The sequence below is a fragment of the Leptidea sinapis genome, chromosome Z (genome assembly GCF_905404315.1).
Source record: "Leptidea sinapis chromosome Z, ilLepSina1.1, whole genome shotgun sequence".
Lineage (NCBI taxonomy): Eukaryota > Metazoa > Arthropoda > Insecta > Lepidoptera > Pieridae > Leptidea > Leptidea sinapis.
In genome coordinates, this window is record NC_066312.1 from 9446567 (window position 1) to 9725701 (window position 279135).

General features: G+C 34.0%; 9 protein-coding genes and 1 long non-coding RNA gene across 24 annotated transcripts; 4 read left to right on the top strand and 6 right to left on the bottom strand.

Moving 5' to 3' along the window:
* Positions 1-204: 204 nt before the first annotated feature.
* On the bottom strand, positions 205-42522 carry LOC126978377 (uncharacterized). Of its 3 annotated transcripts, none has more exons than XR_007732619.1 (7): positions 42255-42522; positions 37202-37261; positions 29808-29872; positions 29552-29625; positions 29186-29255; positions 2288-2354; positions 205-359 (listed from the first exon to the last, which is right to left on the bottom strand). It is a non-coding gene; the product is annotated as an uncharacterized LOC126978377 (long non-coding RNA). The 3 variants fall into 3 exon arrangements; XR_007732617.1 differs by having other exon boundaries at positions 2304-2354; positions 42255-42519; XR_007732618.1 differs by lacking the exon at positions 2288-2354 and having other exon boundaries at positions 42255-42518.
* Positions 40596-136947, top strand: LOC126978358 (flotillin-1). 3 transcript variants are annotated; one of them, XM_050827114.1, is made up of 11 exons: positions 40596-40796; positions 113171-113337; positions 114068-114247; positions 115959-116042; positions 119216-119434; positions 121890-122050; positions 124096-124204; positions 124854-124979; positions 128833-129003; positions 131624-131728; positions 132222-136947. In XM_050827114.1, exons 2-10 carry the CDS (start codon positions 113263-113265, stop codon positions 131690-131692), a joined length of 1194 nt encoding a protein of 397 aa, XP_050683071.1. In that variant the 5' UTR covers positions 40596-40796; positions 113171-113262; the 3' UTR covers positions 131693-131728; positions 132222-136947. The 3 variants fall into 3 exon arrangements, with proteins under 3 accessions (XP_050683071.1, XP_050683069.1, XP_050683070.1); XM_050827112.1 differs by lacking the exon at positions 40596-40796 and adding an exon at positions 110024-110207; XM_050827113.1 differs by lacking the exons at positions 40596-40796; positions 131624-131728 and adding an exon at positions 110024-110207.
* A 674-nt stretch (positions 136948-137621) lies between these two features.
* On the bottom strand, positions 137622-143001 carry LOC126978342 (sulfhydryl oxidase 1-like). Of its 4 annotated transcripts, none has more exons than XR_007732615.1 (3): positions 140014-143001; positions 138686-139300; positions 137622-137869 (listed from the first exon to the last, which is right to left on the bottom strand). XR_007732615.1 is itself a non-coding variant. In XM_050827088.1 (3 exons), the coding sequence occupies exons 1-2, from the start codon at positions 142782-142784 to the stop codon at positions 138692-138694; spliced, it is 1731 nt and encodes a 576-aa protein (XP_050683045.1). In that variant the 5' UTR covers positions 142785-143000; the 3' UTR covers positions 137622-137869; positions 138686-138691. The 4 variants fall into 4 exon arrangements, 2 of the variants coding, with proteins under 2 accessions (XP_050683045.1, XP_050683046.1); XM_050827088.1 differs by having other exon boundaries at positions 138686-138734; positions 141097-143000; XR_007732614.1 differs by having other exon boundaries at positions 138686-143001.
* Positions 143002-144269: 1268 nt separating this feature from the next.
* Positions 144270-145508, top strand: LOC126978367 (peroxisomal membrane protein PEX16). Its single transcript, XM_050827128.1, has one exon. It carries the CDS (start codon positions 144369-144371, stop codon positions 145341-145343), a length of 975 nt encoding a protein of 324 aa, XP_050683085.1. The 5' UTR covers positions 144270-144368; the 3' UTR covers positions 145344-145508.
* A 2973-nt stretch (positions 145509-148481) lies between these two features.
* LOC126978366 (ADP-ribosylation factor GTPase-activating protein 1) lies at positions 148482-158070 on the bottom strand. 3 transcript variants are annotated; one of them, XM_050827126.1, is made up of 10 exons: positions 157999-158070; positions 157815-157877; positions 157566-157733; positions 154619-154732; positions 153509-153654; positions 151907-152015; positions 149902-150024; positions 149689-149819; positions 149422-149591; positions 148482-148967 (listed from the first exon to the last, which is right to left on the bottom strand). In XM_050827126.1, the coding sequence occupies exons 2-9, from the start codon at positions 157872-157874 to the stop codon at positions 149426-149428; spliced, it is 1017 nt and encodes a 338-aa protein (XP_050683083.1). In that variant the 5' UTR covers positions 157875-157877; positions 157999-158070; the 3' UTR covers positions 148482-148967; positions 149422-149425. The 3 variants fall into 3 exon arrangements, with proteins under 3 accessions (XP_050683083.1, XP_050683084.1, XP_050683082.1); XM_050827127.1 differs by having other exon boundaries at positions 148482-149591; positions 151907-152012; XM_050827125.1 differs by having other exon boundaries at positions 148482-149591.
* Positions 158071-159761: 1691 nt separating this feature from the next.
* Positions 159762-190411, top strand: LOC126978359 (tyrosine-protein phosphatase non-receptor type 61F-like). 2 transcript variants are annotated; one of them, XM_050827116.1, is made up of 9 exons: positions 159762-160178; positions 160478-160633; positions 166878-167134; positions 169264-169489; positions 172903-173052; positions 175501-175636; positions 177692-177827; positions 180186-180299; positions 189656-190411. In XM_050827116.1, the coding sequence occupies exons 1-9, from the start codon at positions 160095-160097 to the stop codon at positions 189669-189671; spliced, it is 1275 nt and encodes a 424-aa protein (XP_050683073.1). In that variant the 5' UTR covers positions 159762-160094; the 3' UTR covers positions 189672-190411. The 2 variants fall into 2 exon arrangements, with proteins under 2 accessions (XP_050683073.1, XP_050683072.1); XM_050827115.1 differs by lacking the exon at positions 189656-190411 and having other exon boundaries at positions 180186-182365.
* A 7861-nt stretch (positions 190412-198272) lies between these two features.
* LOC126978361 (modifier of mdg4-like) lies at positions 198273-212256 on the bottom strand. 3 transcript variants are annotated; one of them, XM_050827119.1, is made up of 9 exons: positions 212129-212252; positions 211266-211317; positions 211006-211182; positions 210769-210900; positions 209855-210021; positions 207423-207600; positions 206663-206732; positions 200384-200574; positions 198273-199235 (listed from the first exon to the last, which is right to left on the bottom strand). In XM_050827119.1, exons 3-9 carry the CDS (start codon positions 211171-211173, stop codon positions 198843-198845), a joined length of 1299 nt encoding a protein of 432 aa, XP_050683076.1. In that variant the 5' UTR covers positions 211174-211182; positions 211266-211317; positions 212129-212252; the 3' UTR covers positions 198273-198842. The 3 variants fall into 3 exon arrangements, with proteins under 3 accessions (XP_050683076.1, XP_050683075.1, XP_050683074.1); XM_050827118.1 differs by lacking the exons at positions 198273-199235; positions 200384-200574 and adding an exon at positions 202129-206346 and having other exon boundaries at positions 212211-212256; XM_050827117.1 differs by lacking the exons at positions 198273-199235; positions 200384-200574 and adding an exon at positions 202129-206346.
* A 4448-nt stretch (positions 212257-216704) lies between these two features.
* LOC126978364 (uncharacterized) lies at positions 216705-226115 on the top strand. 3 transcript variants are annotated; one of them, XM_050827123.1, is made up of 5 exons: positions 216705-216853; positions 220655-221387; positions 221474-221621; positions 222594-222746; positions 224729-226115. In XM_050827123.1, the coding sequence occupies exons 2-5, from the start codon at positions 220660-220662 to the stop codon at positions 224843-224845; spliced, it is 1146 nt and encodes a 381-aa protein (XP_050683080.1). In that variant the 5' UTR covers positions 216705-216853; positions 220655-220659; the 3' UTR covers positions 224846-226115. The 3 variants fall into 3 exon arrangements, with proteins under 3 accessions (XP_050683080.1, XP_050683079.1, XP_050683081.1); XM_050827122.1 differs by lacking the exon at positions 216705-216853 and adding an exon at positions 219419-219589; XM_050827124.1 differs by lacking the exon at positions 216705-216853 and adding an exon at positions 219422-219523.
* Positions 226107-226812, bottom strand: LOC126978375 (uncharacterized). Its single transcript, XM_050827136.1, has one exon. It carries the CDS (start codon positions 226598-226600, stop codon positions 226127-226129), a length of 474 nt encoding a protein of 157 aa, XP_050683093.1. The 5' UTR covers positions 226601-226812; the 3' UTR covers positions 226107-226126.
* A 1674-nt stretch (positions 226813-228486) lies between these two features.
* LOC126978346 (plexin domain-containing protein 2) lies at positions 228487-267449 on the bottom strand. Its single transcript, XM_050827098.1, has 12 exons — positions 267183-267449; positions 265326-265553; positions 254300-254368; positions 253430-253500; positions 252362-252490; positions 250398-250590; positions 245657-245863; positions 242183-242334; positions 236760-236832; positions 234246-234371; positions 232487-232665; positions 228487-231561 (listed from the first exon to the last, which is right to left on the bottom strand). Exons 1-12 carry the CDS (start codon positions 267265-267267, stop codon positions 231493-231495), a joined length of 1581 nt encoding a protein of 526 aa, XP_050683055.1. The 5' UTR covers positions 267268-267449; the 3' UTR covers positions 228487-231492.
* Between the last annotated feature and the right edge of the window lie 11686 nt (positions 267450-279135).

The following is a 279135-nucleotide window of genomic DNA, read 5'->3' on the forward strand; positions in this document are numbered from 1 at the left end:
GCGCGATATCTGTATCTATCACACGTATCCAAAATCATCACATAAGTAACTTGTGATCTGCGAGAACGTTGCCAAATGAGCGTAATTCTACCTTTACTCTACGAGCGATCCTAAAAACTTTATTATTGCGGTATTACTAGGCATAGTGTTGTAAGTAATCATTGCAGTGATCTATGAAACTAAAGAGGGAAATAAAACAACACAAAAAATTAGAAATTATTATTACAATTCATACTTGTTTTTTTTATAAATCGCTTTGTTTTCACAGTAATGGAGACATCCGTGGATAAATATCGTTATATTTGTTGTGTTGTGCCGTTGCACAACGTAACTCGACTCGGTGGTGCCCTCTGCCCAACCTGAAATGTACAACAATATGATTAAAAATTACAAACAAAAAAAGCTTTACCCTATAGACATTATTTGAATAACTGTAGCATTTACGAAACAAATAATAAAATAAAAACAACTATATAATAAATATGTAAATAATGGTGGCGTCTTGGGCACAATACATGAATACGGCCGCGCTAGTCCATCCATAACTATAATATACAGAAGAAATTTATTTTAGGTTGTATAGAGTAAATCAAATACTAATTGACCAAATATCTTGAATTGATATAAAATTATTTCAATATAAAACGACATAACCCTAATAGTGTTAAGACGTCATATTATTCAATATGAGGGTATTGGTATATTATTCAATATATGGTATTACAAATGGTCACCTACGCGTAAGTATTAAGTAGTTAACGTGGCAGTCTTTCCATGGTAAATTTTCTTTTGTTTTTTAACTTTAAAATTCTTTCCAATCGTATTATGTTCTCAAATTTTCGAGTTTAAATTATACAATAAACTATTTTTCCAAAAAAATGGTACACACATAATATTTGAAAAACAAAATTTTATGAACGATGCGGGATTCGAACCCACGACCTCCGGCGGTTTTTGTTTTTCAAATTTTATTTGTGTATTAATCCTAGAAGTGAGTTTTATCACTTAAAAAAAACATAACATATTGTTTAAAATAAAAGTAGCCAATGTAACTTCTTATATAACATCTTAAAGTGAAAGTAAAGTAAATGATTATATCTACATATACAGATATTTCAAAGTCAATAATATTATTATAAGAACAGTAGTAATACTAAACAAACAAAATCAATGAATAGTTACAGTTTGAGGGCGACATCGAGATCAGTTGAGTTGCAGGCTTGAGCGATAGGAAAGTCAACAAAGCTGGCTGTGATATGGTAGAGGGTATCATCTCACAACCACTTTGCTTGCTTCCCCACGCGTCTACTAGATCCAATTCAATCCACAATCACCCGCGGCCACAATGGCGCGATGACGCATGTCGCTCATCAAAGCTGGCTGTGATATGAGTAAAAACACACAACAACCACTTCGTGAGACACATGCGACACATTATTGTGACATGTTTCCATAATTTATATCACCCTTGTAACCTTTATAATAATCGTCGTTCTATCGCGCAGCCTACCTCGTCAAAAGTGGCTGTGATATGAGCAATAATAACATTCCACAACCATTTTAACGAAAGGGCCACGGATAGTTGACAGACATCGAGCTACTCGTTCACTACACTGAGATATAGGTCCCCGTAAACCGACCACATCAAAGTGGCTGTGATATGAAGACGAAGACACGTCACAACCGCTTCGACCGGCTAGGCTCGAGAAACATAACATCCGCGTTGAAGTAGTTTTCGTATCGTCGAAAGAAATGGAGACATGCTCATCAAAGCTGGCTGTGATAGTTACTTTGTGATCTATGACAAACCGACTTTGACGGCGTGGCCCAGCACTTCATCTTCTTCTATAAATCATCGTCGCACGTAAACACATGAATAAATTGTGAGTAATCAGAATGTATATTAACGTTTTGTTACTGAACATACAACATACAACACTAAATACTAGAAGCAAACACACATATTCAAAAATTTTATACTAAAGAAAATATATTAAAATAATATATAAAATATATATAAAATTATATTTCACATACAGCGTAAACAGAACATATAAAAAAATAATAAAATGTAGTCTGTTCTTGTGTATTATTGCTCTAAGAAATAATCTATATTTTTTTCTCAATGTGCTTCTTTTATTTAGCACCCATCATCCGGTTCAGGTCCGAGATATTTATTGTTTAAGCAAAAAGCTACTAGCTGTTTTGTACAAATGTCATATAAAACTTAAAGTCAAAAAATTGCATGCACCAATATAATTTTTTTTCAGGATAAGAGAAGACGTACTGAGAAAGTGATTCACCTGATCCTAGAAAGTAGCCCACGGAGTTTCTTTCGCCCGTTCTTCTCAGGCCTGAGGCATAAATTAAGGAATTAATGTTAGTATTGACGTTCAGTAAGCTATCTTAAATCTTATTTGACATGAAAAAATTTGAATTTGAACATAGAATGAGTAATCACATAAAACTGCTTGACGACATAAATCAGAGGCATTCTAGTGTCCAGCCGGCATCCTCTGCTAAGAAAGCTGCAGCCGTTTTTTTTTCATATCCTTAATAAAAAAGGCAGTTGTTTGTTGACAGTTGTCATTATAGTTGTTATTACATTATGGTGGGTTATTCTGCTGCTAGAATATATTTGCAATGTTTTTGAAGTCTATTAGCAATAATCAGATATAACAATGGCTCACTTTTATTACTGCACAATTTGATAGTAAATTTCTTATCACATTACTAGATACTAATACAATATTTTACTCTCTCAGACTCCACTGATGAGGTTTAGTATTTACACTGTCTCTTATTATAATCGGCAAATACCGCATCGAAAAAACACGATGGATAGTTCAAGTTTTGAAAAATACAAGCTTTTACTTGTATTTTTCAAGCAATGAAAGAAGAATGAAAGACAGCGCCGATCCTTCCGAATTCCGCGATTCCCGCCGAAGACCGATCGCGTTGTGACGGCCATTGCCACCGGAGCTCGCCGCTACGGCGATGCGAAAGGATGCGTACATGGTTTCATACATTGCGCTATTTTTGAGTGTTGTCTCGCCAAAATCTGGCGATGCCTCATGTAGAGGCGAAACACGTGTCGAATTGTTTGAAAAACAAATATTGGCGGAATTAACACTAAATAAATATAAATCATTTGTATTATTATGGATTTCCGCAAAGTAACGCCTAAATCAATAAATTTTCTTATAGATAAACCGTCAAACGCCATCAGTCAGTGTACCCTCACCCTACCAGCACAGTTCATAAACGATAGTAGCCTGTTAAGATTTCAATAAAACAATACAAAAAAGAATCTTTTTGCAATATTCTTAGATTTCACATTTCCATCTACCAAAAAACTACTACCTACGAGTATATTTTGCTTAAAAAGATATTAGAAGCTAACATTAAATTATGTTTTATGGAAGAGGACGGCAGACAAGCATACACTTGATGCCAATAAAAATCACAAAAGCGTTGCCGACTTTATATCGAATTAACGTCCATATTCAAAAACTGAAATCATATGTAGGCGAGTGAACCGCGGCGACATTCAAAAGTTCAACCAATTTGTAACTTGCAATCTTTGTATGTTTGTTTTAGTCAGATCTAGCAAGCTCAAGATCTGAATCGGCATCTGGAGTTTGCTCGAAGTAAACACTCTCTTGTACGGTCAGCATCATAATTACGAAATTTGTGTACTCATTTAGGGCCGTTCCCAATACTCAATCTATCTCCGGTTGTGGCCTACTTGAGTTAAAAATCGTAACTATCGTTGATTTTTCTGTCCCAATTAAAAAAAAAATTAAAAATTATCCACAGTAACTCACCTTCTCCGTACACGCTGTCTGTCAATGGGAGGACGTATAGCTTACCAACGTTTGTATGGAAATTGTAATTCACACGTCCCAATATACGGCGATTAGAATAGCTGATCGGATATATTGGGACAGCTTCAGATTATTGACAGCTAATTACTGACAGTATTAGGTAGTAATTTAACTCTATCTGTAGATAGTGTATTGGGAACGGCCGTTAGTCATGATATTACAGACGGCTCAATTAGGACTAAATGAAAGTACTTAGGACTAAATGCAAGTAATCAAAAAAAGTTTTTTAAAGAAAATTTAACATGAAGCTTTTATCGCAAATTAGAACGAAAGAAACGCTATTAAAGCTTTCTTAGTTTCTTGCGCCTTACAAGCTCTTAAAGTTTATGTATAACTTAAAAGTTGTATGGATCTAAGTAAAGTATTAATAATATCCGAATATAATGTTCTTGATGTACTTTTACGTTAAGCGGATAGAATATTTGATTGGTTTTCGAGCCTTGGTGATAGCATAATAGTCTATCTATGCCTCTCGAAAGCATTTATGACGCCCATAAGCTCTTCTCGGTTACGGCGTGTGCATAAACATATTGTGCGAAATTTGCCATCCGATATATTCGTATCAAAATATTTTCGTCTACGTTTCCTATATATTTTAAAGTTTTTACTTTACTGATCCAAGACACACACTCAATTTTTATCAAATATTTTAATAAAGGTACTAGTTTTTACCAAATTGGATATTTTTTAGAAAGCTCCCTGTAGAAAATATAGGTCACATAGAAGAGTGACTCTCGTAAGAAAATCGGTACAGGCCGATTTATTCTAGTCGCATAGCTTTGTTCAAACAAACAAGTAGTTTCCGGTTTGCTTTAAAAAACTAGTATTATTTCTGTCTAATACCAGCACAATTATTATAAATAGGCTAATCCTAATAGCTAATCCAATAGGTTTTTTTTATGAAAATATGAGACCAGCTGATGGTAATTGATACGCCCTACCCATTACAATGCAGTGCCGCTCAATTTTCTTGAAAAAACCCAAAAATTCTGAGCGGCACTACAATTGCGCTCGTCACCTTGAGGCATAAGATAAGATATAAGTCTCATTTGTCCAGTATGGCGCCGTTGTGGTACACATAATCTAGCCGGCTTCCTGTGCAAAGACAAATACCATAAACATTTTCAGTTTGACGATTTTTATATAATGTTATATTTTCGTCAGACCTAGCGTTCTAAATATCTGCCCGGGAATATTCATACGATTCTGCAATAGGAGTACTCGGTACAATATGTGTTTAATTATTACATGTAGGTAAGACTTGGATCATCGATTCCAACTCCATACATAAACATTAATGATCAAACTTCCATAGACTCCATGAACATCCGTTAATGGCTCCTACTCTTCATTTATATGGTTGCTCTATTATTAATATATATTATTACTAGCTGACCCACCAATATTGCCGATATTAAAATCGCGATACAAAAGTAACTGTTGATCGTAGATGGGTGAAAATTTGAAGTTGTATGTATTTTTTAATGCTGACTCATAATCAAACCAATTTAAAAAAAAAAGTAAAAAAAAATTAACGTGGACCACCCTTAACATTAAGTGGGATGAAAAATAGATGTCCGATTCTCAGACCTACCCAATATGCACTCAAAATTTCATGAGAATCGGTCAGGCCGTTTCGAAGGAGTTTAACTAAAAACACAGCGACATGAAAATTTTATATATTAGATTATATTATCGGTTGGTTTATTTAATTTTTATTTCGAATGATTAATATTTGATTTTATTAGAAAGAGATAAGTAGATACAACATATCGGTCCCTTTCAATATTTAAGTTCTAATCTAAGATCACTAGAATTCATATTTTATGTCATCCGTCACTCGATTGTGAATCTGCATAACAATATGTCAATTATCAATTCAAATAATATAGAAAAAGCTTAAAATAAATTTCATATAACAATCTCACACATGAATTGAAAATATAAGTTCCGTGGATCGGTTATTGAATGTTAGAGAAGTTAATGCATCATAGTATCAAATTCGGCTTGCCAATCCTACTAATATTATAAATGTGAAAGTTTGTATGTCTGGATGTATGTTTGAACTTCTTTAACGCAAAACCTACAGAATAGATTTTGATGAAACTTTACAATAATATAACTATAGTGTGAATTATACAAAATATAAAAGAAGTGTGATTGTTACTAATGAATACAACTAGCGCCATCTCTTATCAACTAGTAAGGAAAAGATAAATACAATTTATGTGGCAAAACAACGTTTGCCGGGTCAGCAAGTTTTAAATATTTTTTAAATTGAGTTTTACAGAAATATGGAGGGCAGCTTACATTATTTTTTTTTTGTTTTACACAAAGTTTGAAGTTTTCAAACAAATCAAGAAGCATTCGCTCAGAACGCAAGCAGGAGTTCTTAATTTATAATAACTTTGATATAATCTCTTAATAATATTCTTAATGTTTAAAATTATCTAAATTTATTTACATTTTGGTTGTGTGTTTTTCTAGCCTTTGTTATTATATTAAAATAGTTTGATGTTAATATAAAGTCTCATAAAATAAATTTCTTGATAAAGTCTAATTTTCAATTTGTCTTATAAGCATTAAATGATGTCACTCAATATAGCAAATATGAGGCCGGATATGGTAATTTAATATAGGTACTGTTCGTCTAAGAGGCAATATCTATGCAAGTCAGCAGACAACTCATGTTACATTACTTGGAATCTAAATTACAATATCATGGCGTGTATAAATAATAGTATATATTTCAAAGACGCATTCGCCCCGTGGTTAGTGACCCTACCTATTGAGCTAGAGGTCCCGAATTGGAATCCCAATAGGTGCGCTAATATTTATATCATTAATATGGATTTGTTTCCGAGTCAAGGATTTATACACATATTTCTGTATGTTTAACTATTTAAAGCATCGTATTAAATATATCATTGTCTTACAACCATATTACAACATAGATTGAGGGAAGATAATTTATGCAATAGTATGTTAATATTAGTATTATAATTATTTACTGAAATGATCAAAAATCAATAAAAAAAATATTTATCTTAATTAATTTAATAAGCCGAACTGCATGCAATGTTTTTGGAATATCTGAATACTTAACACGTAATTTTTTTCAACAAATAAGTAAACTTAGGTCCTCAGTCCCTGATACTGATTAGACGTCAAACAGAACATGTTGATTTAGATAAGAAATTGGACCCTAAAACGATAATTTTAAATGTTTAAATCCTGTTTTAAGTAATCAAACAATATAAACATTGTTTAGTTCATCAACGCACGATTAATCGTGTATTATAGAGAAATACGGAGTAAATTAATTCGCTCACCAAAATTCCATTTAATTCCAGGATCTGAATGTGAATAGTCTATCAATGTTCTACGTTAGGAAGCCGTCATACATTCCAAACTAACAATGCTATCAATTTCGATATTACTAATTCTGAATCAATTATCAACGTGTAGGTAAGTGCGCTCCGTTGTGATAGGGAGAGATAAATTTCCCCCTTCAACATCAGCCACCGAAACATAATTGAATTAGTAAATAACTTTGATTCAAGCTTAGGACTTAATGTGTTTGCAATTAATAATGGTATATTATCTCTTTCTTTTTGTACTCATTAAATACTAGCTGACACGGCAAACGTTCTATTGCCATATAAATTGCAGATTTATTTTCTACTTACTTCACACTTATTTTATATTTTGGATAATTCACACGTTAGTTTTATAAATTATAGCCTATGAGTTATTCTGGTGTGTAAGCTATATTATTATAAAGTTTCATCAAAATCCATACAGTAGTTTTTGCGTTAAAGAGGTAGGTACAAACATACATCCAGACATACAAACTTTCACATTTATAATATAAGTAGGATGGTATTTATCTTTCACTGCTACTGTGTGTGTTGTGAAGTCAAGGCACATCTAATAATAATAATATTGACACACTTTCATACAAGTTATCTTGCCCCAAACATAGCCTATACTATGTATATACATAGGCATAGCCTGTACTATGGGTACAACGATATATTTAAATATATATTGTATTAATACAAAATACTTACCTAAACATACCTACATAAATACATATAAACATCCATGACGCGGAAACAAACATTCATATTCGTCATACAAATGATTGCACCTACCGGGATTCGAACCAGGGACCTCTAGCTTAGTAGTCAGGGTCACATTCGGCTATATGGGTCGTCAAATCATGTCCTATTGGGCCTTGTTTTTAATTACAATAATTGTAAATGTATTTTGTTTCTTGCCTAATTATCTTCACGATTAAATCCGGGTGAAGTTCGCCAAGTTGCAAATGTTGAATTCAAATTTTCAAAATTCAAATTCAATTTTTTTTTATTCAAAATAGGATGTGACATCACTTATTGTAAGTAAAAAAAAACTACCACCCATTCCAAAATGAATACCTCAGGCCCGAGAAGAACGGGAATATGTTATAAGTTATATTAAAAATATATTAGTTACATTAATCAAATTAGATGAAGCTTGATCCTAAGATATCGTACTTGCAAATTGAAAATTTCAGTTAGATTGAACAGAAAATAGTGGAGTATCCAAAATCATTGCCGTAAAAAAGAACTGCTTGATCCGTGTTCGGTACAGCATTTCAAAAGAAGAAGAAAGAAGAAGAATTATTATTTTGAAACGTATCAGTAAGTAGTTTTGTACAAAGACATAACATAAAAAATAAATATAAACTTAAGATTGATAAACAAGCAAATTTAAAAAAAAAATTATATACGATTCAAAAAAATGGTCCCAACTCAGCATCTTGCTGGTTTGAAAACCAACGCTGGTCTTCCGTTGGGCCATTTTGTGACGTCACGAAAAATATTTTGATATAAAATAAAAGCAAAATTTTCACCGGTAGGAAACTAAAAGTAACGTGGTATAAAAACAAAATCTTATAAACTTACATAATGTTACCTAATTTAAAATTAATTTCTTAACTTAAAACAGTATATATTTTAACATAACTGTTTGTGGCCACCACGGTAATCAAAATGTTAATTACCAACATCTTTTTAATAACTTACAATTGAAAATAATATATTAAAAAACATGGTACTATAATTCTAATACTGATTAATTTCATTATAATTAAAGTGAGTCTTTTATTATATCGCCTAAAATTATTTCACCCATCTTCGCATGTCGCATTACAATCGGCTATGATATAAATTTTATTAAAATACAAATTATTATAAAGAATTTAAGGCATACGTTTTTTTTTTTCTAAATTTTTAAAAATAACATTTTATTTAATGTTTTGTTTGGAAATACTTTTTGTAATATTTTTAAACAACATTTTACTGAATTATTTTTTCTAAATTATTCTTTGAAATATTTTTTTTAATATCTTTAATTTTTTTTTTAATTTTCTTAAAATATTTGTTTTAAAATATTTACGAGAATATTTCGAGTATTTGGTTTTGAAATTTGTCCGATGAAGATTCACTTCTACTATGTGTCCCAGCACACATTTCAATTATTTTTCATTTTTAAAAAAAATATTCAGGGTAGTATGGTATATGAAGCGAGATAAGAATAGATTGACTGTACGAATTAGTAAAGGTAATTTTTATGAAAATGTTGGATAACGTCAACCTAAAAAAATACAAAAAGAGTACAAAAAACAATAAAACTTGATGAAATAATAATAATATTGACACACTTTTTACACAAATTATCTTGCCCCAAATTAGGCATATATAGCCTGTGTTATGGGTTACAAGCCAACGATATATTTAATAAAATATACTTACTTAAACATACATAAATACATATAAACATCCATGACTCGGAAACAAACATCCATCGGGATTCGAACCCAGGATGGCAGGTGAGTATGTCATATACGTTACCTCTATCCTCCTCATTTGGGGGACAACTTTGATAGTGTGCCTACGCACATAATATATACTTATCATATCAGTAAAACACAAGCTGCTATCCACTGCATCATCTGCGTGGATGCTAAAAAGCAGCAAAATAACGATACATGCGTCTAGCTTGATACTAATGTAAAGTATAATATATAAGCCTATATGTTGTCCCGACCAATTATTCATGAAAAATTTGAATAAATCTATTCAGTAGTTTTGCGTTTTCCCAACAGTTTTTTTTATATGTAAAGATTATTTAGTTTGCAGCATAATCAATTATAATACTTGTGTGATTTTATTCATATTCATGACCTACCAGTTTCTGTTCAATTATTTGAAAACTAGCTGACCCGGCAAACGTTGTTTTGCCATATAAATTGTATTGATCTTGTGCTTGCTAGTTGATAAGAGATGGCGCTAGTTGTATTTATTAGTAATAATCACAGTTCTTAAAAGAAAAATATAAATATTTTGTATAATTCACACTATAGTTTTATAAATTATAGCTTATTTGTTATTCTGGTGTGTAAGCTATATTATTGTAAAGTTTCATCAAAATCTATTCAGTAGATTTTGCGTTAAAGAAGTTCAAAAATACATCCAGACATACAAACTTTCACATTTATAATATTAGTAGGATAGGATATATGTAATCTCTCTCGGGATGTCGTGTTGGACATCAGGCACAGGATTGATTCAGACGCTACAGCTGAATTCATTTAACTTTCGCTTGGGTCACAACAGAAATAAATTTTCATTAAAGACAACGCAAGACAAACAATTACCTCATCCTTGCTCCGTTCTAAGAATCAAATTATCGAAGCTTCGAATTTAGATATGTTATTTTCGTTTATAAGTGATATTTGAAGCTAATATGTATAATGTTATTTACGAGTTCACTGATAATTAGAACTGGAATAAAGCAGTCATTTAGTGAAATGTTTAAATGCTATTCGAGTTCAATAAATAAGAGAATCCACTTGAACCTCGGCTGGGAGATGTAAACAAAATCAAAGAAGTAAGTATGTATACTTACTTACCCTTATATCTAATATAGGTATGTATACATACATATATTAGGTATAAGGGCAACTTATAAAGATTTGTTAGTATTTCATAATATTATAATCCCTTGAGTGTAACAAAATTAATTAATAAAATTCATATTTTCTTCTCAGATTTTCTCCTCGTAGTCGGTATTATTACGTCTTACAAAATCTTCTTAATTGGAATAAGAGGTTCAATTTATTGAAGCCTCTTACTTCAAAGTTTTTCTAAAGGATAGAAGTTCATAACAAATAGCTGCGTCTATTCAAACAGAACAGCATTCGCCTTACTTTCTAGATTAAACGGCAAAATAAAGTTTCGCTATATCTGCATTTAACTCATTGAAACTTTCTTAGCGAAGTAGCAAATAGCGGATTGTTGGAAATTAAATGGAAGAAAATTTATTGTGACAGTGAATAACGCTGGTCCATTAAACTTTTATTCTAAATACAGTTAATCCTCCCTATAACGCGGTAGAGTGGTTCATCGTTATAAGAATAAGCGTTATAGGGGTATTACCATATAACGCGTTTTACAACCTCGTAATCGTAATAATAATTAATCACAATTCGTAACAAGTATTTCCAATTGTTTGCCTAGTTTTACTATTTCATTAAGGTTTTTAATACACAAATTTAAAGAAATAATTTAATTATGCTATAACACAATTGACACACGTCCAAAGTTACACGAAGCTTATTATCAAGTTCTGTACAAATCCTTATAAACACAGTACAGAAATATGTATGTGGGAAATCCCTTTGTTATAGGGAGGCTTAAAATCGCGTATTACTCATAAGGTTACAGCAGTATAGGTTACTGTATTGAAAATAGAATTAGTATTTAAAAATACTCATATAACGCGACTGAACACAAAGGACTTATAGCCGAAGGTATAGGATTTCAATTTCTATTTGATTAACGTAGTAAGGAATTAAAACGCTGAAAATTCGTAGGTACAGACAATTGAATCGAAAGAAAAAAAAACACTGTGAATATAGCTCTGGTTTTCGGATTTCAGCATATGTTTTATACTCATAAACCATTTGATATATGTGTACTAATAAAATCATAAACAATGAACTATTGAGCTTTATATTTGAGATCTACATTTTCTTTTATTGATATTTATAACTCATTATTTCCATAATTTTCCGATTGCGATCAATTTAAACATTGCCCGGTTTATATACTGGCTCACCGAGATATTTATGAAATACAGTTTCTCGTCGTATGTATGACTTTCTTGAGAACTGTAAATTATTCATTAAACACTTAAAATGCCGATGTTCGTAGGAGAAGTCGTGTTTCCGTTTGAATAGACGCAACAAGTCGTTAGATATGTTCAACGAATCGTAAAAAGAACATATGTAATATTTCTGTGAATATTTTATAAACGAAACATACTATTGATACTCAGCAAGATGCTCATTGGGTTGATCTATAAAGAATATTATTGCCAATCTGGAATGTGTGGAATAAAACTATTTATTTCAACACATCAATGAACACTCTTTGAGTGCCAAAGAGTCATTTCGCAGACAGGAACATGGAAAAATCTGTGTACACTGTATTGAGAACTTACTTTGTTTAAATAAACAATAATAATAATATCGATAATTATAAATATCTTAAATAATGTAAACACATCGCTAGTTATAGTTCTATTGTATATGTATGTAAATATATTAAGGTTATATTTACTACTTAGTCAGACCATATATGTTACCTCTTTGATATTAAACTTTATTTTTTTATGACAATAAGGGATGAGACGAGCAGGTGTGTAACTGATGGTAATTGAATCGCCCTGTCCGTTACAATGTGCGTTACAGGATTCTTGAAAAACCCAAAGATTCTGAGCGGCACTACAATTGCGCTTGTCACTTTAAGACAAAAGGTGTTAAGTCTCATTTGCCCAGTAATTTCACTAGCTACGGCACCCTTTCAAATTGCTTCATGACAGAAATAAGCGGCGTTGTGATACTCATAATCTAGCCGGCATCCTGTGGAAAGGAGCCTACAACTGGTAAATAATTACATATTTTTAATTTGAATATGTATGCACCAATATGCGTGTATATAAATAAAAGAATAAAAATAAGATTTGAGAATTTAAATAGCGATCCATTCTTATAATCTACATAAATTATGACAGTATATTGTTTAATATTATATTATAAACATATTTTTAATTTTACTTATACTACCGATAATAATGATAATTATCTACAATTTACTTTCGAAGACAATTGATAAAAGCCTTAACTTCATAGTTTTAATTATAACATTATATAAATACAATAACAAAAGTGACAAAGAATCATTCACATTAGATGCTTATAATTTAGATGCTTATAGTTAGAGTAAGAAATGTTTGAATATTCAAAAAAAAAATACATTACTCGCATTGTTTAGCAAGAGTCATGAATGATCCTCCTTTGGCCATGTAACATTATCAAAGTAAAAGGAGTTACAATAGTGATACTTCCGCCATATAAAAATGGCATTTAATTCCGGCATAATAAGATCCATAGTTACAAAAAATTTTAGACACTGTAGAGGGGTAAAAATAAATAAAATTAAAGTAACTAAAACTATATATTGCACATATTTGTGCAGTCATTTTTTGTTCTTGTCCATGTGAACAGAGATCCAGCGCTTAAACACTGGAATCCTGATGTCGTCAGAGACAGCCACGAGTATTTTGTTGTCGGAACGTCGCAGAAAGAGGCAACGCGAGACCGGATTATCGCAAAAAAGTCGTATATAGCTGGCATATCTTCAAAGGCTTTCCCGATGCAGATTGGTGCTCACTCCGCATGAAAGACAAGGTAGTGAGAATTTTGATGTACTAGACATCTCACTACTACTGTCTTTCGCACGGCTTAAAGCAATCGCGAAATCTTCATGGTTTCAGACATACTGCCCCTATATTAGTAGACTGACCCAATCCAAATTGCTTTGATAATCGACTTCAAAAAAAGAGGAGGTTCTCAATTTAGTGTAATTTTTGTTTAAAACTTTAATAATTTGGTTTTTTATTTGAAAGAGATTTTCTTCCAGATTTGATTAAGATTATCTAATTGAGAAAACTCCTCTAATTTTATATATGTATATATAATTATATATCTATAAATTTAGCATGATGTTATTTTAAACATTATTAAATAATCTAGGCCGCCGGAACCCTCAATTTCAAGGGCAATTAGACGTATAAATATATATTTTAATTAAATTTCACTTATAAACTGATCTGGTAATGAAGACGGAAGGCATCGCAACGCCTTCGTACGAATAATGTATTGTATGTAATTGATAGCCGTGTTTGGATGAGAATCGCTCTCATACACATTACTTATACGAAAAAAAAAAACAAAAAAACATCTGACCTTAAAATAACTATTCAATAACAATAGATAGAAAAAATGTTGGAAAAAATGGAAAAAAAAGTTTAAAAATTATTGCGTTTTTTTAAACAATATAATTAATAAATGTAATTCTAGTTATACATATTGTTATTTTCGGAATCGTTAGAAAGTAGATCCTGTCCAAGAAAAAAAGAATAATCGAAATCGGTGTATCGGTCACATACTCAATGCAAATTTAATTCATGGTTTGGGCCCACACGGGAAGCAATTCTTTAATTAAAAAAAATAATCATCAAAATCGATTCTCTCAGTCGAAAGTTCTGAGGTAACAAACATAAAAAATACAGTCGAATTAAGAACCTCCTCCTTTTTTGGAGTCGTTTTAAAAGTATAAATTAAAATCCATTTTACAAGGAAAGTGCCGACTTCAAATCTATATTCAAAATGATTTACTTCTTTTGAAGTTTGTGTAAAGTATAACATAGATATCTTATGGTATATATATTCGTTTGTGATTAGATATTTCATATTAGATATTTACTTATGTAAGTACTGAGTTTTTTGCGTTTATTTTGGTATGAAGTTTAAATATTTTCTGTGACTTTTAAATGTTTAAGTATAGATGTTAGATAATTTATACGACTAGATACATCCTCTTTCTGTTAGGCAATCCATGACAGTACAGGTTTATTATATGTGCATGACAACGTATGTCTTACACCCGCGATACTTCAGTTACTTTGTTTCAATGTGCGTGCATTGCTGAAAATAGAGGCTAATAGTTCGCCGCAATTTATTTATTATCTAGGCGTATAATTACCTATCTTATGTTTAGATATAGATATATTCGTTTGTACCTATGTCCTATGGTCAATGTCAGCCACGCTCAGCTATTTAAATAATACTATTGTATACACTTCTACAATAAAGTCCCAGCCACTGTTCAGGCATTATCTATAAATAAATTTAAATGTTTTATAAAAAAATGGCTCTGTCGTAAATCCTATTACTCCACTGCTGAATATCTAAATGATCGAACAGCCTGGGACTAGATTGTGATTATTTTATAGCGATAGAAATGACTGTGCAATATTGTATATTTTTATTGAAAAGAGCGCAAAAAAAAGAATGCTGGGAGAGTTTCTTGCGCCGCTTCTTCGCTCTCAGAGCGCCATTTGTTTCCGAAGCGGTAGTAGTATCTAGTAGTATAAGAAATGACATCAAAAAGAATTCTAAAGGAATAAATTTTGAGAAAATAAATGCCTTTTATGCCTTTATTATTTGTTTATAAATATTTTCTAGTCTGGCCATAAATAATGTTACAAATAAAAACCTATTCTTTTTGTGTATTAATTATGATAGTAAAAACTTTATTTCCTGCCCTTTTATTTATAATATGTTATTTGAGTTTAATATACAATTAAACAAAGGAATTGTGTGTTAAAGGAATCAATGTAGAGTAATTTCACCGCACGTATTATCTGTCAGTTGTTTTAAAAGCACTTCAAAAGCTTGACATCAGCCTTAAGTAAGTACATGATACTATCGACAGATATACCAATACTTCAACTGTTTAAAAACATAAATTACAAAGACTTACGGCCTTACAAATAAACTTGGTATAAAGTTATACCTACATGAAACTACACCACTAATAATATGCAAAATGTTAACAATATCGCTGACAACACTGTCAATACAATGATAACTCTATTCAGAGGCAGCCTTGCAAACAAACAGGAGAAACCTAATACGTCCGAAATCCGAATAAACCAATCAAAAGCAAAAGGTCTGTTTGTGAACATTTTGAATATTCTGGTTTATTATCAGGTTTAACTTTATTCCAGGTTTATAAGACCGTATGTGTATGCCTTAATACAAAAATTTTGCTAAAAATTTATAAACAGAAAATAATATCGTGAGATGTTAAGCTTTAGATCTTAAGAACTATATTGAGATATTAAGATCTAAAGCTGTAAGCAATTCCTATACTTTAAAAAAGTGGCACAATTAAATCGCTTACAGTCTGATAGGCGGGTGAAAGGCAAAGAGATTTCCTCATTAATGATGCAAAAAAATTCACGATTGAAGAGCACTGGAACAAGTGCAACATGTAAAAGACATTGAATATGCCCTTGTTTCAAAGACGGAATTATAATCTCTGGACATGACGTCGATGACGTCACATGGTCGCTGTGTTACGGTGCGCAAAACAAGCGTCACTAGGGTATAATAATTAATAAATAAACTACGATTTAGTATTTCAGTATTATAGCTGATGCTGAAGCTGATTATTATCATTATTATGATGATGAAAAATCAATGAAAGAATCTGGGATGAGTAAAACAAGTATTTATTTTTCTGGCAATACTATTATAGAGACACAGAACAACACTAACTACAGAACTATTAAGAACAAAGTGAAATGTTACTAATGTAAACTTCTAAAACTAAGAAGACATAGACCAAGAATGGACCTTCCAGCAAGACTCAGATCATAAAGCTCGGTCTACGCAGACTTCATCAGAGCTGAAGACTGGCCGTCGTCTAGTCCCGATCTTAATCTGATGGATTATGATTTATGGTCAGGTTTAGAGAGTACGGCTTGCTCTAAACGCCATGATAATTTGGAGTCCCTAAAACAATCCGTACAATTGCTAGCGAAGAAATTTCTAATAGAAAGAGTGCGTGCTTCTAATGATAACTGGCCTCAACGTTTTAAGGACTGTATTGCAGCCAATGGAGACCACTTCGAATAAGCTTTTTATATTTATTATATATATGTAGATTATAAATGTTATTTGCAATAGAATTTTTTTTTCTTTGTTTCAGTATTTATGGTAAAGGGCCACGCGTTATTCATTGACTCACTGAGCGATCAAGATCAATAAGTCTGGGCAATACAAGCGATTCTAGTGTTTAATTTTATTAGTACATAAGAAGTATATTACTGAATGCCGCGACGTATAATAAAATATTTACGGAAACATACTGGTTTTCCCCGAACCCGATACACAGTATTTTAATTTTAATAAAGGTATGTTCTTCCATACACTCGCATATTGTTAGCCAGTACAAATAAAAACAATCATATTTATCTCATAAAAATAAATATCTAATAATATAAATATATTATTATCTAACACCTAAAACTAAACTTGTATTGAGATTTGAGAAGATCTTTTATTTCTCAACGAAATAGAAATATTGAACTTTTGTCGGTGCGTTTCATCGCGTTTTCCTTAAAAGTGAATATTTCATGAAATATATTTTTACATTGAAGTAAGCCTTGAGTTTTATTTACAGGATATAAAGTCAGACATTTGTCATTCATCAGAAATATTACAACATCTCTACGTCATTCATTTTCTCCTATTATCAATAACACATAATTGCTTTCTGCCGTTGTAAAAGTTAAAAGCGAAAAGAACTTAAAAGTATAACTTAAAAAAGTTATGTTAAATTCAGATGTTTTGAAGTCCACGTAGATAAACTTATGCATATAAATTTAAAGTTACACTTCTTTACATATATATAAATGGAATAGATATAGTTACAAGTTTCTAAAAGCAGAAAATAATCTTCTGTCTATCTGTACTAATAAATGGAGGGCCGTTATTTGCTTACTGCGAAAACTACTGAACCGATCGGAATAATAATTATACCATTAGATGCGGCTTCTTACATACAATACATACATTCGTAATACAAACATTCAGCCAATGACATTTCATTATATTATGTGACAATTCATACAATGTGCTGGCGTGGGATGTTTAATTTCCATGGCAACTCTACTTTCGATGAATTTACAGTTGCCACTCGTCATAAAAAATTTAATACATTGATATATGAAAACCGTGATAGCCAAAACGTCGATTCCACTTAGTGACGCTATTTAATATCATTTCTTATGCTAGAAGTTTTATAGTTAAAAAATTTCGTATTTGATCGCATTTACGTCAAATTAAAATGCACTGTATTTATAAATTGCATCACAAGATCAATTAAGCAATATTTGTAAGGAACCAGTGAAAGGCTCCTTTGCACAGGATGCCGGCTAGTTTATGAGTAGTTTTTCAGGGGGTTTTTCAAGAATCCTGAGCGGCACTGCATTGTAATGGGCAGGGCGTATCAATTACCATCAGCTGAATGTCCTCCTCGTCTCGTCCCTTATTTTAATAAAAAAAAATAATAAACACAAAAGTATAGAGTATTTGTTATCGAACGTTGCTTAATAAGCTTCACTGTTAGTATAATTCGTTTAACGCGTTGATGTTACGAGTACATTAAAAATATTAGATTATTTCCACTAATTAGAAAAATATAATCTTATAAGCTCTCTTATAATTTTTTGATCTTTAATGGATGGAGGCTTTAAAATTAAGCATCTTAAGCGTAAGCTAATTCCATGTAATTAATTCTATGTATCTCAGATAATAACAATTGAATTTGAAAGAGAAATTTGCTAACAATAAGTTAATATCTAATATATAAAATTCTCGAGTCATGATGTTAAACATTAAACTCATCCGAAACGGCTTGACCGCTTCTCATGAAATTTTGAGTGCATATAGGGTAGGTCTTAGAATCGGACAACATCTATTTTTCATCCCCCTAAATGTTAAGGGTGGTCCACACGAATTTTTTTTTTATATTTTTGACATATTTTTTTAAATTTGTTTGATTATGCGTCAGCATTAAAAATACATACAGCTTCAAATTTTCACCCATCTACGATCAACAGTTACTTTTGTATCTCGATTTTAATATCGGCAATACAACGTTTGCTGGGTCAGCTAGTTAACATATAAAATTTACATTTAACATTTTTTCAAGAGTAGGTCCCTCAGTTAAGAGGATTTTTTATAATTTAACGCCGAGAACTGACACTTGTTGACTGACAATCACACAAATTTTACTGATCCAAGATAAAGCAGAACTTAACCCTCTGTCGTGTATAGTCTCGGACTTCCCCAGGCATTTTTTTATATTATTACTTATAATAAAGAAACTAATAACTTATTAGTTTTTATGTACACTTAAATACCATAACATAATAATATTTGACACAACTATCTAAATTCAGTCTTTTCACTATAAGGTTTTCTGTAGTTATATTTCTGTCGCGCTAACGTGGTCAGGACAAATGATATCGTGTTAAAAAGGAAGAAAACAGTCGAGAGCGTTTGTATCTATATTAAATTGAAGGCTTTAAGACCTAAGCTGTTAAAGCGTAGGCCCGTATTCCCGATCTATTTATATATCTCGTCTGTTTTCCACTGACCCCGAAGATACAGTTTAAACTAGTTTCGGGGTCAGAGGTCCACCCATTTTAATATCACTGCAAAACCGTTTTCCAATGTTATTATTACTACAATTAACGACAAAAAGATGAAATAAAGTATAAAAGTATATATATATATATATCACATAGGTATAGATTGTCTGTTAGATTCTATAGGCTAGGGGGCCCGGGATCCGAATCTTGTTAGTTGGTACAATTGTTAAGTTTGTGAATATAAAAGATTATTTTTGAGTCATGATGGAAATATATAGTTATCTCGGACCCACGGTACAGCTAGTCGTATATGGCTAATTTGTGGCTAGATAATTTATGTGAGTGTGCCAAATATTTGTTTAATAAAAGGGCTTAGTGACATTTACTTTATGACTGAGACAACGACATATTTTTCGATTTGTCTCATACTATTTACTTTTGTGGCTGTTCCAGTTTCATTGATACTAGAACGCATGTGTGTTTGAATCAGGTGAATGACCTATGAAATAGGCGCGTCTCGAGATACACACAAACCTCGACCTAGAACTTCGCAATCGGATGTAGTTATCAGTTAGATTCTTGGCCTCTCACTGAATAAGCAACGATGCTGATAGAGCTGCCTAGGTCAGACGAGGATGAGAGGAGTTCTCCGCAACTAACCTCACCAGAGAAGAAGCGTCTTGGTGCTTATTTAATATACTGAGTGATACCTAAAAATTACGATGTAACTTTCTTTTTTATGAAAATAAGGGACGAGACGAGCAGGCCGTTCAGTTGAAGTGCCACTCAGGATTCTTGAAAAACCTAAAAATTCTGAGCGGCACTACAAATGCGCTCGTCACCTTGAGACAAGATGTTAAGTCTCATTTGCCCAGTAATTTCACTAGCTACGGCGCCCTTCAGACCGAAACACTATAATTCAATATAATTGCGGGTCTACACTAAGGATAAAGGTGAACAACGGATAGAAGTTAAACTTCAAGAGTAGATATAGACAAATATTGTTTTGTATTTATAATATGTACTCGTATACGTTAAGTCCTATTGTGTGTGGAAGACTGAATGCGCGGTTGTCCATTAGAAAAAATAAAGGTATCAAATCCTTTAGGGTTGACAAAGAATCTATTTGAAGTGAGTGTAAAGTGTTGTTATGAAAGTAATAATAAAATAAATCGAGTTAAAAATATGGTGAGGTTATGTTCACATCTGACTCGAGAATAGAAGCACTATAGCCTCACGCCTACACGTTGAGTATTACATATGTTGTTGAACGTGTACTTGGCTTGAGGCACTATTGTGCCTCCGGATTTAGAGAAGAATGACATACTATTTTTCGATATCATCAAAATACGTATTATTTAGTACCTATGACTGTAATTAGCATAAGATCTTTTTTTATTATATAAATTTTAATTTTTAAGTCTGTATGGTATGCAATAAAGTGTCTATCTATCCTTCTATCTATTTTAAGATTCGAATCATTAATGTTCTACATTTAAGGAGAACTGATCATGTACATTAAATCTTTGTATTGCGAACATACTTCAACAGCTGTACAAAAATTTCATGTGACATGTAACTAGAACAGTCATCTATAAAAGGTGTTATTTTTGTAACACGAAAATAATATCTACAAGCGAGAACTATATAAATTATACAAAGCCGTGTATTTTTTAACCCCCGTATTCGTAATAGTCTGCTAACTTCAAGCATTGCTAATTCTCACTCTGTCTTCTTCTATTGACCTAAGTCAGAATGAGAAAAAACACTCCTTAGCGGCTGTTTTAAGTTAGCGGACCATTATGAATAAGAGAGTAAGTCTATAAAATGAATCTAACGAAACTATTCTGCTTGTTTCAATATCCTTAAAGAACAAAAATCGGTTATTATATAACCATACCGTTTGTAATAATAAAAATAATTAATGTTATTTGCAATTATACCAATATTACAAATTAAAACAAATTTTTCAACATTCTGATAGGACTTTTTTAATGACTCGTTATTTTCATAATTACCGTCAATGTTGTAAATTTTATTCGACATTTTCTCGATTGAACTAAACGTAGCATTAAGGCGGCAAAAATGCCCATTTCAATAATGTTTTATGAAAATAAATAAAGGATTGCCCACACACAACTGATTCGCATTGAAAAGAAAAAAAATTGTTTCAATATTTAAGGCTCACGATTTCGCCGCTCTGTAAGGAAAATAGGAACCCGTATAAAATCAATATGTTGTCTGACTGACAAAAATATTTCTCTCACGACAACACAAAGGAATATAGAAATTATCGTCAGAAAATATCAAACATCTTACACCTTCAAATGAAATTTAATATTTGATCAATGTATATAAATAAAATTATAGAGGTTTTCATTTCACGCTTCTAGGAAAACTTGGCAGATAGATTTCAATTAAGTTTTCTCAGTTTTATTTCTTAGATACTAGGCCGTAATCTTCATTTAAGTAAAGGTATTAAAGTTTTAAGAAAGAACGATTTTATAAGAACTACTTGCGCATTCATGTTTTGTACTCGGATGAAGTCTCCGGTATCTAGCTAGTAATTAATATAATTATTAATTTACTACTGGGGATAAATAAAAATCTACCCAAGGGTATATATACTCCATTGACCTATGTTTGTTAAACCTATCGTAAATCACACGCATTTTAAAGGTAACAACCTCATTATCTAAACCCAGTACCAATACCGCACCGGGTCACCTCGTGTGGTTAATATCCGTTTATTAATATTGTATGGATATTCAGTCTCTATAATCTGCACATCGTCACCGGGATGAGGCGATCGCAAGGCTTTTTTGCTTTGGCTGCGCATTGGCAATGCAAAAGGTTAACGCATTGCGGCAAGCACCTGTTGACAACGAATGGAGGCGAACAACGAGGCGATTATACGCCAGGTGGCTCTAATGAGGTATGACCTTTACAATCTACAACGCGTGGATAGCAAAATATGTTCATCTTTTCTTTGTTATACTCATTTAGATCTGATACGGTAAGATAATAAATACCGTGGAAGTTTAATATTAAATTTTATATTCGACGTATATTTTTGAACCACCTGGCAGCCATACTTATCTAGTACCTATTATTGCAATGAATTTATTGTCTTTATCGTATTCTTCAATTAGCAAATATGATGATCGATACAATAGGCGTGCGGGAAAATGATATATTTATTCTACGATTCCCTTTGCTCTATTTAAAATGATATGTACACCTCCGTTTAAGTCAAACTTTTTATTATAATATAATTTCAGTCTTCATTGTAAGCTAACTAACTAAAATTTTATTTGTACTTACAAAAAATATTCTAGCAATCTAAGAACTTTAACTGTATGTCGTTAAATACCTAGTATGTTATAACACTCTTGTACTTAAACTGGATTAAATTGATGTATAGTAAAAATAAATATGTTATACCAATTAAAATACAATGGAATATAAAAATATATAAAAAAATTATACTAGAAATAACACGTAGTATGTGTAAAGTGAAAGAGAGATAAAAGAAATAGCATTAATAATAACAGTGTTAATTAATGAGCACTGCTACCAAATAATTCACAGAAACACTTTAAATTCTCACATGAAGCTAAAATTATAAATGTCATCAAGTAACAAAGAAAACAAAACTTAAACTTTACAAAACAAGGTCAAAACTGGTTTACAATAACAGGTGCATGAAAGGAATAGTAAAATTGAAACGGTAAACTAAAAATATCTTAAACTTTACACAAGAATTAAGATAAAAGGAAATAATCACATGAAAACAGTACAAAAAATAAAACCTAGGCCTTGCAAAATCATAACTGTACATATTATTACGAGTATGTTAATAACTCCAAACGACAGGGATTCTGGTCTTTAACAACTTATATACGAGCTATGAGAAAGACTTTCAAATTTTTTATGCTACAGTAGCTCGGAAAATAACGCAACTGAGACAAAATTTAGTAATTTATTATTATTGATTGATACATAGGCAGTATGTAAGACCGTGGTAAATAAAGATAAGAATCCAGAATAGTTTGTAAGTCCGTGGTAAATAAAGATAAAAAGCCAGAGCAGTATGGAAGACCGTGTTAAATAAAGATAAGAAGCCAGGGCAGTATGTAAGTCCGTGGTAAATAAAGGTAAGTAGCCAGGTCAGTATGTAAGACCGTGGTAAATAAAGATAAGAAGCCAGGGCAGTTTGTAAGACTGTGGCAAATAAAGAAAAGTAGCCAGGTCAGTAAATAAGGCCATGGTAAATAAAGATAAGAAGCCAGGGTAGTTTGTAAGACCGTAGTCAATAAAGAATTTCTATCGATACTAGGAGGCAGGCGCTATATTATATATTCTGGAGAAATATATCTATCTATCGATACGTAGAAATAAGAAAGACATTCAAAATTTATAATTAAAGTTGTCCGCATCAACATGATAAAGATCTATTATTACATATTATACCTTACCACTTAACATAAGGTTCAATTAAGAAAGGTACACAATCGTCTATGCGAGTAATTCAACCAAGTAAGTACCAATACAATAAATCAGTTGATAATACTGTCAACCGATTTTACTGTTAATTTTTTTTTAAGTTTTAAGTTGTTTTGGTTTTTAAGTTGCAAATTGTAAGCACTTGTAATTTTTTTTGTCAATAGCGGCTAATATGAGCTTTAAAATGGTGTCATATAATAATTATTGCTGTATAATTAATATTTCGTAAGGCATAAAATGCAGTTATTCTCAAAATTTGATAAGTATGTGAACACGTCTCTACTTATTATAAAACAAAACTCCCAGCCTCGTCTGTCTGTCGGTTCACGGTAAATCAAAAACGAATCAATAAATTTTTATGCAATTTTCATAAATAAGAGAATGATTCATGAAGAGGTTTTATATGTACAATATGGTTAAGTTTTCTGTAATGGTTAAAATATGACCATGACTGTGGAAGAGTTTGGAAAAAAATAAGCCGGCGCGGTTGGGATTTTCTTACCATTTGAGATATTAAAAAATAGTATGTGTTTATGGCCACACGACACACGTGAAAGCATCATCAAGGCAACGTTAATACAACTACGAAATACATTTTTTTATTATATATTCATAAAAAGGAAAAGATCGTTTTTACGAAACACATCTTCTAACTGTAGTGTCCGTTGACATGACAAGTAATTACTGGGTGGCCGAGGAGTTGACATGCAAAGCTAAAATTTGAATTTGGCTCATTTTATTGGCCAATGTTCTGGGAAGTTTTTAAAAATACTTAAAAGCCATAGGCCCATTTTATTTATTTTTTGATACCTTGAACATTTTCATGAATTCAGCTGGAGCAGTTAACTTACGACTCAATTCTAAACTAGTTCCGCATTGTCTAAACTATTCATAGTTTCTTATGTGGCTATTGCAACTGTAGTTAATAATTATCAACAATAAAATTAACTAAGAGTTATAAATGATTTTAGTTTTCTTTAGTGTTAATTCCGCCAATATTTGTTTTGGCGAGACAATTTTAACACTAAAGAAAACTTAAATCATTTGTATAATTATGGATTTCCGCAAAGTAACGCCTAATAAATTTTGTTAAGTAAAAGTGTTCAGAAAAAGTCCTAAAACACAATTAGGTGAAAAAAGGGGAAAAAAATGATTATCTCCTAAACTATGCAAAATCGTAGAACATACATAGGGGTGATTCGGATACTCATCACCATGAGGCTTTCAAATTTTAGCTTTGGACGTCAACTTCTCGGCCTCCCTGTATAAGCTTCAAGACCAAAATAAGTCATCACATATCTTTGCAAAATATTTGTTTAGATATATCGATCACAAAAATATTTAAACACTTAACGAAACATCAATGTAAATCTATCTAAAACAAACAATTTAATTACATTAGAACAAAGTGAAGTGGGGTGAATGTTTGAACAATGTTGTGTTGGACGACGCTGTTAGCATGTTTTACAAATACTTGAATCAGGTAATCGCATTATACATATTTACTGTGCCTGCATGTCTTAATTGCTTTAATATTATAATGACACTCTCATAGTACTGACATAATATCATTGTATTCGTTCAATTTGTTTATTTGCTTACAAACAAACGGTGTCTCAATTTAGATTCAATATGCCAAAACTGTTTATGGAATTTAGATAGATATGTATACTATAGCATTGTTTTTTTTTATGGAATAGGAGGACAAAGGAGCGTACGGGTCACCTGGTGTTAAGTGATCACCGCCGCACACATTCTCTTACTTGTTACTTTAGTTAAATCGTGTTTTTTAAGTCTATCGAACGTTGGATAATTTAATCTTTGCACCGAGGTTTTGTTTCTGAAAATAGATATTTTGAAATGTCAAAAAGCTGTCAAACTGTTAAATTGTCAAAAATTTAACTAAAGAAAAGCATGTCAATTTTACGCGGGAAACGTCAACTATGTGGCGCTGGAGAAAATTACTGAGGAGTTAATAGATATCAAGGGTAGCTGACTGCTAATAAGCTTACGACTTGTCAATCGAAATCGGTTACAATTACATATACGGTTATATAGTTAAATATATTCTTCTTTCTCGCAAGCTTTGTTAGTCTATACGCTAGTAATTCTATAGGCGCTAGTAAAGTATTGTTAGTCTATGGAGGATCCACCTTGGGGTAGTATTGCCGATGTTATAGACGCGTTATGAGGTAGATCCTCATACGGTGTTCACATGTTTCGATTATAGTGAAAGCGGAAACTAATATTGTGTCGGAAAGTTCAGATTAATGAAATTTCGCTTCGATTACAAAATTTTAATCAGAAATTAAGGCTTAATTAAGGTTTAATACATCAATCTAGTGCTAAAAATAGGTTTATAGTAGAGTCCTAGAGTCGATTATAGTTATTTAATCGAAGTTAATGTGACCTAACATAATCGAAGAAATAATTAATGTTTAAGCAAAAATCAACAAGCCTTAATATATATTTATTTTTATTTATATATGCACATATATGCACTTCCTACCGTTGTATATTTAAATTATTATTAATGCCCGTTTTAAAATTGTATAATCTATAGCGTATATGTAATATATAGCAATATCACGTGAGTAAATTAAACGGTACAGTGACAAAGCTTCATACAATCTATCATTCAATATATCCAGGACATGTGTGAGTCCACTGGCTGCTTGTTGCGTTCGCGGCGACAACCAGATATAACCGGATGACGACTGCACAGGCAGTGGACAATCTCAGGGTTAGCGTGACACACGTATTGTTTTATTAATTTTACTTAGTTTATTATAATATAATACGAGAAAAAATAAAAATGTATCATATTTTACCTATCCCCTTGGGATTGTAGTCCTTCTACAATAGGTAGGTAACTATTTGATAATTTATATTTGTATGAACCTTTTGTTTATCGTAAGAGAGAACATCGCGATATGTTTTCACGATTTTATTATTATTACAAGGTTTAACTTAACATTTGGGTTGGCTACACGTTTGTCGTTATATTAACGACATTTTTAAGCTCCGATAATTCAATATTAATAACACTATGTTTATAAATATAATAGTATATAAATTACTCTGGTAAATTATGCTCTTACTGATCATTATATATTTAGTACTCTAAAAATATTACATATTATGCATATAATATCAAAAGGCGTATTAATTTTAAAAGTAGGTTTATTGGCCACGGCACATACAGTGTGTATGTTGATATTTTATGCGGCAAATGCATCAAATTCAAATTCCATTCCAAATATTTTGGTCAAAATAGGATATAAAATCACAAATGGAACGTCAGAAACTAAGCACATTCGAAAAAGCAAGGCAAAACCCTGAGAAGAACGGGCGCAAGGTATTCAACCGGTTTCTTCTTTTTTTTTATTAAATTTCGTGGAAATAGAATTTTATCATCCTCATTCATGTAAAATCCTTAACCGACTCCAACTCATTTATTAGAACGAGCGTTACATAGGCGAGCGTGACTAAGTTTCTACTTCAACAATTTATAGTGGGATTGTTCCTATTTATTTATTTTATTTTATTTTATGAAAATAAGGGATGAGACGAACAGGGCGTTCAATTGATGGTAATTGATACGCCCTGCCCATTACAATGCAGTGCCGCTCAGGATTCTTAAAAACCCAAAAATTCAGAGCGGCACTACAAATGCGCTCGTCACCTAGAGACATAAGATGTCAAGTCTCATTTGCCCAGTAATTTCACTAGCTAAGGCGCCTATATCTTCTTAATATATATAAATACGAGACACGTTGTTTGTCCGCGATGGAATCCTAAACTAATGAACGGATTTTAATAGGAATTACTTCATGGAGTGCAGTTTGGTCCAACTTGGGAGATAGGAAAGTTTTTATTTCGATTTGGGATCCATAATTATTTTTATTTTCAATATTTGTTTTGTATGGACATATTTTCTATGAGAGAATTTAGTGTCGCACGGTTTGACAGTTCCGCTGTGAAACAATTTCATTATAACAACAGGAAGAATTTTTTACGAAATAATTCTTGATGTTTTGATATATTATTGGGAAATTCCTATAAAACAGTGTTTTTTTTATTATCTACAGAACAACGTCTGTTGGGTCAGCTAGTTATATTTTATAATATCTATAGAAATCTCTGCGACTAATAACTTTTGTATTTTAACCACAAGTCCTACATTTTTATCTTATATTAAATTTGTCACGATATCGCGTTATCCTTCGAACGGACACTCATGTTTATGAACGTGGGAGTGTTTGTCGGTCCGGTTGCCGCTGACACGCATTTACACTCACACGTAACTCTGCGTTCACATCACCACATTCATCTGCGAGTGTGAGTTTATCTCCACTAACTCCTTTTAATTTTCTATAATCTTGATTTAGCATAGTAGATCGTCGGTTAGCTAAAAGGCTATTGAGTCTGTGTTTCGGTCTGAAGGTCGCCGTAGCTATTGAAATTACTGGGCAAATGAGACTTAACATCTTATGTCTCAAGGTGACGAGCGCAATTGTAGTAAAGAATTTTTGGGCTTTTCAACAATCCTGAGCGGCACTGCATTGTAATGGGAAGGGCGTATCAATCACCATCAGCTGAAAAGAGTAGCCTTAGTCGAGGTTTTTAGTTGATAATGGATTTGTATCCGAGTATTTTGGGCGATGCCATCACTGCCTAAATACGTAGGGTGACAATGAGCCCATCGACAGACAATCGTTTGCCCCGCGGTCAGGGAATAATTATATAAAAAATGTGAATGTATGATTCACAAATAATCCATTTTGTACTACAAATCCTTTAAGACACCTCATAATAGTTTTCTATAAAAGACGAAACAAACGAAAACAAGTCAATGTTTCAAGTTAAGTTAATAGTAAGTAATTGAATTAATTTTTTGGTCGCAGATAATGCGGTAATAACTCCCACCAAGTACAGTTAAGCTGATTTGACGAGAAATCACAACAGTTTTGTTAAAACACAAAAACATTGAAGGTAAACAAAAATCGCTAAAGCACATTATGCGAGCAATTAATTCAAAATAAATTAAAAAAGCCACTACAAGATTACACTACGGCACAAATAATTATCACAAGATAACTTTTATATTATATTACTTGGGCAGTGATGACCACGTTGGAATTCGGAGCTCTTAATAGTATAAGACCTACCTTTCGTATGAGTAATCAATGTGGCTCGTAGAGATGTTTCATCGAGGACGCTTGAGGACCCGGACGCTAGCTGTCAAAATTTATTGCCAAGGTATACTGTATGTTCCGAAAATGATGTCGTGTTAAAGGAAATAGCATTCGCGGGCGGTGAACTTGTAAAGTAAATCTTGCCTATTTACCCAAGGAGATTAATATTTTAAAATTGTAATAATAAGATTGAAAATAACAGTTAAAAAACTGTGTGACAATGATGATAACATAAAATATTTATCATAATTCGCGAGATGCTTTCGAGATGCGCAAAGAATATTTTAAAAAATATGGAATAAATTAAAGTATATTTATTAGATTATAATAATTAATTACCTGTTCATATTTCGTTTGCGCGCACAGGAAAGTTTTTGATATTAATTCTTCAGTCAGTTCGTGTGGATTAAGATCTGCAACAAAGGAAAATAGAGTTAAGCACATTGCTTATTGAAATATATTTTAAAATTTTAATCGCACAGCTCAAGACACAAATAACAATCGCAATTGAAATGAGATAAGTAAAGATTGCCGGTGCAACGCCTTAAAAATATATATTTAAATTTAAAAAATATAATCGGGAAATAAGACTTACCAGACTTCCAACTTCAGGGCTCTCTCTCAGTTGGTTCCTCCATCAACATTTCCATAATAGAGTATCTGGAAAAAGGAAAATACGATAAGGCATTTTTAGCAAAACTCCGATACATTTTCGCTTCTACTAAAAAGTCAAACTTAATATTTATAAATATTTCTTTTAAATTACTGAACCTACCACATGATCGGAAAAATAGAGCCCGTGAGAGTAACATACAAGAAACTCAACGTCTCAACTTATTCGATAACTGTTTTTTAAATATCAATGAATCCTACAATGCGTCTGGTTGATCGCAAAGTACCGTGAATGAACTATTGCATTCATTCAAACGCAACATATCATTCCATTCATTAATATTAACACTTTAATTAAGTTGTTTCATGAATGAGTAAGGTCGGCTTTAACTATCATTACAAATTACTTGCACCAAATAAAATGCGAAATACGATACGATGGCAAAAGATTCGCATCGTACAAACGTTGACGTTACGTTTAGCAATATACATAATAGACTTGCTAGGTTCATTTTATATTGCAATAAATTAGTAACTTTATATTAATAAATGAAAAACCATTATGGCATCATGATATACAGATGTATAAACATTTTTTAACACCTGAACTTATAATTAGTATAAGTGATTGCCTTCACCACTATAATGTTGACCAACATAATGCGCAAAGTATAATTTTAATATTCAATAAAGAAAATTGAAAGCAAGTTTCCCTTCAACGTCAACTTGTAAACAATAATAAATACGAGTATCTCCACAATAAACATTAACTTTTAAAGTCAACTTCTTTACAATAACCTCTCAATAAGATATAAGATGGAAGTATTATTAGTACGCCTATATTGAAAAAGCTTGCCGTATTAAAGAATCGATTGAGTGACGCTTGCGCAGTCCGAACATGTCTCCGTTGCTCGAATGAATTTATAAAAAGCCATCGATAAGTCACTTTTAATTACTATTGATTTCAATAATTATCAGAAGATATAACTTTTATGGAAAAGCTTACAATAAAATTTTAATGATCAACTTATAGAACTTCCACGTATAGAATTATTTGCGTTTACTTAAGGAATGTCCAACGGCGTTTTAATATTCTTCTTGTTACGAGACAGGGTAAAAAATATGAAAATATTTTTCTAGATGATCGCCTGTTATACAAAATAATTCACAAATGGTACGGTCATCAATTACATTAATGTAATTATTTATAACATGCCCTCTGATAAGTTAATCAGATAAATCCGCAATTTAAGCCTCTATATAGTTTTTTTTTAAATGGAATGGACGAAACGCCAATTTGCTTAATGTAAGCTGCGAAGTAATATGAGGGGACGTCAGCTGAACTTTTAAATCCAGTCAGACATGCTAACCGCGACACAATAAAACGCCCTGACCTCGGGTAAAGGTAACAAGCCCGGTGCATTTGCTGTGAGTTCATCGGCACTTGTTTTTTGCACACTTACAAACAATACCATTCAAACGGTCGCTGTTTGCATCAATCCATCTCATTGGATTACGGGGCGCCCGTATTAGTATCGGAGTCTTTTAGTTTTTATTGTTTTGTAGCTTGTACAATATCTTTCATATTAAGTATTCGTTTTCATTCAAAATGCAATCAGGATTTCGGATTGTTTTATTGGAGTGTATATTTTTACCAGGCTCCTTTGCGGAGGATGCCGGCTAGATTATGGGTACCACAACGGCGCCTATTTCTGCCATGAAGCAGTAATATGTAAGCATTACTGTGTTTCGAACTGAAAGGTACCGTAGCTAATGAAATTACTGGGCAAATGAGACTTAACATATTATGTCTCAAGGTGACGAGCGCAGTTGTAGTGCCGCTCAGAATTTTTCTGGTTTTACAAGAATCATGAGCGGCACTGCATTGTAATGGACAGGGCACATCAATTACCACCAGCTGAACGTCCTGCTCGTCTCGTCCCTTATATTCATAAAAAAAAATGTAATAAGTAACGCTGCATCCAATGCTTAATTATACTCAGGGTCCTCCATATTGCTTGATTTTTTCAATGGGCAGTTTAATAACATTTTAATTAGATTAATTAGGCTTCTTAGAGGATTTAAAAAAAATGATAGCTACTGTTTAAGCAATTGAGTTAAATAATACATTATAATCAACGACTGTCTTACGAAATTTCGATCAGGTGACGTGTCCTGACGCGAGTTTAATATTTTATACCCATCCCAAGAAAAGTCTCAACGTCGCTTAAGAAATTTCACTTAAAAAAATACTAAGTAAATACGGACCTGCTTGCGTTTTTCGTATCGTATTCGTTATTAAGATGACAATTCGATCGTACCCGTGTTTTTAACATATTTGCTAAATATATACCTAGTACATAAATAATGGTGACCACCTACTTAATATGTTGTTAATCATGTTAAAGAATATACTTTACATATAATTTATATATAAAAAATATATATTTCTTCCCGACGTCTCTTAGCTCTTTGAGAAACATAATTAGGCATCGATTATTTCGCCATCTCTCCATGCAGTATTGATCGCTGATTGTGAGGTAGATTTAATTAACATTACAATTACATAATAAACAATGAGACAAAGGATATACAAGTATAACTTAGGGAGCCTTAGGGAGATCCTTTGCTTAAGAGTTATGACAAAGCTTAAAAACCAAATAATTAAACTGAAAGTATATTTCACGGCTGAGATTCGATCCCTCGACCCCGCGATGTTTCGGCTTCGCAATCACAATAACACAACTACTGGTCGAATGAATGATTGAACAACTGTCTTACAAATTTTTGATCAGGCCACGTGTCTTGACGCGAGTTTAACATTTTATGCCCACCCCAAGAAAAGTGATCTACTAATGAAAGGAACACAATCCGTACACGTTTACAACTATTCGACGCCGAAATTACCTACGACCAGTTTATTTATATTTAAAATTTAAATGGTACTTTTATACTTGTTAATAAATTGTAGTAATAATATAATTATAATAAAGTATTTATCTAAATATTCATTGAACTTGTAAATATAGAGAGATCGACATGTGACATGACCTTCAATTCTGTACTCTGCCCCTGCGATAAAGAATCACAAAATATATCGTTTGCTAAAATACTGTATAGCAATAATTATTATTGTTTTCCGAGTTTCTAATATTTTTTTCTGCTTTTAGCGGAAAAGCCCATAGATGATCTGATTATCATAGCTGATGATCAAATTGAGGTTGACTGTTACCATATATTTTGAGTAATGTACGCACACAAACATAAAGTGACACACAAATCGCGAGTGTAGCGCACACTACAGTAATAAACCTGGCATGTTTTCATCGGTTGTCTAGCAGCAAGAGGCTCTATAGCTAGATGTTTAAATTATCTATGGGTAATTTAATTAATTAATTCCTTGCGAGGCACTTGTCACCTAAATACGCACTGTGTCAGAGAACGTCATTACGGATATATTTATAATTTAAAGTGACAAAGGGAACGCCATATATTTTACTTGAAAAATCATCAGAAACTTTTTTACCATGGCTATGTCACTTTTTTATGAAATGAAAATAATGGACGAGACGAGCAGGACATTCAGCTGATAGTAATTGATACGCCCTGCCCATTACAATGCAATGCCGCTCAGGATTCTTGAAAAACCTAAAAATTCTGAGTTGCACTACAATTGCCCTCATCACCTTAAGACATAAGATGTTAAGTCTCAATTGCCCAGTAATTTCACTTGTTTACACATTACTGCTTCACAGCACAAATAGGCGTACTAATTTAATTTAATTCACTTCTAGTAATTTCTTAGACCTCTGTGGTCGGAACTGGAACTTATTAAAAGTGGGAGAGTCACGCTACCGTCTTTTGACGTCAGCACAATCGGGCCAGACTCGTCCGGATTACTTACCACACTCGCACAGAATACCGGCGTGATTCCCCCCCCCCCCCCCCCCCCCCAACACCTTCCTTAAAGGCCGGCAACGCTCTTGTGATTCCTCTGGTGTTGGAAGATAATGTGGGCGGCGGTGATCACTTAACAATCCGTACACTCGTTTGTCCTCCTATTCCATAAAAAAAAACTCGTTTTTCGTTTATTCGTCGTTTTTAAATATCGGATCCGACCGTCGCGCGTCGTTGAGCCATTCATCTGTGACAAGCTACTAACACGGTGTTGGATGATATATTTAGTATCTCCCAAAACGAAAATACATTTTCAAAAATAGCGACCAACCAAGCAATACGTCATTTACCAATGTTGATGACGTAATATCAATCAATTTAATATCGCATCAATCATTGTTTTAATGTAGCGTATTTTGTAATTGAATAAAATTAACATTGTACTTTACCAGCATTACCATTGAACTTGGTATAAAGTTATACCTGAGTATAAACCATGAATATGCAAAAAGTTTACAAATAAACATTTTGCTTATGATTGGTTTATTCGGACGATTCGGGCGTATAACGTTTGGCGCGTTTATTTGCAAGACAGCTATAAATAATTAAATTTAGATTACTTTTGTTTTAGACGACCAGCGGCTGTTTTCAATAACCTATCTATCCTTAGTTTAACTTACTAGATGTAGACAAATCTATCCTTTAACGCTTACTTATATTTCAATAACCTATCGACATAATGCATTGGACTATAAACTATATTGGACATAACTATGGATAGATAAGATACTGTCATTAAACGGTGACAGCAATGTATCCGGAACTAGAGATACGTTATTGAAAACGGCCGTAAATAACTAACGACTTACATACGCACGCAAGAAGTTATTTTAAATATCGAATTGGGTCTTATTCGTAAGAAATTTAAGTTGTTATATCATAGGTACTTATCATGGAAATTGGTCCAAAATACAAAATTTAATATTTTTTACTATTTATCTGTTTGTTCCTGCTACACTCTGTTATTACAAGACCGATTTAGTTAGAACAAAGACAGACCGCTTTAAAGAAATAAATTAAGAACACTTTTCTTATAGACGATAACTTACGACTTACGTATGCACGCAAGTAGTTATTCTTTAGCGTAATAGAACAAAAATCCTTAAGAAAATTTATTACTCGTGCTATTTTACATTTGTAGAAAAAACAATATTTGTAATAAAGAAGGTATTAAATATAACCAATGAATTTATTATTAAAATAGTATTGCATAATTTAATTAAATTTCATTAAATTATTTTTATACAATTGGAGAGATTTGGAGAATTATTATTCTTTTAAAACTTGTATATAAATTAAAATTCGGTAGACATATGAGTTACACGAGGTAGCTGAAGTATGATACAAATGGTAGAGTTGACCAGCTAACGTCAGGGTGTCGAATTTGCGTGTCGGTGTGCGCGTGCATCCTATAGATTCGCTCTGAGAAACACGGCTACATAAGCGAAGCCGCGGGCGGTGGTTCACTATTATTTGAAAAACGTCATAACAATGTTATCACATTTCGCATTCTGACACTGAGCGTTATCGTCTAATGCACTTGGCAACGTCATAGTTACAATATCTCACCTACACTATTAACACATTAATATTATGACATACACTTACACAACGTACTAGATGCTGTCAATCTTTTCTTTTTTCTATTGCACGCCTCATAAGCGTAGCGTGATTATCATAGCTGATCATCAAATTGAGGTTGACTGTTAACCTATATTTTACAATATACAAATCGCCAGTGTAACGCACACTACAGTAATAAACCTGGCCTGTTTTCATCGATTGTCGAATGATGAAACGAAAAAGCGAGATGATAGAGACCCAAACAGGAAATTTGTAGGATTCAGCCGCGAGAGAATGACATAGGAAGGATCATACAGTGTTTTGGTATCAGGCGATCATAGATGAAGAAGAGATTGTCTTATGTATGACGCGAGAATGCCTTAATATATTGCGCCGTCATGCACTCGACGCATTAATACATAAACACGAGGAGACCATAAATATGGTAGCGGTGATAGTAATGTTTTATATAGCGGTTGAAATCATGTGTCATCCTAACAACATGTACCAGGACTTCATATGCAATTTAGAGATCAAAAACAGTAACTGACGCAGTATTCCAAAGATATATGGACCATATTAAGACCAAAGTATTTATTTCATACTTTAGTTACTCGTACCATAAGTCTCTTGTATCATGTATCGAAAAATTGAGTCTGAAAAAAATGTAATATATACGAAAAAAATGTTTAATAATTTTCAAACATTGTATTACTATGACCATTAGTAAAACCTAAAATTATCCTCTTCCCAAAATTTTACATTCGTCTCATCATCTTTAAGCGTGTGAATTGCAAACATGTTTTTATTTTTATTTTATTTATATCATACTTACAATATAAAATATATTTCAATAACAATTATTGTTTTTACGTAGTAAATAATAACATTAAAAATAATTTTAACTACACGTCCGTAATTTATGGATCGGTGTATGTAGGGTAATTGGTCGAAAACTTAACATCTTCGCAAAACAATGAGCGAGAAATGGTGTTCGAAAAATATTGTCTGTTTGTGAGTGCATCAGATAGAAGCCACTAACTGGAATTAAAATAGAAATGCTACTCAATATTAAGCCTTATTAGTAGGTAACAATTCGCGTTTATCACAACAAAATCATTCCGCACAATGGTAAGATATTATACTCAAAAGTCAAGTCAGCTCGCCGTAGGTCGCTTGTAGCAGGACCTCAATACCGGGCGACATTACGCTGAGGGCAGCCATTAATAAGGTCATTTACTGTGCTGCGTGAATCACATCTCGCCAGCCTCATGGTCCAGTAAAACAATCAATGATAATAGAACAAAATAAACATATAACGTTCATGTATGTGTTTACGTTTTGTCGTTTGCTGATAAACATATAGAATTAATTAATTAAATTAGCAATTGTTGAAATGATTCCAAAATATAAGTAAATTGCTAATCGAATATTCTAAGTGCTTCTCAAATAAACGCAGCGTAATTAGTGTTACTAAGAGATTCGTGTTGCCTGTAACAATGTTGGCAGAATCCCAAAGATTATAAACAGCGACTACGGAATTAACTATCTTTTTTATTTGCAGTTTTTGAACAGTAGGGAACGGTTTTCATGAAGACGTCCTGTTAATTAAAATTATACTTATAAATCCTTATGGGATACGGGGACTTACAGGACATTTACAATCAAGGACCTTGCATCTCCTCTCGATTCCTTCCATAAAACAGATAAATTATGAAAGAAAAGAATTTATGCGTTACCAACGAGATGCTGGTTATAAACGACAAGCCGGTTACAATTTAACACTTAAGTGACGTTTTTTAACCAATACTTGATATATTTAACACGAAATTTAATGTAAAAACTTGCTCATATTACCTTTATGTTGGTACTTGTGCGATATTCCAAAATGCCGCAGTCATCTAACATTATCGCCACCTGAGAACAAAAGTAATCGTAAATTTACAATTTGTAATAAAATGTAACACATTGAACTATAATGTTTAAAAAGTCGAGAACTACCTGAATGATAAAATCAATACCAATGAATTGTAAGGGAAAAAATTTAGCTTCATTTAATATTGTTTCACTAGAATCACAGCCATACGAATTGAGTATTCACACTGTATCACTGGCATACACAAAGGGAATGCATGGCGGGAACTAAATACAAAAACATTTTTTGCTGAGTTTAGGGCACAACTGCCGTTGACTTTATACCTGCGAAACGAAATCTGTTTTTTGTGCAAAGTCACAAGCGGAATTCGTTGAAAATGTTGTATCATTTTAGAAATTTTAAATAGTGTTAGTGCATATTCATTGTCATTCAAATTTAGATATGTTACGTTACTGAAAAGCCGACAGCTCGGGTAATGAGCTCAAAATGAAAAATACATACATACAGGGAATAATGATACAATACCTACTAACCTGAAGATGCATATAACAGGGATGTAAAATGAATATCAGTACATTTTGACGCGTCAACAGTCACATTAGCTGAAGTTTTAATTGCGTGCAGCAGGTACCGCTCTAGTTGTTGTAACGGAACGTCGCGTTTTTTTTAAAGTCGCAAGCGTGACGCTCTAATGCATTCGCAGCTTCATCGTTTCTCTATAAAATCTAGCATAACGATATGTTACTATTAATAAACGTAGGATGGAATGACATTGTATAAGACAATTCGGTGTCATCTAGAAGTCGTTCTATAACTCAATAGTAGAATATATTTTCAATGGGGGAAGTCCCAGGCCCAAGGGTGTCGTAAGAGGCGACTAAGGGCATTTATCAGTGGGAGGCTCCTTTGTACAGGATGATAGCTAGATTATGGGTACCACAACGGCGCCTAAAGTGTAAGCCTTATTCTTTTTTGGTCTGAAGGGCGCCGTAGCTAGGAAATTCCTGGTTTTTCGAGAATGCTGAGCGGCACTGCCCAGTAGTGAGAAGGGCGTATCAATTACCATCAGATGGACGTTCTGATCGTCTCCTACCTTATTGTCTAAAAATACCGCCAACACACTGGTCCAATGACCGTATGATCATTATTTTGAAATAGCCGAAAAATAATAAATCGGAATTATAAATCTATCATCCATAATTTCCACGCCTGTCTTACGAATTTTCGATCAGGCCACGTGTCCTGAAGCGAGTTTAACATTTTATACCCATCACAAGAAAAGTGCTCAACGCCGCTAAAGAAGTTATCTCTGAAAAAATTTATACTTTTGTTTTAACTCGTCAAATATCACAAAAGTTGCTCTTATTGGGAAAAGTTTTTAGATCAAGTAATCCACGAGGAGGGCTCATATGTGTTGCTTAAGAAGTACGCTTACTAGTAGCCGAATTCCACCACTATTAGGCAAATTTCAATCCATCCGTATCATGTTGTCGTCTGGAATTCTGCAACAGCTCGTTTTGCGAGAATCTTTTTGCTGCTGGCTGTAGTTTTCCCGGACCGATAAGCCTTAAGAACCTTCAAGCTTATAGCAAAGCCTTAAAGGCCAGCAATGGCACATTGCTTCATTACTTCTTCATCGCATCCCGTGACCATCTTGACCATTTAACAATACATATAAAAAAGAGTTTGTGTGTACTTTTGAATAAAACACTTTTAAAGGATTAAAACTCGAATTAAAATTATTATATTTTTAACGGGTTTACTAGAATAAAAATAAAAATGTAACTTTTACTCAAAAATCTAATGTAAAAACACAGTTACAATTACATGCGTTTTAACCCTTTAAAAGTATTTTACTTAAATATGTAACTCTCGCGTTAATTAAAGAAAATACTTTGTGTGTACTTATTTACGTATGCAAGAGGTTATTCTTTTTTGACGTAATAAAACAAAAATCGCCAAAAATTTGTATTTCTCGTGCTATGTTACGTGTGTATAAAAAACATTATTGTATAAAAGAAGGTATTAAATAGAATGAAAATATTATTAGTCCGCACAATTTAGTTAAATAACATGTAATTAAATATCATAAAATTATTTTTTTTACACTTGGTTACAAGAGGCTTGCTAGCTGAAGTATGATACAAATGGTAGTTACCAGCTAACGTCAGGGAGTAGAATTTGCGTGACGGTGTGCGCGCGCATCGTAAAAATTCACTCTGATATTTTTTCTCTGACGCGCCAAAAGAAGTATAAATTCAAAAACCCTCTACAAACGGTGACTCAAGTAAAGTCAAGTATGGTCGCTATAGCTTCGGTTTCAAATTTGTATAATTGTACAGTTATAAGGAATAGCTTCATAGATCGCGAGCATCCAAATACTGTTAAAAAGGGACAACTCTTGCGCAAAAATCTCAATTTTATTCATTTATATAGAATCACTAAACATTTCCCAGTTTTTTGCTCTAGTATAACAATTCATTGGATTCCTGTGTTAAACGTTTAACTAAACATCACTGAAGTGAATAAAATTATGCGAAGAAGATGACATTTACAGACGGACTTATTCAAATTAAATTATTTTTTTTCCAAGTCACGTAGGCACCTGCAACCACAATTGTGATCATCATCCTGTTTGCCGTATATATATTATCTACGACCTTCTAATTTCTTATTTAAATTTAATAACGAATGATCGCCAATACATATTTGTCCGGCTGTAAATGTATAATCCATTTATTCTAGCCATCTAAATATAAAAATTGCTTAAGCGAATCTATTATGATCTAAATTATATAATTTAAAAAATTAAAAAAATTCATAGTTGTACTCATATAGAATTATGAATTTATGTAAAGAATATAGAATCTAATATTCCATAACAATATTGCAAATTTCGTAGAAAGATATATATACATATAACGATGAATTGAACATGAGATTAGAGTTTATAATGCGAGCCTTAATTTTTTTATATTTTATTCAGCCCCAATCGTTCAAATATTGCGTTTCATTCAATAAAACCTAAGAGAGTGTAATTCGCTTTTACTTGCCATACAAAACAATATGGAACAAGAGAAAAGACATATACCGTTTGTTGCGTGTAATGTCTGCAACGTATTTCGTCTGTAACGGTATAGCCACACGCTACTTCATTTAGTAGTTGTCAATTGAGAGCACAATTAAATATTTATGAATCGCTTTAACAAATTCAGTGATAACTAGAGCAGACACGTGTGTATACATAGTATTAAGTTGCATCGAGGTGGGGCCGTCTCCGCCGGATAGGTATTCCACGTAGTCTGGATGTCAAAATGAAGTCTAGAACATACAGCTTCTGCGATGCGCGCGCATACAGATTACCTACATGCCACACGCAACTTGTTGAAGGCGTAGTCTCCGTTGCGAAGCTATACGGAAAATGGTGAATCTCATTAATTATTCTAATCGCGAGTTTCATTTACCTCTAGATAATTAAGTGATTTGTCGCGTTTACACTGAGTCTCTAGTATTGTTGTGTAAAATAATGAAGAGAAGGAACGGATAAGACCACCGGACATGGATATCGATTAAAAGGTAGGTTTAGTTATGTAAGTTCTTATAGTCAGTAGTAGTAATTTATCCATATTAGAGTTGAAAACGATTCATTATTGTTTTAATAGTTATAATACAAGATGACTACTGTTAAGTATTAGACAAATAAACAAAATTATGTATAATATCTAGCTGTGTACATGTCTGTATACTTGTAAACACGTGGAGTACCGCGAACCCTGCGGACTATGGCTGCACGGAGGAACGAAGTCGTGTATTACGTCGGAGAGGCCCAGCGAGGCGAGAGGAGGACTGGTCATTGGCACGAGGATGTGAGGTGCGGGCGAGTGGCGAGGTCTTCGGCCGCGACCGCGCCATCTCGTGGCTATAACTGACCTAACACTAGACGGCCGCGACGCTCGGGCAGACGCACCTTCCCTCGAACTGGGTCTAGGGTCGTCGGCTTTACACCTGGCGATGGCGGTCGAGGCCGAACCGACGCTACTTTTTCAACACATTAGATTAGACGCTTATTTTAATAGCGCGCAGATGGCGTTAGCACAGGGCGGCAACGGACAGGATGCCAGGTTATTATGCGCTCAGTTGCAAACGCATAGGGTGCATATCCGCAGCAAAGCAGCCGTTTGTCCCGAGTTGTAAACAAACCGGGCGAGGGCAATGGCTGCTAACCGCTCCCCGCTCACGCCGCACCGAGGCAGCCCGCGGACGACGCCATTCAACCGGGAAGTTCACGCTTTATTTTTAGCGTTTCACGAAACGAACAACGCCATACCATAACGGAACTTGACTGGACAATTACTGAAGGTAGACGATATAGCGCGGTACTATATTCTTAGTCGTACGTCGAGATACAAGATGTACCACGTGAAAATACTACAGCACCTACATTACTTACCTAGTAAGTAAATTATACATAATCACTGACTTTTTGACTATATATGTAGCAGAAGTAAAAAACATTAAATTAAATATTTCTAACTTAACCCTCATTGATTTTACAAATTCATTAGATGATAGAGATTTTTAAACTTTAATTAAATTTTATTCGGTGTAATATGTTTAAACGTTTCAGCGGCCGTTAGGCTACGTAACGTCATTGACATTGCAGAGATAGTGTGAGGCAAAGGTAGGCCAAGAGCGTGGTACCGTTTCCGAGAATTGTTGTCTTCGGCAAAGACGATTATGGGAGTACAGTGGGCGAGCCTAAGTCAATGACCTGAACTAGAAGGGCGCGGGAAGGTGCGCGCGCACGCAGTAGGGCCCCGCCTTTATTTATTACGCTCCCAACCGACCGGCCGCGCGCCGACGTCGTGACGCGCCGGGCGGAGGCCGCATTCCGGACGGCATCCACGCTCGCATCTTCAACCGGCCGGCCCGATAAGGACACTACCACACTCATCATTAGCCCGCACTGTCCAATGTAGAGTGTTGTGGGTCGCTACAAGCCACACTTACTCTACTACTACTACTACTACTTACTCATCTTCCACCGGCGAGCACGTGCGCCGACCGCTAACCTCTCGAATCACTGCCACTGTAACGTCTGCATCGCCAATAGCAATGTCACTGTGCAATTCAATATACGGATGCTAGTATCCGGCACGTTTGAGATATGACACAAGTAGATCACATGGCGCGCGACAAATATCAACCGCACGACGTACTACGCGTCAACTTCCATGGAAGTATGACGCATTAGTGAGCGCGCGGCTCTTTCCGCGGTCGTACTGTGTGCGCGCACAAGGGAACCGGGGTTCGGGGGGCAGCCGCCGGTGCGTATGCGGGACGGGGCACAGGGGCCCCGCCCTCCCCCGCCGCCCGGGCCCCCCTCACAACTGGCACCGTGCTGCCCCCTACACCGGGCTCATCGACCGCACTCACCGCTCGCCCTCCATGCCAAAGTACCACTGCCATGCCACACTGTACGCCACAAGGCTAATCTGCACAAGCCACACACAAACAGCATACCGCCACATGTACCGGTACGACTTGCTGACTAAACACCGGTTCCCACGATGTACAAATTTTATTACGTACGTTACACTTGATGAAATTCTTTGATCAATCACAATTAATTAATCATTTAGTGTATGAGGTGACAAAAGGAATTATAATCCACATCAAACGTTAAATTATACCAATCATCAATATATATACTAATAAAAAATTATACCACTCGATAGCTCAACTCAACTCAAAGAAATCGTTACGTTGAGTGAGAATCGTGTATTATTGTTCCCGATTGACACGGGGCACCCTAGCTTGGGGTATTTTCATTACCTTACATAATTTCCGTTTAGACTACCTTTTCTCTTGGAGAGACTACAACGGTATTAATTATAAAATGCGTAAATTTTCGTCGAGGTCTATCGATTTAGTGTATAAAATATTAGTGTGAAATTGTTACAGATAAAATATTTTAGGGATATTATAGTTAAAGATAAAATAAATTATACCTTGTTGGCCTGATATTATCAATTAGCCAATTCAAATATAGAGTTCGTATACAGATGGAAAGATATTCCCACAATCAATGTAGTGATACCCGTAATAGTTTATATGACAGAGTGAAGTGACGCCATAAACCATAAACAACGGCGTCAGTAGAGAGATATGTATTCTACGCTCTCTGATGATCCCAAAGGAAAAAAGAAACTACTTCAAATACCGTCCTAGACGTGGAAGTAACTGAAATAAACTATCAACATAATATAGCACGCACACTTATCTACGAAAAACACACCGATTATGTTACAAATATGACAGTAATCCTAGTCACAGAACAGGTTAATCTATTTTCCTGTTCTGTGGTTTTATTTATATTATGTGCTAAGCAAGGATACGACCCGCTCCGTGCTTTATTGCCGTCAGCCACATTCTTGGGAGCATGGAAGGGCAACGCTTATCGCCGAAGACAATCTACAAAACAACAGCTAACAATACCTTTCAAATATCAGGGGACTAATCACCAATTAAAAAGACCTCCACTACCATACTGAAACACAGGGACACAGCGTACCGTTTAGCATAGCGCCTATACAAGAGATACATATTATGTGTTGTGGAAAAGGGATTTGCTGAATCTGTCTCGGCTTGCTTTTGACCTGTCTTCTCTACAGTCGTGCGTAGGTTTTGAGAAACACATCCGATACTTGTGACTGCCTGAAGATAGCAGAAAGCAGAAACGAAAAACGATCAAAAGGCCATTGATGTCGTGCTTGCACAGTTCCGCGTCGTTGAATTCATAGTGGTGACCTTAACACGCATGATTTGCTTGGATCGCGTCGTTCTGTTCCAAGAAGTGGTCCACATGTCACCCTTACTGGATTTTCTATTGATGGCACATGATTAGACACTATATCTCCACCGACGTCTTTCTTGAGATGTCTGAGTAATCAGGAGTGTAGTGCCTACTCATATATAGCCAGCGTCAGAATGCCCTCCGCGTTTGTCATGTAAAAATTGAGCGAAGGCTTTACGAGTAATAATTCGGTTGTGTTATATTCTATATATTCTTGTGTTGCATGTAGATCACTAGCTTTTTTGCTGGGTATATGACGACGATTGTTACTTGAATTCTCAACCAGAGAATGAAAGAGTTACAATAGGTAATATGCTATTTTCTACTATCTTCAATATATCAATAAATAGTATTGACTATTATGCCCGGCAACAATTCATATAATATAGTATTGATTCAACATGCATTATTATGTCGAGGATATTCCTGGATGCCGATTGCATCGGCCATACAGAGCTCTCTCGGGAAATGTTGAGCAGAAAGCAGAAACTTGTATCTTCTATCGAGAGATTTTCTTGTATGAAGTTTAAGGAATGATTGTGCAATAAATTGTATTAAAATTGAGTCTTTTGTGGTTTTGACTCTTTTTGTGCGTTAACCATTAAGAAAACCCCATTTGTCGTACCACCGTTCTTCAAGTATAGCTACTGCTATAAGTGCCTTGCCTAGTATCATAATTAGGTCCCGAAATTTCAACTGATGAACCAATAACAAATTAGCTTTAAAGGGAGTTGGGGTCATCAGACGTCATCGGTGTCAGGTAAACCTGGCCTATATTTTACTAATTTATAATAGCGTGGAATGAGATATAATTCACGCTGTTTCCATATCGATATGAGTACAAGTAACTCTCCTAAAAAGCTCCTGTGGTCAAGTGGGCTTGGGCCAGGCACCCTCGCTTGTGTTATACCACTAAATTACTGAAGTTCATTGATTCTATTTGTTAAAGCGAATAAGGTGAAGTACCTTCCGATTATTTGCTTGTTTTTTGTGGATTCAATGAACTACTTTTTGCGCGGGTCGTTCCTACTCACTAACTCTACTCAAGTAACTAGTTTAATCGTACGCTTATACTAGAGCGTCCGTGATCCGTGTCCGAGTCATGCTAATATGCTCTTTCGTCTAGACTACATAAAGTCGAATAATCAATTCACAATTATTTGTACGAAATCAAAAGTACGCAGGTGATTGACTATTTTATTCTTGGAAAGGTGCGGGCTGCAGAAATCTTAAACTATTCTAGACTATAGTATGTATAGTGGTATTATTTTATGAGAAAATGTGTTCCTTTCCTATTAAAACACAGGGCAGCCTTAGGATAGCCAAGGATCCTTAATCCTTGATTGAACCCAATATTATGAAAGGCATCGCAATTGCACTCGTCACTTTGAGACATGTTAAGTCTCAATAGTAAATTATTAATTATTGATTTTTGAAGTAATAAATACATCGCCTGGCGCGTTAGGGAAAAATTATTAGTGACATTTTACGATTCGCACGCACACTGTCACGAAAATTCGTCTTCCTGATGCTAGCTGCTCAATTGAACCATTTGTATCATAGTCCAGGGGCGTGCATATGATATAAGCAATTAGGCAGTGCCAACCTCGTTATTAACCCAAATTAAATATAGCACTTGTGTTAAAGTCCCTTTAGTTCAATTTGGTTCCGTTATTTTATTACCAAAGTTCTATTGAACACCCACTCATCAAAAATTTTCTTACGCTACATACTAAATACCTACGGTAATCTTTGCTTGTTCCAAAGCTCAACTACGACTAGTTAGATCCACAGTGCCTACTTTACTAGAAAACCAATGCACGCCCCTGTATTATACTTTAGCTACCAAGCCTCTTACAAATCATGTCTTCTGAAGCACAGCCAATGGACAAGAATGAAATAAATTTCAATATATAAAGTATAAAATAACTAATTGTATAAAAATTATTAAATGATATTTAATTACGCATTATTTAACTAAATTATGCGGTATTATATGATTGTATTTAATATCATCTTTATAAAAGCATTGTTTTTTTTCTACAAACTTAACGATAGAGCACGAGAAATATTTTTTTAAGGAATTTTGTTTGAGTACGCAAAAGAAGAATAACTTTTTGCGTGCGTGTATCAAACACGCTTTTATTATATTAACCTAGAAAAAGTAATCGTTTAATAAGTCACATGAGTAGTTGATATAAAGCTATGTCCGAATTGCACGCCGAGATTATAGAATATAGACGCGTTACGCCTACACTAACACACGAAAATAGCACCGGACTCGCGAGCGCCGACTGTGACTCAGCATGTACAATGGACCTAGTGGCTGGTGTCGCCGAACAAAACGACGTTTGCTTTTTATCACTTATTATATCTCCAATCAGTCCCGCCACCCAAATACTGCTTACAAAGCATGCGATTGCGAGCATTACTTTACTACCCGTTTATCTCTTAGACTTGACGTCGATGACGTCACATCGTCGCTTTAGTACGGTGTGCAAAACAAGCAATACTAAATAGTATTCTAATATTATTATTAATAAATAAACTACGATTTATTGTTTCTGTATTATTGATTGATGTGATGGTGTTGTGATGTGATGCTGATTATTATTATTATTATCAATGATAGCATCTAAGATAACAAAGAGTATTAATTTTTCTGACAAAACTATTAATACTAGAAATATAGAACTTTTAACAACAAAAGTCAAAATGTAACAATGAAATCTTTAAAAAGAACGGTAAGCAATGAAACTGGAAACCGTACTGACGCAACAGGACGAGCTCGAGGGGATGAAAGGGCACGTGAGGGTGCATTACGTTCCAGCGAGAAAAAAAAGAAAAAGCATATCGAAGCCGTTCATCATGAATTTAAATATGTCGAATGATCCAAATGAAATCGTCAAATTGGCATCGTCATGCTCGCTTAAAAGCCTCTGCTTGTTGCGGCGACGTGGGGCGGGTCGTTCCCTTCCCTAAAATATGGTCGAGGGAGGCAATGGCTGGTCCATGCGTCATGCTCGTGAACGGGTACTACTCGTGGTGGCTGGATGATCTTATTACCGGGAGGTCTGCTTGATATGTATTTTATTATTATTATTTCCTTTAAAGTTAAAGTTATTATATATATTTTATTTTATGAAATGCTCACATAACGCCTCTATATATTTACGGTATGTGTGGATTGATGCATCTACTATACTCAATAACTCTTGTGTTTATAAGTATTAATTTACTTTCTTTTCTTTTTTTTTGACTTACTCGTGTAAGCCTTTAAATTTTTGACATTTAAGTATTTTTGTTGCGTCACTTTGCATATTATATTGTAATTGAAATGATTTGTAAAACAATTAAAATGTAAATCTTGACTTAAAAGAGTGGCAATGAGTTTCTTGCTACTTCTTCACATTATCTCAACCCTTTACGAAGTAGCGGTAAATTCAATATTCCATAAGAAACAATATTTTTATTTTCTTTTTGATATTTATAAGTGTCATTTCCGTGACCTACATGAATAAAGTGTTTTTGAATTTGAAAGAACACCAACGATTGACGGAGTTAACGAGCTTAAACAGATGGTCGGATTTCGTACGACCGGACCATCGGACGATCCGGTCAGTCGTCCTCCGGTGGGTGCCTCGCACCGATCAGTCCGACGTCGTAATTGTGTGCGATGGACCATATGATATACTATCGAATATGGTCCCCTACCAAACCGAGTCCGATGGTTCATCCGTACCAAATCCGATCATAATATGTTTGTTCATAATAGTCTGCTAACTTAAAGCATTGCTAATTCTCAATCTGTCTTCTTCTATTGACCTAAGTCAGAAAGAGAAAAAACACTCCTAAGCGGCTGTTATAAGTTAGCGGATCATTATGAATAAGGGGGTTAGTCTTTTAGGTCACGATATCATCAGTCAGACAAAATTCACAAGAGTAGTCTTTGCACAACTGTAATTAAATGATATCACTACATATTATAAAACAAAGTCCTCCGCCGCGTCTGTCTGTCTGTCTGTTCGCGATAAGCTGAAAAACTAATGCACACAGTTTCATGATTTCGCCAATGGATAGCGTGATGCATATATTTTTTACATTAACTATATTTGCTGAAGGTGTTGGAAAAAAATAAGAGGTCTATGGGCTTTAAACGAAAACGCTATCTAAACTATTTAAGATATAAAAAAATAATGTATGGTGGAATTATGTATCTTATATACGTCTACATAAAAGTCCACGATGGCATATATATATATATACATATATATTATATATATTTCTCTTAAGGATAACATACCATATCCATTTTAATACTTAAAACAATTTGCAATTAAAAAGCGGTAATGTAAAAGCTGTTTACACAAATACGATATTAATCCTTATTACTATATATTTTATCATCTATTATTATTTATCTATATATTATAATATATCATATACCATTATATACATTAATATTTTTTTATTAATATATATCATTTTAAAATCATTCAGAAAAATGTTTTTGTTTCATTTTTAAGACTAAATTATTACCGAATACTTACATAATTTTTTTATACTGACTAATAATTTAATAGTACTATAATACTACTACACTTCTGATAAATAATATAAGAATAAGTATAATATAACAAAAAAAGATCGCATTTCCAATTATTACCCCCGCTTTAATCAAGTTTTGCACTTTGACGTGAGGTCTTAAGCACATACCGCTTTTATTTTACGCAATTTCTATTGCTTTCCTATTTATCTGAAGAGTACAAAAATGACAATGGCTATACGGAAGTATTAGAACTTCTATAGTAACTATTATCATATTATACTTATTTCCATACACATTACAATTATTGGCAAATTTTCTCTCATCCAATAGAATTTCTCCGAAACACCATTCAGTATACGTCGACGGCAAACCAAATGTTCGTGCCTATAAAAACTTGTTTAAATTCTTGTTACCAAAATCGAATATATATGGTAATTCAAAAGTGTAGCGTGTTGTCGCAGCTTGCTAACAGCAACATTCTAAAAGTGGATGATCTTTAATACGTCTATATATAGATAAAATTAAAGTGTCTGTTTGTGATATAATAAAGGCTTTCGACTTCCAAAACGGTTCGGTTGTGTGTTTTGCGTAAATACATGTTGGTAGGTAGGTATATAGATATTTTCTTTGAGCGTATTCTAAAAAGGCATAAAAGGCAAAAGGCACTGTCTAAAATCAATGCAGGTTTCGTAGCGCGTTTTGTAAGGGGAAAATACATATCTCTCTCGCCTTAGATAAATAGATTAATAATTCGATTTGGCTATTTGACGAGAATAGACCATCAAATTATAATTTTTTTTGCTGTTATACCTTTTTTATCCTCATATAACTATACCACAGTAATATTTTTAACCATGCAATCCATAGATCTCAACGAGAACTTAGAAGTGGGAAGTTTCGATATTTTTTTTTATTAATAATAAGTCACATGAATCTAGAATGAGCTATATGTCTATTTGCTCATCGCTGGAACACATAACGTACAATGCAAGTATACTTTGAATGTATAATGTAACACAGAGATAATCGTGAGCGACTGGAGCCTAAAACAAGAGCTTGTATATTATAACTGGTGAAATTGGTAATTCCATTTCGGACCATACATGATAGTCTATAAAATTCCCATATAAGGTTTTCATAGTATTCATAAGGTTAGTAGGTACAAATAAAATAGTGAAAAAAAGATTGGTTTATGAAAATAAGGCTGCAAGAAATGATGAACAGATTTTGCTTCAGTAGTCAGATTTCCGTAAATACGAAATACATACGAATTTCACAGGCACTCGTTCGTGTTATTTTCATGGCTCAACGGGATTCCCCAATGTTTTTGGAAGATATTGGTTTTTTTATGGAAGAGGAGCGTACGGGTCACCTGATCTTAAGTGATCACCGCCCATATTCTCCTGAAACACCAGAGGAATTACAGGAGCGTTGCCGGCCTTTTATAAAGGTGTACGGAGTTTTTTTGAGGTACCCATGTCGTTCTTGAAACACCGCACAAGGAAGCTCATCCCACAGCTTGGTTGTACGTATAGAAAGTTCCTTGAAAATTTATCTATGGAGGAACGCCACACATCCAGATGATAGAAATGATATCCTAATTTGTAGCATGTCGTGCGAAGGTGGAATTCGGCGGCAGGAATCAGTTCAAACAGCTCTTCAAAACACTCCCCGTGGTAAATGCGGTAGAAGACACAAATAATCGACGTCTCTACGCAATGCCAATTAATCTTGATCACAGAGCACCGGGTCCCAGACAATTCGAGCAGCTCTTTAGCAGATATAGATTAAGATGAGAGAGACAGATGTTTTCGTCCCCAAAACAGCCGTGTAATAAGAATTTAATTCAAATAATTTGAGTAATTTCCATCTCATGTAAAATATTATTACATTAATTTCTCGTATAGTTTTACATAAGTAATACGCACGGTTAATTTTAATCATTACTTCTATAAAATAGGTAAGTATTGGCACAGAGTAGGGATGGATACTTACGTATGTATTATACATGTGAGTATATTATCTATGTAACAATTATCTTTTCTAAGACATTAAACTGCTTATAAAATTGTTATAGGATGCCAGTAAATATTTTCAAGTCAATAAGGCGGCACACACAATACGTCGCACATACAAATGTGATACTATTTATTACGCCAGACACATATTAATTTCAAAGCCTCATCACCAACGAGGCGCGCTAACAGTTACTATCATCATTATAACTGTGTTATGGAAGAAAACTGTCGAAGCAGCATCTATATAATTACATTTTGGGTTTGGTGTTTGTTTTTTTTTATAAAAATAAAGGACGAGACTAGCAGGACGTTCGCCACTCAGGATTCATGAAAAACCCAAAAATTCTGAGCGGCACTACAATTGCGCTCGTCACCTTGTGACATAGGATGTTAAGTCTCATTATCCCAGTAATTTCAGTAGCTACGGCGCCCTTCAGACCGAAACACAGTAATATTACTGCTTCACGATCTAGAAATAGGCGCCGTTGTGGTACCAATAAACTAGCCGCCATCCTGTGCAAAGGAGCCTCCCACTGGTAAAAAAAGTTTTGTTAAGAAATATATGTATGCAAACAAATGATAGGAAAGTATACATTCGAATACTTATTTTTTACGTACACGTCATTATTTAAAGTTTTTTATGAAATATTTTTTAAGTGTGAAGAAGCTTTACCAGTGGGACGATCCTTTGCACAGGATGCCGGCTAGATTATGGGTAATTTTTGGGTATTTCAAGAATACTGAGCGGCACTGCATTGTAATGGGCAGCGCGTATCAATTATCATCAGCTCAACGTCCGTCTTCACGTACTGGAAGAAGCAGTGTTGGTAGACCCCGCACAAGATGGACCGACGATCTGGTCAAGATCGCCGGAATACGTTGTATGGGGATAGAGCAGGACCGATCGTCGTGGAAATCTTTGGGGGAGGCCTTTGGCTAGCAGTGGACGTCTTCTGGCATATTTTGAACGTCCTGCTCGTCTCGACCCTTATTTTCATAAAATATATAAAAATAAATAAAATCTCTTTAAGCGAGCTGTAGTTCACAAGGGTGGCGCGATGTTTGGGCAAAAATAAACAGAGTACTTATTGAGTAATTATATAAATATAATACATAACGAAAATGATGTAGAAATATGTTCTTTTACATATTTTAAGAAAGTATACTAAGTATTGTGAACGACAGTAAATATTCTTAATTCTAATTACTTCAAGTTGCATCTGGTGGCACGGCAGTGACCCCGCCAAGTCGAACAAAAACAAGCTGTACCATCCTTTTCTCGAAGCAGTTCAGGCCATTTTTGTCTCCCTATAACTTCGTAGTGGATAAAATTAGAATCCTGAATTAATAACTTACTATATATATACTACTATATTATTTGTGAGCCTGTGTTTTCATGCGATTGCCAATTCGATCTATATATTTAAAACCTTAAATATTTTCAATATTGATATGGTCACTATAAGATGTGTTATGGTGACCCTGACTACTGAGCTAGTGGTCTCCCGGGTTCGAATCGCGGTAGGTGCAATCATTTATATGATGAATAAGGATGTTTGTTTCCGAGTCATGGATGTTAGTATGTATTTATGTATGTTTAAGTAAGTATATTGTATTAAATATATCGTTGTCTTGTACCCATAGTACAGGCTATGCCTAGTTTGGTGCAAGATAATTTGTGTAAAAGCGTGTCAATATTATATTATAATAGCTTGGCAGAAGGATCCTTAAGTAGGGACTAAATAAATTAACCGACTTGGTATTACGTGGATCTCACAACTTTTTACGATAGAAGAACGGAGTTGCGATACTTGGCTCTTCTTACAAGTTATGTATTTTTGGTTAAACATTTTTTCATAATGTTTCATTTAACTCTAATCCACATACTCTAAGTAACCGACCTTACTAATATAAAAGATAACATGATAATACATATAATATAAACACTTAAAATAAAAAAAACTACTTCGTACCATTGTATACCTAACGAAAGTATATTAAAGAAATCAATTTATGATAACTCAACTGTGTTTTAAGTGACAGGAATTAAAATTAACTTTATTTAATAATCAATTTATGTGAATTATATATAATTATTCTCACTGGAAGTACACAATTCTGAATAACATTATTAATGCGAATATAATATTATTTATTCCTTCGGTTTTCAAACCAGAATTACTTAACCCATTTTCATTAAGTTTTTCACACAGGGGTGGAGAATAATATATCTTACATCTTTAAACGAGCAATTCTTGTACAATATATATAATCTGAATCTCGGAACCAGCTCTAACGACTTTAATCAAATTTAGTAAATATACAGGTAGATTCGGGGGCGATAAATCGATTTAGCTAGGTTTCAATTTAAAAAAAAATATATCCGTGTTTTAATGAGGAACAGCTACAATAACATTAGAATACAAAGTTAAATTTTGCCAATTAGATTTTTTTTTATCCAAGTTTTGTACATTCTTAAAAATGCGAGAAAAGCACTGTCGCCCAGATATTAATTATATACTTAAGTTATTTTTTTTTTTTCATTTAGATATATATATTTCGGTCAACGGATTAGCCTAGCTATCTAACGAGAAAAATCCTACCAGTATTCTTGGTACACTTCCCCTTAATGATAGTTTTAATTTTATGTAATCATAGTATTGTAAATATAGTTCTAAGATTTGTTTGTTTTATTTTGTAGGGAATAATATATAATAATGAACATATCATAACAAACGACGGTGAAATAATACCATCGAACGAAAGAGAAAGAGTATGTGTAGCGTGGAGAGTGAAAGAGATGGGACACATCTTTTTCTCAGTTATCTTGGAAAGCAGACAAGGCCTAATTCAAAAGAAGTCGCGAGCATATACTAGTAATATATAAATTGTACTGTTTATTTATTTATCAAAACCATAGACTAAGAATATAGTACCGTATAGACAAACTGGCAGTACGAAAATGCATGACCAATTTGGATTTGTCGATGTGTGTGTTAGGTAGTGGGGTTATAAATGTTGTGCTAATATTAAATTAACAAATTATGATACAAAACCACGCAGTAATATATAACGCTGTAGTTACTTTTAACAGTGTTAACAAACTTAAATTAACGTTTAAATCTCACAATTTTAACGACTTACGGTCGTTTTCAATAACCTATCTATCCTTAGTTAAACTTACTAGAGGCATAGATAGCATAGGAGTAGAACTAATAATATGACATGACTATGGATAGATAAGATCTTGTCATTAAACGGTGATAGCAATATATCCGTTACTAGAGATACGTTATTGAAACACGGCCGTAAAACAGCTCTGCTATCGCTACTGCCCTCACAAGGCCACTGTCAAGATCAAGCGAAGTGTTATGTTAATTCGTACAAGTTATAGTTCCAAGCGTGGCTGACTATTTACAACTTGTCAATTAAAACCGGTTATAGTAACAATTGATTTGCTTCCTTTCTCTATCTTGTTGTAGAGATATTCTTCTCTATCGCACGCTATGTCTATACGATAGTATATAGTAAGTATAATATGATCAAACTGCTTAAATAATTAACTAAACATCTGTAAAATCATTAGTCGTAAAAGCAATATTGAATGCATATAACGTTTAAGAAAAACAATGAATGGTAATGGTAATGGTATAGGGCTCCTGTTTCCGCAATTAAACCACTAGCATGGGTCCATTTTGCGTGCAGTAATGGCCGGTTACTCCAACCAGCCCAGCTCCTTCCAGAAGTTCAGAACATTCCTGGGGTGTTCACAGACTTCTTGGAGCGACCTTGTATTGGTTAAGGTTTTTGCCCGTTGGTTGGCCACCCCCGCACATTCCAGGATTACGTGAGCGACCGTTTCGTCTTCGGTCAGACAACCTCTGCACTTAGGGCTGTCCGTTACGCCGATTGTGAAAAGGTGTTTGTTTAGTGATGTGTGACCCGTTAGGGTGCCCACCATTATACGGATGTCATGTCTGTTGAGGCTCATAAGTCTACGTGTCAGTTTGGGCGATAGTGCAGGTATCGCCACCAGAAAAACAATGAAATCGACAAACAGTTATGGGAAACGGCACAAGCACCTCCATGCTCCAGTGCATAATAAGTTAAATGATGTGTCGAAAATATTGTATTTTGTACTGCGTTATTTGGTCTGCTATAATACGATGTAAGTATATTATTTTGGGATGGATTTACAAACGTGTGTTGTAAACCCATACAAATAATAGTAAAACATATAAAAATTAGGAAGAAATTCGGCGGCATGAATGATTTATTTTTATGTATGTTCAATTACACATATTATACATTTATACATTCTTTATCAATTAAGAACAGATTTCGAAACATTTAAAAATATTTCTTATCTTTTCCCTCCAAATTTTCTCCATTTATGTAAAAGTCTGCCTGATTCCTGCCGCCGAATTCCACCTTCGCACGACACGCCACAAGTTAGGATATCATCCCCACCATCTGGATGTGTGGCGGTCCTCCACAGTGCGGTTTACAAGGAGCTTTTTTCCTCGTACTACAAAGCTGTGGAATGAGCTTCCTTGTGCGGTGTTTCCGGGACGATACGACATGGGTACCATAAAAAAAAGCGCGTACACCTTCCTTAAAGGCCGGCAACGCTCTTGCGATTGCCTCTGGTGTTGCAAGAGAATGTGGGCGGCGGTGATCACTTAACACCAAGTGACCCGTACCCTGAAGTACGCTCGATTGTCCTCCTATTCTATTAAAAAAAATATCTAGTTCTGATAATGGGATCAGTTGAATTTAATAGAACATAACGAATAATATAGTAAAACTAAATAAATTATTGAACTTTAATATAAATGCGAAGCTGCAACACCAATCATTATTTTGCGTTTTAATTGGTGCTTATCAATTGAAGGATGTTCGAGAAGGAACTTTGGTAGTAAATAAGCGGGCAAGATGCCCTCGGTATAAATAACACTGATATCCTTATCATGCGGCGTCAATCATGCTTGTTGACGCGTTTGACACTTTCTACAAAAACATCGAGAAACCTCACAGAAATATCTTGTACTCAATCAACATTACATACGATCTACAGAGCTACGTGGTAGAAAACTTTGATCTTTTTCATACATGAGATAATATTAGTATACTTAGTACAAATAACATAATGGATCTGAAACAAATATGTCTGGTAATATTAAAAGGGACTTTCTTTAAGTAATTTAGCAAAGAGGTCTTGATGCTGTGCTGGGAAACATAAAAGAAATCTATAAAACTGCCAGTACCAAATGTTATGATATATTAGCATCTACGATGTACTACGTCTATAAGTACTTGTCAGTATTGCCAGAAAAAAAATCTGACTACGTAGCGCCTATTAAATCTAATTTTTCATATAAATGATATTGATATCTCAAATCATATAATGTTCCACTTATGATAACTACACCTTAAGTATATAATTATTACCACAGAAAAGTTTAAAGAGATCGAAAATAGATTTGTGAAGTGAAAACTTCTTTAACAGTGTTGGGCACTTTTTGGGAAAATCTTAAGGTTTCACGTCAACGACATGCTTTTTACACATTTAGCCCTTTAAACCCATTTAGTTGGACTGAGAATTCTCATAACTCACAACAACTCAAAGCTGTGTATTTATAAAATAATGTTTAATTGGTACCTTTTTATTTGGATAGTAAGATAAACGAGCGCACGTGCCACGGTGATCTGATGAAGTCATCATCGCGTCCTACAGTTTCCCGCAACACCAGAGGAGTAATTCCTCCTGAGAAGTGTTGCGACCTTGAAACGATGCTCAAGAAAATCACCCAGTAGTTTAGTAGTAGTAGCATGAAAACCGCACAGAGGAGGAACATCACCCAAAAAGATCGTAATGAGGGTATTTATTTATTTATTTTATGAAAATAAGGAACGAGACGGGCAGGACGCTCAGCTGATGGTAATTGATACGCCCCACCCAGTACAATGCAGTGCCGCTTGGGATTCTTGAAAAACCCAAAAATTCTGAGCGGCACTACAATTGCGCTCGTCACCTTGACACATAAGATGTTAAGTCTCAATTGCCTAGTAATTTCACTAGCTACGGCGTCCTTCAGACCGAAGCACAGTAATGTTTATACATTACTGCTTCACGGGAGAAATAGGCGCCGTTGTGGTACTCATTATCCAGCCGGCTTCCTGTGCAAAGGAGCCTCCCACTGGTATTTAAGTTTAAGGCATATAAGTGCAAGGATTGAATTGGGCGGCAGGGCGACTTACCTCTCGTCGTTAATCTAACAGCTCTCCGGAACAAACCCCGTGATAAATAAATTATGAACTGATGTTCTCTCCGCAGCGCCAAGTGATCGAGCCGTTCACAGAGTACTGAATCCCCATTGATTCAAATAGCTCCATAGCTGATGCTGAGGGGCACCAGGCTAGAGATGCGATCGATACACAACATGTGGTTGAACCTTTGCCTTATAAAGCGTTAGAATGTGAGCCGACTCTATAACCTCCAGTCTCACCCAAGTCAAATTAGCTTTGCCGTCCAGATTATCGCGGAGTTGACAATCGCTCGTGATTTAGAGACTAACTGGATTGTTATCGAAGAGTTGAGTTGTGTTGTAGTGATAAAATATCAATAAAATACTGTATAGGATACACAATTTTCTTCCGGCGAACAAACGTGAAAAAAAAGAGGATTTTTTTAAACAATTCGTTCTTGTTTACTGTTAAAATCCATAAAAGTGATTCTAATTAATTTAAAGTAGTGTATTGTCTATTGGCATATCAACAATCTAAACATTTATTTGATTTACTTCAAACTTCCCAACATTATAGTGCAAAAGGTACTAACGATCTACTACATTAACTGCTTGTTGCAGAAAGCATCTTTAAAGTTAATGTTTCATTATATCACATGCTATCTTTGACTGTCAAAATGGAATAGTTATATAAGCAACTGTTGTGTAATAAGGGGTATTAAAACACGAATGTGTGATAATAATACATGAGTGTTTTAATACCTAATTATGAACATTTGCATACAAGATTTTATCTACACCCATAATATGAATCCTCTATAAAAGATTCTGAAACAGTTAGCTTACTACTAACATTAAAAAAGGCAGTCCTAGTAACCAAATCGAATTTTGTAATGAAAACGGATGATATAATGTTGTACTGAACTTCATTACAACACTCGTTTGGATGATGTAATGATAACTAGGGCATTGGGTGTTTTAATGTGGGCAATAAGATAACTGTTTTAGAATATTTAATACTGGATTTAAAGCATGGGTATAGATAAAAGAAAGTGACGATATTATGTTTAATGCGCACTTGAGCGCATTACTTGAGATAGGTATAAAATGTTAAACTTGCGTCAGGATACGTGAGCTGATCGAAAATTCGTAAGACAGTACAGAAATTATTGACGAAAGTTGATTTTGCTGAGAGATAAACTTTTTAATGTAAAATAATTGTAATAATTCTGATGTGTTAATTTTGCAACAGTGCAACCCGTTATTTTTTTCTATTGACAGAATAGCGACTGTCGGGTCAGCTAGTCTCATAATAGAGAACTTTATAAAATAATATTGAGTTACATTAATTTTGAATTGATGATTTTCTCTGTTTCATCATAGCTTAATTATCGTTAAACCTTTACCATAACTTAGGTGCTTAACCCCTCACATATTCTGCTACATTGTTGCATAAATACGATCAATCCAGTCCATATACGACATATGGACTTATGTTCAATATTTCAATGAGAATGACGATGAACCAATCGACAACAAACATCTTATTTAACATAAGGATCAAATCAGTTATTGTCTGTCACCATAAACCAGGATTTTTATATATAAAAAAGCAATCAAATATAACGTCTGACTACATTTTAATGGATGCCCTTTAAAGTATGGTTTAGCTATATACCTTTAAATATCGCAAGTAATTTTGTGAAATCATAGAAAAACCAGTTAATGCACTTAGCTTTGAGAAAACTTCTGAGTGCGCACGTCTGGAAGTTCGCTTCGTTCGTTTGCTTCGTTTAATAGCAATCAGTTCAAACTATTTTAATATAGAGCCCTTTTAGTGCTGCCCGTCTCAATTACTGAGCTGTATTATATAGGGGTGGGTTGCTTCAAAGTAGATTATTTATTCACCGTTATGTTGGATTGCCGTATTGTTTACACATTTAACCTGCTACGCATTTATGTGCGTTATGTAACAATGTAGGTACTACTATAAATATTGGTTGCCTCTAATTTAAAAGCATAAATTCATTATTTAATTAAAAACTAAGTTACTTACCAATAAATTACTTTTTATTGCTTCACTTATATTTCATAAACATCGTGATATTAAACTAGTTGGAGATTTCGCATATATTTTAGCATTTATTTTATAAACAAAAATCCAAAACTAACTTGATCTATCTGATTTTTTAAGTGATAACTTCTTATGGGAGGGTAAACCGCTTCGTAATGTAACGCGTTACGGCGCCAGACTGTCTGGCTTCCCTTTCTCTCACGTATACGGCAGGCTCCTCCTCTCTCACTCTAACCAATTGTTACTTTTATAGGATTAAGTAATGATACTAATAATGTATATACACAAAATTCTAATGTACATATTTTTTTTATATAAGAGAGGAAACGGGTAAGAGACTCGTGATGTTAAGTAGTGAGGTAACCGCGCATGGCAACCATGATACCAGGGTCAAAAGTTGCAATACAGGTCATTAAGGTATATGCTCTAACCTTTAAAGTCCCTGGGTTGATATTTGATTCCACAAAGTCGCTGTGCGAGTTAAGAAGTTTCTCACAAACTGCGTGGCAAAAAGGATCATATGGATTGAGATATTAGCTCCTTAACGTACAATAAACAAGTAGACTCACAATCACTCTCAAAAAATTTCTGAGGCAAAACTCGGCCTACGCGTCTATAAGGCAGAGTTTTCGTTCAGTTTTGTTTCGATCGCGCTTTGAATACAACGCCACGCAATGTGAAAGTGTTCAGTGAAAAACTTTCCATTTCAGGAAGGGCCCCTTTAAGCTAATAAAATTGAGTAACTAACTTGCTATTTTTAATAATTACACTAAATTATTACATTTCAATTGCAAAACTAAATTGTTCTTGCCTCGTGTTCGCGTTCGTCTCCCGCGTGACGAAGTGCTACTACTTTTAATGAGCTTCTACAATAGACTGAACATTACCGCCACGAAATAAGGTGTTAATTTGAATGAATGTTTTAATGTTATCTGTATAAGTAAATGTATAATACTCGTTTTAATATTCGTTAGGGAGTCTAGTTGTTTATTGTACGTGAATGATGTAACTATTATAGTATGTTTTTCGACGCGAACTACCAACGTACCCATGTCTCTAGGGCAACGTTGCATATAAGTGATATTTCATACAATTGACAATATACATTACGACAATTGACATCCGTGTATTAGCTTCCATGATATGAATGATCTTAAAGCGACCCGGTATGGAGTAAACAATCCTTGACACGTTGAGAGGGTTAACTGTTTTGCAAGGTTCGGTCAAGGTTATACTTGAAACGACGCACACAAAATTTCGTAGGTAAATTGCATTACACTTGAAATATTTCATTTTTTCAGACATCTCATCCGTTTTCCTTTCATACTTGAATAATAGCTTAGCTTCGTCCGTTAATAAAATGTTTCTGTCAGTTTTCTGCAAATACCACCGGCTTAAATTTGTTCGTGTCTTGTAATCGCTGACACTGAGTTCTTCTTTCCTACTACCTATCTTTGTAAAGTTGATTCCACAGTGTACATCCCTCAATGTACTCGGTAATATTCTTCGTGTACCAAGACACGGTATGCCACTCCTCCGAGTCCTTGATCGTGTTGGAATAGAGAGCTGTCTGAATTTTCGTAATCTTTGATAAGCATTAAGGAAGTATGTATTTGGTGGATAGAAAACATATCTCAGTACCAACCATCATAAGCACGCACCACAACCGAGTAATCTGCGCTTTTGTACTGATAATTAGGACTAAGTCTTAGTCTAATTAGTTACTATATCACACGACGGGTTACATGCTTATGACGGGACAAAGAAGTGGAAAGTAGGAAGGCGGGCATACGGACCTGTCTGCGCTTGCGCTCACACTAAACAAACAAGGAACGTAGTGCGGTGACCGGTGACGCAACAGGTCCGGGTCACGGCGGTGCTTCTTTGATGTCACGCGGTCCGACGCAATATGATTGAATCATCGTTATTCGTGTTGAGATTGTATCCACAATATTTATTGATTGGGATAACTGTACAAATATTAAGTAACTTATTTAATTACATCTCTCTGTCTTCATCGAAGGTAGCTAGCACGTGGCGAACAAACAATACCTCCAACATAAGTAAGTGTAAGAAACATACGTTGATAGCGCAGTACTTATGAGTTATTAACTCTACACTATCGTTTAAGTTTATTTATTTCGACTTTAAGTAATGTTTTTTCTTCGTGTACGATAGGTGTTGACCACCAAATATTACGTCCGTTTAGATGAATTAGGTATAATATTTTCATTGTATAACGTTACAAATTTAAGTAAAACACTTTTATATTAATTATTATTTTAGCCAACCCGACACCGTCGTCATCGTCACCTTTTCAGAGCACGTTTTTGGGGAGACTGCAGTGTACAGTCGAGATAGTGTTTGTCATAGTTGTCATTATGAAGTTTTGCACCTGTTGTTGCCTCGGAGATGGTATTTGCTATAGACAGATGGTTTTTGGCAATTTCACCAAAAACCACTATAATATTTCGGCGCCTATTTCTGTCGTGAAGCAGAAATGTGTAAGCATTGCTGTGTTGCGGTCTGAAGAGCGCTGTAGCTAGTCTAATTACTGGGCAAATGAGGCATGACAACTTATGTCTCAAGGTGACGAGCGCAGTTGTAGTGCTTCTCATAGATTTGGGTTTTTCAATTATCCTGAGCGGCACTGCATTATAATAAGCAGGGCGTATCAATTACCATCAGCTAAACATCCTGCTAATCTGGTCCCTTATTTTCATTAAAAAGAAATTGTTATATCAAAATGAACTTTACTCAAATTTATTTGTTCATAAAAATTATTTTATTTACGAGTAAATGATTTAGAATTAGCACACAATTCTAGATTCAGTTAGTACAAGAATTAAAGCCTTATGATTTAAATTTACGGAAATTGTATACTGAAACAATGTTAAATCGCAGATCTTTAACAACATCTCGTTTTCCGACAAAGCCCATTTTCATCTCAACGGGCACGTACACAAATAGAATTGTAGCAGCAAAAATCCCAAAACTAAACTGACAGTCGTTCGTGATTTAGAGATTAAATGGAATAATAAATATTATCTAAGAGTTTATGGTGCGATAATTGTGTTTAATGATTAAAGCACAAACTTAAGACCTTAAGAAAAGACTTTATAGATTTTACCAGTATTTTTTACCAGTGGGAGGCTCCTTTGCACGGATGCCTACTTATGGGTATCACAACGGCGCCTATTTCTGCCGTGAAGCAGTTATGTGTAAGCTATATTGTGTCTCGGCTTGAAGGGCGCCGTAGCTAGTGAAATTACTGGGCAAATGAGACTTAACATCGTATGTCTCAAGGTGACGAGCGCAATTGTAGTGCTGCTCAGAGTTTTTGGGTTTCACAAGAATCCTTAGCGGTACTGCATTGTAACGGGCAGGGCGTATCAATTACCATCAGCTGAACGTCACGCTCGTCTCGTCCCTTACTGTCCTAAAAAAATCTATTATACAATTTCTTCCGGCGAATTCACGATCTGCTAAGGAGAAGTCCTGCATAGCCCCTGTGGTTGGTTTTATAATAAGCTTCCATGAAACGTATTGAATTTATTTTTAAGCATTTCGTTTAGTTCAGCTTCGTCATGCTCACTTAAATGTCATTACGGTGTCTTGGAGTGAGTCGTTCTAGACCCACGAGTCAGTAAATCACAGCAATCTCACAGTCTCTATTTCGAGTATCGATAATTTTCTTGCTTGTTTACATCTTCGTCGAAATGGCAGTCATTTAAATGATATTATTTTTAAAACATTATAATAGTTCCTATGTACAAATAAACTCTTAATATCAATTTTTACTCACTATATCTTAGTCTATTAATAAAGAGGTGCTTTGTACTAAATCGCGTGGAAAGGTATTCAAATATCATAAAAACCAGAATAAATGAGTATATTAATCACTAAGCTACTTTATAACAACATGGAGAAATCAAGACTCGAATTTTGCGATATGGCGGATTCTTTCGAACAGGAAAAAAGCCACTAGAGCTTAACAAGTCATTTTTAGCGCATCTTTTTCATAAAAACACTTGATGATAAAAAGTAAATCAGTATCTAATATAAATATAAAAAACGGCGTGTGATTGAGATCACAATACTACATAAACACAAGGCTAATAATACGAAATACAACTTTTTTGTCTATTATTTATGTTCTATTAATAATAACTTTCACATTAAATATATAATTTTTAATTATGTATAAATTATGCTCTGGATGGAGCCGACTTTACCCAAATGTGCGTTACCCGAGTGTGTCAGATTTGTTTTATTTAATACCCATATAGTAAACTGCAAGACTTGCCTCAAGTTTTCACATTAAAAAACCAAATTATCCTACAGATAATTGCCATAAAAATTTGATTTAATATTAATAAAAAACTAGTACTGAGTAGATTATTGTATTTGTATACGTTATTCTCCACTGAACGTTCGCTGCTAATAAACTTCATTATGCTACTAAACCTTTAGCCCCACAAAAGGATTAAACCGCAATCCATTTATGAAAGCACTCAAACTGAGTGCAATCCTAATCGAAGCTATCATTTTCATTCAATTTGTAACGAACCAATACCGTTGTCTGTCCTGCGATAAAACCGAAACAATTAATATCAATTCCGACTGACTTTGACAAAGTTTTTACGGTATACATGCACTACACTTAAATTCGCTTAGTATTTTTTATGAAAGAAGACTATAAACGAGTGCAAGTGCTAATCTAATATGTATAATTTCTTAAAACACCAGAGGAATCACAGGCGCGCTACTTTTGATGTTTGGTAAAAGGGCTCGATAGCCTAGCGTTGCGTAAATACGTCGCTGCATTGTGTGTCTTCTATCGCATTTATCACGGCGAGTGTTCTGAAGCGCTGTTTCACCTGATTCCTGCCGTCGAATTCCAGCTTCGTGCGTCACGCCAGAAATTAGGATATCGCTACTCCACAGTGCGGTTTTCGAGTATCTTTCATCCACGTACAACAAAGCTGTGGAATGAATTTCTTTGTATGGTGTTTCCGGGACGATACCACATGGTTACCTTCAAATTTCCTCTGGTGTTGCATGAGAATGTGGACGGAATTTTGAATTATTTGAATTATTGCTCGTTCGCATCCCCTTGGAATGAACGGGAGCAAGAGCAAAATCTCACGGATTCATTATCTGGCTTTTAGAGTAGATATCGCAAGTATTTTAGAGAACGTACAAGCAAATAACCTGATGCTGGAATCGCTCTTCAAGGCTTTGGAGGCCGAGGTTAACGAGAAAATCCTGGAGGCGTTTGTTAATAGGATAAAAGATCCTGAGGTTTTGAGGCTGATATTCTGCTGAATTGTAGCACTGTACCCTAGCACCACTCCGTATGGTAAGAGATAGAGAGTAAGGAGGCCACATTAGAATAAATGCTGAGCTCAGAAAAAAAAATGTGTCGATGGCTGCACGGGGTGGCACGAACGCAGTAAATGAAACCAAGGCACTAGCTAAACTTATTTAAGCCAGCAATTATTATAGGCTTGTGTTGCGAATAGACGTATAACCACAGATGAAAAAAGCCACATTGACTGCTTGAAGGATGTGTCCAGGGAAATGGTGTTTTCAGTGGATACTATGAAGAAGAAGGTATGGTGTAGAAAATGTCCAACGTTTGCTTGAATAAAAGAAGTGAGTGAGATCTAGAGTAAACCTGTACAGTTTAGAGAAAGAATAGCCATAGAAATGGCTTGGCCGTTGCCCTTGACAGTAACCAATTCATAGCCTTGATTTAAGAATACTTACAGTAAATACGTAGTCTTCTGGAGACTGTAGATAAGCAGTTGGTCCGGAAAGTAGTAGTAATAGTATATCATTAGAATAAACGAAATGACCTTGATTTTGTACACAGAGTTTATTTACTTAGTTATTTTACAATACTTATTACAAGCGATACTAGTCTTAGTTATGATCAGCATTAGTTTTGTTGATACCTAGTAAGGAGTATACCACAGTGTCTGAAGACGAAGGTTTTCAACCAGAGTCTGTTGCCAGTGATGAATTACGGTACGCATACGTGGTCGCTAACTATGGGCCTTATGAGAAAGCTCATGGTCGCTCAGAGGGCAATGGAGAGGCTATGCTCGGACTTTCCCTACGAGATCGAATCAGAAATGAGGAGATCCGTAGGAGAACCAAAGTTACCGACATAGTCCAAATGATTCCGAAACTGAAATGGCAGTAGGCAGTGCACATAGTTCGACGGACAGGTGGCCGTTGAGGCAGTAAAGTCCTCAAACGGTGACCACGGACCGGAAGACGCAGTGTTGGTAGGCCCCCCATTAGATGGACCGACGATCTGGTAAAGATCGACGGAATACGTTGGATGAGGGCAGCGCAGGACCGATCGTCGTGGAAAATCTTTCGGGGAGGCCTTTGTCCAGCAGTGTACGTCTGATGATGATGAAGGAGTTTAACTAACTGCTGCATCTTGTAATAAATTATTTGAGGCATTATAGTGGAACTATCAGAACCCTGAGTTTCTAACCTTTACGCACCTTGACCTTAACACTTGAAGCTTGAACGCACGAGCATACGGTCTACTATTTGATACGCTTGTTACGTTTATACTATCGCGGAATTAACCGGTTAGTACGGGTTCATAAAACATTCCTTTAACGTTTACACCTTAAGAGGAATAATAGATACAAACCGGTTTTAACTATTAATAACCATTAAACTCAAGACCAGTTCCAAGCCTTGCCAAAGGGGCCCAGTCAGGTAGACTAACACTTGACCAACGCGAAAGGGCATCAAGCCTCGTAATGTCACAATGGAAAAATATTATAAGGATCAAGTCAATACTCGTAAAGTGTGTAAGAGAGATAGGGTAGTTCAATGCAACTGACCTTGCTTGGTGTTTACGTTCAGTGCGTCGAGCGTGGCGTCACGGTCGCACATTGCACTGCGAGCGACACAATCAAGCTATATGTATAAGCTATACAAATATGGATCTATATGCACCGAGCCGCTTCGGAAATGTGGGACGCCTGATGCAAATTGTGTCCAGTTTGTTTGTGTTGCGAAATATCAACGAGCTACTTAACTTTATATGCCTATTTGATTCTTATGGGTGCTATTTTTGTATTTTACTGTTAACTGTGTATTAGCTAACCCAACGGACGGCATTCTGTCGTTGTCATTGCAGTTTTCGGGCGTGTAAAAATTAATAAAATTATAAGAGCCTCGAAAAATCCTTTAGAAAGACAAAAAACTAATCGCTTTTGTGCGATTCACGTAGCATCATAGCATGATAGAGTTTAGCCGCTGACATTATTTAATATAGCTTATAAAATACATCACTTTCTCAGAATGTGTTGTGGTATGTAACATCCGGGCTACAACTGGGTTATTTATATTGAACAAATAAGCGGGAGGAAATGGTATATCAAATTTTATGGTTCAACAGGTCGAAAATAATAAAAATTTGTTGAGTGTGATAAAACGCGAACTTGACTTTTGCAATGGGGTTCTGACGAGCCATGGACTAGAAAAAAAAGAAGGACTCCGCGCCGTGATATTGAAGCACCTTTATGCTAGTGAGCGTGCGGTTACGGGGTATACCGTATACTAGTTACACAATTTTTTCTGCCTTAAATAATCATAATATATCCACAAATACTTTTATATTATTATTTTTACACTTTTTCACAATGCACGACGGCTTTTTTTTTAAATTTTATTGCGACGCAACCTGATCTGTCACACACGATGGCAAATCTTATAATCGCCGCTGATCGGCTTGTATTAGTGTAAGTGTGTGCGTGGGGCTATGTATTTACACGTTAAACGGCTTGTTTTGGTTACTGTTATGTAAGGTGACACGGAGTCCTTATTTTTTTACTCGTCCGTGAGCTCAGCACAATTTCAGCTGTCAAATGACTATAAAAGCGAAAAATTCTCCTAAGCTTATCATCGGCTTAGTTTTACGTAAGTAAAGCCTGAGCAAAGTCTAAGTACGCTGTCTAGATCCCTTAGTTAATTCTCTCGTTGGTTGCGATTGCTTTATTCGAGTACGGAATGTTAAACATCGTAAGTATTAAATAATAAAAATAAGTTCAATAAAATTTATATTTAAATTATATCTACAGCCACATTCCGTCAACAACTCAATTTGTTTTTTCCTTAGAGTTGTCTGTAACTAAAAAATAATCGTGTCCTTTTTTATGCTTTATATAAACTTGTCTTGTATCTATGTAAAGATCTACGTAATATGTATTTTAGAAGTGAAAACCTCTTTAGCGGCGTTGAGCACTTTTCTTGGGATGGGTATAAAATGTTAAACTCGCGTCAGGACACGTGACCTGATAGAAAATTCGTAAGACAGTCGTTGAAATAAAAAACTTTTTAATGTAAAATAGTTGTAGAAGTGTTAAATTTTTTATGTCATATAAATTGACATTTTTGAGTACGATAGCGCAATAAATTAATATTGTACTTAACCACATGTATGCTAGTACTTTTATACTGATAAATAAATATATATATATATAAATATATATATATATATATAAATATATATATATATATATATACCATTCCATTCCATGTCAAGTGTGAGTCTAAATCAATTCCCAGAATATATATATATATATATATATTCTGGGAAAGAAGCCATATCTACAGAAATTAAAAAGCAAAATGTTATCTTTTACTTATGCTCTTTACCAACTAAAACGCGTAACAGATTTCAAATCTGCCCTTGCTGCTTATTATGCATATGCACATTCTAGATTATCATATGGAATATTAATATGGGGAAACAGTAGTGAAATAAAAGATATATTTATTCAACAGAAAAAATGTATCAGAATTTTAGAAAATATTCAGCAGATGGATTCATGTAGACCATATTTTATTAAACACAAAATTTTAACTCTTACTTCAATTTACATCCTAGAAGCATGTAAATTTGTTAAAAAACATTCGGACCTATACTCAACACTACCAAATAACAAGCGAAATAATAGAAATTTAAACAAATTAAAAATCCCCCAAACAAGTATGTCATTAGTGTCATCGAGTCCGCACCACATGGCAATAAAAATTTATAATCACATCCCAAACGAAATTAAAAATAAAGAGAAGCCTTCTCTATTTAAAAGACATCTTAAAAAAAATTATATTCAAAATGCTTTTACGATTTACCCGAATTTTTTAATTACAAGTGTGAGAATTAGTTATAATATAGTATAAGAATGTATAAAATGTATAAGAATTATTTATTATATGTATAACATTGCTGTGCCCTTGCAGGGCGTCACATATTGTCTACCCATTAATGTACCAACCATCCTACTGTAAAATGTGACTTGCAATAAAATATTTTGATTTGATTTGATTTGATTTGATTTAATATTCAATCCATCCTAACGTTCACTCCAAAATATTCAAATATGCACATCGTTAATGTTCAAGTTTTCAATTCTGCCGGCACTCCCGAAGTGCAACGCATATATTCTTACCATCACCACTTTATTGACTCGGAATTTTCCCTATACATCAAGAACCGACGGCAATATAATTATGTATGTATTTCATAATTTTCGCTTTCTAATCACACTGAAAAAAATATTAATAGAAATCTGAACGGAATTCTAGAAATTTATTTTAGGAGATTCATTGAATATAATAATAATAATTATACTGACACACTTTTTACACAAATTATCTTGCCCCAAGTTAAGCATATATAGCCTGTGGTTATGGGTTACAAGACAATGATATATTTAATACAATATACTTACGTAAACATACATAAATTCATATAAACATACAAAAATACATTTAAACATCCATGGCTCGGAAACAAACATCCATATTCATCATGTAAATGCTTGCACCTACCGGGATTCGAACCCGGGACTAGAGGTCTCTCTTAGTAGGATAAGGTAGGATCGCTAACCACTCGCCTATACAGGCCGTTAATATAGATTGAAACAAATGCGTGCAGTTACGTTAATACGTTATCGTAAAGTTAGGACTACAGTTATACAACAGCTGTAACGGAAAGTTCGCTTTGTTACCCTCTTTTCCGAGATTAATATTATCAACTTTAGATCGTTGAAAAGTACTTTCGAACTTCCGCGGAGGTGTGGCAATTTATTTTTATTTTAGCTTCTAATGTTGGACTGTAGCCGTCTACGTTTTTTCCCACCGAGATAATATATTTTAAACAAAAACAGACTACATTACAAGAAATAGAGAAAATATTTTCTTTATGAAGCTCTGGGATATGTAGAGATCGTTTTATAGCAATAAATAGTGTACTAGTTTATTTCCATTAAAAAAAACTAATAGTTGTCAACAAATAATTAGTATCATTGTTAAAATATTCCTGCGGTATTATTCATGTAATTTCAAAATCGTTGACGCTAAGTTTTGATTCTGTCCATGTTTCGCTCTCGATTCGTATTCTCCTATCTCTAGAACGTCAACTAAAGCAGAGCCGTGTGTTGACGATATCTGAACGACAATCTCGTACTATAATGTTATTTAAATATTTCTTCTACTATTAATTATCTATGCACTATTAAATGATGTTTTAAATTGTCAACTCAGCTAAAACGTCAATATTTTTTATAATGCGTTACATTAGATACGTATCTATCTCCCTTGCAACTCCCAACAATTGACGTTAGATCTTGTTACGAGAATACGCATCATACGATTTCCCTAGATCGGAACGTAACTTTATCACAATCGGAACTGATCCGTCAATAGGTATTACAAGAATATGAAATTAAGTTTCTTGATATAAGGTCGCTTCGAACGTATTCTCATTTTGTTACAAGAATAGGGCTACTGATGTTTTATTTAGGTATAATTTTGCCTACCATCTTCATATAACAAATTTATAAGGTGGAATAATAAACAAATAAATTTACAATTAGGCATGCAGATTGTAGAGACAGTGTTCAGAATCAGACTTATTGTATGCCATAATTGCATAGCGCACTTCCTTGAACAAAATATGTAACAATAAGTACAGCTAATATACTATTGTTGAGGCATTGAACACGACATGGCATTACACAAATTCAATTAGGATTACCACTGTTCAGCTAATTACAGACTAGAAAGTAGTACATCAATACTAAGTTAATTTATAGGACTCGTCTATAGATATCGTGTCTATAATATAATTTGTCTTCTATCCGCGAATGTCTATTGTTATAAAGGCCATACGAAAACAAAATTATATGTTGACCTTTGACATTACCCAGGGCGTGTAATTAATTCCTACGATAACTTTCATAGGTATAATGTGAAGCCTCATTACACGCACTTTCTCCCTAATTAGACTCTACCACTAATGAAGAAGAAATTACGCAAATAAATACTGATATAATAAATAAGTTTTATCGTCTAGAATCAAACAATTGTCTTGAATAGTTTTACGTCATGGTCCAAATAAAAATAAATAGAATACAAATTAGAAATGGATTTTCAAATTTGTGCAGATGTTACATCGGTACTTTAGCGCTTTTCGAGAAGGTGTAGTCTAAATAAAAATAAATAGTAGTGTAAAAAAAACACATTTCTGCAGAAAACAAAATGGTAGAAATTTAAAATAAATATCTATTCCTGCCTTATCGATGATAGATGAAAATTATATAAATTACTAAAAAAGTTAATTTGCAAATTGAAACATGGAAAATATTTATCAAGTTAATGTATAATCATCAGTCCTCGATAAATCTACGAAGTTTGCACGAAATCTGCCCGTTTAAAGTGGGTTTAAATCGCGCCTAAATGAGTCGGATACAAACAAACATACATACAGGTGAAGCTAATAGAAATCGTGTAAAAATGAGATGATTATTAAATATTGAAATATTCTTCACAATGTCTTTCTTAGACTACGCGCGTATGAAATATCGTCACATTACTGATTTTGATTTATTTAGTAATATGGCATTAGTTACAAATTATTGCTACATAAAACGGCGTTATCTATACGTATCGTCATCTCATTGTCGCTCAGAGGGCAATGGAGAGGGCTAGGCTTTCCCTGCGAGATCAAATCAGAAATGAGGAGATCCGCAGGAAAAACATAATATCCGTAATAGCCCAAATGATTTCGAAACTAAAGTAGCAGTGGGCAGGGCACATAGCTCAACGGACAGATGGCCGGTGGGGCAGAAAAGTCCACGAATGGTGGCCACGTACCGGAAGACGCAGTGTTGGTAGACCCGCACAATATGGACCGACGATCTGGTCAAGATTGCCGGAATACGTTGGATGAGGGCAGCGCAGGTGTCGACGTGGAGATCTTTGGGAGAAGCCTTTGTCCAGCAGTTCTGGGTGATGATCATGATGAAAGCGCCGGTATCGCAATAGGTTGAACCGTTACCTCTTACCACAGAGCCCCCGGTTCATTCCTCGCCCTCCACGTACTAATGTATTTTCTTTTTTCACATTCATACGTACGTTTATGTGACGCTTTATAAGATCGGCAACGCTCATGTGATTCCTCTGGTGTTACAAGAGAGTGTGGGCTGTGGTGATCATTTACCATCAGGTGAGTGAGGTGACCCGAATACTCGTTTGTCCTTCTCATAAACAAATACATATTAACACGACTTTAGTGAAGATATAATAATAATAATATTCTTTTATTTCAGGCCAGTTACGTCCCATAGTTAACATTAATTACTTATTCTAATTAAAAGTAAACTTAAAAACTAGAAAACAATCACTTTGTAGGGGTGTTTGTGGTGTCCAAAATATAAATCAGTTCTCCATGAGAAAAGATATCCATCGTTTATATATAGGACTCCTGATATCGTCAGATATAGCCGTGAGGATTTTATTATTTGAGCTGCCCAATCGACACGAATAACACAATCAGAGTTGTAAGTTGATACTTGCTCAAATTAAGATAAAGATACTAATTAATATTAAATAATATATTATTTACGCAGGCCAATGTTTGAGTTGTTAATGGTGACAGAGAAAATGGTGGGGTATAGAAGACTTTATACCTAACCACTGACATAGTCTGTTCCTTTTCAAAACAAAATGTTTAAGGACGAACACATGTTGACATACATATCCGGTGGGTAAAGCTAGCTAGATTATTTAATTTGTTCGGTATACCTGGTATTCCGTTCTTGTACCCTAGCGATGAGACCTAGATATTTTGTTGCATATTAACTGAAATTACTACCATAATTAAAAATAAGTGGAGCATCGTCTGTAATAAATGGCTTCACAAAAAGTTCACTTCACGGAAAAGGTTGATCTTTAACGAGAAGAAATGGCATGAAAATCATCGCCACTCAATTAAATCAATATGTCATATTTTAATTAAAATATATTGTGTGACGTGATAAAACAAAAATACCCATAAGTACATCACATTACTTACACGAGAAAGTTAAAAAAGAATTTAAAAAATCTTACTTACCTTACCTTAGTACCATCTACTATAAATAATTAAAGGTATTATATAAACATTGTGAGAATACATAATATATATTACTTTTATAATTATTAATCTAATCTATAAAATTCTCATGTCGCGGTGTTTGTAGATAAACTCCTTCGAAACGGCTTGACCGATTCTCATGAAATTTTGAGTGCATATTGGGTAGGTCTGAGAATCGGACAACATCTATTTTTCATCCCCCAAAATTTTAAGGCTGGTCCACGCCAAATTTTTTTTTAATTTATTTGACATTTTTTTTAAATTTGTTTGATTATGAGTCAGCATTTTTTCACCCATCTACGATCAAAAGTTACCATTGTATCGCGATTTCAATATCGGCAATACAACGTTTGCTGGGTCAGCTAGTAGATATATATTTATTTATCATAGGGACTGACAATATTCTAACATATTGATTGCAACAACACTTGGTAAAGTCATGAAGCTACATCAGTTCGTAAAGGGGCTTTGACACGGGGAGAAGAAGTGATAAGAAACTCTCAGGCTATCTTTTAAATCATATAACAACTTAGCCTACTTAATATAATATTGTACAATTTTAGGTGGCCTGCGCAGAGCCGGACAAGAAACATAACCACACAAGACAGTAACATGAAGCAGAGAAAATTTAAGGCGGCACTAAACGCCAGCGACCTTGAGCGATATGAGCTCACGGCTGTCGGCCCGCCATCTATGTATCAAAGCCTATATTTCCGAAATTCTTGCGTGGAAAACGTTATATCTTAACAGGCGCAAACAGTTTATATGCTTTCAATTCTACACTATTGATTACTTATCTAAATAAATGTACCTACACAAAAAAAGTACAAGCTATAAGAATAACTTTTCTGAGAGTCGTACTAAACAAATGCGTCATGCCGAGAAAAATTTTGTTTAACTGCAAAGAAAAGTGGTAGATTAAAATAGCTCTGGTGTGTTAAATATAACCAACAGCAAACATTAGCAACCTACAAATAAGACTTAAGGGTATTTGTAACGTGATAAAGTAGTGTTCCTAGCTCCAAGTGCTATATTTTCACCACAAAACTTGTCTAAAAACACCTTGTTTGCGTGTTTTCTGCTTACCCTTCGCCTTAAATCAATGAAAGGATTATTCTAGTCACTACAAGTAGCGCCCTTTACGATCATGACGCGTGGACCAGCGATTAGAAGCCAGTCCGATAATATTTTAGGAAAACCCCACCGGCACAAGGTTCTTGTAACAGATTTCATAATCGATCAATGAGAATGCGTTAAGTGCGTCAATATTTGCCAAAAAATATTGCACTGTGAATCGATAATTGAACAATAAACAAACATAACTGATAAGAAATCCGTGACCGATAACTACACACTACTTGTAGTGGCTTTATCGATAATTTCCTATATACTATATATATAATATATAATTCAATCGATAATCATAAAAATATACACACATTGTCAGGGGTAAAGAAAAAGACATAGGGTACATTTTATTACAAAATAAAGGTTAGTTTGGGTTCATATACGAACCGCGTCGATACAAAGCTGTGGAGGAAAGAAAATGATATATTTGGATAGTTCTCGGAATAGCATAGACGAATACGTATTTATTTTAAAAATCTAAGATTGTTATCGCGCAATATTTAGACTTCCCATGGCGAGGTGTAACTATCGTGCAAATAGCTACTTGACTTGTTAAATAAAGTAGACCTTGATATATATATATATATATATACTAAAAAGAACGTTAACCGTTCATCCAGATAAAATAATTGTAGTTATTTATTTATTTTTTATTTTTTGCCAATACGGGACGAGACTAGCTGGACGTTCAACTGATGGTAATTGATACAGGATTCTTGAAATACCCAAAAACTCTGAGCGGCACTACAGTTGCGCTCGTCACCCTGAGACATAAGGTAATGTCTCATTTGCCCCATAATTTCGTTAACTACAGCGCCCTTCAGACCGGAACACAGTAATGCTTACACATTACTGCTTCACGGCAGAAATAGGCGTGATTGTGGTACCCATAATCTAGCCGGCATCCTGTGCAAAGTTAATTTTAAAGCGTTATATTACATCCTAACAATATTTTTATATATAGTATGTGGATACTTTTAAGTAGCCATCAATAATAATTTTAATAAGATAACTTATGAAATCATTTTAATTATTTTATAAGTTATCATTGTAATGTAGGTGTAAGTTTCCCTAATAATTATATAATAAAATGGATAACGATGCCAACGTTTTAGGTGTAGATCACACTAAAAGTTTTGCGTAACTTAAAAAAACAACATGTTATAAACAAATTATTATGTTTATTGCTTTTTAAAATACTCTCCTTTACTTTTCGAATATTTTTTCATGCGATCGAACCATTTTTTAAACAGGAGGACCACAGATCTGAAGGCATGTTTTCTACGCGCTGATTGAAAGCTATCACGGCCTCTTCGGAATTGGTAAAAGTGAAACCTCTCATCAAATCTTTGATTTTGGGGAAAATACAGAAATCACAGGGTGCTAGGTCAGGACTATGTGCAGTATGAGTGACGATTTGTACTTTTTCGGAAGCTCGGAAGGAAGGAAAATGACTTAGTTTTGTTGGCAGTGTGGGAAAAAGCGTTGTCATGATGTATGAGAACGCGGCCTTTTGGTCGTCTTTCACGATTTTTTTTTAACATAAACAAAAAAACAAATGGTAGAATACCGCTCGTTATTAACGCTCTTTTGATCTTCAAGTGGAATTGTGCTGATGGGACCCGTAGATGATAAAAAAAATGCGTTTTATTCTTTACCAATGTTTCTCGCCTGCCTCACTTTTGTTGGCATACGCTCACATTTTCAAACACCCATTCTCAAGATTGCGGTTTTTTTTTCGGGTTCAAAACAATAAACCCACGTTTCGTCTCCAGTGACAATGTCATAAACAGCATTAGAATGTCCGAGGTCGTACTTAATTAGCATCTGTGAGCACCATTCCATGCGAGCCCACTTCTGCTCCGCTGTCAGTTCATGAGTGATCCAACGACAACAAAGTTTCCGAACTTTCAATACTTCGTGTAAAACTTTCTGAATTTAGCTCATACCAATCCCCAACGTTCCTCGAATTGTCTCATAGGTTATCCGCGGGTTTTCTTCAATTAGCCGCTTAACAGTAGCCAAATTATTTTCGTTGACAAATTAAATTCGTCATGTAAAGAAACCCGATCTCTCTCAAATTCAGCAAACCATCACCTAACAGTGCTCAAGCAAGGTGCTGCTCTCCCAAAAGCATTTTGAAGACGAATGGCACAGTCTTGCGGAGAGAGAAATTTTAAAATCATAAAAAAATCTTTTCGACTTAATTTCATTTTCGTTGCAGTCGTTCGTTCGTAGAACTTTGATGTGTGATAAAAAACAATTGACAAATGATTTCCCGCCAATTGTTTTTTTATTACTAAGAAGGTTGCAACGTGTCTAAAAATATAAAATTCGAAATTCAAATAATTATATACAATAATAAACTTTCAGTGTGCCCCATATAGTAGAGAAATAATTGTCTTTTTCAAGGCGGCTGAGATAATAGTAACATTTTTGAGCAACAGCAATTTTGAAAATGATACCTATTATTTATAGGCCAGTTTGGTTTTATAGTATACAAATTACGTAAACTAAACATACGTTTACGTCCGAGTTTAAAAACTGGTGCCAATATAGGGACACCGGTATATATACTGTGTTTGCTTCCACTGTCCGACTGTCAAGGCGCACATACATCTAATTCAAGTCCAATTTATCATCTATTCAGTGATCTATGATATTTTTTATTGGGTTTAGGTTTATATTTATTTTAAATTAAAATATAAATTTTTTCCATGTTGTTTATAAATTTGATATTTCACATGTTATACACACTACGTGACAGCTTTTTAAGAATTATCTAGGAGGCGCTCAAAAGCAATAAAATTAATATTGTACAGTAATACACTATTTTTTACTATATATGACATTAAAATCATGCTCAAAATGCTAATATACGTAATTCTTAAGGTTAGAATAATATTGTAACGAACGGACAAGCGCTTGACCAATGATAATTATAGTTTAAATATCATTACGCTTGACAGTAAACTTGGGTGTAGTAATTTGTAAGAGTATTCATTACTCGCAAGTTTCGCGCATTGCATCACCCGCGTCTACGAACTTCGGTTAGCCAAACAATACGGTTTCACTCCCGCACGATCGCTCTAGAACGAAACGGAAGGTAAGTGAGATCTTTTTGTGCGATAGAGACACCTAAACAGTCTTGGAATGCGGCGGCGCACTCAATTTTTCTAACGGACAACGGGTCTAAAAGCCCGCGCTAAGCATCGTGGCCACTAGTTGCGAGGATCAAGTAGTACAAGGCGCGAGGCGGTGGGGGAGTAGGGGAGGGGGGGGACGGCTGTAGTACGAAGGCCCGCGCTTCTCGTAAAGGAAGCGACCCTGGCGCGGTCATTGCTCGCCCCGGCCGCATTCCTGCCCCCCACTCCTCATCCCTCGGCGGCGCCTGCGCATCAATGAACGGCTCGCGCGCAATAGTCACACGCGGCTGTCTCTATCTTTATAATCCTATCTCGTTCCTTCGCTATTAAGTTAATCAAACTTAAATTTCCTTATTTAATAGTAGTCGTCGATAATATAAAACAATAAATCGCGACTGAAGTGATAATTCTATTAGGTATTATTGATGAACACTCGTTCTCCAATCATACTTTTAATATATTTTTTTTTTCAAATATATTTTTTTATACTTAACGCTGAAACAACAACTTACATACCTCGACAGTGAACTTATAAACACGACCTTATAATATAATAAACTACAGTATGTACCTAAAGAAATCGACACGGCAAATTGAATGCCCGAAATCAAAAATTTATTCCGGGCAAAACAGAATTCTGTTGTATATAATATGTAATGTTTTCTACTTAGTAAAAAAAATGACAATTTCTCTTCTACTCAAAATAATTAATTGGAGAAAAGGTAAATACTAAGTAAGTATACTCAATATTATATTTTTCGTTTAGAACAGCGATTATAGATATATTAGATACCTTGATTGACGTCATCGAAGACATGCGTGTGCAACTTGCACGAGCTCTGCATTTTGTTTCAGCATTGAATAACACAACACTCATCAATTTTATTTTATTTCAATAATCATGCTCGGTAACTTTACATTTTGAATAAGAAGTTGCGTTCGTAACGTACATGAAAGCGACAAGCCGAATTCGTAGAGTTACGAGAATAAAATAAAGGGGAATTAATATAATGTGTATGAAAGTATTTTTATGGTATATAAGAGATATTGAATCGGCCACCGTAGCTTGTTCAACGGCTTCGCGCTTTGTAGCGCGGTCAACGTACGGCAAACTGCCGGACTTACAGGTTGGACATGGGGCATCGGAATCCACGAAGGACAAAAAAGAAACGTGCCTTCGCCGTTTATCCGTATCTATACTACAAGGCGACATCCAACTGCCATACCTCGTTGTTATAGAATTCTTTTTCTGTTTTATCCCTTTATTGAGGACGAAAATACAATTACCCATTAATATGTGCGAAGGGAACGGTGGCTGGACCATGCGTCAACTCGTGAACGAGTACTGCTGGTGGTGCCAGGTCGACCTGTTTTAGTTAATGAGTCATTGTATTTGTTGGATGCGATTACTAATTGTGGCAGTAATCCCGACCATTATGTTCACGGAGCATTCTTACACCAACAATGAATTCAAGCTCTAAAGGTACACGCATCCAGTTTACAATAATTTATATTTATATAGTTTATTCTTTTGCCGCACCTTACAAACTAATTTTTTATGTATATTACAGCCATTGTAAAATAGTTTATTTGATTGAAAAAAATGGCAGTTTAGTTTCTTGTAACTTTTTCTCACGAACTCTACTTTTACCCAACATATGGTAGAATCAATATTTTAAGTAGTTTTAGTTTAAACCTAAATAAATAAAGTTTATTTGTATTTGACTTTTACCTATCTAGGCCCGTTTATCGGACTCAAAAAAAAAATACACTAACACCTAGAAACCTTTATGGTGGCGGGAGCTATGGATGTCAATTATCTCACTCTCTCTAAGAGCTCACAGCTCACAGACTCGAACCGACTCGGACTGACTTTGTGTTAAAGTTCATACGCCTTTATGGCTAAGCGACAAGGCACCACAGAGGAGGTTTTTAGTTGGTAGGGGGTGTTTACACCCTAGCCGGACATATGGGCCCCGTTTCGAGGTCTTCAATACGTAAATGTATTTACCTCCTCTCCAAAAAAAAAGTAATCATAGGTATTAAAATTTTACTTTTACTTTGAATTAATAAGTTCTAAAATAGCAATGCTTATTAACGTCAACTGTTTCTGTATCATTGAAATAACGGGAACAACTTGTATTGAAGCAATTAGCGATAAAAAACTTTCTTGTAAAGGCTGTTGGAACTTGGTGTTGAACCTTAATTCCGAGAAATGTAACACAATAACAAAACTATGCAACCGTTTTCTGGGAAGGTTTACCTTAAAATGCCTCTCTCTATCATAAACAACACGAGTCTGTACAAAACATTAATCACACCAGTATTATATAACAAATTTAATATCTTAAAAAATATATTGATTGTCCTTACGATACATACAACCTTTGATAAACTTGAACGTTAAATAAACTTGGCACAAAGTTTTACCTGAGTAGAAGTTTATTCAAACGTATAACTTTTCCCTCGTTTATTTGCAAGGCTGCCTGCCATTCGGAAAACTTTAAATTATCATTGTATTGACAGTGCTGTCAGCAATATATTCAACTTTATACCAAGTGTATTTGTGAGGCCGGAAGAGTTTTAAATTCATCTAAGCATAAAACTTAAACAATAACCATTTGAAACTTAATGCACTCATTGATCTTGTAAGCTGTATCAAACCTATAAGTTAAGCAGAAGTTACGTTGATTATTTTTTTCAGGTATAAAGGCACACTATCAACACTTATAATTTGCACTCATCTTGTTAGGACAAAGATAACTTCATTACGGATCAGTGATAGGGCCGCAAATTAAACTTGCAAAGAATCTGCTTAGCTACGATTCGAAGTCACTATATAATTTTTAACATATTTAAAAATATAAAATATTTAATATCCACTAAACGAATCGGATTGTAGATTGTATATCTATCTATGCCACTACGTGTGGCACTAAGAAAGTTTTGGGAATTTTATTAATTAATTCATATATATAATTAATTTTATTAAATATTTCCAAAGTACCAGCCGTTAACAAAGTCTCATGCTTCTAAACCAGATTTCGAAACACTTTTTCCAGTCTGCCGCAGACACCTCTTCTACGGCCTTCTCCGACGCTGTTAGCACATCTTCCGGTGACGAGAACCATCACGGTGTCCCTTTCAGTTAATTTTTTAAATTTGTTTTCTTCTGTTTTAGTAACAAAAGCATCATAAAATAAACATAGAAATAAAAACTCGTAATTTCTATTGTACTATGTGTGTCGACATTTTTATTAGCCTGGTTGGTGATCTAGATACAAGGCACAATAATAAAAGTATTGTATAGCTAACGGTCCTCTAAACGTGTTCAAATTTTCAAGTACATTGTTACAAGACTGTTGAGGTTGTTAAAAGGCATTAAAGGCGTTTATATTCTGAAAATGGATGCGTTTCGAATACTTTCTGATGTCAATTAAAGTACCACCTCGAAAACTTATATTTCATTGTTGAATAGTAAGATTTACTGCATAGCCAATTTTTAAAAACATTTAAATTTATTTAAACAGCATCTGAAATCTATGAAGTGTTATAAGTAATTCCTCATTTCTACTGTATATAAATGAAAAATACTATGTATTTAGAGCAAAATGTAGATTTGATTTGGTGAACGTATATAATACTTTGACAATGAACAGTTTTATCTTTAAAATTTATGAGTGACTATCTATAACCAAGCTGATATGTAGCAGCTCACTTTTTTTTGGAAGAGGAGGACCAACGAGCGTACGTGTCACCTGGTGTTAAGTGATCACCGCGGCACATATTCTTTTGCAACATCAGAGGAATCAACATCACAGGAGCGTTGCCGGGCTCTGAGGAGTGTACACTTTATTATTAGCTGATGCAGTCGGTGCGTGGATCGAGAATAAATAAATAAAATTGAATCCAGATCACGTGTGGACTTTAACGCAGTGTAAAGTTATTCTAAGTTTAAAATTACTTCTCCCTGTCATTCTGTATTGACAAAGATAAGATAAAGACAAAACGTTTTAAATTTGGAATATCTTTTCACTGCGGTTATTATTACAGAGTTTCTGGTTTCTTGGTTTCTTTGTACTCTTGACAGCTGCGTAGGCTTACAATTGGAGAATAGAGTGTTCGCAGGCTCTTTTTAAGGCAAGTAAGATTGCACGCGTCAATATAGGAAAAGACAGAACGTGCGTAGCTTATGTAACTTACGAACGTAACTATCAGAATAAATAGTTATTTTGTATATAGAGCATTTATTTCATTGTGGACCAGTTCATCATTCTATTTTTTAAGTAAAACTTCTTTGCGCACGCTTTTCTTCGGTAGTAAGCTTGGGAACGTGTGACGAGAGCGTTACGAACAAAAGCAAGCGTTACGCGAACGGTGATTTCTTGATTATGTCGTAATTTTATTTCGTTCTTGAACAATTTTATAAATTTATATTTTGTTTTGCTTCAGTCGTGTGGTCTAAGGTAATCAATTTTTTTTTCATCACAACGGTATTAATATGCCTTGTGGGTAAAAATATGTTCGTTCGTTGAATGATTGTGTTACACATGCTATAATATCTTGTAGTGTAGTCCTGGTTATGATAGAAAGTAAAGTAAACATTGTATTGTCACTGGATATTGCTTGATACCCGTGTAATTTAAAGTCAATCTGATATTTCGAAGCGAGTGGTCATCTTATTAAACGGCTTCCACCATATCGTTCAATTCATTGTTATTCACCTGTGTGGCGTCAATTCATTGTATTCCACGTGGTTCTTTGTAAATCAAAGTGTCAATCATGAAAGCGTTTAAATCAAAATCGCACGGTTCGTTCATTAGCAGTCCCCTCTCCAAACGCAATATTGATATTGCGAGATGTTTCTGCCGCGTTAAATCCGCGTCGGAACTCGTATTCAAAATTAACACGAATTTTCTTGTGTAAGCTGAATAAAAAAAACAACTGAAAGTCGATAATCGAATGCAAATTTTTTGAAAGAAGAACTACGTAGGTACCATTTTAATTCAAAATACCTATTACAATAAAACGGCATTTTCATACTTTTAGCCCTAATATATTCCGTTAGATACAGACCTCAGAACTTACCAGTGAAAAGCTCCTTTGTACAGGATGCCGGCTATAATGTGGGTACAACGGCGCCCTTTCTACTGTGAATCAGAAATGAGTAAGCATTATTGTGTTTCGGTCTAAAGAGCGCCGTAGCTAGTGAAACTTCTGGGAAAATGAGACAAACATCTTATGTCCCAAGGTGACGAGCGCAATTTTAGTACCGCTCAGAATTTTTGGGTTTTTCAAGGATCCTAAGAGGCACTGCATCGTAATGGGCAGGGCGTATCAATTACCATCAGCTGTACGTCCTGCTCATCTTGTCCCTTATTATCATAAAAAAAAGATACCTACGTAGAAAGTAGAAACATAGATATTTTATGCAGGTGATATGTTATATTCCATAACCGTGAATGCAACCTTTACTGCGGGCAACAGCTGCCGTAGTGCGATAAAGGTTACATAGTCTTTTGTCTTTTACTTCATTTGTATCGTTGCTTTTTACGTCAATAATTTCTTTAAATTTGCTTAACTCAAGGCTTGAGCGATCTTAATACTATATTGCGCAAATGATACTATCTATACTAATAAAGGGAGAGCCAGTTTTTTCTTGGGTTATACAGTGAAATACTGGGAAAACTTTTATGGAACCTATTGTTTTTGACATAGAAAGCCAATATACTCGTATGCGCATAAGAAATAATTCAGTCACTGACATTTCATTACATATAATATGACAATTCATATAATGAGCACGCGCTAGGTAGGTTACTTAATGCCAAAACAGGTTTGGTGGATCAGCTCTTGTATATAATATATAATATGATTTAAATTCAGTCACGACTTTTTCAAGGCGACTATATTCAGAAAAGAAATGAAATGAAATTTATTTATTGCGTCAAGTACACTATACAATATAGATCTTTTTATTATAGTGTCTTCTATTCAGATAATTTAAATTAGAATTGAAAAAGTTTACTTACATGTTAACCCCCTTATTCATAATAGTCTGCTAACTTAAAGCGTTGCTAATTCTCACTCTGTCTTCTTCTATTGACCTAAGTCAGAATGAGAAAAAACACTCCTAAGCGGCTGTTTAAAGTAAGCAGACCATAAGGGGGTAAAAGTTTACTAAAATCCTGAAGTGTAATAAGCGCTTATGCTTTCGACAATCGAGTAGCTTTGGTGGGTTTCAATTGCTTCTCATTGGCACTGTCTTCTTAAAAAGCGATTAAATCTGAAAGATATACTGAATTTCTCTTCTCTTGTTACATAGTTATGGTTAGTAACATTATTCTAGGTAAAAAGGGCTGCATTGCAGCTCTAAAAACAGCTATAATTAAATAATTTATTTATATAATATCTTTATTTTTTATTTTTAGTCTGACATAATAAGTAAGTATATTTAAATACTCAAAATTTGAATGCGTTTTCATAATTTAAATTTACCAATAATTGGAAGCAATGCAAAGTTGACAAGACGTGCAAAATAAAAAATATATCTGATGTTAATTTTCCCGAAAATATAACATACTTAAATAATAATTATTTTATGATTATTATAGTTATGGAACTAGATACATATTATAATTTAGATCGAGGCTATCCCACCCTGGAAAGACTCGCTATAATATTATTTTTTAAATAGCATAATTGGCCATCAAATACTTTCGCTCAAGTGAACTATTGCTCGTCTTGTCACCTTTAATCATATAAAGAATATTTCATGGCAATATTAATATGAAGATATTGAGATAATTTTAATTTTTAGTAATAACTACAGCTTTCATTATAATTTGACACTAATCAGTGTAGCTACTGCTAATTAGCAGGCACTCGAATTATGTAATAATAAGTGTAAATAGTGAATAAATTCTAAGTCAAACCTCTACTGTTCAAGTTGAAATATTTCAAAGAGAATAATCAAAAAAACATTATATAAATGTTTACAGAATCCTTTTATTTATTCTGTATTATATAAATATTTACATAATTATTTTGTTTGCCTCCTTCTAAAACAACGGGGATAATAAAACAAAGACGTTAATGCGTTTCACAGAGAAATGAAAAGCTTTTAACTTATAACAAAAAAGTTTCAACAACATTAATTAACTCTTATTTAATATTGTAAATAAGAAAATTGTTTACCTGTTAAAACAAAACAAACAACATCGAAAGCATTTATATCGGGTTTTGTTATTTCTCATGGAAATGTTTAGTCTATCCCACACAAATTCACAATTATTTAATATTTCTAATCTTAAGCAACGGCTCTTAAAATCTATCCTGTCAACTGTCACTAATGTTTCTGTGCTAACTTAGTTTAAACAAAGAAAAAGTATTAATGTAACCTTGTAACAATTCCAATTTTTTATTTTATTAAGTGCATTAATCAGCTATCCACAAAGATTTAACTAAATATAGGAGTATGCATCAGAATTAGGTACATTGTTCATCCGAATAAAATGTTTTTAAAAGTTTTCTTTACATTGAACAGAAGGACAATCATAGTAGGTGTTATTTACACCACGAATGGCTCGGTAGTACGTGGAAGAAAATGCTTTGAAAATCTTGCTGAGGAGGAACGCCCGACATAATATGATGATGAGTGTGGTGCGATAGTGAAACTAGGAATAAGGAATCAGGTCAAACGCTTGAACTTTCGAGAGGCAGTGTTCCCATACTCACCCACATTTCTACGAGTACTTATAGGCATTTCAACTTAAAACACATTTGTATAAGTTATTGAGTTATAAGTACAATATGATCTTTTACAACATGGTTAAAAAATCTACTAGATAAATGTGTTGCACAGAATGTATTATAAAGCAAACGTTTTTGTGTGTGGTAAAGTTTGCGATAGATAACTTTCTCAGTGAATAGGGAATGAAGTGACCACGCCGAGGCAATTTAATTTATAAATTTTATTCAAATGAAATTGATGTCAGCCCAGTTTAACGTTAACGTCAGATGGTAGAGTTTGACATTCAATAGGTGATTTAAGTGTAATTTTAAGTAAAAAAATCTCTTATTTGGTGCACCCCAGTATCAGCTCCATCCATTTGACCGCGTGCAACGCAGAGTAGCTCGAATTGTCGGAGACCCAATGTTCTGTAAACACCTGGATCATTTGGCGTTACGTAGAGACATCGCTTCATTGTGTGTCTTCTACCGCATTTATCATGGGGAGTGTTCCGAAGAGTTGTTTCACCTTATTCCTGCCGCCGAATTCCATCTTCGCACACTTCTTAACACGCCATAAATTAGGATATCACCCGCACCATCTGGATGTGAGGCGGTCACTGTGCGCTTTTCAAGGAGCTTTCTTCCACTTACTACAAAGCTGTGGAATGAGCTTGCTTGTGCGGTGTTTGCGGGACAATACGATATGAATACCCTTTAAAAAAACACATTACACGCGTACACCTTCTTTAAAGACCGGCAAGGCTCGTGTGATTCCTCTGGTGTTGCAAGAGATGTGGGCGGCGGTTATTACTTTACAACAGGTGACCCGCTCATTGAACAAAAAAAAAGGAAACGACCCGCCATGTTGTTTTTCATAAAAAAGCAATGAATATTGTCTTTATACCAATAAATAAATTTACAAATACGCAATATAAATTCATAAAATTTAATTAATTAGATTCATTGAGAGAGAGCATTACTATTTGGTTTCATCATCCTCTTAAAATTGAAAGGAGCGCAAAGAGCTGTAATATTATTTGCTTTGAGGTATCCAATTAAAATTAATACTCTACGTTCGAACTTCGAACTGTACAACGCTGAGATGCTCTGAAAGCTCTATTTAATAGAAGCGGTGATACATTTACAAAATATAGTTGGAACCCAATTATAGAATTCAATACCTTACTTAAAAACCGACTTTGTTATTACAGAAAAGTTTAAAATGTGTTGAGTACTTGTTTTAAAAAAGTTCTATAAATTACAAATCTGTCTTTCTGTTGTTTAGCGTTCAACAATCTTTACACATTGCTTATTATTTAAACACGAGTTGAAGCTTGTCTGAGGTGTCTCTAACGGATAGATCATATTCATAATGTGGAAGATTTAGATTATGTGTTGACAGATAGATGACATCTGACAAAAATTGCGTTCCGTTCTTGGGTTCCGTGGGGTCCTTTAATTGTTCCTGTACAATTAGTTTATGTTGTGCTTAACGATTTTTAGTTAAACACAACAGCAAAGATAAACTCCATTTTAGACGTCGTTATTAATAAGTCACTGATGTTGTTATTTTTTTTTATGGAATAGGAGGACGAACGAGCGTACGGGTCACCTGTTGTTAAGTGATCACCGCCGCCCACAATCTTGCAACACCAGAGGAATCACAGGAGCGTTGCCGGCCTTTACGGAAGGTGTACGCGCTTTTTTTGAAGGTACCCATGTCATGCATTGAAAACCGCACTGTGGAGGACCGCCACACATCCAGATGGTGGCGGTCCTCCACGGATCCTAACTTGTGGCGTGTCGTGCGAGGTTGGAATTCGGCGGCAGGAATCAGGTTAAACAGCTCTTCGGAAAACTCCCCATGATAAATGCGGTAGAAGACACACAATGAAGCGACGTCTTTACGCAACGCCAAGTGATCCAGCCGTTCACAGAGCACTGGGTCCCCGACAATTCGAGCTGCTCTGCGTTGCACGCGGTCAAATGGATCGAGCTAATACTGGGGTGCGCCAGACCAGAGATGACAGCAATACTCCATGTGTGGCCGGACCTGCGCTTTGTACAGCGCTAGAATGTGTACGTGTTATTGTGTTTCGGTCTGAAGCGCCGTAGCTAGTGGAATTACTGGGCAATTGAGACTTTTATTTATTTATTGGGAAAACCAACAGCTATTAGTTATCTTATATATTATATGTTAATTTACATAACTGTGAGCGAATTGTACGCCTCCACCCGTAGTGACAGAATAATTAAATTCAACAATACGAATAAACACTAAAGTATACAATTAAAATAAGTAAAGTATCAGTATCCTTACATTACTACTTTTAACACAACAAACAAAACGCCTGCTTAACACGCTCCTATCTGTCATAAAGTAAGTCTGAAATAGATCGACTATATTATCCCTTGATAAATTATTACTTGCTCGTCAAAGGACGTATCTTGTGATAGTTGGTACTAGTAAGAGGAAGATATAAAAGAGGGTTGAACCGAAGCGGCCTAGACGGGGTCCTGAGTCTAATTAACCAAAAAAGTTCGGGGCAGTCAACAAAACCAGAGGCTATCATCATGAGAAATATTTAATCAGAAATTTCCCGTCTTTTTTGAAGAGGAAGCAGATGGTGCCTTTTGCAAAGATTAATATATTCAGATGAGTCATAGTATTGACCAGTGCGAAAGCATAGATGTTGCAACTTAAAAAAAAATATATATCTACACTTTCATCTGTTTGGGACGGTCAAGTGGGCTCGGTACTTTTCGTTAAGTGAACCATAAAAGCATACTTATGAAGTTTCATCCCCTATTTTCATATAATAATATTGACACGCTTTTTACACAAATTATCTTGCCCCAAGTTAAGCATATATAGCCTGTGTTATGGGTTACAAGACAATGATATATTTAATACAATATACTTACATAAATTCATATAAACATACATAAATACATTTTAAACATCCATGACTCGGAAACAAACATCCATATTCATCATATAAATGCTTGGACCTACCGGTATTCGAACCCGGGACCTCTAGCTTAGTAGGTAGGATCGCTAACCACTCGGCTATACAGGTCGTCTTATATAAAATTATTTTTCAAATATTTTTTACAAAAAAATTTAAATAATACTTCACCTCCGTTGAGATATAACTTTGTAACGACAATAATAATCTAAACAATTTGGTATGTTTCAAAGTGATAACCCTCACTTCTGGGATTAAATTTAATACACAAATAAAATTATGAAAACAAAATTTTACGAACGATGTGGGACTCGAACCCACGACCTTCGGCGTTCTGTGCCGGTGCTCTAACCAACTGAACCAACCGTTCGAGTGACGTATATTTAATAAAATCTTGTATACTTTGTTCAACTCTCACTGTTTTCAAAATTTTATTTGTTTAATAAAAATAATAATCGTTTAAATCAGCTTATTTCGAAAAAATCAACTCAAATTGACAATCTCCTCCTTCCTTGAAGTCGGTTTATGATAATTAGAATATCAACTCTGGTATGTTTATTACATTAATAGACACTAATATGGTTTATTAGAGGATGCCTACCACTTAATTGCTTCACTGCACTTCCGGATTGACGTCAATGACCGAGTATCGTCGGAAATAGAATATATACTTACACTATACAGTGTTCCGGTGAGTAATGTGCTTTATCGAATTATATGAATATTAATTGTAGCTTATCTGATAACTGTTAATTTTATGTGACTACAAAGTATAAATCTCTGAAGAAACCACAATTTACAATCATATGATATAATAAAGGGACAAATAAAGAAATCCCAAAAGATTAGATGGTAGCTTTTTTTAAATACAGACAGTTAGAAATAACAATTTTTTTTTATACTTTTAGTCATGGATCATAAGTAGTTCTTATTACAATAAGCAAATAAACGGCGTAGAAACAGTTTTACATTTCATATATATGAAGTATAACTATAGCCAAATACACACCCGCACACACGCATTCACTCACCTACATACACACTAACATACACACACACAACACACGCACCAAATGTAAATATTTTTCAGATCTGTTTTAAGTGTTCGATTTTTCTAAATTTTGTTATTAATAACTTTTTTTTATATCTTTATTGTTTACTAGCTGACCCGACAGACGTTGTTCTGTATATAATAAATAAAATAATCTTAATATATATAAATCTCGTGTCACAATGTTTGTCCTCAATGGACTCCTAAGCTAATGAACGGATTTTAATGGGGAGTGCAGTTTGGTCCAACTTGAGAGATAGGATAGTTTTTATTTCGATTTGGGACCCAAAATTATTTTTATTTTCAATATTTGTTTTGTATGGACATATTTTCTACGAGAGAATTTAGTGACGTACGGTTTGACAGTTCCGCTGTGAAACAATTTCATTATAACAGGAGCATTTTTTACAAAATAAATCTTGATATTTTGAAATATTATTGGCAAATTCCTATAAAACTGTATGTTTTATTTTTATAATCTACAGAACAACGTCTGTCGGGGCAGCTAGTTTTTTTATATGAATTTGTCAATAATATATCATAACATCAAAAATTACTTCGTAAAATATGCACCCTGCTGTCGTAATGAAATTGTTTCACAGCAGAACTGTCAAACCGCTTCAATAAATTCTCTCATAGAAATTATGTATGGACACATCAGAGGAAAAACAAATTTGTTGTTTTTATTTAATTTAGCAGCATTTTCCTATTTATTCACCTTTTAAACCTTCTCTGGACTTCCACGATTAATTTAAGACTAAAATTAGCCAGATCCGTCCAGTAGTCCTCAAGTTTTAGCGAGACTAACGAACAGCAATTCATTTTTATATACATATATAGATTAAGTATCCACTAAGGGAGTTGCGAGACATTCCCAATACAAGTGTCATAAGACAACTTACTGGGAAGCGTTAGCCACTAAATTGTATATATGCGATCTTCGAAATAAACTAAATTTAGATTATTTTTTCTACTATTTTACTATAAAATTTTAGTAGTTCTCTTGATTACACATGGAACCCATCATAAGTTTTTTTCACATATTACATACCATTACTATTACCATTGAAATGAAGGTAAATATCTATACATACTTAAATAAAATAACTAATAACAATCCCCCTGAAAACGTGATCTGGAAAGGTCTCGAACCGTCAGGTTAACTAAAATAATAATAAAAATTTAACATTACGCAAAATCGAATTTAAAAACACGGTTAAAATTACACTCGTTTTAATCCTTTAAAAAGTGTTATATTTTAATGTATAATACTCGCGTTAATCAAAGTAAATACTAAAAATAAGATTATGTTTTTTAAAGTGATAACCCTCACTTCTAGGATTAATACACAAATAAAATTTGAAAAACAAAATTCTATGAACGATGTGGGACTCGAACCCACGACCTTCGGCATTCTGTGCCGGTGCTCTAACCAACTGAGCCGGTTGAGGCCGATTGTGTTTATAAAATCTATAAAAAAATTACAATAATGGATCTAAGCACAACAGTACCTATGGACCATTAAAATACATGTGATAGACACGGACTAGAAAAAAAATAGTCCGTGGTGATAGAATATTAAATTCCGAAACAAACGTAAAGTATAAAATAAAAACGATTAGACGACAGGGGTATGAACAAGGAAGGCGGGCTATGAGCAGTGTTGTAGTTAGATTGAAACGCGGTTGAGAAATGAAGAGTTCCGCCAGTAGGTGGGCCGCGTGATCTCTCGGCGGCATCGCAATGCACATCCGGGCCGGTCGATACTAACGCGGACGTCGACTTGCGCGCTGCTGAGGCGTCCTGATCGCCCCGCTTTTATAGAGCTCCCCTCACGTCTTAAGAACCCCGCGAGGTGCCGCAAGCAGGCCTCTACTACCTCACATTGATTTAAGAGCTCCATAATAAATATTATCAAGCGCTTGTTGCGAAAATTCGTCATCCCACGCTTTAAAACTAAACATGTTCCGCAATAAGGCGAGGCGGTGTTCCGTTAATACTTTCGTGGGTGAACGTTGGCATGTAGAGTAGGTACTAACTTTAATGAACTAGTAGGAGTACGACTTTATTGAACTTGATACTTAATCTCTTCAGCTAATGAAATTTAACATAAATTCTACAGTAATGCCTACGTAAATGTTTAAGAGCATTTTTTTTAATCCTTTGTGTATTGGATAAAATATCTTAACTTTTATTTTCCTAATTTCAAACCATGTTCTACAGCCAAACATGAAGGCAATTTTATTACAACATAAATATACAATGCTCATAGCAATAGATAAATTAAATCTTATAAATGAACCAAAAATATGTACTTGGAACATTTCCGCGTATCATAGCTAAGCCGATACGTTGAACGCAATATTTGTCAGGACTTAATATGAAATTTGAATAATGGTGAGTACAATATTAGGTATATTAGTACTCTAGAAATGATTTAATAAATTATCAGTAGGTAATCCAATCACGTTTAATTATTATGGATAATCAAACAGCGAGTGTCATAAATTATTCAAACGAAGTACAGCTGAAAATTTCCAAATCATACAATTTGCAATATCCGTAATGAAAGCTATTTAATTCTATTACGACCTTAATTATACGTTTGTGTTAACATTGGGATATTATTATGAGTATATAGATTTGGAAAACAATTAATAGGCTTAAAAATATTATTGATTAAGCTTGTAGCCTATAAAAATACCACACATTAAAAATATGCGCTACCTTGAACTTTGTTATAACTTATAACTGATCTTCGTCAAAAATGGCGAGCAGCTTTCAAGTTAGCTTCTACAGGAAGGAACTTTTGTGGCTTCGTGTAGATAATCAGATTATGGGAGAAGGCGGTTATCAAGACCTCTATCTTATTTTCTTACAGTTCCCTTGAAACAACGTTGGTAATAGTAAGTTGAATCATAGTCGAGAGAGTAAAAGCCTTATAGCACATAATTTTTTCACAGGTAAGAAGATGCGGAAGGAAGTACGCAGCTTACATGGAGACATTCATTCAACAAGAGACCGTGGTTGGAGCCTGAGACTTTACACAAACTATGAACACGCCACGTGAGAGAAGCAAGGTCATAGAATAAACCCCACACAGAAGCACCTAATAATTAAATCATAAATATATATATTTTTTATTTATACGAAATAGTACTGGAAGAATCCACTTAAGTCTACTCCAACATGATGATCTGCGTTTATCAAAATTCATCGGTTCTACGAGTGAGTAAAAGTCTACTAGGCATGCCCACCACCAGATGTTGCCAACAACAAACTTGCTATACAAAAATCGGGTATCGCACATACAGAACGTATACTAGTGCCACCAATACTCATCTCATGGGCATGGTTAACGTAGAGCATAAGATCATTGTTTTAGTCAACTCAAGCTGGAAGTAGCTAGGATGCAGCGCTATGAAACGAAATTATTTTTACGCTATAGTAGCCACAAACATCTGGCACTGCTCACTCAACTGACACTTGTCAGGTATCACCAACCGCCCATTTTGCAAAGCATATCAGCTGTCACGGGAAGAAGCCATTGCTGACGTAGGTAATTCAGGAATGCACAACACGCTAGCATACTGGGCAACCAGACTGTGACATCCCGAGAGACTTCTACGATTAGGTTGGAGTTGGATTTTGGAACAGACAATTTTAATTGCAGGAAATTGGAACCTATTAATGTTAAGCCAAATATTAAAGCAACCGACATAGGCCAAATGATTGCAAAACTGAAGTGGCAGTGGGCAGGGCACATAGTTCGACGGACAGATGGCTGTTGGGGTAGTAAAGTCCTCGGATGGTGACAACGTACTAGAGCGCGGGACTTATAATCGTAGAGATCTTTAGGGGAGGCACTTATACAGCCGAGAACGTCTTCCGGATGACATGATGATGAAAATGATCAATGTTAACCCAACCTACCAGCTCCTACAAATGGTCATTGTTAACCACGGTTGTTTCTGTAACCCTACGCTTGTGATACTCCAGATCACTGTTTGTAATAAATTTTCAATACGACACTATTTATTAGTGACACACAATGTCTCCAACATATATTCTTATAATCAGTAAGTACCATATCATAGACATCAGCAATACATAATCTCTCGGGAAATTATCTCAGCAATTGGAATAGAACGAAAAATTAGTTTAGATTAAACCTGAGCGCTATCAATAGAGCGAAAAAATATTTCACGCCAGCCCATATAGTTTATAATTCGTGCCTACCATTAATATTGCTTTTTCAACATGCATAAAATTTTTCGGTAGACTTTACTCCTGAGGTGCTAAAAATAAACATTCCGTAAACTGATAGAACTCGATCCCTTCTCGTTGCATAGAGACAAAGTGTTATGTTGAGTCTTCTATCACTACATTTTTTCCACGCGCAGTGTTCCGAAGACTAATTAGACCGATTTTTTCCGACTTTTCCAATGTTTCCGATTTTTTCGAAGGTTTCCAGTTGGCGACAGGAATCGGAAACCTTCGCCACTATACTAATTAAACTGTATTTGTAATTCACAACAAATCTGTACTGAATAATGATCTCTACAACGGATGAGCAAATGTGTAGGGTGAAATTCCATAGTCCATGTTTAAGTACAGCCAAGTTAAGACCTTAACTTGGTACGTAAGCACATATATATACGTAATTATATTAAAGTATATTTAATTACCTACTTACGCACAGTTTATAGCAAATATTTAAATGTAAATTAAGCTTTTTAATTCAATGTAATGTGTATTATATTTTAAAGTTACACATTAGTTTAAGTAACCAAAACGAGTACTGCGGTTAATTTATACAGTTTGCTTAATTAGCGTTCCCCTGGAGCGAATGAACATAATAAGTAGGTACGTTAAAATGTTCATTCATAAATTGAATGTCCCGCTAGTGAAAGCCTTTACAATTTTCCGAGCTTCTATGCTTGACCCGAATAAAGGATAAGTGATGTAAAAATGAGGTTATACTTTTCCAGTGTCATAACTTCAAGAAATTCTTGCTAATTATTGTGTAGTAAACATTTGTAGAAATGCTTTTATATAAACATTTAAGGAAATATGTCGATGACGTCAGTACTGATTCTCCGCATCTCTTAACACAGTTAAGTTTGTTAGCCACCTAATTTTTTTATGACAGTAAGGGACGAGATGAGCGGGTCGTTCAACTGATGATGATTGACACGCCCTGCCCATTACAGTGCAGTGCCGCTCAGGACTCTTGAAAAACCCAAAAAATTTTGGGCGGCACTGCAATTGCGCTCGTCATAAAGGCTTCTCAAAATTGATTCCATTAGAATTCTTTTTGATGTAATTTCTAATATAAGTACTACATACTACTACCGCTTCGGAAACAAATGGCGCTCTGAGAGAGAAGAAGCGGCGCAAGTAACTTTCCCAGCATTCGTTTTTTGCGCTCTTTTCAATAAAAATATACAATATTGTACAGTAATTTCTATCGCTACGTCACCTTGAGACATAAGATGTTAAGTCTCATTTGCCCAGATATTTCACTATCTACGGCGCCCTTTAGACCAAAACACAATAATGCTTACACATTACTGTTTCACGGCAGAAATAAACGCCGTTGTGGTACCCATAATCTAGCCGACACCCTGTCCCAAGGTGCCTCCCCCTGGTGAAATAATGCCATTAGGGTCAAAAAATTGGTGCCCGTTGGGTAAATATAATACGTGTTTCTCTGTCTCAGTTGGTGTAACGAGTGTCATAGTGACATAACACTGTCTTGTCAATTTAACATGAAAAATTAACAAAATAAAACCACTGGTATTCGATGTTTGAATACCTTTAAGTAAACTGCGATGAAGATTTTTCATTATCGTTTGCAAAGAAAACGCAGACAATTGCTTGCCGTTAGCAATCGACAGTTTGTATACGATACTTTCGATTAGTGATTTTTGAAGTATCTGATTTCAAATCTGTTTTTCAATTTGTTTAAGTATAGAATAACCGCCTAGCTTTTCGTCAAGATCAGACCAGAGATTTTTATTGGACCGCGTGGAAGAACCAAAACGAAAGTCAAATAATAATTTCTACGGTGCCTTGAAGCTACAAAATGTGCATCTCTTAAATCAAAACCAATCAAGAGAAACAGCCATTCAAGTCTTGCTACTAACGCACACTGCAATATTTTAGCGTGTAACTTATTATCTGCGTGCTAAATACAAGTCGACGATCAGAACAAAATTTACCGAAGTAATGTAAACTAGATATATATTGTAAGCTTTACTTTTGAATAAAGAACAAAAAAATCGTAATTTCGTATGCCTTAGTCGACTGGAGGCGACTTTCTCGAACGAATGTTACAATGTCGAGCGTGATACCAAGTCTCATATTATACCCAAACAAAATGCACAGGGCGCCTTAGCAAGATTCACTTCAAAGTCCATTATATGATGAAGTGTGAAGCCAAAAGTTTAAGCCTACAAACAATGTTGATGACAAAGACTACAACGTTTGATATAAAGCCTTTGTATTAGTTTTTTCATTAGTGAAGTACACAGGAACTGAACGACCTTACTTTGCTCGGTCGAATAATTTAGTTTAACACGTTTTCCCAGAGATGACTAGTTATATAGATTTTCGCTCCTAAATGTCCCCGTCTAGAAAATTTGATAAAAAATCGGAACACCGACATACGACGTACTTGTAATATTCCATCAAATTTCAATCAATTCTTGCATAAAAGAAGTAAAAGAAACCTATAAAATGCAATGTAGTGACGCTACAATTAATTTAATTTTCCTCGATGGATCCATGTTACATTGTGTGTTTATGAGCTCGTAGCAGGCTCAAACACACCTGTTGTGTACGCCAAGTCTAGTGGAACTATGTGTATTCGCACTTACCTCATATTCTGTATGTGTTTAATAAACTGAGGCTCAACAGCGATACGAACATTGATATTAGGTTTCAGCACGTTGGTATCCATTCCTACTCTGTGGTTTGAGGCTTAGGCTTAAGGTTCGACTAGTTGGGATTAATGCAAGATTTGTAGCTATGAACTAATGATGTAAATGTGTAATGGAGAATAGACTCTGTGTTATTTACAAACGCGAAGTTAAATTATGCCAAATTTAAAGCTTTTTGTCTTTATCTAACCTTTATCACTATAAAATTACATGACAAACTTGGAGTAACCAGTGGAAAGCTCCCTTGCACAGGAAGCCGGCTGGATTATGGGTACCACAACGACGTCTATTTCTGCCAATCCTTCAAGATTGACCTAATGCGAAGCTCACCCATAAAATAGTAATGGTAACTGTTTTGCGGTCACTTGATGGTGTAATTCAGTACAGTTTCTTTAGATCTGGTCAAACAATAACACCAGACGTCTATTGTACTGAACGTCTATTGTATGATGGCGAAACTCTCAGAGACAGGACTCGTCCACTGATTTTCAACCTTATTGTAAATAAATGTCCATTTGTAGCAGTTGTCATACGACATCACTTCGTACATAATATACGAAAATTAGCTACACTGATCTGCAAAACTAAGTATAACACAATTAATTTTTTTAAAAGCTGTAAGAGTTACAGATATATAATTAAAAACGTACTATATTGTATCAGCTTTCTTTGAAACTATAGTAAACAGTACATTTGTATCATTTTTAACCTAAAAAAATAAAGATAAAAGAATAAAAAAATCTCAACATTTATTAGTACCGACATAATATTTCATTTTTAATAATTGTTGCCGTTGCAATGTCGAGCGGGTTTGGCATACAGAACACGAGGATTCGAAGCCGATGTTGGGGAATATTCTGCCATTCTTCTATCTGCGCCTGTTTTAGTGCCCTGAAGGAGGTGCTCTGCTTGCTTCTAACTAGCCTCGCAGTACTTATACTCCATCAGTTTGAGATCAGGACTTGGATGGCTCAGATGGCCAAACCATCACGGTGGTACCATCCTACTGAATATATCCTAGCACGACCTGAGCCGTGTGTGGCCTGGTATTATCATCAGCATAATTAAATTCGTAGCAACTATCTGAAAGGATATATTATATATATTAAATATATCATGTATTACGACTGACTGACACCAATTCTACGATTTAAAAAAATCTGTCTGTGAGTCCTTCTATAACTCGAGAAGGATTTGCACGGTCTTGATAAAAATTGGTGTGTAGTTAGACCATATGACTGGCTACTCGATAGTCTAGAGCCTAGACGATTTCTATTTTGAAATATAGTGAACAGTCAAATTGAGTGGACATTATAGAGGTACACTAGCAAAGGTTGCGGCTTCCGCTAAGCGGGTCACTGTCGAATATACAACGTGCTTAATCAACTAACAACAAACAAGGGATGAACAAGCTGTGTTTTATATTAAATTAATATGCCGAGATAGATTTAAGTCAACGCTAAACGGCTGAGCTAATTAAATTTAAATTAGTAATATATCTACTTTTTTTAAATGAATTGGGCACGGGAAAGGGCTCTGGTGTGGGATACAACATGCGTCGTCGGTTTCTTCTCATGTCCAAGTAACGACAGTTGGTCCTGGGGCTGCTGCTGACAGCAAACGTCGCAAATATGTTGGACTCAGTGAGTCATACATCTTTGTGCAGTTTGGTGTCGAGACACTTGGCCCGTGGGGCCCAGAGGCGTGGAGAATGTACAGAGTACTGTCTATCTACGCTACCTCATTGGGGCTACTGGAAACCCAAGCGCTGGCAGCTATTTCGGTAAACGGATCAGCCTGCCTGTCCAACGCGCAAATGCTCCCAGTATTCTTTAAAATACTTCCAAGTATCGATAGTTCTAATTTAAAGTCATCATAGTATTGTAAATATAGTTATAAGCTAAGTTTTAAATAGTTAAATTAAAATAAAGTTTGGAAAATCAAGAAGTGCCCGCCTCATAATCCAATTTTCCACAATAAAATTGATTATTTGAAAAAATACGCTATTGCACTCGTTCTTATATGCCAAAGCTCTTGTTTTCCCTGAAGCCCTCGCGTCCTGGGTCTTCCGCGTAGGCCCTCACGGGTCTCAGGGTAATTGTTCGAGGCGACGGCGTCTTTCAGTAATTTCATTGCCACCTGCAACTACGGACGGGGCTCTGGGTGGAACCGGTTGGTCCGTGGTGTCGTATCCGGTGATATCCTGCTGCAATGCGATCGAGCCCGCGTAGTGTCGCGAGCGATCTGCGGATTGCGCGGTGGTAGGTCCGTGGATGGCTTGCGCCCGCTGCTCAGTGAGGTAGAGCCCGCCAGTAGGGTACCGGTAGGCGCCCATCAGCCAGTGGCGAGGAAGCAGTCAGGAAGGAGATCAGGTGCGGAGCGTCAGCAACTGCTGCGCTCGGAGCGAATTGCGGCCCGTCTCGCTTGTCAGCGCGAACCAGGTAGGGTAACTTATCTGTTTTTATACGCGTATAGATATCGAGTTAAAATAGCAAAATTGACGCTGTAAAAAAACAAAGATCGAAATTAACCTAAGAAAAAGACTAGAAGTGATAATCATGACAACTGAATATTTTACACATCTCATATGAATCACAACCTATATAAGACCATGTGTTGTTACCTGTTTACTATATGTTGACCTATATTCATGAAATACGACGAGTTGCAAGGTCTCCACAACTAAAGGAAAATTTCGTTGTTTGTGGATATTTCAAGTTTGCTGGAATGCGAACGCAAGGTCCTTTAACACCAAGGTATAATAATGTTATGATGTCGAATTCTACAATATTTTAATATAAAACAAAACGCTGTTTAACGGGCGTTTTCAATAACCTATCTATCCTTAGTTTAACTTACTATAGGTAGTTTACAAATATTACATATCTCTATCTATCCTTTTAAGCTTAGGTACTTACATTTCAATAACCTATCGACATAAAGCATTGGCTATAGCTATATTAGACATAACTATGGATAGATAAGATCTTGTCATTAAACGTTGACAGCAATGTATCCGTAACTAGAGATACGTTATTGAAAACGGCCGTTAATGAATATTGACACAATAATTCCAAATGTCGAACAATGTGAACTAGAATATTCGGTAAGATCTTTCATTTGTTGTCATTGCATGATTTCGCATCGAGACTATGAACCTTTCTTACTTTTTATTCAAGAGGAGGACAAACGTTCCTCTGATGCTAAGTGATCACCACCGCTCACACTCTATTGCAACACCGAGGAATCACAGGAGAGTTTCCGCGTGCCGGGCTTTTAGAAAGGTATACGCGCTTTTTGCAGGTACCCATGTAGTATCGTCCTGTATAAACCGCAAAAGGAAGCTCATTCCACAGCTTGAATTATTAAAATTTAAGCTTGTTTAGAATATAAATGTATATCCACAGCTAGTTTTTTATAAATAATAGCAGATAATTAGGGTGAGTCAAAGGGGTAAGTATAATAATTTACAATTAGTTTAAATTAGATATAGTGTGATTAAAAAAAATTGTTTCGTTATAAAAAGCGTGCGGTGCTATATGATATTTTCAAAATGACTTTATTTTTTTTAATCTAACGCTTTATTAGAATATAATACTTCACTTTTGTAAATCACATAATTCCTAATTTAAACTTAAACTTAAATTCTTTATTGATTTTCTATTAAAGTGTCTTTTTGAACTATTATTTAATTACTTTTTTAGTCTTAAAACGTCGTAATTGCGTTTAATCGACTTTACGACTTTTTGATGTGCAGAATAAAGACACTGCCGAAGATTCTGGTAAGGATAATGGGATATATTATTTAAATTGAGTATTTTTTCTTAATGAGTGAACTAGCTTGAGATGATTATTGTAATGTTCGTATTCAATTAAAATAACATTTTCTAGTTAATTAAGTTTTTATTTTACCAAATATGTTTGATAACTAGCTGACCCAGCAAACGTTGTATTGCCGATATTAAAATCGCGATACAAAAGTAACTGTTGATCGTAGATGAGTTAAAATTTGAAGTTATATGTATTTTTAATGCTGACTCATAATCAAACAAATTTAAAAAAAAGTGTCAAAAAAATTAAAAAAACATCGTGTATGAAAAATAGATGTTGTCCAATTCTCAGATCTACCCAATATGCACTCAAAATTTCATGAGAATAGGTAAATTAATCCGTCTGTACAATACACTACGTACAAACACACACATATACTTACATAGCTAAGTGGGGCTTACTTTTTAAATTATTATATTATCATTTACCATCGGTCCTCGATGAGTATACGAAGTTTCATTTCGAACCGACGTTCTAAAGTGGGTGTAAATTACGTTCAAAGATTCCATTTATCTTGAGTGCGGTCGTTCTCAAGGTGTAGTATCATTATGAAAGTCGTTTTTGTTATAAGTAACCTTTTGCCACATAAACGTTTTTAACAATTCTTTTGAATTTTGAACGACTTTTGAATATAATATGTTCAATAATGTAAAACATTTTTTCGGGATCGTGTTGTAAAATCATTTACGTCGCCCAACAAAAGGCTTACTTACTCAACTTAACCGAGTATTAGGCACTATAAGTTTTTGTTAGATTCTAGTGTAAATATTAGGATATCACAGATTCTAAAAAAATCGCTAGTACAAATAATATTATCAAAAAATATACATTCAAAGGAAAATATTTTTTTTTTCTATATTATCAGGAATATGAAAACTAAGTGTGCATCATTGGATTTTTGAAAAATTAGTATTGCTAGTGCAGATTCGATCAGTTTATTTAAAATAAAGAACCACCTGTATTATTACACCACGCTTTTTATAAAATCCCGTAATATTTTTGTTTACGTTAGCAACTTTTCAACTATACGTTCACATATATAGTGTTCAGGCGGCGTAGGTATCCTGTGTTGAAAATTCATAGTTGGATCGTGGCAAAATGTTTTAAGCTGCGTTCAGCCACTTTAATTATTAGTTATATCTTCTCTTGCATAGCTGAGATTTTAACCACCCATGCCGACCTATAAAATCCATTGTACACACATGAAAAATAATAGGTATAATTAACCATAAATAAATAATATTCGAGTAAATAAAGTTCTAAATTGAGTTCATAATTTCAAGTATTATATACATGACAGGATTCATCCTTTTAATGAATATATAATTAATAAAATTTCCTCAACAGAAAAAGATGACTAGGTGCTTTGAAAGTTTAAATTTAATTAAACTTCTACAAAGAACTACCCACCGAATATCAGAGATATTTATGAATACTTTCTTGTCAAGCTTTCGAGTAAATTGATTTCATTACTTGGAATATTAATTAGATACTTGAACGGATTCATCTTTTAATCTATATACAATGTAAGAGATTTCCACCTACATACGGACTCATCACGATATCTCTGGAACCGTAAGGCGTAGAGACTTGAAATTTGGTAATAATATTACTTTCGCCGAGTAGAGGTGAGCTAAGAAAGACTTTTAGGTAATTCCTACCGCAAGTTTTTTTTTTTGACGTGAAAAGTGAAAACGTGTAATTGAAAAAAAATAGGAAAAGCCAATTGAAATAAGTAAATAATTAAATAAATAATAAATAAATACTTATAAGCGAATAGGAATGCGTTAATAGGAAAAGATGAATAGAAATCTCTCAAGTGTAAATTTAATTAAACTTGTACAATGAGCTACAACAGAGTATGAGATATGTATTACTTTAAGACTGTGCGTTACGTAGCCGAAGTCGTGATACGGTGGCATTTTTATTTATGTGTATGCGAGGCGAATGCCTACGTTATGGAAAATCAAAAACTAGCCGCACATGGACATTCTCATTATTTTTATGACAATAAGGGACGAGACTAGCAGGATATTCAGCTTATAGTGATTGATACGCCCTGCCCATTACAATGCAGTGCCGCTCAGGATTCTTGAAATCCCCAAAAACTCTGAGCGGCACTATAACTGCACTCGTCACCTTGAGAGATTCATTAAGATGTTAAGTCTCATTTTCCCAGTAATTTCAGACTGAAACACAGCAATGTTTTAATGCTTCAGGGCAGAAATAGGCGCCGTTGTGGTACCCATAATCTAGCCGGCATCCAAAGGAGCCGCCCAATGGAGGTCATCAGTATCAGGAGTCAAGAGATGCGTTGCAGATCTATAAGGTGTGAGTTTGCTCTAATCTTGAAGATCCCTAAGTGATGCCGGTTTTTACTATACTCTTGCCCATTTGCCCCCTCCTTTAAATAAAAAATATATAATGTCATAGTACGTGTATACTTTTAATATGGTCCTTTGGTAAGTACGTTTGTTCCCCAACAGATCTACAAGTCCATATAGGACTAGGACTAGTCTATTATTCTCATGACTAAGAACAATACGTCATGCGTGGATGATTATACACTGGCCTTCAAAAGTAAGTATCACACTTTTAAAATTGGGATAACGTTTTAAGTTCACAAGATATATTTTCGAAATAAAAAGGACTCCAAAGAGAATTTAATTTTGTACATAAAAACTTTATAGTCGGTAACCTTCTTTTAAGAATTGGCTAAAAAAAACTTCAAAAACAAAACCATTCCTTTTTCAAAGTGGACGTTTCCGAATTACAATTTTACCATTCATATTTTTCTTTTTGTTTTAAATTTTTTTCAAGATCGATGGGTCTTGTTTTACAAATTTATGCTAAAAAGCACATAACCTTTATTTATCATGCCTCTTTCAGTTGAAGAATGTGCTAGGATCATGGCTTTTCTGGAACTAGGCATCAGTATGCGTCGAACTGCAAGAATGGTGGGTGTGACGGTACGAATGGTCCAGAAGGTAAAGCGAAGGTACGAAGAGACTGGACACCATCTGAGGAGACCTTGTAATGGCAGACCCAGGTGAACCAGTGCCCGAGAAGATCGTTATATTATTTCCACTGTGTTAAGAAATCGCCACCAAAATGCAGTTGAAGTCTAGCAACAGCTACTTCAGACCCGGAGGGACTACATTAGTGACAGTACAGTGAGAGAAGACTTGCTGAAGCAAATTTGAAACCCCGAAGACCAGCGAGTGGCCCAAAACTCGAGAGACAGCATCGAGTAGCGAGACTGCGATACGCCCGTGAACACATGCAGTGGGATGAAGAAGAATGGTCAAGAATTTTGTTTGCAGATGAGTCTCGATTCTCCCTTTACACTTATGATGGAAGGCGAAGTGTTTACAGGCGACCTGGTGAGCGATAACTTCAAGCCTGCATCTCAGAAAGAGTCCAATACGGTGGAGGCAGTGTACATGTATGGGCTGGCATATCTTCAGAGCTAGTAGCCATAGAAAATGGCACTCTCACTGGGCAAAGATATGCTCAAGAGATTCTCAATGAGTATGCAGGGCCGTATTTAGCAAATATGGGTGATGGATCGATGCTGATGCATGATAATGCCCGGCCACACACGGCTCATATCGTACAAGAGTATATTCAGGAGGTCCGTATCAGCGTGATGGCTTGGCCATCAAGAAGTCCTGATCTCAACCCGATTGAACACGCCTGGGATGAGCTTGGGAGGCTAGTCAGAAATCGCAGACCACCATCTACTACCCTCAGGGCACTAAAGCAGGCCCTGGTAGAAGAATGGGAGAATATTCCCTAACATCGGCTCCGAAACCTAGTGTTCAGTATGCCAAACCAGCTCGAAGCTGTAATCAGATCTCGAGGAGGCAATACCAGTTATTAAAAATTAAATAACATGTAATACATTTTAGTTGAATTTTTTTACACTAAACTAATAATGTCTATTTTCATTGTTTTATCTTTTTTAAGTTAAAAATGTTACTAATGTATAATTTTAAGAATTAAAAAAATTTCTAAGAATTAAAGCCTATAAAATTTGCAACAAAAATGTTTTTAATCTTAAATCTCTACCTTCTATAGTTAAGAAAAAAATTTAATTTGAAAAGTGTGATACTTACTTTTGCAGGCCAGTGTAGTTTTATTAGTATCTTCATGGTCCAGACAGGCGCAGTGTTTAGGATTGAATAGAACCCCTATTTTAGAGTCTACTGTTGAGCTTTCATAATTTACCAGTGGGAGGCTCCTTTGCACAGGATACCGACTAGATTATGGGTACCACAACGGCGCCTATTTCTGCCGTGAAGCAGTAATATGTGTGAGCATTATTGTGTTTCGGTCTGAAATGAGGTTTAACATCTTATGTCTCAAGGTGACGCACGCAATTGTAGTGCCATTTAGAATTATTGGGTTTTTCAACAATCCTGAGCGGCACTGCTTTGTAATGGGTAGGGCGTATCAATTACCATCAGCTGAATGTTCTGCTCGTCTCGTGCCTTACTGTCATAAAAAAAATATGATTGACTATCGTTAACTTAGGTTAGGTCAGTCCCTTTTCGGTTCTAGCTACTAAGTGAAAGACTCAAATGAATTCTCGAATGATTTCCAGCCCTATATCATGGCGAAATTAGTAGAGTTCACCTTACATTTCAGCAATAAGTGTCTGGCTATTCCTATTATACGTAATGTCAGATATTTCACTTGCTTTCTTCCCATCTTACTCTTTGACCAACGAGTGTCGCTTTTATATAGAAAACATGGCTAATTAAGGATCAATGAACATTTTATGAATTAGGTACCTAATCTATTTTAAAAATCCATGATCGCCGTTGTTGAAAAGAGGCTTATCTAATGTTGTAAGATAAACAAATGCAATTGCCATAAAGCTTGAAATTGGAAGGTCTCAAGATCCTGAAATTTCCAGGAATATTGAGTGGTACTGAGTTATATTGGGCAAGGCGTATTACTTTCTATCGGCACCTATCGTACGTAGTAATCAAATCAAAATCTTTTAATTATTTCAGTTAAAAAAAAACACTTTTGAATGATACATAAAATTATACATAATATAACTATTTACCATGTCTATTTACACAATCTATGCAAGTAGATACTTAAAAAATCCTGTAACAATTCGGCTTCCTTGTAAATATCATAATAGTGATAAACAAACCTCAAATGGATTTTGGTACACCAACATTGTGTAGATTTGTGCACCATTGTTAATATGACGGTACAAAATAAATCAATCAATTGTTTTAACATATGTAAACAAGATATTCTTGTACATACATATTACTTAAACAGTATGACTGGTCAGACTGTGGGTCAGACACTAATGATATTTCATTAAATATTCAAATATTTTTATTCAAAATAGGATTTAAAATCATTTATTGGACGTAAAAAAATCCACCGTTCAAAATAGTACGTATTACGTAGTATATACTATTTACATCCTCATTGATAGTTTGCCTCAGACCTGAGATATCTTCCCAAGAAACTCAGCGGGGTTTTTTTTTAATTTTTGTACAATATATGTAATACCGTACAATAAGCATTTATAAATAAATAGGCTTAGATTCAATGATGTTCTATACATATGACAGATATATATTCAGACTGCGAATGATATGTATCATTGGCAGTCTGATAACGGAACGGCAAAAGTGTGCTTAAAGAAAATGTAAGCATTCTTTTCTCCTTAGTCGTGTGTCAACTGTGTGTCAATCAACAAGCCTATGTCAAAGAAAAGATGGTGTCTATATCAAGATATCATCGGTAAGGTTATTTTATTTATATAATTTTGATATGCAAAAAGCGTAAGTAATTTAGTAAACAGAATATTTTTTCATTAAATATGGTACAATATAATTGACAAGTCCCCACACAAGACCCGTTTGTCAGAATGGGACAGATGAAAGGACACAGTCAGAAATGAAATCAATAGAGTCGCTCTTTTTAACCGACTACAAAAAAGGAGGAGGTTCTCATTTCGTCGGTATGTTTTTTTAAATAATTGTTACCTCAGAATTTTCGACTAGGTGAACCGATTTCCATAATTCTTTTTTCATTTGAAAGCTGGTGCTTCCCGGGTCCCATTGCAATTTGGTCTAGATCTGCCAATGGCAACCATGAGAAAACCATACAAGTCTTAAATTTGCTATACCTAAGTATGTGCGCAACTTTACGAATAACCCATTATTGCGCCAGCCGATTTCAATATTCCTTTTTTTATTGGAAAGAATATACTTTAAAAGTACACTGGCCTTCAAAAGTAAGTATCACACTTTTAAAATTGTGATAACGTTTTAAGTTCACAAGATATACTTTTGAAATAAAAAGGACTCCAAAGATAATTTAATTTTGTACATAAAAACTTTATAGTCGGTAACCTTCTTTTAAGAATTGGCTGAAAAAAAACTTCAAAAACAAAACCATTACTTTTTCAAAGTGGTCGTTTCAGAAATACAATTTTTCCATTCACACTCACACAATTTTCTTTCTGTTTTAAATTTTTTTCAAGATCGATGGGTCTTGTTTTAAAATTTACGCTAAAAAGCACATAACATTTATTTATCATGCCTCTTTCAGTTGAAGAATGTGCTAGGATCATGGCTTTTCTGGAACTAGGCATCAGTATGCGTCGCACTGCAAGAATGGTGGGTGTGATGGTACGAACGGTCCAGAAGGTAAAGCGAAGGTACGAAGAGACTGGACACCATCTGAGGAGACCTTGTAATGGCAGCCCCAGGTGTACCAGAGCCTGAGAAGATCGTTATATTATTTCCACTATGTTAAGAAATCGCCACCAAAATGCAGTTGCAGTCCAGCAACAGCTACTTCAGACCCGGAGGGACTACATTAGTGACAGTACAGTGAGAAGAAGACTTGCTGAAGCAAATTTGAAACCCGGAAGACCAGCGAGTGGCCCAAAACTCGAGAGACAACATCGAGTAGCGAGACTGCGATACGCCCGTGAACACATGCAGTGGGATGAAGAAGAATTGTCAAGAATTTTGTTTGCAGATGAGTCTCGACTCTCCCTTTACACTTCTAATGGAAGGCGAAGTGTTTACAGGCGACCTGGTGAGCGATACCTTCAAGCCTACATCTCAGAAAGAGTCCAATACGGTGGAGGCAGTGTACATGTTTGGGCTGGCATTTCTTCAGAAGGTCGCACAGAGCTAGTAGCCATAGAAAATGGCACCCTCACTGGGCAAAGATATGCTCAAGAGATTCTCAATGAGTATGCAGGGCCATATTTATCAAATATGGGTGATGGATCGATGCTAATGCATTATAATGCCCGGCCACACACGGCTCATATCGTACAAGAGTATATTCAGGAGGTCGATATCAGCGTGATGGCTTGGCCATCAAGAAGTCCTGATCTCAACCCGATTGAACACGCCTGGTATGAGCTTGGGAGGCTAGTCAGAAATCGCACACCACCACCTACTACCCTCAGGGCACTAAAGCAGGCCCTGGTAGAAGAATGGGAGAATATTCCCCAACATTGGCTCCGAAACCTAGTGTTCAGTATGCCAAACGGGCTCGAAGCTGTAATCAGAGCTCGAGGAGGCAATACCAGTTATTAAAAATTAAATAACATGTAATACATTTTAGTTGATTTTTTTTACACTAAACTAAAAATGTCTATTTTCATTGTTTTATCTTTTTTAAGTTAAAAATGTTACTAATGTATAATTTTAATTTCTAAGAATTAAAGCCTATAAAATTTGCAACAAAACGTTTTTAATCTTAAATCTCTACCTTCTATAGTTAAGAAGAAAAAAAAATTTGAAAAGTGTGATACTTACTTTTGCAGGCCAGTGTAGTTTGGTGATAGTTTGGTAAGGTTCTGCTTATGGGATCCATAATTAAGTAACTGAAGTCTTCAATTCTTAGGAGCAAATTAGCGATACTAGGCTGAATCTTTTTTATGCTATCCGGATATTTGAGTAACCTACCGTAACGTCGTTATGGTCAAGTAATTGTCGTAGTCAAATATGATGATGATCAATGGACACCTTAACGACTTACAGTAAGGGTGTGGTTTCTAACGGTCTGGAATAAAATTGCAATGCGCTAACATTGCTGCTTTGCAAAATTTTGTAGGTCTACCCAAATTTAGACAAATTATTAGTAAATGTAGTTCAGATTCACAAAAAATCTAAAAAAAAACTATTAAACAACCGAGTTAAAAATACCATTCCAAAGCAATAGGTACAATATGCACTAAAAACTATAAAAATAATGACTTACGTATTGTTATACAATCTAATGAATAAATCTAATTCTAGTAACGATTATTGTTATTTTTGGAGTCGGTTGTTTTTTTTTGTAAAAATTTTTTTTCAAAGACCTAGTAAACAATGATTAGCAATAATGTATTTTGTGTAATGTGAACGGCTTACAAGAACGTGAACACTTACATACTAGTGCTATTTACATGCTATCACGGGAGTATGGTTACCAAGTAATAATTGATACTTATGTACCTACATCGCAAATATTTGAAAGCTAATATTTTTCAGCTTTCCCGTACACGGGATAAAAAGAAGAATTGGAGCCAGTTGGTAGCAAGAGAGAGATGAAAAGAAATTTACCAACCAGATTTCAGATATTTGTATTTAACCACATTTTAAATTTGACAAAAGCTGTCATACAAATATTAGGTCCTTACATATGAAATTGGCATTTGTATGGGAGGAACAAAAAGGCGAATATTTTTAAATATAATATATTTAATTAATCAAAGTATGAACCATTGTTTTCTATGCACTTTTGCCGTCTCATAGGTAGTTCATTGATCCCTTTACTAAAAAAACCAGTCGGACGGGAATCAATAAAATCTGTGAAGGCGATTTGGACTGCCCCATCAGAGTTAAATTATTTCCCTTGCAAGAAGTTGTCCAAATTTCGAAAAAAATGGTAATCTGTTGGAGCAAGATCCGGGGAGTACGGAGGATGTCTTAGACATTCCAATTGAAGCTCTTCTAATTTGGTAGCCGTCTGTTGTGCAGTGTGTGGTCTAGCGTTGTCGTGAAGTAGCAGTGGCGTGGAGCGATTGACCAGCCTAGGTTGTTTAGCCGCTAGCTTTTCCATCATGGTTTGCAATTGCTGACAATAGACATCAGCCGTAATAGTCTGGCCAGATTTGAGAAAACTGCAATGAACAATACCGGCACTAGTCCACCAAACGCTAACAAGTAACTTTTTTGGAGCTAATTTTCGCTTGGGGCAGGATTTGGTTGGCTGGCTGGCCAGGATCCAACCATTGCGCTGAGCGCTTCCGATTATCGTAAAGAATCCATTTTTCATCACAGGTAATGATTCGGTTTAAAATACCTTCACTATTGTGCCGGTTCAGTAATGTAACGCAGCAGTCGACGCGCGTTTGCCGGTTTGCTTCTGTCAATTCGTGAGGTACCCACCTTTCAAGCTTTTTAATCTTCCCAATTTGCTTCAAGTGAATTAAAACAGTTTTATCACTAACACCGCAGCCTGCAGCTAACTCGGACGTTGTTTGCGATGGATCCGCTTCACAATAGCCTTCAATACTTCATTATCAACTTGGGTCTCAGGCCGTCCACGGGGCTTGTTCTGCAGGTCGAAATCTCCAGAACGAAAACGTTGGAACCAAAAACGAACTGTGTTTTCTTTTGCAACATGACCGCCATACACATCATTCACCCTTCGAGTCGTTTCCGCAGCACTAGTGCCACGGCGGAACTCGTACTCGTAAATAATGCGATACTTTAAGTTTTCCATTTTGTAAAATGAGTGACGCAAACAGAAAAAAACAGAAGAAAAAAAACAAATGAATGACGGCTATCGAAGCACAAATACATGAGTAAATAGCTGTACAAATTTGAATTTGGAATTCCTTACCAAAGAGGAGAACATCGTGATTAAAGTGGCCAGTACGAAATACGCGAAATTTCATATGTAAGGACCTAATATATGTTGATGGAAAAGATATTTAAGTCAAAACGGCAAATTTTATTTAATTCAAGAAACTTAACATTTAAATAACCAGTTTAACTAATCATTTTATGTAAATAAAATATTATATTTGAGTATTAGTTTCTCTCATTAAAGGTTACGTTAACTTATATTTAATAAGGGATTTGGATTTACCAAATCCCTTTAGAACGTAAAGAAGTAACAAATATAAACACAAGCCAATAAATAAACATAAAAACTTTCCCCTTTATAATATGAGTGTGATGTTTGATTAAAAACTTAAAAAACCTCCGACTGAACAGACCTTGTTCAAAAAATAGGGATACACTGACGAAGGTAAATCTTATAGCAACCCTCTTTTTCGCCTCGGTTTAAAAAAATACCTAACTGCTACTCCACTGATGTCACTGTCCAAATCGGGTTCTAAATTAAAATACACAGCTGAAACTGAAAGTGTTTACATTGCTGCCTATTGACCAATAATAATTTAAACAACTGGAGTAAACGCAGAAATGTATAGAAATAGCTGTCGAAATTTATTATGCTGTCATTTGTGGCATGTGCCAAATTTCAGCCTTTATTTTGTATGAGGTGCATTGCCTATTTGTATAGAACGTCACTGCTTAGGGTGTTCGCTCTATTTGATATCATAGAATTAGAATATTACTGGTATTAAATGTTTAAAAATTATGAAGTTTGTGTTAAAAGTTTAGAAGGCATTAAAAGCTTGTGTTTGGACACACCGTTAATAAATAAAAAAAAAAGATGAGCATGACGCTGTCAAAATTGTCAACATTGATTAAAGATTTCAATCAGTCAAACTCAAGTCATTAGTCAAACTCCATTTCGTTTACCTAGTGTATTGTTTATAATTTATTAATAGAATTAGATTAGTTGATCTAAATCTAAATTATACTTCCAGTGCACTAATTTAAAACCAATATTAATAAAATCCAATAATGGCTTGGGGATTCGTGACCTGTGGTCCAAACGAGGCACTTGTTGTATCTGGTAAGATATCAAATTATGTTTTCTCACTAATATGTATAATCAACGTACTTTATTTGGTTTTCATTATATCTGCCCGAACGCAACTTTTTTCTATTTCGTTTATTTTAAAATAAATAATAACTTCCTTATTTTATAAACTTCTAAGCTAATAATTATGCTCTGCATTATTATGTATAGCGTATGTGTATTAATGTTGTGTGCTAATTCTTGCGAATTACTAAATTAATTATTTAACACATAAATATACTATTTTCTGAAGGTGCTTTTCAGTTTCAAGACTATATTTGCTGCTGAAATAGCATAGTTATTTGTGTTCAGACTCCGAAGTAGGTAAAGTAAATAACTACTATTACAGTGCATTTCAATAAATTCTAAAATTAATTCAACAAATAATGCTACAATAATTTAAAAATAATCACAATTTTTTTAATAAAGCAGACATGGAAGGAATTTAATTATGAAATTACAAAGAAACCAGCCCTAGTATAAATGGCATTCCATACAATATACAAAATGTGAACATTTGTTCATAAAATCAAGTAATACCAATATTTTTCAAATAGCAACTTTCCTACTCGAAAAAAAGACAAAGTAGCTTGGTGAACAGACACAAGAGTAACACAGTAAACAAAAAAATTTAATACATTGCGATAAAATCTATAAAACTAACACGAGGTATCCCAGGCACACTATGCATATAATCATAATCCAGATGAGTGGAAAGCCATTGGTGAGTTCTTAATTCCATTGTCTATGAAGTGGAGAATCATACCTTCTAAATGAGTCTCCGTAACAAAAATATTTTAGTAAAATGCGGAACACCTAAGAAGAAACCATGCAATTCGCATGGAGGATAATAAGTACAGACACTTATTGTGGGAATATAAGGTGTTCCTTTAGAGAGGTTATTACTCAATTGTTCCGAGTATTTCCATTTATTTGTTCCGGCTTTATTACAAAAGTGTATACATATACCATGAGAAGAATTAGTTACAAGCAATCCATTATTTTTAGTGTTATAATAATAATTGTACTGTCACACTGTGTACAGGCTTTATGATCACTTAGATATTCAGTTGTGGAGTAGTAGGATTTACGACTGATCCATTTTTTAAATAAATATTTAAATTTATTTATAGATAATGCCTGAAAAGTGGCTGATACTTTATTATAAAAATGTATAACATTTACCCTTAAAGCTATTATGTATCTTATGAAGTCTACTAGAATTAGTTACAAGCAATCCTTTATTTCTAGTGTTATAATAATGAAAATCACTATTAAGAGCGAAAAGGTGATGATTTTTGTGAACGTATGTTAAATAATGTGATAATTTTCATAATTGTATTAACAATGAACAGTCATAATATTTATTTCATTAAATTTTTCTTTGAGAGACTGTCTATAACCATGCTGATATAAAGCACAAACAGCTCTCTTTTGGAAAGCAAATACTATATCAGTTAGTTCAATACATAAATATAAAACAATTTAGAATATATAAAGCTTATTTAAAGTGGTCTCTATTGGCTTCAATACAGTCAATTAAATGTTGAGGCCAGTTATCAATAGTACACTCTTTCCATGAGAACATTCTTCACTGCTAATCATATGCAAAAGAGAGCTGTTTGTGCTTTATATCAGCTTGGTTATAGACAGTCTCTCAAAGAAAAATTTAAACAAATAAATATTATGACCGTTCATTGTCAGTACATTTATGAAAATTTAAGATATGTTCATAAAAATTATCACCTTTTTGCTCTTAATAGTGATTTTCATTATTATAACACTAGAAATAAGGGATTACTTGTACCTAATTCTAGTAGGCTTCATAAGATACATAATAGCTTTAAGGGTAAATGTATACACTTTTATAATAAACTCCCAACCATTGTTCATTCATTATCTATAAATAAATTTAAATGTTTTATAAAAAAATGGCTCTGTCGTAAAACCTATTTCTCCACAGCTGAATATCTAAGTGATCGGATAGCCTGGGACTAGATTATGATTATTTTATAGCAATAGGAATGACTGTACAATATTCTGTATTTTTATTGAAAAGAGTGCAAAAAAGAATGCTGGGAGAGTTTCTTGCGCCGCTTCTTCTCTCTTAGAGCGCCATTTGTTTCCGAAGCAGTAGTAGTATCTAGTATATTAGAAATAACATCAAAAATACTTTTAAAGGAATCAATTTTGAGAAAATAAATGCCTATGGATTGTTTTAGTGACTCCAAATTATCATGGCTCATCTGTAAACAAAAATTTTCTGTGTTGCATACCGCTTTAGTAGATGTTCTGATTTTACCACCCTATTCTTTTTAAATTATCACTTAGGAAATGACCAGTATGTCTCTTATAGGCTGGAAGTCCTAAGTCATCTTTTAAAATATGTGATATGGTTCTGGGTTCTATCTTCATCTCCCGATATAAAATATTTTGCTTTCGGACAAGATTTCTTCAAATTCTTTCACTTACTGCTTAGACCATCTAATTATTTAGTTTATTGTTACAAAAACATCCCAAAAATGTTTTTATTAATGTGAATCTAAACATAATAAATGGATATTTATAAGTACACCAATAGATGACAAAACTCTTATGAAAACTTTAGTATTTCCATAAAATGTAAAAAAAATGTAATATTTTTGCTTTAAAAAATGTTTTCAATTAAATTAAACTGAATCTAAGTGTAATAAATATCCATTTATTGGAGATATATATCCATTTATTGGAGATATATATCCATTTATATATCTCCAATAGATGACCAAACTCTTGTGCAAACATTAGGATTTCCATAAAATGTAAAACAAATGTCATTTTTTGCTTTAAAAATATTTTTATTAATGTGAATCTAAGCGTAATAAATGGGTATTTATTAAAACTCCAATAGATGACCAAGCTCTTGTGCAAACTTTAGGATTTCCGTCAAATGTAAAATGAATGTTATTTTTTTGCAGGTTGCTGCTACTCCAAGCCTATATTGGTGCCTGGTGGTCGTGCCTTTGTATGGCCAGCCATCCAACGTGTTCAGCGTATATCTCTTAACACAATGACCTTGCAAGTTGAATCACCCACTGTATATACAATTCAGGGTGTGCCCATATCCGTCACTGGCATAGCACAGGTAATTAGCAATTTAATGCTTTACTCACGTCATTTATTAGATTGGCCCTAATTTGTGGCATACTTGTCTTCTGTTTGATTGTACAGTCAGCCATATGTATCTACATTATATTAGGTGTATTAAAATAAATCATTAGGTTACTACAATTCGAGAAATATTTTCCTCTTTAATTTTATTTTTTATTTGCATTGAAATAAAACGAAAATACCTATATACATATTTTTTTCTTTCCTTAAATGGCAGAAACTAACCTAAAAAAAATATGACAAATCAAAATATCCTTATCAATCATTCAGATTTGAAAAAAAGTCATGAAGAAATTCGTTCCTGACAAAGGTGAAAACATTTTATATTAGTAAATTATGTATGTGTTTTCACAACAAGATCTCAAGAATGTTCAAAACAAATGTATTATGATATTCAAATGGATTGTTTAAAAATGTTTGTGTGGTAAAGGTTACTATAACATAAATGACTTTCTTAATGATACTACAGATTGGTAATGGAGTGACCACCCTCAGGCTATTAAATATTAAGTTTTACTGTGCAATATTACATTGTAACAATATTTTTATGAAAAAGAAAAGATGCCTGTTGAGTTCTTAGGTCTGAGGCATACTTTTTCAATTTGGTAGTAGTTTTTGACTTTCAATATGGGATTTCATATCCTATTTTGAATAACTATAGTTGAATACGATTATTAACTTTGAATTTTTACCGTGCACATCAGGTTAAAATACAAGGTCAAAATGCAGAGATGTTAATGTCAGCGTGTGAACAGTTCCTGGGAAAAACTGAACAAGAGATACAACATATAGCGCTCGTAACTCTAGAAGGTCACCAGCGGGCTATAATGGGATCCATGACTGTTGAAGAAATATACAAAGACAGAAAAATCTTTTCAAAGAAAGTGAGTTCTGTATTAATATAATATGTATGTTATAGCAAGCCATTACAATATTTTTTCATTTGTTTTTAAATAAGCGGGGGCAAATGGGCAAGAGGCTCATGGTATGGGGAGTGGTGGGGCAACCACCTATAAACATCCGAAGGTGCCAAGAGGTGTGTTGCCTGTCTTTTTTATTTATTTATTTCTTATTAAACAAATTACATAGTATAGGTAACAAGATTATTGTACATACATAAACTCATTCGAGTTTTACCGTGTACAATAAGGTCGTTAATTACCTTAACTAAAATAATAAGCACTATTCATTATTATAGTATATTTATAGGTACTTGGTGTTCAGTATGAGAAGTTTGCTATTGATACACTGTCCAATATGTGGCAGAGTAAGCAAAACCTAACATGTCATGAGTGCTTTCCTACTCTGCACAATTTGCATTCCCACCCGGGGATGTGCATATTATATAGTAAAATAAATAATAAACCGAAATAAATATAGCACTAGTGCTAAAGTTGAATTAGTTTAATTTGGTTCCGTTATTTTATAACCATATATTTAAACTTCTATTAAGAAATCACTCATAAAAATTTTCCTTACGCTGGCGTAAGGAAAATTTAAAAAAAAAAAAAAAAGCAATCTTAGTAGTCAGATTCACAATGCCTACCTTGCTAGGAAACCAATGCACGCCACAGCTCCCACCCATATTAATTTGCCAGAACCTGCATGTGTATGTTTAGCCTTGATTCCAGAATTCACTTGCAAATCTAGAGAGGTCAAGTTTAGTAGGTCCCTCTTCTACCGCACATAAGTTAGTTAGCAATTTTGTTTTGAAATGAACTAAGTTGTAGTACTTGTTTATAAGTTTGTTTGCTATGGTATGTTTTGAAATGAACTAAGTTGTAGTACTTGTTTGTAAGTTTGTTTGCTATGGTATGTTTTGAAATGAACTAAGTTGTAGTACTTGTTTGTAAGTTTGTTTGCTATGGTACCGTGATTTCTGTAATGATTTGTTTTATCTCTTGATAAAACGAATATATGGTCTGAATAAAGAACACACATCCTCTGAGATTTTAAATGAGTGAATGTCATTTGTCCATTAATAAGTTGAATATTTTATTAAATATTTTTCAGTTGTCTTTTCTGGCACTACGCGACCGATAAGTAGCGGCACGTTTTTCGCTAGATATGTACCGACCCTCATATGGAAAGTTTGTGTGCCTATTCTTATAATTTCACCAATACCCACAACGCTCTAGTACATTTCTATTTTGCTGCGAGAAATTGGTTTGGTGGCTCTGTTCCTAACAAACGCTGCAGACGCACAAACATCTACATATTATTCCATTGATACAAATTTCAGTGTTGTATGCTTAGATAATATTGATCATACATGTCTACATAGACTGTGACAGCTGTAAAAAAGTCGAAAAAAATTGAGGTTGATAGTCAACCTTTATTTGGAGTAATGCACGCACACTTACACAAAGTGACATACAAATCGCAAGTGTATGACGCAGCTTGTTACGCACACTAAAGTAATCAACCTGCCATGTATTTCATCGGTTGTCTAGCAGCAAGAGACTATCTGGACGTATAAATTATCCAAGTTTCTATAATTAAATAAATTATATTTATCAACTCTTGTCTTATATTATCAACAATATATTTTGTAGTAGCCAATTAATATTTAAAATTATCATATAAATATTACAGGTATTTGAAGTGGCGTCGAGTGATCTGATTAATATGGGCATTACAGTAGTGTCTTACACCCTCAAAGATATACGAGATGAAGAGGTATGTAACAGTTGAATACTCTTGCAATCATTACCGTTTCATTAACAATTATAATTAATAATTTGTTGTATTAATTACTGTTTACCAGTAGGAGGCTCCTTTGCACAGGATGCCGGCTAGATTATGGGTACCACAACGGCGGCTATTTCTGCCATGAAGCAGTAATGTGTAAGCATTACTGTGTTTCGGTCTGAAGGGCGCCGTAGTTAGTGAAATTACTGGGCAAATGAGACTTAACATCTTGTCTCAAGGTGACGAGCGCAGTTGTAGTGCCGCTCAGAATTTTTGAGGTTTCAAGAATCCTGAGCGGCACTGCATTGTAATGGGCAGGGCGTATCAATTACCATCAGCTGAACGTCCTGCTCGTCTTGTCCCTTATTTTCATAAAAAAAATGTTTGAGACGGTCATTCACAGTCTCTGTTGTAAGTGATAAAATATGTATATTAAGCCATGATACATATTTCTTTTTTTTTATAATGATTTACAAAACAATATTACAGAATAAATATTTATATTAAAATAACTGCTAAATACAAATTAGCCTGCAGATCCATCAGGTCAACTTAAACCAGTTAAAAAAAACAATTTATATGACACTAATCTGTTATTATTTCTCTTTTTTTTCGAGACTTTATACAAGACTTCTGATGAACTAAATTTAAAATCATCCTGTATAGTCGAAATAAAATACAATAAGATATATTTTTTAATAATTTTATAACAGGATTTTATGTATTCTGATACGCATTTTTTTATAATAATCATCACTTGAACAGTAAAAAACTTACCCCCTTATTCATAATGGTCCGCTAACTTTAAACAGCCGCTTAGGAGTGTTTTTTCTCATTCTGACTTAGGTCAATAGAAGAAGACAGAGTGAGAATTAGCAATGCTTTAAGTTAGCAGACTATTATTAATAAGGGGGAAAGTGTTTACAGTTCATTTCACCAAACACAGCGGAGGTATAAACCAACGTACTTATACATGACCAGAGATTGGAACTCAGAGCGTTTTTTGTTTCCGAAGCGGTGGTAGTGTTAGAAGTGACATCAAAAATATTTCTAAAGGAAACAATTTTGAGAAAAAGAGAGCTATTCGTGCTATATCAGCTTGGTTATAGACAGTCTCTCAAAGAAATTTTAAAGAAATAATTATAATGACTGTTCATTGTCAATACAATTATGAAAATTATTATATTATTTAACATACGTTCACAAAAACCATCACCTTTTTGCTCTTTCTAGTGATTTTCATTATTATAACACTAGGAATAAAGGATTGCTTGCAACTAATTCTAGTAGACTTCATAAGATACATAATAGCTTTAAGGGTAAATGTTATACATTTTTATAATAAAGTATCAGCCACTTTTCAGGCATTATCTATAAATAAATTTAAATATTTATTTAAAAAATGGCTCAGTCGTAAATCCTACTACTCCACAACTGAATATCTAAGTGATCGTAAAGCCTGTACACAGTGTGACATTCATTAAAAAGAACGCAAAAAAGAATTCTGGGAGAGTTTCTTGCGTCGCTTCTTCTCTCTCAGAGCGCCATTTGTTTCCGAAGCGGTAGTAGTATCTAGTATAGAAAAGTGTCTAAAAAAAGTAGTAGTATAGAAGTGACATCAAAAATAATTCTAAAGGAATCAATTTGTGAGACAATAAATCCCTTTTTCATAAATCTGACATCACATATCTCCAAAGAGTATTGAGTGCAGTAGACACATACACCGCATACATGTTAAGGCACCGTGTGAGCAATTTATCAATATATGAAAAAAAAAACATAAAATAAAAATAAGTTTAAAATTTCCTATTGACAGGATGAACCAGGAGCCACAAGAGGTTTACAAATTAAAAAGTTCTCTAGGGCTGCAGTACGAGAAATTGAGTGAAATTTATAAGTAAATTCATCCATAGTATTTTATATAGATAGTGTGGGAACGAATATACAGAAATGAGTTTGTCGGCTAAAATAATAATTGGCAATGTGTGTCAGACATCGATCTATTTGATACAGTTTATTATGTACACACCCGGACCCACACCGGATGCCGTTTAGATTATATTGTGTTTCGGGTCTGAAGGGCGCCATAGCTAGTGAAATTACTGTGCAAATGAGACTTGACAACTTATGTCTTAAGGTGACGAGCGCAGTTGTAGTGCCGCTCAGAATTTTTCAATAATTCTGAGCGGCACTGCATTGTAATGAGTAGCGCGTATCAATTACCATCAGCTGAACATACTGCTCGTCGCGTCCCTTTTTTTCATTAAAAAAAATATCCTAACATTTCATAAATACATTTATAAATATCCACGGAAACAAACATGCGAATTCATTGTACAAATGTTTGCACCAACTGGGATTCTAACACCAGACCCCTTCGTAGTCAGTGTTATTCACCAATGTGTCAGAAAAATATAAGCAATAATTACTTTTTAGTGCAGTATATTGTTTAATAATTTCTCATTTTGTTATAATTGACAGCCCATTGATGCACATTGCTTTGTTTGGTTCTGTTTTGGGTAAATATTTCCGATTTATAGATTATTCGTGATAACACGAGTAATATTTTTCATACATTTTAGTACTTTAGTCGTCTTCTTTCATTGCATGGCATTGCAGGGAGCCAAGGTATGTTATTATTCCTTTTGGAATGTAGTGTTTTAGGAATATCCATATAACAGTTATTATTTTTTCTTTTTTTTTTTTGCTGTTTGTGATCGCTTTAAACAATTACTTGCTGTACTAGAACTTGAAAATCATGGAATTGTTTTATATTATTTTAATAAGTTTAAAATATTTTAGTACAAGATATACCTGAATTTTTTAATTCATGCAAATGTGAGTTTATTACGCTGTCACACCATTACTGCGGAACCGGACATCAAAAATTTTTTCATAAAATCATCGTGTCGCAACTCGCATACAGAAGTTAGAATGTATGACAATAGTACACAAATAATATATATTTAGAGGAATAATAAATGATAATTTAGAATGTCTTTCTTCACCGATATTTTTTTACTACATCCTATTCATTTTAGAAACATCTTGTTTTATATTTATGTATATTATTTTGTAGTGATGTTGTTCTTTGGTGGTAAAAACGCTTAGCAACATTGATCAGTTAATTTTTTACCAATGATAATCATATCCTCATGCAGGGGTACTTAAAAGCATTGGGTATGGCGCGTACTGCTGAAGTAAAACGAGACGCTCGTATTGGTGAGGCTGAGGCACAAGCGGAGGCGAAAATCAAAGAAGCAATGGCAGAGGAGCAGCGTATGGCTTCGAGATTCTTGAATGACACCGAAATTGCTAAGGCGCAACGAGACTTTGAACTTAAAAAAGCGGCTTACGACGTCGAGGTTCACACTATAAAGGTAATCATTGACAAATTTCATTCTCAATTTTGTTCATAAAACACTTGTTACTCGCTGCATCCTAAATTGGCGTAACGTAGAGACGTCGCTTAATTGTATATCTATACTTCTTCTTCCCACTGCTAAGGATCGTGACTCCGTAGTTCCGTGTTCGGATATCTGATCTGACCATCTCTTCGGCTTCTCGGTCTATTCCCCTCTACCTTCCCCGTCACCATCAGTCTTTCGAGACTATCTTCGCTTCAGCAAGCAATGGGTGAAGAAACCTGAAGCAACCGCTAATCTCTTTGAATCCTGAGCTTTTTTACGACGTTTAAGATAAGCAATAAGAATGTCCAGTGCTTTCAATGTGCGTGTCTCTGCCCCATAGATATATATGATATACACGAGGCTACGGACTAGGTGTAGTTTTGTCCGAGCAGTCATGTTCCTGTCTTTATACATTTTTTTTTGGTGAGTTGAGTCATCGCTGCTTCAGCCATGCCTATGCGTCATGGTTCTGCAGTAGCGTGTTTGGCTGTGTTCCACCTTCGCACCACATCCTCATCTGGTGTCACTATGGTCACAGCGGAGCGTTTATGGAGAAATGTACAATCAAGCTGTGGTTTGAACTTTCTTGCGTGCTGTTTGCACGTAGATGCAACATTGGTACAACAAATTCACCGTATAGGACGGCAACACTCGCGTTTTTCGTCTGGTATAGACGGCGGTAACATGAGGATTGTATGTTGAAACTTACTATCGTACGCTCGTTTATCCTCCCTTCCTATAAAAAACCGGCAGATCTGTTGTCTTGCGGCAACATAGTCTCGATTGTAAGTAATTACAAAACAAAGCGTAGCATTCTGGCCAACCCCAATCACAACGAACTGCTTATTTGTCCTTGAACTTAAAGATATAACATCTCAAATCCGTAATCCAATAGGACTGACATTAAAGGAAAATAGTAATAATAATTACTTTGAATTGTACATACTTGTACATATATTATGTACATCAGATTTTAATTCTTTTCTGACTCATGTCTCTACACTTAATATTCTAATTTCACTAAATGTTAAATGGTTTTTGAGGACCTGATATAATATAATATATCTTATAATGTTGTAATACGGCGTCTGACTAAAAGAGGACCAAAAATTATATTATAATATCCGGACGACCGAGCCTTGCTCGGATTTTTAAGAATGTACAAAACTTGAACAAAAAAAAAACTAATAGGACATCTGGATTCGAACCGGGGTCTTCTGCTTTCCGGATCACCCAATGTCCCATCTGAGCTATAATAGTCTTGTATATAGTGGCGAAATTTACCTTTGTATTCTAATGTTATTGTAGCTGTTTCTCATTCAAACATGGATAAAACCATTTTTTTTAAATTGAAACCTAGCTAGATCGATTTATCACCCCCGAAATCCCCTGCATACTTAATTTTATGAAAATCGTTGGAGCCGTTTCCGAGATTCAGATTATATATATATACAAGAATTGCTCGTTTAAAGATATAAGATATAGGCGGTATTTTTGGCTCAGGGAGATGTAATATCCAAAATATTTTTACATTATTTCTTTCGAGTATACTTAATAATAGACACTTTATTCTGTTTATAAACATTGCTGTGTTGTAAAATAAAGTAATATTTCGTGCTTATATATATAATTTTTTTATGAAGTCTCTTGGTTTTCAGTGGTTTTAATTATACCTTCTTCAGTCGTCGAGCCTTATTTATAATTTTGTTTTGTTTATTTACCTTTTTGATTTTTTTACGTAAAGACATGACATACCATATTGTATCAACACTAAACATTATACAGGGCGTCCCATGGCTATGCCACATGGGTAGAAATGCCTGAAATATTGTAGATTTAACTATACTTTATTTTAATTTAAAACCAATTTAAACTGCATTTATAGATTTGAAATATTCGCCCGATTGAACCGGAAATCGAACCCGTTATAAGATAAAAAAAATACCATGTGGCGATATCATACCGACGGAATGGCTTCATCATAGCTTTTTTGTTACATAACATAGCATCAGAAATAAAAGGAAGATTATGAATTTCATCATTTGATGTTAAGTGTTCAAAAAAATTTAAAAGGCTGACATAGCCGTAAGGAAATACAACGGACATTATCATATTCGATTACCGGTACAATCAGGCAATTATTTAAAAATCTATTAATGCAGTTTAAATTGTTTTTTAAGTTAAAAAAAAGTCTTTCTGTAAAATGTTACAATATTTGAGCTACTGCCTCTCCACGTGGCATGGCCGTGGGACGCCCTGTATTACTTTTGAACTATCTCTTGTATAGATGACTTAGCGCACAGCAACCATTTATCAAGGCCAAAAGGACTCATTGTCTTAGGGTTATTCACCAAAGAGCAGCCCAATTAATATTGGGTACAGTAATCTGTCCGGGTCTTTCTTACCCGATCATTATTATTTACAGGCGGAAGCTGAGATGGCATACGAATTGCAAGCCGCAAAAACAAAACAACGCATCAAGGAAGAACAGATGCAAATTGCTGTTGTGGAACGTACACAGGAAATTAACGTTCAGAAGTGGGAGGTGCAAAGACGCGAAAAAGAGCTGGATGCTACTGTACGCAGGTAGGTGTATAACACTGACCTCTACTATATACCACTTGACTGGTGGCTGTCAAAGTGCTTTTGTACCTGTTTGATATTCGCCATTTTGGCGCTGTTGGCCATGTAGCGAGAGTCTGCGGTACTAAAACTAGCGATAACAACCTCAGCAAACAGCGATAGATGGTTGGAAAGTATTTACTAAAAAAATTGTGTACTTTATTACGTTGATTCTTGTAGTATAAGGAACACGGAAAACGAACGAAACTAATTCAAAATGTAAAAATACTTCAGAGTATTGTATGTTTCTTCGCAGCCATTTGTACTATACGTCAAAATTAGTTCTCCGAACGAACGCGAGTAGGTAGCGTTTCAAATAAGCACATAAAATTTGCTGTCAAACATATGGAACTGCCTGCCCAGTCGTATTTATACAAGCCAGTGGTGTGTAATAAGGCTATCACACAAATAAATCCATCAAATCAAAATAACTTCATTCATTTTGGTCAAAACATGAAATAATACATGAATGTCGAAAGAGTTTTTTATTTTAACCATTTACCACCGCTTTTTAAAAAGTGGAGCTTTAATGAGAAAAGAGCTTAAATTTACATTTACAGCTTCGTTTTACAAATTATTTTAATTATTATATTTGTAAAGTGATGCAACTAAATACACACAAATAATGCGCACCCCAGTATCAGCTCGATCCATTTGACCGCGTGCAACACAGAGCAACTCGAATTGTCGGGGACCTGGTGCTCTGTGAACGGCTGGATCACTTGGCGTTGCGTAGAGACGTCGCTTCATTGTGTGTCTTCTACCGCATTTATCACGGGGAGTGTTCCGAAGAGCTGTTTAACTTGATTCCTGCCGCCGAATTCCACCTTCGCACGACACGCCACAAGTTAGGATATCATCCCCACCATCTGGATGTGTGGCGGTCCTCCACAGTGCGGTTTTCAAGGAGCTTTCTTCCTCGAACTACAAAGCTGTGGAATGAGCTTCCTTGTGCGGTGTTTCTGGTACGATACGACATGGGTACCTTCAAAAAAAGCGCGTACACCTTCCTTAAAGGCCGGCAACGCTCTTGTGATTCCTCTGGTGTTGCAAGAGAATGTGGACGGCGGTGATCACTTAACACCAGGTGACCCGTACGCTCGTTTGTCCTCCTATTCCATAAAAAAATACTCAATTAAATTTAATGAATGTGGGTTTACAGATTACGTTACAGACAGATACTTATAAAAAAAAGTGTCTGTCTGTTATGGGTAACTCTGCAATGGCTGCACTGATTTTTCTATAAATAAAATATTATATCGATAATGAATTATATGCAAATTGAACTAAATAATCAAATTATTGTAAGTATGTGCGCTTCATAACCTTAAGACAGCTGTTAAGTCTCATTTACCCAGCAATTTCACACATTACTTCACGACAGAAATAGGCGTCAATGTGGTACCCATAATCTAGCCGGCATCCTGTGCAAAGGAACCTCCCACTGGTGAATGATGAGTATTGCATAATATGTAGATACAATTTACCAGTGGGAAGAAAGGTTTATCAAGAATCCTGCGCGGCATTTCATTGTAATGGGCAGGGCGTAAAAAACACATTATTTCTTGTTATCTGTTCGAGTTCTTGTGACAGCCTTTGTCATGCTTGCTTAAATGTCAATTTTTGTGGCGGTGTCCTGGGCGGGTCGTTTCCTCCCTTAATAGATTGTGTTTGTAAAACGATGAAGCAATAAATTTTGGTTTAAAAGAGCGGCAACGAGTTTATTGCCACTTCTCATTAAACATCAACCCTTACCGTGGTAAATGGTGAAAAGTATATTTTTACCAATTATGACATTGTAAAATGTGTGTTTCAAATAAACATTTATTATTAATATTTATAAGTATCATTTCATTGACGTAAATGAAAAAAAAGTCTCATTTGACCAGTTATAACACTAACTAAGGCGCCTGACAAACCAGTGGAAAAAGTTAATCGCATGTTGAATCTCATTAGATATAAAAATATTTTGTAACGATTATTGTTCTCATGGTGCACGTGATTTGTAGACCGGCCGAGGCTGAAAAGTTTAGACTGGAGAAACTTGCTGAGGCGCACCGACTCAAGACTGTCCTCGAAGCAGAAGCCGAGGCTGAAGCTGTTAAAGTTCGTGGAGAGGTGAGACGATATACGCGAAAATTTTTCATCGACAGCGTTCTCCACTGATTTTTCTTGTTTTTCATTAACATCACTATGTGTGTTTATCAGTATCATATCTCTTGCTCTTTCTAACGGGGATCCATCGACTAGTGAGGAAGTCTGTGATCCACTTGCAAACATTCGGTTGACCTTTAAGATGTTTCATGAGAACAAGTGAGACTAAGGATCATTGCTGTGACATTCCAGTTCACTGAAGTTACAAAATTTGAAATGGAATGTTGTTGCCATTTTGTCCTTGGCATTGCGGTGCTGTGCTTTCTTCAGAATACGATGGGGTGCCCTAGCAAAAACGGATGTGGAGGTGTTGTCAGATTCTACCAGGAAGGGTACCCTTCTGGGGTAAAATATCTTTAAGAACTTAAGCGCTTTGTCTTTTTTTTTTCTCGCCAAGTCTCGGTAACTATCCGATCAGTAAATTTTTTTATCGAGAACCTTTTCAACGGTCATAACGCACAAGAGTGCGAACGTCGGGAGAACACATAGTCAAAAGTGATTAGACTTCTTCAAATTCAAATATTTAAATATTTAAAAAAATGAGAATTGAACCCAAATACTTGTAACGCTGCAATCCTAGTTAGCTAGTTAATATTAAGTTGTTTTTTGTTAGGCTGAAGCATACGCAATAAAGGCGAAGGCTGTAGCTGATGCCGAGCAAATGGCGAAGAAAGCGGAAGCATGGAAAGAATACGGGTCCGCTGCTATGGTGGACATGATGCTTGATACGCTGCCGAAGGTATTGTATCAATTTTCATTAAATAGACTAACTTTGCAAACATGGTCAATCAAATTATTAAAGTGAAGACTTAGAGGACTGGAGGCCTAGGCAACAAAGGAGGCCAGTGGGAGGCTCCTTTTCACAGCTAGATGGTGGGTACCACAATGTTGCCTATTTCTTCCGTGAAGCACTAATGTGTAAGCTTTATTGTGTTTCGGTCGGAAAGGTGCCGTAGCTAGTGAAATTACTGGGCAAATAATACTTATATCTCGATGACGAGTGCGATTGTATTTTGAATAACCCAAAAATTCTGAGCGGCACTGCTCAGTCGAATTTTCCAATAAATCATTTATTGTGAATACAAGTATAGATTATTTTATTATTTAACAAACATAATCGGAAAAAAGATTATCTCAAATATAATTTTACCGATATTCGTTACCGCTACGTACCAGACGTAATTTTTCTAACCACAAAACGTATCGAGGTAGTACTTATATTTTTTTTTATCAGACGGACTACCCTTATTCATTTTAGAAAAGTGTAAAATACCTTTATCTACACCCATGCTTTAAATCCTCTATTAAAGATTCTGAAACAGTTAGCTTATTGCCAACATTAAAACACCCAATGTTCTAATAACCATTACATCACCCAAAAGAGTGTTGTAATGTTGTACTGAATTTCATAACAACACTCCTATTTTTTTTTTCATTCCCTTCATGCTCAAAGAGTTTTAACAGACAGACACTTTCTTATTGCTCGATACGTGGCATCTGTATGAATTTCAAAAAAAGAACATTTTGGTTTACGCGCGTTCCACAGCACCAGAACATCGCGCGCCGTAAATAAAGTAGGTTATTCGAATCCCCGCCATTTTTCTGCGATATTTTTACTGTTTTGTTTACAAAAAATGAGCGATTAATTTCCAAAAAAACATACATAATATTCAAGTGAGTTTTAATTATTGCACTATACAAATTGTAAATTACTACTAAAATAAATAATACTTTCATTAATACTTAGATTATTTGTATAGAATCAGTAATGGATGATATTAGGTTACTACTAGGACTGGCTGTTTTAATGTTAGCAGTTTAGCTAACTGTTTCAGAATCTTTTAGAGGATTCATATTTTGGGTGTAGATAAAGTCTTGTATGCAACTGTTGATAATTAGGTATTAAAACACTCATGTGATACTATTATCACACTCGGCTTCGCCTCGTGACATAAATCCACATTCGTGTTTTAATACCCCTTATTACACAACCGTTGCATAAATAACTAATCTAAGTCTTAAATATCTTAACGGCGGAGCCATGTGCCTCCTTGTGCATCAACTTGATGAAACAAAACAATTATTGCTGGTTTGCCTCGACGTATCTCACGAATTTCGTTACGCAGTTTTTTTTGGTTTTTCTGCATATAAAGTGCCGGTAACAATAGCTAATAGTATTAAAGAGAGCCCGTGATCTTTAAGGTCACTTTAAGGTCTCTTTAAGGTCATGTCTGTAATTTTGTTTCCGGATCATTCTCTTTTTCTATCGGTAGTCGCTATGCCTTCCTGTTGTTTATTCTTTCCAAATCATGTGCCAGATTAATTTATAATATCTAATTATACGAAATTCGCCACTATAGGCCTCCGTGCGTTTTAACAACTCAAGTAAGCTAAAAAAAATTGTCATATTACATTAACTTGTTATATTATAGAAGTCGATATTATATTGAAAATGTCGAACGAATGAATACGTGTTCAAAACTCATTTATCGTGTTACTTTCATCAGCAATTTTTTGTATTTTATCTCAACTTCCTGCCGCAAATTGCCTGGAAGCGATCACAGTATATCACATGTTTAATGATTTTAATTACTATTGAGTCAATTGAAATAAAAGGTAATTAATATGTAAATTAAATGAGTGATATAGGGTGATGTCATTATTTTATTTATAAATTATCATTCTTATCTGGGAGCATCGTGTGGTGCCTTCCCTAAGACGACATTGATACAGAAGCCTTCATCCGTTTTCATCCCTTTCCCGGAAGCATTTTATTGTATTTCGAACGCTCATGTCTTCGGTCCGGATGATACTAGAAAACTGATTTTTTTTTTAATGTTCGAGGATCTTGAAAGTTTGATGTGGCATAACAAATAAATCCATTAGGTACCTAGACAGTTATTTAAATATAAATATACTTAAACACAAATTATCTTGTCCCAAACTAGGCATACCTACCCTGTACCATGGGTACAAGACAATGATATAATTATTACGATATACCTACTTAAACATACATAAATACTTATAAACATCCATGACTTGGAAATTCATCATATAAATGTTTGCACCTGCCCGGATTCGAACCCGGGACCTGTAGCTCAGTCGGTAGGGTTACTAACCACTGGGCTATAGGGGTCGTCAATTTACTATCGGTCGTCAGTTTATAGATAAATCAGTAAAATTTTAAATTGTAAGGTTTTGCAACAAAATAAACGTGAAATGTGTTTGTTGAGATTGTATATTATTCTAATGTCATTAGATTGGAAAATTAATATTCACGGTTAACTAATGAAACGAATTGATTACTTGTTTGGATAAGCTTAGCGTGTGGTAACGTGTCTTGACATATCATTATGATAAAAAAGAAATATGTTTCGAACAATAGCTGTAGCAACCAACCATTGATGTGATTTTCAATTCTATTTACCCATTGTGTCGAAATTGTTTATTTTACCTTTAAATTTACTATTGTACGTATAGATAAATAAATCGTGCGTGTGAGAACTTCTCTAACGCAGATATAGCAAGATAAATAAGGAAAATGCATCTATTGTTTGACAGGTCGTAAACTAAAATACCAGTGGGAGGCTTCTTTGCACAGGATGGTTAGATTGTTGGTACCACAACGGCGCCTATTTCTGCCGTGACGCAGTTATGTGTAAACATACTGTGTTTCGGTCTTAAGTGCGAATTACTGGCCAAATGAGACTAAATATCTTGTGTCTCAAGGTGATGGGCGCAATTGTAGTGCCGCTCAAAATTTATTGGGCTTTTCAAGAGTCCTGCGGTACTGCATTGTATTGAGCAGGGCGTATCAATTACCATCAGCTGAATATCCTGCTCGTGTCGTCCCGTATTTTCATTAAAAAAAAAACAGTCAGCCACGCTTGACATTAGTTCCTCAGTATTTTGACACATTGACAAATTAAAAATTTGTCATGCACTTTCGGGGCTGCTGGGTCGTCTAAACAAGTAAATTCGTTGTCTATGATTTTGACAATGGTATTGTATCGGAATGCAAATCTTTATTACCAAAAGAATAAATACATATCGTATGTATGTACACTCCGAAACCTTTATTATGCAATTTAAAGTACATATGAATTCTATTGTTATGATACGGCTTGGTGAATCATAGTGTTAAAACATATAAATAATACCTACCTATATTGATTGTATTCTCCCTTTTATTGATTGATTTTGATCCTTGTTGTAGATAAAATCTAGAACGTTGAACGTTGTACTGTCCACGTATAAATTCAACTAAAGTCGATACTTGCTTTGACATACTAAAAATTACAAAATTTGAGTTACTAGACATTCAGAATTTAATTTTTGGTTCGCATAATATATTAAACTACGATACTTTACACTCTTAGATCATTTATACGTCTAGATAGATATTAAAAATAAATTTAGGTTGACAGTTTACTAACGCACACTAACATAAAGTGACATACAAATCGCGTGTGTAAGTGGTAGCTTGTCACGCACGCGAAATTAATAAACCTGGCCTGTTTTCATCGGTTCTCTAGCAGCAAGAGACTCTATCTAGACGTGTATATCTAAGTTTACACTTTTGCACATAGGTGGCAGCAGAAGTAGCTGCCCCGTTGTCGCAAGCTCGCAAAGTGACCATGGTTTCGTGCGGCGGTGGCGATGTCGGAGCTGCGAAGCTCACTGGGGAAGTTCTGACGATCGTACAGTGCATTCCAGACTTGGTAAAGAGTGTCACCGGCGTGGACATTGCAAAGATAAAGGTAAGATCGACATTAGCTAGTATGCTTGCTTATGGCTGTCTATTACAGTAGAATTGTTTTACTCACGCGCTTACTAACAGCTACCCAGTGCCGAATAAACCACGTGGCAAGATCAATGGCCACAAATTAGCTACACAACACACACATAAGTAGCAATGCTAGCTAATATGTAGTTGCGTAAAACCGGGGCCCTGATATCCAATACGCCTGAGCGTTCTATGAAATTTTTAATTCTTAACAAAGAGTTTGTAGCAATTTAATATTTTCATTGCAGATTAACATGTTTGATATAAAACCCACAACTTTCTACGAGAGTACTATACACTAATTAGGATAATACTATAGTACTCGTTTAAATAATTTTAACAATTCCGTTTACCTGATGTTTTCGCCTCAATAAAAGATTTTACAGATATGGTTACTAATCAACGGCTTTAAATTATAAATCTATGTATCAAATTATATTGCGATGCAAGTTGGGGAATATACAATTAGGTACCTACAACAATATATGTTAATTAAATGTACAAAATTTAGATTATTTTTATTTAACATAGCATCGCAATGTTTTAACAGGAAAACGCGATGTGGTTTTATTATAAATAGCAAGCACCCTTCCTCACCTGTGGTATTTCAAATGTTTCAAATTCAATTCAATAGTGCCATTTACTAAATGTGTACCAATAATGAATAAAGAGGTTGTATTCTCTATAGATTAAATTACATTTCCAATAAAAAAAAAGAAAATCTTCTTTAATATTTGACGCTCAATGATTACATTATAGATTATGTCGCCGTGGTTTTTTATTATTAAAGTTTAACAAAGCTGTTCTAATTTAATCACTAATATGATAGCAAACGTTATTTATGATGCGGAACAAATTTCCATAAATTGCTTAATGCGAAGAATAACATCGCCATTAAAGTTAAATACAGCGAGTTCTTATTTAGTATTGCATTCAATTAATTTAATTTGAAATCAATCGCATTGTAATGGACTAAATGATTATTTTTTCAAATATATCTCGACTTGATAATTGGAGACATGTCTAGAAGTCATACTTTGATAATCAAATCAAAATCACTTCATTCATGTAGGTCACGGAAATGACACTTATGAATGTCAAAAAAATATTTTTTCTTATTGAATCTACCGCTACTTCGTAAAGGGTTGAGCTAATGTGAAGAAGTAGTAAGAAACTCATTGCCACTCTTTTATATCATGATTTACATTTTCTTCGATTTACAAATCATTTCAATTACAATATAATATGTAAAGTGTTGCAAGAAACATACTCAAACGTCAAATAGTCAGTGCCTTAAAAGGCAAAAAAGGAAATTTATACAAAATTTATTGAGTACATGTTACATGTTGAGTACAGTAGCTGCATCATCCACACACACCGTAAATAAATAAATAATGGTGTTCTGTGAGCATTTTATAAGCGATAATTGTTGTTAAATCTCTTTAACTTCAAGTTATATAATTACTGAATCTATTTCAGCCCTACTCTATATTATATTACTACTCCTACTCTATATAAGTCCCAATAACATCGGCTTAATCAGAACAAACAGACACAAAAACAGTTACTGTTATTTAACGGTTAGTAACGATCTGTAAAAATCAGTTGTCAATTATATTTGTCTCATCCTCTATTGCGTGCATGCTTTTAAAACTATTGTAATATAATCGTGTTTTTCTCAATAAGTATATATAATTTGGTCATCGTTGTGCTGAGAGAGATGATAATCATAACATTATGACTTCGCTATCGGATCCGCGGGTTATCATGTAATTAAACTTAGCGCTCAATAAAATATTCACAAATAACTATTGTTTATTATCAACAGAGCATGGCCAAATTAGTTCCAATTGTTATTTAACAATTCTTATTTCTATTCATCATTCTCATTGATTACGCCAAGGCCCGATAACCGATATTGTACAGCTAAAGTAATACAATTGTTGTAATACACGTGTAGTATTTTGGATAATCAAACTGATGAGTTTTTACGATTTACTCTTGTTAAATCAATGAACGGGCCATGGCGTAAACATTATACACATTCCTGTTTATCTAGAATAATCTCTGTCTCTATTGGTTGGAGGTGTAAATTTTTCTTTAAGGTCTAACCAAGCACTTGTCATACTATGACCATGCTGTAGAATATAAGTCGAAGCTCGGACATTGAACCTAAACTCAATAGGATCTAAGTTTTACGACCTACAGCTATTAGTATTAGTACTCGAACATCAAATAGTAACTAAAGATGTCTGAAATTGTTGTTTATTCAAAATTTTTGTGTTTAGGATTACTCGAGCGTGTCGATACGGTTTACGACATAGTATGGCATGGATGCATTTATATTACTAAATACCACTTTTATCCATTATTCCATCTAATCATTGTTATAACAATACCTAATGCATATTGTGTTAATAACATTATCACTCCATTTGTTTATGTAATCACAAAACAATGTAAAAACTACAACACTACGTGAGTCCGTGTAAACATTTAACATTACGAAATTGTAATTGGCAGTAGTCTGTAGATTATTACATTGTTAGCTGACAACCATACTAATGCTTTATGATTCGCTGGTGTGTGGTTAGGGCTTAGTCGAGCCAATGCAAGTACCGACTCCTACGGTTCGAGGCGATTCGGCGCGGAAGGTGCGATAAGTCGTGCATGTTCACGATTACATAATGCTCGTCGAGGTAACTATGTTAAGAATTATATGAAGCTTTTATTTTACTATATGCATAAACTAAAGACGCAATTATAATTATTTATTTACGAGAGCAATGACGTTCTATACACATATAAAGACATATCATTCGCAGTCTGATAGCGAAACGGCAAAACTCTACTTATAGACACACTTTGCTCCTCAGTCGTGTGCTACGTAACCTAAACTAAAAAATGTTTGACATTGCTGCTCATTCACCAAGAATATTTTAAACAAGAGGAGTAAATGCGGCAATGTATAGATATAGCAGTCGAAACTTACTATGGTATAATGTGTGGGATGTTCCATATTTCAATTCTCTTTTTTAATGACGTGTTTTGTCTATGTGTATAGAACGTCGTGAGTAAAAATAAATTTTAAAATATTAGAGAATTTTATACGTTATAAAAAACCTAGATGAATACATGTGTAGAGTAAAATTTAATTAACTTTTTTTTTATAATATTTGTGTTTGTTCCCAGGGTCTTCGCGCCGTGTAAAGCAATAACAATTAGTAATAAGAGTGTTCTCTAGCTTTGGTTCTAGTACAAGTACTGTTTGTGTAAGAACATTTATTTAGTGTATACTTGTGTACAAATTCTATTAAGGTCTGTGGCCCACTATTTTTACATAATATAACATCTTAAGTACAAAATTACTACGAAAGTTACGATGACTCGAAGAGCCCGAGGGTGAGATAGAGGCATTTAGAATCTCTTCTATTCGCCCAGTGTTCTAAATGAACTTTAACGAATGACTGTTATACTAAAATAAATACCTATATTTTTTTAAATAGCAAACTTATCTGAGATTATAGGATTTTAAGGATATTTGGTGTTCAAAATTACAGTGTAGAGTTACTTATAATTAATAAGCGCGTTCCGGAATTTAGTAGTTAATTCTTCACAAACACAACGAATAAATTGCATCCATCATTTTTTACCGTTGATATATCTACTAGAAATTTATTACTCTCTACTTTACTGCGAAGGCATTCGTGACTGGTACTGCCAACGGTTAGAAGCATTACTGTCGTTTTTCTAACACCTTTAATTAAGAGCTTCTTAATTGATTTAAAGTGGGATGAAATGAAATTATTATTTTGCTATGGAATAGGGTATATCCAGATCTTAAATATTACAATGTGTCCACTATCCAGCTTATGAAAAAGCATGCAAGACTCGTCAGAGCTGATCGTAGGTCGAGCACTAAATGCAGCCTTAGTTCATATATGACGTGCTATCTACCAGGGAAACTTCCGCCTTATCATAGTATATTAGGCAGAAAAAACAAGACATGCCATTAAAAATTAAAAACAATATTATCTGGTATAAGTAGTTGATATTCAATAAGTAAAAAGGTGGTTCAAAAGTATTTTGGCCCATGAATTTGCTTTGGTCTACTCAAGAAAATATGTATATTTTACAAGTTTTTTAATATGTTATATTACTTACGGCCGTTCCCAATATACCTACTATCTACAGATAGATATAAATTACTACCTTCTACTGTCAATAATTAGCTGCCAATATGAAGCTGTCCCAATATAGGTACCCGATAAGTCATTCTTATCGCCTTATATTGGGACGCGTAATTGCAATTTCCATACAATTCTATCGCTGGTAAGCTATACGTCGTCCCATTGACAGACAGCGTGTACGGATAAGATGAGTTACCGTCGATAAGTTTATTGGGACAGAAAAGTCAACGATAGTTACGATTTTTATCTCAAGCAAGAGATAGACTGAATATTCGGAACGGCCATAAGTAATGTGAAAGCAATCGTGCAATAATAGACACTCGAAAAGATATTATGGCATTTTGTCCTTACTTGAATTCTTCTTACCGAAGTTTGTATATTACAAATTTACAATACTTACCTACTTAGTACTAAAAATATTTTTAAAACACAGGCGCAGCAATATATAAATGTTTCCATGTATTTAAAAATATTTTAGTGATTATAATATATTTGATTATGTTTGTTTAGTTGTTAACCTGTCGACATAACCGTTTATGAATTGGAATGTTTCCAAAGTCCAATTAATTATTACCTACACTAAAACACTAAAGCATTCATTGCTGTTTAAAAAGCAAATTCCTCTCACAGCGTAGTGGTCATGTAAAACAATGTACATTATACAAATGATTTGAGTTTTCTTTACAATTCCGCCAACAAAATCTGGAGTCTCGTGCCAGATTTTGGCGAGACAACACGTCCTGAGGATGCCTCGTGTAGAGGCGGAACACGTGTCGAATTGTTTAAAGACAAATGTTGGCGGAATTGGCACTTAAGAAAACTCAAATCATTTGTATAATTATGGATTTCTGCAAAGTAACGCCTACTTCAATAAACAATGTACATATTAAAAAATAAACAACAGTACGAAGCAATGCAAGTATTATCATAATATTAGACATACAACGCAATACACTGTCTGATGCCGTATTTAAACGCGATTAACCCAAAAACTTTCATGAATTAGGCATTTAAGTATTTGTTTTGTGTTTCATAAAATCTACAGCACATTAAATCACTTATTAGATAATATAACAATGAAATGAATTTACTAGAGGTCACCTATAGGTTGGATTTCGACCATAATTTACAACAATCTTAAGATATAACATACAGGAGGTTTTATTTATTTATCGATTATAGTAGAGTAGGATCACTTCATTTAAAGTTTACTACCTACACAATTTTACTATCGGACAATGTTTGAATTATTAATATGTAATTTGTAATATAGGCTACAAAAAACTCTATTTAGCTTTCTGCACTCTTCTCTAGGTAAACTGACATAATTTCAAAACTAATAGGCCCGTTTCCGCGTCATTGTATTATAAGTACCTAAAGGGAGGAGAAACTCAAATATAATCAATTGTAGCGTTTGGTATTCGTCGAATCATTTCATTTACTTTTTATCAAATATTAACACACTCTGTACTTGACAGAGTGTTAGTTAGACAGTACCTAAGCTAGTTATTATTACATAATTAGTATAAAATATTAATTTATTGGAACAGTTAAAAAATAATGCGATAAAGCAATAATTAACAGGAAGCTGTATTGTCATATCAAAGCAGAAGACTAAGTACATAACGTAATTTTACAATATTAAATTGTAGCCAGTTTGTCTCGCAATATTCGTTAGGAATAAGTTTGAATATCACATTGATACAATACTCCAATGTACCTTTTAATAATTGGACGTAGTTCTTGAAAAACGTTCCAAGCCACTATTAAGGAATTCTTGTTTCGTGGGCAACTCAAGATGTCATTTAAAGAGTAGGGCTGCCATTTTTTGTCAGTCCGTTAATATGAATCCCGTGACCAGTTTTGTTTTCTTAACTCAATTTTGACATGATTGTGGTTTGGAACGCTTTTCTGGAATTACGTCCAATTTATTTCACTGTCGTGATGCTACTGCCTATTAGGATTTGGACTGTTCGAACAATCTAAATCGTTTAATTCGGTGTTAATTGCTGCATTCTCATGGTTCGTAAGGACCTGTAGTCCTGCTTAATGTCGTTAACCAGGATTGCCTCTTAAATCCCTCTGTATAACTCGATACACTTCCGTTCGGCCAATGTAACTGGGTTCGCGGTTGGCTATATAGATAGTATTATTGTATCGTGCTCTACGCATGTCAAGTTCAAGTAGTCGTTACGTATGAAATTTGTAATGGCTACTTGATAAGGTCTATCGCAGACGACAGACTATTCGTGACGCACTTTTTAGTCTGTGATAATAAAACATATAGAATTTTATGCAGTACTGCAAACGACGCGCAAAATGTCTGATATACAAAATATCCTCGGAGATCTGCAAGACCGCGCCACACTGCGCCGTACAAAAAGTGCGCCAAAAACATATAACGTTCGCGTTAACACGCGCTAATGCAGACGACGCTCACTTCAGTCTGTCGTCTGCACTTGCTAGTGATTGACGTGTATCATGGCTCTAGACTTAGATGTATCGATATTGGTTCAATAAATAGAAAACAGACCAGCACTGTATGATACATCTTTGGCAGAGTATCTTGACAGAAATTTAAAATGAAAATTGTGGGATGAAATGTGCAAATTTATTTGGATATAGTTTTAGAACTGAATGTTTAATATGAAACAGTCCCTTTAATAATCTTCTGAAAGAATAGGATGAACCCAAAATTCTCTATTTCTCTTCTTCTTTTTTATATTTCAAGTACGAAATAATACACCGCAATCTCTGTACTTTCATTGCTACAGTTCTGCCGACAAAATGAGCGAAATTGTACGTCGTGTGCGTTGAGTCTGTGAAATATCTGCCAAAGACATTTTGCGCGCAATGCAGATTTTTTGTGTGCCGCAGACTCGATAGCACAAAAAGTGTGTCATCTACGATAGGCCTAAATGTAAAAAAAAATGCCGTCTCCCTATATTGCGCCAAAAATTCTCTTGAGATTTTTTTATTAGAAAACCGTGCCCGAGGACTGACTGAGCAGTCTTATAGTAGCCGTTAGACAACTGGGTAATTTGTTGTAATTCTAATTTTAAAGTTTAAATTAACAGGACCTGGGTTACCCGGCTCTGCTCGTGTGAAGCACCTCCTAGGTCTCGATCGGATAATAAATTTGTAATATATTTACAAGAATCGTTTGATGATTTAAAATAGTGGAATGGACCGATTACTAACATTGATATCTTCTCTGTTTCGATGCGATTTGTTTATTATTACTTCCGATAGCTTTGTTATTCTCTTTTTACAATACCAAAGATGAATGTTTCACAATTATTTTTATTTATTAAATTCCAAAAAAAATAACTGTCATATAATTCAAATGGAAGTGATGAATTATATAATATTCATACTTCTGGTGCCATATTATGAAATTATTTTCTTCTGGTTGTTTTTAATACTAAGCATTTTATAATTGTTAGATATTATACGTTTTTAAAACACAATGCACAAATATTGCCTAAATATCTAGATGTATTTCAATTATTTTTATGATTAAGATATTTGGTAACAGTATTTGTAATATTTTAATGTTATTTTATACTATTTATATGTCGTATTAATTTTAAGGATTTTTTTTAATTTTCTTCAGCCTCATTATTCTCACATCACGATAGTTTTCAATGTAAACTTTGCGTGGTTTCGCATTTCTTGTCTGTACATGTATTGTTGTGGTGTTATTCGTAATATATTCACTGAAATGACATGTGGTTTAATTTATTTGTCTACCTTTGATCCTATCAGAAGTGGGCTTTAAACCTATCAAGTGGGATTTATTCCTATGTTAAGAAATTCTAAAGGTGAGTACATAGCCGCTATATACGTCCCAAGTATAAAATTTCCCTCTATCTTTAATAAAGTCCCTATACAGAGGCATGAATAGAAAAAAATAAGTATTTATATTAGACGTAATGGTGAATGCAAATTTCCAAACGAACAATAGACGGACGTAATAGTTATTAAAACTCTTATCGAATAACGGAACTCCAATATTAATTCTGTCTTTCACGGATGATCTATCCTACCGATTCTAATTAGGATTCCAGTTAGGGTTGGGACAGTCTGCATTCCTGTTTCCTGAAATTTTGAAGTTCCCTAGAGAGCGCGACACAATCGAAATCAACGCGGAATCTTTCATGGAGTTCCTCTGTTGCTAAGAGAGTATGAACTGTAGTGATCAGGTAACCCTCGTGCTGGTACCTATGCCTTTCATTTCAATAAAATGTCAGGAATCACCAACATGCTGTACTAAGATTTATATAAAAATCAAGACATCTTGTATAGTTAATGCCATGGTATTTTAAAACACAAGCAATAATTATAATCAGGATAAACATTACTAAGCAATGAAAAACATTAGTAAAAAAAAACACAAAACCCACAGCAATTTATTTATTTACATCTTACAGTGGTAATATTGAACTACTTATGTTGTAACTATTCAACCGAAGACGAAATTCGTTGAAGAAATTATAAGATTATTTATATATTTTATTACTCTTAGAGACAAAATTTGACACTGGGAAAGCTTAAAGATAAGAGATTATTGACTTGAGAAAAATTGTGTCCCCAATAATCGTTGTTCATACATCACTTCGTAAGAGCCATAGTCAACCGGCCATATACCTGAAAATTTAAAGCATGTTAATTGATATATTAGTAATGATAACTATGAAAATTTATATCTCAAGTCGAATATTGTGTAACGAAATACTAAAATCATTTGAATAATGTACCTATAAAACCTCTTATCACTTTCAACGCGATAAGGATTGGCGGGTACATTGTTCATTTGATTACGAATTACGAGACTTAGCTTATTTATGGTAATAATCTATATATTGACAAAAATAAACATTTTTTTCTCAAAACAAACATTTTTTTTATTAAAATGTCTTCAAACACAAAAGCTAAATTATTAAATAAATATGATCAAGCATTGTACTGCAATTAAGTTAGTACCGTAAACAAATATAATATTGGTGGTTATCAAAAAAAAACATTATTGTAATATTTTGCATGTCAATATTAATACTTTATATTATTAGCACTTCTTCAAGATAACTGAAAAATAGCATAATATTGCAATTTCTACAAAAAGTGTAAACTGCATAAGCTGTTGATAATAGATAAGAATATATTGTTTGTAACGATATGTTTTCTACTCGGATAATCGTGGTAAAATCTAGGCAAAGACTTCATTGCAAAGACACTTAACATTATGCAATGTTTAAATCAAATCAAAAAATAATTTTCCATTATATTGGAATTTATTTCTTTTGATTCCATATACAAGACTTAAAAAAATCAAAGACTTGGCCCACAACCATTAAAGCATTGAAAGCTCAATAAACAGACAACACTATAAATAAATAAATTGTTATGCATATATCTAATCCATTTGATGCTAGAACCCAACACCTCTGAAATTAAACAACTGACCTTATTCTAAATTTGGAAATTCTCTCTCCAGACGTGATGTAGCAAACAGCTTAAATTAAATAAATTGATATATTAATAATTAAAAACAACCTAAAACATCACTAAGTAATTTAAATTCGATTGGGTTATTTTTATGACTATTACCTCTGGCTTATTGACTAATTAATTAGTGGTAAAAACTTATTGTGATGAAATATCACTAATTTTCCTCAAATATTATCTTTCAATTCCTTTAAAGGTTAGGAAGGTGTAATACCTTGAGTGCATAGCCCAAGGGACTGATCACAGATATGAAACTAACATAAAAATAAAATTCCTACACAGTACATTTATATTCAGTTTTGTAAAATGGATTCAATAAAAATTAAATAAAGTATTCAATTTATTTCCATAATTAAATACTGACTGGAACAATTCTAAAATTAATGGAAACAAGACCACCTTTCGACCCAATAATAAAATATAATATTATATATTATTTCAAATTGCTTCTATACATTACATTTGTTTTTGTGATGTTATAAAATGGAGTAATCAAAAATGATGTAAATTACATATATAAATATTATACATAATTGACTGTTGCAATAATTAAATTTATGGAAACTAGGTCACCTTCAAACCTAATAATAAATTGGAATGTTGGGATATTATTACCAAAAATTTCTAATTAATTCTATACATTACATTTATATTTGTAATGTTATAAGATGGAGTCATTAAAAATGATGTAAATTACCATTGATAAATATAAGTATACATTATTGACTGGTGCAATAATTAAATTTATGGAAACTGGGTCACCTTTAAACTTAAAATAAATTGGAATGCAGGCATGTTATTACCAAAATTTCTATACATTACATTTATTATGTAATGTTATAAAATGAAGTCATTAAACATTAAGTAAATTACATCTATATTTATACTTATTGACTGATGCAATTATTGAATTGGAAACTAGTTCACCTAAAAATAAAATGGTATGTAGGTATATTATTATCAAAATTTTTAATTACTTTTATCATTACATTTAAAATTGTAATGTTATAAAATATAGTAATTAAAAATTGTAGAAATTACTAAACATAATTGTAGATTATTGACTGGTGCAATTATTAAATTCATGGCAACTAGGTCACCTTTAAACCTAAAACAATTTAGATTGAAGGTATATTATTACAGAAATTTCTAAATACTTCTAAACATTACATTTAAATTAGTAATGTCATAAAATCGAGTCATTCAAAATTATGGAAATTACATCTATGAATATAGTTGTACATTATTGACTGGTGCAATTATTAAATTAATAGAAACTGGGTCACCGAATAATTTGTAATTATGTACTCCTGAATATTACATTTATATTTAAAGTGGTAGAAAATATATTCATTTATAATTAAGTAAATTATTTCTACAAATACAATGATATATTATTGAATGGTGGAATTGTTTAATTGATGGAAACTAGGCCACCTTATGATAAAATTTTATGTATAATAGTACTATCTTTAATAATGGTTAACAAATTTACTTTCGAGACCAAAGCTAAATGGTCTGCAAATTACGATAGGTTTGCATTCTTTCAAGCTAATCATGGTCTTAAAAACAGAATCCCTTTGGAAATGAATGCCTGCAAGATAGTTTATGGATTTAAGAATTGTTGACATACTATATTTGTATCATTATGACCATGATACACATAAATAGGTGCTTCACGTTTTACTTTCCGTTTATCATAATCAAATATAATACTAGATATCTAACTTTTTAAAGACGTACATTATTTGGTGTTTATTTAAAATAATTAAAAAAACAGGTTATTGTTCTGCATAATATCAACATTATATATTATAAGCATAAAGTATTAATCCAAAAGATTTTTTTAATTATAATTTTATCATTTTTAGAAGTAATTTATTTAAATTTCATTAAAAATAGTTTGAGTAATTCCTATCACCACTTCATTTATTTTGACACTATAAATGACGAAGTACTAAAAATATTATAAAATGTTATTAAAGTAAATCTTATCCATTACATATTTTTAAAACTCAGCAAATAACATTATAAAGACTATAATACCAAATTTAGTATGATATTTATATTTTACTTTATTTACTAGCAATTATTTTTATGAGCAGCAAGTACTTGTTAAATATTTTTACACCTACATAACATTTAAAATGTAGATGATATAAAAATAGAGTAATATTATTAATTGTCATATTTATATAACCATGCATAAAATCTTCTAAAAAATCATTTATATAGGGAATTTTTCTATTCTCATGTATTTTAAAATTTAAACTTTACCCAATGCATGTTTATAATGGCGCTTTCTGAAAAATCTCTTAGAGAACACATATTTAATTAGCAAAATTAGAATAATAAAAGATAATATGTACATAAGGCTTAACATTCCAATATCCAAGTTGGAGAAGGGGCTTTGAGCTACACCAGCTGACTTAGCTCTCTTTATATCTTGTATATTCTCGGCATCATATATTTTTCTTAGATACTCATATACAGCAGCCAAATTCCAAGCACCACGAGCAAGTCTGCACTGAGGACACCTCTCTACACTGGGAAACTGAATTTTAGGATATTTTGGATCTTCTGTAACATCACCAGCTAATCTCAAATTAACTTCATTATGTGAAATCCATAACCATAAAACAGCCTTGTCATTTTCTTTTACATCAAATAACCTGTTTCTCATTGCCATTGCCTGGAAGTGCTGTGAACATTCAGTACAGCCAAAGAAGTACTTAACATATCCATGCATAGCCTGTAAAACTTTTGGTCCTTGCACTCCTGATTTGTTTGCAGCATTCACAGTTAAAGTATGAAACAAAGTCCAAAGCCCACATGTATATCCACGATACTGTGGTTGACTACCTCTACATCCAATATAGTCTAGTTCATCTGAGAAAATGGGGCTATGCAGCGAGGCTAAGCCTTTGACCATTTTATGAATGTCATTTCCACTCCATTCATTCTTAGAAGACAAAGTAGAGTGCAAATCAGTGAGGTATTCTTTTAAATTATATTTTGCTGGAAATGAAACAATTAACACATCTAAATAGGACAGTAAAGCCTGCAATATGTCTCCATTGACTACCTTATATCTTGTGATTTCGGTATATAAACTTGTTTTCAAAGTTTTTTCTAAATCTGTATAATAGACTATGTCCATATCAGGTGTTAATTTTGTATATGTCACAAAACTATTACTTTCACCTTCATTATCACTGTCTCTTATAGGGAAATTAAAATTATTTGATTTGAGGTATGTATTTATTGCTTTCAACATATTCTGTTTTGTAGGTTGATGTGGTGTGAGGTTTGAAGGCATTATTTCAGAATTAACTGCTACAAGAGCTGGGATGCTTGTAATCTTAGCCACACCTGCTAAATCACTATTATCCAACACTCTCACAACTCTCACATGTTCATAATCATTTAAGTCTAGGATTAACTGAGACCCTACTGTGGAATTTTCATCTTCAAATACAAAAAATGTATATTGTGTATCTTTAGGACCACTATTGATTGCATCAAGATAAGATACATATGAACTTATATTTAATGATGGAGCACTATGAAGCCTTCCTTGAGATTGTTCATTTTGCAGCACTGTTATTAAGTTTATCTTTAGCTTTTCTGCTGTGTCTGCTGATGGAAATTTGTCCCCTATAAAAGCATTGCCTTTTAAATAATTCTCATGTAAGAACCTAAGAGAAGGGTAAGCCATTACTTCAAATTGACGGCATATTTCATTATTTTCTTCTACTGAGCAATCAATTACTCCAAGTTTTACTACATTTTTCCAAGGTGCAATTTCAGAAGCAAGTGCTTTAAATTTCGGCGCAAATGCTCGACAATGTCCACAATAACTGTTATAAAATTGCACTAAATATGCATGATCTTGGCCATAAATATTTTTGTCAAAATTGGCAATGGTAAGTATGGTTACGTGGTCCGATTTACTATACAGCCCTTGCTGATCAATATCTGGTATAAATGCGCTATTTGTCAACACAATAAGATTAATAAATATTGTTAACAGAATATTATACCACTGTGTAAACATATTCAAACTGTATAAAAGAAACAAGTAGCGACACACGAATTTAGAAAGTGATCATTACACTGTGTATCTAATACTGTATTATGTGAAAAATAGAACATAAAACTTCACCGATCATTTCAAGAACATGATCTAATACAGCTATGCAGTATGCAGTTTTTACAGCAAAAAGTAAAACGTTCACACAGGATGAATTGAATTCGTCAACTGCTAATTAAAATTACTTTATACCACGTATTTACATCCTCTTTGCATTCAAATTTCAAACCAAAGAATACATTTACTCTGAGTTCTTCGTTCAATAGTGTCTATGATAACGTTGGTTGGTAATAATCAATGTTTGCCATTGCCGACTATGGCAGTCGAGTGTGGGTAATTTATCATTACATTATAATATGTAGTATCTAATTGCTTAATATACTTTTTAATTTACTCAAGAAGAACGAGTACAAAGTTACAAACCTACTAAAATATAATATAAATAAAACTTGGGTAAACTAGCCCCATTGTCCCAAGAAACATATTAGCAGTATTGGGCGGGTGATTTTGAATATTGCTTCCTACGGCGTGAATATTTCAAGATTGTAGTTATGCATAACATATGTGGGTAGGCATATTAAATTTTGAACATTAGCTAAATGAACCTTTTATAAAACAAAAATAGACCATATTATGTCCTCCCAATTTCTTACATAACAATAATTAAATAATGTGCTGCATTGTGGAATGCCTGGTTTAGTGGGTTTGTTTTTCTACAAATCCAACTTTATTTTTATGTCACTGATAATTATTTGTGAGTATTTTGTATTTAATCTTCATATCCAGATATTTACAATCGTTACTGTCTTTGTTTCGACATGAAATAACCACTTGGTTAAAATTATTTTAATGACAATAGGGTATGAGACGAGCAGGACGTTCAGCTGATAGTTATTAGTACTCCCTGTCACTACAATTGCGCCCGTAACCTTGAGACATAAGATATTGAGTCTCATTTGCCCAGTAATTTCATTAGCTACGGCGCTCTTTAGTACGAAACATACATAATAATGCTTACACATTACTGCTTAATGGCAGAAAAAGGCGCCGTTGTGGTATACCCATAATCTGGCCGGTATCCTGCGCTAAGAAGCCTCCCACTGACATTTTATAACAAAATAAATACAATGATTTCTTAAATAACGAGGTCCAATAAATGGAAAACAAGAGAAAAACGTGGATAGGATCGGCCTATACTAGTATAAAATAAATCTGTAAATAATTAATAAAAATATCGTAATCGATAACGATAATAACAATGTCGTTCTATAAGTTATAACTACACCATACTACCTAAGTCACATAAGTGTAGAACGTCAGGCACCGACAACTCCAGACTAGAGTATCTATCTATATATACATAATATATTATGGTATTCGTGTTTTGTACTTCTACGACACGCATAATACTAATGTAATATTATATTCTTTCATCTTGGTTCTACGTCACTTTTTGTATTGAGGAATCGCTCTTTGACCTTTTATTATTTTATATTATAAGTAAATGTAAATACGATTTGTATTAGAACATTCTAATTATTAACAAACATGTCTCTAAAAGAATTGTATGAGGCTTATCGTAAATGGGTTATAAATAACCCGAATCTGGTGACCGACGTTGAGACTGTAGCAACATGGTCCTCGTATTTTATTGTTGGTAAAATCAACAATTCAGCAGTCGTTTCTGAACTTGTTTATGCAATTTCCAAACTACTGTCATTATTTAACGATAGAATAATAAAAGAAGCTTATGGCGATAAAATGCTATTCTACGGTCTTCAAGAACAAATAAAATTGTGGCTGACAATTATTCATTATTGTGAAGTGTTTGTTGAATTAGCAGTAAGAAATAAATGGAAAACGAGAGGAAAATGGACTGTTGCAACAATCCTCCAAATATTCAAATGTTCAATGTCCATGGTACTGCTGTACAGGTTCAAAGAAATGCCAATTCACTATCCTCCAATACCTAGTTTACAAAGGAAAAAAATTACAGAAGGAAATGTTTCTGATGAGAGTAATTCATTCTTTACCCTGCGCAGATCAGGAAGAGTAGTACGGGGAGTAGAAGGTGCACCATCTGTAAGTTTGCGTGACTGGCAACCCATAAAAATTTGTGACAATAACTCTTCATCTATACTTCAGTCCAAAGATCTAGAAAATGCTGAGCTTCTTCACATTATTAGACCTCTTGTACATCTAACGGCAATGCGAGTTTTTGGAACTAAATCTTGGAAGCAATGGGTTGTAGCATTAGGCCTAGATGTTGCTAGCTATAAACTATATAATAAGCATATGAAGGATCTAACCCAGGAACAAAGATTAGAAGTGAGTAGGCGGAAACTTGGCCTAGTATTATATTTGTTGAGAAGTCCACTGTACAATAGATACTCCAAAAATGTTATTGAAAGAATGCTAAAGTTTACTTCTAATAAAATGCCAATCACATCATATGTCAGTGAACCAATTCTAAAGTATTTAAATTACTGGCAAGAAATTTACTTCTACATGTGGGCTATGTAATTTTATAGTGTTTTAAAGTTTAAATATTAAAGAAGGTATATGGCATTTTCTAAGATTCTATTTTATTAAGTTTTAAATAATCAACATCTTTGATTAATATTATTGTGATGTTATTTGTTACGAAATAAACAAATTTGGGTAATAAATAAAATGTAAGAATGTTTACCTATTGCCTATCACTTTTAGATTTAAACCCTTTCTAAAAAAATAATCCTTCACACCTCAAAATTTCTGCACTGCAGTGATATCTCTTCCAATTCAGATATTGGAAAAAGATAGAAATCATAGGGATGTAGGCTGGAAGAATATGGAGCATGCTCAATTTCAAAAGCAGCATTTCAAAGGCAAACCTATGAGCCATCACATCTTAATACACAAAAATTTTTGCTACTTTTCTTCACCATTTCTAAACAACTTCTTTGCACAGTTTTTAGCTCTATATGAAAAAAGACACTAAAAAAAAACTCCATGGTCAAGATTTTCAATCATGACCACCTTTTACTATCCCAGTAAAGAGACCCCAAGTACATTCAATGTTCCATGTTGTTTTCAATTTCTTAGGGTTTTGGAAATTATGGTCTCTACCAGGAGAATGCAATTTTGTTTTTGTATCATGGTGGATTCATGTTTCATCCATATAAAATTTTCATAAATCGAGCTAATAAATGTTCAGCATCTTGTAAAAGTTCTAAATTAGAAATGTATAGCCTGATTTGTTTTTATATAACAGTAAGCTTACTGGGAAGCCAGTTTGTGGTACCTAAACCTTTTTCATCCCTAAGTGTTCTTGTTAAAAGCTTTGGCCCTATGCAAGTCCAAATTTTTTTTTCTTTGGATATAAAATGTACTATGACACAACAATGTGCAAAAAAAATTGGCAACCTCAACTGGGTGTCTCAATTGTTAGCATTCCCGCTCAACACATTATTTCACACACATCACATTATTTATAATATGTGATGTGCCCAATCTAATCTTTTTGTCACATGCACTAAAAATATGTTATAGTAATGGTATAAACATGAACCATAGGACATGTTTTAGTCATGATTTTTATTATAAATTCGAGAATGTGAACAAAATATCTATGATGAGATAGGCAGACGGTTCACTTGTGGGGGGCACTACTACTAGGTTTTCGATAATATGTATTACCTCAGTATATGAAAAAAGATGAAAAGAAAATATGTTTTAAATTTAACTGAGATTTATGGTTTCAACCTTTGGAACATTAGATTTTTAAGGTTGTATTTATTTGGAATATATATAAAATCTTATCATTTATCTCCTTTTGCTTTATTATTACTAGAATCAAATCATATTATATTAACTGCTCATAGGAGGGCAACATGTCAATTAGAGCTATATTTTCCTTATACAATCACAGCAGGTGACATATTCTGATATTAGCTGTTGTAACAGCTAATACCAGAACATGTCAAGGACTGCTGTACTACATCAAGTAGGACAGGGTATTATGGTATGAATAAACACTTACGGCCTAACAAATAAACTTGGTATAAAGTTATAACTGATGATAAACAAAGAAAATGCAAAATGTTTACAATATCGTTGACAACACTGTCAATACAATGATCATTCTGAAGTTTTCCTAATGACAAGCTGCCTTGCAAATAAACGCGGGAAACATTATACTTCCGAACAAACCATTCGTAAGCAAAATGTCTATTTGTAAATATTTTACATATTCTTGGTTTATGCTTAGTTATAACTTTATGCCAATTTTATTTGTAAGGCCGTTTATATATTGCATTTTAGCTTCTTTGTTTATTTTAACCTAATGAGAAAACATGAGTTAGCTGTTGTCTATCTATATACGATTACTACTAAAATTATTTACTTTTATTAAAACATCATTTGTCCCAGTAGTAAATGTACTTTATGTATGTATGATTAATTAAAATTGTTAGATACTATATATACAATACTCAATATGATTACTTGAAGTATTTTACTTACTGTAGTGACGAGAACTTACCAAGAATACTGACAGAATTTTACCAAAATACCTGAGCCTAAAATTAAAATGAATTCGATGTTTTCTCAATTATGCCACGAATGAATGTATGAATTTTCTCAGTGGGATAATTTAAACCGGCTTTTTTTGGAAATCGTTGCAACGGAAGTTTGGTGTACACACTTCTCAATAGAGGCATGTTTGTTTCTTGCATCATTTTACATATTATATTGTAATTGAAATCATTTGTAAATCGATGGAAATGTAAATCTAGATATAAAAGAGTGGCAATGAGTTTCTTGCTACTTCTCATTAGCTCAACCCTTTACAAAGTAGCGGTACATTAAATAAGAAATTTTTTTTTTAACATTCATAAGTGTCATTTCCTTGACCTACATGAATAAAGTGATTTTGATCTGATTTATGCATAGGCGGGGTGTCCTGTCTCACTGGTGTTAAGGACAGATTAAAAAATACCTGCATGGCTTAAGAGACAAGAGTAGAAGTCATAAAAGTGCATGAACAGTTTAGCTACAAATAAATATGGAAGGTTATTTTTTTTAAATCTCGCCCCGCCACCTGTTTACCTAAACAACTCAATTAAGGTAACGGTAGGTATGAAAACCAAAAAAAAAAATTAGAATAACATTAACGCTTCAAATTGTACTTATGGCGATTTTCAGTTCTTCGAGTTAGCTGTACTGTTTCTTGAATCTCTCAGTTTCAATTGATCGAACTAGGAATTTCGAAGTAATTCTCAAAAACACTTATTCCGGTTTTCTTTCGTCAACGATAAGTCACCAACGAATCAACCGCTTTCGACCGGATTGGTCGCGATCGAGGTGGTTTTTTGATGTTAAGAGCTGATTCGTTTTTGAAATCGACCGATCCAAATCAGTCCATAGACACCATCGCTGGAATAGTCAGGGAAGCTTCCTAAAACGGCGAGAAACGGGGTAAAACCAATACCTTACCGATTTTTGAAAATTTTCAATTTTCTTAGCGGGAAGTTAAGAATGGGGCAAATAGTTTGTATGTGTGAGAATTCTTTGTAATATTATAAGATGTTTTAACATAAAAAACGGGTCCAAACAAATCAAGAAGCGAATAAAAATGTGAAAGTGCTGATAAATTATCAGTATGAAAAAATAACACCAAAAGATAATTTAAAATATAACATTTATTTCTTATTAATATTAACATTTATTATTTCACAATATAACATGTGGGTAGCGTGCAAAAACATTAACACCACTATTTATATTTAAATAACTTAGCTCAGAATAATTTCACATACATTGGAATATTTTTCATTATATAAGTATACAGTAAACATGATTTAAAATATAATCTAATCTCAGTTTAACACATACATACACACATCAGGCATTTAAACACAGAGCAATAAATTCTTAAAATAAATTAAACACAACAGTCTTTCAGAACTTCCAAAATCATGCATACAAATAAAAAAATATCTCTCAACAAGCATGCATAAAATTTTATATTTTAATACCTAACTTTGTTTATTTTTAATTTATATAATATTTAATTAATCTAGCATTGGAAATGTACGATGAGTGACAAAAATGCTTCACCATTTAATTATTTTAATCTTCGTTACTGCCATGTGTTTGAGGTCACACCTAAAAAAGTATGTTAACTACAATATCTCTGTGAGTGACCTAAAAATAGGCCACCTTATTTTTTTTAGTTTCCTTCTTATTTGCTATTGGAAATACTAATAAATCTACTTTTAAATATAAATGATTTTGATTCCATATCTCTTAAAGCTTATAAATTTGAAATTGAAATGACAAGGGATTTAATTATCTTTATTAAATTTTAAAGTTAAGATGGATCCTAAAGGTGCCGCCACACAAGCGCGGCGGCACGCTGCGGCCCAACGGCCTTTTGGACACAGTAATACGCCACTAATTTCAACGATAATCATAGCGATACTGCGGCCTACAGCAGCATTGATATAAAAAATTGGCTCCATTCCGTGGGCAAACACGGCGGCATGTGTGGATCCACCTTAAGAGATAGTATAGGTAAAAGTTGACATGTTGTAATGAGTTTATAATATGTGATACATACATCATTAATTGTTCAGCCAATCCCAAGAATCAGAGTTACTATCTCTGGCTGCTTTAGGGGCAGGTAAATCTAAATTAGGTGCTGTACTGTTTAGACCAACTTGAGATACATCACAGGCACCAAAATTATTACGTGCTACAGTGGACTCCTTTAAAGGCCGACTTGGTGTTCTGAAATATTATCACAAGTTTAAGTTTAATTAAAAATAAATACAATTTATTGTGATGTGATGTTTATTAAGCACATTAACAGCTTATTAATTATTACCTAGATTCAGAGTCCGAGGTGTAACACTTCACATCCTTATAATCTTTTCTTTTACTCTGTACATCAGAATCACTGCCACATTTGATATCAGTATTTCCTCTTAAGTGAGTCCAGCCCGCACGGTTATTCACCTAAGAAATAGATTTTTTTTTAATTATTTGTATCACTTTCATTTTTATTCAACATAATAATAATATATTTTATTCATAATACCTTTTCAGTAACTACTGTGGCGATTTCTGATACTTTTTGAGAAGCGAGACCTCCAAAGCGTATGGCATTATCAGAAGCAGAACGTGCCGCACTACTAACAGATGAGGCAATCATCGACCAACCCTAATGAACAAATAACAATTTTTGTTGTATTACACAGGTTACAAAATAAATATTTACATTGGTCATTTCGCAAATTATACATAATTATATAACTAGAAAAATTCTATTGCATGAAATAGTATAGATAATTGCAAAAACAAAATCTTTTACAGTAGAAACTCAATTAACCGGACTAATTGTTGTCGTGAGCCATTCGGATAACCGAAAGTATGAAGTAAAGCGTGTGTGTATAATATGTAGTACAATAATTTTGTGTTTATTAAACAACAAATACTTATGTTTATTAAGAAGTTATTTAGAGATACATTTTCCAACATACAATGTAACACTTATTTATGTACATTCATACTTTCTTAGATTATATACGAACATTGTACTAAATTGTGTACTTCAGCCTTAATTATGAAATAAAATATTGAGTCATGTATATCATATAAGTACACCTATAAGTATAATTTTTTTACATATGAAATAAAGTTATGTTTAATTTGGTACATAATTAGTGCCATTTGACGTAAGCCACTTTATGTGTGTCACTCAAACCACTTCAGAGCTGCTTCTAAGACATGAAGTGCTTCATTATGTGATGGTTCTGTTTGGATTCAAATTCACATAGTATGTTGTAATGCCAGTTCCGACACGTTCATGCTTGCGACCACGGACTAGTAAAAAAATAAGGACTCCGTGTCACCTTACATACAGAGTAGCACCAAAACAAGCCGATTAACGTGTAAATACAGAGCCCCACACACACACACTTACACTAATACAGGCTGATAGGCGGACATTATGAGGATTGTCATCGTCTGTGACAGATCAGTTTGAGTCTCAATAAAATATTTTAAAAATGCCGTCGTGCGTTGTGAAAAAGTGTAAAAACGATATTTGTGGCAATATATGATTATTTAAGGGAGAAAAAATAGTGTAACTAGTAACCCCCGTCCGCCACACACACTAGCATAACGGTGCTTCACTCGCTAATATCACGGCGTGGAGTCCTTTTTACTCGTCCGTGCTTGCGACTTGTACATATGTATAAGGCTAGGGTTACTATGGATGCGAGTTCTGACGGATTCGTCAGAAGAAATAAACGCCTGGTATCCAATGACTGTGTTTACACTGGCAACGACGAACGCGTCAGAACATGCACGACGTCGTCAGAACCACTCGAGCGTTCAAACGAGTTTGATTTTTTCGCGTCTGCGAATTTCGAGTGATTTGGGTTCCACCATGGACAACGATAAATGGATCAGTCTCATGTACGAGAACAGGTGTTTGTGGGATATGGGAGACAAAAATTATCACAACAGATATATTTCTCGGCAAAAGTGGGAGAACGTTGCTACAGAACTCAACACTCTACATTTTGAACTATTCTTTGTCGTCTCTTAGAGAAAATAACTCGTTGACATGCTCTGTCTTTCCACCATTTAACAATAATAATTTAAATAATGGACTTTCAAGAAAATCAAATACATCAAATTCGTCCATCTTCGCTGGACGGCAGAAACGAACTGACTATCAGAATAACAGAAAACGCGCACAGTGTAAACGCCTTGTTCCGACGAGGATTTCGGACGTACTCGTCAGAACAAATTTTCGTCAGAACTCGCATCCATAGTAACTCCTAGCCTTAGGTTGGTGTCAATCGCGAATCCGTATAACTGAGTGCCGAATAATCGAGTTTCTACTGTATATACAGACGATAGATAAAGAGTACCATGAACTGTATGAAGGCTTGTGTGAAAGGCTTGCTGCAAAGAGTGGTGAGGGAAGTATGATAGGACAATGGCAAGTTGTACCAAAAACATGCCTGAAAATTCATATACACTTAGAAAAAAATAGCTAACTTTATATATATTAAAAATAAACAAAAACTTACAGAAGCTAGTGATGACAAGGTGTTGTCTATAATTTCATTGCTATTATTATTGCCTGATGGTGTAGGTGATTGTGATGTAGAGGGTTTTGGTGTCCCATATTCACTGCTGCTAAAAATATTTACATCAATTATGTGTTGTTTAAAGGAAATAGAGATTATATATATATAATTAATATGTTACAAAATGGATTGTGAACTAAAAAGTAAAACAGCAAAATTTTATAGGTTCTACACTATTCTTATTAAAATTTTCAAGACATCCCAAAGGGTATGTATACTTAGCGTGACCATAAATATTGTTACAATTAAAAATAAACAAAATATTACATTCGAATTTAGAATCTGTCATTTTTATATGATTGTTCATTTAGTTTTCTCATTTTGGTTCCAATACATTAAACAATGTTTTGCGATATTAAAATAATGAGAACCGAATCGCTGTGATTGCATTGCACAAAGTAGGTATGGAGCCAAATGCAATTTTTAAAACTCTCCATACACTTAGTATTAGTAAACTTTTGAGTACTGAGGTAGTAATAGGTACAATGAGACCTCCTCTGTTTGTGACAGAAAAATATCTGGCCGTTCACGTAGTGTTCGTACGAAAAAGGTGGTCAAAGCAGTAAGGGAAAGAACTCGAAGAAATCCTGTCCGAAAGCAAAAGATTTTTTCGGGAGGTGAAGATAGCACCTAGAACCATTCGCGTATCTTAAAAGATGACTCAGGACTTGCAGTCTATAAGAGACAAACTGGTGATTTCTTAACTGATAAATGAAAAAAAATAGGGTGGTAAAATCGATTCAACTATCAAAGTGGCCACAGAAAAAATTTGTTTATGGATGAGATTTTTTTTACAATTGGGCAACATTTTAACAAAATGACCGTATTTATGATCAAAGATCTAAGGAAGCTTCCCAATTAGTTGACAGAGTGCACCATGGGCACTATCCTACTTCAGTGGTGGTTTAGTGGGGTAATAGCTATGAAGGAGTGACTGAACCATACTTTTCTAAAAAAGGTCTCAAAACATTGGCACAAGTGTATCGACACCCTTTCTTGAGACAGAGTGAGGCCCCTAAACAACACCATGTTTAATAACCTATAATGGACCTTCCATCAAGATTCTTAATCCACTAGATTACGATTTATGGTCAGTATGAGAGTATGGCTTGCTCTTAACGCCAGATAAAACAATCAATACGGATTGTTTTATTGGAAGTGAAGAATTTTCCCATGAAAAGAGTGTTTGTTTCTATTGATAACTGGCCTCAATGTTTAAAGGACTGTATTGCAGCTGATGGAGACCACTTCCAAAAAGCTATTATATTTTAAATTGTTTTATATTTATGTATTAAACTAACACACTGTAAAAGTAGTAAATGTTATTTGCAATAAAATTTTATTTTCTTTGTTTCAGTATTAATGGCAAGAATTGATATATTCCGGGTACTCAAAGGTGAAAATATGAGCTATGAACATCCACAACACCTATAAGTCCTCTGGTTATGCAAGAATGGGTTGGCAGTAATCTTTGCTATCACATGACATTTTATGTGCTTTTATCCCATTAAGATCCTCAAATTTGTGTATGAATAAACTTACTGATAACTGCTATCAAAATCTGAACTACTTCTTTCTAGATCTGATAAACTAGCATCTGGCGACAAACTCCAATCTCTCTTGTGTTGGTGTTGATTAGGGCTATAATCTAAGATACTCCAATCTCTTCCCTCGGCTAATGCGGCAATCTTTAAAAAAACAGAGCTATATAAAAGGCATCTTGTAATACATTAATTATTAACTTAAGAGCTTATAATGCAAATAACAAAACTATGTTAATAATCTGTACATGAAATCAAAAAGCCGCAAAAAAAACAAAGCTGATATTAAACAACTTAGCATATTAAAGTCTGATTAATGCCCGGTTTACATTATTCCAGTCCAGCACTGGGTTACTACTGGAATAATGGAAACTGGCACTGGAATGTGATCCAGTGAGCAATCCAGTGCAGGAACTGGAATGGCCGGTCAACTCTTGAATCTAGCACCGGCATTCCAGCACCACTGGAATAATGTAGACAGCCAATCCAGTGCCGACAGAACAGTTTGTACAGTCAACCTGTGTTGTTTATTTTGTGGATGCGGTGAATCCAGCAACAGTGGAATCATGTAGATGATCCTTCCAGTCCAGTGTTACTGGATTGGAACAATGTAAACCGGTCATAACTTTTAGCAAACAATATAAAAAAGAGAAAGTAGAAGAATCCTTCACCTGATGACCAAAAGCAGATATTATGTTAAATTTTTACCAGAACTACCGTTTTACTACCTTTGTACATGGTAATTTGTAAGACAATAAATATTAATAACACAGATGAAGTAGATAAATAGAGCAGCACACCAGCTTTATTACACATAATATAAAGTAATATTATTTGCCAAGTCAACATCGGCATCAAAAACAGCAGCTATTGTGTATAAATTAGAGATGCAACAGATAGCTTATTGCCAGTTGCCAAATATCCAGCCAAGTTCAATGACAAGGCTGACCATAATTTAATATATAGTGGATATCCGTTTCACCTCTAGTATACACTATGCATTATTAAATCAACTATACAAATATGTTTAAGTTACAACATAATGTCATTCAGAAGCTAAACTTCCAAATACTTAATACCTTATTAAATACTACGTATTTATTTTAAATACCTTTTGCCTGTACATAGCAGCTGCTTGTGTGTTGTACTTTTCTGGAATTGTCAGATTACAGTGGTAATCTGGTTGACTATCTAGGAACTGCTTAGCCTTATAATTTCCACCTACCTGTATTAAATATAACAATTATCATTTTTATTGTTATTTAAATATTAATTAATTACTTTAGAAAGGTTGAGGTTTAATGCAAAGTGGCAAGAACTCATTCCCACTCTCATAAGCACTTTACTAAGTATTTAGTAACAATTTTTTCATATAATCTATGCAAGTGCTATATGTACACTCTGACATATGATTAATATAATTAAAACAAAGAGAAAATTAAAAAAAGGTAACTTCATTATTATTATGTATTACGTTAGTGTATATTTTTATTAAAACGTAGGTCAGCTTATGAGGGCTATTTTATTCATTTTGATATTTTAGGTGATTCTGGATATGCACAATGTACTTGGATGATCACACCAATTTTAAGTGCTGCTCCGGGGTCAGAAGAATATTACACTCAACTTCATTCCATGGACAAAAATACTGTGTTCACCTCTGAGTTCTGAAAGCTTGTTGGAGGAGAAATAAATATCTTAACTGTTGGATCTCAATATATTCTTGATAATGTTATGTATATTAAGTGCATAAACAAATTAGCTAGAAACTGACAAATCACCAGGAAGAAACAGGCTGTTTTACTGACTCGGACTTAACTTCCCAATTAAGTTGAGTCAGTAAGACTTTTGTTAGGCAATATAGTTCCTAGAGCTAACAAATAATGTTTATTATGTAAGAAACATTAATTGTTAATTACATGACATTAATCCCAAAAACTTTACTATAGAATTTTATTTATAACATAATACTGTTAAAAACAATATAACTATAAATATAATATAATTTATATTAGTTTATTTTGTCAAGGGCTAAAAGAGTTGACATGTATTATTGATATATACCATTTACCATGTGTGAAAATTGTTTTTATTGTGTGTGATGTTGAATTCTTGTCAATATTTTGTTATTTACCAATTGTTATTCTATATTTGTCAAAATAAAAACATACTAAAAAAATAAAGCATTGTATTTCCGTTTCCTTTCACTTGTTAATATAAAAACATATAAATAAAGAGTATTTTATTTCCGTTTTATCTCACATTCAAGATAATCTTCATAGATCACAGATTCTGAGGATATGGGATTAAGAATTGAGGACTTAGGAACAACGAACAGAATTGCGGATGTACTGGAATGGGGAAAGGATGGGGGGCTGAATTTTCAATATCAACAAGCACCTCTATCTCATCTAATGATGTTGGTGTCTGTAAAAAATAATTAGGTACCTATTAATATTTATTTTTTAAATTATACAAATAAGTAAATTCTTCTTAAAAATTACTATTAGGCTACAATGACATGAAAAATAAAATAAAGGTACAAAAAACTTTTGTCAATTTACATAATATAATAATTTCACTAAGTATGTATTTAGTGTTTTACTTACCTGTGGTAGATTTATTTGTTACCTCAACTTAAGTACGCACATATACACAACATTTAAAATATTTAATAATACCTAAAGCTATTCAACATAAACATTGAATTTGCCCCTGGCAGCTTCACGTGATAAATACCTATATATTTTTACTATTTTACTATTCCAACTGAAGAACTAGCATCAATGTTCATGAAATAAATCTAAATATATATAAATGAATTGCTGTTCGTTAGTCTCGCTAAAACTCGAGAACGGCTGGTCAGATTTGGCAAATTTTGGTCTTGAATTATTTGTGGAAGTCCAGAGAAGGTTTAAAAGGTTAATAAATATGGAAATGCTCGGAATTAAATAAAAACATCGATATTAATTTATTTCTTTTATGTTTCCCCCATCATTTAGAAATCAAATTAATATAATAATCTGAAATAAATAAATAATTAGAATTTTTATATCTTTCTAATTTTCTCAGAAGGTAAAAAAGAAACTTAATTTTAGCTAATCATAGTCGGCAGGTTACTTACAATTTTTAACTATCTATCAGATTATTTTTATGTAGATTGATAAAATATGGCGATACCTTCATTTATTTTCATAAAGTAAAGTTTTAAGAAATAAAGATTTTTGTAAGTACTATATGCTTAGTCATGTGTGAAAGCGGATAGAAACGCGTACACATTTAGAAATCAAATTAATATAATCGTTTAAAATGAATAATTAATTAGAATTTTTGTATCATTCTAACTTTCTCAGGAGGTAAAAAAGAAACTTAATTTTAGCTAACCATAGTTGGTGGGTTACTTTAGATTTATAACTATCCATCAGATTATTTTTATGTAAATTGATAAAATATGGCGATACCTTCATTTATTTCATAAGGTAAAGTTTTAAGAAATAAAGTTTTTTATAAGTACTATATGCTTAGTCATGTGTTCGCGGATGAAGTTGCGGGTTTCAGGTAGTAAATTATAAAAAAAAAAACCTTTACAAGTCCCATGAAACATAAAATGTTCTCGAAAATGACTGTATAATAAGTGATAAAAATAGAGATGTCATGTGGCTTATTGAAGAATACTGTTGTACTGGATACTGGAACTGGATATCCACCTAATGTGATAACCAATACCAATGTTATGAAATTGTTAGTTATCCTCAAAGTCAGGTGTACAACCAGTGTTGGTTAGTCACTGATATTGAAAATATATGCAATAGGCCTGCTGGATTTCATTAGGATCTTTTTTGGACAAGCTATTATGTGTCAAGTTGTTTTCAAATCCCAGGTTGATCGTCCTTTCTTAATGAGTTAACCTGTTCCTAACTGCCACCAACGCGTGATTGATATTTATGTTTTTTTCATAATAAAGAAGGTTCTTCCATCTGTTTGTTGATACATAGTAAATATACTCGTGTTGGTAAAAGACAATACAATTCACGTAAACATATTTTTGGGACACTTACAATCATTTTCTGTAATTCAATTTGCTTCCATTTGTCCATCGTTATTGATCGTACAAAGGAAAGATGAACTCCAAGGCTGCGGTGAACACCAGAGCACTCTAGGCAAATCCATATGCCGTAAGTTACCGATGCCCACTGTGGATTTGATATGCCGCACTCGAAGCATCTCTGCCAAAGAAAATATATAGGTATATTCATTTTATGATTCAAATAGAAGTGATATACAGTGATGGTTTGAAGTGCACATACATCGTTGTCTTCAATAGTGCGAATGGAATTCAGCTTGCGACGTGATGTTGGAGAAGCCATTTTCTGGAAGGTTTCAAGTTCAAAATGCAATAAGTAATTAAAACTGCATCAAATGCAAAATTCATACATAAAATAAATTAAACATAAAATCAATAATTTTGTATAATTCAATAATTCAATTCACCTTACACGTGCCAAAGAGACGTGCACTCAATAAGAAGGGATGGGCCAAAGAGGATGTTAATTTGTAAATACTACGTAAAATGGCGATCAAAGAATATATTGCGTTTTTCTTTGGTTGTACCACAGAGTAGGGTGGATGGAAAATAGTAAATGGATTATTGTTATGATAATGAACATAATAAAGAGATTATAGCAAAGCAATGAAAGCAATGAATAAAATTAAATATCCCAACATTATCAAAGACGAAACATACCACTCTTGTTGTTTCAATTTCCGTTAAAGAACGAATTTTTTAGTGCGTATGTAGCAAAACTAAGCCTGCTCTATAATATGTATATCTCTATTTGAGGTCCATTGGAGGTTAGCATCTAACGTTATTTTGAGAAAACAGAACAGTGGTAAATATTTTCTTTGTCTAATTCTCTTTTTTAAGCTTATCGAAGTGAAAACTTCTTTAGAATCGAGTGATTTGACAGTCAATGAAACGAAAAAGTGACAGTAAAAAGATACAGACCCATCAATTCATAAGATTTGACAATAAATAATGTATGACGCGAGTATGCCTTAATATATTCTGACGTGATGCGCGCGACGCATTACTACATATACACCAGGAGAACCTGAATATGGTAGCAGAGATAGTAATGTATTTCATAGCAGTTGAAATCATGTGTCATCCTAGAAACATGCACCAGTCCTTCATATGCAATTTTGAGGTTCATGCAGCTTTCACTACTGACATGTGTACTTGTTTGTTGTGTTGATGTGTGTTGACAGTAAGCTGAATTTAACGGCTGGATCAACTTTAATGAAGTTTTTTGTGTGTGTTCAAGTAGATCGAGCATCAATTAAATTCACAATTGAAATACCTCCTAAATGACTAAACCGATTTTGATGATTTTTTTAGAGTGCTCCAGTGAATTTGTGATTTAGAAAATAATTATATAGGGAGGGTTAGGATATCAGATACTGTATTGGAACCATCTATATGTGCTGTGATACTTATTGTGTGTACGTGTGATTCAGTTCCTGGAAATAAATATTTCAAATCTGAATTTGAATAAGAAACCGAATAAATGAATATTCATAAAATTTAATTTGTTATTTAGTGTTTTGACTAAAAAACATTATCTACCTTTAGTTTACCTTGTCAAGAAATAATCAAAGTATCAAAACTATTTCGCACATAATTTTCAGTGTTAGGTGCCCAATTTTTTTTAAATGTCCCGCTTATTTCGACTACCACGAATAGCTGGCGAGACTCTATCATCATAACTATCTGGATATGTGGCGTATTCCTACAGTGCAAATTTCAAGAAATCTTATCCACATACAATCAAACGATGAAATGAGTTTATTTGAGCGGTGCATCGAGGACCTTCCGACATTGGTACCTTCAAGAGAGCGCGTTCACTTTTCTGGCTGACAACGACCCTGTGATTCCTCTGGTTGCTGGGTGGAGGTGATCACTTAATATCAGTTGACCCCTATGCTTGTGTGTCTTCCCCTTAAAAAAAAAGTAAGAGCATTGTTCACAATTACATCCTCAAAATTTGATATGCAAGGATAACGCCTACTTCTACTTTTTTCCTATTCCGTGCTATCCCCTAGATATAAATTGCTTTATTTTGGATCATGTTAAAAAAAATCTCGTTAGAGAGCAAAATGGTCACGTCCTGGTAGCCGTATTTAATAGCTTCACTTTATCCTGAAAAAAAAATGTAAAATCATTCAATTATATTTATTCTCTTTGGTGATGCTGATGGCAGGAGATAGTGTACATTATCAATATTGAATAGTGATTACTGATTGGATTTGGAAACAATTTTTTCGGAGTCGAATGGGAGTGGGTCTATAATATTGTTATTTAGATATATAAACGTAAATAAGACTTTTATTTTGTTAGCTAGAGTACATAGATAAAATAATCGAAAATATCTTATCCAGCATTCATGTTTTGATTGTGATGTAAATTAAACGTGTACCTTGAGTGCATCAATTACAAACGAGTGAATCGTGAATCCCGCGAGATTTGCGGTTTCCGGCTCCTGTTATCACTTTGCTTCATAGTCTGAAATGATATAATAGTCTGAACTATGGGCGACAAAATGCCAGCAAAAAGTCTGGAAGAGGAGTATATGGATATAGCTAACAGTAATGCATGGCCAATTGTCTATCAAGTAAGTTTTCCCAGTTTTTACCGCATATCTGGTGCCACGCACTATTAATTCCTACTATTTGTATGACTTTATCTAATTATGTAGATGGCAAGCAGTGTTTTCTGACCAAAGAAATAATTGGTAATATGCATAATATGTAGCTAATTCCTTATGAGTGTAACAATCAAAAGTTTGCTGAATTTTACAAGTGATTTTCACTGTGTCAACATTCTTTTTATAGTTTATGTGTAAATTTACTATTTTTAACCCATAAATGAAAAAATTTACAATATTTTTTCACAATTAAGTATTTTTTACAGACAATTGGACGTGAATGTAAGCAGCACCCATTTACAGAGGCAAAGAGACTACAAAATAAACCCTTAAATCGTTATAGAGATGTCAATCCATATGACCATAGTCGAATTACTCTGAGACGCATTGAAAATGATTATATCAATGCTAATCTTGTTAAGGTATGAATTTTTGTGAATATATAAATTTTTATTGTATCATTAAAGCCTTTATTAATTTGGGTAGGCAGTGACAACAGAAGGCTGCTTCTTTCCTTACAAACCTCATGTGCTTCCTCTGCATTCATTCCTACTTTGGACTTATCCTTTCTTCAAAATGTCCCCAATATGGTCAATAAATGTAAACTTACAAGATCTTCTGCGATCGACTTGCCCACTCACATTTGCCTAATATATTAGATTAGTCATTCTTTCTTCACTCTTTTGCTATATATGTCCAAACCATTTGAGCATTCCTTTCTCAATTCTTGTCACACATCTTTACAGATATGTTTATACGTGATTTATTTATTATATTTTCATATGATTTACAGATATGTCGTCTTGGACTTTTGGAAGTGTTTTCCTGGTAGACCATTCCCAAAACTTCCATTCTTAATTGATATTCACTCCACAAATTTGTCCAGTCACCATCCACCATCTAGCCATCTTCTCTACATGATAAATTTAACTTGACATTTGTTTATGATTCCTCTATCAATTTTTATTCACTTTACCAAATTTTCCATAATATTTTCTTTAGCATAAGTATTACATTTAAATAAAATACTTTTGGATTGATAAATGGCTAATAATAAATGTATTGATACCAATTGAGACTACTCAGCAATATATTAAGCTTATTCACCATAACCATTAAGCTGCAGTTAGCTTCCATATACCAACCCCCTTATTCATAATAGTCTACTAACTTAAAGCATTGCTAATTCACACTCTGTCTTCTTCTATTGACCTAAGTCAGAATGAGCAAAAACACTCCTAAGCGGGTGTTTAAAAACCCATTACCTTTATAAATAAGGGGGCAAGCATTTACATTAGCTATTCATTTACACCTGATCTCATAACTCTCAACTCCTAAATCCTCGATTTTATATAGAAATATGCATATATTTTCCGTTTTTATTGATTGTTAATTCCATCAAATTTGTCTGAAACCAACATGTGTTTTGCTTTTACATGGGACATCTTCAGGACATGCTGTCTTGCCGAATTCTGAGACAAAACTCAAACTTAACACTCAAGCAAAGTCATAACATTTCGATAATTATGGATAAACCTTGCTAAAAGCCAACCCAAACAAGTTTATGATTCAATTCAATAATGGAATGTCTTATACTTACTTTTTAGTGCAAACCGGTTAAATCATATAAAGCAGCTGATTCCTGCGACTTAGTCCGCATAGGTTTTTAAAAATAATAAGCAAGTTTGGTATTGATGATTATCTCATGTCCTATTTCAGTTCCGGTTCCTGTTTTTGCTCCCATTCCCAATATATTATATGAATCTTATTTTGAGGAATATTGCTATGGCAAACTAAACCCGCTATTTGTATAGTTATATAGCTCATCGATGTGAATATCAGTTTTTCACAAATCTGGCAGGAACAATGGATTTTCGGGGATAAAATGAAGCTTATGTCCTTTCCCAAGTTCTGGCCTATCGCTTTACCAAATTACATAAAATATTGTTTCAGTAGTGTAACAAAAAAATTTCATTAATATTAGTTGGGTTTAAGATAATATTCAAAAACTATGAGCCCATTCCTACATTAAACTGACATGACCTAAGACAAAAAAGTACAAGCAAAAACTTAAAACCTAAACTTTGTCTTGAACTTCTTATGAAAAAGTTACTTTTCAGTGGACTGCAATAATTGATACTTTGTACAAGATGACCTATATTATAATTAAAAGGAAATAAACAAAAGATATGAGAGTTGATACATCTTCAGATTGGCTATTGCTAACTTGACTTAACATTTCATTTCACTAATCTTCCAAATATGCCCACTTCTGAATAATAGTCATATTAAGTACAAGACACTAAGCACATTCATGACTCTACAAATGAGAGTGTAAATGGTACAAACTAATTTTGATATTATTGACTTTTTCATCCTGGGTTCCATAAGTTGATTTTATATTGTCTTAGAAGAACGAAAGTAACCCAAATATGTATTTTGATTATTATGAATCCTTAAATTTGACACATCAGTTACAATTACTGAAAAAAGGCGTGGAAGGAAAGGTACTTTGAGAAGAAAACATAAAAAATACTCTGCCAATACATTGGGTATATAACCCAATCTTTATGATCTTATTTTTTTCAAATCAAATGTATTTTGATTTAAATGAGATTTTAATTTCTTTTTTGAAATAGGATATTAAATCCCTTATTGAACATAAAAACTATGATTAACTATAATTACACATTTCCACCAGTATTCATTAAACCAGGTCATGTCCCAATTGAATAGTTATAATATGGAAGAAAAACGCAAGGTGTGTTCTAAATATTACAAAAACAATCATCATATTAATGTGTGCTAAATACTATTAAAAATGCAAGCATGTCAGTGATAATAACTGTTCACACAAAGGCAATAAATTCCTTTCATAATAAAAGTGCAGGATGTACAATGACAGTCATAATATTATTCTTCACAATGCATTTTCGTCAAGTATTATGACGTAATTAAACTCGCAATTGAGAACACAAGTACACACATTGCTCGAGGTTAATGAACCTAAACATCAAATAACAAAGACATTTGTTTTGATCATTGGAAAGATCAGAAAGTGAGAAAAGAGATAAAGTTTAAAAGAAAAATGTAAATAAGTACATCCTATTCTTGGAAACAATACATACATACACATTCACGCTTTTTTCCCGTCAGGGTAGGCAGAGACAACAGAATCTAATATTTGTATAAAAATTTAAAAGTACTGTTTCATCACAAGGTGTAAGTATTTATTGTCACTCTAGGATACATAGCAGTTAAAAGATGCTACCCAGATATATTATATACAGTGTCTGTTGAACCAACTTCATTGGTGCCAATAAAATATAATGATATATAAAATATATTGGAACCATTTTTATGTACAAAACGATTCTTAGATAACTATTACAAATTAAACCTTACTTGAACGAACCCTTTGATGTGTTATTATAATGAATTATGTGAGACCACACACAATACTAGAACTAGAGCTCAAGTGCCACTGGTATTGGCCAAATGACATTGGACTTGTGTTGCACTTGAATGATGTTGGACTAGATATTCACTATCTGAGTCAAGAAGATTTTAGTTACTATAAAACTCGGACTTTCAAGTAAGTTGTATTATTTCTAAATCTCATAATAATAATAATAATAAAGCCTTTTATGCAACTAAAAAAAACCATACAATTTCTTATATCTAACTTATATAAAATCCAGGTAGTCTTCAGCTGTTTGCCAATTGGCATAGCCCTCCTCCAACCTTTTCCACTCCTTTCTGTCCTTGGCGACCCGGCTCCAGGTCACTCCTGCAAATTTGGCCAGGTCGTCCTCCCATCTTTGGTGGGGTCTACCCTTGTTTCTAATGCCATTCCTAGGATACCATTCTGTGACCTTTTTGTTCCATTTCTCCTTCCCTCTACTCATATGCCCAGCCATCTTATGTTTGATTGTTTATTATTGTTTATGTTTTTCAACTTGTTGATGTGAATTGTATATTCTATGCTACTAAACTTATTGCTGTAACTTGTATTAACAATGCAAAATTGTAAGTTTCATTATTTTTCTGCATTGGATAAAGGAAAAGCAAGAATATTGAATATATATTTGCTAGCGGGCCTCCGCGACTCTTTGTGTCGTTTTATTAGATGAATATTCATTTTATAGCTAGGAGCCCTTCTTAAAAGTAGCCTCAGTTACTACATAAAAATGGAGCTATGTGCCACCTTGAAAGTCCTGCTTCAGATAGAATTCATAAAATTTGTTAACTGCTCTCACTAGTATGCAGAGCAAACTTTATTTTATATTTATTCTGATAGATATGATAATGATATGAACGGATACGTTTTATTTACATGTATGTATTTATGTGATTGAGATAATATTATGCTTGGCTTACACATGGTTTTGTAAAGCTATGCCAATTCAATCTTTTATGTTTTATAAAATGATTAGTTAATGTGATACTCAGTGGTACCTACCATTGAGTCTCACACTGATCACTTGATCACATGACATAGACGAAGTATAGTTCTCATGTGTGTATTATATTTTTGGTTGCAATGCAAATTTGTATGTAAATTGCTTCTGAATTATTCACTAAATAGGCAAAGACTATATTTTTTAAATAATGATATAATATTTAGAATATAGTTGATGGATTTAGTATGTTATAATATTAAAAATTATAATTGTGTATAAATTACACTTTTAAATTTTGCTCTGTCTTAGTCTTAATTTAGATTTTAGAGAGCAACAAACATCTCAAGAAAATTTTCTAATATTCAATTATTGAGGTTGAGATGAAGCCACAACCTGAGAGTAAAACAAGACATACCATGACCTACGAACCATGCGTCTCTCGAACGGTTGGCTGGGTTGGTAAGAGTGCTCGGACGGAACCCAAGTAGTCGCGGGTTCGAGTCCCGGAACTGTCATAAATTTTGGTTAAAAATTTAAAAGGAAATAAACAAAAGATATGAGAGTTGATACATCTTCAGATTGGCTATTGCTAACTTGACTTAACATTTCATTTCACTAATCTTCCAAATATGCCCACTTCTGAATAATAGTCATATTAAGTACAAGACACTAAGCACATTCATGACTCTACAAATGAGAGTGTAAATGGTACAAACTAATTTTGATATTATTGACTTTTTCATCCTGGGTTCCATAAGTTGATTTTATATTGTCTTAGAAGAACGAAAGTAACCCAAATATGTATTTTGATTATTATGAATCCTTAAATTTGACACATCAGTTACAATTACTGAAAAAAGGCGTGGAAGGAAAGGTACTTTGAGAAGAAAACATAAAAAATACTCTGCCAATACATTGGGTATATAACCCAATCTTTATGATCTTATTTTTTTCAAATCAAATGTATTTTGATTTAAATGAGATTTTAATTTCTTTTTTGAAATAGGATATTAAATCCCTTATTGAACATAAAAACTATGATTAACTATAATTACACATTTCCACCAGTATTCATTAAACCAGGTCATGTCCCAATTGAATAGTTATAATATGGAAGAAAAACGCAAGGTGTGTTCTAAATATTACAAAAACAATCATCATATTAATGTGTGCTAAATACTATTAAAAATGCAAGCATGTCAGTGATAATAACTGTTCACACAAAGGCAATAAATTCCTTTCATAATAAAAGTGCAGGATGTACAATGACAGTCATAATATTATTCTTCACAATGCATTTTCGTCAAGTATTATGACGTAATTAAACTCGCAATTGAGAACACAAGTACACACATTGCTCGAGGTTAATGAACCTAAACATCAAATAACAAAGACATTTGTTTTGATCATTGGAAAGATCAGAAAGTGAGAAAAGAGATAAAGTTTAAAAGAAAAATGTAAATAAGTACATCCTATTCTTGGAAACAATACATACATACACATTCACGCTTTTTTCCCGTCAGGGTAGGCAGAGACAACAGAATCTAATATTTGTATAAAAATTTAAAAGTACTGTTTCATCACAAGGTGTAAGTATTTATTGTCACTCTAGGATACATAGCAGTTAAAAGATGCTACCCAGATATATTATATACAGTGTCTGTTGAACCAACTTCATTGGTGCCAATAAAATATAATGATATATAAAATATATTGGAACCATTTTTATGTACAAAACGATTCTTAGATAACTATTACAAATTAAACCTTACTTGAACGAACCCTTTGATGTGTTATTATAATGAATTATGTGAGACCACACACAATACTAGAACTAGAGCTACTAGTGTAATTTTCATCATAAATGAAGACCATTATCTTTATAAAATTATTGTTGTAACATCATATAACACTACTCTGTGGACGTCAATATACTGTGCCATATGCAACTGGTTTGATGTGTGGGGTAAGCAATTATTGAATATTTATAAATTAATTTGAGATGTGTACCTATGTGTGTGTAGATTTCCTAATATGCAATTATTGGGGTTGAGCAGGTTATCAACTGTAAAGTGGATCCTGTAGATGAAGCCAACCTGAGAGTTAAATAAGACATACCAAAATTTAAGAACCATATGTCACTCGAACTGTTGGCTCAGCGGAAGAGCGCTCGGACGGAACCCCAGAGTTGAAATGTGTTTAGTTATAATAAATGTCACAATTAAATAATTTCTTTTACTATAATATGAATAATTTATTTTAGATGGAGAGAGCTAACCGCCAATACATACTCACACAAGGCCCGCTAGTAGCTACTGTTGGTCACTTTTGGTTAATGGTTTGGGAGCAGAATAGTCATGCCATCTTGATGCTGAACAAGTTGATTGAGAAGACAGAGGTCAAGTGCCACTGGTATTGGCCAAATGACATTGGACTTGTGTTGCACTTGAATGATGTTGGACTAGATATTCACTATCTGAGTCAAGAAGATTTTAGTTACTATAAAACTCGGACTTTCAAGTAAGTTGTATTATTTCTAAATCTCATAATAATAATAATAATAAAGCCTTTTATGCAACTAAAAAAAACCATACAATTTCTTATATCTAACTTATATAAAATCCAGGTAGTCTTCAGCTGTTTGCCAATTGGCATAGCCCTCCTCCAACCTTTTCCACTCCTTTCTGTCCTTGGCGACCCGGCTCCAGGTCACTCCTGCAAATTTGGCCAGGTCGTCCTCCCATCTTTGGTGGGGTCTACCCTTGTTTCTAATGCCATTCCTAGGATACCATTCTGTGACCTTTTTGTTCCATTTCTCCTTCCCTCTACTCATATGCCCAGCCATCTTATGTTTGATTGTTTATTATTGTTTATGTTTTTCAACTTGTTGATGTGAATTGTATATTCTATGCTACTAAACTTATTGCTGTAACTTGTATTAACAATGCAAAATTGTAAGTTTCATTATTTTTCTGCATTGGATAAAGGAAAAGCAAGAATATTGAATATATATTTGCTAGCGGGCCTCCGCGACTCTTTGTGTCGTTTTATTAGATGAATATTCATTTTATAGCTAGGAGCCCTTCTTAAAAGTAGCCTCAGTTACTACATAAAAATGGAGCTATGTGCCACCTTGAAAGTCCTGCTTCAGATAGAATTCATAAAATTTGTTAACTGCTCTCACTAGTATGCAGAGCAAACTTTATTTTATATTTATTCTGATAGATATGATAATGATATGAACGGATACGTTTTATTTACATGTATGTATTTATGTGATTGAGATAATATTATGCTTGGCTTACACATGGTTTTGTAAAGCTATGCCAATTCAATCTTTTATGTTTTATAAAATGATTAGTTAATGTGATACTCAGTGGTACCTACCATTGAGTCTCACACTGATCACTTGATCACATGACATAGACGAAGTATAGTTCTCATGTGTGTATTATATTTTTGGTTGCAATGCAAATTTGTATGTAAATTGCTTCTGAATTATTCACTAAATAGGCAAAGACTATATTTTTTAAATAATGATATAATATTTAGAATATAGTTGATGGATTTAGTATGTTATAATATTAAAAATTATAATTGTGTATAAATTACACTTTTAAATTTTGCTCTGTCTTAGTCTTAATTTAGATTTTAGAGAGCAACAAACATCTCAAGAAAATTTTCTAATATTCAATTATTGAGGTTGAGATGAAGCCACAACCTGAGAGTAAAACAAGACATACCATGACCTACGAACCATGCGTCTCTCGAACGGTTGGCTGGGTTGGTAAGAGTGCTCGGACGGAACCCAAGTAGTCGCGGGTTCGAGTCCCGGAACTGTCATAAATTTTGGTTAAAAATTTATTTTGTTCAATTAATTCCAGAAGTTAGGGATTGGAATGATAAAGTCCATAGCGTCAACATCCGCTTCATGTGGGAAAAATATCAGAATGTGGTTGGAATACAGCGGCAAGGCAAGCTATAAACAGCCATTCATTCGCCGATCAGCAAGCTCTTTGGCCATTATGGTGTTTTTATGAAATAGATATAAGTATGAAAGCATTGCCCATGATCTTGCTATTTATCCACTGCACTGCGAATGTCGGATATATTGTGTGGATTTCATAAAGTTTTGTAACTTAAATATGTAAAATAAATAAAACGACTAAGATGCCATTATTCCGAAGTTTCTTTGTAATTTATTAAAAATAGAATATATATGGAACATTTTAATGCAATTTGTGCATTATGTACCCTTGTTACTAAGCTTGTGAATGGTTTTCATGGTACTATATGTATAATGATTTCTCAAGAATTCATCAGTAAAAGAAATGAATGCGAATTGTTGAAAAGTCCTAAGCAGCTATTTCAGTTATTATTAAATATGATAAATGACGCAACGAGCAGATGTACCACCTAATGAAAACAGCATAGTCTGTCTGTGACCTTAGACATAAAGATGCCTGTGAAAAATTATTCGTACATTGTCACAATCGACAACTTATGAAGTATATCAGCGTATTTTATGAATTTAAATATAAGTAAATAAGCATTTAATACACGTTGTCTTTGAGGTGGTGTAATCGTTATTTAAAGCCTTATTGGTATGTTATGCATTTGTTAAAACCATATTACGATTTGATTTCTAGAATATGCGACAGAGTAAGCGAGGAGGAACGGATAGTAGTACAGTACCACTATACGACATGGCCCGATTTTGGAGTTCCTAGTTCGCCCATTGCATTTTTAGACTTCTTGAAAAAGGTTCGAGCGTCTGGTGCTTTGGATCCAGAAGTCGGACCAGCAATAGTTCATTGCAGTGCTGGTATTGGGCGTTCTGGAACGTTCTGCTTAGTCGATGCATGCTTGCTCATTGTAAGTATTATTTACTGAAGCATTCGAGCACTTTAACAATTTAATCCAGTGAATGAATCAAGGATGTAAGCATTCGTGATGATCAAGTGTATTATGTTTTCGTTTAGCTGATATCGAACAACTTATTTTTTGCAATGAATTTATTAATTCTATACAAAGAAATGACGTAATGAAATTTTATATTTTGAAATTAATGTATGATTTCCATTACGCATTAATTATTTTTTTAAGTTATTCGTGCAACGTACTTTACTTATATATTCAGCGTGATATTGAGAATTTCATTGGATTAAGTTTTTATTTAGAGAGTATGAATAATTATAACTGACACATTTCACACAGATGTTCTAGCCCCAAATTAGGCATAAATCAAATCAAATCAAATGAAAAATATTTTATTTCGTAGGTAAAATGCATTACACTTGAAATATGTCATTTTTTCATACAGCTCGTTCGGAATGCAGATTTCCTTAGAGAAGAACGAGCAAGAAACTCTTAGGTTGCTCTTTTCAAAACAGAACGGTATTACCGGTTTTTATTTTCAATAAAATTTCAATGATATTTAAAAGTATAGATTAGTTTAATAAATGATATACTAACGCACACGCATGAATAATTTAACATTGCAATAGCACACATAAATAATAAATGAAATAATCTAACTTGCTAATTGCTTCGTAATTTGAATAGAAACAATACAGAATAACTCGTCAGATATGAGTTTTTACCATACACCGTGATTTATGCCTAAAATGCCTTTCATGTAGTAAGAGCCTTTTTTATGGCTGCCACGATATATTTAATAAACTATACATTCTTTAAATATACAGGTATAATACATATAAACATATTTAAGTCCGAATAAAAAGCGTTCATAACCGTCGGTGGCGTAAAAGGCACTTTCGTTGACTTGTGGTTCTATCCTCGCCCGCCTCATACTAATAAAGGTTTTCGAATACATAAGTTTATTCGAACATCATGTTCATATTCATCATGATGCATCCAATATAGGATATTATTCTATTTATTTATATTTGGGTAACATACAATATTTAAAACATTTACAAAAATACATAAAATACTGAACACAAACTTCCACTACAAAAACTACACAATATAAAGCTTCCACTAATAATATATATATATGTATCATATTATTTATACATATACATAATAATTATGACAGTAATCACGACTATCATGTTTACGAGTCATTCTCACACAAACAATAAATTCAAGCTCTAAAGGTTGATGCATCTAAGTCAATTCATGTTTATAGAGTTTGTTCTTTATTACTTTTTATGAAACATTTAATATATTAAACCGTGTTAAATTTGAACACGATTAATATATTGGATGCAGGAACTTACAACCTTATTTGTTTTGTGCAATACAGCCATTGTAAAATACTCTATTGATTGAAAAGAGTGTCCATTGAGTTTCTTGTATTTTCCTCTCACGAGCTCTACGTTTCCCGAACATGTGGTAGATTAATTATGATTTAATTACTAATGAGTAATTTTAAAGAATTATTTATTGTGACGATACAATAGTGCTTAGTTTAAGCGTAATGTAATAATGTTATTTGACTTTGACTATGGCATTTATAAGGTGACAACTTCTTTAAAAGAGTGTATGGGCCCTTTGATCACATACCATATTGTGACCTTCTCCTCAAAAGTTCGCACCTACATGAAGCCGGACTTAACTTACTATGTAACTGTCTTAATAATAAATGCAATGTAAAGTTACTCTAAGTTTAAAACTAATTCGGACTTACAAATAAACTTGGTATAAAGTTATAACTGATGATAAACAAAGAAAACGCAAAATGTTTACAACACTGTCAATACAATGATAATTCTGAAGTATTCCTAATGGCAAGCTGCCTTGCAAATAAACGCGGTAAACGTTATACGTCCGAACCATTCGTAAGCAAAATGTCTATTTGTAAACATTTTACATATTCTTGGTTTATGCTTAGTTATAACTTTATGCTAATTTTATTGTTGCCGTTTGTCTTTATCGTAAGATATCGTAAGAGCTTGTATGAAAAAAGTTCTATCACAAATCCGACTCTTTCTATGGTTAAGCGTCAATCTTTAGATGTCGTTTAATAGTTAGACACTGTTTAACAAAACACGTGTTTAAGCCATGTTTAATTATTATTCTAATAACACCGTTTGTCTTTATCTCACCTTTGTCACGAAATAATTATATTACAGGGAGAAGTCATTTTAAACTTGGAATAACTTTACATTGCGTTTATTAATAAGACAGTAAGGGGCTAATATAACTACTCGACTTTATAATTATATGTTTAAAAATTTATAATTTTTAAAGTCGTACTGTCAATACAGTATAAATTATATAAAAATAATTAAATCCTCAATTTTTGTGTATCCCCATTGAGATTGATTATAGTGTAATAATGTTTTTAACACACTTGCTCGTAAAGTGAGTCTTTTTTCATCGTTATTAGGGCCATAAACTGATTTATAACACACGCGTGCATAATAATATTACGCGTATAAAGTTATATTAGTACCTGCAAATTATAGGGTAATACAGTTTATTTTTTTTTAACAACAAAGAGGTTTTATGCCGCTGAAAAAAAAAATTTTTTTGAAATAAATAAATGTGTTACGGACATTAAGATGGATATATTCATTCATTACATTTGGCGCGTGCAAAAAAAAACTTGCGCGCCATTTCCATAGTACAATATTCGGATGACCGAGCATTTTTAAGAATGTACAAAACTTGAACGAAAGAAAAAGAATGTAATAGGACATCTGGATTCGAACCGAGGTCTTCTGCTCTCCGGATCACCCAATGTCCCATCTGAGCTATTACAGTATTTTACATAGTGGCGAAATTTACCTTTATATTCTAATGTTATTCTAGCTTTTGATTAAAACACGGATAAAACTACATTTTTTGATATATCGTCCTCGAAATCTCCTTTATACTAAATTTTATGAAAATCGTTGGAGTCGTTTCCGAGATTCAGGTTATATATCTATATAAAAGAATAGCTGGTTTAAAGATCTACCCCCTTATTCATAATGGTCCACTAAATTTAAACAGCCGCTTGGAGGGCTTTTTCTCATTCTGACTTAGGTCAGTAGAAGGAGACAGAGTGAGAATTAGCAATGCTTTAAGTTAGCAGACTATTATGAATAAGGGGGATAAAATTTAAATTTTTAATAATTGAACTGATTTATGGAATAGATGTTTTTTTTTCGCGCAAGTGTGTTGAAAAGTGCGTATGAAAGTCTTGAGCAAATTGCTCACTAGACACTCGGCTGATTTACGTTGATTGCAACACACAGCCTCGTGTATAATGATCTTATGACTCGTGTCATAATATACTAATGTAGCAAAATAAAAGGTTATAATTGTATTTTCAGATGGAAAAGGAAGGTTTGAGCAACGTTAACATTCCAGAGGTGTTGGTGGAAATGCGTAATTATCGCATGGGATTGATTCAAACGCCGGATCAATTACGCTTTTCCTACCAAGCAGTAATCGAAGGCGCCAAGAGATTTAACCCCGATTACGTAAGAAACTTTTTAATATTAGTATTCAGAGTAATATAATTTAAAATTGTTTTCATTCATTGCTTATTACGTTTGAGACTATCTTTTTTTACTATCGTCGTTTAAAACGTCTAACAACTAAAGGAACGGAACGCAATTCTTTGTCAGTTGTCATCTATTTGTCATTATATAAGCAATCTAATCTATCCGTCTAAAAAGAGTGTCTATACACTCTTTTGACTCGTGTTTAAATATAAACAATGTCTAAAGATTTTTGAACGCGAAACAACAGAAAGACACGGATTTGTAATAGAATTTTTTTAAACTTTTTGTAATAACACAGCCTTTCTTCATTGATTATATTATATTTCCAAATTTATGAAAAATTGATTTATTTTGAAAATCTTATGCGGTGATTACATAGTTTCACTATTGTCGATTTTGACGCAGTCGCTTTCGCGGTTAAGCCACGCTTGTCTTGTTGTTCTTTTTTAACCCCCTTATTCATAATGGTCCGCAAACTTTAATCAGCCGCTTAGGAGTGTTTTTTCTCATTCTGACTTAGGTCAATAGAAGAAGACAGAGTGAGAATTAGCAATGCTTTAAATTAGCAGACTATTATGAATAAGGGGGTAAATGTTTGCCCCTAAATATGATGTCGTCATAGTTCTGTACCCTGAGTTACTATCAAACTTTACCGATGGGACTATGTATCTTTCGTTATAATTGGCGACTAAGCTCATTGCTAAAGCGGGATTTACACTATCGGAGTAAACTCAGACCGATAGCACGTGTTATATAGAATAGGTATTCAATCAATTTATGTCTCCAGTATCTTAGTAGACGTGATCAACTGGGTAACAAGGATAATGGTGAGGAGAAGGATAATTTTCTTTTATTCAAGCATCTAAACCAAAAAGTACCACCAAAGCAATACACTTCTTCCCATTAAAGCTTGATCCTTTGCGAAGTGTTTTTTTTTTTATGTTCAGCTGATGTTAATTGATACGCCCTGCCCATTACAATGCAGTGCCGCTCAGGATTATTGAAAAAACCAAAAATTCTGAGCGGCACTACAACTGCGCTCGTCACCTTGAGGCATAAGTTGTCAAGTCTCATTTGCCCAGCAATTTCACTAGCTACGGTGCTTTACTGCTTCGCGGCAGGAATAGGCGCCGTTGTGGGACCCATAATCTAGCCGGCATCCGTTGCAAAGGAGCTTCCCACTGGTATAGTCGCGGTAAATATAAAAAGAAAATAAAACTTACGATATTCATAAGTGTCATTTCCTTGACCTACGTGAATAAAGTGATTCTGATTTCATTCGAAAAATGTTAAGACTTAATGAGCTTAAAATTACCATGATTCAATGCTGGCGAAGTGCTTATTTGTAGGTATCGTTTTTAGTGGCTGTACGTCGTAATTAATAATTTTTATTGTGTGTAATTAAAGGGAATCGAAATTATAAAAGTTCATATCACAAGTGATTAAAGTTCAAAAAAATAAATCTGTATAAAATTGAAAATGCGTTATTTTTTACTTCGTAGGGACGCCGAATATGAGATACCCTTTTTATTTTTGGCTATAAAAATATTATTGCACTAATGATTATGAAATTTATAATATTCGATACGGTATGTAATGCAGTTTGTCTATGAAAGACCGTTTAGTGCTAGGGTTACATAAAAATATAAAAACTATCAAGAAAAGCTCAAAGCAGTAAAAATATTCACATATGTATAAAATATCTAGTAATACGTTATTAAATTGATTCAACTAATATTGAAACATATAATAATGTTGTTACATGTATTGTAACGGTATCACATAAAAACATATAAATAAGAAAGTTTACAAACAAGATAATTACAATTAATAAACAATAAAGCACCTTGAAACATATTATCTAAATACAAATAAAAATAGGGCAAATCAATGTTAAACCAGCTTAAAAATATTTGTAAGGTCAAATATAAGACAAGACGATATATTTTTGTTATTGTTAGCGCTATCAGTAAGTCTGATAGCGTCTGATGCTCCCTAGCAACACCAAATAAATAACAAGGGGTGCCTCGTTGTCTGTTTTACTTTTTATACAAATAATATTGTTAAAAATTGTCAGTTGTAGACTGCCGCTAGTATTGAAATCTAAGAACTTCATAATGTTTAAAAACTATTAAGTTATTAATTTCAATTTATTTTTAAAACTTATTTTCAATAATATATTGATCAAATAAAACACTATTTCGACAATGCACAGTATATGCATCTTGAACTTTTCACTAAATCCATTCAATTTCACTTATAAGACATACACAGCACTAATGTTGAACGTAATGGTACGTCAGCTGTATAGCTACAGATATACTGCTATAAGCATTTCGGTGACGCGAACTCATAAGATTGTCCTCTACCAAAAAATGCACAACGCGACTTAGAAGTTTTCACGTCAATAATTAATGTCAACAGAACGAAGAACTGGATGAGAGCATTTACTCTACTGTGGAAGAAGAGGAGGCTCCGCCCCCGCCGCCTCCTCGAGGCGAGAGTCTCTCTAGGCCTCCAGTGAGACCCCTACCTGCGATACCAACGAGTGCCTCACTTGGTGAGTGTATTTCATAAATGTTCAAACAAAATTTTATTCAAGTTATTTAATTAATACTTTAGCTTGATTAACACCATTAGTTTGACATCAAAAGCAACAGTTACATACCGGATGGTGTAATAGAATAAATGCCTTTTATGCTTTTTAGTCAGATATATACAGTGGTGGACAAATAATTAGAAACACTATCATAAACAGTATACAAGATACTTTGAAGCAACATTTTTTATTTGGAAATGAATAAACAATTCGCATCAAAATTTGTTCAATGACTTATCATTTATTGGAAAAACAACAAAAATACTACTTAACAACCCAACCAATGTCCTTTTAGGTATCAACAGTAATGGATAACTAATTGTTGGACAACAACAACTGTTGGTTCAACAGAAGAATACAGTAAAAAATTACATAATTTATTAGAATAAGTAATCAGTTATATATTCTTTACGTAATACTGTTCAAAGGTAATATTTAATTGCGCAGTCTTTATTGTTAATGATAGCTCTACAAAGACGTGGCATTGATTCAAACAATGTCAGACATTTTTAGATTGGGTATTGAGTTCCATGCTTCGACAAAAGAGTTATTTTTGACTGTAGTTGCGTTCGTTTGAAAAAGTTCGTTTTTCAAAAGGGTTAAAACCCAGACTATTTGCAGGCAAGACTAAGACGTAAATACGCTGTTCCCTAATAAGAAATACGAGACTATTGGCCGTGTGGTTAGGGTCATTACCATGAAAAATCCATGTTACAGGCAAATGTTCGTTAGATTTGGGAATAATTATGTCCTCTAATATGTTTTTATACTGAAATTGATCCATTGTGCCTTCAATATTTCGAACAGGTGCAACTCCATATCCGGAAAACAACCCCATAATTTGCTATGCAGCCACCATGCTTAACTATGCTACTTGTGTATTTATAATTGAAGCAATTGGTTTATTAGACATCTAACATAGTGCTTTCTGTCTGAATTTACCATGTTTATTTTTGTTTCATCTGGGAATAACACTTATCGATTCTCGTTCCGTCCAATTAACATATTTTTCCCTCATTATAAACGCTTCTTTCGGTTTTTCTTTGTAACAAGCGGTACCTTTCGAGAAACCTTCCCAAGAAATTTAGCTTCGACTAATCTTCGGCGTACCAGTTTTAACACGAGGCGTTTCGATTTCGAGAAGACCAAAATTAGCCAAATCGGTCCAGCCGTTCTCGACTAACGAACTGCAATTCATTTTTATATATATAGATATTAAGTCTTTAAAAAAGTTAATAGTAAAATTTATTAATCTAAATTTCGATAAGTAACATATAAATTTTTGTGACAATGAGATAAAACGCTAGGCTAAAATGAGTTTCGGAACGCACCGGATCGCATTGTTTATTTTTTTTAACGCGAAGTAATTCCCGGATGTACGTGGGGTTCGAAATTTAGATCACTTTGTCTCACGCTGATAGCAAAAAGCGTTTTTGCTGCGAGTTTTCACGTAGCAATAGCGCCCTTTTCGTGCTGGAGAGGTGAAATAGTAGATTGTTAACCGAGGCTCGAAAGAATCAATTCCCGAGGTATTTAGACGCCCAAGCGCAGCGAGGTCGGCTATAGTCCGAGTAGGAATTGATACTTTTACCCGAGTTAAACACTCTACTTTTCATTTCGGATATGAGGAAAATAAAACTAGTTGTTTAAGCACAGATTAGTATCCCGCCAATTTATGTCGACTTTTTAAATTTCAAATATGGAACTTATCGCGTAACTGTTGCAGCTTATTCCGCTCAAAGAAGTTTGCGCTAAGTTCACACTGGCTGTTTAGAAAGGCACATTGCCGCAGTATTTTTTTTAATTAGTTCTTTTTTACATTTAAAGTTTATTCCGGCCCTTAGGTGGGAAGAAATTTGTATGAGTTTTTCCCTCTCTATGGAGGGAAGCAGCATTTTCCACCAATCAGATCAAAACAACATTACATTCCGAGTATGAGAAATGAAAAATATATTTTTTCCGTCGAGATTATTGTAATACTAGTAGCACAGTTTAATATTAACCATATTATTGCAGGTAATCTGAAGAGCGAAGTGTCTGAAAGTCCAACATGGGAAGCAGAATCGCCGCTACCACCGCTGCCGCCGCCTCGAAAGTTCTCCGCTTCATCCTCCAGCGAGGAAGTAGAAGAGACTGTGCCTCTGCCTGACAGGTATGATTACCAAACTTCGCTTCGTTCCAATATGGATTTAAAAATAAAAATGCCTACTTTAACATAAATATTTTTAGCTTTTTTTTTTCAATTATATAAATCATTTGTTTCTGTGTTCTTTTTCATTATAGCCATTAAAAATATAAAGCTCAATGAAATTTGCTGTCCTTTTCTATCTCGCTATATCTCCGTTAGTGGTGTTTTTTCTCTGTTGCACGCTTTTCTTGTATACAGGATGTAATTAAGTGTTAAGTGTGACAAGGCGATTATTCTGTAACTTTTACAGATATCAGAAAACTCCGAACTGATATCGAAAGTACTTCACCTATCCAGTAAAATGACATCAATAACTTTATCAAAGTCAAGCGAGAAGTATCCAAAATTTTGATTTTAAACACTGTCATACATTTAGTATGAGATTAGTCGAATAGTCATTGTATCTCAAAACAAGGATGTCAAATCGAACATCTGCTTTGAATACAACATTTTGTATTTATCATAGAATAAATATTTTCTCCTGCTGTTCTCCTCCCACCATGGCCTAAGACTACGTCAGGATTATTATATATGTCATACTGAAAATAGTTTGACAACAGTCATCGCAACTGATGACGTATTCTTAGGCCAATCACGTGACCCGGCGGGAACAGAATACCAGGCGGAGTATATCATTATACCATGGTATTTACTACGAAATCAATGTTATTCAAACAATTTGTTATGTTTCAAAGTGATAACCCTCACTTCTTACATTATTACATTTATTAAACAAATGATTTGCAAGAGCGCCATCTCAAGTCAATATCCTAATATTGGGGTTGAGCAGGTTATCAACTGTAAAGTAGATCCTGTAGATGAAGCCATAACCTGAGAGTTGAACAAAGCATACAAAATTTTATCAACGACTAGCTGACCCGGCAGACGTTGTTCTGTATATAATAAATAAAATAATGTTTTTATATGAATTTTTCAATAATATATCATAACATCAAAAAATACTTCGTAAAATATGCACCCTGCTGTCGTAATGAAATTGTTTCACGGCAGAACTGTCAAACCGTACGTCAATAAATTCTCTCATAGAAATTATGTATGGACACATGAAAGGAAAAACAAATTTTTTTTTTCCTTTCATGTGTCCAAAAATTGTTGTTTTTATTTAATTTAGCAGCATTTTCCTATTTATTCACCTTTTAAACCTTCTCTGAACTTCCACAAATAATTCAAGACTAAAATTAGCCAAATCGGTCCAGCCGTTCTCGAGTTTTAGCGAGACTAACGAACAGCAATTCATTTTTATATATATAGATTCGTCACTCGAACTTAGTTGGTAAGAGCGCTCGCACGGAACGCGAGAGGTTGCGGGTTCGAGTCCCGCATCGTTGATAAAATTTTATTTGTGCAATATGATTCAATTAAATCATAGTTTTATTACTTTGTTAGGTTAATAAACAGTTTCCTTAAATATCTGTATAAAAAGCCTTTTAAAATAATGGAACTAAAACCACATGCAAGTATATCGTTTACTAATTCTAGTAGGCTTCATAAGATACATAATAGCTTTAAGGGGTAAATGAATACACTTTATATATTTATATTAAAGTCCCAGCCACTGTTCAGGCATTATCTATAAATAAATTTAAATGTTTTATTAAAAAATTGCTCTGTCGTAAATCCTATTACTCCACAGCTGAATATCTAAGTGATCGGGCAGCCTGGGACTAGATTATGATTATTTTATAGCAATAGCAATGACAGTACAATATTGTATATATTTATTAAAAAGAGCGCAAAAAAAGAATGCTGGGAGAGTTTCTTGCGTCGCTTCTTCTCTCTCAGAGCGCCATTTGTTTCCGAAGCGGTAGTAGTATCTAGTATATTAGAAATGACATCAAAAAGAATTCTAAATGAATGAAGTCTTTTGATGGGCGATGTATATGCTTCTACAATATGATCCCAGAAAATGTACAAAACAAAAGTGTTACGAAATTTAAAAGAATTGTTAAAAAACGTTTGTGTGGGAAAGGTTATTATAGCATAAACGATTTTCTTAATGACACCACGGACTGGGAATAAAGCGAACACCCTCAGGCTCTTTAATTATAAATGGTTATTGTACGATATTACATTGTAATCCATATTTTATATTAAAAAAAAAAGCCCGCTGTGTTTCTTGCGCCCATTCTTCTCAGGTCTGAGGCAGTCTCTTTTGAATGGGTGGTAGATTTTGACGTTCAATAAGTGATTTTAAATCCTATTTTGAATAAAAATATTTGAATTTGAATCAATTTTGAGAAAATAAATGCCTTTTTATTTTAAGTCTGTGGTCTGTACTATATGTACCTGTGGTGTTTACAGTGGCGCTGACAAACCGGAAACACAACTTCGTCGGCGCAATCGTGAGCTAGCTGAGCGGGTGTCGGCAATGAAGAAACGAGCTCGCGAGGTGGAGAAATGGCAGAAAATCAAGAGGTCTCTATACAAGCCACTCACTATTACACTGGGTTTCATACTAACCGGGCTAATTATCTACTCCTACGTGAAACACTGAGCTCGTACCAAGCCACCGGCATACATTGTGGCTTATATAATGTAGCGATTTTTATAATTATTAACTATTAGTTTAAGATGATCATTCCTTCGTTATGCTGACGCGCTGTTCGATGCAAACCTAGTTTAACCTAGTTTACATATAACATACATGACCACAATGCCTGCTTACATCGAATATATAATTTAAGATTATTTTGTACGCATTTGGTCATGTCAATATTGACTTCACATTAATTACAAATACCAGTACCAATATGTGTCGTCCCATATGATGGAATGTATTAAGGGATCACATAAAGGGATAAAAAAAGCAAGAAATTAATTTAAGTGTCAATCTCGGATCGTCCATTTAGGATTGCTATTGAATATACAAATCAGCTGTTGATTGCATATTAACACGTTAACAGATACATCAGATCAGATTCGTGACGCACATAAGTGACCTCAAGATGCCATACAAAAGAGGTTCTATAGTTTCCCTGGACTTGTGAGTAGGCATTCATTTTGACAGGTTGTTCATATGTATTTGATAATCTGTACATTCTAGGAAGAGAGAAGGGCATATAAATGAAAAGATGAATGTAGTTTTTATAAAAGTTTAATACTTTTTATTCATTCATAAGAAAAGCAATCATGCAATTTCAAAAATGAGAGATAAAATTTTATGAAATAAATTAAAACATTTGGGACAATAATCTTTCTTGCACTTATGATACTTGAGAAGTAGCACTTTCAAGATTTATTGAGACATTTCATTGTCAAATCTTTCTTGTGGTAGCAACATTTTGGTTGCACTATATTCGCGTGAGTCCCCTGACTAACATGTGCTCTGAAGACATTATATTTTGTATTGCTAATAATTATTTTAGACATAATAGCCGTTATTTCCTAACCGTTAAGTTATCAACTAACGAACAGTGTTTGAACCACACTCATCGACATTTTAACTACATTTAAGAGCTGTATTCTAAGTAGTCTGAAATTGAAACGCAAAATCTTCGCCGTATATGTGTCACTGTTACTGTCGATAAATATATTTAATTTAGCCCCAATTTTATCATTGAAGTGTTATACTTCGATTTTGAACATTCAACTAAGCTTACGCCTGTAAACAAAACTAAAACAGTTAGCTTATTGCTAACACTAAAACACTTAATATCCTAATAACCATTACATCATCCAAACGAGTGTTGTAATGAAATTCAGTACAACATTACAACATTCGTTTGGTTGATGTAATGGTGACTAGGACTAGCTTTTCTAATGTGAGCATTAAGCTAACTGTTTCAGAATATTTTATAGAGGATTCATATAATGGGTGTAGATAAAGTCTTGTATGCAACTGTTGATAATTAGGTATTAAAACACTCATGTGATATGCAGCAATTTAACGCATTTATAACCTAAACGCGTTTAAATGCTGATAAAAATTTATATGTATAACTATTTTGATTTTCTATTCTTCCTATCGTGGCTTCTGTGGAAGCCACACAACAAATTAGCCAGTGTCAAGGCAAAGTAGACTACCAAGCTTTGTTGAGTTTTTTAGTACTTATCAATGACAGTTTTGACAGGTATTTGATACATTCTATTGTTTATGATATTTAAACTCAGTTTAATTACTCAGTGAAATCGCTTTGTGTTTAATCGCAATCAAGACTGGTGATGGTGCATAGTGACAAGATGGTGTCATTATGCACTTCTACGGACAGTTCTATCATTCAAATCTCAGTCAAAAAAATATTTATATATCGTGTCCGATAATTCTGACAATAAGATGAGTAGAACTGAATAAATAACCAATTTTGAATTGCATTTATAAGGATGACTAAAAACCCTGCAGATCTAGAATAAAATCAATAACATATATATATACCCTACACTGTAAATTATCTCTGGATTTGACGTCGAGCATCAATAGGATATTATTATTAATAAATGAACAACGATTTAGCTTTTTAAACTTATTAATTGATGTGAAGATGTTGTATCTGATTATTATTATTATAATAATGAACAATCGATGAAAGAATCTGGGTTAAGTACACAAAGTGTTTATTTTTCTATTGTATATATATATAGAACTATTATAGTGGCATAGAAAAATAGAAACTACGGAGGTATTAACAACAAAAGTCAAAACGCAACAATGAAAACTTCAAAACCAAAAGCAGTGATAGCACGAAAACATAACGAAATGTAACACTAATGAAACTGCAAACCGTACTGACGCAACAGGACGAGCGTGAGGGGAGGATAGGGGTACGGGAGGGGTCTTCTTTTTCCAGCGACGTCCAGAGATAATGTGGCGACACCGCCATTGCCACACGGTATTGTTGTATTTTTACATGTACTTCCAGAGAGATAAACATTATCTCAATGAATTGTCTACTCACAAGTCCACGAGTTCAAACTGACCTCATACATTTATTACTTCATTCTCTTAAGAATTCATTGAAACAAATTTTTCCATCTAGGTAACCCTAAAATTAGTTTAAATTAGAATTGAATGCGGATATATTTATAATATCGAAAAGTTTTCTGTAGTGGAATGTTAACGTGTTAAAATCCAAAGCTGAATGAACTATTTAAACGCATTTAATAAAATGCGGAAAATTAGCTTTTAGTATAGGTATTATTGTTAACAAAACAATAACAATCTCTTTCACTCTCATACGCATATCCGCGTGCGAAAGAGACCAGGTTTTCATGATGTATGCTATGCCTTGTCACCGTGGCTAAAAACGATATAAGATTGTGTCGTTGTAACAGAGGACTGAGGTCTGTTAAGCGTAATTTGACTTTGCTCAGACTTTATTTGCTTAAAACTTAGCTGAATGTAGGCTTAGGATGATCTCTAATTTCATTTTAAGAATAATTTAACACATTCACTGTTAACCTCAGAAAAGGAAATCACTACTGTGCAGCATTTTAAATGTCGTACAGGTAGTGCGGACACACGCCTAGCGCGTCATTTTTGGGATCTTTTATAATAAAGAGGGTGCTCTGTTCGCGTATTCATCTAGTGTCAAACGTGATTATATTCTTTAATATTGCATATTATCTTTGTTGTTTTTCGGTTTAAGAACTCTTTCTGTTATTTATCATATTGGTAAATCTATAAATGATTATAAGTAAAATAATTAACAGCTGAAATTATGGTGAACTTATTAAGCTAAGACAGCCCAACGCAAGAGTCAAGCGCGCGTTTCATTATACATAAAACATAGTCGTTTATTATTATACAAACTTTTACATTACAAAGTTTACGAACAAATAGCAGTATCCAAAACTTATTGGATGATTTATTCAAATGCGGACTTGTTAAGTTATTTGTTATGAAAACGAAACGAATTTTTAGGTTCGTGACAGCTATGGGTGACAGCAGACAGTTTATTATACAGGAATTTTAAAACGTCGAACAACAGCTCTTGTGATGATGACTCAAGAAATGTTTGATCTCCTTTTTGTTCGGATTATACTGTCGAGTTTTTCCTAAATCGTCGTTATGGTGGACTTAATGTTAAGTTTAGCGCGCACTTAAAGCGATGTTTGTAAAAACGGACTACGACTCAACTCGCTAGATAAGTCTGAGCAAAGTCTATGTACGGCCTATGGATCTCAGCCTTAGCGGAGCAGAGGATTACGGCCATTAATGTTAAAATATTCTCTTAAAGGCCCAAGTCGCGTTAGTTCCGAATGCCAGGTCTATACAAAAAAGAGCAATGAATATCTGTCGAATGACGATCTATTTAGTTGCTGTCTCGAGTATTATTGCTTTGTCCGTTGTATCATTATATATTATTTAGATAAGCTAACTTCCAGCCAACAAAATGGTAATATTATAAGCCCCTGCCCCAGTGAAATATATAAGAAGGTATTCAGTTATTGCACACACACAGTGACACCTTTTTTCCTTTTTCAAGTTCAACGATATCACTCAAGATCACCTTTCTTAGGACCTGAAGCTTGCTCAGATTGGCGCCTAGGGATGCTGTAATTCATCTGGTTACTGATAGCTATAGTTACTGATATTTAGGACTATCAATATTTAACTAGCTGCTACTAGTGACTTTGTCCGCATTTTCCAGTGTCACCATATCAGGTGGTGTTTCAATGCTGCCACATGCATATATACAAAACAATCATGTATCTCTTATCGATAAGGCAGCGTTTGTAAGGACCACTGGTCGTCTTTGTACTAGCGTTTTCTCTCCGACTTACTTTGCAAATCCAACTCCCACGAAATAGTCTCATCAATTTTCGGGTAATAGCCTATGAGACTCACAAAATTATGTGGCTTTCTATTTACCAATAGATGGTAGATGCAAAAATAATGCCCTTCAACCTCCCAAATTTACCTCTTTATTATATTAGTATAGATAAGAATGTTAATTTTAGTTAATGTAGTAAGTTAGTGAAGCCTAATGGTCGTCATTCGTCATAATAAAATATAACCTATTAATCTGACTCTGTTTTCATGAAACAGAACGGCATAGTATATATCCAAGAACTTACTATTTTCGTATATTATATAAAAAAATATGTTATTATACACTTTTTTTATAGATTATTTTGCTTTTTTGCATAGTTTTAATTTTTTTAATTAAACTTATTGGTCTTCCTTGCTTTTGGTCAAAATTTACAGTAGCAGAACTAAAGCAATATAAATGAGTGACCAAATAAAATTTTAAATGCTAAATCAATTGTAACTTTATGTACTGGGCCAGTTTTTCTGGCGAGTTAATTCAATTTTTAGGCTTAGTAAGTAGAAGAAAATATTTAGTTGAATATCCGTATATTTTTAAGTTGTTTTTTTTGGTTATATCATGTAATATTTCTTCACTTTTATTTTCGCACGTCGTACGCATCTTGAATGCGTTCTATTTGCTACACTTAAATAGTTATTTACGGGATATTCTCCGTAAATTGTTGTACCGTATGTCTTGGGCTGAGATCTATAGTGCGAACTTAGACTTTGCTTAGACTTTACTCACGTAAAACTTAGCTTAGTGTGATAAAGCTCGAACTTGGCTTTTGCATTGTCTGAGCATAATTTCAGATGTCAAATGACTATAAAATGGTAATCACAGATTACGCTAAACTTAAACTCCGCTAAGTTTTGCGTAAATAAAGTCTAAGTCTGTTCTATAGATCCCAGCCTTACTGATATTTCGACGGAGCTGTTTTAATTGCTATTTTCGTTAATGGCAATTCATATCGCGTAAGCAACTAGTTAAACTTTCCGTCTGTCTAAAAGTGCAGCGGTAGGAAGTCTTACGTAAGTTTGCTTAAAGGGCTATATTTCACCGTGGTGTCCGTAAGCTATCAAACGAGACACCTTACAGACACCAGAGACATGACGCGTCTGAGCTGGTCGCGCCACCAAACTGGTTGCGCAACCAATCCGACACCAGATGAGTAACTCGACATAGAGGTGTATACATTTTGTTGGTAGCGGCGACTGCTTGAGCCACCATGGTGTCCCGGTGAAATATAGCCCTTAGTTAGACTTGAGGATTCTATTTTATTATAATTGGTGTGAGGGTTTCCATTAAATCCAGAAAATTTTGTAGTGATCATTATTTTCATGATATACCTTATTTTTTTAAGATATTTTAATTTAAATAAACCAAAATAAAATATTATTATTTTATTCGTTTTAGTTCCAGCTTGCCATTAAAACGTGTTTTTTAATTTATTATAAATTATTTTTACTCTCAAGCAGTATAAATACTTATAATTTAAATACTAGATTTCTTTTTCAATAATGTCAATATTTTTTTATAATGTTGGTAATCCTGGTTAGGATACAAGGATTAAGTTATGAAAATATTGTATTTCCATCGGTCCTTTTTTTAAGTTAAACAATAACAGACTTACAAATTAACTTGGTATTTATAGTTATACCTGAGAATAAACCAAGAATATGCAAAAAATTTCCAGATAGACATTTTGATTATAATTGCTTTATTCGGAGGTATAATGTTTCCCGCGTTTGTTTGCAAAGCTGCCTGACATTTGGAAAACTTCAGAATTATTGTATTGACTATAAGCAACGATATAGTCAACATTTTGCATATTTTTGGTTTATTCTCAGGTATAACGTTTTTGTTTATTTATAAGGCCGTAAAAGTCTTGACTGTGGGGACAATACTTTTGAGATTTAATTAAGAGACATGTAGGTCAAGGTATAAAAAACAATTAGAAAAAAATTTACACAAATTTAATGAGCTATCTTCACGAGCGTAAGATATTATAATTCCACGTATTTGTTTCAAAACACTCTCATAGATCGTGCCTACTCACTGCTATGTTTTAGCGGCGTTACTCATTTCAACAAAAAATATTCTGTACGAGTCAAATCAACTGTAGATTCTATAGCGAGTCGCCTGGTCAGGTTTACGGTATACTCGTCTCGTGGTCGTCGTTTCTCGACGATCGAAGCGCGGACTTGACGAGATGGACTCACTCGTGGAGGTAGCGCCTAAGATTAGTTGAATATTTTGACAAGCCATGTTTATTATAAAGGTATTGTATTAAACTTGTATAGGTTTTGTCTGTTTGTGTTAACGGTGGGTAAGCCGACTAGTAAGATATCTCATTTCACTTGTCAATTAATCCTTAATATTATACTAATTAATAAAATTTATCTCCTTTAAGTAAGTTTAATCAGTCGCAGCTAATTTATTTCGAATATTTACCAATAATAAAATGGACGCTCGACTCCGTTTCATACCCTGAATTATCTCAATAAGTATGAAACTTAAAATCCAGGATTTGGATTTATATTCACTATGTTTGCAATACATGAATTTTGTCTATTTTAATTTAAAAATAAATTCTGGCAAATTCGAACATGAAACAGTCATGGTCTGTCTACAATCAATGGGAGCGGGTAATAAATAGCTAATTAATGATTTCACGCGCTTGGGTAAGTGAATTTTACTTTTATTTTGATCTTTACCTCACGAAGGGTACGAAAAGGGAGCAACGTTCGAGAGGGAATGCTTAAATCAAATAAAATATCATTTATGGTAAAAAATAATGAATTTACCGATGTTCAAGTTTAAATTTATGCTACCACTTCGGAACAGTTGAGCTGTTATAAGAAGACCTGGCAAGAAACTGATTGCCACTTTTTAAAATCATTATTGACAGCTTCATCTAATCGTTTTATTATTACTCGGATCAGTGATTCTAACCTTATGGAGTTGTTAAATGAAATGAATATAATATATATCTATCCGCGGATTGTTTAGAAAGAAAAATCTCTCTTTACGCTCAAAAAAGTTCAGCAGGTTGGCCGACATTCAGTATTCCAAATGAGACATTTGAAATGTCCAAAAGTCAGCCACTTGCCAGATTCACGTTTCTAATAAAATTCGTGTTTGCGGGACGTAGATTGCAAATTATTTTATTCGTAAATAAAGACGATATTATTGTCTAGATATGTATACGATCAGTAGAATCTCGCTTGAATTAATGCTTTAGTTATGGAAGCTCGTTTTTTTTAGTGTTATATGAACTGATACAGAAAGTTAAAACTGCTACAGATTTTTTTTTTTGAGTTTTTATAAGGCACCGATTAACCTTAATATTAGTATACAAATTATCGTATTATTTAGAAACTCTTTTTTTAAAGATGAATTACCTTGTTTTAGTGAACGTTAGTGGTGTGAAGTTAGTTGAGTTTAGAAGGGAGTACGGGAGTATATTATGAGGGACGAATGATTCATCTTTGGAATCTTCTCCTTTGCGCCCTTTAGATTTAGTAGGAATTCCTATACAATAATCGTAACTTTGTACAAATATGTCTTTCATACACAGTGTTTGCCTTATATTTTATACTATTACTGAAACGAAAGCAATCGCGAACTCAAATTATAAATTAAATTGAAGCAATATTGTTTAGAGAATAACATTTAAACATATCTTAACATTTGAGCGACGCGTACAGGAACGAAATAATAAATATATGTATATCAACTAACGCAATAATTTTAATTAGATGAACATTTAAAACTATACGTATTGATAATATTGTAAACGCATTACCTGTCATAATTTAGATCATTATAGTCGTGGTGTTGAACAACTTAAAAGACACTAAGAGTGCTCCTATCAGAGTTACACAGACATGCACACACAACCAGATATTGAGCGAATGTCATTAAAGGTGAGGTTTGAGAACTGCATGTTTACTCTAACGTAGAAACCCATCGCATGACAGCAATCTCTCGGATAAGGATATTACTTATTTCGCGTCCCAAAAACCAGTTTTAAAATTGTCACCGGTTCTTAAACATGTTTAACAGATCGGTGTTAGCCTAACCAAATATGCGCTGGTACCATCAAGGACAATAATTATTGATATGTGTTTCCAAACTGATATGACGTCATCACGTCGCGTGCCTTTTACTTCGGATATTTCAGAAGTTTCTAGAACTACTTTCGTTTGTCATATTGTTTAGTAGCCAGTCACGTAAGACGCGTTTAAACGCACTGTTTTAATAGCATAGAGAGCTCGGACGTAAATCTTAACTAACACACATGTTGTGTATTTGGGAAGATTTTTGTCTAAGCTCTTGATGTTTGAGCAATTGTTGGGCCAAGTTTTACTCAGTGTTTACAAACTTTCAGCATCAAAATTTATAAGAAGCCTTCGTTTGATTGAATGGCGTAAATATAGCGGCATCTAAGGACGAGTTAGTATAAACTGGGTAGTATTAAAATCTCAGTTAAATGCCATATTTATGTGCAATCTTCCATTGGTTAAGAATGGTTTAAGAACGAATAGAGAAGTAGGCAACCAAGCAAATATTATAGTAATCGAATTAAATATTTACTATTTTAATTAAAAGAGGAATCTTTCAAATATACTGACATTCACTACAAACTAGTATGAATACAATTCAGCATTATTTTAATTAGGCTTTGGTATTTTATGTATGCCTACAATTACTTATAAAAATGTATGTTAAATCATGATACAAAATTCATCATTGTAACTGATAATAAAGCATTGTTTAATTGCCAGGATAAATAATATGGTTTAATTTGGATCCATGAATATAATTAACATTGTTATGTAAAGTTATCCCACGCGACTTCGTGTAGTAGACAAAATTATTGTAAATATTACATAATTTTTGTTCATTCATCTTAAACTAAAATCAATGTAGAATTAAAAATGAGTTTATTTTACGTAAGTTACTATTATTATTTTATAAACTATGGGGTTGATAATTTGAAAAGCGGTTTATTCATTTCAGGTTAAAAATGGAGTGAACCCTTAAACTGAAAGTGAAGACTGCAGATGTAACGTAGGCTACTAATTAGGTAATATAGGTGCAATAAGTTGCATAAATATTGTAAGTTGTTAATATTGCAATTTCAATGCATATATAAAATAAGTATCCGTCCGGTTTATAAATTCTATGATTTTTCTAACTATGAATTATAATTTGGTTGACTTGTATCGTAACTTCACTCATGCCTTAATACCATGTGAAATGAAAGCGTAAAATAAATCCGGATTAGATCTATTAAGATAAGAATATGTTACCTACTAATTCTTTTACATGTTTTATTTGAGTTACTCAACCTCTTATTGCACATTTCTAAGTTCCATTTGCTAAATCATCAAATTACTGTGCTTTCATATGATACTACAGTGGCCTGATTTTGTCAGAATATTTTTTTTTAAGTCTTTAATAACGAAGTCGCTAACGGGTAGCTTTTACTTTATGTACAATTCGCTTTACCGTTATACTGTGTAAGCAGCTTCAATTGCTTATACATCTCTGTGTGGATACGGAGACTATATTTTTTTTTTTTCTATGATATGAATATATTAAAATAGCAATTATCATACTACTTTGTTTGTACATAACGTACTCACGCATGTCTCGATGTTTTTTTTAGAGAAATAAATAATACTTACTTTTGTAACTCTAAGGTATAAACCTTACTGTTTATTTTTTTTAGATACTTATATCTAACTATATTAATAAATATACTACAGATAACATTTCGTTTTATTTTTTATTTTAGTGAGTATAACATAATTCTACCTTTGATAATACAGGTTGATAGGAATGAAGAATCCCATAATGCTGAACCTGCCAGGTAATGGACGAAATAATACTTTTTAGAATAAAATATGGATGAAAGCAAAACTGAGGGAGATATTCACAATATCATAAATGTAAAAAGCTTATTCGAAGTGGTCTCCATTGGCTACAATACAGTCCTTTAAACGTTGAGGCCAGTTATAAGTAGAAGCGCGCACTCTTTCCATAAGAAAACTCTTCACTGCCAATTATAAGGATTGTTTTAGGGACTCCAAATTATCATGGCGTTAAGAGCTAGCCGTATTCCTTAAAACTGACCCCTAAATCATAATCCAGCTGATTTAGATCGGGCTTAACTAGACGACGGCCAGTCTTCAGCTTTGATGAATTCCGAAACGTTCATCTCCAACCAAGACACGTAGACCGAGCTTTATTACCCGGAGCCGAGTCAAGCTGGAAGGACCATTCTTGGTTAATGAACATGGTGTTGTTAAGGGGCTTCACTGCCTTCTCAAGAATGATATATTAACGTGTGCCGATGTTTTGATACCTTTTTCACAAAAGTATGGCTCAGTCACTCCATCATAGCTAATACCCCACCCACTCAACTCACTCAAAAATGACAGATTCCAGATTCAAATGTAATATTTTGTTTATTTTTAATTATAGCAGTATTTATCGCCAGACTTAGTATAGATCTTTTTAAACCGGCAAAGGACTATTCCATATTAGGTTTAAGATATCCAACTCGCCTTTTGATACCATACTGTAGAATAGCGTTTTATCAAAATAACGGAAATATTGTGTGTATTGAGGTATTTTACCACCTTCTAAAATTATTAGAAAAATGCCTAAAAGAATAATTTAAAAATTAAAATTATGTCTGATACATAAATGCTTTTATAGTTTAAAAGAAATCTTTAGCCAAAAATAATAATATTTAAAAAAAAAACAACCGTTTTCAAAAATACTATTCCAAAACAATAGATATTATATGCACTAAGAAGTATAAAAATAATTGCGTATTTTTATACAATCTAATTCTAGTTACGATTATTATTATTTTTGAAATCGGTATCCTTCTGCCGCGACCTGCTCTCGCCTCCTCACGACTCAAGCACATCTCACCTATAACTATGTATGTAGTTACAAACCTATCTTGAATGACACCGACTCCAAAAATTACAATAATCGTATCTAGAATTAGATAAATAAATTAGATTTTTGTGCATATAATATCTATTGCTTTGTAAGTGTTTTTGAAGTCGGTTGTTTTTTTGTTATTTTTTTTTAATTTTATTATTTTTAGTGAATTTGACGTACACTAACTAACAATTTGTCTAAATATGTGCAGATATACTAAATTTTTCAATGCAGCAATGAACGTAAGCGCTTCGCAATTTGATTACAGACAGTTAGAAATTCTGCCACAGATCGCACCCATACTGTATATCGTTAAGGAGGCCCCTTGGTCATCATATTCGATTACGACAATTATTTGACCATAACTATGTTATGGTAGATGACTTCAATATCCGGATAGCTTAAAAAATATTCGGAAGAGTACCTATCGTTAATTTGCTCCTAAGAATTCCGTTAGTTTGTCATGGATTCCGTAATCAGAACCTAACCAAACTATCTTTGGAGTATATTCTTTCCCATAAAAAAAGAATCATCGAAATCAGTTGGCGCGATATTGAGTTATTCGTAAATTTTTCATCCACTTGGCTTTACGTATGTATAGCAAATTTAAGACTTGAATGGTTTTACATGGATGCATTTGTCAGATCTGGACCAAATTACAATGGGACTACACGGGAAGCACCAGCTTTCAAATAAAAAATTAAGAATTATCAAAATCTTAAACTGTAAAGAGTCTAAATAAAATACGCATTCCTATGACTTTTATTAAGCTTACATTAACTTCCCAATCGTTAGGAAGAAAAACTCAACGGCATATCCAAGCAAAAGAACACGATAAATAGTAAGAACAGATAAACTCCTGATTTGCTTGAATATAATGGTTATTTAATATACAAATGTTAACATTTAGCTGAAACGATAATATAATAAATTAAATGGCCGTAAATAAATGCCAGTTACCTGTGGGAGGCTTCTTCGCCGGCATACTGACTAGATTATGGGTACCACAACGGCTTCTTTTTCTGCCGTGAAGCAGTAATGTGTAAGTCAAATTGAGGTTCGGTCTAATGGGCGCCGTAGCCATTGAAATTACTGGGCAAATGACTTAATATCTGATGTGACAAGGTGACGAGTGCAATTGTAGTGCCACTCCGAATGTTTGGGTTTTTCAAGAATCCTGAGCGGCACTGCATTGTGATGGGCAGGGCGTATCAATTACCATCTGAACGCTGAACGGTATGTTCGTCTCGTCATAAAAAAAGCCGGTAACAAAAAAATATAATTTCTAAAATATTAGTAAATAAATGCCATAATACCAAGTTTTTTTTGAATAAATGTAAGTTAAGTAAATTTGACAATTGTCACTAGGTTTCGCAAAATGTGTAGTTACGTTGACAAATATACAATTTTTACATATTTTGTACTGTCATAACGAGCTGTTGATACAGCTTCGACATCTTCAAGGTACCTAGTGGAATTTCCTTTTTGTGGTCTATTTGAAAGTCGTGACAAACACGTCGTGCTTGGATTATTTCCTCTAGCACGTCAAGGTGGTTTTAATCACTTCGTGGTTTGGTGGTTGAAGAGAAGAGAACGACAACAGGCGTTTGAAATCGATTTCTCAATATTGTTGACAAGATAAATAGTTCTTGGCTCCCTGTCGTGCACTTTGTTCGGCCCGTTCCTGGAGGTGTATTACCAAAATCGAAAGCCGAAGTTTCGGTCCGAAACAAAAGAACGTAGAACTTCGAATTAAATCCTATTACCAAAGTACTTTGGATTAGTGCTGACGGATTTAGTTTCGGAACCATAGACATAACCAAAAAAAGTGAAGTTGTAGTTACGATCATAATAATTTCAAACAACGAAACAGTAAATGTCAAATTCGGGAATAAGGTAAACGTAAGACAAAATGTTTAATCGCGAACTTCGTATCGATCTTCGGATCCGAAACACTTTCATAATTGGAAATTGTACGATCCGTCACCGGAAACATCGTATTTCGATTTTGGTAATAGGGCTCCTGGTCTATTCAAATCGCCGGACCAGAATCGATAGGGGTATACCAACAATTATCTCTATATAGGTAACGTTGACAATATACTATATGTCTTCTAGTATTTTCAGTACGCTGGTACAACCTTCAGGGGTTAGTGGCAGTTAAATTTAAATGGAATAATGAATAATAATTTCTGCACAAGAAATGCCATATATTTATAAACAAAAACATTAGTACTAATTGTTTCACAGTAGTTTGAGAAATCCTTTTGTTTTTTATTTATGGTTTTGAATACAATCATCAAAAATGAATAAAATGGTTTTACTTCTCCCTATATTTCTAATAATAATAATAGATTATAATTTCGTTTCTATTTTGAAAGGATAGCTATTCTTTGCGGCCTGGTTGTAACAATGTCTTAACATACGTACACATTGCAACAGTTTTGTAATACATATAAGACTTTATTAATAATTCAAGAACATATATGATTTAGCTGAGATAATATGTGATTACTAATACTTAACAATATCTAGGTGCACATGTATTAATAAGAGTATGTAAAATACATAACTAGATAAAACTCTGTTTTCACTCTTATAGCCAAGTCAATAGTTTAATAGTTACATATGAACTGCTGTAAAAGAACAAATTAGAAGCGCTTGTAAGAATAGTTTTTTTACATTACTTTTTAAAAGCAATTGCAAATGAAGGCTTTTACGAGTATTTTTACCTAAACTATACCAACTATAAAACATATCCATACATAAATGCATTATGCTCTATGCGTAAGTTATATATAATGATAGTTATAAGTAACAATGATTTATATGATACTCGTAATGATAGCGTTTATATGACTACCATCATACTAGAATACCGATATCTAAAATGATTGTCTGAATAATTGTATGTTCCGTATTTACTCAAAAAGGCCGGACCAATTTGTACAAGATTTGTTACTGTTAGATAGCATATGTGACTCGATGTAACTAAGGCTTAGCCAGAATCAAACTTATGTATGTGAAGTGCAAAAATGGTCAGAAATCAGCAGTAAAAAAATGGCTCGATCACTAAGAGTTGCGTAGAGACGTCGCTTCATTGTGTCTTCTACTGCATTTATCATGGGGAGTGTTCCGAGGAGCTGTTTCACCTGATTTCTGCCGCCGAATTCCACCTCCGCACGCCACAAATTTAAATATCATCCCCACCATCTGAATGTGTGGTGCTCCTCCAAAGTGCGGTTTCAAGGAACTTTCTTCCACGTACAACCAAGATGTGGAATGAGCTTCCTTGACGGTGTTTCCAGGACGACACGACATCCATTTCAGCCAGAAGACGTCCACTGCTGCACTCCTGGACCTCCATCTGTCCGTCGAGCTATATGCCCTGCCCACTGCCACTTCAGTTTCCCAACCACTTGGGCTTTTCACTATCGGTGACTTTGGTTCTACTACGGATATCCTCAATACTGATTCAATCTCGCAGGGAACTCGCCCTCTCCATTGCCCGCTGAGCGACAATGAGCTTCCTCATAAGGCACATAGTTAACACGTCTGCGTTCCGTATGTCATCACTGGTTAAAAACCTGCGTCTTCAGACACTGTAGTATTTTGGACGACAAGATTTTACGGAGCTTCCCGAACGCTGCCTATCCGAGTTGGACTCGACGAGTAACTTCTTTCCCGAAATTGCACCTGCCCAACTAGATTATTTGTCCAAGGTAGACGACACGACATGGGTACCTTCAAAAATATTCCCTGTGATTCCTCTGGTGTTGCAAGAGAACGTGGGCGGCGGTGATTACCTACATAACAATAATATTCTGTAAAAGACAACTATAATCTACATTTAATATTATATCATACTGAAAAAAAAGAATTTTGTCACGATTTTGAATCAAACTTTTAATGAAATAATGTTCACTGTGAGTTAAACGTAACAGAAGGAGCATTTGCCATCGCAGTTTTTTGAGATTTTACAAGAACTAGTCACGATTACATATATATATGTGCTATTTCTATACATTGCCGTATTTACTCCAGTTGTTTAAAATATTCTTGGTCAATGAGCAGCAATGTAAAACATTTATTCAGTTCAAATTTGATACGGACATTGACAGTTGACACAAGAAGTGTGCTTACATTGTCTTTAAGCACACTTTTGCCATTCCGCTATCAGACTGCGAATGATATGTCCTTATATGTGTATAGAAGATCATTGACTAGGTACATAAAAACTGCTATTTGTATAAATCGTCCGTGAAAGATTATCTAAGGGATGGAGCAATGCCGCTTCAAAATTCAAAGTTGTCTGTGTATTTATTTTAAAGAGAAAATGTAATTTTTTTTATTATATCGATCAATACTCCATCCCCCATTACTCACACTTCTGCAGCACAATTTTTTTCTGCAATATTAACTCAAAGAACGACTTTTTACTTATGGCGGCAGTCATATACCTACCTATGTCTAATAAGAATATACTCTGAAGAAAATATTACGGCATTTGAATATTTCATAAACCCCAAAGAAAAATATCAATGTTAGCTTTTGATTCCCCAAAATGGTCGCTTGTAGTGAAAATATATCGGACAGGACGGCTTTCTAATGCATAATATTATGGACAGTTCCAAGTTAGCAACAGCGTAGCGAGGTACGGGCTAAAATGCAGGACTGCTCACAAACAGTAAAATAATATTACATAGGTAGCCTATTAATAAAAAAAAACCAAGTTGAATCATTTAGCAGACGAATTTTATAAGATTGTATTATGAATGGTTGAATCTGGATTCGCATTTACCTTTGATATATTCTTGGTTTTTAGGGCTCCGTAGCCAAATGGCAAAAAAGAAACCTTATAGATTGGTCATGTCTGTCTGTCTGTCCGTGTGTATGTCACAGCCGCTTTTTTGCAAAACTATAAGCACTATACTGTTGAAACTTGGTAAAAAGATAAGATTTTTACACAAAAATAAAAAAGCAACATTTTGGGGTTTCACAAACTATAACCTGAAATTCTTAAAAATTTTTCACATACCTATGGATAGGTCTTCAAAAATGATATTTAGGTTTCTAATATTTTTTTTTTCTAAACTGAATAGTTTGCGAGACACTTCCAAAGTGGTAAAACGTGTGAAAAAAATTGGTCTGAACGAGATCTAGTTAGTAGTTTTTTTTAATAGGTCATAAATCGAAGACCTGCAAGAACTTTTACATTAAGTTTCATGCTGCTACGGAATCCTTCTTGGCCGAGTCCGACTCGCACTGGGCCGCTTTTTGTTACTAGACCTACCCACAACTAAATCCGAGCAACGCCCTTGCAAGTAATCTAGTCAGTTCACTAGCTTGCGGATCGACACTAGGAACGAATATCTATCTAGGATGATCATTCAGCGTTTGGTGAAACTTTTTTTTAGGGAAACTGCATAATTTTCAAAAATAGACAATAATTATTCCTTAATTATAAGCTCAATAATATGATGGATTATCATATTCATAATTATTATTTTAGAATATGCAGAGAGACATACCTACCTTATAGTGCGACAAGGTTGATTAAATTAAAGATTAGCTGAAGCCAAAATTACATTAAAAATATTTTGTTACTGAGCAAAAATCTTTAACAGTCACTTGGTCAAATTAGATATCATTAATTAAATTAATTTTTCAATTAATTACATAAAATGTGAACACTCTTGTCGCGTTTCTAACAAATATATTTTTGTAAACTAATTATTACATATCTTAGTCATAACGTCATTCCTCATAAAATAATTTCAATCTGAGTAACAAATTTTGTACACAATAAGTATTCATTGGAAACTTTCCAAAAATAAGTTACGAACTTTAAACATAATAATATATATTTTTTCCATTGAGGTACTTAACAATAGCCGGACGTCTTCATAGTAAAGCTGTTTAATACAAATTATGATTAAAAAACCGTACAAAAGTTCAATAAGTAATTATTTTTCTCATAAAAATGTAAATTGTTACAATTAAGATAAATTAATCTTTACGGTAAACTGTTAATAATTTTTTATCTTATGCATGACAACTATGAGGTATTTTTTATTAATACCTGCTTCAAAAAATATATACGTACATAAATATTAATAAATATATTCTTTCTACACATTTACTTCTACGTACATAGATACCATTCCATATTGTGACTTATAAATATAAATTTTATTGCACTTTTAATTTTTTTTCTAACACACATTTAGCGCAAATTCACGATATACCTTATAGTTTGGTGATTAAGACAATATAATACATTTTTTATTACCATTGGTCGGCCAGAGGTTGAAATTCGAAAAAACATCATTTAAATTTTAGGTCTAAACTTAATTTATTTGTCAAAGACTATTATTCCTCTATAAAGTATGTGTGTGTCCTTGAAGCAGTGGTGTGATATTTATTTTAATAAATTAAATATATTTATAAGCCATTTCATAACAAAAAAAATAGCTTTATGCACCTCTTCACCATATAAACTTAAAAGTGTAAGTTTCACTTTCATCCGTACGCGCATTTTTTTTAAAACAAAGCTCAAAATTTACGCTTTGCGTATTAATACATAGATTAAATATTATAATATATATATTGCTTTTTCTTAATAGCAACAACAAAATACACTTACTCACTACTGAGACAAATTGTTATCATAATAATGATTACAAAACCTTAGCTTAACAGAAACACCGTATCTCTTGAACGAAAAACAAAAATTATATGAAAAATATTTATACATTTGATATGCTTATGCCATATCTAAAAAATATTTAAAAAATAACTAATCATTCTATGAAAAAACCGAAAAACAAATTTATAATCAACATAAATATATATGGGTAACATGTCCAAATCTTAGATCATTCATGCGTCTAGAAAAACGGAGACAGCTGTGAAAACGTCGAGAAAAATTGAAGGTGACAGTTAACCTTTATTTTGAGCAATGCACGCACCCTAACACTAAGTGACATACAAATTGTGAGTTTAAGACGTAGCTTGTCACGCACACTAAAGCAATAAACCTGGCACGTTTGCATCGGTTGTCTAGCAGCAAGAGGCTCTATCTACAAATGTATAAATTATCTAAGGTCCAAATAAATTAAAAATAAATACAAATTTCGTAAACATTAATATATAGAACAATATTGAGCTTTAAAGAGTGTTATAGACCAGTTTCCCACTAGTCATACAAGTCATGGTACGGGTCTATGGTCACCGATTCCCTTCATCTAGCGTTCGGCGTGGCTTCTATCACCGCGCCTGGCCCGTCGTGGTACTCGTGGAAACACGGCACAATGCAAAGGTTAGTGCGGCATTCCGGACAGTGGTATTGAGTTTTTCGTCGAAGAATGCGTCCGGTGTCGTCCACTGTGTTCCAACAGAAGTTACAACTGAGCGGGGGTCCCGAGCGAACGGCGGGCGTATGTCTGGCTCTATGCACGTAAGCGTTACTCGCATTTTCAAATGAGGCTATCGTCGCGGTGATCGCAGGAATCGTCAGCCGCGGCTCCGATAGTGATATGGGCACCGGAACGGAAACTTGATTCGAACGTTCAAGTACAGCTACCGCTTGGATCACTAGAGGCCCAACAGGTTTTTTGGGCTTTTGCCACCGAATCTGCAAACACATTTACACGTACTTCATGCATAAATCAAATCAAATCAAAATCACTTTATTAGGGTAGGTCAAGGAAATGATACTTATTCATGTTTTTTTTTTTACTTTCACCAGCACTTCGGAAAAGGTTGAGCTTTATGAGAGGAAGAGGCAAGAAGCACTCTTTTAAATCGACAGTTTCAACGTTTTACAAATCATTTCAATTCCAATATATGCAAAGTGATGCAACAAAAATACTCAAACGTCAAGTAAGTAAAGAAAAGTAAATGTAGACAAGAGTTATTGAGTACAGTAAATGCAACGATCTACCAGGGATTATCATATTTAAAAAAAAAACCATTTGCCGTATCACTGCTATTCGATAACACTTCCCTTACAGCCTCGCCTAATATCGGAATTCTGGGTCTCAAAATCTCGAGCGACTGCCAATTCTGCGGCCATCTGGAGAGCAAAGCCAACTTGACTTCGAATAAACTGGGCGTCATAAATAGAGCACGGCAATACGTCAAGGCGGCCCACATTCTAGCGCTGTCAATGCGCAGGTCCGGCCGCATATAGAGTATTGCTGTCATCTCTGGTCTGGCGCACCCCAGTATTAGCTCGATCCATTTGACCGCGTGCAACGCAGATCAGCTCGAATTGTCGGGGACCCAGTGCTCTGTTAACGGCTGGATCACTTGGCGTTACGTAGAGACATCGCTTCATTGTGTGTCCTCTACCGCATTTATCACGGGGAGTGTTCCGAAGACCTGTTTCACGTAATTCCTGCCGCCGAATTCCACCTTCGCACTACAACACGCCACAAGTTAGGATAATATCATCCCCACCATCTGGTCCTCCACAGTGCGGTTTTCAAGGAGCTTTCTTCCACGTACTACGAAGCTGTGGAATGAACTTCTTTGTGCGGTGTTTCCGGATATACCTTCAAATAAAGCGCTTACATCTTCCTCAAAGGCTGGCAACGCTCCTGTGATTCCTCTGGTGTTGCAAGAGAAAGTGGGCGGCGGTGATCCCTTAACCTAACTAACACTAACCAGGTGACCCGTACGCTCGTTTGTCCTCCTTTTCCATAGAAAATATATTAGTATAAAAATATATATGTAGACAGATATATCATTAATATATTTATTTGTGACCTAGAAACTAACCTTTGGGATAGTGTACTGGGGGCATGACTCATGTTTTTGCAAAGTCGGATTAGTAGTTATTGCTCTGAACGTTGATTGCGTTGGCTCTGAGTGCTGTTTCCTAACTTCCCGTTCGTCAGGTTGCACGCGGTTCTGCCGCTTGAAGTATTTCGATCGCCGTATCCGAAGAAGCTCTGATTTAGGATCAACCTCTGTGGATAATTACAAGAATGTATTATTTATTGTCGTTGATACCGTAATAAGTCTGGTCTACTAGTGGGAGGCTCCTTTGCACAGGAAGCCGGCAAGATAATGGGTACCACAACGGCGACTATTTCTGTCGTGCAGCAGTAATATGTAAACATAACTGTGTTTCGGTATGAAGGGCGTCGTAGCTAGTGAAATTACTGGGCAAATGAGACTTAACATCTTATGTCTCAAGGTGAAGATCGCAATTATTGTACTGCCGCTCAGAACTTTTGGGGTTTTCAAGAATCCAGAGCGACGCTGCATTGTAATGGGTAGGGCGTATCAATTACCATAAGCTCAACGTAGTGCTTGTCTCGTTCCTTATTTTCTTTAAAAAAAAAAAAGGTTCTGGTCCCAATTATCACATGAGTTGGTGTGAGTAGGAAGCAGGTGTAACACAATGTTGGAGATAAGAATATTGAACGATACGAAGAGTCACCGACTAACGGTATGCAGGAACCTAGCTTCCAAGTGATGTATAATTGTGAACATCTTATTAAAGACTACCTCTTACTTGTTGCCTTTTAAAAAACAATAATAATTCACTGTCTCAATTCTTGTTGAACCTGCATACATGAACTCATTTGATTATAGCCACCGTCGGTAAGTATAAATTTATTATAACTAAGATTTTTATATACGCTAAAATATACAAAACCTTACTATAAAAGCAAAGCTGCAATAACAATGAATTAGTTTAGTTTATCAATTGGAGGATGTTCGAAAAGAAACATTGTTAGTAAATGCCCTCGGTGAAACTGAAAGTTCTTAGAAAATTAAAAACTTATTAAACTAGCAAGTTGTTAGTTTCATAATATTTTTAAATTCCGAAACAGTGTCATCGCTGCATCCGATGGAACCACTGATAAAAGCAGTTTGTCCAATCGTCCCTAGCTGTCATTCTCTTCTGCCTCAGCGTCTATATAGTTTTTCTTTTATTTGCGATGCGAGGTCGGGGCTATACGGCGAAAGACCCAGTAATTCTACGTCTAACGTCGCCAAACATTCAATCGTTAGTCCCACGTTGTACGACAAGGCGTTGTCTCGGTGAAGAAGGATCCTAATGCGGTCGTTAGAGTACCACTCTGCAGTAACTGTTTATCGATCCTCTAAGACACTTGTCATATCGACCTGTCCTTCCGAACGAGGGCCACCTATTTTTGCACGCTTCGGCCTCTACTTTAGATGGCAACTCCTTGGAAGGGAAAACTGGACTGTCTTTTGCTTTAGGGACCATAACAATAACTATAGCTTTCGTAAGTACGCCGAACACAGAATTTGAGTCAATTCCGTTAAATCTTTTACCGTTTCACGCCACCAATCAGCATGACAGTGTTTTTGGGCTTCGGTTATATTATGAGTACACCGAACCAGGAACGCAGCGGAAAGCAATCTTTAATCTACGGTGTTAACTGTGAACGTAATAAGGATCTTTCTAGCATTGTAAATTCTTGAATTAAAAGCATAGGTAATATATACATATCAGAATGGGAAAAATTAAAATAAGTTTATACAAAATAACCACATGATTTATTGCCTATTTTGGTATTAATAGTGCTACGCACGAATATATAGTACAGCATGATAAATATATCCACTTAGAACGTGAAACCAATAAAACTATTCACCGTACAAATCACAAAGGTGTTATTTTTAAACGTCACAAAATAAAATGCAAAAATATGTACATATATAATAATTGACATTTTGTTTAAAAAAAAAATCACAAATGTACTGAATCATAATACTGAAGTTATAAAAGCAAGTGGTAACATATTTTACACGAATATTTATAATACTACTATTTGATAAAAACACTGATTACCAAATTGAAAGGCCAAATTACTTTCACCAACTTAACTATCCTAATTCAACCTTAAACCCGTAGCAATACATCGCTTGAATTTGTATCATAATAATCTCACAGACAGTATAAACAAGTAAATATAAGATACTTATATATTTTCAATATATATATACAGTCGTTCTTCAATTACTAAACCCAGCGCTACTCTAAATAGGAAATGAAAAGGGTATGAAATACTTTTGGCTAAACACTTACACAAACTCGCTAATTTGTACTTAGAATTCAAGTATTCTTTCGAATTAACCATAAAACTCCGAGATAATATCACAGAAATAACTTGTAGTCAATACACCTTATAATATACGATCTACAAAGCTACCTGGTAAAAAATTTCCATCATTTTCTTACATGAGAGAATATTAGTATTCTTAGTACAAATGACAATCGATAAAAACAAATATGTCTGGATATATTAAGAGAGCCTTTCTTGTAACAAATGTTATAATAACCAAGCATCTTCGATCTATTTTACCTATACAAGTACTTGTCAGTAATACCAGAAAATATAATTAATATTTTAAATGGCAACAACGATAGATCTGCCTGTATAACACCCATTAATACTCATTATTCATGTAAATATATACATATTACATATATTTAATGAAATATCTCGAAATTGATTCGATTTATGCTTATTACTTCACTCTTATGAAGTGCATAAGAATTATGTTATAAGTTCTCATTGGGCGGGTTTTTATATAATTTTGTTTTTAATAATTATATGATTGACCATGCAATGATTATGAACTTATTATCAATTAAATGCAGAATTTCCGGAAATATAATTTCTTATTTTCCTCATTAAGTTTTTATCATAACATTCTAAGTAATAATCCTAACAAATACTTATCCGGTACTAAAATCACATACATAATCTAAAATAATGATTGCCAGACTTGTTCATGCAATTCTACCACTATCTTATTATAAGTACATTCCATTCTTCACCTATAAATACTCCAGTCTAGCGAAATGCATTCACGAGATTTCAATAAAAATAATGTATAAATCAGTCAAAAATAATGGAGATCTTTAATTATTATTATTATAAATGATTCAAAAATAATTTCATTAGCAAAACATCAATTATAACATGTTATAATTATAGATAATTCACTTAAAGCTGAACAGCTGCAGATATGGCATGCAGAATACTGGGAGATCTGGGAAGACCACAAAGTAAATAATAAAATTGTTATACTTAGATTGAACCGTAAAAAATGGATGGAACAGAATATTCTTAAATCAGAGTTATCATTGTCTATAACTTCACAGCATATTTGCTGGTTAGTTGCAAATCACTCTAAAATTCCACTCTGCTGCTCACAATTAGATTCATGGCTATGAAATAGTACAGCAGAAACGAGAGGCCTTGACTAAAAAATTATTCAATTCCATCAAAAGGCATCTTGCTGCAAATGTTTGCTTGTATCGAATTTTGCCATTAAGCGGCCTTAAAACTAGTTTATCGTTCAGAATCTAAATAATACACTCATACTAACCTACGACCTTAACTTACTATAGAATACTTATAAATGTCAGTTGATTAGATAAATAAAAATGTCAATTTATCAATAAATTATTATAGGCTTGCAATCCCACTGTATTGCACGGAGATGAATGAGATATTGTGATGAATTTAACTACATTAGTATTTTATAAATGTAAATAAACAATACACCAAGTAAATTTAATGCAATACACGGTACAATAATGTCTGTATGTAATTTTTATCAGGCGGAGGCCATTATGAATTATTAGAAACAGTAATAATAATTATGAATTATTAAATAATATGTTTGATCATTATAGTTTTTGCTTATCAAATTTATAGAAATTACAATTTGCGCTTACACAGTGATGTTCAATAGTGTAATCGTTATGGGTCAATCACACTATATAAATTGTACAACATATTATACAGATCTTCAATAACTTAACAAACTACAGGTTCACCACTCATTTTCATTCAAATCCTTGTCACAGTAAGTTATTATTATTCATTTGCAGTTCAATTTAAGTACATGTTGTTAAGTATAAGTGATATGTTCGCCAGTAATTACATATGTCATATTTTTGTGCATAATGGATGACAAAATTGATACCTACTGCATTAAAAAAAAATCATCACATCTCTATTTTAGATTTAATTGAGATTTTACTGAGAAAGTGTTTTCTTATAACAGAGTCTGTTAACACACATATTACAGAATAACAATTATTTTCACTGGTATGTTACTGCAATGAATAATTGTATTAGATAATCATTCATTTCATTCTACATTCTTGATTAAAATTTAACAATTAAATACTTAGACAGAGGTAGATTCTGTACAAACATATCCTGTATTTATGTGATAGAGCTGTACTAAATAAAATCCTTGCCATGGACCTTATATAGCCATGTGCTCTAATAATCTTAGATTTTTAACTATAATAAATTCGCTATCACATTTCACTTAAACTAAAACTAAGATTTTACAGTTAAGTTACCTTTACTATTTAAATCCTAATATTCTACTGAGATCTAAATATAATATTTCGTTTATGGCAATTGGTAACCGAACGGGATGTTCACACTATTTTACAGCCGCAGTGGATTTAAATTACAATGATGAAGTAGCTATTACAAAATCATATACTATAGTATATGTATACATAGTCACGACAAGGTATAAAAACTATACAAAAATTTAAGTCTTAAAGTACATACAGTATCTTATATTACATACGTAACATTCTGTAATTTCCACTTATATTTTATATCAAAATAATTAACTCTTTGTCTTAATTTTCTTGTCTTGTATGTCTAAATACAATAAGCCGTGCCTTGTTACAACAAAAAATGCATATATAAACACAGAAATTGTGATGTAGCTGATACATTTTTACATATACATACAGCTTTAGTTATTTCATAAGTGTACACCATCTGTTTAAACATTGATTTTAAGAATTAATCTTTATAATCCCTTTCAAATTAAATTTCTATAAGCTTCTAGGTAACTTCCAATACGGAGGACTTTGATGTTACAGCAATTAAGGATATAATTACTTCTGAGGTCATGATAAAATAAATCCACTGGTTTACTATCAAAATGATTAAAAAATCAAGATAATATGAACTATTTCTAAACAGTAATGTATAAGATATCCCATTGGTCACAATGTGAATGTGAGTGGCTATGAGGGATATAAAATTATCCGGTTGTGCCAGGAGACAGTGAATAAGACTCTGGACTCACCACCCACCAAGTGATGTTCTATTGCATCTGATAGTTTACATTTAATCCGGGATTGTTTACTTGTACTTGAAAGTCAAGCGGCCGAGGATCAATAAATCCTACAGGGACTGGATGCGGCGGGCATATCAACGCCATTTGTTGGTCATGCTGTGGTATTTCATCTTTCATCTCAAGAGGAGGTGATGAATGTTCCCGTTTTATTCTACTCTTGATACTGGGTCTATTGTTTGGATAGCCCTTCTTCTTATATTCCAACCACAATGTTCTGTTGTTGACACCAAATAGTTTAGCTGCCTTACAAAATCCTATGCCACCAGTACGGACTGCTTCCAAAGCTTTTTGAAAGTTTTCTGCAGCTTGAGGGTTGGTAGTTCTTCTACGCCTGGGCTGCCCTTGAACTACCATTAAGTGTGAGTTTTGGGATTCTGCAGCACAACTGGGCCCAGGCGACGGGCCTGTAACTCCTAAGTTCTGTCCGTAGTTATTTATTTCATGGTCCGTATGAGAGTTCATCATGTTATTGATGTACATTCCTGGATCGGGCTGTAGGCCACTGACCCCTATACATGCTGCATTCGGATATCGCGGGTAAGTGTGCTCCAACATACTCCACTGTCCTCCTGGGAAGAGAGATGAATGATGTCGTATAATACAATTTAAAAAAGAACAATTCCTTAAACATAAAATTCATTTATCTCCCTTCCCTGGAATGGAATATACCTCCCGACATTTAGCTTGACTATTAAAATGTTGTATACACATTAACAACGAGTTTACAACAAACATGCTTACATGTATATTATTTGGATGATAGCAAACAATGATATTAATAATGAAGTGTTAAGATAATTTAAACCAGGGTAGTGAGGTATTTTTAGTTTATATTGAAAAAGCAATGAACTATGAAAATCAATGTTTATAATATATTACACATACCTTGTACTAGTCCAACCGGGTTTGTGTCCATGGACATAGGTTCCATATTTAAATTGTGCGTTTCTCCAGGCTAAAAAAACAATGAAAATTGATTTCTTTGTTCATTTATTTAAAATAAATAGCATGCTTTCATTTCTAATAATAACTTTTAAGAGTTTAAGATTTAAAACTAAAACACTTTTTTTGAATCTCCATATTATACACACCACACACACACACACACATACACACACAAACAAACAAAACTATAGCAAAGAGTAGGGATAGATACTTATGACTATAGTGTGATATATTCTGAATATGTAATATAAATATGTTAGATATAGTAAGAATAAATAGTATGATAGATTTTAAAACATAATTATATGAAACTAAGTATATGTATAATTACAACATTTGAAAGTTTATTGTAAATTTTCTTGATGATTTATATCTGGTGGACGTGGACTCTAAGAGTTCCCTAATAACACCTCAGGGAGGGGGGCGGCTGAAAACCAGCGCTGCTTGGAGTAATTTACGCCGAGCAGCAGAAGCTGAGCCGCTACCTTTTGTTTTCATTTTAATTTGTAATCTGTAGCATGTAAGTTATTCTGTAATTTTTTTCTTTGAAAACAATAAATGTGATTTTATTTTATTTTATTTATTTAGTATAATTAGAAGTATTATATAAATAAAATATTTGCCAAGATACCAAAGCTTTGATGTAGTTAAGAGTTTGTGAGTCACCGTGGGCTCGCTTCTCTATAATTATGATAGGTACCTGTGGTATAACATCCAGTCTTTCTTCATATTCCCTCCTTCTTTGCTGTGGAAGGGTGCTTAGCATTATTGTATCAGCACGAACAACCTCACTAGAGTTCTGTCCAAAATCTTCATTTTTACTTTCATTGTGCACTAAAGTTCCTAGGTTTGTTGAGCCTGATGAACTCTTTCTGCGTCTGTTAAAAGCAAGAACATTACAATTAGTAAAATTATATAATAACAACATAAATTAGACCTATACTTAGGGGTTGTCTCACAATGTACAAGTAGCAAATCGCTGTAATACACAGAAATGACAATTTATAATACATTAAAAATTTAACACTCCAGAACTGTTACTATTATTTTACGTAAAAAAAAAATATCTCTCAGAAAAATCAATTTTCATCCATAATTTCAACGACTGTCTTACGAATTTTCGATCAGGTCACGTGTCCTGACGCGAGTTTAACATTTTATACCCATTCCAAGAAAAGTGCTCAACACTGCTAAAGAAGTTTTAGACGAAGTCACGTTCAAGAAAACTTCACTACTTCAGAAAAAACTTCATATACGAAATAAAATAACACAAGACTAATGGATTTTAATGCAAATTTATATTTGATATTTTAAAATTTTCTATTTGTATTTCTACATAGCAGTTCAACCACTATTTTTACAATAAAATAAATCATCACATATTTATTTTGCACTTTCGTGTATTGTCATGAGCCTTTCAAAATATTGTCCACAAGTCATAACATAATCATACCATATACCAAATGTTATAGTAGAGGAGCCCAAGTGAAGATTTTGGGATTTATTCAAGCGTCACAATAACATACAAGGGGCAAACTTGCACCTTGAGAAGAACTGAACCATACCCTGTATACAGGGTTAAATGTCGAAATGTGACACAAAAAGTGAAAAGTGAAAGTTTCAAACCAGAGATTTCGAACAGTAAAGTTAAGGCAATAAATCTAATTAATTGTCCTCTAAATAATTGTCAGATTATGGTTCAGGATGACAAGGACATAATTATTAAATGAAAAAATTTAAATAATCTGACAGGCTTGACTATTTCATGGTCACAATTTTATTGCATTTTCAAAAGTCGTTCATAACTTTTGGTCATGGTCAAATCATAAGTGTTTGAATAGGAGCTACAATAGGGTTCACTTAATATCTCCTATCAATGACGCCCTGTAAAAGTTTTTTTTCCTATTTTCTACCCCTTCATGCGAACCGGCAGATCAATACTTTTCCTTTATAAGAAACATGTAGGGCACATACACTATTCCTGTATGTAGGGTTAAATGTCGAAATGTGACACAAGGAAATGGGAAAGTTTCAAACCGTCAAGTTAAGGCAATTCCTCTAAATAATTGTCAGATTATGGGTCAGGATGGCAAGGACATTAATATGAAATGTCTATATAAGGTTGTAGTGTAGTATTTGACTTTTATTGACTTGGGTTCACTTAATATCTTCTCTCAATGACATGCTGTAAAAGTTTTTTTTCCTATTTTGTACCCCTTCATGCAAACCGGCAGATTAACAATTTTCCTTTATAAGAAACATGTGGGGCGCATACACTATTAATATCTGAAGTGCTTGCGTATTACTTTGTGATTGTTTTTTTTTTTTTTTTTGCATTTTTGAAAACTTGTACACACTCCCCCACTAGTTGGAGGGTTGCATAGAGATACATCATATAAATGTTTTTTTCTTTTTATCCATATTTAGTCTCTTGGGCTCCCCAACCATTATATAAATTGACATTATATTGTTAAATATGCATTTACTCTGCCTCTCTCTGTCTCTCACTACCCGGCAGATAACTATGTTATTTGCTACTAGATCCATCCTATAATTTGAATGGCACTTATCTGGTAGATAACACTATTTATACATTGTGGAACGAAAATTATTTATTTGATAGATGCGTAACTAGATGCCTACTTGTAACTTTACTTGTATATTGTGAAACTTATATAAAGAAACTAGCTGACCCAGCAAATGTTGTATTGCCGATATTAAAATCGCGATACAAAAGTAACTGTTGATCGTAGATGGGTGAAAATTTGAAGTTGTATGTATTTTTTAATGCAAACTCGTAATCAAACAAATTTAAAAAAAAATATTTTCGTGTGGACCACCCTTAACATTTAGGGGGATGAAAAATAGATGTTGTCCGATTCTCAGACCTACCCAATATGCACTCAAAATTTAATGAGAATCACAAATAGAACTAGAAGATATAATATAATTTTTTTAAAGATCAATGTAATAACCAGCCCTCCATGGAAAAGCCCAATACATCACAGTTCAAAAGATGAACTCCGGACACATCCTGTGAAATATGCAGTGAGATCTTACCACCAACATAGACAGCGACCCAATTATGTATGTGTAACTTAATTTAATATTTTTTTGCAATTAACTGAATACCTTCTTTTTCTGCATGGAGATGATGATGGAGAAGCTGAGGGTCTAACAGACTCCATCGATTCACCAGGAGACTGAAATTCGGAGGATGTGTTCTGCCGAGTGAGTGAGGTTGAATCAGGCATTTCTGTTAGACCTTTGATTTTTAATAACTTTGCTGTATCTAAAACCTAAGAAAAACATAAAATTGATTAATTCTAAATCACAAATATAGAAAAATGTTTAAAGATAAATTTATTATGTCAACAACACTAGAAAAATACCTACCTACCCAAATTAATATATCTAAAATTACATCATCATCATAGATGCAAGACATCCACTCGCTGAATGACTAAATATCTTTTGCTTGTAATGTCGGAGTAAAATAACACCACCCTACCCCATTGGTGTTGTAAGAGGCGACTCAGGGATATAGAACATAGGATGGCCAGCAACATTTTTTTGGTAATGTGACATGCTAATCAGACATGTTGACATAAATTAGTGAAATACAACATTTATAATATCATTACATAAATTACTTCTCAATAAGTTTAAATTTTAAAAAAACTAGACCCAAACTTTTGTTGTTAATTTGTTTGGGGCTTAGTATACCTGCCGCAGTATTCTCTGATTTATATCCAACCATTAGATTTTTAGAAGGCAAATTTTAAATTAATGGGACATATAAACAAATGAGCGATAATAATAGACAAATGCCAACAAAACATGTGAATGTACAGCAATTTGCTGTTTGCCAAATATCACTGCATACCCAGTCTCAGCTACATTTCTTTAATTGCAAATAATAATAAACTCTATTTCACTAAACAGTGGTTCACAACACCTAAATATATATGTACTATGTCTTAAAAATTAGCTTATCTTAAATAAAACTCTAGTTGAAACAATTAATGGAAGAATAATTGTCTTACTTGTGGTAATTGTTCCTCTGTGACGTTCACTTCACCATAATACATAAAATCAACCATTGTACGTAGATCAGCAAATGTGACATCTTTTAAGATTACAATTGGATGGCGTGAAGGGTTATCAACAAATAGAGCCTGAAAAAATTAATCAGACACATAGTTGTTATTTAAGTTAAACTTCATAAATTGTTTAACACTAGTAATTACAAAATAAAATAAATATAAATTTTAAGAAAGTACCTGAAAGTATGTACTACATGCCGACAGAACAACTTTGTGTGCCTGCAAATGTTGTCCTTCTGCTGCCAGTGTGACGTCAACCAGAGTTTTTGTGTTCAGAAGAGTTGTAAACATTGATATAAAATTGGGTTGGTGATTATTCCACCGTAAACTATACTGCTGTGACATAATGACAGCCTGTAAAACAATATCAATGTTACTAATTATACTAAAAAAATATATAGTAGTAACAGTTAATAAGAATTCTACATTTTACATACCTGTGTGGGGATTGCTGGATTTTACAATTCATAAGAGGAAATCCCCTTCCACCTAAATCAGAAATATGAATTGAGATTTTGTTGTTATGAATTACCATATTCTAATAATTCTTATGTTAAAAATAGATTTGGTCACATATACAAGTGTTAGTATTACTTTTCACAGATAAATTGTAAGTTTTTCTTAGGCTCTTAGCTTCAAACAAAGCTGAAACCTAAAATGTGCAAAAAATGCTTCCAATATTAATAGAATAATTTTACTTCATAATTACTAATAATGAAAAAGTGGCATGAACAAGTGACCAATTGTTTATCAGTTTAAGGGAAAAACACAAAGAGCATAATATAATACTTCTCTAGCTGTTTCAAGTCTTAATTATCATATTATTACAATCATTGTATATTAAGATACTGAAATCTTTTGTTAATGTTGAATTTTTATCTGTGTAATTTGTATTAGAATCTTATTTTTTAAAGATCTGGTGGATAAACGAAGTAATTATTATAAAAGACTTTTATTAACTGCCTTCGGTATGAATATAACAAAATATCAAATAGTAATTAATTCAATCTTAGTTGACTATTTAACTACTTGGTGGTGCGACGCTTTAAAAAAAACTGTGAGTAATCAAATTGTTATGATATCGAATCGCTATAATTAACAATAAGTAAATATAACATTAAAGATTGGAAGTTTTCGCTGTCAATAAATTATTATTTGAACGCATTTTGAACCTTCCATATTACAAAAGCACACGCAAAAAAAAACATCTAGCACTGATGAGGCCACCCCGGGCAAATGGCATCAATCAATAACAAGAATATGATATTATTCATCGCGAATGGTGTTATTGTTAACTTACCAATTATAGTTTAACGAAAACTGGTAAAAGACGCAATAAAGAGCAATTTAACAACAAATATAAATCAACAGCAATCACGTACCTATTCACTTTAAACCCACGCTAACAATATCTAATAACTACCTATAATAAAAGACAATTCATAATAGTAATATAGTAGGTACCTACCGAAGTAGTACCAATATTTAGTACCGACGCCGACTGGTGTTGCTATTAAAAAAATATATTTAAATTATTTAAATATTAATTTGTTAAGTATATAACATGTCTAAACCTAATGAAATACAAGCAATTCAAACCATAAAAACAATACACAGGACTGTATGATTTGTGAAAGTTTTTTAAGTGTTTAAGAGTATTGTTATTGGTACCCAAAAGTAAAAGTTACCTCTTTTAAATTAAATGGCATAAATAAACAGGATGCCCCAACACATACATATTGAAAAATAATACATCAAACAACGAAATGTGATAAAGGATTTCCGTTAGAATAAGAAGTTTATACCTTATTAGAGGTTAAGGTATGAAATTGCCGATCTGTACTAAAAATAGAAATTCGTTTTTTTAATTTAACATATTATTGCCATTGCGATAGAACTGTGGTGATCTAGATTCGACAAACTGTGTGGAAGCATTTTGTACTGCCTCCTGAGAAAAAGCTTTTTATCACGTAGAAAATTGTTCAAACCACAAACAAAATAGTAGTCCATTGAAACAAGATCTGGCAAATACGGATGGTTTGTAATGGCATTTGCTGTAGAGTTTAAAACGGTTTCTCGTGCTGTTTGAGGTCTCGCGTCATCACGCAGCAATAATGGTGAAGATCGATTCATGAGGCGGGGCTGTTTCACTACTAGTTTTGCTATCATTGTTCGGAGTTCAGCACAGTAGACTTCCACCGTTATTGCTTGACCAGATTGACGTTATTGATTGACCAGATCGGAGAAAGCTTTAATGAATAAGATAATGCTGACATGACCAAACATTTACCATTACCTTTTTTTGGTAAGCTTTGCTTTGGGACACTGTTGCGGCGTTTGACCCAGAGTCAGCCATTGTATTTTTAGCTTACGTAAGCGCACAGAATCCATTTTTCATTACATGTTACAATTTCCAATATCCAATATTCCTTTATTTCTGTATAAATTCAACAAGGCAAGATAAGTTCAACACGCGTTTCTTTCTGCAGATCAGTCAAATCATGAGGCAACTATATTTCATATTTTTTATTTGACGCAAATAAGTCAATATTGTAGGTAAGGTAACGTTAAACCATGCCGCTAATTCCTGGGTAGATTGGCTCGGATCGGCTTCCACAATCTCTTTCAATTTATTGTTTCTTCATGTATTCACCTGTGTAAGTGATCTTCGACGGTTGGCTCTTCAAATTAAAGTTTCCATCACGAAAGCGTTTAAACCAAAATTGCACGGTGCGTTAATTAGCAGTTCCCTCTCCAAACACAACATTGATATTGCAAGGTGTTTCAGCCGCGTTAGTTCTGCGTCGGAACTCGTATTCGAAAATCACTCGAATATTCGAACTATCGAGTCGATGATCGAATGTTGCACATTTTAAAAAAAGAAGTATATAGGTACCATGTGAAAAAGTTTCACTCAAGAATCTCAAACCATGAAGGTTCTATGCCAATTCGAAGTAACTATTATAATGAAACGGCAATTTCATACTTTAACCCCTATTATTAAATTAACGACATAACTTTAGTTGAATGACTGCGTTTTTAAAAACCGTAGGACCAAAAGACAAATTTGTTCAGAATAGTATAATATTGAATTTATTTTATGATTTTTTTTTATTTATGACAGTTAGGGACGAGACGAGCAGGACAATCAACTAATGGTAATTGACACCCATATTTATATATATAGTGATAATAGATAGTAATAACGTGCATGCAGTGCAAAAGAAAAAGAGGTAACATTATGTCTTCTGGTCTGAGTAAACTGCATGGTAAAGTTGATAAAAATGTGTCAACTTTACCTAGCACCTAAGAGATACACCTTTTAGATATTATAAGGATTCTATGGACAATACAGAAAAAATAGTTTAACTAATAAATAATAAAGACGTGTCTGTTTTACAGATTACATTAATAAAAACTCAAATAACTAGCTCAGTGTTCGAGTAGTTTGCTAAAATGTCAAAAATATGGTAATGTTGCCAGAGTTGATGGTATTCAATATCCCTTTGATCCCAAAGAAATGTAACGGATAAAATCTTGTATTGGTCCTACTAGTTAATTACGGATTATTTACATAAGATTAATTATTTGGACTTCGAGCCCTGAATCTGGAATTGCTAAGAATCAAGGTAAAGCTTTGATATGGTAATACCAACCTCCTATCTTTCTCACAGGCCTCAGACTGCATCTCGTGCCAAATAATTTAACAAAAAAATCATTCTCACTGTACGCGGCATGGCAGCCAGAATGTTTATTTGTTTTCTCATTCTTCGGAAATTTTAACATAAACAATATGAAACATCGTGGGCGTGAGTGTAGTACGTAAAGTATAAAAAACCAAAGCCGATCTGTAGCAATTATAATTATTGTAGGGGAAAAGTCTTTAATTGCTTGTGTTACTTTATGTAATACAATAGTTAAACTTAAATTTTTAATAGGTACATCATGGCGTCATTACAGTCGTCTACTAACTGATTTTGAAAAACTTGATGCTTGAAAATAAATTCAATGAGCTCAAAGCTAAATCTTTGAAAAGTGTCGATGTTACAATAGGAAGAACCATTGACAGCGCTTATTGAACTTTAAACAATATAATTTTTGAAGTTAATTATTTAAGTTTATTATTACGCGTCTCTCAAACTCGACACTCTGACGTTAGCTGGTCAACTAGACCATTTGTATCACACTTAAGCTAATCTCCTCCTAGTCTCTTGTAACTCATAGGTATGTCAACTGAACCACAACCGATGGCTTAGAATTAAATAAATTTCAATATATAATTTAAATTTATAATAAGTTGTTCAAAAAAATTCTCTCTCACCGTATAAAACTTATTGAATGATATTTAATTACAAATTACTTAACTAAATTATGCGGTAAAATAATATTTTCATTGACTGTATAATACCTTCTTATTTATAATATTGTTTTTACTACAAACGTAGTTAAGCACGAGGAATATATTTTTTAAGGATTTTTGTTTTATTACGCCAGAGAAGAATAGTTGCTCGTATGCGGATGACTTGGGCAAACCAACATATTGTCGTTTGTGCAATGTACAGCGTGCACAAAAGTTTTTGTTCCCATTTCACTTTCCACGTACGAAAACGAATAATATTTTTTGAAAGTCTTATGCAATAATTATTATTTTATTACTGGATGTATCGATTTTAAGTAGTAAATTGTAGTTATCGTTTGATTTTCCACGCCGTGTGTTTCGCATTGAAGTCGCCCGCGAAGATCGTGGGCAGCGGCGAGTCCAGTAAGGTGTGGACATCAGCCACTGCAAGTCGATTCTGCGGCGGCTTGTAGAAGGCGAACACACGGGTAGGCTAACGCTCGATGCAGATCTCCACGCCTAGGGCGTACGACGTCGACATTCCGACGCACCAAGACTGCTTATTAGCAGGGTATTCCCTGTAATCAGTCCCGATCAGCGAGGTGTGGTACTCCCGGTAGACGTAGTATCCGGAAACCTTAAACTTGTCCATGGTTCTGAGGTGAACTTTCTTTCATACCTACATTTACCACCGGACTTTCATTTGAATTTAGTTCTTATGCAGTCCTCTTAGAGCATAATTTGGCATCGCGTATCGACCCAATATTAAAAAAAGACGTGTGGCACTCGGTGACTGCCGCCGTAAAGCTATTGCACAGCATTTTTTATCAACTCATGCAATTATAATTATTTATTTATTTTATTTATGCAGTATTTTTTTTGATAAAATTAATTTAAAAAAAAGCAAACGGGAAATGAGTAAAATTTGACTTGCAAGATTTGATTACAGACAGACAACGGGACAGGTGAAACTAAATAAAAATGCTTGTAAAAATAAAAATTATAAAAACGTGATAAAAAAAACTAAAGAAATTATAAAAAAATCAATACGTACCCCAGGCTCGAACCTGGGACCTTCTGGACAAAAAGCATACGTGATAACCGCTGTTCCACGGCAACTGTAATGACCTCTAGTAAGTACGTGTTAGATTATTTTCGTTACGGAATTTCTGGATTCGTTCCCACGCTCAAGGCCCGCGATAGAAGCTATGCAATAGCTTAATAACGCTTGTCAGTTTTAATAGATTATAAGATTATAAATATATAATAGGTTATTTTGACAGCTATCTAACGTAACGAACACCTCTAAATAGCATGCTCTTACACTGATCACACTGGCTCGAAGCACTGCCCCTCGCTTTAGAGAGCCTGCTCATTAGTGGCATGCTTTCGTGGCTCCTGCTAGTATGAGCATGTCTGTCCGCAGCTTTACCATATTGTGTCAATTCAGATAAACATAGCGCTACAGATAAAGATTTTTGTTTGTCATCTGTGTCGTTTACTGTTTGTTAATCAATATTCATTGTAGAATGTTCTACTGATCTGCATTGATTTGATAGTGTTGTGTCTGAGGTCTCGTGTCATTTAATAAATTCAGTCCAGTGTAGAATTTGTGAAGTAGGTTCTTTTAAAATTATTAAAAAGAGTATTAATTGCGTCGTGTTCTAAAAGTCCACTAAAGTAAAGGTAATTTTAGTATAAAATAATATGTTTGTATATCATAAGAGTAATAATTTACCTCTAAAGATTGATCTTTCGAAATATAGTTTCATATAAATTATGCCTTTGTTTGTGCATGATCACTTGTTTATATTACCTGTTAATTTTTATGCAAAATAATGCTTATTATTTTATTATGACGAGAGCATTTGCTGTAATTTTTCTTTTGCTTATGATAGGCTATTTAACAGTAGGGAAAATATTACTTATTTACTACCATCCGCGTAGATAATGGACGTTTAAAGTGAGTCGTATTAATAACCATAAAAAATATTGAGTATTTGTGGCAAAAATCACAAAATAAAATATTGGAACGAAGTTCCATATGGGACGATGCGGAGGGGTACCCTACTCGGGAAAAAACGTCCGGCACGTAAGATTATTATTATTTATACATAAATAATTAACAAGTAACAATTATTGACATTTGACACATTTCTGACAAATTAAATTGATTGTTTATTTTATTTATTTCGAGCATTGGTCAAACCAAACCAAAATACAACGAATATTTAAATCATATTTAAATAGGTTTATAACTGCAAAATTAGGTACATTGACATAAAAGTAAAACATGTACATTATGTATAGCTTTTTGATGTTATTGAAGATAAATATCTTTAACTATTACGTTGCGCGCGCACACAGACATCTAAAAATTAAAGTTTTCAGAAATTTTCTGACGTTTACGACATTGATTAATTTTCTTGGTTTCCTCGTCCATTATTAGGACAGGCAAAGAGATCAAGCCAATACAGCCGTATCCGTTAATATTTCATGATTTTTACAATATTGTTTTTTCTACAAACGTAGAATAGCACGACGAATAAATAATTTTAAGGATTTGTTTTGTTACACCAAAGAAGTATAACGTCTTGCGCGCATAAGTATACATACACTTTTTTCATGTAAGACAGTGGAATTATGTCGAAACTGCCCATTTCTTTTAGTAAATCAGTAAAATTAATATTTTTATAATAAGAATTTCGTTCCTATCCGATATCCCACGACACCACACGGTTTTATTTTTTTTTTAGTTTGAACGAGGTGATCGTAAACGGTTGTGATTGGCTAATTTTACTATGACGTCACATGTTTGTAAAAAAACATCTTTCTTAAACACTATTTAATAGTAGGTATGAGATGTTTTTCAGAAACTAGTCAAATAGCCTATTGTCAACATAATATGAAGAAGTCCTATTTGCTGAACTCTAATTGCTAAATATTGTTTTAAAATTCTTTCAAATATTTTGCATACTTTCATTACACTGGGTAAATCAAGTAATAATCTTTTTAAATAAGTAGGGTATTTCTTTAAATTGGTCGGCACGGCATGTCTGCAAAAAACTTTTCTTTTGTTGCCATCCAAAATATAACATTTGGATAAAAACTGCTTTGATCAAAGCTGTGAATGTTTTGAAAGCTGTAAAATTTTCTCTGTAGAGCCGTCACCCAGAATTATTTTAATTTTTTTATCCGCCGGGGAAAAAAATGCTTTCCTCACATATTATTCCACAAGAAGAGCATGAAAAATTTTTCATAGCTCCCAGATTTTTACGAACATGTTAATTGGTTATTAGGTATATATTCATAATATTATGGACACAGACTGCTCAATGACGATGAACTACGTAATAAGACTTAATTAAGATGAAATAAAATGTTGTCAAGTTATTGTTTTCCACTTAAAGACATAAAAGGTGATATAAATTGTAAGTCTCTCGTCGCGTAGGTTAGAAAAGTCAAGCCAGTGCTTTTCACCAACTTCTATTGTTACTTCTCCAGGCTTGATAATTGCTCCGAGGACGGTACCCAGCCAACGTAACCTTTTGTTTAACAAGTGACAATTAACCGATGACACTTTGTCAAAATATCATATAAAGTTTATACGTATTGACACACTTATAAAAAAAACTCGCGTATGCTCCGTAACTGTTCACATTTGCTAGCAAAAAGTGAGCTGCTTTTGAGCATGTCCTAATAAAGTGAGCTCAAAGCAAACAATTGAAGACACATGTTTTTTTAGTGCTGCCTCTTAGCCAAAATGGAAGCTTTTCAAAAATGAAAACAGTGGTTCTATAAACTTAAAGAGATATAATAGTGTCAGTTCCATTCGTACAGAACTGAATAAAATAAGTGTACTCTTTGCTACGAAATTTTTTTGTTGAGAAAAAAAACACGTACAAAAAAGTTCTATAGGTAATTGGTTTCGTAAAGTCTGGATAAATAAAAGAGAAACGTTTTTTCTTCTCCCTAACAAGTCATAATTATTTTTAGTAGACCCGACACGCACACATAAAATCAAACAACTGTTGATTTTTGAGCATACTCGATATAAGCATCCTCATTTCTAGCAATGCTTCGACATATATGCTGCTAAGTAGCAATTGCTCATTAGTGGCATGCTTTCGTGGCTCCTGCTAGTATGAGCATGTCTGTCCGCAGGTTTACCATATTGTGTCAATTCAGATAAACATAGCGCCACAGATAAAATATTTTTGTTTGTCATCTGTGTCGTTTACTGTTTAGTATTCAATATTCATTGTAGAATGTTCTACTGATCAGCATTGATTTGATAGTGTTCTGTCTAAGGGCTCGTGTCACTTAATAAATTCAGTCCAGTGTAGAATTTGTGAAGTAGGTGCTTTTAAAACTAATAAGAGTGTTAATTGCGTCGTGTTGTAATAGTCCACTAAACTAAAGGTATTTTTGGTATAAACTTATATCGTAAAAGTCATAATTGAAATTGATCTCTCGAAATGTAGTTTCATATAATTATGCCTTTTACGACGCAGTTTGTGCATGATCACTTGTTTATAGTATCTGTTTATTTTTATGCAAAATAATGCTTATTATTTTATCATGACGAGTATTTGCTGTAATTTCTTGTTTTGTAGACATTACCTATCCCAATAATATTGTGTAATTTTATTTACTTCGACCTTCATATTATAAGAAGGTCATAACGTTGTTTATATAATTTTCTTTTAGGTTTTTATTTTTTGTGTTGCTATGTTCTACATAGTATTATTAATTAATTGTACTCGTTTATTTTACTTTAGGCAGCTATGTCCGCTTTTTTCTTACCTTAAGTCATCTGTAGAAGAATCTAGATTTTAGATCTAGATTTAGGAATTATATTATTATATTATCCGAAATTTTATGGAGTATATTATATATATACTCAACATATTATATGGAAATTGTTATTTGTAAAAAAAAATGAATTATTTTCATTATGTTTAAATGCGGATGGTTAAAGAATGCAAGAAAAGTTTGCAAGAATGTAGAGCTTTATGGTTACATATTTATAAGATGTTAATCAAGTGATTAAGTAGATAAAGGCAATTTAAATCACTTTTATTAATCCTGATTAGTTAAAGTTAAATTTTAGTTGTTTATTTAAAAAAAATAGTATATTGGATGCCACTGTATCTAGAACTCCACAGATCATGAAATTTTGTGGTATACTGTAGTAAAAGAGAATACTGTATGTATAGAATATTTGTATGTCTGTATAATATATCAATTTAAAAAAGTGTTTTTACTGTTTGTTTGTTGATTTATGTATTTGTTCTCACTAATTAAAAATTAAACTCTTTTAATTCATCTTCTACTGAAATATACTCCATACCTATAACCATTTGTGTTTTATTTCCTTTGGTTTACTAACAAAACATATTTTATGACTAACATTGGAAGCTGCACAGCAGAGTTGTATGGCGCATCTTGGTAATATTAAATAATATACTATATTTTATATTGCAGACAACATGAGTAAACTGTGCAGACAGGTATCCATTGAGTCCCCGGGAGGTGCATCACAAGATTGTGTATTCAGTTTCCGGGTTCCCATGCCAGAGGTGCCTCTTTTTGGGGCAAGGATTAAAGTTGCCTATGCTGGTGCTTGTTATAGAGCCCACCGTACAAGATCTGCATCAGTCTGCAGCACATCATCTATGTCCTCTGTTGGGAGTCTTTCTGGAGAGTTAGAAGGTTATGGTGGTCATCCCATAACATCATCTACTGTTGGTTTCCGTGATGGGGCTCTCTTCCCTGGTTATGAAGTAGCTGGTGTTGTAGATGCCATTGGGAAAGCCGCAGAATGCACTGAAGGGATTCTAGTAGGATCAAGGGTTGTTTTGTATCCATATGAAGGTGTACCCAATGGTTATGCAGATTACATTGTGGTGCCAGATTTTAAATGTCTGGTTCTAGTACCAGATTGTTTGCCTTTGAGGATCGCTGCAATGCTCCCGACAGGTGCATTACTTGCAACTAATACTGTGTACACTGCAAGTGATTGTTTGAATAAAATCCTTGACGGACCTGATAAGAAAGATAAAGCAACTATTTTAGTTGTCGGGACTGGTGGCTTAGCACTTTGGGCTTTACGTTTGGCAGCACATTACTTTTCTCATAGCTCTTATCGCAACAAAATCACTATATCAGTAGCAACACTTAAAGATGAGGGGTTCATTCTTGCAAAAGAGAGCAACAAGTAAGTAAATTATATATTTGATACAATATAGGAGATTTTTATTAAACAGTTCAAATGATGTTTAACTATGTTAATAATTTCCACAGAATCAAAGTTGTGCAGTGGTCAGAAGATCTTTATGAAAAGCAATTAATTGAACGCACAACAGATGCGTGTGGTGGCCCAGTTGATATTGTTCTTAATTTTGGAACAACATCACGTTCACTGCATAGATCGCTTCAATGTTTGGTTCCAGTATGTATCTTATTTGTATATAAAATTAATGTAATTAATAAGTTGTATAAGTTTTAGGTGATAATTAACCGTCTCACACTCAGGCTTGGGCATCCTGTTATCTTTATCTAAATGTTTAAATTTTTAGTACATTATAATATTGCATCTTATAAACAAATAACTTTCAACAGCAAATTTCTTACTTCTGATGAATTTGTAGATCCAAAACTGCAATAAAATTAAACTGCAGTCTGTTTGTTAAAAATATATTCTTAATCATTATTTATGTTGAGTTGTTAGCTATGGAAATCTTGATCATATCTATCGACCGACGGTCAGCGCTGACGTCGGTCGTTCGTAGCTATAACTATGAAAACATTGGACGCGTTCAGTCCAGCCCTGATAAATTGCTACGCACGTAGAGCTACGTCGCGCTGACAAGAATCGTCGGTCCGACATACGTCAATTCGCTGATGCGATAAATTACTGTGTTCGAGCGACCATACGCGCATTTGTAACATCGTAAACAAAAATTCTTGTTTTGGCATACCTATTCGAATGTATTGTATAAATTTATCCTTCGTTATTTATTATTGTAGTATGTTATAGTTGGGTAAACATGATCTCTTCTCCGTCTTTTATTACGTAATCGTTTGCGTAAGTAGTACGCATATATTAAGGAGGTTTCAAATGGATTTTTCTTCGCAATTGTACTCGCGCGTCACCTGATCACTAAACCCAACATGGTCAGCGCGTATGATATGCGCTAGGCGCTGATCGTCGGTCGAACACTAAATGCAGCTCAAAAACTACTATAATTAGCACGAAATGCCTGTTTTTTTTTTTAATTTTCAACACTATCAACTACAAGGATTAATTCGTAAAAACAGTCTCTTACAATCCCAGCTCTTTTATCGCTATAGATTCAAGCTGAAACATTATTTGTTAGCTGATATTGATTTTTTTTTAACAATATTGTTTGTTTTCTAAAAGAACGGCGTGGTTCTTATCACTGAAGATGTTGGAGAGAAGCTACTGCCGAAATTCGCCAAGAAAGCTGAAGAAATGAACAAGCACATCGTTGTTGTGCCAGATGGATCTATTGAGCAATTGAAAGATTTGATTCAATTGGTTGCAAATGGCGAGGTATGTGATTTGGAATTGAAAATAAGTAATTCTTTAAATGGTAGTTCAATATTAATAATGCTAATAAAAAACTTTGTGTTGCATTACTTAAGACGTAGTTTAACTTAAATTTTAAATTGAGTACTTTTATTATTAACCGAAGAAGCCGTGAGTGATTTTATGTGCGTAATATTTAAATAAGACATATTTTTGATAAAGTTTTTTTTTACAATCTAAGTCAAGCGAAAAATAATATATTAATGAAAATAGGCTGTAGTTATCGGAAACCGTTTTTCTTGCTTATTTTAAATACCTTAAAGAAAATAAAGCAACTCTGGCGGAATGCTTACTTGTTGCTGAAGATGAAAAATTGCACTTGGGACACAATTTTGAACATCACAACTTGGCAGTTATGTTGAAAAGATATTCAGAAGAATCAAAGTGTAACAAAAATTGACAAGAAAAATATGAGATATACTTCATAAATGACGTCACCGACGGAGAAGGTAAGTCTATTAGAGAGTGCATTATTTCCTTGTAAAAAAAAATAATAGGATATACAAATAAAATTATTTGTTACAGCAATTGACAGTGGACGAACCTAGTAGATGTAGCGTCAAATATCGCTCAGCAAAAGTATAAAAACTTAACGACATTATAGTGCTATTTGTGCTTTCTCAATAACAGAAACTAAATGCACGACATAGAACATCAAAAATGTTTTTCTTTAATCGTAGATGCACAAAATGGGATGACAGAACTGGTTTTTTCCCTCCAATTATTATTAGAAATTGGAAAGGCAAAAATTGAAAACAATTTTCCCCATCTAAAGTTACTCAATCCTGAGCAATTTACAGATCATCTGCCACTCTGCTTTACTGGCCAATCTAATAATATTCAAACGCAACGGCGGATGCAAATCTGATAGAGTGCTAAGAGTTGAATGGGTCGAAAATAAAAGTAATATAACATCAGGGAGATTATAAATCTGTACAAGAGCCTCGTAAATGACAGCCGTCGCGTTGGAGAGATCTAAATCTGTGATGAGGAAATGGTTCAAGAATCACACCTAACTAGAATTATCTAAAACAACATTTTATACAAGTTCTGGAAAGAGTTTGCAGTGACACCGTTTTTATCAATTGTGACAAAAAATAAATCCCTACTTTAATACTAACCTGGTTTTATTTAATTGTTTATGTAAAGCTCTATAGAACCCTTGGTCGGCAAAGCCTGTCCTGCCTTGACAAACGAAGGCTTTTATCAGCAGAGGTTTTTTAACAGTAGAGAAATCATAGAATCGTTTTAGGTGGGTGTATCCACTTTTTTTTAAGGTACATATCGAGTAGTCCTGGAAATACCGCACATGAAAGTTCATTCTAAAGTTACTAGCACATGGCAAACAGATCCCTGACAACCCTATAAGAAATTGACGAGCTACATGAACTTGTTCACTCGTCCTTGTCCGCATAAAAAAAATGTTGCGGTGCGAAAACCAGTTAAGGGTTTTTATTTTATTTGCCTCACCTTGCGCTTAAACATGCTCGTTCTTTTAGTTATGTTGCTATTTTCGTGACCTAAATATCACGTCGACAACTCATAAATATATCAGGATAAACCTTATATTATTTTCTGTATTCCTTACGTGATTTCAAAACATCATGGTAAAAGGTAGTCATTAAGGAAAGCGTAATAAAAAATTGATGCTAGTGTTATATAATATTAGTGAGGATTATTGAAAAATAGTTTATTACGCACCTAGGGAGAAAAGTAGGTCATTTCCACCCGCGGAATATTTAAATCGCGGGTGGCAATGTCCTCCTTATCTCACGCGGTACATATACGTTTTTTTCCCCACCTGGATAGGTACCTGGTAGGTACGAGGGACAAAAGTCGTCTTGCCGGGAGAGAATCGGCTACTTTTCTCCGTCGTACCAGGGACTAAAACACAGTTTTTCATCGAGGTGGGAATAAAATATATTCTTATTATGTTTAAATTGTAGGTTGAACCTCCGCCACACACAGTTTTTCCTGCTGAAGAAGCTCCAGAAGTCGTTCGCAAGCTCTGCAATTCTGAAATACATGGGCGAGCCATCCTGAAGTTCCACGACATTGATTAGAGCTTCTATAGCTCGAATCAAAAAATACAAAAAAAAAACAACGAAGATCTTAATCATGTCATTTTATAAAAAGAAATACGCCGCTATATGGCTGTTTAAAATGATTGGTGATATGAATATTAATTTGAAGTGCCATAAATTCAATTTATTTAGCTTACACGCTGCAAATATTAATTTAAAGCAATGATTCGATCTCAGATTCGACGTGAAGATAAAAATTGTTAGGCCCGGACTTCACCAAAGCGGAGATACAAGGGGAGAGGATATGTGTATTAAACGGTTGTTTAGAACGAAGTTTTATTGGTTAATAAAACTTCACACATTTCTCGTCTTCAGTACATGTATGTATGGCGCGATCGAATACCATAGATACATGTGCGAGGACGTCGCACAGCTTCGCTTTGGTGGAGTGCAGGCCTTATTATAATTTTATATGAGTAGGTATTAGAATACTTCAAAAGATTTTGTATTGAGAAATTTTGTATTCAATATATACAAAGTTTTAATTGTGATAATATTATTGTTACAGTTCTTAAAACGTACAATAATGAATAAAATTTACCAGTAATGGTAGACGTTGTTTCGATTGGACAATCAATTAAATATAACTTCAAGGATAACAACGTTCTATAAATATCTTATCGTTTTTGTTTTGTCTGCATACACAATGCGTGTTGATGTTAAATTGCAGACCTGACTCATTTTGTTTACATTTTACTTATCTGGTTTATCTGGGTTTTTATGCGTGCTGCATATTTTGTAGTTGTATTTTAAATATACTATAAGATATGATTGGCGATTACAATGTCTTGTAAGTGTTAGTCGTATATTTTCGTTATTTTCATATTTCATTACGATCGAAGGAAACAAATACGGTTTTGTTTCCTTACGTTTAATTTTAAGTTTTATTATTTTTAATAACATACAATAAAAATAATCATGAAATGTAAGTCTGCCTCTTGATAGTAACAATTTTTCTGAATTTCTTTCATTACAGCAGTATTTGTAGCCGCCTATAGTTTACGAAAATTATTATGTAAGTACTTGAGTATATTATTTCTTCAAACATTACTGATTGGTAATGCAATGAGACTTATGTACACCTTTTTATTAATCTATCTAGTCACGTTTACAATGTTTACAATACAGTAATCACAAAAAGACGTTATTTTTATTGTATTTAGTCTTAAGACAAAAAAAAATTTAGGTGCCTAAGCATCATAATCATGTAACCTTTTTCTATTTTACAAATAAACATACATACGTAAAATCGGTGTTTTATTAATATCCACTGTTATGATTGACTGCTCGTAATTTTTTAAACAGATATAATGATTTCAAATTGTTCATAATGTTGTTATCTTTAGGCGTGGATGATGTGGTAACGTCAAAATGCTTTGTTCCCCATATGTCAATGACGGACCGTATTTCTTCATTAGTGTCAGCGTGTAATATTATCAGCACCATCGATGTCCCTATGCCACCTTTCTTGATCATTGCACTGGCACCACACGATTTAATTGCTACGTTGTCCACGTTTATATAGTCGATGAGATGGCCGGGAAAATGATTCTCGTAAACGTACACTTGGCCTTCGTTAATTGCGACTGGCCTGTTCTCTACCACGGCAGAGTCCATGTGTTTCAAATTGTGACTCCATTTACCAACTTCCAGGGGACTTTTCGATTTCTCACAGAATAAACGACCCTCTATACTAATTGTATGGAAAATTAATAGAATTAATAGCCGGTCCATTTATAATGAGCGCGAAGCACTAAGTGTAAACATAACACCTGCTTTCGATTTTTGAATACAATGATTGGAGCGTTATAAAAAACGTCCATTGTTCTATTGTGACGCGAAAATCTATAGATGTCAATTGAAATTGCCACGATCTTTCTAGTAACTAAAAGGCTAGTTAACAAGTTCAAAAACGTTATTTCTTGATAAAGGTACTTTAACTTAAAGTAATAGCGAGCAAGTATTAACTTTTGCTTAAAGTATTAGCGATGGCTCATTCGATTCGGAATGACATCAAATAAAAAATTACAATTGATATGAAGAATTAAGATAAAAAAATAAAGGATTTTTCTTTTCGCTCCAAACTGAAATTCTATTAATAATTAAGGAATTTTGAATAAAGATCCCTAAAGATGAGGAAAATTCCAATAAATAGGTCTGACTCTCGGAACTGCTACCTCTTTTATTTATTATTTTTAATTCATTATGCCAAAAATTAAGACAGGGTACCAAATTAAATATTATTTAAAAAATGGTATCATCCAGACACTTGAAGGAATAAATTGCCGTTGGAAAATAAATTTAAGTCAATTTTAAAAAGTGAGTGAGTTGACTTTGGTGCCTTTACTAAATAGAATTGACCAAGTGATTAATAATTTTTCATTTGTATGGATTAGGGGAACAATCGTGTTTAATGGTAATAATCACAGTCGACCTGGTGTCGTATTACTCCAGAATCAAATACAAGAATGACCCCATTACTTAGGAAGTCGTATGTGCTTTTTAAGGTAACTACATACCTCATGACGTCTCATCCACTTGCAAATATATTATAGAAGTTCGTGACCAATATTATTATGTATACATAAGTATATTTAATTAACAATCTTTCATGTTTAATGATATTTTATATGTATCTGTGGTGTTAACATGAAATAATTTAAATTCTTTTTTCTTCCCGAAGAGTTTTCCACAAAGTCCGATCTCTATCCAACATCCAATTTAGACCTGTTTTGGCTCAGTTTTTTTTAAGGAAGAGGAGAATACGAGCATACGGTTGACATCTTTCTTTCTTTCTATCGCCGCAGTCCATACTCTTGCTACTCCTGAGGAATTACATGAATTTTGTCGGTGTTTTCGATGAGTATTCGGTCTTTTTTGACTTAACACTATAAACAAGGTAATTATAGTAAGCAGCTCGCCGCATGGTAATCAAGTTCTACGCTCGGTTTTCTTCTGTGTGTGGTATTAATCTGGACGAGTCTGGCCCATCCGTTCTGTCGTGATAAAACTGCAGTGTGACTTCCATATAAAGACATAGTCCCCCTTAAGACACCCATGGCTTAGATAGACATTTTTTCGCTCCGGGGATGCAGAAGTTCGCCCCAGTGGTTAGTTTTGTCTATACGTGCTGCTTATGCATGAGAGATTAACATGATTCAGCATCTCTCAAAATATGTTTAATCAACTTAATGTTTATCTAATACTAATAACGCCAAACCATGAGTCTGCATGCTCTCTAAAATCATTACTAAACTCTAGTTTTTTCTATACCTTTTGCAACACTAGAGATATCAGAAGTGTTGCCTGCCTTTAAAAATAAGGTATGATAAGATAACGGGGATTATAATCTTAAGAGTCCAACTATTTCTCTCTCATTTAAATACACACATGTTTGCCATTCCTCTACAGTGGCATTTTCAAGGAACTGTCTATGTTTCTTCCTGAATGAACCTTAGGAAGGTTAGTAGGTATTCGGAAGGAAGAGTAGTAGGTATTCGTTTACTATGGGGCTCATGAAACACATGAGATTGAAGATTGTCAAATGAATATTTTAAATCATTCTTATCTCCTCTAAGATTAAAATAAGTTATATATTTTTTTTAATAATAAAAACAAGGTTAGTGAAATACCATTTTTATTTTGCAACTTTATCATAACATATTTTACACGTATAATATCACTCTTACTGTTGATTACAAAATAAAATATCTAAACTATCCACCGTTTTTCGATATAACTGGTCTAATAACTATTATAACTAAACCAAATCTAATCGTGCACTAGGTGCACTCGAGAGTTTCACAAGACAATTAGCCAAATAAACCACATATTGCAAACTTTCATCATTCATTCAATGTGTGTATATGCCATCATATGGCCGATTTGTAATCTCTGGAATGTGGACACCTATTGCGAGTTGCGTAAAAAAACGCAACTAAGTGAACATAATGAGTAATGACGTAATGCCTTCTGTCGCGTCAATCGCTAGCCCACCAATGTTTTACGACACTCCGGGCAACGAGTATTTGACATGAATGATCAATTTAAAACATATCGTAAATGCATAACTGTAAGTCTCAATTTTGGACGGAAGTGTTTAGATGTCTCATGAAACTCGTAGGCACTAGCGTGAATAAAATTCGTGTTTTTAAGCTTTTAATTAGCTACTTTAGTCCAATTCGTTTAAATTTAAAAAGAAAATACAACCTATCTACTTAACTTATTAACGGGCGGGTTGCACAAAATCTTAATTAAATATACGTGAAAAGCAAACGGAGCTAAGCACGCAAGGATTTTGTCACGAACTATACAAACTTCCTGAAACTACCTATCAGTTACTTTTATTAATTTATAATTATTAATTCTATTTGAGAATTAGTATTTTTTATTGCAATTTAAAATGAAAGTAGGAGTTAATTATCTAGCGAAATATTCTGATTTAAAATTGACGAAAAACCCGCCCATAAGTAAGCCGTTACTAACTATGATAATGAAAATAGATAATACAATATTTAAGGCAAATAACCACTGATATAATCGTACAAATATTATTACATAATTCCTATAATTTGTATAGACATATTTAAATTAAATATAAAACGACGCATATAAAAACTGTCAATTCATTTGCAATAAAAAGACCCAGTCTTTTTATAAACTAAACTTAGTTAGTTGTAACTACATATTGCCAAATAAAATATATACGTTATAAAATAGAATTATTATTTAACACAAGAATGAAGAATTTCTGAAACATGAATCATAATAATAAGTTCTAACATTTTCTTTCTGTTAAATCGTCTTACGTGTTTCTGCTTAAATGGTTTAAGTTCATCGTGTTAAATGTGAAGATAAAAATAGCACCAAACGTTATCCACGTCAAAGAAGGAATAGATTAAATTTGGTAACAAATTATATAGTATATCCCTGTAAAACTGAATTTGAATAGAAAAATAGCTGCTCTTTGAAAGTAGAAACTAAGTTATACATCTAAGGTAAAGAAATCGAAAATATGAAAGAGTACAAATTAAATCTACGATGTGCCCTAATGTACCAATCATTACTATTTTAATAAATGTATTTAATTAAAACTTTCTGTCCACCTGAGGACCAACATATGTGCGTCAAACTGAACGTAATTAAATAAGTATCGACTAATATAGTTACTATAACAACCGAGATTCGATTACATTTGAATTCTGAGAAAAATCTGCTAAGAAAGTACGAACTATATAAAACTTTAATAAATTTCGTGCTAAGGCGATATGCGGACGGCAACTGTTTAGTTAAATCGATCAATATTATTGATAGTGTGTTGGTTCCTGTGGAGATATTGTGGAGAGATGGACTAAGAACGAATATACCCTTTCAATCTTCAATCATATTGATGATAATGGAAACTCAAACACTAAGAATATCTCACCCAACCCGAGGTTAGTATATGATAGTGTATAGATATAATATTATTTTAAATAAATGAGTATTATTTTTAAATTTTTGTAATAAGCTTTTTATGCCCTTTCTCTAAGAAAATAACCCTGTATTAATAGTAATATTTTGATATATTCATGCATAAACATATCGATTGCACAGTTCTACATTAAATTTTGAATAGAACGTAATTAAGGTTTTCGAACAAATAGCATTTTACAATTAAAAGTTACCTATATACACAAATATCATAAGTCCTCCATGATGTGCTAACCGCACAATACGACCACCATAAAAATAGACTGTTTTGTTAGAACAAATTTCTTATCTGTAAGAAAGTTAATATTGCTATTAAGCAATTAAATAACACTGATTTCGATATTATTATTTCATTCAAATTTCGAACATCTCTGAAAAATTTGAATTGAACTCTATTATCTATTCTAATATCAGTCGAGATGACGTTTTAGTTCAAAATGAAATGTCAATTTGCAAACAAATTTGATAAATATTGCACGTAAGTAATATATCTAACGATATGATAGTTGGAGCCAACACTACTTTGTCTCTGAATTAAAAAAAAACTATAACACCTGCCAGAAAACTTTTCACTACCGGTTAAAATATGGTGGTATAATATGTGGCTCCTGAATGGACGACATCTCGGACGCTTATGATGTGTGGGTAGATAAAATAGTGTATATTATGTACAGTCACACATGCCCATGATGGACACAAAATATTTAGGGACAGACAACTGAAATGAATAAATTAACGATAAAACTAAATATTCGCATTATAGTTATTCTTCGCAGTGCGCAGAGTATGCTTAAAAAGCTTCTATTGCTAGACAAAAAATTTGTATTCCCGTGCCGTCCCTCCATAATTTCTCCATGGGTTGAACCGAATCAGCTCATTTCTATAGTAGATCTTGGAGTATATTTTAATGATATGCTTATGCAGTCCACCAAAACGGTTAAAGTTACCTTCGCTTCAAAATGATGTGTAAAAATATAATTCATTTCTTGTGGGCCCCATAACCATTTATCATTAAACTCTTTGGTTGTGATAATCGTCTACGCAATTTGTACATTTAGAACCTTATAAGTATAAGTGCAATAATATTGATCAAAAAATCTGAAGAACATTAATTAAACAATTGTTAGTTGTATAAAACGGCTCGATACATTCAGTTACATGTGTATGGTGGCAGCCGTGTATCTTGCCTCACCTCGTCTCCAGCTCCATTGCGAGGGACGGTACTGAAAATATTATAACAGTAATTATTTTTAGTATATAGTTTATATTTATTATTATTTATTTATACTATTAATCATTCACAGAAAGAATCTTAAAAGCTAACATAGTCCCGCAAAACTGTTTGGACAGTTTGGCTGCAGGATCAAGTCTCTTGTAATACATTAATGCTTATTAGAACATTGATTTTATACAATTGTAATTAACAAATATTGATTAAAAATATAATAAAAAAATCTAATTTTAATTTTAAGGCAGTGTTGACAATGACAATATTTCTTAAGTTTAGTTTTGAATTTTCTTTTACTGGTTTCTAGTCGGATGTCCTCAGGCAAGCTGTTTAACAGATAAGGTAGGCGTTTTTTCAAAGTTCTATCTCCGTAGTAGTTTTTGATTCTAGGAACCTCGAACTTACCAGCGGACATCAACCGTGTATCGTGGTTGTGCATAATTGGGTTATGTTCTTGATTGCCATGATTGTTAATGGCTAATAAGTAAGTTATAATAGTAGTTAATTTTATTACCGGCTAATATTTCTGGTGGTCATAATGTATGTATGTAACTGTATATAATTGGATGTAGTTCCTGAAAAACGTTCCAAGCCACAAACATCACATTTTAAGGAATTCGTGTTTAAAGTTTAGTACATATTAGTGTATTCCATACATGTGGGTGCGGCTACTAAGTCATGATGTTATGTCAGAGTGACAGTAGGGCTGCCATTTTTTGTCAGCCCGTTAATAAGAATCACGTGACCAGTTTTTTGTTCTTAACTCAATTTCGACATTATTATGGTTTGGAGCGTTTTTCTGGAATTACGTCCAATTAGACATTAAAATACTCGTGTGTGACGTGACACAAACCCACACTCATACATTTTAATGCCCTTCATTATGTACAGGTACATAATTTAGTTTATCTGAACATTACCTTTATAAGGAATTGGCCGCTATGCGTGTGCGGATTTTTGAACGCGTACAAAACCCAAGCCGCCAGACTGCACACTATTGTGATAACCACGAAGGCAACAATCACACCACTAGCTGGAGAGTGGGTGTTTGAGTCTAGATTAGCGTTGATAGCGTTTGTCTTGGCTTTGACGACGTTGTCTAAAAAATTAATGGAGGAAAGAGTCAGTATCTTGTTACACATCCTGGTACTGGCCACCCAGAAGTTGACGGCCGTTCCCAATATTCAGTCTATCTCCGGTTGTGGCCTAGTTGAGATAAAAATCGTAACTATCGTTGACTTTTCTGTCCCAATAAATTTATCGACGGTAACCTTATCCGTACACACTGTCTGTCAATGGGAGGACGTAAAGCTTACCAGCGATAGAAGTTTGTATGAAAATTGCAATTTACGCGTCCCCATATAAGGCGATAAGAATGACTTATCTGGTGTATTGGGACAGCTAATTATTGACAGTAGAAGGTAGTAGTTTATCTCTATCTGTAGATAGTATATTGGGAACGGCCGTAAGACGATACCGTAGCGTAGCGTAACCAGATCGTGCGGAAGCTGAATTTTTATCGTTATCGTCAGCATCAGGCAACCAGGACTTTAAGCTTATAAGAATCATTATTAATGTTACCCTAATCATGCCCTTTGCTCCCCGGGGCATAAAAACAACAGTCCCAGGCCCAAGGGTGTCGTAAGAGATGAAGAAGGGCATTGACCAGTGGAAGGCTCCTTTCCACAGGATACCGGGTGGATTATGGGTACCGGAACGGCGCCTTTTTCTGCCGTGAAGCAGTAATGTATAAGCATTTGGTCCGTGAAATTACGGGGCAAATCTGACTTAACATCCTATGTCTCAAGGTGACGAGTACAATTGTAGTGCCGATCAGAATTTTTAGGTTTTTCTAGATCAGATTTCTGAGTGGCATTGTATTGTAATGGGCAGGGCGTATCAATGACCACCAGCTAAACGTCCTGCTCGTCTCGTCCCTTTTGTCATAAAAAAAATAGAAATGCCATAGGACAGAGCTAGGGCAATTTCAAGTGGTCAGGTTTTTGTGTGCTCGTGTAGCTCGTGTTAAAGTAGAATTTTATTAAAATCTAAGCTCTAAAAAATGTTCCACAATAATCTAATCTCTAGATCATTCTAGAACAATCCAAATCGTCTTAGATTAATTATAATCACATATTTTTGGAAATCACATGTTTCAAACCCCCGTAGCTTCTACACCCTTATAGGTATCAATTTGAAACCACCATAGTGCACGACGGGAGCCTTGTACCTATTGCTTCATGCAAACACTATATATGAAACTAGCTGACTCGACAGACGTTGTTCTGTAGATAACAAAAAAAATACTATTTTATAGGAATTTTCCAATAATATTTCAAGACATCAAGAATTATTTCGTAAAAAATGCTCCCTGTTGTTATAATGAAGTTGTTTCACAGCGGAACTGTCAAACCGCGAGTCACTAAATTCTCTCATAGAAAATATGTCGATACAAAACAAATATTGAAAATAAAAATAATAATGGGTCCCAAATCGAAATAAAAACTATCCTATCTCTCAAGTTGGACTAAACTGCACTCCATGAAGTAATCCCCATTTAAATCCGTTCATTAGTTTAGGAGTCCATCGCGGACAAACAAAATGTCACGTAATTTATATATATTAAGATATAGGGGACACACACTTCTACCTTATATATAAAAAAATATCGATGGTTACCAGTCATATTTGTCCCGTTGTGCGTGTCAGTCGTATAGGCCGTGTTGTCGGTGTCAGTGGGAACAGCCAAGCGTGTGCCGGGAGCAGGGCACGTGCTCTCTTGGGTTGACGCATTCTGGTCACAATCTACAAATACACAACCGTTTGATTATTTAGGTTTTATAATTAGAGATTAAGATTTAGGTTAAGCATAGGCCAGGCGCATGTTGAGTAACGAATTCTTTGACTAAATTGTTACAGCATAAGTATGTAAGAATGATTTATTTATTGGTCTACCAGCGATTCTACATAAACATATTTCTTTAACAATTAACAATTTAAATTACATGTGCAGGGTATGCAAAATCATTTAAAGGTTAACACTACATGCTCATTCCGCTTATCAATACATTGTTATAAATCTAAAAGTGAGCTAAAAACTAAAACCAGTAAGAAAAAAATTTAATATTTTGAAAGTCTGCAATAACGAATTGAGAATTGCTTTAAGGATCGTTATGGAAACAAATCTTTAATTGGCCTTTTCTCACTATTAGATTTATTTAAAACTATTGCACGCTGTTGGTCTTCCTATGTGAATTAATTAAATAAATAAATTTATAGTACTTTATGTGACTGTACATAATGAAGCGTCTTTTAATGTCTAATTTTAAGTACAGTTTCATACACCACTTTATCTACCCACATATCATTCAAGAGTCGCATATTATGACCAGCATAAATGTTAGTTAACTGGTAATTACGGCAATGAATAGTTTTCTGGCAACTGTCAAATCTTTTTTTTAATTCACAGACAAACTAGAGTCTAGAAAGAGAGAAAATTGACATTTAATTCATTTAATTCCGAACTAAACGTCATCTCGACTGATATTAGAATACAGGTCAAATCATTTTTTTTTGTTTTTCAGAGATGTTCGAAATTTGAATCCAATAATATCGACATCGATTTTATTCTTTAGCTATAATAATATTTTTATAGATAATTAATTTATTCTAACAAAAGTCAGTATATTTTAATATGAAAATGTGTAGGTACTATGCTTAAAATGCCGACTAAAAAACTTTAAAGGTTTCTTAGGAGGGCAAGTGGCTCATCTGATGGTAATAGTAATAATAATTATAAGTGTAATATACAAAGAATACGCACAACTTTATCTCTTCGTTTATTTGCTAAAGATATGCAAACATTTGTCACAAAAAGTTGCCACAAGGTGTTGAAGCACAACGATACAGTACAAACGGTAAGCATATTTAAAGTAAAAATACTAATTTGATTTTGAATTTTCATAGTAGCAAAGTCGTGTTGTGGCATGAGTGTATAGGACACGTCTAACTGAGAGCACCGATTCGCATGGGAACGAATCGGTACCGCCATAGACAGCGCGGTTAGCAGGGGGACGCCGCTCTCATAATGGCAATTTAATACAAATATTTGTATGTATTACAAATGTACACCATAAGTTTCATTAAAATAACAACGCCTATTGATAATACGGATATCGATACCGAAGTATGAAGTTATGTATTTGAATGATGGAGAAGACGTAGTCAATATTTATATATATATTATATCGTACATGGCTGGCGATACGAGCGCGAATACCGCAAGATGACATAAACAGTCTCATAATTCAATGAATAATCGTTGCCGACAAGTTCTGAATAGCAGAGGAGGCCATACTTTGTATTAAATTATCTTATTATTTCACAAAAAATTCATTTTCTTCAGATATTTCATTTTGTTAAAAAATGTTTAGTTGCTACATACACGGTACATAACCTTTGTTTCTGCAGTATATTCTAATATTGTTAATTTCTGTAATTAAAAGAACTTATAAAGACAACAGCTGTTTTCTAAATCATAGGACCCTAAAAATATTATTTTAAAAATAAAATACAACGTTATAATGTGAAAAACCATCCTAAAATTTAAATAAGTACATGTTGCTTAGACTTTTTTGATAGGTGTATTTTTCAATTCTTCAATATGTTGGCCTTATGATATTGTAAACAGAGCGAAATCGCGTTCACACCTTGTTACATAATATGTAATATAGATTTTTTTTATGGAATAGGAGGACAAACGCGCGTACCTGGTATTAAGTGATCACCGCCGCCCACAATCTCTTTCAACACCAGAGGAATCATAAGAGCATTGCCGGCCTTTAAGGAAGGTGTACTCGCTTTTTTTGAAGGTACCCATGTCGTATCGTCCCGTAAACACCGCACAAGGAAGCTCATTCCACAGCCTTGTAGTACGTGGAAGAAAGCTCCTTGAAAAACGCACTGTGGCGGACCGCCACACATCCAGATGGTGGGGATGGTATCTTAACTTGTAGCGTGTCGTGCGAAGGTGGAATTCGGCGGCAGGAATCAGGTTGAACAGCTCTTCGGAACACTCCCCGTGATAAATGCGGTAGAAGACACACAATGAAGCGACGTCTCTACGCAACGCCAAGTGATCTAGCCGTTCACAGAGCACTGGGTCCCCGATATGTTAATACTACGGCTACTTACGTCTCAATATCCAGTCTTGTTTATGTTTATCGGTTCTACTTGAGCACTTTTGTAGTACCTCGCACCAAGAACACTGAAACATTGATATAACACTATGTAAATTAATTTATCTATAAAAAAAACACAACTACGGTGAAGCTACTAATGATTAAAATCGGATGTGAATTGCCTGTTTTAAAAATTGCATTATTCTTCACTTCATCGGGACCTTAACATTGACTTCACCATCACGTGAATGTCGAGGCAATCCAACTGATTGACAACACTGATATATTAAGAAGACTAAAACGAACAAATCCTTTCGAGTTAGTGTAGTGCTAGTGAATTAGTGTAATGCAATATAAAAATAGTGATATTATAAAAGACACATGAACAAAGTGACTTCACCTTAATAGAGACATTTAGAAATGTGTTAATAGACGCATTCTAGGTTTAATCTTTCAACAGTTTAAGTTAAAGTAGAATTACTTATTATAGTTGGGCATAATGGGCATATGGGCATAAAACATTACGTCAAAGGGATGTGACAATGCTGCACAACTCGTTATCGATAAAGGGATGCCGCTCGGACGCAGGTAGCTGATGACTAATGCTTATAAGGTCAAATGTAGGACTGTGTAAAATGTGATCGCGATTTAGCCAAGGCTATTTTAAGAGATCAGAGAATACATTGCCTCTGATATTAAATTTACATGCAGATAGCAGCGATAGCTGCTCAGACGATGACATAGATTAATATTTTAAGCTGATCTTTGATACTGTTTAAAATTTGTTATATGTATAACTATATAAATTTAAGTTGTATAACATTTAATACATTGCATGTTTTAAAAGCAGATATTAAAAATACACCCTAAAAATAATTTGCATTATTTCGTTAACCTTTCCTTAATTACCTGCTAATGACTATCGACAAATCCCATCTTTGTTGCGTTTCGATATGCCAATACTCAGTTCGACTCAGTTCGCACGTTTGTAATGGCCCAACTATAGTCTAAGTTGAGGCTAGATTGTAATGCAAGTGGGGCAACATTATAATAACTGTATTATTATGTATTAATGTAACTGTATTATGTATGCCGTGGGGTATCCGGCAGAGTAGAATAGACCTCCCTCACTCTTACCGAGGCGTCGTAAAAGCCGACTAAGGTATTTTGACGTCCGTAATATCATCAAGCTTTTGACGTCTCCGATCTTAGAGAAGGAAAACTTGAAATAAACCCGGTATTCTGTCCCGCCGCTTAGGGGCTGGCTGTCAAACCCCAAAGACATCATACAGCCTAACAAACAATTACCGTCGGGAATATGGCTGTAGGAAAAAATACTGTAACTGTACCCCAGGGGGGTACCGGCAGAGCCGGAGAATCCCCTCCTCCTCCTGTATCTGCAGGACGAGGCTGCTCCTGGTATTCTGGGGGGAGCAACCTAACAGCTGTAGGCGGCGATGATATTCGCCATACGTCACGCCAAAACCTAAGTCCAAATTGTTCCGCCGGGGCGGAAAGTGGGCATCGGAATGCCGTTTTGCGACGTTGAATGTTAGAGGAGGAATGAATGAGAAACTGGATGAAATTTACGAGTTAATGAATGAAAGAAAATTAGATGTGCTGGGTGTGAATGAGACAAAACGTAAAGGGAAAGAGATACTGACGCGCGGCCCGTTCACAGAAATATGGTCGGGAGTTCCAGATGAAGAACATGGCAGTAAAGGCGTCGGTATACTTCTTTCAGAGCGAATGTCAGAATGCATGCGAGAGTATGAGTGCGTAAGTCCCCGCCTTATCTGGGTCCGATTGAAAGTAGGTCTGACACCTCTATTTTTGGTAGGTGTATACGCTCCGGACTCTTCCCATAGTAAGGCGGTAAGAGAAGAATTTTGGGAACAAACGAGATAGGTTTTGTTATTGCGTAAGTTGAATGAACGTATTGTCATGCTTGGAGATTTCAATGCAAGAGTTGGAGTGAAGCGTGATGGGTATGAAAATGTGCTTGGGACGTTTGGGGGTAATAGTATGAATGACAACGGCGTATACTTGTTAGATATATGTGTGGAGATGGGTCTGTCTGTGATGAATACGTGGTTTCAGCATAAGATGATACATATGTACTCGTGGCAAAAGAAGGAAGGCAATGTTGTGTTAAGGAGTATGATAGATCTTGTGATAGTCGATGAAAGAATAAAAATGAAAGTAGTGGATACTAGAGCCTATCGTGGACCAGATGTCGGCACAGATCACTATATGGTAATTAGCAGAATAAGTGGTTTGTTTAAGCGCTGACGGCACAGATCAAAAGGGTCAACTACTGAATTAGAACGTATAAAAGTGGAAAGATCGAAAGATCAGCGAGTAAAAGAGATGTATAAAAAGCAATTGAGTGAACGGCTAGAAAAAAGCTGGAGTGATGTTAATGAGGAAAGTGTGAATGATGTATGGTCGGTATTTAAAACCAACATTATTAAATGTGCTGATGATGTATGCGGTGTGAGTAAAAGAAGGCGCAAGAAATGCCAAAATGCCGACTGGTGGGATGATGAAACTAGAAGAATGGTTGAGGAAAAGAAAAAAGCATGGCTGGATGTCTTGGCAATAGAAGCAACAAATAGAGCGAGTGGCGGTATGAATGAAGATAATGTTAAAGAAATCAAGGACAAATATAGATGCGTGAAAGCGAAAGTTAAAGAATGTATAGAGAAGAAAAGGAATGAGAAAAAGGTGAAATATAAGGAACAATTCGGCGCAAGTTTCCGAGAGAAACTCGTGAAAGAAGCGCGGGGAACAAATATAAATTCATCTATGAAACTGATTAGGAATGAACAAGGTGAGGTCATACATGAAGAAAGTATGATACTAGAGTGCTGGAAGAATTATTTTGAGAGCTTATACGAGAAAGATGTAAGTGAAAAAGAGCAAGAAGAGATAATAGATATGTTTGTGGACCCGAGTGATGAAATAGGTTTGGATGAAATTATGAAAGCGTTAAGAGGTATGAGGTCGGGGAAATTCTGCTGGGTATGATCGAGTGACGACTGAAATGTTGAAGGCTGGCGATGGACTAATAGTGAGCCTGCTGCATCACCTTTTTAATTTATATTGGAAACAGGGCCAAGTTCCAGACGATTGGACGAAGGCAGTGATTGTCCCAATTTATAAAGGCAAAGGCTCGCAGCAGGAAGGTCAAAATTATCGCGGGATCAGCCTTCTTAGTGTTGTTGGAAAAGTGTATGCCAGAATATTGATTGAAAGAGTAATGAATGTGACTAATGACAAGGTATGGGATGTGCAAGCGGGATTTCGGAAGGGAATGGGATGTACAAGTTTTTTCTTTACGCTGCATCACTGAAAAATGTCTGGCAAAAAACCAGAAAGTATATTGCGCGTTCATAGACTTGGAAAAGGCATATGATAGGGTGAATAGAAAGGAATTATGGAAGGTCTTATCTATGTATGGGGTGGACAATTTTCTGATAAGGGCTCTGAAATCTCTGTACAGGGATTCTCAAGCCTGTGTTAGTGTTAATGGTGCCTATACGGGCTGGTTTGATATCTGCAAAGGTGTCAGACAGGGTTGTGTAGCGTCGCCTTGGTTGTTCAACCTATTCATGGATAGATGCATGAATGATGTCAGAGAAATACAATGTGGAATCAATATGGAAGGGTGTGTTAAGTGCCTCTTGTACGCCGATGATCAATCATTTTTTCATCATCGGTAAATGAGTTGCAACAAATGATTGACTGTTTGAACGGGAGCTTTAAAGAGAGAGGTTTGAAAGTAAATGCAAGAAAGACGAAAGTGATGGTATTTGAGAAGGATGAAAGGTTGACTGAGTGTACTATCACGATTGAAGATGAAAGGGTAGAACAAGTTACAGAATTCGTATATTTGGGGAGCATGTTTACAAGAGATGGAAGATATGAAGGTGATATTGAAAGGAGAGTGACTGCGGGACATTGTGTGAATGGAGCGCTGCATGCCTTTATAAACGGCAAGACTGTGCTAATAGAAGCGCGAATGGCTGAACATAATGGAGTGCTTGTCGCCACGTTAATGTATGGAAGTGAGAGTTGGGTATGGCAGAAGAAGCATAAAAGCAGAATTAACGCAGTTGAGATGCGATCACTGCGTAGTATGTGTGGGGTAAGACTGACTGATAGAATTCCGAATGCGGTAATACGAGCGCGCTGTGGTTTGAAAGAGGATGTTGTGACAAGGACTGAAAAAGGAATGCTTAAATGGTTTGGACAGGAGGAGCGAATGAGTGAAGAAAGAATGACGAATCAAATATATAAGGCAAGTGTGTGTGGGCAAGCCGGTCGCGGGAGACCTCGTAGAACATTCGTCGATCAAATTGGGGACGTTTTGAGAAAAGGAGAGGTCCGAAGCACCCGCAACCGGCGAGCATGTACGAAAAGAGTGTAAAGAATGTAGAGGATGCGCGTGAGGTTTGTAAGGATATAAGCAAATGGCATTCTATTGTCTCTGCCTACCCCGACGGGAACAAGGCGTGAGTATGTGTGTGTGTGTGTGTATTATTATGTTCCCTAAAGGAAAGAAAAAAGAAATAATTTTCACTGAACTTATAATTAGGATTGTCTACAGCTAGGATTTTCACATGACAAATCAATCAACACAGACGCGGAACAACACTAGTAAGGTAAACATTATCTTTACCATTAATATATTCTGCAACCAGGATTGTCTTCTCATGAGGACACTCCTGAACAGTTTGTAGCATGTAAAACATTGTATTTAAATAAAATACTTATAGAATTTACTAAAGCGTATTATGATAGTTCTAATACATGAATACATATCTGGTTAATAAAGTTAATATTAAAGGAGACAATTTTTTTGGGCTCACTGGCCGTTGCAATCTAGAGATTATAAGGATAAGGAATACATCAATATATGTTTCTATACTATATAACACATTTCGAGTGGGCCTAATCATCGAACAAAAAAAAATCTCCTTTGTGTGTGGGTATGCGGGAGTTGTCTGTCGGGTAAAATCGGTATAGATGCCGTAGTGGGATAGATGCCTCATTTAAATGAATAACCTAACTTCTCAGAAGATACAAATAAAGATTGAACACGGACAGAACGGACTACATGAAAAACCTGTTCACTTCTCATAAAAATTTATTTGGTTATTTACGTTACACAGTATAAAGGGCATCTATCCTTAGTATGGTGGGGCACCTATCTATGCAGGTAGGCATATATCCTGAAAAAAAGTGTGAACAAAAAGCAACATTCTGCAAAATCTGGAATTATGAAGCCAAAATAAATAATTAATATTCAACATAAATTATTAAACTAGCTTATATTATATTTCATAGAAATTACTTTTAGGAGGTTATTTCAAAAAATGGGGCTTCCATCCAAGTTTAGCCCTATATAACCCTTAAAAATAAAATACATACGTTGAAGTTGGTGTCGTGGTTCACGCAACTCTCGCACGTATCGTATTGAAGGCAGGTTGGTAAAGCGATCAGTTTCAGGATTGTTTTGTTCGCTATTTCGTAGTTCTTGAACGAAACGCGATGGTACTCATAGATTGTTTTGCGCCTTAGATCTGTAGAAAATAAAATTGATTTAGTCGTAAATCGCGCCTTAAATCTTATAGCGGAGTAGGAGAGCGTTTGATTAAAATAAAATTGACAGGTATGAGTACCTGTAAGTGCAAGTTTGCCAATTTGATGCCACTTGCCGTCTACGGCGGTCAATAACATTTGATTCTAAACTCTGTGTTATTACAAAAAAATAATTTAAACATGGCTTAGAAACGCGTTTTGTTAAATAGTAACCTAACTATAACAACGTTGATGACCTTAAATAACGACGTTTAAAATGCAGTTTATCTTTTTCTATTACAAAACAGTGTTTAGCTAAAACGAGTCATTAAGGGAACGGAACGCATTTTTATCTATCTGTCATCATATCATATGTAATCTAGATCTTCCATAAATATAATCTATCCGTTAGACACACCATAGACAAGCTTCGACTCGTGTTTAAATATAAGCAATGTCTTAGGATTGTTATACGCTAAACAACAAAAAGACACAGATTTGTAATAGAACTTTGTTTAACAATTTAATGTTTAACTTTTTTGTAATAACACAGTATATATTTAAGATTGACGTACAATAAACAAGTAGACTCACAATCTCGCTCAAAAATAAGAAGCAAAACTCTGCCTACAATGTTTTACATGCTACTATTAGGCGGAGTTTTTGTTCAGTTGTGTTTCGACCGCGCTTTGAATACTACGCCACGCAATGACAAAGTGTTGAGTGAAAAACTGACCTAATATGACAGCATATCCAAACTTAAGAAGGATAGTGGGTATTTCAGGTAAGTGCCACTTTAAATTAACAAAATTATGTAACAAAACTTGACGTTTTTAATCATATCGGTAAATAATTACATTTCAATTACTTGAACGAAATACATCGGCTATTTCCCAAACATTTCGCACCATAAGCAATGGTCTTCTTATAAGCGTCAACTCTTATAACATTACTACAACCAATTAAGGTGTTAATTTGAATTAATTTGAATGACACATTTTTGTCAGCCTTTTAACAGGCGATTGTGAGACTAGTTGTTGATAATACGTCAATGAAAACTAAATATGACGTATTTAGAAAACATTAATTTTTGTTTATATACTCAACCCATCTGCTTATTGTGACAATACAATAATATTATCTCATTGTTTACAAATCTAAATATTACAAAGGAATCTGAATAAGCGTTACTCAACTGTTTTTAAATAAAAAAAGGGACCGATTTAATTATCCATCTGACGTTGAACGGTGCCATCAGACATAACAGCGACAGTATCATGCGAATCGTAACCACTGACCTGTATAAATACCACTGGACAGGCTGTACCATATTATGTTTGACAGCAAACTTTTTGTGTCTATTTGAAGCGTCGGAGAACTAATTTTGTCGTATAACACAAATGGCTGCAAAAGAACGTACAATACTCCTAAAGTATTTTTGCATTTTGAGTTAATTTCGTTCGTTTTCCGTGTTATTTATACTTCAAGAATTTTCCACCATCTATCGATGTTTGCTGGGTTGTCATCACTAGTTTTAGTACCACAGACTCTCGCTACATGGCCAACAGCGCCAAAATGGCGAATATCAAAGAGGCACAAAAGCACTTTGGCAGCCGCCAGACCAGTGATATATAGTCGAGGTCAGTGGTCGTAGCGCAACACTAAACGTTCAAAGACCCCGATACCAAACTGGGCTCTCACCCTGACACACTGAGATCCAAATTACTAAGCGCCAAGTACTTTACACCTAAATAGCTGGGTTCCCAAGACATAAATCAGTCCAACATTTATCAATAAAGTCTACATATTTTATGGTAAAATATTAATAAATTACAGTGTGTGTAACTTACAAACTCAATTTTATCTTAAAAAGTTACGTTATCTGTGTGCTTAAAGCACATACATAAATGTAAGTACACGTTTTTCCTAAGTTGTGTGCCATCTGTGACTGTCCGAATCGAACCTGAACTGAAATAATGTTTTACATTGCTGCTTATTGACCACGAATATCTTAAACAACAGGAGTAAAAGCGGCAATGTATATATATAGCAGTAGAAGCTCATTGCGGTGTAATTTGTGGCATGTTCCATATTACGAGTTTGTTTTTAAACGACGTAATTTGTCTATAAGTATTTATTGCGGCATTACATCTAGTACTACTAGGTGATAATAATTTTTCTATCAGGTAATAACTAGAACTAGACCAAATAATGAGAATTAGAAAAATAATAAATAGTTTTTATGAAGGCTCATTACATTGCTGTAAAAAGTCTTGAAAGTTAACGCCAATTTTTATATTATAATTATAGATTCTATCCCAACGTATTTATCGCTGCAACTAAATAATGCAATGACTGAGGTTAACTTCAATTTGTACATTGGTAAACTAAAAATTTATCTACATTTCCTAAAATTTCTTTGAGCTAAATACGATCCAAAAGTCTTGAAAGTTAACGCCAATTTTTATATTATAATTATAGATTCTATCCCAACGTATTTATCGCTGCAACTAAATAATGCAATGACTGAGTTGAACTTCAATTTGTACATTGGTAAACTAAAAATTTATCTACATTTCCTTAAATTTCTTTGAGCTAAATACGATCCAAAAGTCTGGAAAGTTAACGCCAATTTTTATATTATAATTATAGATTCTATGCCAACGTATTTATCGCTGCAACTAATGCAATGACCGAGGTTAACTTCAATTTGTACATTGGTAAACTAAAAATTTATCTACATTTCCTAAAATTTCTTTGAGCAAAATACGATCCAAAAGTCTTGAAAGTTAACGCCAATTTTTATATTATAATTTTAGATTCTATCCCAACGTATTTATCGCTGCAACTAAATAATGCAATGACTGAGTTTAACTTCAATTTGTACTTTGGTAAACTAAAAATTTATCTACATTTCCTAAAATTTCTTTGAGCTAAATACGATCCAAAAGTCTTGAAAGTTAACGCCAATTTTTATATTATAATTATAGATTCTATCCCAACGTATTTATCGCTGCAACTAAATAATGCAATGACTGAGGTTAACTTCAATTTGTACATTGGTAAACTAAAAATTTATCTACATTTCCTAAAATTTCTTTGAGCTAAATACGATCCAAAAGTCTTGAAAGTTAACGCCAATTTTTATATTATAATTATAGATTCTATCCCAACGTATTTATCGCTGAAACTAAATAATGCAATGACTGAGTTTAACTTCAATTTGTACTTTGGTAAACTAAAAATTTATCTACATTTCCTAAAATTTCTTTGAGCTAAATACGATCCAATTATTTTCCAAAGCAAAGTACTATAACAACTTACGCAAGAAGTTTCTGTCGGTGAGGTAGGCGTCACTAATTCCAACCTTAACTGGGTGCTCATTGTCGTTTATGGATTGAACCGGCGTTGGTATATCCTTGTATGCGAATGTTATATCTCCATTTTTATACAATATGACTGCAAACGTAAACTTTTTGTTTGGGTCTTCTTGAAGCGTTACGTTTTCCCAAAACACAATAAACTTTTCACCTGCAACAGTAAATTTGTTTTTGAATTATTACTACTTATAAATCATAAAACAATCACAAAATCACTACATATTATAAAACAAAGTCCTCTGCCGCGTTTGTCTGACCGTTCGCGATAAACTCACTAACTACTGTACCTACTGATTGTCATGCTGTTTTCACCAATAGATAGAGTGGTTCTCGAGGAAAGTTTTAGTATATAATTTGGTAATGTTTTGTATATATTTTTGTACACATTAACGATATTACGAGTACGAGCTTTCAACAAAAACGCTGTCTAAACTCTTACCCCCTTGTTCATAATAGTCTGCTAACTTAAAGCATTGCTAATTCTCACTCTGTCTTCTTCTACTGACCTAAGTCAGAATGAGACAAAACACTCCTTAGCGGCTTTTTAAAGTTAGCGGACCATTATGAATAAGAGGCTTAGAGATACAACAAATTATTATATGGTGGAATTGTCTATCTTATATAGATTGGCAATTAGAAAGCGGTGATGTGATAAAAGCCGTTTACACAAATACGATATGAAACCTTATCATCGTATATAAGTTAGGTGTTTTAATCGTTTATACCATATAATTAAAATGAATATTATGTCTTAGGATATATCGTAAAAACATACCGACGCAAGAGTAAAATTAAAGCGTAAAGCGACCCGTACGCTCGTTTGTCCTCCTATTCCATAAAAAAAAAAGTAGTTATAGTGACATAACCACATTAGTTGGACATATGGTATCGCGGACTTTTTTGTAGATGTTGATACGTTCTATAATATTGTAGAACATTTTTTTTCTTCTATCATCAATAGTTTCCGCAGCGCATGCGATGACAGATTCTTGATGACTAATTTTTTTACACCTTGGCTTATATTATTGAATTTTTACCATTGATCCCTATACTTTATTATATTTTATTTATTTTTTAAAATATAATATAGCCTATGTCACTCAATGAAGATGCAGCTTACTAATGGTGAAATAATTTTTGAAATTAAACCAGTAGTTTTTGTGTGAAAACATTATAAACATACATACAAAAATACAAATGTTTTCGCTTTACAATATTAGTTCCGATATATATATAAATAAATATATTCCCTTTAGTATCCAAAACGCTTGTTTGTCACATTAATACCGATAAACATGTATAATAATATAAGAGCAATAATTGACTTGTAATCATATAAACCGAGAATCTAGTTGACACTCTAAATAAACTCCGATCCAGCTAACAACAAGACACGCAAAACGTGAATAATATTAATGAAGTCGAAGGACACAAAACTACAAACGCGTAAAGAATATGAAATAGTAAATATTCGCTTGATTAAAAGTGATAAAAAGTCCGACCAACAAAACATTTAACACTTTGTGGATGCTGGCTACGTCACCATTCGTTTATTAGCAATAGCACGCGGTCTTATTGCACTACGAACTATTCACAATATACCAATTGACAGGTAATAAATCTTTATTTAGGTCAGTGGTTCAATGATATTGAGACTAAAATATTGTCTGCTTAATACTTGCATGTTAGTATGTTTGCCATTAGTTGGACTGACAAGATCAGGGACGTGGATGTTCCGCGCAGCGTCAATCAAAATCACATGCACATCACTCATGCAAACCATCGAGATGAGGAAAGTCGCATGTTTGGGGCACGAGATGTACCAACTCCTACAAATCATCATGATGGGGGAAGTTGCCGGAAGAAGAGGCGTAGGTCGCAGAAAAAAGGCTTGGCTGTGTAACATCCGAGAGTGGACAGGAATCGCAAGTGCGGCAGAACTATTTCGCCTCGAGAAGAACAAAAAGTCAAAATTACAAAGCTGACTGAAAATTCACGTATACTGTAACGTAACGATCTGAAAAATCTTAAGGCGACACTAAATGCCAGCGACTTTTCACGGAGTTTGAGTTCACGGCTGCCGGCCCCCCATCAATGTAACAAAGCCAATATTTCCAAAATACTTGCGTGGAAAACAGTTTATATGCTTACAATCCTCGTTATTCACTAATAGTACTAGTAATCCGAATAAATGAACCTACACAAAAAAGTACAAGCTATAAAAATAACTTTTATGAGAGAAGTACCAAAAAAAAAAAATGCGTCACGCTATACCATAAAATGTTCAGTGTAGTTCAAAAAGGCTCGGCAGTGTTAACTATAACCAACAGCAAGCATTAGCAACCTACAAATAAGACTTAAGGATATGTGTAACAGGATTAAGTAGTGTTCATAGCTCGAAATGCTATACTTTCACCACAAAACTTGTCTAAAAACACCATGTTTGTGTGTTTTCCGCTTACTCTGCGCCTTAAGTCGTATAGTTCTGCGTTGAAAATTGATAAACAGACTGTACTGGTATTAATTTAAATCGATTTCTGCTCCAGACTAATTTTAGTCATTTTATATTTTACAATTGATTTTAATTTTATATTTTGCATAGTTTGGTCGATCGTAATGTACTAAATCCATATACTCTTCTCGAAGCCAGATTTGATTAAACGTAGTTTGAAATAATTGTTTGCGAGTTATCCCAATCAGTTTCAAATCAAATCAAAATCAATTTATTCATAGGTCACGGAAATGACACTCATGAATGTCAAAAAAAATTCCTTTCTTATTGAATCTACTGCTACTTCGTAAAGGGTTGAGCTAATGAAAAGAAGTAGCAAGAAACTCACTGCCACTCTTTTAAATCAAGATATTAGAAATTTAACTATAATCATATAAACACTATTCAAAACTATTATGAATATTTATATTACTCGAGGCATATTTCAGATGCTGTTACTTAAAAATTCGTTACGTACTACTGATGTCTAACACCGGTGTTATTATATCGCGATTTCTTTTGAATGTTTTGCGAATATTAAACCGGTCATATGTATAAAGATCTTTTAGGAATACGAATTTCTTAAACGCTTATACAGTATATACGAATGCTGATTTACATTTAAATTACTATGATTTGCTACCAAAAAACAAGAATGCAAAACCTGCTCCTTTTCGTTTGTGAAGGGTTTTTTTTGCTAACGTCGTTAATGAATTGTTGTCTTTGTCCGTTCAGCAGACATGTAGACCATATAGAACTAACTATAGTCGCCATTTTCATAAGCTCTCTCTGGCGAGAGAGATTATAAGCTCGCGAGTGTGATCTCCGTTATTCCAAGTCTGAATATCGGTAAAGTTATTTGAGTATTTATCGGGGTGCAAATCTTATATCTTTAAACGAGCAATTCTTGTATTTATATATTCTGCCGCTCGGAAACGGCTCGATTTCGATTTTAATGAAATTTAGTATACAGGTAGTTTCCGGGGCGAAAAATCATCTAGCAAGTTTTCAATTTTAAAAAATGTAGTTTTATCCGGTTTTATTGAGAATAACATTAGAATACAAAGGTAAATTTTGCCAGTATCTACAAGACTATAACAGCTCAGATGGGATTGGGTGATCCGGAAAGCAGAAGAACCCGGTTCGAATCCAGATGTCCTATTAGTTCGTTTTTGTTCAAGTTTTGTACATTATTAAAAATTCGAGCAAAGTTCGGTCGTCCAGAAATTGTTTAATTAATTAGTTACGTCGAGGGACGTACCACCAGTAACTAAAATTTATTTATATTGGCATCAAAAATAATATTAAATCATAAAATACAATAATAACATAGGTATATGTACCTAACCAAAGCCAATAAAGTTGTTTTTTAGAATTTCTGTCCGTTTATCTGTGCACACTTATTTCATAAACGGCTTAGCTCACTTGATTGCAATTTTACTGATGTAATGCGGAAAAGTGTATGCGCTAGTTCTAGGTGAATATTTTGAATTAGGAGGCACCGGTAAGTAAACAAGAGAGGAGGATTTACCAGAGCAGCAGTGATTCTTCCACCACGTGCCAGATCGCGATTCTACCTCTTTAGTTTATAAACGCTGTCTTTGAGTGGCTACTCTTTCCGGAATTCAATAATAATAAAACTAGGGATCACAAGAAACTTCACGCAAGACGAACTAAGTTTTTTTTGTAAGGCCGTAAATGTTAAACAATATATAGTGATTCCAATCGAAGCTATAATAAAGTTGTTTTTAGTTTTAGAAGCTATAATTAATAAGCATAAAGATAATTGCTTCAACTGTAATTAACTCTTGATTGAAGCCAACGGTTGCTTTATGGCAGATAAAGCAAATATGAAATAAACAATTTGTTAGTGTAAAGTCGCTTCTGGGATCAATTATACAAAATAAATTTGTAACCAAAATTTATGAACGATGAGGGACTCGAACCCAAATTGTTTTGATCTGAAAGCGACATCTCAAGTCAATTTCCTAATATGAAATTGAGGTTGAGCAGGTTATCAATTGTAAAGTAGATTCAGAAGATGGAGCCACAACCGAGTTGAACAAGACATACCAGGATTTACGATCGGCGAGAGGTGCGGGTTCGAGTACCCCACATTTTGGCTACAAATTTATGAAATTAATTTGTATTAATATCATATATCGGACAATCATATTTCTGTATTTTTTCTTACCATCGTCAAAGTGCTTCACCAAGCTGTCGTTTGAAAGTGTAGTGTCGAAGTTAGCCATAAGGGGCGCTATGTACTGCGTGGCCGCTAGCCAGTTGTGGACATGCTCCCCAATGTAAATGAACCCACCAGTGGCCACTGTTATATTTGTCACATTGTGCCCGTAGAACGGAAAGTCAAAACTTAAGCGTATAGTCTGAAATACAATAGTTAAACTATAGTATATATTATCCTCAGTAGTATTGTTGTACCATCATCATATCAGCCGTCTTCTGCTGTACACAGACCTCCCCCAAAGATCTCTACGATGGTCAATCCTGCGTCCTCATCCAACGTATTCTGGCGATCTTGACCAGATCATCGGTCCATCTTTTGGGGGGCCTATCAACACTGCGTCTTCCGGTACGTGGTCACCATCTGAGGAATTTACTACCCCAACGGCCACCTGTCCGTCGAGCTATGTGTCCTGCCCCCTGCCACTTCAGTTTCGCAATAATGGTTGTATATATTTAAAAAATTACCCAAATGATTAAAACTAAAGAAAACTCAAATCATTTGTATAATTATGGATTTCCGCAAAGTAACGCCTACTTCAATAAATTTTCTTAAAAAATTACCATAAAAAATTTATTTTCAATTATTTTGTATATGTTACTTATATACAAATACCAGTACACAGCATTTATTGGTATTAAAATAAATCAATATATTTGCGTTATGTTTTGTTTGGTACATTTATATTAATTTAACAGCCTTTACGAGATTCTTTAAACCAGTAAAATTATTTAAGAATTCTGTTGTAATGAAAGAAATCTATCTTTATATATATAATTCTTCTGTACGTGTGTCGACAGTGAACTCCTCCTAAGCGGCTGGACCGATTTGAATGAATTTTTTTGTGTGTTCAAGTAGATTCGAGGATGGTTTAGATTCACAATTGAACCACCTCCAATACGATTTTGATGATTTTTTTGTGTGTTCCAGTGAATTTGAGATTGGTTTAGGTTCTCAATTCAGTCCATAATATAATTCTCCTGCTCATGTGTATGTCAGTGTACACCTACTAACAGCTGGACCGATTTTTAAAATGTAAGACGTGTGTACAGGACAACGTCTGTCGGGTCCACTAGTATACTTATATAAAGACTAGCTGACCCAGCAAACGTTGTATTGCCGATATTAAAATCGCGATAAAAAAGTAACTGTTGATCGTAGATGGGTGAAAATTTGAATTAAAAAAAAAATATCAAAAAAATTAAAAACACCCTTAACATTTAGGGGCATGATGATGTTGTCCGATTCTTAGACCTGCCCGATATGCATTCAAAATTTCATGAGAATCGGTCAAGCCGTTTCGGAGGAGTTTAAAGTTTAACACCATGACACGAGAATTTTATATTAGAATAAAGCACAAAGACGGCATAGGAAATTTAATAGATATCGCACCATAATATATCGTTGGTAAGGTCTTGATGAGAAAAGCTTAAAATCGTTAAGTTTGGCTTTCTAGGTGAACGAGGTTACTGAGAAAAATTAGGTTTGTTAACTAGAAAGTGCCAACAATGGCAATTTTGAACAGATTGCTTTGTAATTCGTGAAACTGGACATCCTTTTTGAACTAATTGGAGCATTTATTATACCAGTGGGACGCTCCTATGCACAGGATGCCGTCTAGATTATGGGTTTTACAACGGCGCCTATTTCTGCCATGATGTAATGTTGTAAGGGCGCCGTAGTTAGTGAAATTACTGGGCAAATGAGACATCTTATGTCTCAAGGTGACGAGCGCATCGTCCCTTATTATCAAAATTCTAAATATCTAACTACAGCTGCATATGTTTAATCAAGCATGCATACACGAGCAGGAGGCATGGGATGGTCGAGCAGGTCGCATGTTAATCACTACTACCCTGTTATAATATAAGAGGGTAGGATCGGTAATGTGGGATAAGTAATATTATACTTACAGTAGCACGGCGATGCGAGTGGCTCAGGATATCGTGTACTTCCGCCTTGTCCTTCGTAATATTACTCCAAAGCTCATTGAACAGCTCAACATTTCCCAGAAACGTACTGTTGTAAAAACTATGGCTATCCTGTCGAATAATATTAATGAAAAACTTAATAAATCCCACGGGATAGTCACATTAGGTAAGCAAATCGTTTTTCTTCGGAAAATAAATGATACGTTTTTCAAATGAACACACCTGATACAGTTAACCTCTATTTTCAGCAATACACTTAAGCTTGTCATGCACACTAAAGTAATAAACCTGGCCTGTTGTCACGCCATGCCTAACAGCAAGCGGCTCTAGCTAGACGTATAAATTGTGTTATTTATTTAAGTAGGTTTCAGATATTTACCATACAAAAAACTAAGAAATAAAAGTCTCCATACTATTTACTTATCACAAATTTTTATTACTTGCGCAATAAGTAAGTTCCACATTTGAAAAAATATTATAGTACAGACATGGCACGATGTTATTAAAATTTATTAACATTGAACGTACACGGACAATATTGTTTTTATATATATTATATTTTACATATTATGTGTGTGTTTTCTTCTTTATTTATAAGAATTTTAAAACATAAAGGAATGTAACAACAAAATATATATTGTGGTCTAGTAATCAGCCAAGGGAAACTCTTTAAGAAAAAGCGATTGTATGACACGTGCAGTCATTGATAGATTGACATATAAGGGCTATCTTGTAAAAAACGGAGATAGCCGAAATCCACTACGTTTTGAGCAATTGTTCGCTTTCAAACTTAGCCGGATTATACTTCGTTGCCATAATATTACTATACATAAATAACTATTACAAACTTGTATCAAATCACTGCACGTTTCATACTAAACTAAATTTTAGTATTAACATCCTCTTTGTAGTAATAATAAACAAAAAAAATTAAGAACTATTCATAGTAAATTTAGCATGTGACACATCGATATATCATGTGTATGAACATATCTACATCCCCTAAAATGTGAATTAAACTTATTGTACAACTTACGAAATTATACTTACGAAAGTCAAATTTGATAAATTTTCTTTGGCCTTGATTGTCTCTGGAGTTTCTTTGAATATGTCACTAATATCTGTTGAAATTAAACTCAAGTGAAAAGTGACTTCAGTTCAGTGAAAGTTTAGAATTTACTTAAGTAAAACTGAGCTCAGTGTAAGCTAAGCATAATCTTTGATTTTATTTTTATCGTCATCTGACAGCTGAAATTACCCTGAGCTTAAGCTAAGACAGCAAAATGCAAAAGATAAGTTCGTGTTTTATCACACTTGGCTAAATTTTACGTAAGTAAAGTCTGAGCAAAGTATAAGTAAGCTCTATAGGTCTCAGCGTAAGACTGATAATAATATATTGAAATAGACTGTTGGAGTGTGAAATAAATTTCATTAAGATTCTCCTAACGGAATTCCTTTGCTTGAGTCATTAGTGTGTCAATGACTTCGTCTAACAAAGGTTATCTATTTGACTGTAAACAATATTGTTTTTATTTTAAAACTGTGATAACAACATCGGCTTATAAACATCATAAAATCTCTGGTGAACGCTTAATATCAAAACATATTTTAAAAGCCGTTATAACCATCTCTTTTTAAATTAGTATTTAGTAAACAAGATTTACATTAGCAAACTGCTATTATTTTTTTAATTAATCACTTCTGGGATTAATTATGTTAAATTTGTAACCAAAATTTATAAATGGTGCGGGACTCGAAGCTGCGACCTATCGGGTTCCCTTCGAGCGGTCTTACTTACTTACCACTCAAACGATCGGCTCAGTTGGTAAGAGCACTCGGTTGGAACTCGATAGGTTGCGGGTTTATTTGCATATTTTATAGTTTACAAATATATTATGTTATAATTGTTTTAAAACTTACCATCGTCGGCACTAACATTAAAACTAGATAATGGCGGTGTGACAGTAACAACTGCAGTATGTGCTGGTTCTGCAAGGAAACAACATGCATACTTATAATATAATGTTAAATATCTTGTTTGCATTTGAAATAAAAAACCATTGCAAACGCAGCATATACAGTAAAGTTTTGCTTATAGTTAAAATGATACGGGATATTAAATAACAATAGCAATGCATTATTTGCTGACATGGATTCGCAAAACCAGACCGTGAATACTTTATAATAAAGCATTGTTGATGCAATGGCGACTAATAATTATTAATATATACATTTCCAGGTTTTGTACATTAAAAAAATTGTATTTTGGGTGGGAGACAATGACGTCCTATGCATAGACAAATCACGTCGTATAAAAACGAACCCCAAGTATGGAATATGCCACAAATTACACACCAATAAGCATCGACTGCTATATCTATACATTGCTGCATTTACTCCAGTTGTTTAAAATATTATTGGCCAATAAGCAGCAATGTAAAATATTTACAGCTCAGGTTTTTTTCTGTGACAGTGACACACGACGAAGGAGAAAAGTGTGCTTAGATTGTCTTAAAAGCTCACTTTTGCCGTTCCGCTATCAGACTGCGAATGATATGTCCCCATAGAACGTCAATTGTGGGAGAATTTAATTTGATAAATTCGCTTATCAGCAAGCTTTTGGTGGAATAATAGTTTTAAGAAGATAACGAAGTTTTTATCATCGCCAATTCTTGACAAGGGACAATGAACTTGAATGACTAGATGATACCTCGCGACTATACATACAGGCCTAAGTAGAGGCATTTCAATGAAATTTTTAAAATAAAAGACACTTATGACATAATATGCTGTCGCGACACTTTATGTAAATAATGATGTGTTATGTAAACTCGTAATACATTATTTTATTCTATAATCAATAGTTTTCGCAGTTCGCGATGTAAAGATTATTTTGAGGTATTTTTTTACAACTTGGGTTACATTATTAGAGTTTCAGTAAGGATCCCTAATTTAATTTAATGTATAATATAGCCTATATCACCCGGGGATAGTGTAGCTTCCCAACAGTGAAAGAATTGTTCAAATCGGTTCAGTAGTTTCGGGGTCTATTCAATGCAAACAAACAATCAAATCTTTCGTCTTTATAATATTAGTGTAGAAATTGTCATGACGTGCCTCGATGACTTGCCAAAACGAAATGCAATTTTAACCCTGTTGTACGGAGGGCGGATTACATGCACACCCTTTGCATATTGATTATCAGTGATTCACAAATACGCACTATAAAACGCTTGATGAACGAATCCCTTACTTATACTTATATTAATTATTAACAATTAACAATCTTATATTATACAACGTGTTACAAAATACCCCGTTAAAAATATAATTAATAATCAAAGCCAAAAATTATATCTACCCTAGTAAGATGTCAATGTCAGGGAAGAACCAGATTATTAAACAGAAAGGCCTTAAACCTAATAATTGTCTACTTTAATAGTTTTTCTATTTTTATTCATATATTTGCCACCTCAATAAAAGGATGTCAAGCCAGTAATTGAGTACAATGACTCAATTACTGGCTTCAAAAAATGTCGAGTTGGACAAAATGGTTATGTGAAGGACAAAGTATTTCTCCGATTGCCGAAATGGAGCAGCGTGTTGGATCGGTTTTCGCATCAATAACACCGACGATGGTGCGAAATGCCACAATAGCCATATCCCTACGAGCGAGGTTGTGTATTGAGCAAGGCGGAGCACACTTTGAGACGTTTTTGTATATTTGACGTTTATTATGAAAAAGTAAGTGTTCGTTTAGATTATTTCGTTAGGTTAGGTCTTTTAAATTTTTTGTCGTTCCGCGTAGCATTACTCTTTAATATAACTAAAATAAACGAGTTTGCACATCAGTGAAATTTTTTTTTTGGGATATGTTACACAGCGTTACTATGGTTCTTAAACATTGTGAATGGACTCGTCATAAGGCCCCATTTAACCTCCTTCGGATTTGCGGGTATTATTGTAACAACCTGTACATACTAGTTGACCCGAGAGACGTTGATCTGTTAAAAGAAAAAAAAATGGATTTAGTATGTTACCCTTAGTAGATAGATATGCCATCGCGGACTTTTCTGTAGAACTATATAAGATTCACAATTCCACTATACATTATTTTATTATATCTCAAAGGGTTTTTTCCGATACATCCAACAAATACCGTTCATATATACAAAAAATATATAAAAACAATCTATATATATATAAATATATATATATATATATATATATATATATGAGACTTCCACGTATATAGTCACTTATCACGATATCTCTGGAACCATAAGGCGTAGAGACTTATTATAATATGTAGTGATATATATTATGTATATAGTTTCTCAGTGAATCGCAACACTAGTCGGAGATTATAGTGAGATAAGATAAACCTACCAGTCCGATCCACTACCGATCTGTACACCTACCAGTATAATGTTAGGAATTATTATATACCGACGACTATTTTTAACGAGGAGTGACGGGACAGTAAGCCGTCTCGTCACTGTTTTATTAAGCGATGGTAAGTGCCTGTCCGTTATATAGTGCCGCTAAGGATTCTTAAGATATCAAAAATTCGCGACATCGCAATTGCAAATTTTATTCCGTTTTCAATAACCTATCTATCCTTAGTTTAACTTACTGTCTAGTAAGACGTAGACAAATCTATCCTTTTACGCTTACTTACATTTAAATAACCTATTGACAGATAGCATTGGACTATAACTATGGATAGATAAGATCTTGTCAGTAAACGGTGACAGCAATGTATCCGTAAGTTAAACTAAAGTTAAAACGGCTGTTAATGGTAAGATCTTATCAATCCATAGTCGTAGTTATATCCAATATAGTTATAGCCCAATTCTATCTGTCGATATGTTATAGAAATGTAAGTAAGCGTAAAAGGATAGATTTGTCTACCTCTAGTAAGTTAAACTAAGGATAGAGAGGTTATTGAAAACGGCCGTTAGACGCCGACGCAGTCTGTAGTACACACGGATATATATAAACTGATATCAAAATAAAAATTCAAATGTTATAGGAAATCAAAAAACGCCCACAATGATCGCTCTAGTAATACGTAAATCTCAAATCCCTTTCACATAAGACTATTCCAGAGAAAGGACGATTGGAAAATTCCGGATGTGCATCGAATTACCGACCCTCAGTTCGCAATGTAACTGAAATCCATATAAAATTACAATATCTTAGTTTCAAACTTTTAAATACATTTTAAAATTGTTCGATAGCTGTAAGAAATGAGATTAGGTAATCATTTTAGTCTCCAAGCATGCCTATAATAATGATGCAGTCTGCAGATACCAGTGGGAGGCTCCGTTGTACAGGATGCCGGCTAGATTATAGGCCTTTTCTGCCGTGAAGCGGTAATGTGTAAGCATTATTGTGTTTCGGTCTGAAGGGCGCCGTAGCTATTGAAATTAATTGAGACTTAGTATGTCTCAAGGTGACGAGCGCGATTGTAGAGTCGCTAAGAATTTTTGGGGTTTTCAAGAATCCTGAGCGGCACTGTATTGTAATGAGCAGGGCGAATCAATAACCATCAGCTGAACGCCCTGCTCCTCTCGTTCCTTATTGTCTAAAAAAATAGAAAGATGTTCTATGGGTAATTATAACTAAGCTAAATTTTATATGAAGCATGCGTCATTTCAAACGTCGCATTCCGTATAGACGAGAAGTATTTGTGTAAACAGTGCTCGTACGGTTAGATGATATAGCACTGTGTACAAAACACAGCGCCATGGACGACAAACAGTTACTTACTCGACATGTACATTAATAAATTCAGAGCATGCGTGTTTGTTTGCATAATCCAGTCATAAATTAGTACAATTGTTGGTTGCAATTATACTATCGTGTTTGAAACACAATTATTTGCTTATTTCATGGTCGGGTCATATCAATAATTAGCATCGGTCGAGTGCTGAATTGATATAATAAATGCTTTAATGTGAAACAGTTTAATGCGCCAATTAATATGTGGTGACCTCTACATATCCCAGAGCAAATGTCATTATTCCTCAGTAGTTGAATAGACATATTATTGGAACCTTGAGCGGCATCATTAGGCAACTGAAGGTCAGATGCGATCGGTTCGCATCTAAAGTACAACATATTTATAAAAGACTAGCCGTTCCCGCCCGCTAGGCTGGTTGAATTTTAAAAGGAAGGAAGTTGGAATTCTATTAAGTAGCCATAAACCATCTAGGATAAATTTCGCATCAAATGGTGGTAGTTTCATGTCGATGCGATTAATGGTTTAGGAGTGAAAGAGCCTCAAACAAAGACCATTTTCATGATATATAAGATAGATTAAAATGAGGTGAAAAGAACAAAAAATACGCTGGATGGCATTTGCATTAGTTTTGCTTGTCGCTTAAGATCCATGTTGTGGCCAATAACAACAGAACGGAAGCGCAGTAATATTTAGATATATTTACGAAAATTTATCGATTATGATGAGTACAGAGTGTGTATTTAACTAGTCTCTTGACACATAACATCTTACTTCAAACAAAGGAAACATATGCTCACATTACTAAGATATTAACACAAATGTGTTACCACAAACAACACGTGTTTTTTACTAAAATGGAACATTCTAAAGCAATTTTATTGCGAGAATACATTATCTAAGGATAAATAACGAATTGTGTTGGTAGCTAATGAAACATCACTCATGTTTAGAGTAAACCGTTGTTTAACATATTTTGACGATGTCAACAATGCCTAATTGAAATACATTGGTTTGAAGCAAGTTACTTCTTACTTAACTGTAAAAAAACGAAGTGTGTTCAAGTCACTTTTTCTAATGTTAAGCAAGTGACAATGTACAGGGTAAGAACGAGAAACAAGATATTTGATATCGCTGTTTTTCATGAAATAACATTTGATTGCCAAACTCCAATGGGGCCCCTCATTTAGACATCTTATCGAGCATACATATTTCCACTGCATATTGAAACTGCAATATGTGTATATTTTTGTCACTTTTTCACAGCATTATGTCATATTATTATATTCGAATCAGAAATGAGGAGATCCGTAGGAGAATCAAAGTTACCGACATTGCCCAAATGTTTGCGAAACTGAAAAGGGCAGTGGGCACAGCACATACTTCGACGGACAGATGGCCGTTGGGGCATTAAAGTCCTCGAATGGCGACCACGTACCGGAAATCGCTGTATTGGTAATTAAGCTAGGTAGGTAGGTCAAGATTGCCGGAATACGGATGAGGGCAGCGCAGGACCGATCGTCGTGAAAATCTTTGGAGGAGGCCTTTGTCCAGCAGTGGACGTCTTCTGAGGATGACGATGATGTCACATGGTAAATTATTATGGAGTGAAACTCGATAGGCCCATGGACATCCGCAACACAGAGGCCAACAGATGCGTTGGTGGCATTTAAGTTGGGAGTATGCTGAGTATAAGGTTAAACGTACCTAAGTCCTATCGGTTCGGGAAAATTGCAGCTAGTAATTAATTCCACAAAGTAGATGTGCAAGGCAAGAAATTTCTCGCAAAACGTGCGGTTATGGAATGCCAGACGTCAACATGACGCGGGTGGAATTTCGCATTTTGACGTAATGCCCGGTGGTGGAATTCGACAACTGGCATCAACCTGTACAAATTATCTCAGCACTCCCGGTGATATATGCGGTAGAAGATGCAGACTTTTTGGGGTTTTTCAAGAATCCTGAGCTGTACTGCATTGTAATGGGCAGGGCTTTTCAATTACCATTAGCTGAACGTCTTGATCGTCTTGTCCCTTATTTTCATTAAAAAAAAAACTAAAAGAACTGTTGTGATTGTTTTAATGTCATCGAGTATTTTTGTTGCAACCCTTTACAAACAATGTAATTAAAACAATTTATACTGAAATGTTGACTTATAAGGCAATAAGTTTCTTGCCACTTGTAACTTGTCACTGTAAATGGTAAAATGTATAATTTTCATTGACATTCATAAGTGTCATTTCCTTGGCCTAGGTGAATAAAGTGATCGTGATTTTACTTAAAACAGAATTTTCATTATATTAAGACGAATTAACTTATTGAAAAAAAAATATTTAGGTCGCAAACAAAGTCGGTCGGTAATAAGAGACCTAGATAACTCCCAAAATATTGGAATAAGCTTTACAAAATAAATACTGTAAATATTATAAGCACCTAGCTGACCCAGCAAACGTCGTTTTGTCATATAACATATTTAAAAAAATCAATTATTAAAATTTTGATGCAACCTCAGACCTACCAAATATATCGTACTACAATAATGGTATTCGATTGCCATCTTGCAACCCTATATCGGTTTGGTGGATGGAACAGAATAATATAAAAATCGTGATACAAAAATAGTTGTAGATCGTAGAAGGGCGAAAATTTAAATCACGCTTCCCAATATAAGGCGATTTGAATGAGTTATCGGGTATATTGGGACAGATTCAGTTTATTGACAGCTACTTACTCACAGTAGAAGGTAGTAATTTATAGATTACTATCTACACATAGAGATAAATTATATTAAATTATATATTGGGAACGGCCGTTAGAGGTCACTTACAGTCCTAGCTAACTAATTTTAGGAGCTCACATATCGAAAGACTATGCCGATGCTCTCGATTTATAAAAGGATACTGTATAGATAAAATTAAAAACCTGTTTTACGATGTTAACAGGAAGCGAAACCACAAACGAGTGCAACAATTATTGATTGTAAATTAAATTTTGCGCGGGTAAGGTCGCCCGTGGCGGCGGGGTTTGTCAAAACCTATACTGTATTTGTTGTGTATTCAGAATAATTAAAATAAGAGGATTTTGTTTGATTTTGATAAAAATAAATCAATCGATTCATTCGATCATGAAAATGTGATGATGATTTCATCAGATTTTAACAGAACAATTCCAAAATATAGCTTGCCTTCTTTTTCGACTTTCAATTTAAATTAAAAATGCAATTCTTAGACAACCTCATCAATTTTAGGTTATTATACGTCCGAGTGAAAATACACACCCACCACCACTTTTATGGGATCACTCGTGTGTCTGTCTGTCACAGCAAATTTGCATCGAATGTACTTACTGCACAGTTAAAATTTATTATATTTGTAAATTTGTACACGTAACCTTCGACATGCGTGTATTGTTGTATAATAAATGAATTTTGAATACCCACAAAATATTGTACGCTCAATAGAGTAAAGTCTGCTCGAGTCAACTAAGGCAGTGGAGACAAGTATAGTTATTAATTTTAATTATTTTTAGTAACCTCGCTTTGTTGAAGTTTCACTTATGTCATATAGTCATATATAAATAACATCACAAAAACTATTTATTTAGTGAAACAGCCTAGTGGCGAACGTTCCAATTCCAAAGATACTATGATATGGTATCATTTATAAAGCCTTAACCACCCAAATGATTAAAAAAAAATCGCAACACTGTATATATTTTGTATGTTTATTGAGCTCTTGTTCTAATGTGTAGGTACTGTTTATAACTTCTCATCAATATCTTTGATCCCTACAGCTAAGTAGGAGGCATAACAAGTTTATGTTCGTTCCTGGTATTATGATTATCACAATTTCTCGAAAATACATTTATGTGCCCATGTAGACAATAGATTCTAAACAGTTTATTATTTTCTAAAGTGATAATCCTTCTGGAATTACACAAATTAAAATTGAAAACAAAATTTATGAACTGCGAGCGCTCTTTCACTCACTCACAGATCAACTCTCTGGTTATGGCTTCATCTACAAGACCTACTTTACAGTTGATAATCTGCTCAACCCCAATATTTGCATATTAGGAAATTGACTTAGATGTCACTCTTTGAAATCTAAAAGTAAAAGTGATAACCCGCACTTCTGACATTAATTACACAAATTTAAATTATGTATACAATTATTAAGTACTAGCCGACCCAACAGACTTCGTACTGCCTCAATCAATAAATAAAAGACCTAAACTTTTGTATAAAATAAACTTAAAACAAACAAAAGGCATCCTTTTCTTAATAAGACCAAAGAAAAAAAAATGCTCGGTATAAATTAAATTTTATTATTATTTTCGATTACGAACACATGATGCTGCTTACTTACAAAACTGTTTTCCTGAAATACTGGCTATTTAAAGGTTTCAATTTGATATTGACAGACACACACAGTTATGATACAGTCTGTTAATCAATTTAAAGCTTTCTGATAAGCTATATTTTTTGTTTTGTTTTGTGGTGTGGTTAGGTATAGAAATTTGCTTTCTGAAATTTAATTTGAGACAAAACTTAAGATTTATCAATCTACATAAAAATAACCTGATACATAGTTAACAACTGTAGTTAATCTACCTACTATAGCTACCTAAAATTAAGTTTATTTTTTAGAAAAAGTTAGTTAGAAAGATATAAAAATTCTAATTAGTTATTCATTTGAAACTATTATTTTAATTTGATTTCTGAACGAGGGGGGACACATCAAAGAAATATCAAAATATTTGTTTTTATTTTATTCCAAACATTTTCATATTTATTCACAAATAAATCAAGGCCAAAATAAGCCAAATTGGTCCAGGCGTTCTCAAGTTTTAGCAAGACTAACGAACAGCAATAAATTCTTATATATATATAGAAATATAATGAGAAAACAGTCCACGACATTTTAAGTTTAATTAACACAATAAAATGTTTTAATTAAGTAATATTATCTGTGTTGGTCCATTATCATCTAACAGAATGTATACTTGTTTCAAGTTAAATAAGAAAATAAAACTATTCAATCTGGCCACTGATCAATACCATAAATGCAGGTAAATTCGTTAACACTGATCAAATGCATAATCTAAGCTTGGTGGCCTATTTTTAATTTGTGACATTGGCTGACTTGTGGTTCAACTTGCACAGAAGCCACTATAAGAAGAATAAAAATATATGTTTAATTTATGAAACTTGGGTTTCAAAGTTATAAATTGTAATAATATAAATATTCCATAGGATGTAATAAACTTAAGAGAACCATATAATAAGTAAGGTATAAGACAGTTGATTTGTTTTTTACTGTAGACTCTACAGAAAAAATTTATAGTTTTTTTTATATCTTACTAGCTGACCCGACAGACATTGTTCTGTGTATAATAAATAAATCTGCTGTCCTAATGAAATTGTTTCACAGCAGAACTGTCAAACCATGTGTCAATAAATTCTCTCATAGAAATTATGTATGGACACATCAAAGGAAAAACAAATTTGTTGTTTTTATTTAATTTAGCAGCATTTTCCTATCTATTCACCTTTTAAATCTTCTCTGGACTTCCACAAATAACTCAAGACCAAAATTAGCCAAATCGGTCCAGCCGTTCTCGAGTTTTAGCGAGACTAACGAACAGCAATTCATTTTTATATATATATCAATTGTGGGAGCAGTTTGAGACTGATGGTTCAACTCGTATGTAACCTAGGAGGAAGAAGGAGTCTGTCTGTCTAGTAGGAGTCGGAGTAGGAGTCTATTCCAGCAAGCAAAGGAGTCTGTCTGTAATTAACAGCTTTGATTTCCACACCTTTGAAGGTAAAGGTTTCTGAGGCATGAGCTTGAGCACTAGCGTGTTTGAGTTCTTCAACGAACTTTGAATTAAAAATTAACAAAAAAAAAACCATCAGATTCAGATATCTGGGTGAAAATCAAAAAACTGCTGTTGGTATACTGTTGATAAATTTTGAAGTTTTTGTAGCACAATACATTGTGTATTACAGGCAACAGACATTAATTTTCTATTATGGCCATGTTTCTTTGATATTTAAGTTAAGTCATTGAGTTAATAATTATTGTAAGGTTAGGTTATTAGTTAGGGGTATTAACAGTTTATTCCACAATTCTCATAAGTTTATTTACTACATAAATAATTCAATTTCTTCCTAAAATAAAATATTTTTATTTATAATTGGTTTGTTGAAATGCAATATCATGTAACAAGAATTCTGCAAGAAGTCACATATAAATTCATATAATAAATAACCTCTATTTTGTTTTTTTTCAAAAAGGGCCTTGAGAATGACATTGTGAATGATCACCATACATCCATTGTAAATAAATAATAATATCATGCACCTACTTTGCCTCAATAAACTATGCTAAACATCTGTGCAAGTTGCTTTGTAAACATGGAGTGTTTTCATAATGACACCATTATTTATTTAAAAGCACACATCTGATTAAATAGGTGGGTATGTATTATATAAATTTTTGTAGTTACTCAATATAGGTAATATTGACAAGTTTTTTTTTAAATAGAATTAAGTGACAAGACAACTACTTAGGAATCTTGATTAAATCTTCTTTATTAATTAATTTAACATTCTGAGTGGCAACACCATTGTGCTCATCACTTTGAGGCATGAAATATTTAATACATAAAGTAAACTAATAAACAGAAGCTTTAGCACTCTTCATATTGAATGAATAATGCTTGCACATTGCTTCACTATGGAAAAAGTATTCACTGTGGTATTATTATTAGCAGAGGGTGGCTATATGCCTAGTCCTGTTTTGGTCCTAGTAACACCGCATCCAGAATTGAAATATTGTGTTCGCCACTCATACTTATAGCTCGTCATCAAGCCCTGCCGCATTTGTGAACCGCAGTATTGCAAACAGATGGTGTTACACTTATGCATTAGTGGGCCGCAAGTGCAGAGGAGATGAAAAGGCATTTCATCGGCCTCAAGGCAAAATCTGCAATTTTTTCGTTATTTATTCCAATAATTCAGTGTGCTATCTACCTAGTCATTATCCTGTTCAAAGAAGCCTCCCTGATAAAATATTAGTCATTCACTCTATATTACTTCTTTCTATATTTAATATTACCTTCACATTATATAAATGAATAATAAAAATATAACATAGAGAATCATATTGTTTTAAATAAAATATCAGAAATACTTACGTTCAGTTGTTTTATTAACTTCTGGTACTGTCTCTGTTGTAGATGCTAATGTAGTGTTTGCCACAGTGGCCGTAGTGGTAGTATTAATGGTCAAATAAGTAGAATTCACATTTCCAAGGTGTTCAGGGATAGGTGCATCACGGCGATATCTGTCATGCTCAATAAGAACTAGATCTATGGCCCCTTTCACTCCAGGTCTTATAGGTTGTACATCATATATAAAAGTATCTAAAAAAGGATCATACGGTATAACAATTTGATATAATTTACACTCTGTTTGAAACACATCTATAAATCAATGCTGCTTTTAGTTAAACATTAATCATAAAATACAAAAATATCTTAGCCACATATTTATTCTTCTCTCGCAATTGATTAAACCCATTTATAATATATAAATTATAACATTAATGTTAATTGCTCAGAAGTGAGAGTATGTCAACCTAACTTATAGGTCATCATAATATATAAAAGTATCTAAAAAGGGATCATATGGTATAACAATTTGATATAATTTACACTCTGTTTGAGACCCAATTAAAAATCAATGCTGCTTTTAGTTAAACATTAAACATAAAATACAAAAATGTCTTAGCCACATATTTATTCATCTCTCACAAGAGGTTAAACCCATATATAAATTATAACATTAATGTTAATTGCTCAGAAGTGAGAGTATGTCAACCTAACTTATAGGTTGTACATCATAATATATAAAAGTATCTAAAAAGGGATCATATGGTATAACAATTTGATATAATTTACACTCTGTTTGAGACCCAATTAAAAATCAATGCTGCTTTTAGTTAAACATTAAACATAAAATACAAAAATGTCTTAGCCACATATTTATTCATCTCTCACAAGAGGTTAAACCCATATATAAATTATAACATTAATGTTAATTGCTCAGAAGTGAGAGTATGACAACCTAACTTGCAACAGCAGATATTATCTGACTAAAGCTGAATGAGTGACAATTAAGTCTCATTACACAAACAAACTTTTGTTAGGTCAATAACCTTTTTAATGAGTACTATGCACAATTTATTTATGCTTTATTAGTAATGTTTAACTCTCATTAATTTTATTGTACACTTCATTTATTCCATTTACTATGTATAGTTTGGGGTCAAATGTGGAAAACTATTTAAATGTATTGCAATAATTAATTAATTAAGGTGAATAATCACTGGATGTCATAATAATATTTAGATAATTATGAAGATTCTACTGTATCTCACAAGATATATGGGTAACTTCTTTCTACTGTGTTTCTTGATTGACATTGATAAATAAAATTAAAATAAACAACCTAAAGGGGAGGTATGTGGGACACTTATGATTTCCTTTGTATTATTAATATAAAAGAAAGTTAGGTTTTCTTAGACAGTCTGTCATCCTATTCTACATAAATAGAATACTCAAAGATTTGACCCAAAGAGCTTACATTGGTTACTACTCACTTACTTACCAAACCAGGGACAGAACTATATATTAAAAATTAAAACAAATAACATTCCCAGAATGATGATGTCGGTTAGCTGTTCTTATAAAGCAAGCAGTATTGTTTAAAAGACACATGTGACATCACGTTCTAATCTCGTCGATAATTATAATAATATTAAATTAGATATTATATTAGACTTGCAGATATCCCAAAAGCGTCATCCATTTCGACAGTGTAACAAATTTAAAAATAATGTAATCTTATGCAATTAGTTACTCACTGAGATATCTACTTGGTTAAGAAAAACTAATATTCAAACAACGACAAAAGTTTTTGACGTCAAACCTGATCCATCCTTTATGGACCTTTCGACATAAACAGTTCTTCAGAAAGTGTATAAAAAGTACCTGCTAATGTTTGTCCATCGTGTAGCACAAATAACAGTAAAATACATAATAGCACCTTATTTTTTTTCACTTTAAAATAATCCATTTTCTATAACTTAGTAATTATTTTAGGAAACGTCCGTCCCTCAATCAACACGTCAAGTAACAAATTTGAAGTTAGGATGTAGATTGTAGATTGTAGGTATAAATATTTGATGTCACAATTTGACGTAGCAATTTTCACGGCACACTAGTACAAAGATTAGAATAGTAGAAATCAGTAGATGTTGCAATCTATGCAATGACCACGTTGGCAAAATACTGAGTACAAAGTAGTAAGCACGCTACTTGTAGTGACCATAGACTAATAACATAGTAGCTTAAAGACTAACAAAGCGTGCGAGAGTGGAGAACATCTCTAACGGAGATACAACGGGACCATATGTCTACAATTAGTTGTGATACATTAATAGTAGGCTATGGCAAGACACAATAGGAAAGCGAAAGTTGTTACTGTAACCACTTTTGATTGAAAGGTCATAAACAACCAGCAAAGCTTCGCCTTGGCTCCTTAGTATTTTGAATAATAAAACATTAGCTTACGTACATATTGACAAATCAAAATTGGTCACGAAGCACGAGCTGTCAAATCGTCTACGCGGCTATCTGGTATATACATTTATTCTAAGTCTATGGCAGGTACCTGGCTGATACATCATACAGCTGATGTCAATATTACCTACTAAATTATGAGATTATTTATCTTGAATCGTACGAGATAAGGAATATAATGGTAAATATTTATAGCATTATATTATAAATTATGATATTATATTTTAAAATTTAAGACAAACGAGATGTATTACACTTTATTCGATCTAATAAATGCAATGCGTTCAAAGTTTAGAATTAAACCGAATTTAATAATTATTGTATAATAATATGTGTTCATTAAATTGAAAGATAAGGTTACAAAAACTTACCTACTTCGAGAAAAATTCACAATTATGAATTGTAAAACTAAACAAAATATAGGTACATGCTTAGAATCTTAGGTTAGGTAAATGTATGTACCTGTTACAGAACATCTGTATTCTGAGGTAAGGTACTAGAATATTAAAAATTCTATCTCAAATTATTAGCGTTGAATAGTAAATTTGTATATTTTTCTTATTTCAATTGTTCGTTACTATTCTTAAATATTCGATCAAATATTTTATATATCAATTAATTCACTTCTTTAATTGGAAATAATCTCAATTTAGTGGTTTGAAATAAATTTTTCGAAATTTTACCAATATTTCTTTTTGTATAATTAGGTATATTGTGTTTAGTTAAATTGTATAGATTAAGAAACTGTATACTGGTTGTTTTCTATTTGTAATAAAAATTATTATTATTATACTTTAAAACCCTTGTTTTGAAGTATAATAATAATTATTTTTATTAAATATTATAAAGGTATTTTGCGAACATTTTATTAGCAATTGTAAAAATATAGTCCATATATAGAAATATGGTGTTGCAAGAGATTGTGGGCGGCGGTGATAACTTAACAACAGGTGACCCGTACGCTCGTTTGTCCTCCTGTTCCAAAAAAAAGATAGAATACCATTCGCTCAAAATTCAGACTGACCTGTTCAAGAAGGTAAAACTCCTCTCAAAACAATTCAAACCTAAAACCTGGGTGACTGAGGATAAAGATGGAACCCCACTCCAGGAACTCAGCGAAATATCAAAAAGATGGGTAAAGTATTGCATGGAACTCTATGCAAATCCTTAAAACAGCGGACCCCCGCAGATGTCAACCCAATGGCGCGATATCACCCCGGAACTCTGCATTCTAAGATTTGATGTTTCAAGCAGAAATAGCAGCGCTCAAGACAGAAAGGCTCCTGATCAGCTCACCGCAGAGATTTTAAAAGCCATGGGTCAAACAGGAGCAGACGGAATACATAGTATATGTAACGACATATGGGCTACCGGAGTTTGGCTTGGCGACTGGTGTAGATCAATTATTCTACCTCTACACAAAAAGGGCTCTACAACTAAATGCGACAATTATAGAACTCTGGCGCTCATATCACATGCCAGCAAAGTACTTCTTCATATCACCAATGTCAGGGTCCACCATTATCTGTAATGGTAGATTTCCCAGGAGCAGGCGGGATTTGTCAAAGACAAGGGGACGCGTGAAAAGATCCTCAATATCCGCCAACTGATCGAGAAAGCCTATCACTTCAACACATCCCTTGTCATGTGTTTTATTGACTACAGTAAAGCCTTCTACTGCGTGATCTGGACTAAATTATGGAAAGTTCTGAAAGAACTAGGAGTACATCAGTTTCTACCAACAACCTATCAACATCTAGTTGCTCTGATTCAGTCCTTATATATGTGTTATCAAGGGGTAGGGTAGATTTTATTAAATATATATGGAGAATACATTAAAGACGGGCTTGTGAAGACTGGAAAGGAGCCATCACCATAGGAGGCGTTAAGCTTACAAATCTGCGCTATACCGATGATACCACGGTTTTGGCAGCCAACGAATCTGAAATGGTGGAATTACTCAACAGGGTTGCTAATATTAGCTTGGAACTAGCCCTTACAACAATCCACACCAAAACTAAGTTAGTAGTTGTTGATCGCGCCAAAAAGCTAACAATGACCAGGGCGCTGAATCTAGAACAGGTCTACAAGTTTACTTATATTTTTTTTTATATGAGAGGGGCAAACGAGCACGAGGCTCACGTGATGGGGAGAGGTGATGCAACCATGGAGCATGCACCGTTGATAACAACCTTGATGCTCCGATCAGCCAAAAAGCTTGTGACCCATTTGCATAACTTCTCGGGAAGCCCATAGGATGGCAGTTTCGCTATAAGCGCTTTATGCCACACCCGATCGAAGGCCTTCGCTATGTCCAAACTCACCGCCAACGCCTCTCCCTTCGACTCAACCGCTTGCGCCCATTTATGGGTGAGGTATGCTAGAAGATCACCAGCTGAGCGACCCTGACGGAAACCGTACTGGCAGTCGCTGATCAGTTGGTGCCCCTCTAGGTATCCCAAGAGCTGGCGGTTGATGATCGACTCCATTACTTTGGAGAAAATGGAGGTAATGGCAATGGGGCGGTAGTTGGACGGATCTGAGCGTACACCTTTCTTAGGGATCGGGTGCACTTAAGCCGCCTTCCATAATTTCGGGACTACGCCTGATGATCCTACTCATGAGCCGGAAAAGACGGGTTAGGATCGGCGCCAGTTCCGGAGCACATGTCCGCAGCACTAATGGGGGAATGCCATCGGGCCCGCTCGATTTGTGAATGTCCAAGGTGAGAAGCACCTTAAGCACGGCGTCATGCCGGATTTTTACCTCCGGCATGTATGACTCGCACCGCGGAATATGCCGTGGTGGTGCACCTTGGTCATCCAGAGTCGAGTTGGACGCGAAGAGGGAGCCCAGGAGACCAGCTTTCTCTTTCGCGTCATGGGCCAGCGAGTCATCATCCCTGTGCAGTGACGAAATGGCTGGCTGGCAGAAGTTTCCTTGGACAGCCTTGGCGAGCGACCAGAACGCACGAGTTCCCGAGAGAAGGCGTACAAGTCTCTCGCCAATTCTGCCAATGTGCTTCGACTTCGCGTCAGCAATAACTCTTTTGAAGGACCTGGAGGCATGATTGAAGTGTTTTTTAAATTCGCAGGAATTCACATCCTTAGATACCACCGCATCGACCCAAGCCTGATAGCACTCCTGCTTTCGGCAGCCATTTTGCAGGAGCGGTCAAACCATGGTTGGGACCTGCCACCGATAGGCACAGAGGAGGATGGAATGAAGAGTTCCATACCTTGCAGTACCACATCAGCAACAGTGTCAGCAGCGGCATCTGGATTTCCCAGCGAAAAACAGACATCTGTCACGGGGAGTGCTCAGAAGAGCTGTTCGGGTTGATTCCAGCGGCCGAATTCCACCACCGGACATTACGTGCTAAGTACCATCCGCATCACGTAGACGTCTGGCATTCCACAACCGCGCGTTTTGTCCGAAATTTCTTGCCTCGCACAGCCACTTTGTGGAATCAACTACCGGCAGCGGATCAAGTATTAGCAACAACGGGTCATGCGAGCTGGAAATGAGGTGTCGTATTGGAATGGCCAAAACTGCAATGTCTCTGCATGACGTGACCGTAAAATTTCACGAAAATCTAAAATGAGGCTAGTCAACAGTCTAATTTTTCCATCTTCAGCTATGGGGTTGAGACATGGACACTAAAGAAGGCCGACAGAGATCGGATTGATGCCTTTGAGATGTGGTGCTGGAAGAAGATGCTTCAATCCCTTGGACAGCATTCCGCACCAACCAATCCATCCTTGACACTCTAATTGGATATTTATCCTTAGCGATATAAGAGAGATCATTAATATATATAAGGCAAAGAAAAGGTCCTAGAATCAACCCCAATTTTGACTATTGAACCAAAGGACCGCTTTCCATTGACATCCACCTTTTGTAGTCTACAATTTAAATAGGATGCCTTTAAGTCCGATGATAATACCGTAACGGTGAAGTTTTCTGACTAATGTTTTATGTTTATCAATCACAAAAGACGCCAAGCACATCACGAGACTCTTCCCAGGCTTCAAATATATATCAAGTCTTGATCAAATACCTTTATTTGTATGAGCAGTAGGAATTAGAGCTTTATTACTTTTATTATCTCTTCCTGTTTTATCTGGAGCTATTACTATTGTAAAGCAGTCAGGGAAAATAAAAACAGAATTCCAACACAAACCACTGCATTATGTACAGATTTTACAATTATAACTTTTATCTTTCAAATATACACTCTCGGAATTATTTAACAACACTTTAACACGGCAGAATAATCAATTTAATCCCGAGCAAGGGATTTTATACCCTTCGCCACCCTCTTGCCTCTCTTCTCATCACCCCTCCACGACTCGCCTCACACTTCACACCGCTACACTAGCGCCACCTCCCAGACACCCGCTGCTCACTTCACTTGACTCGTTAGTCGTTACTCTATATTACTTACTGACCGAAATTTAAATACAGCAGGAGGATGAGATCCAATTCTTTATCAACATTTATTTTGATTTTTTGGTCACCCTGAAGTTTATATCCTCATTCTCCCCGGATTTGGAATAATTTCTCATATTATTACTCAAGAAAGAGGAAAAAAGGAAACATTTAGATCATCAGGAAAAATCTATGCAATAATAGCAGTTGGTTTATGATTTATTTAGGGCAAGTACTATATTATCCACTGACTAAGCTACAGCTAGAGGTCACAATTTTTTTACCGGGAATCTCGTTTACGTTTCGGAAAAAAATCTCGTGTTATATTATGTTGCCTTATAGGAGTTACAGCACTGCTGGTACATCTTTTCAAATGGCTGCACATACGATGATGAAGCTATACCTTTTATTATATGTGTGAGTACATACTCTAAGTAAGCTGAAAGATAGTTATCCAGTTATAATAAAAAAAAATATATATTTTGTTCTTTTATTTATCACAGAAATGCAACTTATTATAAATGTCACAAAAAATAGAAATACCACTACTTTTAGAAAGGAAAAAGTAATATAAAATTCTATCTTTATTTTTTTTAACAGTTGTACTAATGCAGCTCACGCCCTTCGATCTGCCCGTAGAGCTTGAGGTGAAGAAGCAGATGATTAAGAGGGAACCCGCCTGCTTCTATCAGATTGGATTTCAGACAGAGGCAACTCGAGAACATCAATACCACCCCTTGTACATAACTTATGTAAAACATAGCAGCTTCGCCTGGTATCGGAATACTGGATCTTGAAATTTCTAGCCATCGCCAATTTCGCGGTCATCTGGAGGTCAAAGCCAAATTAGCTTCGAAGAAGCTGGGTGTCAAGTCGACCCACATTCTATCGCTCTACAAAGCGTAGGTTCGGCCACGTATGGAGTATTGCTGTCATCTCTGGTCTCAGTATCAGCTCGACCCAGTGTTCTGCAAACGGCTAGATCATCTGGCGTTGCGTAGAGACGTCGCTTCATTGTGTGTCTTCTATGGCTTTTATCACGGGGAGTGTTCTGAAGAGCTTCACCTGATTCGTAGAACAGGCGACAAATTAGGATATTTCCCCACCATCTGGAGGTGTGGCGTTCCTCCACAGTACGGTTTTCAATTAACTTTCTCCTACGTACAACAAAGCTGTCGAATGAGCTAGCTTGTGCTGTGTTTTTGGGACGATACGACATGCTTACCTTCGAAAAAGCGCCTACACCTTACTTAAAGGCTGACAACGCTCCTGTGATTCCTCTGGTCTTTCAAGAGAATGTGGGCGGTGGTGATCACTTAACACCAGGTGAATCTTTTATATTCTTCGATAGAGAGAGTGTATTGAATTAAACATGAACATCCAGACATTTAATATAAGCGTCTAAAAAATATGACAAATGGCGCGAATAGATCGAAGCATTTATTACACGTTCCAAATATGAAATAAATATTTTTTTTTACAAATTTTAGGTTGTAACAATATCTATGGCCATACATGCTAGTTAAACACAAATCTGAATATTTAATCGATTAGATAGAAGTAGTATATTAAAAAATATAAAAAATTTAAGACTTTAGTTGATAGAAAGACGTTTTATTTGATAAATTTCATAATTATTATAGGAAACAGATGACAATAAATTAAATGACAGATACACTAACTATCAGGACATCTTATTGGAATACACAAACCCACATTTACATGATAAGAACAAATAAGTATAGCTGTAAAAATATAACCAATGGAATTCAAAGGAATTCATAAGTTTCTTATAATTATCATACCGTAATTGTTCATCTTATAATAACCCATACCAAATCACCATAACCGTAGCAATTTCAAATAATAAAGTATATTATTATTTACTCCATCACATGTTCTTACGGTATAACAATTACTAATATTCTGATTTTCCCATTCTTATTATACGCTTTATATTAGCTTCACTTGTATGTTTGTAACTGACTCCTTTAGACGCGATTTTGACCCACTTTAAACCCACCAGATTTCATTCAAACTGACCGATGACAATGTACTAATTTGATAATATTATTCCATTATTTAATTTGCAAACTAAGATTATTTGCAATTTATATAATTTTTATCTATAGTCGATAACGCAGGAATTGATGTTTAAGTCCTTAATTGTTTTAAAAAGTACACTTTTATAGAAAAATTAACTAAAAAATTAAAAATAAATAATAGTTTAAAAAAACAAAAAATCACGCTTTAAATTCAATTAAAAAATAGAAAATAAATTTTAATAAATTTAAATTGAAAATAGTGTAAAAAACAATATATTTTATTGTAAAAAAAGCGTGGGGTGTAAAAGTATTATTATTTTAATAATATCTTATTTTTCTTATACAGAGTAAAATACTCTATTCAATAGTGAAAATAAACAATAAAAAGTTTATAATTACGTCTTTTCTTAATGTATTTATAGGATTACGGGATTGAACGCTAGGTGGCGTTGATGAAGAATATAAAATATGAAGTAATTAGTGAAGAATAGAATTGAAATAAAATAACTGTAAAAATCATATATTATCAACATAGATAATTAATATATAGCCTCTTGGTGTTACACCTTATCTATAAAATAAATGCCAGATTTAATACGTTATTGTACATGACGAGTTATGTTTTAGGCTAACAGTGTCCCGCTATTTTGTTCGACATGCTAACAGCTGTCGCAGTCTATCAAGGGGTATAAATTATGTAAGTATTTTTAATCAGCTAATTGAATAGCGAAAATAAACAGAAGTGTGATATAATTAACTTATTTTTATTATTAAAAATTAAAAAAAAATAACTTACATAACGCTTGAACTCTGATTATATATCCTCCTCAAAATACAGGGTTATCGGTATTTCGACGTATTTCCGTTAGGAAGGTAGTGATAGAAGTAATTGATATTTGCGATAAATGTAACCCCCACATGCATCATGCAAAAGTGAACCACTTTTAAGTTATCAGATTTTTTTCAAAATAACTCAAAATTGTAACTTCAAAGATTTATCAAAAAAAAAAAAAGTATGAAGTGAAATCAGATTTTTTCTTCTGATTTATAAAAACAAATGAACACTGGTAAATAATCAATATTATAACAACAATTAATTAGCTTGGTCTGAATTTTAAAATGCGAGACAGAAAACTAGATATTATTTCATTTTTTTTCAGATTTTTTCACTAAAATGCCATAAAAACAAAAAAAACTTGGCTTGCTGATTATCTTAAAAACATGACCGTTTTCTTAGCTCTTCTACAATGCACAACAACTAGGAACTTATTTCAAAGAAAGTGAAAACAGTTTAGTCGTATTACAATAATAAGTAACAATTAAGTCATTTTGTAATTGAGCTATCGTAAAGTTCTTGCTCGAAGTGATTATTCCGCATCGCATTTGCTGCCTTTATAATTCTTGTTGTTGGTTCTTCCGTGGATGAAACAGGCGCAACGTCGTAAGTTTTTTTATGGAAAAGGAGGACAAACGAGCGTACGGGTCACCTGGTGTCAGCTTTTTGGTACTAGGAAGAAATCTCCTTGAAAACCGCGCTATGGAGGACCGCCACACATCTAAACGGTGAGGATGATATCCTCATTTGTGTCTTGTCATGCTCTTCGGAATACTCCCCGTGATAAAGGCGGTAGAAGTCCACAATGAAGCGACGTCTCTACGCAACACCAAGTAATCCAGCCGGTTACAGAGCACCGGGTCCCCGACAGTTCGACCTAGGGATTTCATGTGACCCCAGATATAGAAATCTACCGGCGTGAAGTCCGTACGCCTCGCAGGCCACGCAATAGGTCCTCCTCGCCCCATCCTAAGGCTATCGAGCCATCGCTTTATATTGACACCAAAATGTGCAGGACACCCATCTTGCTGGTACACACTATTTTTGTTCTTGTAGCCAAAGGGTATTTTTCATGGAGGTCAACATATTACATGTCATTATTAAAAAAATCGGTCAGTGTGGATAATTGACGACAATTTAATCGGGCCACATACCGAGCATTCTAAATGCTTGCAGCTTACAATTTTTTTTAACGCTTATATTTCACTTTAATTGCTGCATATATTAGAATAATTGTATCTAGCATAAATTTATAGATATATCTAATATATAAAATTCTCGTGTCATGGTGTTAAACATTGAACTCCTCCGAAACGGCTTGATCGATTCTCATGAAATTTTGAGTGCATATCGGGTAGGTCTGAGAATCGGATAACATCTATTTTTCATCCCCCTAAATGTTAAGGGTGGCCCACGCGAATTTTTTTTTGACATTTTTTTAAATTTGTTTGCTTATGAGACAGCATTAATAAAATAGATACAACTTCAAATTTTCACCCATCTACGATCAACAGTTACTATTGTATTGCGATTTTAATATCGGCAATACAACGTTTGCTGGGTCAGCTAGTAAAATATAATAATATGTAACAATGATGATCCTAATAAATAATTGACGTTTTTGATTAGTGTACTCGGAACGTAGAACTAGATGGCGTTTTAAATGGCCTGCAAACATGTCGGACATCCAAGTAAATATGTCAGAAAATCATTATATAAGCCCGAGTTTTTGTCACTTGGAACCAAATACCATAATGTTTCCTTAGATAAGAGCTAAACAGGTTGAATATGTTGAGAAATTGCTTATTGTATTTCAGAATTGTTTTATTAGCCAGAAAAGGCTTATCGCAAATTTTGCCAGCAACTATTTCAGTCTCTTCTTTCCAATAATTCATTATTTTTTTTAAAGTTATCCTCGTGCTCTCTGATCGTTAATGAAATAATAAGAAACAATACTTTTGAACAAATGATTTAAGTTTTCTTTAGTGTTAATTCCGCCAATATTTGTTTTTAAAACAATTCTACGCGTGTTTCGCCTCTACACGAGGCATCCTCGGGACGTGTTGTCTCGCCAAAATTGAGTCTCGAGCCAGATTTTGGCGAGACAACACGTCCAGAAAACTTAAATCATTTGTATAATTATGGATTTCCGCAAAGTAACGCCTAATTCAATAAATTTTCTTAAATACTTTTGAACTTTGGTATTTACCTATTTGATTGATTTTGAAGAGAATATTTGAATATAAGTATTTATAGAATTCCAGATGTGTCTGTCTGGCCTCGAAGTTTGCTTTTGGAGCGATAGATGTATGCTTATATATTTCCTTGACTTCCGGCATTTATTTGAGGAAACTTGCTCGGTTTAATATTTCACCGACCATCTCGTCTATCTTCTTTCTTTTACTTTGTGTTTAGCATATTTTTGAAGTGAAAACTTCTTTAAACATTACATATATATACAGGTATACTCGTATATTATAAATGAAATTGAATGGATTTACGGCCGTTCCCAATATACTATCTACAGATAGGAATAAATTACTACCTTCTACTGTCAGTAATTAGCTGTCAATAATCTGAAACTGTGCCAATATAGCCGATAAGTCATTCTTATCGCCTTATATTAGGACGCGTGAATTGCAATTTCCATGCAAACTTTATATCGCTGGTAAGCTATACGTCATCCCATTGACAGACAGCGTGCACGGATAAGGTGAGTTACCGTCGATAAGTTTATTGGGACAGAAAAGTCAACGATAGTGAAGATTTTTATCTCAAGTAAGAGATAAACTGAATATTGGGAACGGCCGTTAGTGAAAAGTTCAATGTGTTACTTACTGAGCATTCTTGAAATAGTATTTTTGTTAAATTATTATTTGAATTGTATAATTGTAGAATAACATTGCAGTACAATAGTGAGTACTAAATAAATTTAATAATATTATAAAGATAAAATAAATAACAGAAAATTATTTAAACAATTTTTTATTTCTTTTAAGTGTAAGACTCAATTCTGGGATTAATTATTACACAACTTAAATTTGTTAACAAAATTTATGAACGTTGCGGGACTGGAACCCGCAACATCTCGCGTTCCGTGCGAGCGCTTTTCCACTTATAGTTGAACAAGATGACGTCCTACGTCACTCCAAAGTAGATCCTCTAGATGAAACCACAATCTGAGAGTTGAACGAGTCATATCAAGACAAATGAACGGGACTTCACTCGAACGGTTGGATCAGTTTAAGAGCGCTCGCACGATCGCTTCGATCATATTTTTTTTTTAAATTTTAATTTGTGTAGGAAATTATTTTAAATTCTCGAATTTATTTAGGCGTTTGAATATTTCATATTATTTAAAATTGTTTTTAAATCATCTTATTTATTTTCGCGTTTGTAAAATTTGTATTATTTATTATCCAATAAGTTTTCACTTGCATCGGCTGTCTCTACAACTGCCATTTCTTTTTCACTGTACCCACACTGAGTAATGGAAGCAACAAAAATGAATAAGCTTTTGAAAATTCAATGAGGCTGAATGCGGATATAATAACGCAAAAATTGACACCGATAATATTTTAGAATTGAGCCCAATAAAGTACAAAATCTGTTAGCTCATTCCATTCCTGGCTTGCGTAGATGCTATATAGATGGAGCCGTTACTATTATTATTATTTGCAGAGGGTGGCTATTTCGCTAGTCCTCATTGGGTCCTAGTAACACCGCGTCCAGAATTGGACTATTGTGTTCGCCACTCATACTTATAGCTCGTCGTCAAGCCCTGCCGCATTTACAAACCGCAGTATCTGCTTGAAGCGAGTATTACAAAGAGCATCTACGAGCAGGGTATAGTCGCCAGGGATGGTGCTACGCTTATGTATTTGTGGGCCGCAATTGCAGACGAGATGAAGAGGCGTTTTATCGGCCTCAAGGCAAAATCTGCAAGTTCTTTCGTTTTTTATTCCGACCACACTGAGTGCTTATTTAGGTGGCAGTGCCCAGTTAGCATCCTGGTGAGTATGCATAGGTTTTTCCTGCTCAATAGATGATG

Excerpts from the sequence above, each read along its gene's own strand:
- LOC126978358 (XM_050827112.1), top strand. The coding sequence starts at position 110,156 with ATGGCTTGGGGATTCGTGACCTGTGGTCCAAACGAGGCACTTGTTGTA. Across the intron at positions 116,043-119,215 it reads AAGATATACGAGATGAAGAG|GGGTACTTAAAAGCATTGGG; the intron begins GTATGTAACAGT and ends ATCCTCATGCAG. Across the intron at positions 122,051-124,095 it reads CTGGATGCTACTGTACGCAG|ACCGGCCGAGGCTGAAAAGT; the intron begins GTAGGTGTATAA and ends CGTGATTTGTAG.
- LOC126978342 (XM_050827088.1), bottom strand. The coding sequence starts at position 142,784 with ATGTTTACACAGTGGTATAATATTCTGTTAACAATATTTATTAATCTT. Across the intron at positions 138,735-141,096 it reads ATTGGAATGTTAAGCCTTAT|CTGTTTGCTACATCACGTCT; the intron begins GTACATATTATC and ends ATTTAATTTAAG.
- LOC126978367 (XM_050827128.1), top strand. The coding sequence starts at position 144,369 with ATGTCTCTAAAAGAATTGTATGAGGCTTATCGTAAATGGGTTATAAAT.
- LOC126978366 (XM_050827126.1), bottom strand. The coding sequence starts at position 157,874 with ATGGCTTCTCCAACATCACGTCGCAAGCTGAATTCCATTCGCACTATT. Across the intron at positions 153,655-154,618 it reads CTGCTATGTACAGGCAAAAG|ATTGCCGCATTAGCCGAGGG; the intron begins GTATTTAAAATA and ends GTTTTTTTAAAG. Across the intron at positions 152,016-153,508 it reads GATTTTGATAGCAGTTATCA|CAGCAGTGAATATGGGACAC; the intron begins GTAAGTTTATTC and ends AAATATTTTTAG.
- LOC126978359 (XM_050827115.1), top strand. The coding sequence starts at position 160,095 with ATGGGCGACAAAATGCCAGCAAAAAGTCTGGAAGAGGAGTATATGGAT. Across the intron at positions 167,135-169,263 it reads TATAAAACTCGGACTTTCAA|AATATGCGACAGAGTAAGCG; the intron begins GTAAGTTGTATT and ends TTTGATTTCTAG. Across the intron at positions 175,637-177,691 it reads ACCAACGAGTGCCTCACTTG|GTAATCTGAAGAGCGAAGTG; the intron begins GTGAGTGTATTT and ends ATATTATTGCAG.
- LOC126978361 (XM_050827118.1), bottom strand. The coding sequence starts at position 211,173 with ATGTCACAGCAGTATAGTTTACGGTGGAATAATCACCAACCCAATTTT. Across the intron at positions 207,601-209,854 it reads TCTCCATGCAGAAAAAGAAG|ACGCAGAAAGAGTTCATCAG; the intron begins GTATTCAGTTAA and ends TGCTTTTAACAG. Across the intron at positions 206,347-206,662 it reads CCCGGTTGGACTAGTACAAG|GAGGACAGTGGAGTATGTTG; the intron begins GTATGTGTAATA and ends CTCTCTTCCCAG.
- LOC126978364 (XM_050827123.1), top strand. The coding sequence starts at position 220,660 with ATGAGTAAACTGTGCAGACAGGTATCCATTGAGTCCCCGGGAGGTGCA. Across the intron at positions 221,388-221,473 it reads CTTGCAAAAGAGAGCAACAA|AATCAAAGTTGTGCAGTGGT; the intron begins GTAAGTAAATTA and ends TAATTTCCACAG. Across the intron at positions 221,622-222,593 it reads CGCTTCAATGTTTGGTTCCA|AACGGCGTGGTTCTTATCAC; the intron begins GTATGTATCTTA and ends GTTTTCTAAAAG.
- LOC126978375 (XM_050827136.1), bottom strand. The coding sequence starts at position 226,600 with ATGGACCGGCTATTAATTCTATTAATTTTCCATACAATTAGTATAGAG.
- LOC126978346 (XM_050827098.1), bottom strand. The coding sequence starts at position 267,267 with ATGGATTATTTTAAAGTGAAAAAAAATAAGGTGCTATTATGTATTTTA. Across the intron at positions 252,491-253,429 it reads ATTTATCAAATTTGACTTTC|GATAGCCATAGTTTTTACAA; the intron begins GTAAGTATAATT and ends ATTATTCGACAG. Across the intron at positions 236,833-242,182 it reads ACCACGACACCAACTTCAAC|TGTTCTTGGTGCGAGGTACT; the intron begins GTATGTATTTTA and ends TCAATGTTTCAG.